This window comes from Anolis sagrei, chromosome 2 (genome assembly GCF_037176765.1).
Source record: "Anolis sagrei isolate rAnoSag1 chromosome 2, rAnoSag1.mat, whole genome shotgun sequence".
Taxonomy (NCBI): domain Eukaryota; kingdom Metazoa; phylum Chordata; class Lepidosauria; order Squamata; family Dactyloidae; genus Anolis; species Anolis sagrei.
Window position 1 is genome coordinate 84,555,038 of NC_090022.1, and position 227,327 is coordinate 84,782,364.

A 227,327-nucleotide genomic window follows, 5' to 3' on the forward strand; every position below is an offset into this window, starting at 1 on the left:
GTTAAAATGGTGTCAGACTGCATTAATGCCACAGTATAGATCAGGCATGGGCAAACTTTGGCCCTCCATGTGTTTTGGACTTCAATTCCCACAATTCATAACAGTCAGTAGTCTGTTAGGAATTGTGGGAGTTGAAATCCAAAACACGTGAGGGCCCAAGTTGGCTCATGCTTGGTATAGATGCACTCCTAGTGGCTATATCAGATTCAGAGAGGCAGGAGACATCTGGACAACAGCTAATGGGGAGCAATCCTTATGCTTTTGGCTTCTCTTCCCAGAAGCAACTGTTGGCCATTTATACAAAGAGCAATGGTAAAGATTCACACAGACTATGATGCATAAAGCTCAGTGGAAATGATATAAGAAGCTGTAAGGAATTGATGACTCATTAATTTATCTGTAGTTCCTTTAGACATCTGATCCATGTATGATTAATCCCAAAACTCCAAGAGACTAGACGTCAAGATGGATTAGCCATTGCTTTACATATCTGATTGTGAGTGGCAGTCCTCTTTGTGCTTACCCAATTGTAACATTGAGCAATAAGATCTCAAGCACACTTCATCCTAAACTCTCAAAAGTCTTTGAATTTATTACCTTATCTTCAAGTAGAAAACTCAATTGAAGATTTTGTTTTCAGCCTGAGGACATAGCTGGTTCTGCCGCCTCCTTTGGCATTCTCTGCTTCTCTTATTTTCTTTTAAAGTGCATAACCAGGAAGGGTATTGAAAACAAACAGCCTTTCAATCCTTTGAAATTTCCGAAGAGCCTCTTCTACTAAAAGCAGCTGAACTTCCGTCTGGGGATACGTACCATTGCCAGTGGGTAGACACAGCAGACAATTTGAGAGCTTGCCATGTTTCTAATGCAAAATATCAAAAGACACATAATATGTATGAATGCCTCACTGAATTATAAACTCTGGGATTATCAAGTGGATCTAGATCAGTCAAGCCATCCTGTCCATTCAAAGTTATATTTTACTTGGAAAATTTCTATCCCCATTTTGATTGATTTTTAAACAAAGGTACACAAATGATGGTGGAAGTGAGATTATTATTGCTCTTGAGAGGACATATGGCATTATCTCGTTTCCTTCCATTTAAACTTGCAGCTTAAAATCAGGGACCTTTGAGATTGTCCACACTGCAGAAATATAGGAGTTTGGTGCCATTTTAATAGCTCCATCATATGGAACCCAGGGGTGTGTAGTTTGTTGGGCACCAGAGCATTCTGGCAGAAGAAGCGCAAATATTTGTAAAACTACAAACCCCAGAATTCCATAGCATTGAGCCATAGCCATTCAAATTACTATAATTCTGTAGTGTAGATACACCCTTTGTGTTTCAAGGTAATTTAAGTGAGTCTAGTGCCTTCCCTTCTCCATGGAATGATTCTCGACTTATCCACAGGTCATATCAAAATCCATACTTTAGGCCCTACATCCTGCACTTGACTAATACATGTGGTCGATTTATAAACACATATGTATAATAATGTTTGGGCCATGCTGGTGGGCCTTAATAGGGTTGGCACTTCCAAACATCTTTGTTGAGAAAAGCTGAGCTAATTTATTTCTCATCCTATTTGGAATAATTCATTAACCACAGATTAGTCTAGCCAATGTCGGGCTACAACTACCATTAGCCCTAGACATCACAGCCAGTACTAAGAGATGATAGGATTGTTAGAATAAGAAAGTTAAAATTCTGTGTTGCTTTTTATCTCCTTTCCCTTCCAAAGTTGCTATTTTTTTTATGTCTTCAACCCAGTTTTAAATATAGAATAAAAATAGTTTCCAAAAAAAGTTGAAAATACTCCACGGCTGCAGAAACCACAGTTTGCTGAAAGAGGAAGTTTGGGGTCATTGTAAGCCACCATTACAACTCTCTAACCAGTCCCCACTTTCTTTTATACTAGATTGTGGATTGTAAAGTTTGTGCAGGTGCTTTCATATTCTACTGCTGGGTAAGATCTCAGACTGGCTTATATGTCTACATTTAAAGGATAGACCCTGACCTCAGAGTTATAATCTGAAAAACAAAAACAAAACAAAATGAATACAAGAAAACTCAAACACAATTCTTAGTATTTATAATATTCCTCAACTCAGTGGAATGGCTGTTGTGGAAAGCTAAGACCTTATAGAGCTGGCATTGTAGGAGGATTGATGCTGTCTGCACTTTCCCTCTCTCTCTGTTCTACAATTTAGGGAAATGGCTGCTAGATAACTGGAGTTTGGGGTAGGCTGCTCCAGAGATGTTTTGCACAATAGGCCTTTCAGTTTCATCACCTCTAGAATAATCACAGGTTTTGAACTGGGGAGAGCCATAACGGAAACGAGCCCCTGCACTGAACTCAAAATACCAACTTATTTGCAACATAGACAAGTGCCATTTTGTAGTCTGGTGTCACAAATTGAGTATTTTGTTTTAGTAGATGGAGAATAAGTTAACTGCTTATGTATCAAGAACTGTTAACTTTGTATCTAACTTTTACATTTGCATTCTAGGCAATGCCTTTGTGGTCAGCCTGGCCGTTGCAGACTTGCTGGTGGCACTGTACCCCTACCCGCTAGCCCTGATTGCCATTTTCCATAATGATTGGGTTATGGGCTACCTTCATTGTCAGGTGAGTGGCTTCTTGATGGGCATGAGCGTCATAGGCTCCATCTTCAACATCACTGGCATTGCCATCAACCGCTACTGCTACATCTGCCACAGTCTGAAGTATGACAGGCTCTTCTCCATCAACAACACACTTTGTTATGTGGGCCTTGTTTGGGCTCTTACCTTGCTGGCCATCATGCCAAACCTCTTTGTGGACTCCCTTAAATATGATCCTCGGGTGTATTCTTGCACTTTTGCCCAGTCCGTCAGCTCACTCTACACCATTATGGTGGTGGTTGTCCATTTCTTCTTGCCCATCACTATCGTCAGCTACTGTTATCTCAGGATCTGGATCCTGGTGCTCCAGGTGCGGCGACGAGTCAAGCCAGATGTCCGTCCCAGAATCAAACCTCATGATTTTCGGAACTTCCTGACCATGTTTATGGTCTTTGTCCTCTTTGCTGTCTGCTGGGCTCCACTCAACTTCATTGGCTTTCTGGTGGCACTGAAGCCAGCATTGGATTCCTCCATACCAGCGTGGCTCTTCACAGCCAGCTACTTCATGGCATACTTTAACAGCTGCTTGAATGCTGTGATTTATGGAGCACTGAATCACAACTTTAGGAAGGAATACAAGAGAATCATTCTGACTCTATGCCAGCTGGCTTGTAGAGCGGACTAAAAGAAATTCACTGAATTCAAGCAGAATTTGATCTCATAAAGCTGGATAGAGCATACATGAGTCCTTCTGTGACCACAGGGAAGTAACTGAGAACATAATTCTACATAACAGAGTATTTGATGGTGTGCTCTCTGAATGCAGCCAGGGTCGAGAGTTGTACTTCAGGACATAACTGGCATAGCAAATCCTGACTTCTTATCAGTGAAATCGTGTTGGTAGCTGATAGAGCTAAGCCAAGTAAATTGCAGCACATAATGCATTATTTATTCCATGAACTGCTTTCCAGGCTCTTGTGGATTTTTGAGCTTGTTTTCTACAGTACCACTAAGTCAGAGATTGCTTCTCAGAAGGTTTCTGATAGTCTCCAAAAAGGTTTTGTTAAATGCAGGGATTGTGGCAAGGATAACCAATCAGTGCATATATGAGTTCTCGTTCTCTCTCTCTCTCTCTCTCTCTCTCTCTCTGGTGCCTCCCTCTCAAGACTTGTACACCGTGTCCCCAGTCTGAGATAGAATATGCATAGAGATAAGTGGGGGGGGGGCTCCTTGGTTGAGAGAGGAAAGCTTTCAAGAGATGCAGCTCTTGAAAGCTTAACACATTTGTGACACCATGAATTGTCATGAAGTATCATCTATCAGATACATGACCTACTATTTAAAATTTCAGGTATGTCCAATATGTTTGGTTTGGTATGGGTTGTTCACACTTAGATGAGATGGGAATCACATGCAGAAAATGCTGAAAGTGATAATTCGATTAACTCTGTCCATGCTGTGAACTATGCAGTTCACTTCAGCTATCGTCTTTTTTGTCCATGGATACAAAATGAGCTCAGTCTAGAGAAAAGGAATATCGGAATGGCTGTGTGGAACTAAGTCAGGCAAAAACTTTTGGTTGCATGTTGGAAAAATGAGTGTGCACTTGGGCTGAGGAGTGGATCACTAGACCAGTCAATTGATTAAATAAGCCACCATGCCCTTCTCTCACCAGGTTTTTCCCTGTTGGAAAAAGAGACAGAACACTTTGGTGCTTGCATTAGCATTTGCCCTGCCTGTTATTGATTATAGCTGAGGGAATAAGGATAACTCCTCCACCTAAACTTGTACTAGATGAGAGGAAAACTGTTTTTCTATTATATGCATAAAACTGATTCCTACACACTTGTACACACCACCACTTTTGCAAAAAAAAAAAAAAAATGGACAAAATTAGCCATCAAGTAAAGTGAAGTTGAGATGGTCATGACTTACCAGGTCCTGCAATATCACTTTCCTAGTTGTCCATCATCTATATTTGGCCACAGAGAAAACATTGTGGGAAAATCAGCTAGACCAGGCTTAGGCAAACTTTGGCCCTCCAAGTGTTTCGGATTTCAACTCCCACAATTCCTAACAGCCTACTGTGAGAATTGAAGTCCAGAACACCTGGAAGGGCAAAGTTTGCCAATGCCTGAGCTGGACTACAGTGTGTGAAGACCTGGGGATTCTGGAAGCTGTATTCCAAACAAGCAGGAATTGGTAAAAAGGCTCTCCTTGCAAACTGAAATGGCTGTTGGTTAGTATTCAGAAGTGATGGGGTTCAGTCTCAAGTTGCTCTTTCCCCTGGCATCATGAAGAACACAAAACTATCCCTTAAAAATTGTATGAGGATGTAGAAGATTACAGTATAATGAATCTCAACTTCTTAGAGAGCATATAAAAGCAAATAAAATCATGGTTTGTTTTTCAGATCATCTCATTGAATGTAACACATACTTCCAGAAGTCTTGTAAGGGAATACTATTAATATGAATGGTCAACAATAGTAAGAAAATAAAGGTAGCCATAAGAAAAAAACCCCTATACCTATCAAAACTGCAATGAATATGTTCCATGTGTTGTCGAAGGCATTCATGGCCGGAATCACTGGGGTGTTGTAGGTTTTTTGGTCTATATGGCCATGTTCTAGAAGTATTCTCTCCTGATGTTTCACCTACATCTATGGCAGGCATCCTCAGAGGTTGTGAGGTCATCTATGGGAGGATGCCTGCCATAGATGCAAGTGAAACGTCAGGAAAGAATGCTTCTGGAACATGGCCATTCAGCCCAAAAAACCTACAACAACCCAATATGTTCCATATTTCAATGAAATTCGGCATTACTCCAGGTTTTTTCAGGATTTGGGTGAATTGAGAATGCTTTGATACACAGTAATTTTGACATAAATTTTGCAGTGAATTTCATTACCGTAGTATTACCAAGATCACAGAAGAGCCAAAAAAATCAAGGCAATTTTCTCAGATCTTTTGCAACTTCCGAATACATTGTTGTGTTGGCCTGTTTCAGCATAAAAAGGAAAGAAGGGATGAATCTAGCAAAATCTTTAAGTTTAAGTGATTTACACCTTGTACACTCTACTGCATTGGAAGACATAAGTTTATATCCATGGAAACTCGTGTGAAAATGTTGCAGTCTTAAAAGTACTGCAACATTTATTTTTGTTGTTGCTGTTTTCCTTCCCTTCCTCTTTTCTGAAGTGTTCCAAAAGACCATCCGAAGACAAGAAACTTGTCTTTAGCACGATAATGTCACAAGCAAAAAGATTTTCTATGGTTGAAGTAACTTTTGTGTTATGCCTAGTATGGACCAAAGTACAATAAAAGAATGCCATTTGAACAGTCTGTGATATGTGTTTTCTCTAGCCTGAGACAAGCTTTTCTCTATAAAAAACAGGATGCTCTCAGATTAAGCTTTTACTGTGTCATCACCCTGTTTTATACTCTTGTTTTTACAGAAAGTCAATAGAACATTGGCTTCGGTTCATAACTCTCTCATATCCCTGCCCCCACACGCATTTTCTGAAAAAAATGATGAAGGAGGAAAGTCATAATGGGTCCATTGATTATTTGCAAGTGCCTGGAAGCATCCATGGTCTGTCTAGGTCAATAGTTCTCAACCTGTGGGTTCCCAGATGTTTTGGCCTTCAACTCCCAGAAATCCTAACAGCTGATAAACTGGCTGGGATTTCTAGGAGTTGTAGGCCAAAACACCTGGGGACTCATAGGCTGAGAACCACAGTCCTAGGTTTTCTCTCCCCCCCAAAATGAAAAAAGATAGCTCACCGCACAAGAAAATTTGCAGCTTTTAAAAGTGGGTCTCCTCTGGCACAGCGGGTTAAATGGATGAGCTGTTGAACTTGCTGACTGAAAAATTGGTGGTTCGAGTCCAGGGAGCGGGATGAGCCAACCTAGCAGTTCAAAAACATGCAAATGTGAGATCAATAGGTACTGCTTCTCTGGGAAGGTAACGGCACTCCATGCTGGCCACATGATGTTGGAGGTGTCTACAGACAACACCGGCTCTTCAGCTTAGAAATGTAGATGAGCACCACCCCCCAGAGTCGGACTTGATTAGACTTAATGTCAGGGGAAATCTTTACCTTTACCTTAAAGTGCAGAAGGGTCATTTTTTTCCTCCTGGCAGCAAGATAATTTAAAGCTCATATAATCCCTTCACATTAATGGGAGTAATTTTTAAATGGATTGTTTTCCGTATATCTTTCCTTTCATTTCCTCACTTCACTGACTTCACTTTTTTCCTAACTGCGAGAAACAAAAACACAATTTACATTCTCGCCATCCTTTTAAAATTTTCATGATGGCTAATTAGATAGTAAAGTGTGAAAAGGAAAACCCTTAATAAAAGTTTGTTTGCATTTCTGAAGAAACATGCTACATGAGGTGTTAGCTTCAATTTATAGAACACACCAAGGTGGAGCTTTGGAATAGTTTGCATTTCATGTACTCACCAACTCACGTTTCCTTATGGACACAAAAGTGTTTGTACTGTCTTGATCATCCAGAGAGACATTCTCAGCCCATGGTTTTGACTATTGGTCATGATTAAAAGCCAATTTCAAACATTAGATCTAATTTGCAGTCAGGAAAAGCTTATTGCAAGGAATGTAAAGAGATGGGAATGTTTAGCCTGCAGAAGAGAAGGCTGAGAGGAGACATGATGGCCATGCATAAATATATCTGAAATCGTAGGGAGGAGGGAGCAAGCTAGTTTTCTGCTGCCCTGGAGACTAGGACGCAGAACAATGGCTTCACACTACAGAAAAGGAGATTCCACCTGAACATTAGGAAGAACTTCCTGACTGTGAGAGCTGTTCAGCAGTGGAACTCTCTGCCCCGGGGTGTGGTGGAGGTTCATTCTTTGGAGGCTTTTAAACATAGGCTAGATGGCCATCTGTCAGGGGTGCTTTGAATGTGATTTTCTGGCTACTTGGCAGGGGGTTGGACTGGATGGCCCATGAGGTCTCTTCCAGCTCTAGGATTCTGTTACTCTATTATTCCAATGGAACACTGTGGAATCCCTTAAAAATATATCATAGCTTTCCATGTTTTCAACAGAGCTGCCACCCATAAAACGTCTCTTTATAGGTAAATAGACCGTCTGAACCTATGTGGGAGGTCAAGACAGTATTGGCACTTTTGTGTTAAAAGAAGACATTTGTTTGTGAGTGCATAGGTTGGGAATCATGAAACCCTTTGTGTGTTGTTGAATCCCCAGTCCTAGCACTCTAGTGATAGAGAATACTCAGAGTTCCCACTCAGCATGAATCACATCTCAATCAGGGGAAGGGCTCCTGTACCTCAACTGTGATACAAAAATGTATAGCTAGAACTGTTTGTCATGAAGATTTGTCCAAAAACAGTAAGTCATTAAGTATGAGAAGAAAGGCTGTGATCACCCCACATTTTTTTTTTAAAGAATGTTATGTCAGGATTTTTTTTCTTTGTGATTACAAAATAGCCTTTTATATTCTCACAGCTGTTTCAAAATCTGGGTAATAAAATATTTTCAATACAAACAAAGGCATTAGGAAAAATTTGGCACTGTATTCTAGATCCTTTGATAATCAGAGTAGCAGAAAATTATTATCTAAATATCTAATGTCAGCTAAAAACAAATGTTTAACTGGGAGCCAAGAAGTACTTGGAGTCTAAAGCCCCTTCCACGCGGCTGAATAAAATCCCACATGTTCTGCTTTGAACTAGAATATATGGCAGTGTGGACTCAGATAATCCGGTTCAAAGCAGATATTGTGGGATTTCCTGCTTTGATATTCTGGTTTACATGGCTGTGTTGAAGGGCCCTAAGAAAGAATGAAAAAGAAGGAACGTTTTCCAGAAACTACTGGAAGCTTGGGACATCAAAACTGAAATCCATTTATAGCACAGTGGTTCTCAACCTGTGGGTCCCCAGGTGTTATGTCCTACAACTCCCAGAAATCCCAGGCAGTTTACCAGCTGTTAGGATTACTGGGAGTTGAAAGCCAAAACATCTGGGGACCCACAGGTTGAGAACCACTCACTTATATGATCTGGGTTTTGAAATAAGGAGAACAAGGAAATATTTCCAAAAAGCATGTGATTTAAATCCATCACAGCTCTGGGAAAACATCTGCCAGCCATCCCCCTCTTGGCCCCCCACACACTTACATATCCTAACAGAGCTTTATGCTTCACCAGCTTGAAGCTTCTGAAATTCTTAGGGTCATTATGGCTGCAGTCCTATCCATTAAATAAATGACACTGAATGCAAAGGGACTTGGGTGTTTTCTGTGCTTTTGAGTAATTTCTGATTTATAGCAAACCCGAAGCAAAGGAATCATGGGATTTTCTTGGCAAGATGTGCTCAGAGCAAGTTTGCCCTTGCCATCCTTGCCCAATGGGTTTCTATGGCTGAGTGAGGATTTGAACCCTGGTCTTCAGAGTCCTTTTCTAACACTCAAACCACTACAACATGCTGGCTCTTTACAGTGGACATACTTTTTAGTAAACAGGCAATGAATGCAAAATGGCTGTTAGGTATTGCTGGTCCACAGCTCTTCTTCTCCTTTAAGTCCGAGCAGCAAGGACTCATTGGGAAAGGGGGCAGCTCTGGGAAAACATCTGCCAGCCATCACCCTCTTGGCCCCTCACGCACTTAAGTACAGAGCTTTATGCTTCGCCAGCGTTAAATAGGATCTGAGTTCCTGATAGTGCCACTGGCTGCAGAATCTATCAGACAGCCATAATAACATTTTAGACAGGACTTGCATTCCTGGACACTTTTAAAAATTAAATGCATGAAGAGTGCACAGGAGAGATGACACCCGACTCTGTAATATGTGAAAGAGGCATGTATTTACAAAATGTAATTTTACATGGCACAGACACTCCGTGATTTTTTTAAAAAATTACTTATTTTATGTCTCTCCTTTCTCTTGATATGAGGCTAAAAGCAACTGATTTATTATTATTATTATTATTATTATTATTATGTTTATCTTTATACCCCACTTTCTCTACAAAAGAGACTCAAAGTGACTAATGCAATACAATTTGAAACCAAAAAATATACGAAGATTAAAACAGAATTAAGTATCAATGGTATTAAAATGAACAGTTTAAATCCTTAAAAATAGATTCAAAACTAAAACCACATCACCCATTGACTTGATCTTAAAAACCTCCTTCTTTAAAAGCGTGCTGCCGGAAGGACAGAATGGAGGGGTCAATCTGGCTTCCCTGGAAAGAAGGGACTGACAGAGTACAAGGTATATTTGGTCATAGAATCCCAAAGTTGTAAGTGGCCCTCCTTAAATTTCTGGTGCTTTAAGGACCTCTTCACATGGCCCCAGGGGCTATGCTGTTTTACTGGCAGTTGCCAACGAAAAGGAAGGCATGTGGGACACCTTGTTACACCCCACTTGCCCTCCCTCTTTCTCTCATCATATGGTGGGGACAGGACAAGGTGCATTGGTGCCCTGGCCTCTTCATATGGGTGAAAGGGTGGCAATGCAGGTTGCCCCGTCGCCCTTTCCCCCATTATATGGGGAAAATGAAAGGAAAGTGTGGGTAGCTCCATCAGAGCTACCAGAAAAAACACTTTCTTCACCATCATGGAGGAGGAAGCATCACAAGATGCTTCTTCTCGACTTTGGGAGAAATGTCTTGAGAGGCCCTGTCTAGGCCCCATTGACAAATAGAAAAATAGCATTGCAAGGTTAGGAAAGGGCTGGAAGGAGGTTGTATGGCACAAAGAGGAGTCATTAGAACAAATAATTTGGAAAGAACTATGGGATGAAGCCACAAATTTGAAGTGCAATATGGACGAAGAGAGGTATTCCATTGGCCGAGGGGTCCCCATAGAAACCGTAACGGGGAGGGGGAGATGCGGGAAAGGGAGACCGCCAATTCGGCCTAGAAATATTGGAAAATTTAAAATAACTCAAATTCGGCCTAGGGATAGAAAAAGAAATTTAAGAACTTGTAATCGGTCTCCTGACGTGGCAAGTGGGTGTACCAAGGATGGCGGTCCCTCTGGGTTGACGGTGGTGCTGTTGAACGCCAGATCTGTCAACGGAAAAACATCTTTCATCCAAGATATAATTCTGGAGGAGCAGGCAGATCTGGCGTGCATTACGGAGACCTGGCTGGACGAAGCTGGAGGAGTAAATTTGACCCAGCTTTGTCCACCAGGCTTCTCCGTACAGTACCAATCGAGACCTGGAGGGCGGGAAGGCGGAGTTGCGGTAGTCTATAAAAATTCTATCCCCCTGACCAGAGGCCCCATCCCGCAGTCAACTAATTTTGAATGTGTCTACCTGAGGGTGGGTGACCGGGACAGAATAGGGATTCTGTTAGTGTACCGCCCACCTCGCTGCACTACGGTCTCCCTACCTGAGCTAGCAAGGGTGGTCTCGAGCCTGGCATTGGAGTCCCAACGGCTTCTTGTGCTGGGGGACTTCAATGTACATGCCGAGACTACCCTAGTAGGAGCGGCTCAGGACTTCATGTCTTCCATGGCAACCATGGGGCTGTCCCAACAGGTATCTGGCCCCACTCACAGTGCTGGACACACATTGGACTTGGTTTTCTGTCAGGGATGGGAGCAAAGTGGCAGTGTTGAGGAGTTATCCATCTCTCCGTTGCCATGGACCGACCACTATCTGGTCAGCTTTAGACTTACTGCACCTCCTAACCTCTGCAGAGGTGGGGGACCCATTAAGTTGGTCCGCCCCAGGAGGCTTATGGATCCGAATGGATTCCTGACGGCTCTTGGGGATTTTCCCGCTTCCTCGGTTGGTGATCCTGTTGATGCCCTGGTGTCTCTCTGGAATGGGGAGATGACTAGGGCAATAGACACGATTGCTCCGGAACGTCCCCTCTCAAGTAGCCGAGCTAAACCAGCCCCTTGGTTCACCGAGGAGCTGGCAGCGATGAAGCGAAGGAAGAGGAGACTAGAGCGCGTGTGGCGTTCGGACCCGAGCGAGTTAAATCGAACACGGTATGTCGCCCTTCTTAGGGCATATGCCGTGGCAATAAAGGTGGCAAAGAAATCTTTCTTTGCGGCCAATATTGCGTCCGCAAAGAACTGTCCGGCTGAGCTGTTTCAAGTTGTCAGAGGTCTATTAAATCCCACCACGCCGGATGGGAAACCTGACAACTCGACGGCCCGCTGTGAAGCATTTGCTCGGTTCTTTGCGGACAAAGTCGCTTTGATCCATTCTGACCTGGACTCCATGTTAACGGCAGTCTCAGAGGATGTAACACGAGCATCTGCTTATCCGATTTTGTTGGATTCATTTCAATTGGTTAAAACTGAGGATGTGGACAAGATACTTGGAGGAATGAGGGCAACCACATGCATCCTAGACCCCTGCCCATCCTGGCTTCTAAAGGAGGCCAGCGGGGGATTGGCCGAGTGGGTGAAGGTGGTGGTTAATGCCTCCCTTCAGGAAGGCAAAATTCCAGCCAGCTTAAAACAAGCTGTGATAAAACCGCTGTTGAAAAAACCATCACTGGATCCCACTCAATTCGTCAACTATCGGCCTGTTTCCAATGTTCCCTTTTTGGGCAAAGTCCTGGAACGTGTGGTGGCCTCACAACTCCAGGTATTCTTGGTAGACACTGATTATCTAGATCCGGCACAGTCTGGTTTCAGGCCGGGGCATGGTACCGAGACAGCCTTGGTCGCCTTAGTGGATGATCTGCGCAGGGAGCTAGACAGGGGGAGTGTGTCCCTGTTAGTTCTGCTGGACCTCTCAGCGGCCTTCGATACCGTCGACCACGGTATCCTTCTGAGATGCCTCGCAGGAATGGGCCTTGGTGGCACTGCTCTGCAGTGGCTCAGGTCCTTCCTAGAGGATCGTACTCAGAAGGTGTTGCTGGGGCACAACTGCTCTACCTCACAACCATTGACTTGTGGGGTTCCGCAGGGCTCAATATTGTCCCCCATGTTATTTAACATCTACATGAAGCAGTTGGGAGAGATCATCTGGAGTTTCGGGGTGCGGTGTTATCTGTACGCAGATGACGTCCAACTCCGGGCAAGATTCTGGAAAAGATTGTTAAGGAAGCGGTCTGCAAACACTTAGAAACAAATGCAGTCATCGCTAATAGTCAACATGGATTTATCAAAAACAAGTCATGCCAGACTAATCTGATCTCTTTCTTCGATAGAGCTACAAGCTGGGTAGATGCGGGGAATGCCGTGGATGTAGCGTACCTGGATTTCAGTAAGGCCTTCGACAAGGTCCCCCATGACCTTCTGGCAAGGAAACTAGTCCAATGTGGGCTAGGCAAAACTACGGTGAGGTGGATCTGTAATTGGTTAAGTGGACGAACACAGAGAGTGCTCACTAATGCTTCCTCTTCATCTTGGAAAGAAGTGACGAGCGGAGTGCCGCAGGGTTCCGTCCTGGGCCCGGTCCTGTTCAACATCTTTATTAATGACTTAGATGAAGGGCTAGAAGGCATGATCATCAAGTTTGCAGATGACACCAAATTGGGAGGGATAGCCAATAGTCCAGAGGACAGGAGCAGAATTCAAAACGATCTTGACAGATTAGAGAGATGGGCCAAAACTAACAAAATGAAGTTCAACAGTGACAAATGCAAGATACTCCACTTTGGCAGAAAAAATGAAATGCAAAGATACAGAATGGGGGACGCCTGGCTCGAGAGCAGTACGTGTGAAAAAGATCTTGGAGTCCTCGTGGACAACAAGTTAATCATGAGCCAACAATGTAATGTGGCGGCAAAAAAAGCCAATGGGATTTTGGCCTGCATCAATAGGAGCATAGTGTCTAGATCTAAGGAAGTAATGCTACCCCTCTATTCTGCTTTGGTTAGACCACATCTGGAATACTGTGTCCAATTCTGGGCACCACAATTGAAGAGAGATATTGACAAGCTGGAATGTGTCCAGAGGAGGGCGACTAAAATGATCAAGGGTCTGGAGAACAAGCCCTATGAGGAGCGGCTTAGGGAACTGGGCATGTTTAGCCTGAAGAAGAGAAGGCTGAGAGGAGATATGATAGCCATGTATAAATATGTGAGAGGAAGCCACAGGGAGGAGGGAGCAAGCTTGTTTTCTGCTTCCTTGGAGACTAGGACGCGGAACAATGGCTTCAAACTACAAGAGAGGAGATTCCATCTGAACATTAGGAAGAACTTCCTGACTGTGAGAGCCGTTCAGCAGTGGAACTCTCTGCTCCGGATTGTGGTGGAGGCTCCTTCTTTGGAAGCTTTTAAGCAGAGGCTGGATGGCCATTTGTCAGGGGTGATTTGAATGCAATATTCCTGCTTCTTGGCAGGGGGTTGGACTGGATGGCCCATGAGGTCTCTTCCAACTCTATGATTCTATGATTTTATGATTCTATGATTCTGTCACTCCTTCCCACCTACTACTAAGGAGGCTGTTCAGGTCCTGAACCGTTGCTTGGCCGCTGTATCGGACTGGATGAGGGCGAACAAATTGAAATTGAATCCAGATAAGACAGAGGCACTCCTGGTCAGTCGAAAGGCCGAACAGGGTATAGGGTTACAGCCTGTGTTGGACGGGGTTACACTCCCCCTGAAGACGCAGGTTCGCAGCTTGGGTGTGATCCTGGACTCTTCGCTAAGCTTGGAACCCCAGGTTTCGGCGGTGTCCAGGGGAGCATTTGCACAACTCAAACTTGTGCGCCAGCTGCGCCCGTACCTTGGGAAGTCTGATTTGGCCACGGTGGTCCACGCTCTGGTTACATCCCGGATTGATTACTGCAACGCGCTCTACGTGGGGTTGCCCTTGAAGACTGCCCGGAAGCTTCAGATGGTCCAGCGCTCGGCAGCCAGGTTGCTAACGGGAGCGGCACTCAGGGAGCACACCACTCCTCTGCTGAGCCAGCTCCACTGGCTGCCAATCCGCTACCGGGCACAATTCAAGGTGCTGGCTTTAGCCTATAAAGCCCTAAACGGTTCTGGCCCCGCTTACCTGTCCGAACGCATCTCCACCTATGAACCGACTAGAACATTAAGATCGTCTGGGGAGGCCCTGCTCTCGATCCCGCCTGCGTCGCAGGCGCGCTTGGCGGGGACGAGAGACAGGGCCTTCTCAGTGGTGGCCCCTCGGCTATGGAATGCCTTGCCGGCAGACATCAGACAGGCACCTTCGTTGCTGACGTTTTGGAGAATGGTCAAGACCTGGCTTTACGAACAAGCGTTTGGCTAAGCAATGCAACTAATCAAGGAAGACGGTAAATGGAACATAGGAACGGCACAACGACTATGAGAACGGATCTGATTTCAACTGAGGCGTTATATATGTTGTTTGTTGATTTGTCCTGTCTGATTGTTAATTGTTGTGGATCGACGTCGTCGATCCTGTTGTTGTATTGTTGTGTTTTAATTGTACTGTAAACCGCATTGAGTCGCCTGTTAAGGGCTGAAAAATGCGGTATAAAAATGAAGCAAATAAATAAATAAATAAATAAAAAGAAGATGGAGAATGAGAAGGAGAAAGAGGAGGAGAAGGAAAAGGAGAAGGAAAGGGAGAAGGAGAAGTAGTCTCTTGCATTTTCCACCCTCTCATTCCCTTGGTAACTTTGCATGTACATTTTCTTTGGCTTCCTAAACTATATTTCTAAATGTATAACTGCCATTTTGAGATACTGGAAGGCTAGAGGTGAATGAGCAATTCTTGAAGGGGGACGAAATACTTATCTGGAAGGGCAATGTCTTCATTTGCAATCATCTCCTCCCACACTACACCTCCTGTGTAAGAGCAGTTCTTCTAAAATCTCTTGAAGTCTGGTAAGTCTGAAAGATGAAGCTTCCTTTGTTTGCAAGTCACTAATTAAGATAGAAGATGCGGATCCTGACTGATCAACCCACCTCTGAATGATTCTGCTCCACATCAGCCAATGTGCTGATCTCCAAATTGAGTTTTCTATTTGCAAACTGTCCACCTTCTAATTTCATGAACTATTAGCTATTGCCGATGCCATATTCTTCATTCTAAGTAGAAGATCACAGAAAAAGTGGAGGCAGTGATCAATCTCAGATTTAAGCAGCCCCCTCTCCAAAATGTGAGACATCTTTAGGCAAAAGCCAATTAAGGGTCACTTGCCCCTGGACATCATGTTTTGATGCAATTCACATTACATTTCACAGTATTGAATTTTGTGATGTAGATGACCAAGAGGTGCCATGTAAGTGAAGCCACATTTCTCAAGCCAAAAGTCTGGGTAAAGTTGGCTTCTTCTACTGCGTTTCTCAAACTGTGTTCTAATATGTGGTTTTCAAATTAGCATAAACTTTTAAAAAAGTTAACGAGATCGTAACACTGAAGGGGGACAACAAGGGTCCTTTCCCGCTGTCTGTTATCAAGGATCAAGGGGCGTACTGTCTGTTACCAAGGATCTGAGCCACGGCATCATGCAAAACTAACTTTTTAAAGTTTTAACTTATTACTCCAATTTACCATACCTTGTTCTACTGCAGAGATTACTCAGATGAAGCATAATAGCACAAGATCTATCATGTACAGATCCATGTAGAACTTTTTCACCAGGAAGAAGATATTTCCAAAATAAATCACCAAGAAAGGTTTATTTTCACACAAACACACTTCATTTTTTTGACTATCCATAATTTCACTCTTCTCCAGAGACTGACATTAAATTGCCTCCACTAAATCAATTCTCGTGGCCTCTAAAATCTAGGCAGAAAGAATCTCAATTCTGCATTTGGATTAAAGAAGAGGAAGGGTCCTAATGACTCATGAGGATACTGATGGCTCAAAGGTGTCACATATATCATTTGAAAAAGTACACAAGTGAAGGATACAAATTATGGGGTCAATTTCAGCATATTGCTACAAAATGACAATTAAATCAAGTAAATTGGCTCTGCATAAAATGTTTCATCACAGCATGAAGGCCCTGAAGAGATGGAAGAGGAAAAACAGGTCTAGCATAGAATAGGATGGAAACAGCTCCTCCTTATACCTTGAGGTGGGCAACATCGAAAGCTGCTGGGTGGCACAATGAACAGTGAGGGGCGATAGGGCAAATATAGCTCATTAGTATCTGGAGGGACATAGATTCTCCAACCTTGATTTGGATAGAACTGATGAACATTACCAGACTGCTGACTGGAAAGTATAAATGCATTCGGGCCTTGTTAGATCACATTAGCCCATTTAACATCATTGGCCACACAGTAAATGTAAGCATTGATGAACCTTTGTGGTGCTTTTGTAAATTAATTTGGATGTTTTGTTTTCACGTTTTGTTAGTTATAACTTTCAATAGATTGTGTTTTATTTAAGTTATAGTTGTTATGCTTAAAATGTCTTGCATCTGGGGTCATTTATTCTGGGTTATTATATGTCTACTTCTTGTCATTGAATGTTTGCCTTTTTGTTTGCTGGAATCTGCCCTGAGTCCCCCAGGGGAGATAGGGCGGAATATAAATAAAGATGATGATGATGATTATTATTATTATTATTATGAAGCACTGAAGCATCATGTTCATGAAGAGCTAAGACAATAACTATACGGATAATTTTTTACATAGAGGCCACCATTCATTAGGTGTACTTTGATATCAATTCTAGTGGGATCAGTCCTTTCTTATCTGACGTGGGAGATGTGGGCAGGAAAGGGACTATCTGTCTGGGTTGGGGAAAAGAACATGATCTAGAAGAGGGCTTTTAAAACTATCCACTCATGACTCCTTTTCATCCAAGAAATTTTTAATGGCCTCAAATTTATATGTAGATACTGTACAATAGATATAAAAATGAAACATTGGCTGCTAAAGAATTACTATTTGCAAGTCTTACTAAAGAGGCGTGAAGTACAGCTGAAGCATTTTTTTTTCAGTCTACTGTACTGCATATTACTGCTAACAGGTTTGTGTAACTGGGTGGCATTCAGAAATCTTTTACTGTTGCCAATTTTTATGATCCCAAACACTGAGCTCAAGGGAACCCATTTGGAGTCAAGTATCCACAGTTTAAGAAGCAGTGACCCCAAATATGTGAAACAGTAAATTAATCCCATTGTCTCAAATAACATATTGTAAATCTGGTAAAACTAGTTAATGGTAATTTCCATTTTTATTGTTTTATGCAGACAATACATATGGAAATGGCTGATGAATTTTATTGCTGTTATATATCCTTACTGTCTTATTCTGGTTGCAAGTAAATCAAAATTCACAATCTACACAGTATTTCAGAATAATAAAGGCATACAGGAATTCGTGGAATAGAGTAAAAAATAAGACTTTATTGAATAAAACATCCAGCAAAATACATGATTCAGGAACAGCACCATTATACACAACATAATTAATTTTCCCACTAGGTATGCACAGTAGCAGCAGTACAAAGTATTTGCTTGCAATGTACAAATTTAGGCACAAATAAATACACATTTAGTGATTTAGTGTATACATACAGACATACGCAAACACCTTTAACAGCCTTCAAAGTCACTTGTTTAAAAATCATATTGTGGATCATTATTTATTGGGATCCCGCCCCCACTGATTCAAATTAATATATATCTACATTTAACTTACCCTACTATTTGTTTGCTTCATTCTGTACAACACATAAAACTAAAAAAAAATTTAAAAAAATATTCTCCTCATTGCAAGAAGTGACTATCAAACCATTCTTCTAGGTCAGTGGTTCTCAACCTCTGGGTCCCCAGGTGTTTTGGTCTACAATTCCCAGAAATCCCAACCAGTTTACCAGCTGTTAGGATTTCTGGGTGTTGAAGGCCAAAACATCTGGGAACCCACAGATTGAGAACCACTGCTCTAAGTAATCCATAGGTAAAACCCAAAGATATGAATCAAGGGTAGCTTCCTGGGATCTTAGATTGATGCCAAAGAAAGAATTTGCCCATGCAACAGCAGGCTTTCTCATGGGATTTGACAGGAAGGGAAGTATCCCCATTGCTGCTGTTGTGTAAATACATACCATAGCACAGAGAAACTACATTTTGGGGGGTCCTGTCAAGAGCTGCTGGTGAGGAACCTGATCACTGATTCTCCTCTTATAGAAATCTACAGGAACAACCAAACTCCACTTTGATTTCATATACATACATTTCATAGTTCAGCCACTGATTTTTTTGAAATAAATAAGTAAACCAAGTTCAAAGTATAGATCTGATTTAGAACTGAAATGCCCTTTTACCCATTGGTATATATATATTTTTAAAAACACACAACCACATTAAGTGACTCTCATGGAGAGTTCAAAATCAGACTAGTATCTCTGCTAGGCAATAAACTACTTTTAAAAATTATGTCAAGTAGTAGCTTCCTAGAAAATGGGAGATGGTTCTGGCCTGAACTTTCTTGACTTCAGTTGATAAGTCACAAGAAAGGTAAACAGCATATACCAGAATTCTGCCTGTTCAAAAAATTGGGTATGTTCCATGCAAATAAGTAAAATGCAGCTCCACCTTCCCTAATATGCTGAAGTGCATTTATCATCATGTTTGGCCATTGACATGCTGGCTGGGGTGATGGGAATGTAGGCTAAAACATGAGGAGTGTGCCAGACCAGGAGAAAGCTGGTCTATTGAAAACGAATCTTGTCAAGAAAGAGTGAGTGAGTGCGTGAGGGAGGGAGGAAGAAAGACTTCGTAACCCACAAACCCATTAAAGTCAGCAACATTAACAAAACCTATGAAGGTTAGCTCATCAGCTACCATCCTAATGATACAAGTCACAATTAGCAAAACTCCTGATAGTGATATTATATGTGAGGGTCCCCCCCCCAACTCCATTAAACATTCATGAATGTTAAAGCAGTTAATTATGTAGGAGTCAAGTGCAACTTTCTCACCAAAAGATGAGGCTTTAAGCAGTATAAAACCAAGTTTTTTTTAAAAAAATGTGTCATTACAGAAACATTGCAAATGAGAAACTGAGATAAATATTTCAAAAACAATGATACATTTGGCTTTGTTTCTCAAAGCAGCATTAAATAAATGTGCAACCAATATTCATGACTCTGAGCATTATGGCAGAAAATTAGCGAAGATAGCTCCTTAGGAGAGATGGAAAGTTAGCCAAGATAAAGGGGATGCCCTCAAAAGTACTACAAAAACTTCCAACCATTGGAACTTCTGTAGAATGAAAATGGGAAGAGTTCTAACTTCAAAATTGTAAAACTGCATTCTTTTCCAGTAGTTTTTTAAAATGAGCAAAACCAGTTCTATGGCATGCATTAACTGAAAAAGCTAAATGTATATCAGAACGAAAGAAGGACACAAACAAGCATCTGTAATTATTATTTTGCCAACCTGTTTATGTGTCTCCTCTTCAACTTGTTTCTACATCCCCTTTTTGCAACTGGTGCTGTCCTTTATCAAGTCATGGATCCCATTACAACTGAAATCCAGGAAGGAAGTGGGAAAAAAGGGTTTGACAAACTACTTACTCTATTCTGTCCCAACAGATTTTAAGTGATACTGAGTCACTCACAAAAAGGAGTGAAGGAAGCAGAGTGTAGGAAAGTAACTTTAGGGACAACTGCCAACTTTCCTAACTAGCTATCACATTTGCTGGGGGACTTTGAAAATTGTATCTAGAAAAAAAGAAAGTTTTCTTAGCTCCAGTGAGAAGTTTCTGCTTTCAACCAATTCCATTTCATCTACTCTAATTCCTACTTAAAACTGTGCCATTGAAGTTGTATAAAGTATCTTATAAAAATCTTGCACCGTTACCACAGGACTAACTAAAAATCTACCTAGTGACAGAACATGGCTCCATTCTGATCTGAAAATTTGAATAATTTTGACAAATGTTCCTGCATGAAACTGAAGAGACAGTGAACTGAATGAGTCAATTCCTTTTTAAAATGTACTTATAATCTACTGTTTTCCTTGCCATGCAGAAAGAGGAATATTTTCTAATGAAATCCGGCATACCTCAATGGATATATTTGTAGCTTTGGGGTAATGAGAAAGTAGATAAGAAATAAAGTTCAATTTCTCTTGATATCAGTATCAATGTCAAGAAATGGAGTGAAGTGGATCAAACATCATGATTACATTTTTACAAAAGCAAGAGTACATCAAAACAGACAAAAACTGTTCACAGATTGCTCACACTTACCCAAAAGTACCCAGATCAAAACCATTATAGGGGCAATGTATTGTCGAAAGCTTTCATGGCCGGAATCACTGCATTGTTGTAGGTTTTTCGGGCTGTATGGCCATATTCTAGAAGCATTCTCTCCTGACGTTTCGCCTGCATCTATGGCAGACATTCTCACAACCTCTGAAGGATGCCTGCCATAGATGCAGGTGAAACGTCAGGAGAGAATGCTTCTAGAACATGGCCATACAGCCCAAAAAATCTACAGCAATCCATTATAGGGGTGCTTTGTTGAAGAAAAAGCAGGAGTTACTTTTGAATAGACATGATAACTGCCCTATAATTAATTCTTGCCAAGTCCTAAATTTAGGAGAAAATAAAGTGGGTCTGGAAAGTTCTTTACCTCGTTTTGCTTTTCATCCCAGGCTGCTTATGAGAACTTGGCTTCTTTATGATAGGGCCCTATAACCTGCAGCTGGAATTCCCTTTGCTCTCCTGTCATTCCCAAGGTACCCTAAAAATCCAAGGTACCCCCAATTCAGAGAAATTTGGTAAATGAATACACAGCAAATCTGCTCAGGGCAAAGCTATTCTACAAGCAATTGCTGTACAGCAAGCACAATGCCAGTACAGATTATGAAGGCTAACTCATATCAGCAAAGGAGAAGGGAAGGTCCAATACCTTTTTCTACATATATTTAATATTTATCTGCTTGATTGAGTCACGAGACGGTAGTTTAAAATTAGTTACCAATATTCCCTCTGAATATACCACCATAAATAAAATCCCCTGCATCTAAAATTACTTCCATAACCCACACCCAAGTCTTGCATTTGCACATATGTTTCTTCCAAGGTACCCAGTAACCAACTTTTTGACAGGGTCTATGTGAGAAAGTGCTTGATTTAGCAAAACAAACTTTGCTCTCTATGTCTTCTGAAAACAGTCCAATCAATGTTGGCCTGAGCATTGCTCCTGATATCATTGTGTTAATATGCACACAAACACAGAGAAGAGGTATGACAGAAAATAAAGAAGAGGATACCCACACTGTGGCATCGGTTAAAACATAACTGTAAACAGGCTCCCATTTACCGCTCTCCTATATCTTGCCCAAGTTACACACCATTTTCTTTGAAAAACAGAAACATTTGCATGAGAACGTCAATAGATTCGTAGTCCTTGCTGTCACCTTTAAGCAAACAGATGTGCTTCAAAAGTGCAACCAAAAAGGAAGTGGTGGTATTTCTTCTTAATTTCCCAAACATGTACTGGTCCAGATTCAGAAAGATGTAGTGTGGAGTTAAACCCAAGGTTCTTGTACATCATTCCTTGCCTAAAAGGCAACATTGTAACATCCCATTCTAATGTCCCATTCTAATCAAAGGTCAGCCTTTAAACTATGAAAGCTCTCAAACAATAGCAGACTCATAAATGAAGAATCAAAGACACACAATAGATGCAAGTGCTATCCTTTTCACTGCATCCATGCCCCTTCAGCTGCAAATAGACATACTTGGGAAGCAAGAAGGAGGAAGGAATCCCTGCAGTTTCTACAAGAGGAAACCAGGACTTACTGAAACGTTCATGACAGACTGGGAGTAGAAGCTGTGGCAGGTTAAAAGTGTCATGGCAAGGCACTGGTGACGTTGGAAACCGTTGGTACAATGAGTTCGAAGAGAGACTCATAAGTCCCCACCACAAATCCAACAAAGCCTATGACGCTGATGAGGATATCTTTGGCAATCCTGAGCGGGTGCATGCCTTCGGAGGAGAAGGTGCAGATCTCCAGGAGGGGTGGGATGATCATGGCTAGAGCGCTGCTGCTCACGGAACCCACCAGAGATAGGACGATGTCCAGGCGGGGGATCAGGATGGCTAGCAGACCTAGAAATGAAAGGAGGGTCAGAGAAAATGAAAAAACTGTTAACAGTCTGTACTTAAAGGCATCCATATGCTAATACTACAGGTTGTTAGAGTAGTGCTAAACACCCACTGAGGTTTGATTCCAGGACCACCCCATCTCAACAATAAAATCCATGGATGCTCAAGTCTTATTATATACTACTGCATAGTAAAATGGATCCCCAGAGCTGCTGAAGTCTACCAGCCATCACTCTGCTTGACCATGTTGCAACATTTTAAATAGATAAGCCCAACCTGGATCTAAGAGTCACCTTTATATATCTAAGGGAAAGGAAACCCCTTCGAGCTTGGGACTTCCAGTTCAGCAGCCGCACAGCATTACTGCTTACAGAGGCACTTCATGAAACCTTTGTGTTGATGACTCTTGTGCACTGTGTGTCTTTGAAGGTTGTGCAAAATGAGCTCTTTTTTTCCTGCTACTTGGGTGCCCAGAAGCCAAAAAGACCCAGGAAAATACCAGAGAGTACAACATCCTAAGAGCAGTTCAGCCAAGTTGTCTTGCTAAACAAAAAAGAGCATGGTGCAGAGTTACTCTGCTCTGAACTTCAGATATTAGGTTTGGAAGAATTATCTAGTCCCTGGGCAGATGAGAGACCAGACCCTTGCACTGGGATGGACTGGATTGAGCAGCTGACTAAAATTGAGGCTAAGGGGGCTAGTTTCCATTCAGGGAAAAAGCCAGACGATCGTCCGCAGAGGTTTAGCAGTGGGAGAAAGCCTGATTAGGAGTAAGTGACATCTTTTCCAGTCACTTTCCCTGGGAACCACAGGCAAGAAGCTCTTATACAAGCCTCTTGAGACCTGCTCGTTCCATCAGCAAGAGAGTCACAATGTGGCTCAAGCACAACCAGAGTAATTTCTAGTTGCATTATGGAAATCCCAAGTCTTGTGAAACTGTGCTGAGGGACAAGTAGCTGACACTTGAGTTCTCCAAGTCTTAAATCATGACGGAAGCACGGAGATGCCCCGCTGCCTCCAGAGGACCAAGAACAGAAGAGAGTGCTCTAATCTGAAACTCAATTATCCTCTCCAATTTGGAAGGTGGCTGTTTCCCTGTTCTTCCATGAAATTAGATAGATTGCCAGGAAAAGGTTTATCAATACAAATCTCTGCAGAATTCCAAACAAGAAACTATATATGGACCGTCTTCTCAGAAATATGTTTCCCTTGACTTCATTTCACATTAGGATGGCTGAGCTGCCAACCACAGAATTATACTGAAATGGTGCCACATGATTCTGCTTGTTCAGGGATTTTTCTCTTATGTCTCTCTATTTAAGGTAGCAATATAAGGAATGCATTTCTAGTCCCAAATTGCCCATCTGTTCTCGTACCACTATACTTTGATTATTGGTTGTCCTACATCCAATATAGTGCTGCAGTGTGAGAGCTTTTTAATACTGGCAAGCATCTTCCCTTTATCCTTGTTTAGTCGGAGTATACTCAATTTTAAATACCCACAGAAAAGATAGCTGTTTACTCTTTTTTCCAAGTGATAACTACTATATTTTTATGTATGTTTGGTATAGGAGCTCTTATTTATTATCTTTTCAAACTAAACTGTTTTAAATCATTGTAGAGTAAACTGATTAAAATAAATTACCAAGAGATATGTACATGCAAGCAACCAGTCAGTCAGTAAGAAACTGTCATGTAGTGAATCAGAGCTCCCTTAGCCCAATAATATCTACATTGGCAACAGATCTCCAAAATCTCACTATATCTCCAAACTCTGAAGTGAGAATATGTTCTTTCCCTTTCTTTGCTGCCTGAAATGCAGCAATTTGAGAATATCAGAGATCACACAGACAAATTCTACATTTTCACACAGTTACAATATGTTTCAGTACAGCACTTTGTTCATCCTCTTTTGTGGGACAGTATTGTGAATTTACACAAAACTGTGATTTCCTTACTCATTTTAAATAAGTACAAGGTTATGCATACTTCTTACCTTCTAAAAGCATAAAATTGCACACTTTTTGCTGCTATAGCATTGAGGAGGACTTAGAAGGGGGAAATGCAAAAACAGACAGCAGGCCACAGGAGATGCACATGTGTAGAGAAGTAGTACATTCATACTATAGATTCAGAGAAGTAGTACATTCATTCTTATATGAATGAGTGTTTAATTGTGATGAAATAGCTTGGGTATAATTAACTTTTCCCTGAAGAATAGCATACTGGAACTCAGAACAATCTAGGGCAGTTGATTGTAAGGGAATGAAAATCAAGCAGAAAGGAGAAATGCGTTTGGTGGGTTGTTTCCCATACAAATACAGTATTATCATGTCTGACTCTCTGTGGCAGGTAATATAGGTCATTGCATCCATTCTGGGCAGTTCACCTCCACAGCTATCTGATCCACAGGCTCTGTAACACCACACTATTATAAAGCTTTGATTTCCCCTTATATGTCATGGTTCAATGAAATCCTGTGATCTTCACCTTAGGGGTGGGCATTTAGCATTCTCTGCCAGAAACATCTAAGTATGTCACCCATCTGCAAGTCCCATAATTTCACAGAATGGAACCATGACAGTTAAAGTGGAATCAGAGTGATTTTCTTGGGTAGTATGAAAGAACCCTAGGGCCCATCCTACCCACGTCTTTCTCCACTGGTACAGGAAATCCCTAAAGGATAGCAGAATTTTGCATAGTTGTCTATAAACAGATAGTGAGACACCCCTGAAAAAAAAATAACCCAGAGAATGTTGCCATGATGTGAATGCTTGGTGCATGTCACCATACCCAATTAAGCTGAATAACGGGGGAAAGACAGAATGCAGTATCAGGAGACTACTCAAGCTTAGAAGAAAAGACATTAAGTGGTCAATTCATGGGTGGAAACTAGTCCAAAATGCAGTTTGAGCAAAGAGAGTCCCTCCCACCTTCCTTCCTTCCACAGTCTCACTCAAGGGAGATAACAGGGAGCCCTGCATTATAAACCAAAGACACAAACTATTTTTTAAAGTGTACACAGTGGGAAAGAAATCAGAGGAGAAGTGCTGAGGCAATTAGTTGAGAGGCAAACACTTGAGAAAAACTAGTCTGAACAGTATCCCTGCTTTTAATGGGAGCTATTTTAATGGGAGCAATCTAAAATTAAATTGAACATACTGGCATCAGAGCTGTTATGAGGTCAGAGATGTTTTTCTGGAGCACGGGAGAGTCCTACTAAGAAAGTTGGGCCACAGAAGTTAAGCTGAAGTGCTGAACCTAAGGTAAGGGAAGCAAAGGGTTTGGGTGCTCAAAGAGAGCTGGTAAGGGACAGTACATCTGAAGAGTCCAAAAGGACACCAGTGAAGAAATGTTACAAGGAGGAGAAAGGGAGAAGCACACAGAGAGCATTGGACTGTGATTCTGGAAGCCAAAGCCATAGACCCCCCCTTGGGCAACCTTGGGCTTAATGCTCTCTTCCTTGGCCTCAGAGAAAGGCAAAGACAAGTCCTTTCTGAACAAATCTTACCAAGGAAACCATGTGATAGATGTGATTGCCTTAGCACCATCATGAATCAGAAGACACACAACTGCAACACCAACACATATATACAAACACTTGTGAAGAACTTTTTTCCCTGTCATCTTACCAATGTGAACACAAGTGACTTCATTTCAATTTGAAAACTATATGGAGTTGGGCCTTGCGAGATGGAAATAGATGAGGGACCACTAGGGATGCTCTGGAAGAGCTAGGAAAGGATTCTGCCTGAAACCCTGGAGGTCTGTTATAAAATCAGAAATGACAAGACTAGGCTTCAGGGACCAGTGGTCTGACAATAAGTTAAATTTATATACACTGCCTTGGGTTTGCTTGTGGATGAGGGGTACTTCATAGATTCGAAAATAAAATAAAGTGGAAGGAAACATGCATACACACAGAAGTCTGAGAACTCAAAACTCTTCTCCTGTTTTACTGAGAGAGAAAGGAAGAAGGTAGAAAACACTTCAGTGAGTTCAGAATTGTTTTGCTAACTGCATATGAAAACCCAGAGCTTAATGAGATGACACCAGATTGAAGTACCTAAAAATTCTATTGGAGCAGCATATCACTATCTGCATTCATGATTCTTTAGGGAAAGAGGGAGAACTTGTTTGTACATCGCAGAAATGTTATTACAGTACGACATTGTACCTAAGGGGCAAGTACTTGCAGTTTCATCTACCCATGTCTCACAAAATATGTCCTCTATAGAAATGAAATACTTCCAGAGTAACCATAGAATCACACTGGCAAATATCTAGAGAGGATACCTCTTTACCAATTTTCAAGGTTCTCCAGGAAGACTCCCGGTAATTTCCAGAATCTCCCAATTAGAATTTGTTGGAAAACACCAACTTTCACTTCATATATAACACCAATTATAATAGCACTTTGTATATAACACCACATATAACACCACTGGAGAAGAACAGTAGTCCTACACCAAACATGCCCACAAGCCTTCTGTGATGTAATAACACAGTCAGAACTAACCAGCAGTTACTCATTATTGCTAGATCCTGATTCTACTACACCCTAGATTGTTTCTACACCCTAGATCAGAGGTCCCCATACTAAGGCCCGGGGGCCAGATATGGCCCTTCAAGGTCATTTACTTGGCCCTCACTCGGGGTCAACCTAAGTCTGAAACGACTTGAAAGCACACAAAAACAACAACAATCCTATCTCTTCAGCCAAAAGCAGGCCCACACTTCCCATTACAATACTATTAAGTTTATATTTGTTAAAATTGTTCTTCATTTTAATTATTGTATTGTTTTTAGGTGGTGTTTTTTTTGCACTACAAATAAGATATGTGCAGTGTGCATAGGAATTCATTCATGTTTTTTTTTCAAAATAGAATCTGGCCCTCTGTTTTAAAAGTTGGAGGATCCCAGCCCTAGATGATATAATGATGGCCATGCATATATCCAAAACACACTTACATAAAAGTTACTTGTTAAAAGTGGAACTTTGGTAGCCTGCAAAACTGATCCTTGGGTGGTATTTCCACCTGAACCCAAAAGACCATCCAAGTATTGGTGATTGATTCTAGACAAAACTGATACTGTAGACTTTCTCAGTTTGGATGAATGGATAATAAATTATGTATCAATCAGTAAATTTTGATGTGTACAGAGTCAGAAAGAGCCACAGTGGTAAGAAGGCTTACATTGTTTGCCCACAACTGAAGCAGCAGAAGGCATAAGACATTAGTTAGCAAAAGCAAAACTATTGAATAAGACTCCATGATGTTAGGGGAAAAAAAGAGGATGACTTTTAGGAGTTGTCCCCTGGGTTTAAATGGCAGCGCACCAAGAAATTGAGTTTTTAATGTGATGGCAGAAGCTCAGAAGATGAACAAATGTAAATGAAGCTTATTGAAAGTGGAAACGAAATTAGTTCTGCCAGGCTTGCAGTTTGCTAGCAAGAGGGCAGGATAGAGAACGCTGACATTTGGGAAAAAGTTAAATCACAAAGACAATGTGTTCTTCTTACAGGGCACTGTTCAACAACAGCTCCGCATTTCACAATCTCTATGCATTTACCAGGTAGATAAGAGAAGAAATTGATTTCTGTCCTATCAGTGACTTTTTGATTACCATTCTCTGCTCAAAGGTTTCCCAATCAAACTGCGTAATAGTCTTAAAGACACACTGCTGACATTGCATCTAAACACAAAAGCTTGGAAGAGATCCTAGGGGGACTTCCAAAACACATACACATTCACACCTTAAACAGAAGACCGGAAACCAATTAAACCACATTATTGCATTGAGTTGTCATTGACAAAATACTACATCCATTGCAGGGAAAAAAGAACCATAAACCAATGAGTTTGGTGTGCCGTGCAGCCCAAAACTAAAAAGAGGAATGTCCATGGGTAACAAAAAGTGCATACTTTATGGCAAGCCTGCACAATATGTGGCTCTCCAGCTGTTTTGACCTCCAACTCCCAGAATTCCTGGCAATTGAATAAGCTGGCTAGGGTTTCTGGGAATTGGAGGGCTGCAGGTTGTGCAGGTCTGCTTTATGATATTGGCCTTTTCCATTTACCTTCCACCTCTTTCATAGCAGTTAAAGCTAGCGAAATATGAAAATCTACCAGAGACCAGTGTGTTGACCATGCAGCGCTTTTCAAAACCATATATCCCCACCACCACCACCACCACTCCCATTGACCTTAGCACTTGCCCTTGTTCTCAAATCCCCTTGGCAGATGCTCAATTCAGGAGAGCTGCCACATGGGGAGACCTCTGCCGCCCAATGCATCTGAAATGTGCAGCAGTATAGACAGCCTACAATGAAGCCAGCTTTTGTCACACGGGAAAGTAGGGCATTTTGAAAAGCACAATCACAATGGGCATAGAAGAAAGGAAATTGGTTTGTTGGTTATCGGGTTTGTTAAAAGACTGCTTTAGAGTGTGTGCCTGTGTGTTTTGAAGTAGGTTTTTGAAAATTCTAAAGAATTCATATTTTCCAGTGAGAAAACCCATTTCCATAAGCCTGGGAAACAAGGGCAGGACAACACAAAACAAATTGGGAAAGAGGTAAGCTACAATACATTGTTATTTGTTTTGTTGTAAGAGTTCAGCTGCTTTTAAAAATAATGACCAGCTATGAAAGCGGGGAACTGTAGTATTTGCAGAACAGGAACCCAGGCTGTGCCTATTCAGATAAGAGTTGAGCTCCAAGAAATGATGAGGCAGAATGCTAATCCAATGTACTTATATATTAGTTATGGACTTTGCATCTAATAGAGTAATCAAAATGGTGGCAGACCTTTTCTAATTGAGTTACAATACATCTGGTCAAGCTACTGAAAATGCTGGATAGCAACTTTCCTGTATATTCATTCAATGACAACAAAATTTAAGATAGATTGTTCTAACAGAAGTAGACACAAATTCCAGGGGTTTTGCATAACTGACCACTTACACAGAAAATACAGCAATATAATTCTGATTATACTGTTCACATTTTAACTTTGTAAGCCACCTTGTGTCCCAGGGTTGGGAAAAAAAGTCAGAAACAAACAACATTTTAAAAGGCATCCTTAAGAAAGCATTTGACCACAATGACAAATATATCTGAGAGCCACCAATCTAGCAAGTGATATGAATGCACTTCTCTCAAGTGTCACTGCCTCTCAGGACATTTTGCATCTGGTAAGTGCTTCACCCCATTGGTTTAAGTATTACAGAGTTGGAAAAGACCTCATGGGCCATCCAGTCCAACCATCTGCCAAGAAGCAGGAAAATCGCCTTCAAAGCACCCCTGATTGATGGCCATCCAGCCTCTGTGACAATCCTCCAAAGAAGGAGCCTCCACCACACTCCGGGACAGAGAGTCCCACTACTGAACAGCTCTCACATGAGATTCCTCATGTTCAGGTGGAATCTCTTTTCCTGCTGTATGAAGCCATGGTTCCACATCCTAGTCTTCACAGCAGCAGAAAAAAGCTTGCTCCCTCCTCCCTATGACTTCCCCTCACATATTTATACATGGCCATCTCAGCCTTCTCTTCTTCAGGCTAAACATACTACTAAAAGTTCCTGCTTTGGTTGAGATTTCAATTGAGATTTCCCCATGAAGGTTCACTGCTCAACTGACGTCCTTTTGTTATCCTTCTTGCTCAAGTAGAGAGCCCTCTTTCTCTTCATTTCATATACTGTTTCATTCTCTCATCCATCTTTTCAAAGGAAGGAATAATCTCTCCACCCGATGGAAGGCATCCATCTCTGTTTAATTTTCCTACAGAACGCTGTGAGTGTGTCTAGACAAATTTCTACTTCTACACTAAAACTCTGCTGGAAGTCTGATCACTTTAGTGCAGCTTCTGGAAGACAACAGGCCTACACAACTTGAGAGTGATCCTTCCCACGTTACCCATGCATGACATATCTGCCAGAGGTACATCCAGGCAAAAATCAACAATATGATTTTTTTTAAAGGGGAGGGTTAGAAGGAACACAGATGGGACTTATGCACACTTAGGACTTGCTTGTCAAGTAAGCACGGACAGGATCCCACTGCTGCTACTAAGAAAGCACTCCAAATGGAAAGCAAACACATATGAGTGAAGGTGATAAGTGTGTTAATGCAAATTGGAAATAGTCTAAAGCAGATTTCGATTGCACCTCTGTCCATCTCAACAACCCTCCTCTAAAGACATCAGGGAGTACTCAGTTGGACCGGCAGAATAACAGTCTGTCAAAACTGCTGCATCAGGAGCCCCTCTATGACTCAGCCAACTGCCACGTCTCACAGTGAATATGATTTTAACGCCCACTAAAAATATAAAATGAAAGAGGACAGGCAGCAAAACGAAATTATCCAGCTGCATATCCTCCGCCCTCAGGGGACAGCGATTATGCTCGCCATAGATATTAATTCAAAGGGTTTTTGACTAGACCTCTCTTTCCGTTCACTTAGCACTTCAAAACCCTAAAACTCTATCTCCTCTTTGGACACCGAAGCGGTGACGCAGGCTCTTTCAGAGGCTGTGAGATCACTCTGATTAATATTCATGCAACCCACTTAATTGCTTTTATCCTTGCTGAGAGCCCGGTTGGTTTAAATTCCCTTGCCTCTGAAGGCACAAAACCTATCAGGGATCTCTGCACTCAAAAGGAATCGGTGTCCTTCCTCAGCACCTTTCTGACACATGACTAATCCCTCTCATCCAGTGGAGGGAGCGGGGAGGAGGAAATGACTTGCTGTCATCATACACCACCAGCTGCCAGAAGCCATCCACTTTAACCCCTTGTTCTTTCCCAGGCACTTTCTTTTGGCCTTTGGTCCACTCCTGCCCATCTCCCTGAGCTCCTCTGTCAACTCTCCCAGCAGCTAGCTGATGGAGGCCAATAGCCCTGAGTGATGCCCTGCTGATGCTGTTAGCAACTGAGAAATCATTCCCAAGACAAGTAAGGGGACAGTTTGGTTTAATGAGAAATACTGGGAGTAGGGAAAGAGAAAATTACAAAGCACCACAAAGAAAGATCCTTAGGAAATGCTCTTCCTACCAACGCCTCATGATCACACAGCTCTCATTGCTCAAAGTTTAGCCTCTCTCCATTGGCAAATGGGAGTTATTTACTAGGAACTAATTTAGCTGATGGGCAGTGGCAGATTTCTTTAAGTAGTGCAGATCTCTTTCCAGCCTGTAACCGCCTTCCTTTACCTATTCACAATCATAAGGACTAGAAGCCTTTTCTGAAAAAGAATGGTCTCCTTTTCAGTTTGTCTAAATTTTGGTGATAAAGCTCCCACATTGACAGAATGCATGTGTACAGCTTTCTTCCCAAACAACCAACAGTTTTTGTTTACAAGGACTGTGCAATCACTTTCCTTGAAGTCTTGTGTGGTTTCCGGCTGCATGACCGTGTTCTAGCAGCATTTTCTCCTGACATTTCACCTGCATCTGTGGTTGGCATCTTCAGAGAATCATTGAACATGTCTCCAACACTCCAAGTGTTATTTAAAAAAGCAATTCCGTAAAGATTTCATATATTTTTCAGCTGGTTTAAGTCCCTTTTCTACACTTTCTAAATTTATAGTGATACTTTCCACTCCGTAACTGAACTATACAAGAAAAGGATTATGTGAAAACATGGTTTGGAGTCACTTGCAACTAATACTTCTCAAAATTCTTTGCTGCCAGTGGAAAAATGTGAGTGACAAATAGCTATGTATTTTATCTATCTAGTTTGATCAAGAGAGAAGTGACTTAGGTGACGTAATGGCAACTTCAGTTATAATATAAATGCTCTCATGCTTATCAAATTATGACCTCTGGCAATACAATGAAATAATTTGGGTTGAAGCACCATGAAAAATATCCTATCATATTTTCAAGCTGCAAATTTGAGACACCAAGGTGCTAAGAATACAGACAACATGGAGTGGCTTTGGAGAAGAACAAAACATACAAGGAAAGGTTGAGGGAGCTCAGCATGCCCAAGATGGTGAAGAGAAGACTGAGGGGTGACGTGGTGCACTTTCAAAATATCTAATGAGAGGAGGGTGCAGGTTTATTCTCTGCTGTCCTAGAACAGTGGTCCCCAACCTTTGGTCCCCCAGGTGTTCAACTCCCACAATTCCTAACAGCTGGTACGCTGGCTGGGATTCTGGGAGTTGAGGTCCAAAACATCTTGAGGACCCAAGGGTTGGGAACCACTGTTCTAGAGGGTAGCACCAGGTCTAATTATTTTAAGTTATGGGGGGGGGGGGAGGGTGGATGTCAACTGAACATCAAAAGGAACTTATTGATGGTAACATCTCCACCTCTGAAAGTGATGAATTTAAAAGAAGGGTTCTCCTTCAGGTCCCAAACAGGCTCACATGCTCTGTCCTATATCCTGAACCTAAGCCATATACGAATATAAAGGTAATAACCAGCACTTTGAGTTTGCCTGGAAACAGATGTGCAGCCAGTGAGGGTGTTGTTTTATTTTAAAGGAGAATCGATGCTTCTGGAATTTTTTCAGATATGACAGTTAAAGTTGTTTAACCAAATGGTTCTGGGCATTAAAAAAAAACTAAGTGAATGGCTCTTGCAATTTGTCTGTGTGTGTGTGTGTGTCAGGACTTGAGAAACTGCAAGTTGCTTCAGGTGTGACAATGGACAGAGAACTTCAAAAGGCCTACAAGCTACATGCTGACCATTCAGGGCTACAAACGTTTTCTGGAGGAGGGCAGCGTGTAGTCAATTTTAGCAGATGTGTCCTCCTTTTTTCAGTCTTCCACAGCATCTACCACATTGTTCAGAAAGTTCCCCAGACTCTCAAAGCACATTTTGAGGACACTGGGCAGCAGGAATGGAAGACAGTCTCAAAAGAAAATGCCTCCCTTCACAGTCTGATTCTACATTGCCACCTGAAGTCCGTGCCTTGCGGGACTTATTAGCTTTCCGCAGGGCATGCAAGACATACCTGTTTCGACAGGCCTTTGATTGTTGATTTGCTGTTTTTAAATTGTTTTTAAATTGTTTTAAATTGTGTTAGATTTTAGTCATTCTTGTAAGCCGCTCCGAGCCCCAGGGGAGTGGCGACATATAAGCTTGAATAATAAATAAATAAATAAATAAATAAATAAAAAGAGGAGTGTCCAAGAACCAATGTCACTGAATCACTGAAGTGAATTTTGTCATAGAAATCCATGTTTACACATTTTGCTTCACATTCACAACATTAAATAATTTCCCAGCAGCAAAAAACATTATCTTTGAATGCCTGCGCAATGACTTTATCAGAGAAAGACTGCCTTGCATAAATATATCATTATGAGGCATTCTACTGGTTATATCTCCTATATTTGAGACATTTCTTTCTTGCAAAATGAAAAGAGGAAAAAAACTTTTTTGAGTCTTTTACTCACATGTTACACACACCAGGCATACCCTCAGCAGCAGGTTCAACCACAATTTCCAGCGTTCGGGAACCTGGGAGACAGCTGGAGGAATTATTATTTCGGCAGGGACATAGAACTGCAGCGCATAAGTGAAGAAGATCCCAATGGAATAGAGAAGTTTGACAGACTGATACAACCTGCAAAAATAAAAATAAAATGATACAGGAATCAGCCATTAAATCCACTCAGCCTCCTGGTAGAGAAACTCGAGTCAGACACAGAAGTGAACACATCTCAGGGACAAAGGGAATTTAGAATGGCTGCACTCCCTCATATCCAAGGAGCACCAAGAGACTTTGGCACACAGCTAATGTCCGCAGAGATGAAAGAGAGTGCTGTTCTTGATCCAGGACTTTGCAGAACGGAAGTGTAATGTGGAAAAGGCACTTCCCTTGAACAAGATGACTTTGCCGCTACGCAATAAGGCACAGAATTCCTAGGGCAGATCATGTATTTTACAGAGTCAAGAAGACGGAGACTGAAGAACTGCTTGTCCTTGAGTGACCTGACAACTACTGAAGTTGTTCTTCAAAACTAAGTACAACTTCAACTATTCTAGGCAGTCAAAGATTCTGGTTGGACGTAGACACTGGGAACAGTTTTTTCCAGTGATGCAGAGGCTTTGGACTAAAAAGTACCCCCATCCTACCTCCAGTGGTGAGAGACTCCAGCTATGTACTTACTTTATATAAGTGGAGACTTTAAAAAAACAAACAATCCCTTAAAATGGAAGGGGTGCTTGTGCAGGGACATGGCCCAATTTTCCTCCAAATGACTCCCCCACAGACCATGTTGCCCCAAAGCAAACCTAACTTCCATCTTCTCCTGAGTCCCCCTCAAAAAGGCTATAGGAAGCAACATTTTGAGAATGACTGTGGAAGAATACAGATATTAGGGAGCTAAAACTTCATTATAAAATAGAAATGTTGTGACAACAGGACATGGCACAACCCAGCAGGATTGTGTTGACAGGATCCATCATAACTACAAAATGAGATGACATCATTCGCAGAAACGTACTGGGAAGGCAGTGGAAAAGGGTCTTTGCTCATATGTCTTCTTTCTGTACTACTCAAAGTGACCTGATTAACTACTTTCAGAAACTGGATGCTACACCAGTTCATTTGTTATGAAACAGGAAGAAAAGTGACTGCTTTCTGGAGCAGTGACCTTGAAATCATTGCTCTTTTCATTTGCTTTTGGAGGTAAAAAAGCTTTGAGGGAAAAAGCATTTTCCGGGTTTGATGTGAACCACCATGGTTGGGAGGGTGTTCTGGTTTGATTTTCACCACCATTTTCCCTGGAAAATTGGAGGCTTACTTGCTAGTCACTAATTATTCAGGGTAATGAAAGAGGCAGGGCTGTAACCCAGTGGCAGAGCATATGTATTTCATATAAGAGATCCTGGGATAAATTAGCTGTATCTTCAGTACGAGCTGTGGAAAACCACTCTGAAATACCAGGAAAATAAGATTCTGCTGCTGTCTTCTCCTTTTTTGCCTTGTCTTTTACTTGTGTTGTATTTTGAAATGGTCATATGAGTGGTCAAATAAATAAATAAATAAATAAATATCACTCTGAAATGCTGGAGCACCACAGTCAACCTCAGATGACAGGACCAGGATGTATAAGTCAATGATCTTGTTCATTAAAGGACAGCCCACTATATTCTTTTGCAATACAGTCAGACTTCCTTAACCATGGCTTTAACCACCCATGGCTTTAAAATATCCCTCTACTCTGGAGAGAAAAAGAATTACCAAAAAGCAAACATTTAGTTTTCCATTTTATAAAAGGAATGCTATTTTACTATACCACTGTATATAACTTGAGCATCCACAGATTTCAGTATCCATTGGGGTTCTGAAACCAAACCTCAGCAGATAGCAAGGGTCGACTGTTTATCGCCTGATAGTAGGGCCTGGAAAATCTAAACAAGTTAGGCATATCTGATCTGGAATTCTGAAATCTAAAATATTCCAAAATTGTTCACATAGTGACCCTTTTGTTCCTGATGTTCAATGTACACAAACTTGCACACACATGTTTTCAAATGTTGTATAAAATGACCTTCAGACTATGCATATAAAGTGCATATGAAACATAAATGAAATTCATGCTTAGAGTTGGATCTTATTGTGTGTGTGTGTATTCATATCTATATGTGTAGACACAGGAATTCCAAAATTTGAAGAAATCTGAAATCTAAAACACTTTTGGGACCAAGCAATTTGGAGAAGAGATATTCAACCTGTCTTACATCAACAACCCAAAAACCCTGTATTTCATATTTTTACAAAGAGATTAAATAAATATTTTCAACCAATCCTTTTAATAAGCATGATTGTATTCTAATTTTGTTTTCCTTTTTTTTAAAAAAAGTGCTGAAGCATACCTTCAAAGCAGTTATCAGCTTCAGTCATGAATACCAGTATTTCACAGTTTTTGATTACTCCCTCTCCCCCACAGCCGCACAGTTGCCAACATTGGCACTGGTGAAACATCTAGGCAAATCTGACGTCACAACTGCTTGCCCTTTCACCAGCTTGACTCAAAGGCAAGTTATTTTGGGAGCTACACAGAAAGCAGGTTTACATAGAGGGAAGGGTGCAGGAAAGGAAGTGTGTTATATAAAAATTTAACTTTGAAAAGTTAATGGAAGGGACATTTTGATGTTTTGAGACAATCTTCTGAAGGTTGATATGCTGCAGCAAAGTAATTTCAGACAAGGCACTGAAATAAGTTATTGCTGCTGAACTAGCTCTTAGCAAGTAGTTTGTTTTTATGCATTTTGGCTTCAATTGAAACTATGGGTTCTTATTTCACAAGAGTTAACTAATGAAGCATAGTCAAATAATATAACAATTGTGCAATTACTGTTATTGCAAAAGGCAATTTTTTAAATGAATGGAGCCACCATTTGCTTTAGGTAAGCACCCCACCCGAATCCTGCAAAGGAGCACATAAAAAAATAAAAAGGGTGACACAGAGGCAAATAGCTTTAGTCAGGAGAAAGCTCTGTCTGTGACCCATTATAGCAGTGGTTCTTAACCTGTGGGTCCCCAGATGTTTTGGCCTTCAACTCCCAGAAATCTTAACAGCTGGTAAACTGGCTAGGATTTCTGGGAGTTGTAGGCCAAAACATCTGAGGACCCACAGGTTGAGAACCACTGCACTATAGCAAAGCTATTTAAAATTTCATCAGTATATGCACAGAAAAGGCAAGCCCAGATTTTTATCTGGGCTTGCCTTTAAACCGCCGGCTTCAAGACCAAATCGTGGTTTGTATGCTACAGGTAGCATCAACTACCTAAAGCCACTTGCTAAGTAACAAGTGACACAGCACAGACACATTTGATTTTGAAGAGTTTCTCCAAGTGATGGGCCCTGATTAATCATGAACTCTGTGTCAACCTGAAATGTGCATGGTTAACATGATGTGATACTTCGCACTTCCATCTTCAAAAGCACTTTGGAAATTATTAGTCCTCACTTCCAGGGGACTTTAAAATGAAGCAACATGTTCTAGAAAAAAGAAAGGCATTAGGGAGTCCTATAACTCCAGTTATAATAGGTGTGAGTGATAAGAACACAGATAATAAGCAAAATCTGAAAGAGCTTCTGATAGGGCAATCAGTGGTGAAATATCTTTCATACAGGAATCAAGTCCATCTGAAAGCCAGCCTTTATTAAAACAACTTCTCAGGGTTACACAGAGAATTCAGATTTTGCACAGATTAATTAAGATGGGAAAACTCTTCCAATATTCCACCCCAACAAATCAATCCGGCATAATTACCTTATAGGAGAGCATCTCTCCCATCCACCATGAAGGGAAAGTAATAGGTGAAACCTGCCATTATACCTTTACTTGAATGTAGTGTTCCCAGGCAACTGTATTTTCTAACCAGTCCATACATATTGACTGTTTTTGGGGACAAGACTGGGGTGTTGGTTCAATAAAGTAGCACAGCTTTTTTTTCCCCAAAGGAGAGGAAAGAACCCAGGAAGCCACAAAAACATACTACAATTGAGATTATTCTCTATAATGAAATAAGCAAATGGATCACCACAAATGAGCAAATGACACTATGGGTAGGGCATCTGATATTACACTGCTCCCTGCCCAGGGAACCTATAAAAAAACAATGCATCATAGGCATAAGTGAACAATCAATCAATTTAGTTTCTGTCAAGATTTGATCAAAACTGCAAGATTACTACTTGCAGCCCAGACTACAATAACCATATAATCATAATTTCTGAACTTTCTGCTGAGGCCATATTGGTGCCTTATAACGTGTTGCAATGTGTGTGTTGCAACATGTTATACACACACCTTCAAGTTACCTGTCTACTTATGGTGACCCAATGAGTTTCATAAGCAAGAAAGAGTTGGTTCTTTCCCCTAAAAGATAGATTACAGCATCCAGTATTTGATGATGATCACCCATCCAAGTACTAACTAGAGCTGCTCTTGCTTAGATTCCAAGATCAGACAGCAAATGATAACTTTAGGATACTTAGGCATAATGTTTGACAACTCATAGTTCCAGAGCTACAGAACCACGAGGAAGAGTTTTTAACAGACGGTGAATCCAGCACAAGTCATTTACAAAAACAAGATGACACCATGCAATTAAAGGGTTTGGCCGCTCTGTCCAGGCAACTGTAAGCCAAAAGGTATGTCCTCAAGTGAAAGCAGCCTTTTTTTTTGGTACAATATGCCCTACCACACCCAATTATTTACAGGCCTCTCTGATTTTTATCATCTGTTTTGGACACAAGCAAGTCCTCAATTATACACATGCTACTGCTAATAAACCATGCCAATCACCACAATACAGGAAAGCAGAGGAAAATAGTGAAGAGGTAGCAAACACTTCCCACAAGAATGACCCTTAAACTACCTGAATTCATGAAGAGACTTCATATACACATACAAAGGGCTTCTTAACCTTCAGCATCCATCTGTGTGCATTTCCATTCCACATCACCCCATGAGTGATATGTAGCCCCACCTCATATCTGCCATCATGCTAATAGAGGGCCTATTGTTCCAACTCACCAACAGTTAGGTAGATTGAGGGTAATGCTGGCTTGGATGTTAGCTCCAAAGCGTAAGTATCCCAGGGCTCCCAGGCTGAGGTAGAGTGTGGTAACAATCCCCATTCCCACATAGAGAATGATAGGAAACTGCTGTGGGTTCTTCATCTTATTTTCCAAAGGGAGTACCTTAGTGAAGAAAACAAATCACAAACTTTAGTTTTTTGTTTTTTTAAAAAAAAAATTGTACTCGTTTTTAATTATTTTGGAAGCTCCCTGAGATCTCAACCTTGGGAGATGTCCTTGGCTGCCCCACACAGTTAGCTTCTGAAAAAATGCATGAAGAGAAAGGTATTTGACCCCTGGTGAAATGGTGAGAGGGGTGGAGAGCTTAGCCTTTTTTGGAAGAAATTCCATAGTCAAGAAGCAGATGTCATGAATGTCTTCTCTCACATCTTCACCAAAGTACTTCTATTAGGTTTGACCAGAATCTGGTCCCGTCGTTGTTCACCCAGATGATAAATAAATCTTTTCACACTATCAAATATCTGTTAGATATACCCAGCATTCTATAATACATACTATAGGCAGTAGTACAAATGATTCATTTTATCAATAATCACTAATAGCTTCCAAGTGACAAATTCAATGGTTATCTGCTTAATCTTTAAAATACTTTTATACTTATCCTGTGTAACAGTGAGTTTGATTTTTTATTATGTGTGGTGGAAAGAAGCGGCTCCCTATGACTTAAAATGTTGGCTATCCATTATAATGGACATATATTAATACCAAGAATGATACAAAAGCAAACAAAAAAACCCCCTCAAATGAATAACTAAACTTGCCAATCTACTTTTTTCACATCAAACTTTCTTAAAGACAGCTTTAATATTTGTATTTATATAGTAGCTTTACTAGGCTATGAGCAAAACGTGAAAACGCACAAGATAATAAAAACATAAAAATACTGTATTTCATTGCATAATAGTCACCCTATTTTATCCTCTTTTTATCAAGAAAAGGAGGTGTGACTATTACACAGTAAACAGTTTAGGCTTCCACATGTCTCATTGCACTTCATAAATAGCAGCTTTGCTCGCTCATCCTCCCCCTTTTAACAAAGGTGCTTCATTCACTCACTTGCCTTCCCACTTGCCTTTTAGGCACAGTGCTTTACAGCAGCTGAGTCCAAAAGCACTGGGTTGAAGAGAGCAAGCAGGTGAGTGTGGTAAGCAGGTGAGTGAATGAATCAAGCACCCTTGCTGAAAGTGGGCAGATGGATGGTGCAAAGCGGCCACCAATTTGTAAAGATGGCACCCAGTTTGTAACGGTGCCACCAATTTGTAACGGTTTGTAAAGGAGCTACCACTTTGTAAGGACTTATTAAATTGATAACACAACCAATAGCTTGTGACATTAATTTGTGCTTTCTTCAATGTGTAGCGTGGTTTATCTTGAAAGTATTTGTAACAGAGACTTGGCTTTAGAAGAAATTGTAACAAGTTTATTGTAGTATAGAAGAAGCTTGATGGTTTCAATGTTTCTTATCTCTTAGAGGCACATATCTTCAGAGAGGTTACATTTATAACATTTCATAAAACAACTCTTGAGACTACTATTCCTTCCACTAAACAGGTTTCAAACTTATTTTCCTTCAAAATATGTTTCTTTCTTTAACAGATTGCTTCAGGTACAAGCTTATTCTTTCCTTATGTTATTTCTGTTGCAGTAAATATTCTTATTAGGGTTCTCTCACTCTTTTTACTCATACACTAACCACTAATCTAAATAAGTTAACTTGACCTATCTAAACCTCACAGGCTAAAAGCCAAAACCTTCCTGATTCTCAACACAGTGGAATCAGCCTTTTCCTGTAGTTCTTCGAGTACAAACTACCTTACTGGTTCTCAACACACAACAGAACCAGCCTTCCCTGTAGTTCGCTGACTACAGACTAACTGTTTTAAAATGGCTGCCCTGCTAAGTGGCAGTTGGCTCCGCCCCTTTTTCCATGGCAACTCAGCTCAAAGTGAGCTAAGCTGGCTACCATCCCCCAGTTATGCTATTCTATATACTTACCCTTTTAAACACCTATCTATAATTATACATAACTGTAGATTAAAACTCACACTTCACCACAGATGGGCAAAGCTGTCTTCCTCCAATGGCTACACTGCATGCTGGTCTTCTCATCTGCCAGGACTACATTGGGTGATGAATCAAGGATGTGACTATTATGTGAAGAAAGTGAAAAATACCAATCTGGGCACCAAGAAAATGAGTGTGCAACTATTACATGGTGGTGACTATTATGCAATGAAATATAGTAATTAACAACCACATTCAAAATTTCTTGTATCTTTCCACCCAGTTCCAAGCAATACAACTGTATGTGAAAAATTCACTCAGATGGGAAACTGGTACTCATGAAAAGCTAGCGCCTAATATGAGGCTATTAAACTAGCTTCACAAGCCATTGCACAATTAAGATAATAGCTTGTACAAATATTTATTAGATGAGATGTCATGACCTTGTTTTTATACATTTTAATGATAAAAAATATATAGCGCCCTTAAACTTTAATGAGAACATCACCAATCAGTTTATTTATAATATATTTTCAACACTGGTACACCAAATACATTTTAGATCAAACATACAGAGAGGGAAAACTGTGGTGGTGTTGTTAAATGTCTTTGGGTTGATTATGGTGACTTATATTGGTCCTGTGAATGTGAGACTTCCAAGTCAACCTACCCTCAACAGCCCTATTCAGATCTTGCAGACTCAGAGCTATGGCCTCCTTGATTAAGCTGAATCATCTGGAATGCAGTCTTCCACTTTACCAATTATTACTGCCTTTTCTAGTGAACTATGTCTTTGCATGACATGACCAAAGTATGACAGCCTCAATTTTGTATCTTGGCTTCTAGACAGAAGTTCAAATCTGATTTGTTCTAGGGATCATGCATTTGTCTTTTTAACAGTCTCTGGTTTCCCCAGATTTCTTATCCAGGGTTTTCACAACAGACGCTTGGTTTAAATTGTGTACTGAAAGCTTTTTAATTATATTGTGCTTTTGAAAAGTCACATCCAACCTTAGATCTCATGTTGGAGAAAGGTGGGATATAAACAAAATAAAATATGCATACTACTCCAGGGGGAAAAGTAATATGAAACCAGAGAAAACATTTAATCACTTCGCCTTCATAGATGGTACCTTCATTAACCTTGCCCGAACACACAGTACACACAGCTTTACCACCTATAAAGATTACTGCAAAAATGTGCACAGTTTTCTCTAACAATTCTGATATCCGAATGAACTTTGACTTTTATGTTTGAACAGTAGCTCAATAAAGAGTGCAGCACAGTAGTTAAGTAGGATTCCATCCACACCTCCTCTTTCCTCCTCCTTATTTACAAGTGCTCAAAGGATCAACTTTCAGAGTGCTGCACAACTAAAGCAATCTCCCAGCCCTGATTGCTTTTTTTTGGCAGAGTTCAGAAAATGCAAATGTTTTGAATTACAGTTCCCCAAATTCCCTATCCAGATCGCTATTCTCTATAAGTTTACCCCAAACTGCTTTTCATTTCTTCTCTGCCTTCTCTTGCTAGAGACAAGCTGGGGCATGTCCAGAGAAGTGCAACCAAAATGGTAAAAGCCATGGAAGCCAAGCCCTATGAGGAACAGCTTAGGGAGAAGGGTATGTTTAGATGATCAACATACGAAACCGCTGGGAGAGGCCATCTGGAGTTTTGGAGTTTGGTGCCACCTATATACAATGACACCCAACTCTATTACGCCAAGGAAGCTGCCCTGACCATAGTGTCTGTCATCAGTAATGGACTGGATGAGGACAAATGGAAATTTAATCCAGACAAGACAGAGGTACTCCTGATCAGTTGTAAGGCAGACCAGGCCAGTTCTTGCCAGAGACAAGCTGTAAAAGTTTTGTAAGCCAAGCCCTATGATGAATGGCTTAGGGAGAAGGGTATGTTTAGCTGCTCAACATATACACGAAACCACTGTGAGAGGTCATCTGGAGTCCTGGAGTTCAGTGTTACCTATATGCAAATGACACCCAACTCTACTACTCCTTTCCAACTAAAGTCAAGAAAGTTTTCCTGACCCTAAACTAGTGTCTGTCATCAGTAATGGACTGGATGAGGGCAAACAAATTGAAACTTAATCCAGACAAGACAGAGGTACTCCTGTCTTTTGTAAGGAAGACCAGGGAATGGAGATCCAGCCTGTGCTGGATGGAGTCACGCTCCCCCTAAAGGCACAGGTCTGCAGTTTGGGGGTCCTTCTGGACTCGGTACTGCACCTAGAGGCAGATGTGTCCAGGAGGACCTTTGTACAATTAAAACTTGTGCACCAACTGCACTCGTTCCCTGAGAAGCTAGAGCTGGCCATGGTGGTACATGCCTTAGTTACATCCCATCTGGATTACTCTAACACACTCTATGTGGGGCTGCCTCTGAAGAGTGCTCAGAAACTTCAGCTGGTCCAAAGAGCTGAAGCCAGGTTGCTCACTGGGGCTGGCTACAGGACGCAGACAACCCCTCTGTTGAACTGGTTATGACCAGTTCAGGCTCAGGCTATTTGGCTGGCCGCATCCCCTTATACAAACCTGCCTGGACCCTGAGATCTTCAGGAGAGACCCTTCTCTCAGTTCCATTCCCATCACAAGCATGATTGGTGGGAATGGGAAAACAGGACTTCCTTCTATGTGGCTGCCCCTCGACTCTGGAACTCCCAGCCCAGGAAAGCCAAAATGGCCTCCTCTCTGCTGTCCTTCTGGCTGCAGGCTAAAACCATTTTATTCAGGTGGGCTTTTAAAGATGAAGGTGTTTAAGGCCATCAAGGGCTGCTATGATTTTGTGATGCGATTTTATATGCTTTATGGCTGTAACCTGGATTGCTTTAATATTAATGTTGTCTAATACTGGTTTAATATTTGTATATTTGAAATTGCATTGAAATGCTTTTTGTTGTGAGCCGCTTTGAGTCTTTGAGTCTGCATATGGAGAGAAATAGTGGGATATAAAAAAACATATTAACTAGATAAATCAACTGAACTCAGTAAACCGAGGTGCAGAACAAAGCTTCTGCCTTCCCTGTTCTGGATGCAATGCATCCCCAACTAATAATTCTCAGAGTGACACGGGGAAGCCAAGTTGGAATGATAGAAAAATGAACTTGAACCACTTAAAATAAAAAGGTGAATCACCAGTGAAGAAAAGAGAAAGCACAAAAGGACTGGCTAGATCAAATGTTTCCATTTTTACTCCACTTATTTCTCCTGCAAGACATTTAAGATGTCTCAAAAGTACGGAAATATTAATGTGAGTTCACTCACCCCAACTGTTTGGTGTTATAACTTGCACTTTCAGATAAGAATTTTAATCTATAAAAGGTCATTCTAAAAGTATTTGGTATTTTTACCAAACCACTGTTGAACTGAGATCAAAGCTTATCAAGCCACTGCAAAATGTTGTGTGGATTCCCTTCAAAGTCTGAAGCTCAAGCAGGAAGGAGGTTTCAGGTAGGACACATGGTTAGGGTTCTGTCTGAAGTCATTGGCCTGACAAACCTATCCACCTAAATCCACAATTAACCAAGGAACAGTTGTCCCAAAATAACTGAATTCTTGTGCATCTCTAGCCAAGTAAACTAAATGTATACACAGAGCAAGACTTACGACTCCAATGCCTTCAAAAGCAAAAATAGCTGTGCCAAAAAACAGAGGAAACGTCTTCCATGGGGCCACCATAGGCAGATGGGTGGGATCTGGAATATCCTGGTAAAAAACAGGAAGATAGAGAGTTTAGATTTGAGAGTGAAATGGGTCAGCACTTGCCTAGGAGAGTTACAACAGGCAGCTGCCTTAACATATTGAGTCAAACTCACCTAAACCAGGAACTCACCTCACCTAAACCTACACAGGCTGGAAGTGACTCCCCTGTTTCTCGGGCACAATCCTTCTGAGATGTCAAGCTGTCTGGACTCATTGCTGACCCTGCAGCCTCAGGTGTTGGTGGTGGCCAGGAGTGCCTTTGCACAATTAAAACTTGGGCGCCAGTTGCGCCCATATCTTGAGACGTCAGATCTGGCCATGGTAGTACATGCCTTAGTTACATCTCAACTGGACTACTGCAATGCACTCTATGTGGCACTACCTTTAAAGAGCGCTTGGAAGCTTCAGCTGGTCGAGAAGTCAGGAGCCAGGTTACTAAAGGGAGCACCGTACAGGGAGAGAACAACTCCCACGTTACAGCAGCTCCACTGGCTTCCAGTTTGCTACTAGGCAAAATTTAAAGTCCTGGTAGTTACCTTAAAGCCCTAAATGGTTTGGGTCCAGACTACTTGACCAACTGCCTATCCTCATATGAACCAGCCCTGACATGGTGTTCATCAGGGAAGGACCTCCTCTTGGTCCCACCTCCATCACAACTCCGGCTTGTGGGAACGAGAGAGAGGGTCTTCTTTGCAATCGCCCAGCCCCATCTCTGGAAGGAGATCAGAATGGCCCCCATGCTGCCCTTATTCAGGAAGCAACTAAAAACCTTCCTATGCTCCCAAGAATATGAAGAGCCAAATGTTTGAAGATTTGGCCTTACCAAATACGGAATATACAATGGATATGGCTTTTAATTCTGTTTTTATTAATGCTGTGAAATTTACTGGTATTTTATTGTGATGTGGTTTTTTACAATTGAATGCTTTATATTATTTATCTGTATTGTTTAACTTACTGCTTATTTTTCTGGCATTCAATGTTTGCCTTTGATGTTGTAAGCCACCAAGAGATCCCATGGGGAGATGGGGCAGAATATAAATAATGTTTGATTGATGATTGATTGATATGCAATATGCAAGTTTTACACAAGGGGCACCCGAAATTACTCTTGCTGATATCCTTGTTTGTCCCTCCTCTGTTCCAGTTTAAATCTAAAATGCTATCTGTTGGATGCAGAAACCCTTCTTTTTCAAAATTTCCCCAGGCCAGCTTTGTGTGCATTGATGGTGATATATTAATAAACATGCTTCATCCACTGAACCTCACCTTGGGGCCACAACAGCTTCAATGCCTTATCTATTAATAAAACAGACCATTATAAATAGAATCACTGTTGCCAACATTTCTAAATGTTACTACTTCCAGACTGACATTTGTACATACCCTGACGATGTACTGGTATATCATGATCAGGCTGCTAAGCATGAGAAGATTGGCCAGCATGGAGAAGATGGAAAGTATCTTGAGATTCTGGATGAAGACAAGCAGTACCACAAATGGCAACAAGCAGAGGATGTATAACTGGGAGCTCATGGTTGGTGCCAACAGCGCAGTTTCATTGGCATTGCAGTTGTTGGTAGTACCATTAGCAGCTGATATCACCTAGGGATTCATGAGGAAAAATAGATTTTCAGCAGGCTTTTTATTGCTTGTGGTTGAAGCAACATTGCATAGGATAACAGAATGCAATTGATAATAGATTAAATTGTTCAATTCAAGTCATGAAATTATAAGAATCCAAGACGGCTTACACACAATTGTACTCTAAAATCCATGTGGCAGCTACACTGTAATATCAGAACTGAATAAAAGTTGTGCTTTCTTATCTTCCTTGCAAATGTAACTCAACAACTCAGGCATATATACTAGTTCAAAAAGATTCAATAGTACTTTACATACTGGTAAGAAGTTACAATTGCTCACTATATAGAAACAGAAGGAGCCTAAATATCCTGAAGGCGCCTGATCCCATCTGACCTCAGATGGTAAAATTTCCAATTTTAACATTACATTTGACCCCCCCCCCTCTGTTTTTAATTGTGTGTTGTTTTATTGATAATGTTGTTTATTTCATTGTCTATGTTTTTAATTGCTTGTATTGTTGTTTTATTGCTGTATTGTTGTGTTTGGGCTTGGCCTCATGTAAGCCACACCGAGTCCCTTGGGGAGATGGTAGCGGGGTACAAATAAAGTTAATAAATAAATAAATAAATGGTAAGCAGAGTCAGGCCTGGTTACTATATAGATGGGGTAACACCAAGGAATATCAGGCTGTATTTCAGAGAAAGGCAATGGCAACCACTTCTAAGTATTCCTTACCCAAGAAAACCATGTGAAATTTATGGGGTTGCTCCGAATTCACAAGTGACTTCGCAGCACACACGTATGCAGACACGCACATATGGAGAAACAGAACTTGGGAAGTTGCAGGAACCAGAAAGTTTCGAAGAAGAGGTAGTTACAGTTCTCTCCTCAAGCAGGGCTGTGGTCCTTATAGCTACACTTTTTAAAAGGATCTCTTCACTGTCCTATTTATCAAAATTAACTCTGATGGTCCCTTTAGCTTCATCTTCAAAGACAGTATCACAAGGATTGACATCTGAATCAGAACAGGAAACTGCCAAGTTGTATTATGCACTTCCAACATGTGTTCAACAAGAACATAAGTTTTGGTAGAAAGGCTTGAAAGAAAATTGGAAGTTCAGGTAGATAAATGGGGATGGATGTCTCTCAAGACCCTTTCAAAAATGCCCTATACCCAAGACCTGATCCCAGGTTTTCTGCTTTAAGCTCCCACTGGCTGATACTCTGGTATAAACAGAAAACCTGGAATCATATCCTGGGATATAGGACCTTTCTGGAAGAGCCATCAGAGCCAAAAAGAAACTGTTCACACAGGTAAGGCATCTATACAAGGGATGAGCAACCGCAGCAGAGCTGGAGATTCATTTCTCCCATAGGACAAGCCAGTGGGCACGACAATTCCCAAAAAACCCTCACAAAAATGCAGATAGCTGGACATTCATTTCTAACAGACTTTTGAAAATATTAAACAATGCAGAGGAACACTGCTTGCAATGCACCTCTGAATGTAGCAACCAATGTGCCTCTGAACACTGCAACAAATTTGGTGAAGGAAATTTCAATAAGAAAACAATTATTATGCTGTTGTTTTTTTATGCAAGTAGTCCAGGGAATCTAAAGAGGTCAGGGGGGCAATTCTGCAGGAAAGGAGACTGCACCTGAATATGGGGAAGAAATTCCTGACAGTAAGAGTTGTTCAACAGTGGAACATATTACCTTGGAGTGTGCTGGAATCGCTTTTTCTATAGTTTTTTTTAAGAGCCTGGAAGGCCATCTGTTGGGAGTGTTTAGTTGCCTATTACAGCATGGCTGATTTGTCCCACTCTATGATTCTGTGGGACTCAAGGCTGCATTTTGCTCATTCTTGATGTTCACCGATGAAATGAAGGCACTTTTGTTTATTAGTGTTCAAAGGAGATTGATGTTAAGAGATACGTATCTAACTCTTGATTTCCACAGACCAACTAAAAGCAACTAACAGTTTACTGGATTGCAGACAACAATTTAAAAGTAAATTCTTTTGGATGGCCATCTCTCAGGGATGCTTTGAATGCAATTTTCCTGCTTCTAGCAGAGGGTTGGACTGGATTCTATCATGCCGCATCCCCTTCTCCTCTGTATCCAGTGAACTCATTCTACAAATAAATCCCAGCTCTGACCATTTTTTTTTCTTTTGAAATCATGGTGCATGAGAATGCGGTTGTTGTGAGGCAAGTATAGTTAAAACCCTAAAACTGTGATGAATTAAACAAAAAGAAAGCATAAAATTTAGTATTAAAATTTTAAGTTCTTGAGAAGCCATTAAGCAGCAATAAATTAATTTTAATCTAGCCTAGCTGGATCTGAATTACACACTGAATTATTTAAATGCAGCCATATCCTAAAATTGGCTTAATGGATTTGCCACATGCACGTGATAACCCCACAGCAATAATTTAATTACAATCTAATCTTATCTTAAAGGCATTATTGTAAACAGTGAGAGAAGCTATGAACGTGAGGAGGGAAACACATTATGAGGGTACAATCTCAATGGAAAGGTATTGTCATAAACTTTATGTCATAAAGACTGTTCTTATAAGAAAGAGACAATGCCAAAAGACCAGGAAACTTCTAGCCAGCTTCCAATCTGTAGACCGTATTGAACAATCCAGAAGTTAAAGAATAACCCAATAAACCCACTATCAGGTCTTATGCACCAAAATGTTATCTTCAATAATGGCGTGCTATCTTCAGTAACAGATTATGAAACGTTACTCAAGACTGGGTTGCTGTGAGTTTTCCAGGCTGTATGGCCATGTTCCAGAAGCATTCCCTCCTGACATTTTGCCCATGTCTATGGCAGGCATCCTCAGAGGTTGCGAGGTCTGTTGGAAACTAGGCAAGTGGGGTTTATATATCTGTGGAATGTCCAGGGTGGGAGAAAGAAAGCTTGTCTGCTTGAGGCAAGTGTGAATGTTGCAATTGGCTACCTTGATTAGCATTTGATGGCCTTGTTGCTTCAAAGCCTGGCTTCCTCCTGCCTGGGGGGATCCTTTGTTGGGAGATGTTAGCTGGCCCTGATAGATTCTTGTCTAGAATTCCCCTGCTTTTTGAGTGTTGCCCTTTATTTACAGTCCTGATTTTAGAGTTTTTTTTTAAAAAAAATACTGGTAGCCAGATTTTGTACATTATCATGGTTTCCACCTTTCTGTTGAAATTTCTCAAGACTTTACAGCAAGGTAAGCCAACATCACCTGTCACTGCACTTGGGATTGGCTTACTCCCATCAAATGTATCATCACACCAACAGATTTTGGTGGCACTACAGAAACTAGCCTCCACCCCATACTTTAACCTTAGAACAGGAATATGAGTCATACAGTTCTGTTGAGTTATAGCCAACAGTGAAGAATGCTGGGGAGTTGTAGCTTGACTATGGGTGCATCGGCAATGTAGAATATAGTTTGGTACCACTTTAGTTGGAATGGCTCAATGCTATGAACCCATGAGAACTGCAGTTAGATGAGGCACCAGCACTTTTTGGCAAAGAAGGCTAAAGAGCTTGTAAAACCACAGGATGCATTAATTCTACACGGTAGATGCACCTAATGTCTGGAGAGCCACATAACTTCCACTCCTACCTTAAAAGCAAGTGCATGAAGAAGACATGATTTGTTCTCAGAAGTGCAACTGACTATACAACACTGCTGCTGGCAGGAGGAGGAGTCCCTTAGTGTGTTGCATGGGAGCAACACAATCCTATTCTTGTCCACCATGGCTTGAAAGTATAAAACTGTGAATATGAGTTTACTGGCATTTACATAGTATTTTTGTGATTGTACAGACTGTACTGTATCTGTTGGTTACTATATAACCATTATGTCCCACTTCTGCTCCAATCCAGGACAAGATAATCATAATACATGACATTGGACAGAAGTAGATTTGTAAGGCCTCAAAGTTCATATATTATAGTTAAGCCTCTCATTTTTTAAAAAACACACATGGATGTCTCTTTGCTAGCTTGGTCAGCTCAGATGATGGACACTAACCCCTTCTCAGCCTAATAGTTTCTTACTCTTTATAGCAATGACCAAAATACTTAAATCAGAATAACTCCCAAACTCCATAATTCTACCCAAAACTGTCTACAAACTTCAGGCCACATTACACTATTTTCAAACTTACTTGTTTCAGATTGTCAGCCAGGAAAACAAAATACACACAGCAGAATCCCAGCTGAGTAAGAATCAAGAAAAATCCCACTACGTATCTAAAAATTAAAAAAAATACAGGTTAGGATAATGAAGAATCACAACAAACAAGCTGACTTGTGGGAAATATTCCAATTCAGGTTTCAGAAATACTGCTGGAATGTGCACATTCATCTATATAAATAAAAATGTAATGTTCGTTTGTGGTATTAACATAACCACAGCAATGTGTGGCGGGTACGGCTAGTTAAAAATAAGAACAAACAATTTCTAGCCCTCACAGTTAAAAATCTTTGCCTGAATTAAAACTTGTGCACCAACTGTGCCCGCTCCTTAAGAAGCCAAATCTGGCCACGGTGGTACACATCTTAGTTACATCATGTCTGGATTACTGTAACATGCTCTGCATGGTGCTGCCTATGAAGAGTGGTCCAAAGAGCTGCAGCCAGACTACTAACTGGGGCTGGATACAGAAAACGGACATCGCCCCTTTTGCAGCAGCTCCACAGCCCTAGATCAGTGGTTCTCAACCTATAGGTCCCCATGTGTTTTGGCCTACAACTCCCAGAAATCCCAGCCAGTTTACCAGCTATTAGGATTTCTGGAAGTTTTAGGTCAAAACATCTTGGACCCACAGGTTGAGAACCACTGCCCTAGGTCCAGGCTATTTGGCTGACTGCATCCTCTTGGATGAAATTGCCCAGACCCTGAGATCTTCAGGAGAGGCCCTTTTCTCAGTCCTACCTCCATCTCAAGCAGAATTGGTGGGAATGAGAGAGCAGGGGCTTTTCAGAGGCTGCCCCTCAACTCTGGAACTCCCTGCCCAGGGAAGCCAGAATGGCCCCCTCCCTGCTGCACTTCTGGTGGGAGGCTAAAACCTTTCTATTCAGGAAGACTTTTAAAGGTGGTGTTAGTTAGGGGGTGTTGTGGTTTTTAATTTTTGAATATGTCTTGATGGATTTTAACTGTGAATTTTTTAGTGCTATTTGTGTTTAATCCTGTTTTAATGGTTGCATATTTGTATATTTTAATAGTAGATCAATGCTTTTATGTCAAGCTGCTTTGAGGTATAATGAACTATAATAATAATAATAATAATAATAACAACAACAACAACAACAACAATAACAATAAATATTGAATGCTAACAAAATGACAAAAAGACTAGCATGCAAGAGGAGGAAAATGGTAAATAAAACTAAACAAAGTGTTTATTGTGAATCTACATAGTGCCATTGATGGTAACAGAAAGGTCAATTTTTCTACATTACCAATGGTATTCCACAGTGTAATTCAATACAAATTGTTCAATACAAATTGTTTATTTAGTAGATTCAGTTTATTGCTAACCCCTTTAAGTGCCTAATTGTTAGAAACGAAACAAAACTTTAACTAAAACAGCAACTGTAAATCAAAACAAATTAATTTTCTTCTGAAAAGGCAACACCCTTGTTGCAATAACCTAATTAACTTTCAAAACCTCATCTAAATAAAACCTTATTGACTTGTGAGTGCCTAAGCAACAGGGAGAAGCCCAAGAGAGTCTTCCTAGGAATAGGATTTCACAGCCTACGAGCAACCCATGAGATGCCCTCCAAGAAGGGTTGGGAGGTTTTTGTAATCTGGCTTTAGGAGTGTCAGTGTCACAAAATCCCAGTAACACCTCCCTGTTTTGTAGGAACCCGCTCACCCTGCACAATTGCAGCACTATGATTCCACTTTAAGTGCCATGGCTGTGTCCTATGGAATCCTTTATAATCAGGTTTAGAATCAGCTTGGCAGCACTAGAGCAACTCTCTGGATGGGAATGCTAAGAGCCCCTTGCTATGTCACAAATCCCTGGATCTGATAGGATCTCTACAATTATGTGCAGTGACTAGTTATCTCATAAATGTGAACAGCACATAAATAGTAATGAAAATGTTGAAGGAATCCAATATCAAGAAGACAACTATCGTGATTGCTAAGTTAATTACTACAAAACTTTCAAAAGATGATTTTTTTTACAATTGAGGAAGTTGATTTAAATGCAGGAACTTTACAAAACAATTTGCCATTTTCCTAAAACTGATTTGTAGCAACATGGTCATTTGAGAGAAATTAGGGCTCCAAATACAAGAATTCAGATCCTGTTCAGCCACAGAAACTCTCAGAGTGATTTTTTGCTAAGTCAAGATGAAAGCAGTGGCAAATCTGCTCTGAATAGATTTTGCGAAGGAAACTTACGATAGGGTTGTGTAAGTTGAAGTCTCCCATGGAAGGTACACAACTAAACTAAACCCCCACCCCCATTCCAGCTACGATGCTGAAGACTGCTCATATCATGCACAGATCATGACAACAGGGTTTCTGAGGCTTTCTAATGAAGAGGATCAGCAAGTATTTTTCCCAGCATGCCAGGGACCGACGACTACAATTTTTATTTCTCTCCTGGAAGCTCACCAGGGACCAAGACCCAATGGCTCAGAAATCAGCACTGGTCCAGGGACCACCACTATGAGTTGTACTGACCTACAATCCAAATCTATCCACACTCCTGCAATATAAATATAAGGTAAGTACCTTCCCCAGATGGAATGATTCCGAAGCCATGCACTGGGTGTTTCTTCCAGCCCATGCATCACAGCATCACCATAATCAACAAATGGCTTCTGATGTCTATTAAGAAAAAGAAGCAAAAGGGGAGAAAAGTAACTAATTTCCTTGAAGTACTGGCATATGTAAAGGGAGGACAAAACGTTAGCATTCACAGACATTTCAGACCGGTACAGACTATTGTCTTCCTCCTCTTCAAAGATGGGTTAGAGAACAGCATGTTATAGAAATATACACCATTCCTTTTGAATAATGTGAGATCAGAATGTACCACAATATTGTTGACTAAATTAGTGATTCACCAAAGTCTATTCCTCTGAGGGTTTTGAATTTCAACTCCCCAAAGTCTCAGCTGCTTTGGCCAATGATCAGGGATGCTGGAATCTGAAGTCCAAAACACCTGGGAGAGAAGAGTTTGGGAAATACTGGGCTATACCATCCTACAACTGTTGTTTCTTTAGCCATGGAAAATCATCGATGTCAGAAAGTTCTTCACACAAAGCCAGCAGTGCTGTACATGACAGGAGTGGGAATCAGATTTATTTTAACTTTATTGAATTCCCTTCCATGCATTAAACACTGGCTATATCTGATTTTTCAGAAAGATTTATTAAGTTAACAGAGGAGAATAGGCTTTTATGTCCACACATCTTATCTCATATCTTATCTTATACCATGCAGCTCAATTTATGTTCCATTTGAGGCTGGCACTGAAAAAGAAAATAAAGCTGAGAAACACCAACAATTCAGATTTCTTCTTACTTGTTGCAGAAGTGGTGGGCACACTTAACCAGGATATCCATACAGTGCAGTGCCATTATTCCGATCACAAGCAAGCTGATGGGACCCATCTGAACAGCAAGAGAGGGAGAAACAGAATTAAGAGCACACTCTTGTGGCTGAAGAAATAAAAGCAAGATGTATTTCACCAGAACCAAAGAATATTTTTCAACCAAAATCTAGAAAAGGCTGTCATGTAGCAGAAAGAAAAGAACACCATATTCCAAGAGCTAATAAACTTATTTAACTTTAGTAGCTTTAGTAGCTCATGACTGACTATAGTATATACCTCACAATTATTGATCGAACAAAATAATACACAATTTGTGCAAGGCTTCAAAGCACTTTACTCATATGACCTTGAAACCTCTCCTATTCCTGTAAAGTGAAAATTATTTTCCACATGTAGTAGAAGGCATGGATGACATCTGAACTGAGGACTTCTAATTTGTAGCTTTTAGGTGCTATTTTATTTTACAGAACAGTCCATCATTGGTAGGACAACACACAAAACACCCTACAAACAATAAAACTATAAGCACTTGAGAGTTTAGCTCTTGTGCAAATGACTTTATTTCTTACTGTTCCTTCAATAATCCACTGATGGATTTAATTCTGTAGCTCTGCATCCTTTACACAGGCAGGAAGACCATTTAGGCAATGGTTCTAGAAAGAAACAGTCAACTCTCACTCTGCTGGACAAAGAAGTCCCTTCACATGAAGGACACCCCTTTCCAATAATTCATCAGCAAGCCACTGGCAACAAAAAAAACTGCTCAGCAAATGAAGGATTAAGTAGGACAGCTCCTTCATAAGATTACATTTAGGAAAGAAGAATAGGAGACTTGGTTGAAGGGTTGTCTTTACCTTGGACTCCTGGTTCAAAAGCTACATACAAAAAGCTCAAAAGTAGCTGTTTATGTGTCTTTGTATGTCCTTGCACATAAACAGAACCTTTGCTTCTAAAGAAGAAATCAAATGTCCCAACATCACAGAGGTTTTTGTATGTGTGAACATTTTATTTAACCATATTACAAGGAAAACTTTTATCTGCCTTTTTAAGTTTAATTATGCCTCATATTTATATCCTTTGTGTCTAAAAACCTTCCTATTTGTGTTAGGAATTCAATGTTGTCTGTGTTTGACTATGGGCTTGTTTATTTGTTTGTTGGAAACTCGCTTTCCATAAGAGATGAAAGACCCATTTTAGTGACATGAACATGGGGTAACCTAATGGGACTATTATATATTCATCAGTAAAAAAAATAGTAGAAGTTTTCATGGATTAGAATTCACTTTATGTGATAAGTAGCTCAGGATAACACTTCATTCATTTAATGAAGTAAACTGCAGTCTGCACATGCCAGTATAGTAATGCATTTGTAAGTCTTGAAGACACCACAACAGTCCTTGTTGCTTTATTACAACATACTAGCACTTTTTTGAGTTTTAGTTATCTGGACTTTCCCCTCTATTTAATGCAATTGTCATTTTTTTAAAGTTATCAGTGGATGTACTTTACTTTATTGATTTCACTTTCATCTGCCCCCGTTTTCAATTCTTGTTAGTATCTTCCTCTTTTGAACAGGGCCCTTCCTCAACTGTGGATTGCGTGTGGTTTTCCTCTCTTAAAGCAACTTCCTCCTGATCCTCTTATTCACTCTCACAGTTCAACTTCCCACAGTTAACTAGTAATTCTGTTTGGTTTTAGTCTGCTTTCTCCTTGGAGTAACTGCTTCTAATTTGTTCCTATTTCAATTGTCTTCTCATTACTTTGCAGTTTGAATGCAAGGCAACACAAAGATAAGAGAAACAGCAGAAAAAATATAAATTAGGATATTACAAATAATAGTATATTCCTAGGCTGTAAACAGTTACCATGGATGATTATGCCTTGCAGTTAAAATGTCACTTAACCTAGTAAATTACAGTATTATTCCTTCTTCCCAAGTATGGACATTTTGGGCTCCTTTGGTATTTATTTTGTACCTTTGATTGAAATCCTTTCAAAAATCATACCTGCCAATTTTTTAAAGTTGGATTTTTGACATGCTCTTCCTCCTTATTTTTGGTTTAATTTTCTCCAATGTAACCATCCTTTGTTGCTGAATTCAGATGCCCATCTGATTTCCTCTAAGCTACATTCTGGCTATGTTTCGTTTTACTCATATCTACATAGCCAGAAGAAGACGGAAGTGTACATTATTTCCACACACTTAAGAAAAGTTGGTTTTGTTTCGTTTTTACATTATGTCTTATATACCAGATCACCTAGGGAACTGTTCCATGTAACAAACACAGAGGAAAATTAAGGAGTATGATTTCCACATGTGGTTTTTTTGGATGTACACAAGATCATCTAGACAATTGTTTCATAAAACATATTAGTTTATGTAGATAATTATCTATTATTGAACTAGAGTGATGTTGTGTAACATACAAAGAGATACTTTCCTGCTATTAAAAGGCCTTATTAGAAGGAAGGAGAAGATACTAAAAACAATTCTGGCTTAGATGTTTTTGATGTCTGCTTAAATTAGTAGGAAATGCAAGACAATGTTGGCAACCCCCTATAACCGAAAGGACAGGTAATCATAGCATGGGCTTTCTCTGTTCTGCTTTCATCCTTAATTGAAATAGGATATTTGAATAACACTAAAAGCATTCAAGAGTAACTGCCAGCACTGCAATTCTCAGTAATGGGAAACAAAATTACGTGCCTGGTTTCCTTTTCCTTCCTTCTTTGTCTGTGGTGGTTTCTCCATACTCCAGCTTCAGCAGGAGGATATTGAAACACACACAAAGATGCAAAAAAGATTCAGCAGTATCTTAGTATACCTGGTCTGAAACAACCGGTGTAAATTTGGATGACAGGGGAGAAGTGGCCCATATTGTTTACTATGGGAATCTTAAACAATTATTCTGTAGCTATCTGTTCATCAAAAGCTAAACAAAGAGCCTACCAGTCATTAGATAGCAACATTTTGTCAATGTGGTAGATCAGCTAGGATTACAAAGCACAGCCTAGGCAAGAAAAATCTCATTTCCCAAGCACAACATTCTTAAACCAGTCAGCAAAAATGTCATTTGTTAAACAAGGAAGACATTACAGGTATAATTATACATATGGGACATGCTTGCCTCTTATAGAAAGTTATCAAAAGTGACCATCCAACCTAGTAATTGAAAATAAACAGGAAGGCAGAAGGCTTACCACAATGCCAGCATTTCTGATGGCCAGCGGAAGCCCCAGCAAACCTGTTCCAATGTTCCCTTTCAACAGGTGTATTAGGGTTTGAAGCCATCTGAGGAAACAAAGAGATCAGATCTCAAAACAGGAGCGGAGAGACTACAGGATAAGGAGACAAAGTATACTTTTTTTCATTTAGAATAATGAAATCGATCAGCTAGAACTGGGAACAAAGCCATGGTTCAGATGAGACATTTCTAATCCAGAGCTGAGGGACTTTTGGACTTCCAGATATTGTTGGACTGGCCTAGGCAGCACTCCCAGAGGCGAGAGTTGATAGGATTTAAATTCAGCCCACTTCTATATTCTAGACCACCTTCAGGAGAAGCCTAAAGTACACAACAGTCATGGCATGTTTGTTATATTTTGCATAGCAACAGCCAGATCCTTCATTTGGAAGAGCACAGTTTGGGTATCAAACGACCAATTAAAATTCACTCTCAATAATAGGGGCATGTAGTATATTATATAGGTCTATACCTGCCACAAATATCTACACTTACATCCAAAATCTGAAAGCCTGCATCTCCCAAATGAGTGTGACCGAGTTTTCAGGGGAGGGCTTTCTCTGCATCCCATCACTCTCCCAGGCTTGGCTGATAAGCAAATTGGCCTTCAACCTTGGCAGTCCAAGGTAGAGTGGTGTTCAATTAGATGAGCTTCTGGGGTATTTTAAATATTTTAACTGGTTTATTATTTCAAATATTTAGCTGAGTGCACCTTTTTTTTCTTTTGTATTCCATATTGTCTTAAAGGTTTAATTTATACTGTAAGCTATTTGCATCTCACTCAGTAAATAAATCCATGCAACTGGAATAACACTTTTGTAGAAAAGGATAATGAGGCTAGTTTCCAAATGATTTTGTAATATCAGAGTCACAAGACCACAGTGATATGCATCAGAAGTTTAATTTTAAAAGAGGGCAGAGCTACTATCATTGGAAAGGTGGGCTAAAATCAAACCAGTGTTACATTTTGGAGCTTTCATTTCTTTTTGTGATTTTTCTAGCGAAGTCTTAGCTTGTTACATGGAAAGGGTTTCCAATCTGGAACTTTAAAAAAAACCCTAATAAAGAGACTTAAGTTCTAAGCAAAACAGAGTCATGATTTTAATTGGCTTCAGTACACTAAATAAGGGTGAAGTGCAAGCTTTCTATGTTCAGAGCAGTTTTCCAGAAACAAAGCTGGTGGACAACACATCTTTGAAAAATGTATGCTTGGAAGTTGTGATTTCCTCAGGGAAGAAGGAGCAAGAGGAATTCAAGTTCTATGTGTAAACAAATAAAACTTCACAATATTGAGGTCCGGCTTAATTCATACTTCTAAGGAACAAAGAAAGTGGCACAGCAGCCTGCCCAAAAGCCACCGTGACTACCAGGTGAGGAACTACACCCTGAATCTACAATTAACTCAGAGAATCTTAGCTAAATATAATTGGGACACATGACTATGACCTTGAGTCTAAATTAAACAGCTAATCTTGTCCAAAGAAGACCCACTGAATCAAAGGCAACTTGACAAATCGACATTTTATGCCTATTTCGTTGTTTCAAATAGACCTTCTCCTGAAGGGATTAGCAACTGGATTTTGGCAAGAACTTTTGCACTTCCATTATGAAAGGGGAAAACATGACACTTTTTTTTTGTGATCTCACTCTCTCCCCTAGATGAAAGCAATACCCACCCAGGAGACTTCTGATGGAAAAGAGCACAACCACTTACGTTGTCCCGTTTGCCTCTCCAAACCGCTGGTAGGATGATGAGCCAGAAAAGCCACTTAATCCCTCTGGGGGGCTGCCATCAGGAGTCACCTCTGTAGAGCTATAGTCATTGTAGTCTTCACTGCGCAGCCTCTTGGTGGACATGGTGGCTATGGGAGAAACAGGGTTAGAAATCATCATTCCCGTTAACTCAATGCTCCCTCCTGGTGTAGCTTCTGCTGCATTCATCGCCTGAGGTTTCTCCAGATGGGACATTGTTGCCCTGCAAGTGTCCTGCTTCTCTTAGTGGAACAGGTTTCTGCCTGGAAGGGTTATATAGTGCCACACCTCCTGACCCACACACTGAGTTGCAACAGTAGCAAATTAAGAGGGAAAAAATCCAGATCAGAGACATGATTTAGGGCCAGCATTTACTGTAATTACCCTGGAGTCAAAGTGTAACCTTGCTAAAGTCCAGAAACACCTACACTTTCCCCTTGAAGAAATAAAGATATGTATTCTTGAGTGGTTGCCAAAACCTCAAACAAGATGTAGATTTTTAACTACAAAATCTATACCAGATTTTCCTCGACAATCAAGACAAATGGCACATTCCAAAGGACAGAAAAGGGCTGCAGAAGAAAGCATCCACTTCTTGAACTTCCCACATATTTGTTCCCTGAGAGATAGGAGGACAATTTAAGTAAAACTAGGGTCTATTCATGTGGTCCAGTTGAAAAAGAGGAATGTGGCCTTGGAGTTCAGGAACTGAGAGTTCTGAAAGAGAAAATATGCAAAGATCAAAGGCCTCTGACTCTTTTCTTCTTCTGCGCACATGGACACATTCAAGTACAAAGTAAGGTAACTACAACCGAATCTGCTCCTTACCCTTTCTATGTTAAACAATAATATCCACTACCATTTTCACTTACCTATGACTAAATATTCCTATTTTTAATATGCTACCAAATACACCCTCCCATAGAATCATAGAGTTGGAACAGATTACAAGGGTCATCTTGTCCATCTCCATTCTGCCACGCAGAAACACACAAATATTCCTGACAAATGGCCATCCAGCCTGTCTTTGGGTGCTTCCAGACAGGGCCCAAACTACAGGAAGCATTCTACTGGAAGCATTCAAACTCCAGGAGAAATGAATTAATTTGAGATAAATCAGGTAAACCCTGCTTTGTTCTAAATTAATTAGATACCTCATTCAATCTGGGCGTTTCTGCAAGGCCCCGATCTGTGGGGACTCACATTGACATACCGCTTCTTCCAGCTTCCAAAAGCCCGGAGGAATGAGCTGGAGCCCACCCCCTTCCACAAAAACTTCCAAATCAGCCCTAAAAACTTGTAAAAACTTATCAGAGCAACATTACTGTGGTCCTAGAATTGAAGGACCAGGAGACAGGGAGGGACAAGGAGGAAAATTGTTCTTTACCCCCTCCCCCCCAAAAAAACAACTCCTGGCACATCATTTCTATGCTCCAAGACGACTCCAGAGCCATTGTAAAGGTGACCCGGTAGTTTTTAAAAAAAATATAGGGCTGTTTTGGGGAGTTACCGGAATGGCATGGGGACACTCCACCAGGAAAGAACGAGTTTTCTGGGTGGGTGTTCTGGAACAGCTGTTCCAGGAGCTCCAATTTTATTTGCTTTGAACTAAAGGTTTGTTTGCAATCCCAGGCTTGGGATTTTGCAGCAGGTTGGCTTCCTGTTATAGTTTGCAGTCATAGGGGAAGCCCCCTGTCCATCTTCATTTAGCTTTGGTTCCGCCCCTTTTCCTGGGTTTTGGGAAGAGAGAGGAACCATTTTAGTCAGTCACACACAAGGAAGCCAGCCTATAGGACACAAATCAGTTTGTCCCGTAGGAAAGGCTTCATTCCTCAAGGCCATCCGGGGTCCAAACTGACTATCCAGTTCCAGAGAAATGGAAGGAAAAGGTCCCAAAGGCTCTGGCTGAGAGCTCACAGCCTCTCAGCCTCAGAGCACCAGAGGGGGAAACAGCCCTGAAGTTTCCACAGGACAGCATTACAGAACCACAGAATTCCAGCTAAACATCTTCTATCTTCGTCTGGTAGGTTACTTGGTTTCCAGACGCATTTGGGATCAGCAGTTATACCCAGACCAGCGAGGCCTAGGTGATGAACGGCCTGGGAGAGATTATAAAGGGTTCTTCTTCATGTTGAGATAGTACAGTTAAACCAAGTTAGTGCCAGTCTCTTAAAGACTAGAATAGTAAAGCCTTGAAGTTTTGTTTGAAGATTTGTTCCTTAATAAAGACTTTGTTGTACTTTTAAAGAACTCTAAAGCCCATTACTTCTGGAAGTCTCTAACAATCTCTCTTCGGGCACCCCGGCTTCCCACTGGGTTTAAAGTGTGCGTCCTATAGAATAAAGACATTGTGTACAGGCCCAGTGGCGACAGAACAGTGGGCATAGGGGATTTAAACCCTCAATGAAACAGGTTTTTTAGACCCGCTTCGGCACGGGTTTAAGCCACGTATGTAAGTGCCCTTTAAAAACTCCAAGGAAGGAGATTCTGCCATACTCAAATAGAATATTCCCCTGTCAAATAGCTCTTACTGTCAAGAAATTCTTCCTAACATTTAGGTAAAATCCCTTTTCCTAAAATTTATCCATTGCTTCATGTTCTAATTTCTGGAGCAGCAGAGTCAGCTTGCTCCGTCTTTAATATGACATTAAATATTTAGATATTATGTTACTTTAACCTTTTATTTTCCAGGCTAAACATACCTAGCTCCCTAAGCTATTTCTCATCCTGCATGATTTCAAGACCTTTGACCATTTTGGTCACCCTGCGCTGGATGCATTCTAGGTTATCCATATCCTTTTTCAATTGTGGTGCCCATGACTGGATACAGTATTTCAGGTGAAGTCTGATCAAAGCAGAATAGAGTGCTACTTCCCTCAATCTACTCACTAAATTTCTAGTGATGCAGCCTAGAATCATATTGGCTTTTTAAACTACCGTTCAGCTCCTCGTCTATTAAGACTTCTAGATCCCTAGATCCCACTCCAAAATAGGCATTTCAGGGCAGGGAACAGGATGAACCTCTGAACAGGGCAGACCCAGTTAGCATAACTAGTCAGAGTACACATGAGGTGGAGTAATTTTAATAACATATTATCATTACAGAAAGAGATGACCTGTGCCTTTCAATGGTAATAATTTGCTTTCTTGAAAACAGAATTTTCTTGAAAAACAGAATTCCTGGTGCAGCTACAAAGAGCCATTATCCCATGGGTGCAGTGAAGAATAAAAGAGCTCTATTTCTTCCAGCAGTATGCTGATTCTAATAGTTAATGCTGAGTCTTTTAGTTCAAATCGCAATGTATTGGTGTTATAGGGAAAGCCAATGGAACAGTGGTTGTGTAATTATAATCCCTCCTTTACGCATTTCATACAGTAATATTTCTTAGTCCGTAACCTTAAAAATGACTCAATTTTCCTGCAGCTTAAAAGCAAATAAGGAAGCCAGCACGGACTCTAGGAGACAAGGGTTTAAATCCCCTTTGAAAATGGAAACCCACTAGGTCATGTCTCTCAGCTTAACATAATGGCAATAGCAAAAGCATCTTGTCAAAAAATCTTGTGATGAGCTCACAAAAAGTCAGGGTTGGCCTGAAGGCACCTAAAAACAATAATAGTATATGTTGAAATCTTCTAAAAGTAATCTATGTGTGGCTTGCTTGCATAAAGTCTACAGGTTATTTGGGTTGAGTGAAACAGAATGTGAAATGGTTGATGTTAAATGCTTAATAACCATTGGCAGGGTCAAATCCATGGGGCAACTGAAAGAAAGATAAAGCAATCTTAGAGATAAAACCGAAACCATGGATTAAATTTGCATTTGGATGCTGATGTATGTCAGGCAGCAAGTTTCTGTTGCAGATGTAAGGCACTGTGATAGAGTCTAGATAAGTAAATTAGATAGTTACCACTGGTAATGAATTTGAATTCCAGCAAGGCAGTGCCAACCTCAAGATGACAAAAACATACACGCAGGACACAAGGAAAATAACACACAAACCCCAATGAAATAACAGTTGCCTAAAGAATAACAACCAACAAATAAAAGTAGGAGACTTGCATGAGAAAAAATTATGAAAACATCTCAGAACAAACATAAATAAGACCAAAACTTTAAAGATACGTGAATTCTAGAAAGTGACTTCTGTATGTCTTTCTAGTCAAACTGAGTCAATATAATACAAAACGTTATTACAGTCACTGACCAGCACAAAGAAACTGAGTCAGAAATGTACAGCAAATATCAATTCCAAAATCCAGACAGTCCATTGTGGTCCTCCAAAGTGTTATAAGAACAGAGTAAACACAGAATAAAGTTCAAGAGCAAAATAATTATTTTCCACACAAGGAACAGTCTTTTACAGTAGATCATAATAAGACACCCGAGACCCCATCTACACAGCTGATTTAAAAAATCCCACATCATCGGTTTTTAACTGGAATATATGGCAGTGTGGACTCAGATAACCCAGTTCAAAACAGATATTGTGGGATTTTCTGCCTTGATATTCTGGGTTACATGGCTGTTGGGAAGGGCCCTGAGATGCCACCAGACTCAATCCGGGGTTCCTGTTGAAAAGTAGGGGCTCCTTGACATGTTCGTCAGTGAATAGGAAATAGGGAATATTCCATGATATTGCAAGAAAATAGCTGTTCTATTCAGATACAGTTCAGATGAGCCACCATAATTTAGAGGGAAACACTATGAACACAGGATGGTAGGGGAATAGAGTACACAATCACAAAGTATTGGTACTTGTATACTTGCTTCCAAATGTGCACAGCAGCAAGGGTTTGCTACTACATCCGGTGCTGTTTTTGGCCCCATACCTGTGAAGATGGGCATCAAGATGCATTTAGCATACTAGAAGTGGCATGGTTTTTCTTCTGGTACATTTTTTCCTGTTTGAAGAGATTTTTCCTGGATGTTAACCAAATTAACCAAAATTGCTGCATTTTTTCAGAGACCTAGGAAATTTTCATATTGTAATTTGTCCACATTTTCTTTTTAAAAGCAGAGAATATCCTTGAGGACTGGAGCCCACAGATAAGGGGGCCCAGTCACATGCAGCCTGTAAACTTACTTTCCCAACCACTGCTTTGTATGATCTTGAGTGGCGTATCTAATCCTGTGATTCTCAACCTTTGGGGCTCCAGGTGTTTTGGACTTCAACTCCCAGAAATCCCAGCCAGCTTACCAACCATTGGGAACTATGGAAGCTGAAGTCCAAAACAGCTGGAGGCCCAAAGATTGGGAACCACTGATCTAATCCGAGTCCCTGAAAACTGCTGCTACATTCATCAAATCTGTTTGCATATTTACTACTCAGTTTTTGTAATCTTGGAAGTTTATAATTCCTAGTGGCTTGTGGAAGTACCTAAATTCACTACAAACTCTGAATTACAAGAAAGCAGAGGCAAAATTGTCATAACAGCAAAGCTTGAGTCCAAGCACAGCAAGGAATAAAATAAAGAAAAGTTAGGAAAGCAAGAGCAGATATTATAAAGTCATATCTATCTTCATAAACTGGAGCAGCAAAACATATGCATATAGCTCCAGATCACACATCTTCGCTTGAGTGAAATGCTACCAAACTACCTACAAACATATAATAAATAACAGACTTGTAGACTGTATCTTCAAGTGAATTATCTTTTGCTAAAAACTAAGCCAGTAGCAGAAGCCACTATACACTCTGCAACTTAAAGAAAAGAACCTATGCAGACCTGCAATTTGATAGTCCTGATGGGAAAGGCAAAGGTTTTCTTGGGAAAGACCTCTTTAGTCTTCTGTCTAGGGAGGTGTGGTTCATTTTTAATTGATGAAGACACTGTGTCCAAACAGTGTCCAAACACATTAGCTTTCATGAATATATGTAGCAATTTATGCCAATCCGTTTTAATTTATGAAATAGTTGTATAATGACCAACATTTAGTTGAATTTATGTATATTCTGAATAGCTTAAGAACAGATCAACTGTTGTTTTCTAGGTTTTTTTAAATCATCCAGATGTTTCTATATCACAACTCCCAACAGTCCTAAATAGCCTAGGTGCTACTCAGATGATCATGATAACTGCTGGGAATTCTGGGTCACCAACTTCTGGAAGGCCAATATGCCTTCAGTATTGGCCTTTATTATGCAAGTCTGGTGTGCAGCAAGATGCTTGATTTCAAAATGCAAGCTCTTCACATATATTTTTGTGGTTATTCTGCAGGCAAGTATTTTTTCATTGTGTTGTGACTTGCATGTATGTTTCTGTCACATTGAGCATGACACTGCGTTACTGGGGTCAGTGATAATTCTCTATTTTCTATCCTTATACCTCACATCTGCAATCGAAGCATGTCACTTGACTTACTTCAGTGTCTTCATGCAAATCAACACTACAGACAGAAGCAAGGTTTCAATTTCAAGGTTACCATAGCACCCAATTCAAAATAGCTTTATCTTCCTTTGAGCTGTCCCATTAATCTGCCCTGGCAACAAATATTAAAAACAGACAAGTATCGGTCATTTCACAGGGGAACCAAATTCAGTCCCAGTGTTCCCAAATAATCTGAAACTAATACAAAAGCAAGGAAGAATACAATATATATTACTAAGTTGATAACTAATGCATATGTTTCTTAGCTTGGGTACTAAGAACTCAAAAAGCATGCCAATAAAAGATTATAATTATACAGCAATTATAATATCTCTGACTCTTACCTCGCCTATCTATCATAGTCTGGACCAGAAAAGTCAGCAACTAGGTTTTGGAATATGAGCAAAGCAGATGAAAATAGAGCTCTTTAGTTCTCCAGCATATTGAGGGCATGTGTCTCTCTATGATTGAACTGGAGCTCTTCTCCTTTGAAATGCAGGCAGGAAAAGTACGCTCTTCACCAAGCATACCTCTGGCTGTTTTCTATATTAGAGATTGCAAAAGTAGCAGGAAGATCAAGAGCCCAGTTCCACTACAATCAGCCAGAAAAAATGCTAGAAAAGGTGGATCCTGGAAAAGTACTAGGGGAAGGGTTACAAGCTTAGATAGGAGGAATGTTTATAAAGCAAAGATCTGGAAATCAGGGATCACTCATGTTCTGTCCCTTTTTTATATGAACTCACATATACACCTTGTATCACATTCAAATGTACTGTTCAACTTAAGACGCTATTCTCAATGTAGTCATTATTATGATTTGGCTTTCAGGTCTCTAGTTCTGCCTTTAAAGTCAATATCAACATTGTTTTATGGTCATATACTGTCTATTCCAGTAAAAATATTAGTAGCAACAATGGTAAAAAAAGAAGACAGCACAGCTTTATTGCCTCTCTGGTTTACTGCCTCTAAAACATAGTTAAAGCTATTGTAGGGTTATTTTTCAAACTCAGAAGGACACAAAGAGCAGTATTGCTGAGAGGGTCCCAGATAGTCTACCTAAATGCACTAGTAAGTCAAAATACAAGCAATATCCTAAGCAAGGCTGCAGATAATGGGTTTGGGAAATGGAGGGTTTATCACTTATTGGCCTCTGTTTCTAGCCATCTTTGGAGGTCTTGTATTTTAACTGTGGCTTCCTCTAATATTGGTTGTTTGACCACCAACCCAACCATCCTCATTTACTTTCTCCCACTTACTTCCTTTTGCTCACTCACCGCTACCTTTCCCTCACTTGGGCCCCTGTGCTGTTCTCTCCTGCGTCAAAGATGGGCCAGTTAAAATCTTTAGTACTGTGTAATGCAGGCTTCAGTATACAATTATTATTTTCATTGAAACGGGCAAATAATCACACTACAAAAACAAAAGAAGACAAACTATCTAACATAGTCAGGTCCAGGTCTTTCTTAGGTCCCGGCAATCCGTACCTCCTTGTCCCCACCCCTTATTCCTGCTTGCTTTGATAAACAGGCAGACACACAAACACTTTTACTCCTCAAGATCTCAATCGGCAACTTCCATGTAAATCTTCCAACACCGATGTTCCATTTTACAAAGTCGGTTGATGACTGCCCAGCCACCGTCCTCCTTTGAGCTTTGTCTAGTTGAAGGCGTTTTATTTTTATTTAGCAGCACGGGGCTGGAGAAACACAGAGTTTTGGTACTGGGTTGTAACAGTATGTCTGTAAAGCTTGAGATGGGAAATAATAGCATTTCTACATGTCCTAGTCATTCGTAAACAATTTCTAGATGTCCTTGTCATCCGTAAACCAAATCAACAATTGGGCCACACGGTTTACAGAAAACCTATACACACTGATAGATGCCTAGATAAAAACTCCATCCATCACCCAGGTCAACAAAGAAACACAATTAAAGCCTTGGCAGACTGTGCAAAAAGAATCTGGGAACTTCACCTCCTCCAAGGTGAACTGACTCACCTAAACTGGGCTCTATAGGCCAATGGATACTCCACCACAGACATCAGAAGGGTTGCAAGACGGAGAACAAGCCACGAGATCAAAGACAAAGATCCACTCAGAGGAATAATGTTCTGGCCATACATCATGGGAACCACTTACTGCATAGGGAAGCTGATGAAGAAACACGACCAACAAACTAGCTACAGGCCCACTAAGAAAATCCAACAAATGCTATGTTCAGCAAAGGACAAGAGGGATTCTCTCACCTCTGCAGGAGTCTGCCATATACTATGCAGCTATGGACAAGTTTACATAAGGACCAAACGCAACGCCCAAACAAGAATCAAGGAACATGAAAGGTACTGCAGACTAACTCAACCAGAAAAGTCAGCCATAGCAGGGAACTTGATGAACCAGCCTAGACAAAGCATATTATTTGAGAACACAGAAATGCTGGACCACTCTAATAATGAGCATGTCAGACTACACAAAGAAGCCAATGAAATCCACAAGCACATGGACAATTTCAACAGAAAGGAAAAAACCATAAGAATGAACAAAATCTGGCTACCAGTATTAAAACAAAACTCTAAAATCAGGACAGTAAACGGAGAACAACACTCAAGAAACAGGGGAATTCCAGAAAAGAAACAATCAGGGCCAGCTAACACCTCCTAACAAAGGATTCCCTCAGGCAGGAAGCAGCCAGGTTTTGAAGCTGAAAGGTTATTCAATGCTAATCAAGCTGGTCAATTGCAACATTCAAACTTGCCTCCAACAAACAAGAGTTCTTTCTCCCACCCTGGACATTCCACAGATATATAAACACCACTTGTCTAGTGTCCAACAGACCTCTCAACCTCTGAGGACACCTGCCATAGATGTGGGCAAAATGTCAGGAGAGAATGCTTCTGGAACATGGCCATATAGCCTGGAAAACTCACAGTAACCCATGAACAGCATTCTCTATGGCATATCTTCCTATAGCTATCAGCAATGCCTACAACAGCTGAGGAAAGCAGTAGCCGTCTCCAGTATCTCTCACTGAGTATGCAGGAACAAACAAGAGAGAAGGCAGGCACTGGGAAGGAAAATAAGCCTCCTTCACAAGCTATCCTCAGGAAATAAAACAAGCATAGATTGTGATATGTTTTTATCTAGCTGTGAAAAATGGAAATCTTAGGAAGGCATACATTCAGTGAGCGAGAGGGATCATAGAACAATAGAGTTGGAGGAGACCACATGGGCCATCCAGTCCAACCCCCGGCATGCAGGAAAAGCAAAAACAGATGGCCATTCAGCCATGGCCTAAAAGCCTCCAAGGAAAGAGCTTCCACCACACTCCCAGGATGTCAGTTCCACTGCTGAAAAGTTCTTACAGTCAGGAAGTTCTTCCTAATGTTCAGGTAGAGTCTCCTTTCCTGTAATTTTCACCCATTGCTCTGAGTCCTCGTTTCCAGGGCAGCAGAAAACAAGCCTGTTTCCTCTTCCTTATGACATCCTTTCACATATTTAAACATGCCTATCATGTCTCCTCTCAACCTTCTCTTCTGCAAGCTAAACATGTCCTATTCTTTAAGACACTCCTCATTGGGCAAGTGTCACCCATTCTGTATTTTTGTATTTCATTTTTTTCTGCCTAAGTGTACTATCTAACATTTGTCTTTATGAGATTCATTTTGTTAGTTTTGGCCAGGCTCTCCAATCTGTTACGGTCACCTTGAATTCTGATCCTGTCCTCAGCAGTACAGTCAAAGAATCATAGAGTTGGAAGCTTGGGCCATCTATTCCAATCCCATGCCATGCAGAAAAAGCACATTCAAAGTACCCTTGACAGATGGCCATCCAACCTCTGTTCAAAAGCTTCCAAGGAAAGAAATGCAAGAGACTAATTGCCCGGAAGGGATAAGAATTTGGAAGTCGACAAGAAGATTTTTATTTTTTCCTTTTTTATTTTTTCTCTCCCATTTTTTCAAATATACATATATATATATATACTTTTTCAACCATTTTTCTTTTTTTTTTTACTTTCCTTCTTTTTTTATATTCTCTATTTTTATTTCTTATTTCAATTTTTTTGCCTTTCATTCCCCTTTAGCCCATTCCCATTAGTAAGGAAACCTCCGTACTCCCTTCCACCACAGTTAGCCTCCTTTCTTTTTTTCCTTTTCACCAATCTAGTTTTTCTACCCCTTTTTACCTACCCCCTCCTATCACCCCTTTTTTTCTCCATTCTTTTTTTCTTAATTCCTTTTTTCCTTTCTCCCCCCCCCCCTTTTTTTCCCTAAACAATCAATAAAAATTATTTTTTTAAAAAGCTTCCAAGGAAGGAGCTTCCACCACACTCTCTATTTCTCCTAATTTGGTGTCATCTGCATCCTTGCATGCATTTTGGAAGAAGTTTCCAAGTGATCTCTATAAAGTTCAAAACACTTTTTATTTACTTACAAGGTTTACCTGACCTGGCTGTTTCATTTCACTTGTGCAGACTGTTAGCTCTGCGTAAACAGTATACCGGAACATGCTGAGTTATTCTTTTTTTATGGTGTAGAAACCTATCCCTACTCTTTCTACATTATCTCTGTCTTTGGTATTATTTGGTATTCTATTGAAGAAATAATGCTGAGGAAGAGTAATACCTCCATATGCTACTTCTTACCACAGAAGTTGGGAAATGCCCAATGTCTGTCTACATCACAACTGTACACTGAATAGGAAACTGCTTGTTGGTCCAGTGACTTCAATACTCTGGAACCTGGGGCCTTTTTGGTGCAATGTCTAAGTACCATAAAGTTCTTGTCTTTTCCAAAATCTTTAAGAACATGCAGAACTCCACTGAAAAGGATGAAAAATGTTATGTTGTTATGGAAAATCACAAGCTTATGGATTGCCCCACTCTTAAATACCCATAATCCACAGTACAATTCAAAACCTAGACAAGAAATGTCAATGAGACATTTATACTACTTCTATGTGTGACCCTGTACAATACATGGAAAAGTTTCACTCTGCTCAAATAACAATTCAAGGCAACTGCTGGATTCTCTGGGAAGAATAGAGTTCCACAGTTAGGCCTCTCCAGGAATGGGTGCAGTTGGCACACAAGTTTTAATTGTGCAAAGGCCCTCCTGGCCACAGAAATTCCTGGGCCTCCAGGTTCAATGCCAAGTCTAGGAGGACCCCCAAACTGTGGACCTGTGTCTTCAGGGGAGTGTGACCTCATCCAGAACAGATTGGATCCCTATTCCTTGATCTTCCATCTGACTGACCAGGAACACCTCTGTTTTGTCTGGATTAAGATTCAATTAGTTTGCCCTCATCCAGTTCATTGCTAATGATAGACACTGGTTTAAAGTCAGGACAACTTCCTTGGCATTAGGTGGAAAGGAGTAGTAGAGTTGGATGTCATCTGCATATAGGTGACACTACACACCAAAACCACAAATGACCTCTCCAAGCTGTTTCATGTATATGTTGAAAAGCATGGGGGGCAAAATGGAACCTTGAGGAACCCCAAAGGATAATGGGCAGGGGTTCGAACAGGAGTCTGAGTATGACCCTCCAGGAAAGACCGGCGCCACTGTAAGACAGTGCCTCCCAGTCCCATCCCAGAGAGACAACCCAGAAGGATGCCATAGTCGATGGTATCAAATGTCACTGAAATTTCCAGGAGAAACAACAGATACACACTCCATATGTCTAGCTCTCTGCATAGGTCAACCACCAAGGTCACCAAAGCTATCTCTGTTTCATGGCCAGGCCTGAAACCAGATTAAAATGAATCTAGATTATCCGTTTCATCCAGCCATCCCCGGATTTGGGAGGCCACCACATGCTCCAAAACCTTGCTCAAAAAGGGAAGGTTGGACACTGGCTGATAGTTGTCCATTATGGAGGGGTCCAGGGGTGGCTTTTTTAAAATATACATCTCACAACTGCCTCCTTTAGGCAAGTTGGAACTTTACCTTGGTCCAAGGAGGCACTGACCACCCCCTTCACCCACTCTGCCAGTCTCCCTCCAGCCTGTTTGATCAGCCAGGAAGGGCAAGGATCTGCAATACATGTGGTAGTTCTCACCTCTCCAAGGATCTTGTCCACATCCTAAGGCTGCAGCAATTGAAAGGTATCCATGCTAGGGCATGCTTCCTTCAGTGTATTCTTATACATAAATACGAGTTCCTTTGCACAGGTTCTTTTTACAGTGCACAATCTCCCCATCACCTATTTTTGCTGGGCTTCATTTTGCCTTCAAATGACAAAACTATCCACACACTCCAAATTCTGTTATACAAAATGTCTTCAGGGTTGCTTCATCCACATCCCACCACAACTTGCTTCCCTGTTACATCAAGACCCTGTCTACTGTGTATTTGTACAAATTGATTTATTTATGACAATATTTATATATACTACCTTATATTAACATATGCCTTCAAAGAGGACAAGCAACAAAAATATTACAAAATCGAAAGCCACATAAAAATGGAAAATAATTGAAAAACAAATGAAATGGGAAAAAATTCACAACTAAGTATGCTCTGGTTTTTAACTTTTAATATATTTTGATGGATTTTAATTGAATTTATTTTACTGCTATTTGTGTTTAATTCTATTGTAATGTTTGTATATATGTATATTTTAAATTATGTGCTAATACTTTTATGTCAAGCAACTTTGAGTCTCCTTTGGGGAGATAAAGTGGGGTATAATAATAATAATAATAATAATAATATGTCTGCACTGCAGAATAAATGTAGCATGACACCACTTTAACTGCCATGGCTCCATGCTATGGAATTCTGGGATTTGTAACTTCTCTTTGGCAGATAAGGCTAAAGACCTTGCAAAACAACACCTCCCAGGCTCCCATTGCATTGAGCAATAACGATTAAAGTGGGGCGGAACTGCATTAATTCTGTGGTGTAGATACAGCCTTAGCCAAACCATGATCTGAAAAAAGCTGGCTTTTAATGAGGAGAAAAAAAGTTTCAGCTTCGCTGTGCAAACCTTGTCTACTCAAAAAGTAATTCTCCTTTTTTGTTGTTGTGTCAGGAGTGACTTGAGAAACTGCAAGTCACTTCTGGTGTGAGAGAATTGGCCGTTTGCAAGGACGTTGCCCAGGGGATGCCCAGATGATTTGATGTTTTTATCACCCTTGTGAGAGGCTTCTGCAGATAAAGCATGTCTATACTTTTTCTAGTTACTAGTTCGAAAACATGCAAATGTGAGTAGATCCATAGGTACTGCTCCAGCGGGAAGGCGCTCCATGCAGTCATGCTGGCCACATGACCTTGGAGGTGTCTACGGAAAACGCTGGCTCTTCAGCTTAGAAATGGAGATGAGCACCACACCCCAGAGTCGGACATGTCTGGACTTAATGTCAAAGGGAAACCTTTACCTTTACTTTTTCTTGCCCACAGTTTGCTGACTGTCCTTATCTCTTGCATGGATCAAATGCTGTCTTTGGCAAGAGACTCCTCTGCACATCTTAGACCTTGTCTTGCACTCCTTTCCCATTAATATTGATATTGCAGGAAGCCCAATTCCAACTGCTTGAAGAGGGAAAGCTTTAATATTCCCAAGCAAGCTCTTAAAAAGAAAATAGGAGCTGGAAGTTGCATAGCAATGAGTCATGGCAGCTAGAGTGGGCTCAAGTTGCATTGATCCTACAGTGTAGACACAACCCAAAAGAGCTGTACCCCCAGATGGCCTTCTCTGCATGCAGCGATTAAATGACTTACCAGGAGTATCTATGTATTTTTCAAACAATCCAGCAATTCGTTTCCCAACAACACTGAAGCGCATCCATGGATGGCCCCAGCCTCCTGGTCCTCTGCCCTTTCACTCTGTGTGTGTGTGTGTGTGTGTGCATGATTATATATCTTTTCTACCAGTCTACAAACCCCCCTGCCCGCCCCTCCCGGCCTCCTTCCAACCCGCAGGAGCCCCCAAGGCCCGCCCCTCCGCTTACCTGCCTGCCCCGGCTTCCCCTTCGCCGCCTCCTGCTCCTTCTCCCTTTCCCTTTCACCGGCTTTCCATCTTGGCCTCTTCCTGGGGCAGGTCACCTGACCCAGCCGCCTTTCGCTGCTCACGTGGCTCTCTCAGATTCATCCAGGGTCAGCTGACCGGGTTTCCCGAGCGTGGAAGGCTCCGGGCAGGCTTCTTCCGCCCAAACAAGACACCCAGGAGGAGGTGCTGAAGGTGCGCAGGCGCATTAGTAGGGATTTCGTCCTAGTCCTTTTTGTTAGGGACTCGGCCGCGCCACCTAGAGGAAGGTGTGTGCTTCGCATCATCTCATCTCAATCTCAATGTTGTTCATTCGTTCAGTCGTCTCCGGCTCTTCCTGACCTCATGGACCAGCCCACGCCAGAGCTCCCTGTCGGCCGTCACCACCCCCAGCTCCTTCAAGGTCAGTCCAGTCACTTCAAGGATGCCATCCATCCATCTTGCCCTTGGTCGGCCCCTCTTCCTTTTGCCTTCCACTTTCCCCAATCTCAATACACATCTATATAAATAAAAATGTAATGTTCTTTTGTGGGATTAACAGAACTCCAAAACTGCTGGACAAATTGACACCAAATTTGGCCACAAGACACCTACTAACCCAAGGAGTGATCATCACAAAAAATTTTGATTTTGTCATTTGGGAGATGTAGTTGCTGGGATTTATAGTTCGCCTATGATCAAAGAGCATTCTGAACCCCACCAACGATGAAATTGGGTCAAACTTAGCACAAAGGACTCCCATGACCAACAGAAACCACCAGAAGGGTTTGGTTGGCATTGTCCTTGAGTTTGGAAGTTGTAGTTCACCTACATCCAGAGAGCATTGTGGACTCAAACAATGATGGATCTGGACCAAACTCTACAAGAATACTCAATGTGACCAAATATGAAAACTGGTGGAGTTTGGGGGAAATAGAATCTTGACATTTGGGTGTTGTAGTTGCTGGGATTTATAGTTCACCTACAATCACAGAGCATTCTGAACCCCACCAACGATGGAATTGGGCCAAACCTCCCACACAGAACCCCCAGGTGAGCCACAGCAAGGCATGGCAGGGGACAGCTAGTACTAATAATAAAAAAGTGAAAATATGTGTGCCAGAAATACAGCTTAATAGTGTAGCATTAGAAAATGTTGATCATTTCCGCTATCTTGGCAGCCACCTCTCCACAAAAGTCAACATTGACACTGAAATACAACACCGCCTGAGCTCTGCGAGTGCAGCATTTTCCCAAATGAAGCAGAGAGTGTTTGAGGACTGGGACATCTGTAGGGATAACAAGGTGCTTGTTTATAAAGCTACTAGCTGTCCCCTGCCACACGTTGCTGTGGCCTAGTCTGTTGATATGGAAAATAAAGTAATAAGAAAGTGTTGATTTGTAATAGATGTAATGTCTTTCTTCTTGTGGTTAAACAGTATTTCTTGCTGTTTCTTTGTCAGTGTTGATGTGGAGAGTGTCTGGTTTGCCTACTCTGGAACATGCAACATATAATTGTCCTTCTTCAGGGGTCCCTTTCAAATCTATGATACTATATTTGTGTGTGTGTGAATCATATCTATCTATATCTATGGCTGGATGGCTCTTTGTTAAGAGGGCTTTGATTACGTTTTCTTGCCCTGGTGAAGGGAGTTGGACTGGATAGTCTTGAGTATTTTCTGTTGGTCATGGGGATTCTCTGTGGGAAGTTTGGCCCAACTCTGTCATTGGTGGGGTTCAGAACACTCTTTGATTATAGGTGAACTATAAATCCCAGTAACTACAACTCCCAAATGTCAATGTGTATTTCCCCCAAACTCCATATGTGTTCATATTTGGGCATATGGAATATTCATGCCAAGTTGGGTCCAGATCTATCATTGTTTGAGTCCATGGTAGTCTCTGGATGTAGGTAAACTACAACTCCCAAACTCAAGGTCAATGCTCACCAAACCCTTCTAGTGTTTTCTGTTGGTCATGGAAATCATGTATGCCCCGGTTGGTTCAATTCTATCATGCTATTTGATTGTAGGTGAACTATAAATCCCAGCAACTGCAACTCCCTATCTACCTATCTATCTATACCTATGACTGGATGGCTCTTTGTCAGGAGGACTTTGATTACGTTTTCTTGCCCTGATGAAGGGCGTTGCATTGGATGGCCTTAGTATTTTCTGTTGGTCATGGGGGTTCTGTGTGGGAAGTTTGCCCCGATTCTTTCGTTCGTGGGGTTCAGAATGCTCTTTGATTGTAGGTGAACTATGAATCCCAGTGACTACAACTTCCAAATGTTAAGGTCTATTTCCCCCAAACTCCATCTGTGTTCATATTTGGGCGTATTGAGTGCTTGTGCCAAGTTTGGTCCAGATCCATCATTGTTTGAGTCCACAGTGACCAGCAAAAAATACCAGAGGTCTTTGGGGAAAATTCACCTTGATTTGGGGGAGTTGTAGTTCACTACATCCAGAGAGCGCTGTGAACCCGAACACCGATGGATCCGGACCAAACTAGACACACATACCTGATATGCCAAAATTTGATTACTGGAGGGGTTTGTGAGGAACTGACCTTCCTTTTAGGGAATTTTAGTTCACCCACAACCAGGAAAACCATGACCTCCACCAATGATGGACCTAGACCAAACACAGAACCCCCATGACTAAGTCAACCGCCTGAAGGGGTTTGAAGGAACTGACTCACCATTGTGGGAGTTGTAGTTTACCCTACAGCCAGAGAGCACACTGAAACCCACCGATGATGCATCTTGATGTGTTGTTTACATTGATATGTCATGTTTATTATTATATGTGTAATGCGGCATTGTATGCCATGGACTGCAAGCCGCCCTGAGTCGCCCATTGGGGTGAGAAGGGCAGGGTATAAATAAAATAATAATAATAATAGAGCAAACTTGCCCAATATAACAAACTTTAAGTACTGATTGAGATTTTGGGGTTTACCTGGCATGCTGTGAGTTGTATTTCACCGACAACCTTATGCATTTTGTACAATTAAAAATTGACTTTTCAAATAACCCGCTGGGTACCCAGGCTAGTATATATATATTTGGTAAGGTGTTGCACAGTGGGTTAAACTGTTGAGCTGCTGAACTTGCTGACCAAAAGGTTGGTGGTTCGAATCTGGAGAGCAGAGTGAGCTTCCGCTGTTAGGCTCAGCTTCTGCCAACCTAGCAGTCCAAAAACATGCAAATGTGAGTAGATCAATAGGTACTGCCTCATCGGGAAAGGAACAACGGTCCATGCAGTCATGCTGGCCACATGACCTTGGAGATGTCTACTGACAATTTTTTCCTGATTGTGAAATTGGGCTGGGCTGTCCAAATCACCCTTCAATTATCCCACTCTATCATGATCCTTGGTTGAATTTTCGTTATCTTGAAATCTGAAATGCTCCAAATTTGTCTGCATGAATGGCTGAGATACTGATCCTTCTGCTTTCTGCTAGTTCAATGTGTACAGACTTTTATTTCATGCACCACTAAAAATATTGTGCATAGAATTACCGTAAGGTTAGATGTATAGGGTGCATATGAAACATATGTAAATGTCATGTTCAGACTTGGGTCCTATCTCCAAAATGTATTCCAAACAATTCAAAAGACAGGGGATACTCAACTTTTATGGTCAGTTTTTGAATGGCCCGAGGGCTTCTTTATGCTGCTTGACATCTCTGGCGCATTCGCATTTTCCAGTGCGTTCTGATTTTAATAGTTTGTCTTTTACTGTCTTGTGAGCTGCCTTGGGAGGGGCGAGGCAGTCTATGAATAAGGAAAGAATTGTTTTTCAAATGGGCTGGAAAATCAGCTGCTTGGGCTCTCAGGCTGAAAGGGCAGCAAACTGTTAGTTTCAATGGACCCACACAGTCCTATATCCCAGAATATCAAGGCAGAAAATCCCACAATATCTGCTTTGAAGTGGGTTATCCGAGTCCACACTGCCATTTATTCCAGTTCAAAGCAGATAATGTGGGATTTTATTCAGATGTGTGGAAGGGGCCTAAATGTATTGTATTCGTTATTTGTAGTCTGTGGGAGAGAGAAAAGAGGTAGTTGTTGAAAATACTGCTTCAAATGTCCTAATGATTGGCATTGGTTGTTACGTACCAAAATGGTGGAGGAAGATTTGCTGGTACATCTGAGGCTACAAAAAGCCTTGGCTTGGCCCAAACTCTGCACTGAAAGACACTTCGGGCTTTTGCTCCATGAGATAATTTGTTAGACTGAAATTGAGAGAGTATCCTGGCTGACAGTGACGTCCATTGCATTTAAAGTGGTGTCAAACCATAAACTGTATAAATTGTATAGCATAGATACACCCTTAGTTTCGGTTCCAACCCAGCATGTTTAATAGGATACACAAATAAATCTACAAAAGAACTGGGAGTTTTACAGCAGAATCCTATGGACAGCTACTTGCGAGTAAACCACTTTGGATAAAGGAAACGTCTTAAGAATCCTATACATTGACAGTGAGACAGGATATGTCAGGTTATGTCTAGCATTATATTAAAAAGAAAATTGCTATTATGAGGATTTCTGTAAGAAAATTAACTGATGAAATTCATTAGCATCTTATTTTATGGAGCCCCCAGTGGAGCAATGGGTTAAACCCTTGTGCCAAAAGGACTGAAGACCAACAGGTCAGAAGTTCGAATCCAGGCAAGTGCAGATGAGCTCCCTCTGTCAGCTCCAGCTCCCCATGAGAGAAACCCTCACAAGGATAGTATACTATCACAACATCTGGGTGTCGCCTGGACAAGGTTCTTGCAGATGGCCAATTCTCTTGCACCAGAAGCAACTTGCAGTTTCTCAAGTCACTCCTGACACAAAAAAATGGCATCTTCATGGTAAGAACTTGTAAAACAGGCAACTGTGGTTGAAGGTCTACAACAATTCCTCACTATTTGGTTCTTATGATTGGAGTTATGGCCATCTATAATACATCTAGAGGCATGCAGTTGCCTATCCTTGGTGTAATGACATTTGCCTAGACGAAAAGAACTGTCAGGCATGCGAGCCAAACTCGCATCATTCCAATGTACCGTAATCGTGTGGTTTTAACCCCAGTGCATGTACATCAACCAAAGATAACCACAGCTTTACCAATAAAAGGATTTATTCAATCACTCTTTAGCGCTCCATTATTAAAGGCCACTGTATTTTTTCAACATGAAATTGGACCCACAAAATCAGAGCTAGCTTGTGATAAACATGATGAACATAATCAGAGATCAATTGAACAGGATTCATAGCACAGAGTGGAAATCAATAGAAAAGTTTATAATTGTTTACAGACTGTGGTAACGTACCATGTGACTCTCATATCTATCCACTGGAAATATGCAAAACTGGAGAATAGCAAACCCTTCTGGTCCAAAAATAACATAGAGTAATGCTGGAAGACCTAGAAAACACCTAGAGTGGTTATATTTTATTGGATGTTGATCGCGATCCTGCAGACATGGGCGTCATGCTGTATTTTTTTAAACAATAACTAAACAGAAAAATAAATGATATCCCTTATGTTTTCACATCTAACTATATAGCATTGGGACATGCTTAAATTAAGGCTTACAATATTCTTTAGAAGTAGGTTATATAGAAGTAGGTTATATATACGCACTAAGGAGTGAGAGGAAGTTGCCACATCTCAGACAACTGAACGCAGGATCCTCATGGGCCACTCATGATTTTATCACTTGAGTTGTGGATATATATACTGTATATATACACAATAGATAGATGCATAGACATAACTATGTACAGTGCAACCCTTCATCCATGGTTTGATATCCCTGGGTTCACTTACTCACATGCCCCGGAAGTGTTTGTGGGGCTCTCTAGATCCTCCCACACTAATTTATGGTATACTTCTCACCAAAGTTTAGTAATATATATATATATATATATATATATATATATATATAGACACACACACACACACACACACACACACGTTTTACCACTATCTGTGGTTTCAGGTATCCACAAGGCTTTTGGAATCTATTCCTTGTAGATATTTGTGGAGGGGGGGGTTGTACTATGCATACACTTTTAAATATTTTTAGCTTAACAACTAAAACCTTGAAAGTTTAGCTAGGAGTGTTAGTAACCTATACACTTTATTATGTTTCCCCCACAGATTTAGTATGTGTTTGGATTAGAGGGAGACGGAGTACTCAGTGGAGAAGACACAGAAACATGTTGGGTACCATAAGAGGGCCACAATGTAAACACACAGCATAAACACAATGGCAGCAGGTTGTGAAATAATACACACAACTCACATTCAAACAAAACAGAATGGCACAAGATAAAGAATATTATTACAGTAAGTATAAAAACACCTGAAAAGTTAAAATGCAAAAGGCAGAATTGTGTTTGTGTTTATTGACATCTAGGACAATGTATGTAATATCACCTGTGATGATGCCTACAGGTATAAATTCACAGGAATCTGCAGTGCCTATGATGAGTGCTGTACAAATTTAAGAAAAGCTAGGGTGAGAGAAAAAGCCTGAATGCATCTAAATATTCAATCCTACATTCGTGTTTAAGGAAGAGTTCCCAGTGTCTCCAACCAATCAGAAACACTACAGGGATTAACTCTTATGTCTATCAGATAAACTCTAAAAGATTGAGATTAGATATTCTCTCCAGCTGGAGCAGCCTTTTGCCAATCCATCCCATGTAACATATATCAAGTATATTTGTTCATAGCCTCTCAGATCCACATGGCAAATAATATTGTAAACAAAACAAATCTAACCATCTGTCAAAGAGAACAAAACATGGTACGCAAACTGTCAGCATGTAATATAGCAACTGTACATCATATTTCATTAATAACAGCTTGGTAACTTGTGCTTCCAATATTCACAAGACAGTCAGATTGCTTAAAATATTCCCTTGAGTTTTAGGACTTCTATCAGAACATGGGTTCAATTGGTTCCTTAGGAAATGGAAGGTCAACAAACATCTTTCTTCTTCTAGTTAGATGAGAAGAAACAAAATCCGAAATAGAAGGAAAGGTGCCACTTTATTCATTGGTACACACACAAATACTCTAAATCAGCAGTTCTTAACCTGTGGTCGACAGACCCCTTGCTCCACTACGACTGACAGTGGTAGAAATGCAACTTTAGTGACCAAAAGACATGGCGGTGTGGAGCGAGGAGACAAGATCTAGTCAGCTCAGCTTGGAGAATTGTATAATTAATGGTCCACAGCAACAAAATATATTTAAAGAGGGTCTGTGACAAAGAAAAAGTTAAGAACCACTGCTCTAGATATATCCTTTCAGAAATTTTTGATTCTCAATTGAGAGCTCCCAGAGACAAACTGAAAGAAAAGTCCCATTCCCATCTCCTTTGCAACCAATAACATTGCAAAGTGTTGAGGAAGTTAAAAAACAACAACACCATATTTCCGCATCATAGGGCAGAAGGCAGTGCTTCTCAAACTTTTTGAAACTGCATTTTTGCCTTTGTTGCTTGCTTTACATTCCAAGCTACTTTTCCCCAAGCAAACACCAATATTACATTCAGAAAACAAGTCTATAGTCCAAGACAAAGCTGGGTAAGTGAAACAATTGTTCATGATCTCTAGCAGATTGTGGATATTGAAAGTTGGTGGTTTTTCAGAGGTGGATGAGTCCCCGACTTCCTCTTTCATTGTCTTCTTTCACTTGGCTCCACTGTCCCACCCTTGGAAAGCGATACCCAGGAAGCACAAGGTGAGATTAAAGGAGCACTCAAAATTGCCTGCTCATCCAGTGTATGGAATGAAGGATAATGAAGGAGCATCTCAACTGGACAGATGGACTAGGTAAGGCAAAGCTTCTCTGTACTAGGGCCTGCTTGGTTAATCAGAGCTGTGATTCAAAAGAGCAGAAATTGGCTTCGTCCTTCATGCATATATTGGTGAATTCCTGTCATCAGGACACATTCCCTTCCCATATCCCATCTCTCTAAGACTCCATTATGAGGAACCAGGAATGCAGTGGAATTCAATGTATTTTGTAATGTGCAAATACTATGCATGTATTGTTTTACTGCATGTATGCATGCTAGGGAACTGCACTGACCCCACAAATGTTACTCCTCCTGCACCCTCCCATGTGGACAAATATCCTAAACTATTAATGAACACTGGTTGCCCATACATTTCTGATTAAAATATATATAATTCTTTCTTCATTGCATCCAGTTGTTTCTCCAAGTGATTTAAGAGGAATCATAAAAAACAATACCCCCCCCCCCCTTTAAGGCTGCAAAATTAGTCTCAGTATTAATATCAACAGGACAGAAAAAGCAGGAAGGCAATATGGCACTTGGACCCAAGGATGCTTGGATGGTGATCACCAAAGCCACCACTTCCCTGAGTGTAAGGAGAAGGAGATCTTGCTGCAGGAAAGTTCTTGATCGCCATTACTCATTACAACCTGAATCCTGTAGTCTCCGTTGGTGAGGAAAGAAGGTAACTCTATGTCAGGTATGTAGACATCAGAGGATGGCAAATTGTAAGTACCCTAAAAAGAAGGACACACACATAGATTCACTAATCCTTATCAGTCTGCAAAATCCGTACCATTCTTGTTTATCTGTCAGTACAGAAGATTTTTGTTCCTTGATCAAAGGCAATAGGCAGCACTCATTGGCCTTGTTAGTACAACAGGGCAATAAAGAGTTCTTGGCAATCTTTAACATGTACCAGTGATATACTGGTATGCACTTCTTCACCAGCTCTGCTTGCAGTAGAACAAGTAAATCAAGGCCGAGCAAAGTTCACCCCATGGGCTACAAAAACCTCCTCAGGCTTTTTTTCAGGGTAGGATTTTGTCAAGAAAAAGATAGTTATTCCACTCCAGAATGAGAAGTTCTCAGTGGAAGGAGGTAAAGCCCCCCTTCAAACAAGAAATCACATTTCTGATCTTACCGGGGCCTGTGGAATGATCCCAGAGGCCAAAACCCCCAGAAGTGGCCCACCTCTGAGCAAAAGAACTCTCTAGAACAATATGCAAGAAGTGCTGCAACTAATATTCTGCCTTGCCCTTCCGCATCCTTTCCCCACTGCGATCCCCCCAAAGGAAAAATGCTCAAATCCTGTATTCTTTTTCTGTACGGGGGATGGTGGTATCTATCAAGTTAAACCAGCCACAGATCAAAATCCATAGTTTATTTAGTCAGTCCCACATTTCAAAGTGGTATTCTCAGAAACCAAAAACAGAGCCAATAGAATGGACTCCCAATCCCAAGTGGGATTTATTTTTTAACATTGTGTTGTTGTTGAAGGCTTTTTTAAACAATTGCCTAGACTAAACGGCCATAGATTAAAATGTGGGCTTACCGCCTTAAAGGGGCAATGGCAAGGAATGCCATAACTCAGCAAGGGTTCTGGACATGGAGTGCCTGGAGGGATAAGACTGTCCAGCTTGGCACAAATGTCGTCGTACGTGCAGCTCCCAAGTTCATCCATGCAGGGGATCTTTAACCACATTTCACCAAGTCTCTTCTCCAGAGTAACTACTGCCTAGAAATAGATATTGCACAAAGTGTGAATACACTGCCCATCACCAGGTCTAAACAAATGGCCATTCTACCCACAGGCTGCTGTTCAGCTGTCTAGATATGTGCAACTTATCTGTGAGACATGAAGGAAGAATTGGATTATCTTGTATAGCACGGGAACTCAAAGTGAGGTCTGTAGGCTTATGAGGCCCCAGAGCTCTTTTTGGAGTCCCCATGGGTAAAAAAGAAAGGGAAAAAACTTTTAAAATGCCCTAAATTATCCCGAAATACCTTGTAAGAAACAGAAAATGTCTTTTTCTCTGTTTTAAAAAAAAGGTCTCCCTTGAGCCCCAAATGGCAGACAATCGGGTAAGGGATAGTGAAAATGCCTCTTATGCTCCCTTTTGCATTTGGAGAGCCCCAAAAAATGATACTGAGATCAGGACAAGAGGGATGCCCTGCCATGGTCTCCTAGGGTAATCCTAATGTAATCCACCTAGGCTCTGAGAGACGTCCACCCATATTCAGCTAGGGAAGGTATTACTAACAAATTTCAGCTTTACCTTACAGACTATCACCTCACATAAACTTAAGGGAGAAGAGAGTTAGGAACCTTCACACAATGCAGAATTAACTTTTGCAGTTCATCATAGTATAATGTAACATGATCCTTGAGAAGGCAATACGGAAACGAACAGAGATGGGTGTATTGATCTGCATGACAATAAAACAACTGACATGGAAATGTAAAACAATGTCAAATACCAGGATACCAGCTGTTCATTTTGACCAGCTTTTACTAGCCACTACTCTCCAGAATCTCCTGCATGGATATTTTCCAAATATGAGCCATCTAATGATCTGGCAAAGACAAAAAGGACCTTCTATGGAGAAAACACCTGATCTACCACTGAGCTATGGTTTCTCCCCTGATACACAGCCGGATGATGAGGGAATGATGCTTGCAATCCCCAAAAGTACTTGGCAAGATGGGCACTAAGGGAATCAGAGTGCCGCATGGAACGAAACTTTGGCGCAGTTCAGTGTGCCATAACACCCCACAAAGAGGCAGTAAAGAGCAATAATGCTTCCATCATTGCTAATGGAAAGGAGAACAGAATCTTTAGCAGAGTGTAAATATGAGGTTTTGAAAATGCTAATTAAAAGGCTTAACAGCCAATCTTACTATATTATGTGTTTTGATTGAAATTGTTTTACATACTGTTTGATATGGCATGTTTGTATTACTTTTATAGCATTGAATATTTGCCATTCTTGCTTGGAAACCGCCCTGAGTCCCTTAGGGGAAATAGGGCAGGCTATAAATAAAGTTATTTATTGATTTATTTTACTGCCCCCACTCCAGCTAAAGTGATCTGCATCGGTTCTACAAGAGTTTAAAAGCCTGAAGGGGAATGAGATGATAGAAGAGAAACTGTAGCCCTTCAGATATGAAAATAAGAAAATATACGTCATGAACAAATTGTCCTACTGCTTTTCTTATCTCTGCTGCCACTAAGCAGAAAAGGCATGTGGGATTTCTTTCATAAAAGGCCAGTTTAAGCAAACAATCCAGATACATGGGTTGAAGAAACTCTTAAGTAATCACTCTTGAGTTCTGCTGGCCTGTTTTTTTCCACTTGCCAGCATGAGACCTTGCATGATAAGCGCTCACAAGGTCGTCCAGCTTGTGGTATCAAAAGCTCCAGCAATCTCTTCCCCTTTCTGCAGTTCTCTTGGAAAATGCTGAGGTGACTCTTCTCTTCCCACCCTGAATACACCAAACTGTGACCTGAAATAAAGACCCAAACTTGCCCAAGTAAGACAAAAGCAAAACTGCTTGAGGATTACAAAATGTGCATTAACACATGTTAAAGTCAAAATATCTAATTTCTACGTCATAGACTTGAGTGAGATTGTCTTTCAAATTTACACTCTTCCAAATATTCATAGACAGTTCTCAATACTAACAAAATACACTCGGGTGGAAAGAATGGTTAGTTTAGGGATGAAATGTCTATATAATGATGACTAGCATAGGAAAATGCGTTTCAAAAAGAAATACCTAATACTGATTTTTGTGCAACTGATAAAAAATTTCAGGTTGAAGCCAAACCAGGATGAATAAATGAACACATACAAAACTGCAATGAACCAGAAGCAGACAGCTTCATCCACCCATCAAAGACTTTTCTATAGAGAGGAAGAGACCAAAGACTGTTCTCAAAGCATCTCTTTGTCACTCTGCATACAGCATTCAAGAAAGTCAAAGGCAGGATTAGAGACTTCTCTGTGCTTAGCCCTCACTTGTTCTACTCTTCAGCTGGCAAAACACCAAAGAGCTCGCAATATCTTGGATGCGGCATCAAGACTATTTTCTAACAAGTTATTTTTTTCTGGGAGCATAAATTTCCAGAAATTAGAATCCAGTAGCACAGGGACTCAGAAAAGCTCCCCTCCCAGCCCAATAAGGAATTTTGCCCTATATGGCAATTGATTGAGGATATCTAAAGCAATAGCACTGCAGATGACAGGCAAGCACTTTATCTCTGGCCAAAGTTTTCTGCAGCATCTCAGAAAGGAAGCTAACGGAGCAAAATGCAGAAGTTCTGGCCAAGTGCACACAACACACCACCTCAAAGGTTCTGGTTTCAGTGTTTTTTCTGAAACTTGATTAAGTTGGTAAAAAGAAATGAAACTTGCTTGCATGTTATCTGCTGTTTTTTGGAACATTTAGATCAGTCATATTTTTGCTCTGAAACAACTCTAGAAAGGTACACTATTTATTACATAGAAGGAAATGTTTGGTTCAGATCATAATTTGGCTTGGGATGAGCCTCTGTGTCTGTCTTCTCTTGCCTGGACAAATTTCTCATTTCATGACTCTGTTATGTGTCTTCAGGACAACTCTAACCTAAGGCACTTCTAGTGTAGGGTTTTCTTGGCAAAGTTTGCTCTGAGATGGTTTGCCATTGCCTTCCTCTAAACAGAGCCTTTAGCTCCAGGTATTTCCTGGTGGCCTCTTCTTCAAATGCTAACCTGGCCATCTAAGATCAGACAGGAACTGGGGCCTTCATATAGTAAACTTGTGAATTTTAACTTGCATTTTATCAACGAATTTTAACCTGTATTTTAACTGTGTGTGTTTTAATAACCTTGTGCTTTATCCCCCTATTTTAATCCTGTTGTATCACACCTTGAGCCACAAAAAAGAGGTGGTTATTATTATTATTATTATTATTATTATTATTGTGACAGCTTAGTTTGATAAGATAAGTGAGTACCTGTTTAAAAGCTTGTTAGTGGCATATACAGACTCAATACCAAATTATGGTTGTATATGGTTTTTAATGGTCAGCAGTAACCTCCACCCCCTGAATGTAGTGGTTCTGGTGTTGTGGCATCCCATTCATAGCCACTGGGTGATAGAGTCATCAGGCAATGGTTGGCTATGCTTCAGCAGTCAGTCTCAGGAAGTCAGAGGCATCCATCCAGACTTTCTAGGGTCTTCCAGAGATCTGGAAGGACAACATTGCCTTCTTGCAACCAGCTGCTGAAGCTGAAAATGTTTAGATAAATAAAAATAGCATACCATTGCAGAATGAATGGGAACTGTGTGATCATAGAACACAGCCATATTAAGAAGTGGAAGCCACTTATTACAATGAGATGAGCCACTGATTTCCTTGGGTTTTTTTTAGATAAGTTACATTTTATTTAATCTATACGTGTCATGTTATATGTTATCTTCACATGTGGGGTTATTTTGAGATATTATGTTTGCCCTTGTTATTGTACTGAGGCATTGAATGTTTGCCCTTTTTGTCTGTTGAAATCTGCTCTGAGGAGATCGAGCAGAATATAAATAAAGTTGTATTATTATTATTATTATTTTGAAAAAAAACCTCACCTTGCCATTTTGTTCAAATTTGCCTTGAAAAACAATAAAGGAAATAAAGATGTGCAAACATAACAAACTACAAGGAGGCATTTTATCTTAACTATCTCCAAAATTACTGAATTTAAAATTATGCAAGGAATCTGCGGCAGAAGAGAAAGCAATAGCAGAGTAAGTAGAGATGGGAAAGCCTGGGGGGAGAAAACAGTTGTTTCTGTTTTTTCCAAGCCATTATTTTCCTGAAAAATTGACAACAAGTCTTAGAAATCTTTCATTAAGTTCTTCATATTATATAGTTTGAATACCATGTCATAGATATATTATTTCTCCTTGGAAAAGAACATATTCTACATGCTTTTCCATTTTTTCCAGGGAAAACATGGCTTTTGAAAAAAATAGAGAAAAAAAACCCTATTTTTCTCCCAATTTTGACGGGGTTTTTTGAGGCCTTCCCATCTCTATAAGTAAGTACGCTAGAAGAATGATCTAGGACTTTATCATACAACAGACTAGTTGAACAATTGAACTAGGAGAATTCCTAGTTTGATCTTCCCTTATCACACAATATTGTGGTTCTTCTATTGCTGCATTGACTTTCCGTTGTGACTGACTTGCATCTTTTAATTTATAGGAAAACCTGCCAATGACTCCAATAGCACTGCTGCTCAAGCACTGGTTCTGGTGTGATTATTTCTTCTATTGCAGTCATGTGACATGAGTGGGAGTGGTTCTCTTCTTGTCTCCCTATCCTCAAGTATGTTGCTCCACTCAGTTCCCTGGTTTTTATTTAAATTTTAAATTTTAATTGAACTGCCATGGGGTATTGCCAGCATGCTGCAATTATGCAATTATATCAGGGCACTCTATTTGTAAGATGAATTGAATTGTGCAATTCATGCACCAAAGGGAAAAAATAAACAGTGTGCATGCACTATGCAGGACTGACATGGTTAGGAAGGCAGGGTCAAATGAGTACAGAAGCCTGACTGGAGCTATTGGAGAGAAGATGGAATAGTAATTCTTACCATATACATATGTTTCTGTTGGTTGAAACATGGCTGCTGAAAGGCAATAGGCTGGTGTGATAGTCCATCTCCTCTCCAATGTGGAGTTAATTATAAGAAGTATCGTTTAAAAGGTCCATTGCTAGCTGATCTGAAGGCAGCTCCCAGGGTTATCATCGTCCACTGTGTGTGGATTCTCCACCTACCACAGTTTCATTATATGTTATCTCTCTTACATTTCCTCATTTTAAAACAGGAACAAGTACATAAGGTCAGATGCATCAGGCTTCTTTAAAAGTCACAGATTTTGTTTGTGTTCTTTCAAATTACTGTATATACTTGAGTATAAGCCAAGTTTTCAGCCCTTTTTTAGGCTGAAAAAGCTCACCCTCAGCTTATACTCGAGTCAAAGTTATTTATCATTTTACTCTATTATTATTATTATTATTATTATTATTATTACATGTATTATTTTACTCTATTCTTACTGTTATTGTTATATTTCCATTATTTTACTCTATTATTATTGGAAGGATATGTAAGCACATTTACATTGAAGAAGGTTAGAATAATGGTTTTATCAGAGTTGGACAGTCTTATCTAAAATTACAATTTTATGGAAATATTCAAAAACATTTAACCCACTGATGCCTCAATTAATGTAAATTTATAAGTATCTATTTTTATTTTGAAATTTACCAGTAGCTGCTGCATTTCCCACCCTTGGCTTATACTTGAGTGCCTCAGCTTATATTTGGGTTTGCTTATACTCAAGTATATACAGTATATACTGGATTTAAATAAACTGCCTGGGGAGCTGATATAAAAAGCCTCTAATCATAGCAGGAGCCAATAGAAAATATTCTGGGACAAGCAAACCTTGTATAGACCTTTAAAATAACATTGGAAAGACCAGGAACAAAATGGCAGACTTTCCGTGCTTTTTAATTAGTCTGGATGCACCTTTATTGAAGTGATTTGAATATAAAATAAATGAAAATTATCTATAGATTAATAAGAAAAATAGCAAGGGGGAAAATTGAGAAATGAGTGCAGAACAAGACAGCATTTAAACTATACTACTGCAGTTCTCAGACTTGGTCCAGATTTAGCAGAGATGGTATTTCAGGACCAGAATTTACCTCCTTTATGATTCAATGAACAGCGTTAGCACAACCAATAAACAGAGGCTAGATTGCTCCCCCCCCCCCTTTGTTTTTGGAGATGATTTCATTCCTAGCATCATCTCTTCCAGTGGTTCAGGTTGTTTTTTTCCTCCTCTGAATTAGCTGCATTTCCCTAACATATAAAAATGCAGCTGCTTAACAGGAAAGCATGGGCTTGGATCCAAGTGCTGCTGAAAGGCCATCAGATGCAGAGAGGTATGTCAAGAGAGAAGGAGTTTGAAGTGTGAGAGTACTTCTCATAAAGCTACATATTCACACCTCTGCATGATTCATTTTTTTAAAAACCCTAAACATTTCAACATAGTTATCTTCTCAGAATCTGGAGCCCTGCTTTGGAAAGGGACTTTGAAATCCTCAAATTTTAAACTAAGCAAGCCTTCTTTCCTTCCTGTTTTGTCTGACTCTGAGGGGTGATACTCATCTCCATTTCTAAGCTGAAGAGCGTTGTCCAGAATGACTGCATGCAGCACCGCTACCTTTCCACAGAAGTGGTATCTATTGATCTACTTGCATTTGCATGTTTTGGAACTGCTAGGTTGGCAGAAGCTGGGGCTAACAGCAGGAGCTCATCCTTATCCTAGATTCAAACCACCAATCTTTCTGCCAGCAAGTTCAGCAGCTCAGTGGTTTAACCCACTGCACCAGCAGGGGAAAAACATATCTTCTGCTTTTATAGGAGAAACTTGAGACTTTCCATGAAAGCCCAAAGCCTATTGAATCCTTAGCATTTCTAAGAGAAGATTTGTGACCGTGCTGAAGCCCTTGCTGACCTTGTTCCACACTAATAAAAGGGTGCCTTGTGCTCAGTCAGTGAAAGGGATGCAAAGTAAACAGAAAAACCGGCCTAACACCTGGCTGGAACTACACTTTCATATAATGCAGTCTACACTACCATATAATCCAGTTCAATCTGCATTCTGAAACTGCATTTTATGGCATTGTAGATCCAGACTCACTGCAAACAGGGACCATGAGAGAAAAGAGGAAATGCAAAACCTAAAATCATCTGATTCTCCAAAAGAGGAGAACCGGTCATTTCCTCCTTTTGGAGGAATTGATTATCTCTAGCCACATCACTTCCTTCTTTATTCTCACAACAACTAAGAGGAAAGGACTAAAGAGGAATTTAAAAAGCCACACCTTAGATAAGCATCTCTCATGAATTAAGAAACCATGCAAGCCACTGGGACTTGATCAGCCATAGATTTTAGTATCCATGAGAGATCCTGGTATTAAACACCAGTACAAATCAAGGACGCAAGGTATGTTAATACTTCTAAGAGCACTGAGCTGTCCCAATGTACTTTGAATAATCATTCCCTAATGCTTAATTAGGGCCTCCTGGTGGTGCAGCGAGTTAAACCACTGAGCTGCTGAACTTGCAAAAGGTTGGTGATTCAAATCTGGGGAGCGGGGTGAGCCCTTGCTGTTAGGCTCAGCTTCTGCCAATCTAGTAGTTTGAAAACATCCAAATGTGAGTAGATCAATAGGTACCACTCTGGCGGGAAGGTAACGGCCACATGACCTTGGAGGTGTCTACAGAAAACGCTGGCTCTTTGTCTTAGAAATGGAGATGACCACCACCCCTAGAGTCAGACACAACTAGACTTAATATCAGGGGAAACCTTTACCTTTACCTTACTAATGTTTAATTACAGTCTAACACTTTTATAAGTTTTTAAGCTCTTACTTTCTTGTAAGCAACTTTGAGTCCCATGCTGGGTGAAAGTCAGGACATAAAATAAAATAGTGGAGATGTGAGAAGTCATTTTTCCTGGCCTGATTCCCTCCCCTTACCTTCAAAGGTGAAATGACGCCTATACTGGTGTAGACACATGCACTGACTGTGACATCTCCTGGAATAGCAATGGGATCTGGGCTTACAGAAAGGCTCTTAATCCCAGCAGGTTCTGATGAAGGACCACAGTTCTCCCATTGAAAATTCTGAACCTGAAATATATAAAAGAAAAAAAAGATATTTAAAACTTCATTAGCAAAACATAACCTAAGCTGGTTAAAGATGAAGCAAACAGCAGGCAGTGGATTGAAAATAAAGAACCTAAAGGAAGCATGGAAGGGCAGGCAAAAAACGAAGCTGAAGAAGGAAGCTGAGGAAAAAAGGGTGTGACTACATCCAACCTTTGCACAGTTTAAACCTGTGGAGTCCTCAGATGGTTTTGCCTTCAACTCCCAGAAATCCTAAAAGATGCTAAACTGGCTGGGATTTCTGGGAGTTGTAGGCCAAAACATCTGGGGACCCACAAGTTGAGAACCACTGGCTTAAAGTCAGAGGAGTAGAACACTGTTTTTCCTGGCCTGATTAGAGTAGAACATTGTGCTAGGTGACTTTGAACAAGTCACAGTCTCTCAGCCTCCTAAGAAGACAAAAGCAAACTGTCTCTGAACAAATCTTGCCATGAAAACTTCACTAACAGGTTCATCTTAGGGTCACCTCAAATGGAAAATTACTTGAGGGCACACAACAGCAACAATTCAACTACAGGATTTCTGGGTCAAGATCCAGTATTGTCCTTCCATATTCAACACCAGCAGAATCAGGACTTTCCTCTCTTTCCACTAGTCATGAATCCCTCTGTTACACCCAAATCGAGGGTCTTCCAGCCCTACAGAACAGGGGTTTGAGGGCACAGAGGGAAGGAAGGAGGATAGATGATTCTGGTGGAAGCCACAAATGTCCTTCAATGACAGGCAACCAGGGAATCAACCGAAGGGGTTTTAAAGTAGTTGTATCTTCCTATATATTTTGAGTGAGGTTAATTTTATTTGTAAATAAAAAGTTGCTGTAAATTGCATTTGAGGATTTAAGCAGCATATAAAAGAAACAATGGACCCTCTGGTAATGCAGTGGGTTGAACCGCTGAGCTGAACTTGCTGACTGAAAGGTTGGCAGTTCGAATCCGAGGAGTGGGCTGAGCTCTCACTGTTAGCCCAGCTTCTGCCAACTTAGCAGTTTGAAAATTTGCAAATGTGAGTAGATCAATAGGTACTGCTCCCGCAGGAAGGTAATGGCACTCCATGCAGTCATGCTGGCCACATGACCTAGGAGTTGTCTACGGACAACACTGGCTCTTAGGCTTAGAAATGGAGATGAGCACCACTCCCAGAGTCAGACATGACTAGACTTAATGCCAAGGGAAAACTTTTACCTTTACTTTACTATAAAAGAAACTAATAAAGCAAACAAATAAACAATGTTTTATTATTGCCAGCTTTCTGAGCAACATTCTTGGTATTTAGCAAATTAATAAAATAAATTTCCTTTAAAAATGAATGGGGAGTGTTTACTCACATACCATTCCTCCTCTTTTATGTTGCCTCAGAGGCAATACTAGGCTGTACCACTTCAAATAGCAGGAGAAAAGAATACGACAATATGAAACAAACACACCCAACAGTTCTCAATTCATGCATCAAAAAAATACAAGTTGAGTATCCCTTATCTGACACGACTGGAAGTGTTTTGGAATCTCAGTATTTCCATACACATACATAATGAAATACATTGGCATCTCAGTATTTCCATATACATACATAGTGAAATATGTTCAAGATAGGACCCAAGTCTAAACATGAAATGATTGTAATTTATGTTGCATATACACCTTATACAGACAGCCTGAAGGGAATTTTATAGACAATATTTGTAAAGCTTTACAATCTGTAAAGCAATGTTTATTTATATACAATAAACCATCAGAATGCAAAGTGTCACTATCTCAGCCACCCACGTGGGCAATTTTAGATTTTTGCATAAGGGATGCTCAACTGTAATTATGTTAGCAGACAAGCTACATTAAATTATGAAATCCTTTTTTTAAAAGCAGCTGGGTTGGGCTTTTTTTGTTTGTTTGTTTCTTGTTGTTGAAAAGGAAGTAAAATCAGTGGCCACAGCAAAATGTCAAGTCAGCACAAGCTGAAAGTAAAGATAAAAGAGGCATGCAAGAGATGCTTGAGTTTTATTGTGAATCATTCGTGAGACAAACTCACAGACATTTTGATAAGGTGCAATTACATTTCTCTCCCCACAACTGAAGATTGTGGGGAGTTTGTAGTTCCCGCACATGCATCTGAAGCCATGGAAGGCTGATTTGAGTTTGCTTCCATGGCTTTTGTGCCACACAAGCATAGATCTAATAAAGAGTCATGCCACCTGCTTTCTGTGGGTGAGTTTTCCAAGGTCTGGTTTAAACAGACTGGTTAGACAGGGGCAACCTGAGTCAGCCCCAACTATTACCATTACTCGGCCTGGAGGAGCAGCTCTCATGTTCCTCTTTCAACACACCCGGCAACTTACAATTTCACCACACCGTACTTCAGGCCTCTACATGCTGCTCTGGGTGTGTAGCAATAAGGCACTCCTTGTGTACTTCACTGAAGGATTTGTGCCCTGTACACCCATTGCTTCATTTGGGGGTAAAACCCTAGCTATCAGATTTACAAAACTCCAGAAAAACACTTATCCTTGAGAGCAGGTGTAGAAAGTTTCATGATTGAGTAAAATATTTAACGAAGACAAATCAGCTAAGTATCTCTACAAACAATTTTAGAAAACTTTGCAAAGGCTCCTTGACTTGTTTTGTTCATTTCCAGCATTTTAGATATTTGGGCCTTCAATGAGTTTTGCTGGAATAACTCTCTGTTCTGTTAGTATCAGGCACTTCTTGGCAAGGTGAACAATGGCAGCTATGGGACAATAGAGAAGGAAACCATCTCATTGCCATCTCCCTCCTGGTTAGTTTAATATGCGTTGGGTGTGTATGTCATTGTAATTTTGTAATTGCCAGTATGATTTTCTAGATCCATTTCAATTCGGCTTCAGTCTGGGTCATGGGACGGAAACAGCTTTGGTCGCCTTGGTGGGGAACTGGACAGGTGGAATGTGACCCTGTCGGTTCTTCTTGACCTCAGGGCGGCATCAACCATAGTATCCTTCTGGAGCACCTGGCGGGGATGGAGTTTGAAGGCACTCTACTGCAGTGGTTCTGGTCCTTCCTCTCGGGTCATCTTCAAAAGGTGGTGTTGGGGGAGTCTTGCTGGACCCCATAGGCTGTGGGGCCCCACAGGGCTCATCATTATCCCCAATGTTGTTTAACATCTACATGAAACCGCTAAGAGAGATCATCTGGAGTTTTGGAGTTCAGTACCATCTGTATGCAGATGATGCCCAACTCTACTACTCCTTTCCACCTGAAGCCAAGGAAGCAGTTCCTCACATGAATCGCTGCCTGAGGGCGGTAATGGACTGGATGAGGCAAACAAATTGAAGCTTAATCCAGACAAAACAGAAGTACAGCAGGTCATGCACAAGATCGAACCAGAGTTAGGATTACAACTTGAACTGGATGGAGTTACACTCCCTCTGAAATCTCGGGTTTGCAGTTTGGGAGTACTCTTGGACTCTGCCTTAAAACTGGAAGATCAGGTGGGGGTGGTGACCAGGGCTGCCTTTGCACAATTAAAACTTGTGCGCCAGCTGCACCTGTTCCTGGACAAAACTTGGCCACAGTACTACACGCACTGGTTACATCCCGCTTGGACTACTGCAACACGCTCTATGTGGGACAGCTAGCCCTGGGACAGTCTGCACTTAAAAATGGTGAAAGATGGCACCTTCACAGGCTTGGGACCTAAACTCTGGAATCCTCTACCAAAAATGATCAGAGCAGCCCCCACCCATTGAGGTTCCTTTAGGAGGAACCTCAAAACCTTCCTGTGTGAAACAGCTTTCAATTAATGCTGGCAGAAGCCTACGAGATACATTTTAATTTTTATCTCTTTGGGAATTTTAATGGTTTTTTTATTTAATGTTAATTTTATGTCTTATAGGGCAGTGGGGGGGGGCTTTTTTTCTTTTTATCTTTGATGGCTCTGTGTGTGTGTGTGTGTGTGATTTCTGCTGTAAACTGCCTAAGGTCTTCAGAGGAAGGCAATGTCCCAAATAAATAAATAAATAAATAAATAAATAAACAAACAGATGGCTCAACTGGGTTATGTGTTTTAACTGGTTGTACATGTTTTGTTATGCTGTTGTTCCTCTGTCTCAATCCATGGGGAGGCAGGTAAGAAATTACATGGTTGTTGTTACTTCTGTCATTATTATTATCATTATTTCAGGAGCCAACAGGTCAACCTTCACTCAATGCCATCTCTCCATTACTACAGTGCCCACAGTGGATTCTTTAACCATGCCACTGCCATCTACACTGGCAAAATTAGGCTGGCTGACAGGACTGTGGCACAAGTATCCAAGAAATGGAGTCTTATTTATTTATTTACGACATTTCTACTCCACCTTTCTCAACCTCAGAGGAGATACAAATTGGCTTGGAAGTGGTATCAAAGCACTTTAAAAATGTTATCCTGATAGTCAATTTGGAGGTCCACGTCATTCCTTGGCCAACCACTTGGTACTATGATGCCCAAAGCATAGATGACTAGTGACTTCTGGAAGGTTTGGAGAGCAAGAGGCAGGTTTCCAGCAGTTTGGACCTATGCAGGCCAACTATTACCATTGAATAATTCTGGAAACACATTCAGGAGCAGCCATGTTAGCCATATAACAAAATAAACTAAATCCACCAAAAGAGCAATGCCTGTATTGGCCAATCAAGATGAAATAACGCTCAGTGCAAGCTTTGGAAGCTCCAGCAGCTCCATCAGGCAAAAGACGTTAAAATCATAAAGAAGAAAAGTTATAGCACTGAATCAGATGTTGTTTCTGTTGTTGCTCAGTTGATCAGGAGAGATCTCTGGAGGGACTGAACAATGCTGTGCCTGGTCTTTGTAGTTGCTAATGCAGCAAAAAAAAAATTTTGTCTGCCTCAAAAGCAGCCCCAGCTCACCCCATGCACAGCCTCTGCCAAATATTATCAAAACTCAGAGAGCAAGAGAGAAGCTGTGCATTATTCAGGGGACAGGATACGCATCCAGGTTTTTCTCAAGCTGAGTCCATTTCTGCTCCATAAAACGGAGGAGGGGAAGAACTGTAGCAGCATCTTTAGGATTACGTAACTGCTTTTTATTTTAGCAGTAGCTTGGCAGTGGTTCTCAACCTGTGGGTCCCCAGATGTTTTGGCCTTCAACTCCCAGAAATCCTAACAGCTGGTAAACTGGCTGGGATTTCTGGGAGTTATAGGCCAAAACACCTGGGGACCCACAGGTTGAGAACCACACTTTAGTGGATATAAATCTTTTTTTTTTTTTTTAGATGAAATACAAAATTGACATATCTGTTCCAAGAATAGAATAGAAATGAACATGATTCCGGGACATCAGCTGCTCTCAGGGTTACAGTCACTCCTGTTCAATAGACCTAGGGTGCATCTACACCAGTGGTTCCCAATGTTTTTTTGACCAGGGACCACCCTCCAACATTAGTACCAAAAGGGTTATGAATCAGTTTTTGGTCATATTTAGATTCAGTTTGGTTATTTCTCCTCCTCCCTCCCTCCCCTAAGTGGAGCTGTTCCATGTGGTGCCTGGAAGTGGGAGCACCTTGGTGTCTTCGTTTTTAGACCTATCCCTGGGATTATTTGGAGTGCTGATTCAGAAAATTGCAATGGATAAACCACATCAGCTCCAGTTTCTGATACAGAACATATGCCATGCTGTAGTTGCCATCTGCTTGCCCACAGAAAACCATATTTAATAATCTAGTGTTGATGTGGTCTATTCAATGCAATTTTCTGAACCAGCAACCCAAATAACCTCAAAGACAGACCTAGAAACAAAGACATTAAGGTGCCCCCATTTCTAGGTGCCACATGTTATGGCTCCGCTCAGGGGGAGGAAGGAGGAGGAGAAGCAGCAGTGAAGAGGCTTGTTGTCGTGCCTTTCGTGGCCCATATTTTCGTTTTTGCAGACCACTGGTGGTCCACGGACCACAGGTTGGGATCCACTGATCTACACTGTAGAATTAATGCAGTTTATTTATTTATTTATTTATTTATTTATTTGGAAGTTTTCTATACCGGCCTTCTCACCTCAACCGAGGGACTCAGGTCGGTTTATAGCATATATGCAATTACAAAATATACAAATACAACCGAGTTTGACAGCACTTTAACTGCCAGGGCTTAATGCTATGGAATTATGGGATATATAGTTTGGTGAGGCACCAGCACTCTCTAGTAAAAAATGCTAAATACATTGTAAAACTACAATCCCCAGGATCTCATTCCACTGAGCCATGGCAGTGAAAACAGTGTCAAACTATATTCATTCTACAGTGTAAATGCAACCCAAGACATCATCTAAAACAGGGGTCCTCAAACTAAGGCCCGAGGGCCAGATACAGCCCTCCAAGGTCATTTACCCGGCCCTCACTCAGGGTCAACCTAAGTCTGAAACAACTTGAAAGCACATAACAACAATCCTATTTCATCAGCCAAAAGCAGACCCACACTTCCCATTGAAATACTAATAAGTTTATATTTGTTAAAATTGTTCATTTTAATTATTATATTGTTTTTAAGTGCGGGGTTTTTTTTGCACTACAAATAAGATAAGTGCAGTGTGCATAGGAATTCATTCATTGTTTTTCAAATTATAATCCGGCTCTCCAACAGTTTGAGGGACTGTGACCTGGCCCTCTTTTTAAAAAGTTTGAGGACCCCTGATCTAAAACAATTATGGCACCAATAGGACATGGTTTGGTCTTCAGAAGCAAGCAGATTTTGGTACAGTAAAGATTTATGTGAAGTTTGTACCATACTTCTCAGGCCCCCTTCTACACGGCCATATAATCCAGATTATTGAATCAAATAAACCACATTATCTGTTTTGAACTGGATTATATGAGTGTGCACTGCTATATATCCAGTTCAAAGCAGATAATCTGGATTTTATATGGCAGTATAGAGGGGGGCAGAGTTTTATGTTATAATGTACCATAACACTCAAGAATCAAGATTGCAACACGTACATTGCACACAACATTGGATCAGGCAAAAGTACAGGACAGACTTGAAGTGATTAACACAGTTCCCTGAACTGCTTTTGCAAGTATTTACTGTATTAAGCAACCAAAATGTGTATCTTCTGTGATTAAGAAGAGCTTTGTTAGATCCCTATCACAGTGTTATCCAACCCATCTTTCTGTTCCCACAGCAGCGGCTTGATGCCTAAGGGGAGCCCTCTCACAGCCATGCCATAAAAGAGGTGGCACAGAATGGATTTCTCAGAAAGATTAAGAGTGAACGCCCCCATTTGCCCCATGATTTGCTTGGGTCTGCTCACATACATAAATACTATCCTGCTGCTACACAAATTATAGACAAATGCTAAACTTTGAAATATTGCCTTAACTGCTAAAATATTAGAATTAAGAGACATAAACAAAGCCACTCAATGGAGGAAAGCAGGATATTACTTGTTGGTGACACATCTGTCAAGCATATATGAGGTGGCCTAATTTATACATTCTATTTTAAACTGTTGAGAAAGGGTTTGTTGATCACTAGCTCCAGGGCTAGTAAACTGATACGCCCAAAGTCTATCTGAATGAGGGAAGGGAGCCAGGAAACTAAAGCTGGCCCCTCATTGCCCCACTTCCCAAAGTTCCAACTCAAGGTGCATCTACACTGTGGAATTAATGCAGTTTGGCCCCACTTTAACTGCCATGGCTCAACACTGTGGAATCTTGGGAACTATAGTTTTTCACGCTTGGGTTTTATTATCTGTGCCTTTTAATTTGACAGAAGTGATTATAATGAACATCATGCAAGGTCTGTTGAAATGCATGATGTTGAAATGTCACTTTTCATTAGCAGTAAGAATGCTATAGATCCAGTCAATAGGGAAACGAAAGAAAGTGGAAATTAGTCTTTTCAAAAGAGCGCTATAATTGTTTTATGGTTCTTTCTAGGACTTTGGTTTGTTTTGCTCCACCGCGCTGACTTTCAGCCGCGTGGCAGCAAAGATACAATAAACAGATAGATAAATAAATAACAATTTTACTGATAGGGAATGTGAGTCACAGATTCTGGGAGCTTAAGTCAAACACACCCAGAAGACCAGAGTTTGGGGGCTCAGAAATATTGAACTCAACAACATATGATGCTGGAAGACAATATTAAGGTTAAACTTAAGATGAGAGCATTGTTTTGTTAGAAATGCTAAGCAATCTACAATATATAACTCAGGCATGGGCAAACTTCACCCCCCCTCCCCCCCCCCCCCCCCCCGGTGTTTTGGACTTCAACTTCCACTATTCCTAACAGCCTAACTTCTGCAAGAGTTGTATATGCTCAGCTCAGAGGTGGAGCCCCTGGCGGTGCAATCGGTTAAACCCTTGTGCCAACAGGACTGCTGACCGAAAGGTTGGTGGCTCGAATCCCAGGAGAGGGGTGAGCTCCTGTCTGTCAGCTCCAGCTTCCCATGCAGGCACATGAGAGAACCCTCCCACAGGATGGTAAAATATCAGTGCGTCCCCTGGGCAACGTCCTTGCAAACAGCCAGTTCTCTCACACCAGAAATGACTTGCAGTTTTTCAAGTTGCTTCTGACACATACACAAAAGCTCAGTGGTAGATGGAATCAGTTATCCCAAAGCAAGAAGAATGGCTGGTGAAGATTTGTGAAATAGCAGAAATGGACAATTTGACTATGATGATTGAGGACAAAACCTTGACTAACATTTTAAAAAAAAATTGGGGCCTGTTCATCATCTTTTCACAACAACCGATGGGGGCACTGATCAACTGTGCGACTGATCCATTACTAAAGTGTTGCCATAAGTAAAAGTGGGGTAACATTATTATTTAAGGCAGTGGTTCCCAACCTGTGGTCCGTGGACCACCAATGGTCCGCAAGAACTAAAATATGGTCTGCGGCCTCACCATTACTACATTGTTGCAATGAGAGCGACTGGCCTCACAAAACCCTCTTATAATTCATAAATATGGTTTTCTGTGGGTGAGCAGATGGCGACTACAGGATGGCATATGTTCTGTATCAGAAAGTAGATCTGATGTGGTCTATCCAATACAATTTTCTGAATCAGCACCCCTAATAACCAAACCTAATCTAAAGTTGACAAAAAACAAATTCGTAGCCCTTTTGGTACTAATGTTGGAAGGTGGTCCCTAGTCAAAAAAGGTTGGGAACCAGTGGTTTAAAGGGAGCCGACAAAGGGAACAATCAAATAAGCAGTAGGACGTTTGTTGTATTTTTTGTTTTGTTTTTGTTTAATATACAATTGTGTAGCTTTATTTAGCTAAAATGCCTGCATTTTATTGGGTGTTTTTCTTCTTGTTGATTTTTTTTTTTTTTTGATAAAGGAAGACCAGAGTTTGGGAAACACAGCTTTAGGTATTTATTATGCTACATTATTTCCTATGTCTTCTGAAGCAGCATGCTTTGTGCACCATTTGATGGATGGGGCTCTCCCATGGGCATGTTTAGATGCTCAGAGTGGACTTTTGACCACTAAACCAGACCCTATTGTTGATTGTACTGGCCAATGCTCATGGAAGTTGCAATCCAACTGCATTTGAATATGTCAAATGGTTTTTCACTGTGAATTTTTAATACTGTTTATATTAAATTCTGTTTTAGAGTTTTTATATTTGTATATTTTAAGTAGTGTACTAATGTGTTGTCAAAGACTGGGTTGCTGTGAGTTTTCCAGGCTGTATGGCCATGTTCCAGAAGCATTCTCTCCTGGTGTTTCAACTGTATCTATGGCAGGCAACCTCAGAGATTGTGAGGTCTGTTGGAAACAAGGCAAGTGGGGTTTATATTTCTGTGGAATGTCCAGGGTGGGAGAAAGAACTCTTGTCTATTGGAGGCAAGTATGAACGATTCCCCCAGGCAGGAAACAGCCAGGCATTGAAGCTGCCAGGCTATTCAATGCGAATCAAGCTGGCCAATTCCAACATATCCCATTTCTGTCTGCTCCACCTAGTGTTCTCCTCATGATGCACTCCCCCCCCCCCCCCCCGTCCTTAATTGAACCCAACTGTTCATCCTTTTTGGGCTCCTCCCCTACAAATACACTTTTTCCCCTATCTCATCCAGGATTTTATCATTTTATTTTGTCATTTCGCCCGCCTATTGTGTTTAACTTTTTATTATGTTATTATGCACTGTTTATTTTATCTTGTTACTATATGTATTTTATTGCAATGTAATTTTTCGTTGTTTTGCACTTTATTTTTCTGTATCGTATCTTTGGGCTTGGCCTCATGTTAGCCACCCTGAGTCCCCTTGGCGGTGGGGTATAAATAAAGTTTGTTGTCTCAAACAGACAATAATTCTTTATCCCACCCTGCCTGGACATTCCACAGATATAGAAACCCCACTTGCCCAGTCACCAACAGACCTCTGGGGATGCCTGTCATAGATGTAGGCAAAAAGCGGGGTATCAATAAATACAACAACAACAACAACAAGCTGACACGATATGAGGATTTAAAGATCGAACTGCAAAGACTCTGGCACAAGCCAGTCAAGGTGGTCCCAGTGGTGACTGGCACACTGCGTGCAGTGCCTAAAGACCTTGGTCTGCACTTAAACACAATTGGTGCTGACAAAATTACCAGCTGCCAGTTGCAGAAGGCTACCTTACTGGGATCTGCACGCATCATTTGCTGATACATCACACAGTCCTAGATACTTGGGAAGTGCCCAATGTGTGATCCAGTACAACAACCAGCAGAGTGATCTAGTCTGCTGTGGACTCATCTCGTTGTATTTCAAATAACAACAACAACAACAAATTGAGTATGCAATTTTCCAACATACAGAGTATAGAGGAATTTCACATGCTGACAGTGGGGAGAACTGATTGGCACTGAAACACACAACATTGCAGAGGTTGAGAAACTCTGGTCTTATGAACACTGCAGAACTAAGATCTTCTGGGGAGGCCCTGATCTCGGTCCTGCCACCATCACAGTGTGTGTGTTTGGTGGGAACAAGAGACAGGGCCTTCTCAGTGATTGCCCCCCTCCCTGTTATGGAACTCCCTTCCTGGCAATATTAGATCAGCCCCCTCCCTCCTGTCCTTCAGAAGGATGGTGAAGACCTGGCTGTGGGACCAAGCCTTTGGGACAGTGCAATCAGGCAAAATAGTGTCCTGAGATGGTTTTTAAGCAACTTGTAATGTGAATATAAGTGATTTTAATGTTTGTATATATTTATGGTTCTATGTCCCGCCATTAAATGTTTGCCATATATATGCTGTGCTCCGCCCTGAGTCCCCTGCGGGGTGAGAAGGGCAGAATATAAATATTTTAAATAAATAAATAAACTCCATTTCCCATCAGCCCCTCTGCTCCTGGCCAACGCTGAGGACTGGTGGGAAGAGTAGTTCCACCACATCGTTCTAAAGTGGCGCGTCTCAGCCAATCAGAGGCCCTTTCCAGGGAAAGCGCTGCAGTCTTTCATTCATCCAAACCAGGCAAGGGCCAACTTGGGCCCTCCAGGGGTTTTGGACTTCAACTCCCACCATTCGTAACAGCCTACCGGCTGTTAGGAATGGTGGGAGTTGAAGTCCAAAACCCCTGGAGGGCCCAAGTTGGCCCCTGCCTGGTGTAGAAGCCCTCTTTGCTACTCAAGGGGTGGGGAGGGGATTTCCTGGAGGCTCCTGGCTCACCTTGGTGGCGAACACGGGCCACCCTCGGTCCAAGACGACGAAGCGCTGCCAGGCTCCCCCGAGCACAGCTGGGCACAGCTGCAAGGCCAGGAAGGCCAGCCCGAGCGCCGAGGAAGGCATCCTGCGAAGGGCTTGAAAGGGTCTGGAGAGCGCTGCCTGCCCCGTCCAGCCAAGACCAAGATGTGTCCCTCCCTCTCTCTCTCTCTCTCTCGCTCTCTGCAGCCAAGCAGCCAGCCGGCACGGGTTGTGTTTGCTCAGCCTTGCGCCCGCCTTCCCTCCCTCTCTCCCTCCGTCCTGACAGCCCACTTTCCCCGCCTCCTTCCTTTCTCCCCTTTGCTGTTCCGGATCTTTGGCAATATAGATATATGGGTATTTTCCCCCTCCCCTCGCGGGAAAGCGCCGCTGCCCCCTGCTGGACGGAACGCGCATCGCCCCAGACTCAAACCCCAACAAAGGATTTCCCCCAAGCAGGAAGCAGCCAGGTTTTGAAGCTGCCTGGCTATTCAATGCTAACCAAGGCGGCCAATTGCAGCATTCACACTGGCCTCAAACAGACAACAGTTCTTTCTCCCACTCTGGACATTATTCCACAGATATATAAACCTCACTTGCCTAGTTTCCAGCTTACTTGTCTCCCCCTACGTCCCACCTCGAACCATACGAGGTGGGACGTAGGCCCTGCTCTCAATCCTGCCTCTGTCGCAACCACGCTTGGCAGGGCTGAGAGACAGGGCCTTCTCAGCGGTGACACCCCCCCCCCCCCCCCGCCGCCTGTGGAACTCCCTCCCTCCCCAGTGAAATTAGGTCAACTGCTTCCATCCTGTCCTTCAGGAAAAAGTTGAAAATGTGGCTATGGAGCCAGGGATTTGGATAGTAGGTTGATAAATGATGACAATGCTATGGTCAATGGACTATGGACAGGCTTCGGACCAAGTTGTTGATTGTAGAACTCAAGATTTAGATTTGGCCAACTGAATTTGCACTATTTTAAATGGTTTTAATTTATAGTAATGTTTTATCTATTTTGTATTTGCTGTTTTATCTGTGTGTATATGGGAGGCATTGAATTGTTAGCTGTAAGCCGCCCTGAGTCCCCCTTTGGGGGTAGAGAAGGGCGGGGTACAAATATTTGAAATAAATAAATAAATCCCAATAGACCCCTCAACCTCTGAGGATGCCTAGAATCATTGAGTTGGGACAGACCTCGTGGGCCATCCAGTCCAAACCCCTGCCAAGAATGCGTGGATGTTGTGCAAAACTGATCAGGAAGGTTGTCTTTACTTTATCTTTTAAACAGAGGCTGGATGGCCATCTGTCAGGGGTGATTTGAATGCAATATTCCTGCTTCTTGGCAGGGGGTTGGACTGGATGGCCCATGAGGTCTCTTCCAACTCTTTGATTCTATGATTCTTGAAGAAGAGAGTTTTGCAATGGCTGGTTCTCGCCTAGGTTTTGGAGGCAAGGATGTGGCCTCACACTGAAGTGACTTCATATTTGAGTGTCTGGGATGAGAGTCAAGTTTGCTCCATCTCAGCTGCATCACAGATTGCATCCTGTTGTACACACGAACTCTGCAAGACCTAAGTTTTGCAATGTAGAAGCCATTTTGAGTGTCTCACTGGTCACAATCACTCCTTTGAAATATGCGGCTGACTAAATCAACTTGGCCAGATTACCATCTCTCAAATTAAACTTCCTCTCACCCGCCCTTGCATTTTCTTCCTTGATTTTCTTCAATAATCATTCCAAGTCTTTGTTATTTTCTTGTATAGTGTCATCTACATACCTTAAATTTTTGATGTTCCTTCCTCCAATTTTCAAGGCTGTTTTCTCTGAGTCTAATCCTGCTTTACATAGATATATGCAGTACATAAGTTAAATCAATAAGATGATGAAATGCACTAGTGCCTCAGCAACAGGCAGAGAGTTTTTGACTACCCTGAAGCTTTGGATGACAAATCCCGGAATATTTTTATCCTTGGCCATACTGACTGAGACTTCTCAGAGTCAAAAGTCCACAAATTTGGAAGTCTAGCATTTTGTCTTCCAGATTATGTCCTTTGGATAGTAGCCCTCTAAGACGCAGGCATACACTAAAAGTAAACACAAGAAAATAGTATTCTAGTAAATAAAGAGTAACACTAAAAAAAGCAAAGGACAGAAAACTGGAATCAGGGCCAACTAACACCTCCCAATAAAGGATCCCCAGGCAGGAAGCAGCCAGACTTTGAAGTTGCAAAGCCATTCACTTCTAATCTAGGTGGCCAATTGCAACATTTACACTTGCCACAAGCAGACAAGATTTCTTTCTCTGACCCTGCACATTCCACAGATATATAAACCTCACTTGCCTAGTTTCCAACAGACCTCACAACCCCTGAGGATGCCTGCAATAAAGGTGGGTGAAACGTCAGGAGAGAATGCTTCTGGAACATGGCCATGTAGCCCGAAAAACTCACAGCAATCCAGTATTCTAGTAATTTATAATCTTTTAATCAGCTACTATTATGCATTCAATGTATGAGAAGACAAAGGGGGACAGAGGAATTAATACTCTTTAGGAAAGCAGACCACTTACAAAACTATTCCAAAGCATGTCCTACTTGCTCTGCAGAAGTATAAAATGGGTCCTGTGCATTGAGAATTATGTATTTATCTTTTTCCTTATATCCTGGGACTCTAGGTGGCCTTTTTTGTGTGTGTCAGGAGCGACTTACAAGTGGCTAAGAACATATTAAAACAATGCAAAGCCAATAAAAGCATAAATGCAAGATTTACAAAATAATTAAACACTAAGTTCAATTCAGTAAACATTAAACATATCAAATGTGTTAACAATACCTCTATACAAGGTCTTAAAAATAATACTAGCACTGCACAGCATTGCATCAGTATATAAAAGCCTGGCAGAAAAAAAAAAAGATCTATTGCCAGAAGGCAGAGAAAAGATTAAACCCCCCTGATCTCTATGGGAAGGAGTTCCAAAATATGGAAACAACCACTAAAGAGACCCTTTCCCTTGTTTCCACCTTCTGGGGCTGAAAAGCTGATGGGACAGAAATAAGGTCTTCTCCAGGCAATGTATTCCTGGGTTCCTACAGGGAGATAGGATCCTGGACCCAAAACGTATAGGATTCTGCATTGGGACTGTGTAGCACATATTTGGAAGTAATGTGTTATAAACAACAGCATCATGTCTGGCATTGATTTGGCAGATAATAGGTACCGCTTCTGCGGGAAGGTAACGGCGCTCCATGCAGTGATGCTGACCACATGACCTTGGAGGTGCCTGCGGACAACGCCGGCGCTTTGGCTTAGAAATGGAGATGAGCACCACCCCCCAGAGTTGGACATGACTAGACTTAATATCAGGGGACACCTTTACCTTTTTTTTAATGGGCATAACAATTTGATTTCTTAAAATACTGGTAAACCATTCAAATTTTCCTAGTTCTACTACAAAGCAAGTTAGTATTTGTCCTACTGGGTTGGACTACATGACCTAAAATACGCATTTCACGTCTGTAATTTTATTCCTTCCCAGCTAGGTCAAATTAATGAGTTGTTTCTTAGACCTCTCCAAGTAGTGATTAATTATGAAAGTACAAATAAAATTTCATAAAATGACAGATGTCCTGGGCCCAATGGAACTCTTGCTAAGCTATTAAGCAATGACAGAACTGCATCACACCCATGAAGCCTATTATCCAGGTGTGGATCTTAGTCACAGCATTTTCCCTAAAGGCACATGCATTTGACCAGCAAGTTTGATGCAGTATCTGTAAAAGGCCTGCCAAGTTTTATGTGGGTCCAAGTCTCTGGAAAACCAGTCAGAACTGCATCCCTTTGGGTGTGCACAATGTCTCTCATCACGTGGAACCAATCTTTCTATGATATCTGTAGCAAAGGGATGAAAGTATAACAGGAAAAATAGTATTCTACCATTCTACAACACCCAGTGGAGGTAGGCAAGACATCCAGAATGTCCTTAATGAACCAAGAATGCTGATTTAGGCTGGAAGGTATACTGACTAGTGCTAGAATATAATGCGTATAAATCTATCTGAAACTAGATTTATGCCTTGGTTTTAAAAATTCAAATGTCAGAATTGTAGCAGAGTAGCTACTTCTCACAAACCATTGAATGGGAAAATGGTAAAAAAATAACTTGGAGAACATGTAAGTGTCATCCTGGGGAAGCACTTCTTATTAAATGAGGTTTAGGTTGATTTTTTAATCTTAATTTTTCTTTATATCCTTTCTCGTGATTTGTCATAGCTTGACTTAAAAATAAGGGAACAGGAGCCAAGATACTGTATATACTTGAGTATAAGCCAGGTTTTTCGGCTCCTTTTTTAGGCTGAAAAGGTCCCCCTTGGCTTATACTTGAATCAAAGTTATTTATGATTTTATTGGCTTATTATTATTACATTTATTATTTTTCTCTATTTAGTATTATTATTACATTTACATTACTTTATTATTATTTTATTACATTTATTATTTTACTCCATTTATTATTGTTACTAGCCGTCCCCTGCCATGCATTGCTGTGGCCCAGTCTGTGTATATGTGCTCTGTGTGTGTATGTGTGAGTGTATATATATATATATGTGTGTCTATGTGTATATGTGTGTGGTTTTGTGCATGCATTGTAATGTGTTTTTTTGTTTTTGTTTTTGTTTTGCTTTTTAAGTTTCTTCTGCTGTGTTTTTCAGTGTTTTTATGAGTGATGGTCACTTGTTGGCCTAATACGTGTATTGCGTCCAAATTCGGTGTCAATTCATCCAGTGGTTTTTGAGTTATGTTAATCCCACAAACTAACATTACATTTTTATTTATATAGATTATTACATTTATTATTTTACTCTTACTGTTATTATTGCATTTACTATTTTACTCCATTTATTATTATATTACATTTTTGTGTGGACAAAGCCTGCTAAAATACAAGAAAAGCAAGGTAAACAAGCACAGAGGAAGACAAAGCAAAGATGTATTCGTTCCCAACAAGTTTATACAAGTAAATGTTTCACTGGCACGTGAGGAACAACCAGAGTTGCCATTTGAAAGCAGGAAAGATTTCCTGTATGTATAATGGTTGTGTAGAAAAAGAGATTTCAGCAAGAGTTGCACATTACCTGGCTGCATGACAAGCAGCAGTTGCTGAAATTCCCTCTTCTACACAACAGTTAAAAGTACAGGAATCCTCTCCTTCTGGTGCTAGTAGGCAGAAATCTCAAAGGGTGAATTTATCACACAGAATTAAAACAGTTTCACCACCTCCTGACTGCCATGGCTTAATGCTATGGAACCATTGGAGTCGTAGTTTTATAAGGTCTTTAGCTTTCACTCCCAAAGAGTGCTGGTACCAAACTACAACTTCCAGGATTCCATAGCATTGAACCCTGGCAGTTAAAATTGCATCAAACAGAATTAATTCTCCAATGAAGATGCACCCTAACTTGGATATTTGAGAGGTGGGATGGGACAATGTCTTGTGAGGTATGTTGACTGTACTCTCTAGATTAGCTGAGGAGCTGGACACCTTATCTTTTTGCACCAAGTTACACAGTCACTAATAATTATCCCTCTTGTTCAACCCAGCAGGTTCCTTGAAAATGTAAGTTTGAGGTTGTAAAAAAGGCCAGTGCAACTACTAAGTAACTGAGGCTATAATGACCGAACTAAGTGCACAGCTGATGCATATGCTCTGACTGCAAAAAGGGATCCAAAATTGCTGCTGTAATTTGAGAATTAAACAGCAGATGGAGGTCAGGAAGCATCCCCTGATCCAGCATCTGCAATAGCTCCTGAACACAATCCTATAGGCAAGCTATGACATACAAAGCCTTGTATGGCATGGGTCTATTTATCGAAGGGTCTAAATAATCTTTTAAAATCTTTGAGGTGGGAAGCTCTTTTCTCAGTCTGGCCATTTCCTGGGAACTCCTGGTGGTAGAGGACAGTCTCAGTGGCTGTTTCCAGATTCTAGCGACCAAATGTGCTGCCTTACTGTCCTTCCATTGTTGTTAAGAGTGGTCCAGCATTTCTGTGTTCTCAGATAATGTGTTGTGTCCAGGTTGGTTCATCAGGTACTCTGCTATGGCTGACTTCTCTGGCTGAATTAGTCTGCAGTGCCTTTCATGTTCCTTGAAAACTCACAGCAATCTAGTGATTCCAGTTACGAAAGCTTTCGACAACACAATGAGGAATGATATTATTCACTTGAAGTAGAACCATATGAAGATGAACCAACACTTTTGCAAAGTTAAATGGCACCTCTATTCAGAACACTTGGAAGAAATAAGTCACCAGGAACAAATTGGTTAAGCGAACAAGCCAAGAGGGTGCTCACCAATTCTTCCTCTTCATCCTGGAAAGAAGTGATGAGCGGAGTGCCGCAGGGTTCCGTCCTGGGCCCGATCCTGTTCAACATCTTTATTAATGACTTAGACAAAGTGTTAGAAGGCATGATCATCAAGTTTGCAAATAACACCAAATTGGGAGGAATAGCCAATACTCCAGAAGACAGGAGCAGAATTCAAAATGATCTGAACAGATCGGGGGGGGGGGGGGTACTTTGATGGTATTTTTCCAGCATGGCAGAAGGAGGTTGGACTGGATGGCCCTGTGACAAGGAGGGGGGGGGGGTGGTCTTTTACTGAAAATTGTTCTTCATTTTAAATATTGTATTGTTCCTTCCTTCCTTCCTTCCTTCCTTCCTTCTTTCTTTCTTTCTTTCTTTCTTTCTTTCTTTCTTTTGGCACCGTGAGAATTAGTTCACACAAACACTCTCCATCTATCTGCCACTGGCCAGGCTCTTGCCAGATATATGTACATTGTATATTATATAAAGGAGCCCCCAGTGGCGCAGTGGGTTAAAGCACTGAGCTGCTGAACTTGCTGACCAGAAGGTCACAGGTTTGAATCTGGGGAGTGGTGTGAGCTTCCTCAGTTATCCCCAGCTTCTACCCACCTAGCAGTTTGAAAACATGCAAATGTGAGTAGATCAATAGATACGGCTCCCAACGGGAAGGTAACAGCGCTCTGTGCAGTCATGCCGGCTACATGATCTTGGAGATGTCTATGGACAATACCAGCTCTTCGGCTAACAAATAAAGATGAACACCAACCTCCAGAGTTGGACACAGCTGGACTTAATGTCAGGGGAAAACCTTTACATTTATATTATTGTATTATTTCCATCTGGTTGGCTGACTGCATTCTCCAACCTCCTGTTACTGGCAAGTTTGCCTTAGGAAGAGTACCTACAGCAGCCCTGTGCCGACCGACTATTGAGACTCCTATATTCTTGTGTTGATTACTAAAACTCTCGGCCGAGTATTGTCATCCTGTGAGGGGGGAGGGGTGGTCTGCCCGCCATCAGGCGCGAGCCGCCCACCATCGCGGCCGTTAACTTAGAGCCCACCACCTCCGGAAGACTGAGTCGGCCACCTGTGACCAAATTGCTGCCACCTTGCATCTCGCTGATCCAATCCTGGACAAACTGTGCTGTTCGTTGTTAACCCGTCTGTTGTGCTGATCCTTTTGACCTTGTAATCCATTTTTCGAGTGTGCTAATCATCTCTGATTGTATTGACCACTATCGTAAACTGTGTTGGTCATCTTAATTGTGCTGACCTCTTTTGATGGTGCTAACTAACCCTGATTGTATGACCACCTTCTCAACTGTGCTGTCTCAGTTCAGTTGGGTATGCGGAGCATTCCATTAATTGCGTGATCTTAGCACTTTATGCCATTAGCACTTTAAATTACTTTTTCTGTGGCACTTTAACCAACTCTAGCACTTTAACTGATTCGATACATCTAGCGTTGAATTAGGCCTCCATGACGCACTTTATTTAAACACTTCGGGGTTAATTGTCAAGCCACCGCATTTTAATTGTTATTCTATCGTGTGTGTTGACATAAGTCTCCATCTGTACTCCAAGAGCCTTAACCAACCCTTGACTGTGCTTAACAACTGTTACTCATGTCATTATCCACTCCTTGGCACCTGTTAATTTGGTTGCTAATTGTATATGTGGGTCAGAGGGAATGGAGTAGCTCAGGGGGACCCGAATATAATATAATAGGAACGGGAAACGCTTGGAAGGCAAAGCCATGGCAAACTGGAACTGTAATATGTCAAACAATCTACAATGATCCTTGGGTTGTTATTATAGGTGTTGAATGCGTCATGGAGGAGGGAGAGGCTTCCGTTAACCGAGGAGCCCCCATAGAAGTCGTGGTGGGGAAGGGGAGATACGGGAAAGGGAGACCTTTAATTCGGCCTAGGGAACGTGGAACAACATTAGCAATTCCAAATCGGTCTCCTGATACGGTAAGTAGGTGTAACCAGGTTGGCGGTCCCTCAGGATTGAAAGTGGTGCTGTTGAACGCCAGATCTGTCAATGGCAAAACAACTTTCATCCAAGATTTAATCCTGGATGAACGGGCAGATCTGGCGTGCATCACAGAGACCTGGCTGGACGAAGCGGGAGGTGTAAATTTGACCCAGCTTTGTCCACCCGGGTTCTCTGTGCAGCACCAACCGAGATCCGGAGGGCGGGGAGGCGGGGTTGCAGTAGTCTACAGAGATTCCATTCTTCTGACCAGGACCCCCATCCCGCAGTCAACAAATTTTGAATGCGTCCACCTGAGGGTGGGTGACCGGGACAGATTAGGGATTCTGCTAGTGTACCGTCCACCTCGCTGCACTACAGTCTCCCTACCTGAGCTAGCGGGGGTGGTCTCGGACCTGGCATTGGAGTCCCAACGGCTGCTTGTGCTGGGGGACTTCAATGTCCACGCCGAGGCTGCCCTAACGGGAGCGGCTCAGGACTTCATGTCTACCATGGCGACCATGGGGCTGTCCCAACAAGTATCTGGCCCCACCCACAGTGCTGGACATACATTGGACTTGGTTTTCTGTCAGGGATGGGAGGAAGGCGGCGGTGTTGAGGAGTTATCCATCTCTCCGTTGCCATGGACCGACCACCACCTGGTCAGCTTTAGACTTACTGCACCCCCTAACCTCCGCAGAGGTGGAGGACCTATTAAATTGGTCCGCCCCAGGAGGCTTATGGATCCGGAGGGATTCCTGATGGCTCTTGGGGAATTTCCCGCCACCTCGGTTGGTGATCCTGTTGATGCCCTGGTCGCTCTCTGGAATGGGGAGATGACTAGGGCAATAGACACGATCGCTCCAGAACGTCCCCTCTCAAGTAGCCGAACTAAACCAGCCCCTTGGTTTACTGAGGAGCTGGCGGCGTTGAAGCGAAAGAAGAGGGAACTAGAGGGCGTGTGGCGTTCGGATCCGAGCGAGCCAAATCGAACACGGTTTGTGTCCTTTTTAAGGTCATACGCCGCGGCAATAAGAGCCGCAAAGAAAACTTTCTTTGCGGCCACTATTGCGTCTGCAAAGAACCGTCCGGCCAAACTGTTCCGAGTTATCAGAGGCCTGTTAAAACCCACCACTCAGGATGGGTGCCCTGATGACTCGGCAGCTCGCTGTGAAGCCTTTGCTCAGTTCTTTGCAGACAAAGTCGCTTTGATCCGCTCTGGACTGGACACCATATTAACGGCAGTCTCTGAGGATGTAACACGAGCATCTGCTTGTCCAATTTTGATGGATTCATTTCAATTAGTTCAAACCGAGGATGTAGACAAGGTGCTTGGAGGAATGAGACCTACCACATGCATCCTAGACCCCTGCCCATCCTGGCTTCTAAAGGAGGCCAGAGGGGGATTGGCCGAGTGGGTTAAGGTGGTGGTTAATGCCTCCCTCCGGGAAGGCATATTTCCAGCCAGCTTAAAGCAAGCTGTGATAAAACCGCTGTTGAAGAAACCATCACTGGACCCCACTCAATTGGTTAACTATCGGCCTGTTTCCAATCTCCCCTTTTTGGGCAAAGTCATGGAACGTGTGGTGGCCTCACAACTCCAGGCATTCTTGGTAGACACGGATTATCTGGATCCGGCACAGTCTGGCTTTAGGCCGGGGCATGGTACCGAGACAGCCTTGGTCGCCTTAGTGGATGATCTCCGTCGGGAGCTCGACAGGGGGAGTGTGTCCCTGTTGGTGCTACTCGACCTCTCAGCGGCCTTCGATACCGTCGACCACGGTATCCTTCTGGGACGCCTCGCGGGAATGGGTCTCGGAGGTACTGCTCTGCAGTGGCTCCGGTCATTCCTCGAGGGCCGGTCTCAGAAGGTGTTACTGGGGGAGAAGGTGTTACCTTTGTTTTGTGGGGTTCCTCAGGGTTCAATACTATCCCCCATGTTGTTTAACATCTACATGAAACCGCTGGGCGAGATCATCCGGAGTTTCGGGGTGCGGTGTCATCTGTACGCAGATGATGTCCAACTCTGTCACTCCTTCCCACCTGCTACTAAGGAGGCTGTCGAGGTCCTGAACCGGTGCTTGGCCGCTGTGACGGTCTGGATGGGGGCGAACAAATTGAAATTGAATCCAGACAAGACAGAGGTACTCCTGGTCAGTCGCAGGGCCGAACAGGGTATAGGGTTACAGCCTGTGTTAGACGGGGTCGCACTCCCCCTGAAGACACAGGTTCGCAGTTTGGGTGTGATCCTGGACTCATCGCTGAGCCTGGATCCCCAGGTTTCGGCGGTGACCAGGGGAGCATTCGCACAGTTAAGACTCGTGCGCCAACTGCGACCGTACCTTGGGAAGTCTGACTTGGCCACGGTAGTCCACGCTCTGGTTACATCCCGCCTTGACTACTGCAACGCTCTCTACGTGGGGTTGCCTTTGAAGACGGCCCGGAAGCTCCAACTAGTCCAACGGGCGGCAGCCATGGTATTAACAGGAGCAGGGCGCAGGGAGCATACAACTCCTCTGCTGTACCAGCTCCACTGGCTACCGATTAGCTACCGGGCCCAATTCAAAGTGCTGGCTTTGGCCTTTAAAGCCCTAAACGGTTCTGGCCCTACATATCTATCCGAACGTATCTCGGCCTATCAGCCCACCAGGACCCTAAGATCTTCGGGAGAGGCCCTTCTCTCCATCCCGCCTGCTTCACAGGTGCGGCTCGCGGGAACGAGAGACAGGGCCTTTTCTGTGGTGGCCCCGCGGCTTTGGAATGCCCTCCCTATAGAGATAAGATCAGCCACCTCGCTGATGGCATTTCGGAAAAAACTGAAAACATGGATGTTTGAGCAAGCATTCGGCTAATCCGATGCGATGAAGTTTTTGATCAAGGACTGGCAATCATAGACAACGAAATTGGATTATGATTTTAATTAAGAGATGCATTGGTCTGTATTGGTGGCCCAATACTGTGTATTGTATATGTATGTGTTTTATATTTTTAATCGGAATTATTGTTGTTTTTAAATGTTGTAAACCGCAATGAGTCGCCGTTTTAGGCTGAGATATTAGCGGTATACAAGTGTACTAAATAAATAAATAAATAAATATTATATAATATATAATATAATATATAAATATTTCTTGGGACTTCACAAGAAGCTTCAAAAAGGGTTCTGCAGCTGAAAAAGTTTGAGAACCTCCACTCTCATGTGGTGAAATCCAAAGACAAAGAGGGAAAGTGGGAGAAGAAGACAGAAACCCAGACATTTTGAAAACAGCTATAAAATTGGGACAACAGAAGATTCAACAAGACTGTAGCTGTCAAATTGGGACAGTTTGAGAGAATGGTCCTGAAGCATATCCACTTCAGCTAAGTCAAAAGTTATCATCCCTTTGATGATAACTTTTGTTTTCAGCTTTAATGCAGTTTTGCACACCTAAGGACAGCAGATTCTGTCTGATCACAGAAGCTAAGCTATCTTCTAAGAGTCTGAATCCTAATCTGGTTCCTTAAGAAACAACATGCTCATAGATAAAGTCTGCTGTAAATGAGCTTAGACAGCTGTCTTTTCTAAGCAGATTGTATAAGAGATTTTAGAACCATACTCACTGAAACTTGCTACAAGAGAAGTACGGCAGTAATGATAAGTATCCATAATAACACCATTACAAACCCTCCCTATGTTAAAAGAACACTAATAGAATCACAGGGTCAATTCAAAACATACTGAAGTACACTTTGAATTCTTTTTCACACCGGCGTCCTCTTCTTTAAATTTCATTTCACTTTTTACGTGTCTTAAATTCCCTGAACCTTCAGTCTAGTCTCAAGGCATCTCTCTGTATTGTTATACTAAATTATTTTATTGCAGTCTTCATTTTAATATATGAAATAAGACTTCAATATAACACACTCTAGGGGGCTCCAAGGTATCGATTCCATAGTAGATCAGATTCATTAGTCTATCAGTGCCTTCCAATCATTCCTCAACCAATTACTACATTTCACCAAACTCTGACATTATCCTAATAAGGGCTTATTCTATAATTAGAAAAAAAAAAACCATTATTTATCACTTGTAAATATTATGGGCTGCAATGTAGCCACAAATTACGGATATAGTTTTTAAATAGTTCCAAGTTTGGAAAAATAAAGCCCTAGTTTATAAAGTTCATTTCCTTCTTAACCTCACCCCACCCCCGTTGTGTGTGTGTGTGTGTATACATACACACATGCACTTTAAACAGAAATTATGAGATCAAACTGATATGATCTAGTACACAACATTAGAGCTTTATGAAAAGTGAAAGTAAACCAGGAATCTGGATTTGAATCAAATAGGCTGTGTATTTATGTCACAGATAAAGTCTGAAAACTTAAAACTTGATAGGACAAAGAACCAAGAAAGAAAGCTGAAAAAGAGGAGCCAAATAGTAGAAAATAAGCAAGGACAAAACATTGAGTCCTTAGTTTGGTTCCAGGACTGCCCCCCCCCCCCCCCCAAATCCCAAATTCCTAGCTTTGCCCATACCTGACTTAGATGCTTCCCAACTTTCCTAATTTGGAGTGCATGCCCACCAGTCATCACCCAGTGAGAAGTGTTACATTTCTGTTTAAATCAATGAGAGAGAATTATGTTGTTTACAATATGTTATTGACGGCAACTCCTCCAACCAGCATTGCCAAGAACAGGGAGTTGCATTTTCAGAATACATTCAGCCTTCCACATTTTTGAGTTTCATTTTCGCTGATTTTGTTATTCATGAATTTGATTAAAATGTTTTCCATAGGACATTGACAGAGTCATGCTGGAGGACCTAGAGATTTCTAGTGAGAACAACTCTCTAGGAATTTCTAAAACTTTGAGTTCAGTTCTATAGTCATGTTCCAGCAGATGTTGACCATAAAATTGTTGACGGCTTAGACATTTCTAGAGAGGTATTCTCTCAGATAAGCAAATAGATTTTTTTATTCACAGTTTTTCACTTTCGGAGCGGTCTTGTGGAGAGCTGACTGTAATCGGAGGGCCTCATGCTTCCCATCTTTTATCTAAACCAATGTGAAATGGCAAGTGAAATACTGTGATCCACCAAACTGAACATAAACTATTGAATTAGACATGACACTCTATCATAAAAGTCTTGCTTATTGGGTTGTATGGCCCTAAGAATGAAAACCCTAGCAAGTTATACTGACGTCATCACACTGGTGAAAATAAGCGTGCTAGGAAGCTTAGAGCCTTCTTCAGGGATTGAGCCTCATGTCAGCCACCACACAATGTTGTGCGACTTCCGGCTGTGGCTACATCCCCAACTAGGGTGGAAGCATCCTTGCATGCTTCCCTTCAAGCACAGGAGCCTTCTACCCTGTTTGGGTACACTTCCCCTGTGTAATGGAGAAGCATCGCTGTTCGGGAGCTGCATGCAGTGCAACAGAATTGTCTCTTGTGACTCTGTTTACCCATTAGGTAAAAAAGGAAGCCTAGGTGACATCTCCCAGTGTATGTCATAAACAGGTTTTCCACAGTTGAACATTTTATTGGATGAAAAGTACTAAATCCTGTAGTTGTGCCTAAAACACAGTGGGAGCAAAGGCGTCTACATTCAGAGGGAGCCTACATTCAGCAGCTTCAATTTGGAAGTGCCTTTTTCCCCCTGAAGACTGACTGCCCCAGAGGTCAAAAACAGATCCCTTGCCTATTTTTAGCAGATTCCATGTTTGCAACATCCTTATTTAGCAACCCAGCATAACAAGGGACTGGGCATGTTTATATCATTATGTGTGTGAGGGTTTGGAGGAGACTATGACAAGAAATGTATTCATGAAACATATTGCTTTGCTTCACACCAGCCAGGCAATGACAACTGCTTCTCTTATCCTTCACAAAGGCTTAAAGAAGACTGTAATAAATAGCCTCTCTTCATCCAACAGGTTTTTCCTACTCTCCCAGTTATCCCCAGTCTTATGCTCTTAATAGTTGCAGAGGAAAGAAAGTGCAACCTACCAGTCATGCATTCATTTTCCTTGTCAGGCTTCCCTTTCCTGCTGGACCAGAGAAATACCAGCGTGGCTCTTTTCTGCGCAGAAGCAGCCAGCCAAATTTTATCTCTAGAATCATCCTAGTATACATTCAAACAACATATCAAGTACATTCTGCCACTATGTTTAATCAAATGCAGTGCAATGCTTTGTCAGGTATACGGCAAGCTAGAGGCATAACAGGCAGTTGCAACTTTCTTTAAGTAAGCATGCAGGATCCTAATCTAGATATGTCCACCATGCACAGGTGAAATTCTTTATGGACAGGTGCCCTCTTTGGATTACCAAGACTGGGATTCAGTCAACTGTGTTATTTCGCTGTGTACATTTCTTTTGTTTGCAATGGACATGAGAAAACAGATGGATGGTGCCAGTGAAGCCCTCAGAATGGTGAACCTATCCTGGAGGTTTCTTGGCAAGACTTGTTCAAAAGACGTTAGCCTTTACCACCCTTTGACCCTTGCCCAAGGCCTTCCAGTGGGTTTCCATGATAGAAAGGAGATACAAACTATTGTCTTCTGAGTCATAACTCAAATCACTAAACCACTACACCCCTTTTTGTAATGTAGATTGATTTTGTTCTGGTATGCATGCTTCTAGAAAGGATTGGAGCCACCCAGCATAACAAGTACTTTAAATGTGCTTCCCTTCATTTGTTCCTCACCCCCACAATCACATACATTCATCTTCCAGCCATATGGCATGAACATGAAGAAAAAAAATACTTTTTTTGATACCTATTTATTTATTTATTTCCTATATTTATAACCCGCCCTTCTCCCTCCGAAGGGGGACTCAAGATTATCTATGTAGGAGTGGCCAAATCAGGTGAGAAAACTGGGCTAGGAAAAGGGTTTATTATTATTATTATTAGTAGTAGTAGTAATAGTAGTAGTAGTAATAGTAGTAGTAGTAGTATCCCACTTTCTCTCTCTAAAAAAGAGATTCAAAGCTGCTTACTAGAAAACCAATGCAATACAATTTAAAACCTAAAAATATACAAACATTAAAACAGAATTAAATATTAATGGTATTTAAAAAAACAGTTAAAACTGATTAAAATCTATTAGTAGCTAAAAGCACAGCATCCACTAATTGGTTCTTAAAAACCTTCTACTTTTAAAGCCTTCCTGAATATTTATTTGTTTGTTTGTTTGTTTGTTTGTTTGCGTCACTTTTATCCCATCCTTTTCAGCCCGAAGGTGACTCAGGGCAGCATACAGAATAGCAACAGTTAGATGCCCCATACACATACATGTATCAGTTAAAAGAAATAAAATACATCATACAATCTATAGAAAACCATAGAAACTATAAAAACTATTTAAAAAACTATAGAAAATGAATAAAAAGGTTTTAGCCTGCCCCCTGGAGGGCCATCCTGACTTCCCTGGGAAGAAGGGAGTTCTACAGTCGAGGGGCAGCCACCAAAAAGGAAGGCCTGCTCTCTTGTTCCCACTAACCGAGCTTGAGATGGAGGTGGGACTGAGAAAAGGGCCTCTCCTGGGAACCTCAGGGCCCAGGAAGGTTCATACAGGGAGATGCAATCAGCCAAATAGCCTGAACCCAAGCCAATTTCAATCTCCTCTGCCTGTGCATAATGGCCCAGTATAGAACAGACTCTTGAAATATAAAGTACAGTAATGCAGCATTGAATGAAAGCTACAGATTGAACTTGCCATCAGTGGGCTACAACTCCCAGAATCCTAGTGTCAACATGATTCCTAATTTCAAGCAGACTGCCTATCCATTACAGTATAGCAAAACAGAACAAGGAGGCCTGCTTCCATGCACTGCATCTCGAATTACAAATTCCTGCTTACTGAATCTACCAGAGAGGCTGAATTTATACGGCTATGAGACTGGAATTCCATTACTTTTGGGAAAAGGTTTCATGGGCCAAAAACATCTCCTTGTTGTTCAGTCAATCACCTTATTTCCATCTTTTTCCCAAATGTGGTAATCAAGGCAGTATTTATAATGGAAAGAATCACAACTAAATCCATATACAATCAAAACATAAAAAATGCTAAGATTAAAAAAAATCTATTTGTAGAATTAAAACCATATAAAAATACATTTAAAAGTATAGATTAAAAACAGTACATCACTATCAATCCATTATATAAAGCCCATTGTCATATGTTGGTTCCCAAATACATGCTGGAAAGGAAATATTCACCTAACAAGGAAAGGAAAAGAAGGAAGGAGCCATCTAGCCTCCAGAGGAAGCTCCAAAATGTAGGAGCAACCACAAAGAAGGCCCTCCCCTGGGTTGCCACCAAATGTGTCTATGGAGGTGGTGGGAATAAGAGAAGGGCTTCCTGTGAAGATCTTAGCATTCAGGCAGGATCATACAGGAAGATACAAGCCTTCAGATAACCAGTTCTGTTGAAAGAAAAGGACAGAAGCACTTCAGATATACACAAGCCATTTCTGTCAGAATTCAAAGTAGTTTTCCATTAAGCTCTTCCTTTCCAGCGATTTTATGTCCATGCTACCAGTCCTACGGTATCAGCACATATTTCACATAAGAACTTATGGTCCTCCAGATAGCTTTGGACTCTAGTTTCCACTGCCATGACCAATTATGAAAGATGGCATTTCATCATTTGGATGACCACAAATTCATGCTGAAGAACTCTGACTTTGTCAGGCACTCTAGTTGGCAAGCTATGTGGCACTGAACCTCTGGCAAGAGCATAAAGATAACCAAAGACATGTACACCAGGGGAGATTGTTAACTTGCAATACTCGTACAATAAGAGCTTGAGTTTACCTATATTTTCCTTACGTGGGTGTAATGGCTTGCTTAGATGTGTTTATTTCACACCTAGCTTTCTGTAAGTTGTTCAAGGATGCATAAATTATACTTGGAACAATACTTATCTTAAATAGAGCAAAATAACAAAAAAAAGAATAACACTTTATTTATATTCCACTCCTCTCACCCCGAAGCAAGTACATAAACATGCAGGACTTTGATGTAGAAGTGAAGCACTTGAAATTTTCCTTCATTTGTAATTCAATTTTTTGCCTCAAAAGTTAAAAGCATTTCCCTTTCATGGAATCGTGTCCATGATGCCTTCGTGGAATTGTGCCCATGAGCAGGTGTTCATTTCACATCTTCCTTATGTAATACTATGCCAGGATTGTAAGTGATCCTTATCTTGGAATGATTGTTAAGAACACAACTAAATCAGCTTCTTTTTCCTCCTACCCACTCATCTGCCTTCTGGCACAATCACCTTCATATACATATGTATATCTTTAATGAAAGTTTGATATGATAACTTTGGCTATATCCGCTCCTTGTGTAATATTAGGTAAACACATTCCAGGAAAAAGTGGGTAAGGCTTTTGATTAACCTGTGCATGCAAAATAACTTGTGTTGTCTCTAAAATAAACATTTTGTGATCTCTACTTTTCAGCAGTTAACATAATTTATCCAATGTTCTTCCTCATAGCAAGGAGGCGAGGAAGGTGTTTTGTTGACTTCAGGGCTTTTGGGGAGGGCAGAGGCAAGTGCTCATTTCCTGACTCTACCCCATTCAGTCTCTACTATCGTTCTTTGTTGTTAAGTACAGCTTCTAAATTAAAAAGTACTTCAAAAGCAAGGAGAAAGGGTGAGAACAAGGAGGAGTTTAGAAGGCAACTACAGAAAGCAAGAAAACTGGACAGTGTCATGGATCAGCTCCATGTCAGTGATAAGGTCATGTGGCACCAGACCACTGGTTTAAAGATAAAATAGTGAACCTTGTCTAATAGAGGAAGGAATTGATATCTGACATTCTTTCTTTGGTGGGGTTACAGGGCTCTGACTGCCTCATAACTGAACTTTTTTAAAAAACCAAGATCCTGCCTGTACTTTCCACAATGAACAGAAATGCATGGAATTGAGATCTGGGAAAGGGAGTGAGGTTACATAACACTTTCAGATATTGTAAACTTACCCCAAGCTGCATTGAACATAAATCCTTTACAGCAGCTCTGTAAAGTAAACGGTCTTGCTGTTATAGGCCATTGACTCAATTCTGACTTAGAGCGACTCTCTCCTAGGGTTTTTGTAGCAAAATTTATTCAGAAGAGGCTTTGCCTTCCTTAGAAGCTGAGCAAATCTGGCTTGCTCAAAGTCTCCATGTAGGTTTCCCATGGCTGCGTAAATCCTGGTATTTTGGAGACTTAGGCCAACATCTAAACAAGAGTGTCATGGTTTCTCCTATGTAATAATTGTTAAATCAGTCTTATTTTTGCCATATTATAGATGAGAAGCAAGTTTCAGAGTGTGAACACCCTCACTCATAACTCAGCCTGGTGGTGAAATGTCAGCCTTTTTACTGTAATGTGTTTTTAGAGTAAAATCTATAGCTCAGTGTGCATTTTAGAGGCCATTGATCCCCAGACATACAAGAATGGCAGTGGCTCCCACTTCAAGGTACTGGTCTTGACTATCTAGCACTACTACAGCCAGGATATGTGAAGGACCATCTGCATTCAAATGTTGCTGGACTGAAGCTCCCATCATTCCCATGACTGATAGGGATTGCAACTCAATACCAACTGGAGGGCTATATAGTCCCCATGACTGCATTAGAAAGGATTAGTTACCTCAAGTGATGTGCAATGTCCAACAACTACCGCTCCATGGATCTGTTGAAGGGTAGCATTGTGTCCCCACGTAAATGAGAGTGGTTCTAGCTGTCCTGTGGCACTCAGACGAGATAAAAGAAGTTTCCTCCTCAGCACCAACGCTGAAATAAGATGCAATTGCCAAAATAATCAATGTCTATAGGGCAATGGGGAGCCCCTGGTGGCGCAGTGGGTTAAAGTCCGGAGCTGCTGAGCTTTTTGACCGAAAGGTTGCAGGCAGGCACGTAGCCGGGGGGGGGGGGGGCTTGAGGGGCTTCACCCCCCCCCCCCCGAAATTCTCATGGTGGTTCGCAAAAAGGCCTTACTGGTGCATTATTTAAACTGTTATGTTTATTCATATCATGATCTGATCACCATACTCAATATAGGGAGTATTGGGGTAATGATACAAAAGATTTGCTAGGCTAGACCCTCTTTCACTCAGACTCAGCCCCCCCGAAACTCAGCCCCCCCGAAACCCCCCCTCTGAAAAAAATTCAGCCCCCCCCCAAACGAAATCCTGGCTACGGGCCTGGTTGCAGGTTCGAATTTGGGGAGCGGTGTGAGCTTCCGCTATCAGCCCCAGTTTCTGCCAACCTAGCAGTTCAAAAACATGCAAATATGAGTAGATCAATAGGTACTGCTCCAGCGGGAAGGTAACAGCGCTCCATGCAGTCATGCCAGCCACATGACCTTGGAAGTGTCTACAGATAATGCCGGCTCTTCGGCTTAGAAATGTAGATGAGCACCACACTCTTGAGTCGGCCATGACTGGACTTCATGTCAGGGGAAAACCTTTACCTTTACTATAGGGCAGTGGGTGGCAGGGAGGTAGCATCTTGCCGTTCACATTAGGCAACGAAAGGTCTTGGCCCATTCCTTGTGTATGTATATACTAGTATTGCCTACAGTACAGAGGTACAAGCATCAGGACTGAAAAAGAAGAAATGCTAGTCCAGTGAATATATGTTTAATAATTTTTGATGAGAAAATCCAACCTGACTTCCAGAGGCTTATCTTGAGAATTGGCATACAAGAGCATCGATAAATTATACACTACATTTAGTAATTAACTATTGCTTCCTTGAATATCCATCCCTCCAGCTTCTTCCATAGCTGAGATAATTGCATCTACGCAATGCAGGTGCCTGCCATGTTAAAGGAAGATTTTAACTGCCTATTTCCTTTTTATGTTGCACCCATCTTTCTCTGAGGTTGATTGTTGTTATATATAGCCTCCCAGAGACAAACTGATCTGCTGGTTACAGCAGTTTCAGTCTAAAACTTGCAGCCTACATTTTCAGATTATGTCTTCCACTGACTAAGAATAAGAGCCTAGCCCTAGCATTCACCCCCCTAAGAAGCACAGTAGGAGTCCAGTTTTCAAACAGTAGAGTTAAAGCACTTTGTTATTATGTTGATTTCCTTCTACAGTGTGAAAGTACAGAGAAATAAACTAGTTTATTCTTCAGGGCCTCAGTAAACTACCAAACCCAGGATTCTGATAGGTGGAGTCAGAATTATTCTATTGTTGACAAACTTTAGGCATTCAGGTATTTTGGGTTTCAGCTTCCAGAAGCCCTAGCCAGCATGGCCAATGGTTAAGAATTCTGAGAACTGAAGTCCAAACATTTGAAAGGGGGGAAAATCAGAGAAACACTGACACGGATACAGTCTCTTTATTATTTAAATAGTATGACTATGAGGAGCGGCTTAAAGAGCTGTGCATGTTTAGCCTGCAGAATAGAAGGCTGAGAGGAGACACGATGAGGGCCATGTATAAATATGTCAGGGGAAGTCATAGGGAGGAGGGAGCAAGCTTGTTTTCTGTTGCCCTAGAGATCCGGATGTGGAACAATGGCTTCAAACTACAGGAAAGGAGATTCCACTTGAACATGAGGAAGAACTTCCTGACTGTGAGAGCTGTTCAGCAGTGGAACTCTCTGCCCTATGGAGTATGGAGGAGGTTCCTTCTTTGGAGGCTTTTAAACATAGACTGGATGGCCATCTGTCAGGGGTGCTTTGAATGTAATATTCTGCTTCTTGGCAGGGTGTTGGACTGGATGGACCACAAGGTTTCTTCCAACTCTATGATCCTTTGATTCTAGATACAATAAAATGTTTAAATAAACTTGTATTATTAAAATTCTGCTCAAATTCTCTCTATCTTGCCCCTATTTTAGAGTTGATCATCTTAGATTTTTAAGTGGTTTTTGTTTCTCTTCCCCTGTGTTACTGAAATCTGACTTTTAGTTTGAATCATTTCCTCTTCCTGTTCAACACAGACCTTATTGTTACTCGTTCCTTATTGCAGAGAGTGAGGAGTGACATGCTACTGCATTTTATTTTTCATTAATACTATGGCGCTGCAGTAAAAATCACTATGTTTTTTTAAAATAATAATAATAATAATTACCAGAATAATAATTATTCTGGTACATGAGCAGAGCTGGTATGAAGCAATGCAAAATGCGTAGGCTAAGAAGATAGAAAATGCTTCATGGGCGCATCTTGTTTAATGATTTTGTGCTTTGATAGTTCATATGAAATAGGACTGCAATAAAGTTGCACTCAAATGGCTACAAAAAGCACAGATAAGAGTGGAAATGAGGACAACAGAGAAAGTACTGACATCCTGTAACTTGCATTCATTGTAACAACTGAGTAAAAGAGATTGTTTGAATTGCAAAAGACATGGCTAGCATGCAAGCAATGTCCTCTCCTAGCCCAAATTGGAATACACTTAGTATCCAGCAGGTGGAGCCCCATATTTCTCAAAGTTGACGCGGACCATTTAACAGCATCCACCTGGCTCTTTTCCAGTATAGCTTGTTTAGAGAAACTCAGACTCTGTACACATATGTTCATTACTTGTTCCATTAATAGATAACAACCGCATTTGTGTAATTGTAGCACAAACTGCCGTGGGGCTATAAAACAGCACTTTTTGTAGTGGTTTGAATACTGGGCTACGATTCTGGAGACCACGGTTCAATTCTCTCCGAAGACATGGAAATCCACTGGTTGACTTTGGGTGAGTCGCATACTCTCAGCCCCAGAAAACTCTGTAATAGTCACCTTAGGGTCACCATAAGTTCCATGGCTTTGGAAAGTCACATTTTTAAGTCCCACATGACTTAGGGTTAGGGGTTAGGGTCTGCAAACCAGCATTCTGGGACACCTGATAGTGGTCCCAAACTTGTGTGTGTGTGTGTGTAGCATGGATGTCCACAGTTTGAATCTCTGCTCAGCTATTTAAAAAACTCCTTTGTGACTTTGGGCAAGTCACACTCTCTTAGCCTAAGGGGGAGGCAATGGCAAACACCTGCTAAATAAATCATGCCACAAAATCCTAAAAAAATGCTATAAAACAAAGGTGACTAGAAGGCACATAACAATATCAATAGTCCAGAAAAGTAACTTTTTCAAGTTCTGTCTCAGACTCATGAGCAGAGGAGGACTAGTCCTTGCAAATGTTCTCCAGGGACTTGCCACTACTGGAGACAAAGTGTAAAACTGGGTAAACATTTAATGCTTAAGAAGTCTGGGGTCTTGACATCATTGTGCACAGACACAAAGAGAACAAAGCTTGCCTTTCCCTGATTACTCACTCTGTGGGACCCGCTGACAGATTATTCCTGTATGGAATATAGCCCTTGATGGGGAAAGGTGGCTTAACTCTTAACATTATTTTTCAATGGACAGAAGAGTTACATTTTTTAAATTCTGATCAAGCACCCTTTGTTGTAGGGGTGGAAAATTATTGGTCATTGTTGGCATGTTGGGAATTGCACTCCAACAATCTCTGAAGGGTCACACAGTTCCCACCTCTGCTTCATCTGGTGCTCAAGAGGTGGTAACTGAAGGACCAGAGGCGGCCATTGCAGTGTTTATAACAACTGCCATGCTAGCCGTTGCGCTGCTTTGTTAAAAGGTGTTTACTTTGTGCTTTCTTCCTGCAATTCTGGTTTAGAACACAAAGACTAAACAGAAAATGTCGGAAGCTGTCTACAAGACATATCTCCTCTTTAGATATTTGTGGTTTATCTGCGGGAGCTCACCTCTATTTCTTATGAAAAAAAGGATTGGCGAGAAAGCTTCAGTGGACACACCTTTTCCCCCATGATAACTCTTTCAAGAGTGAATTTCCCTTCGGAGGGATAGATTTTTCTCACTTCCTGTTGTGTAACCCCCATTCTTAACTATGAATCATTTATACATTGTATGTTTGTAACTCAGGGACTGCCTGTACAAAACATACTGTATATAGCAAGAGTAAACTTTTAGCACTAATTCTGCTACTTGGAACAACTCAGTAGTTTCTAACCTTTGGGCCTCCAGGTGTTTTGGACTTCAGCTCCCACAGTTCCAAACAGCTGGGAAGCTGGCTGGGATTTCTGGGAATTGAAGTCCAAAACACCTGAAGGACCAATGGTTGGGAACCACTGTAATAGCTAAAAGCCCAAAATGGGGGCTACTGAAACACAAGAGAGAGACACTGAGCATACTTGGGGAAAACTCAAGGTTTGGATGGGTTGAAATACCCTTCAGAAAATAAATACAAGAGGGCTCTCCTTGTCCATATTTTGCTTTTAGGCACAGGGCTAGGAGAAAGATGGTTACTGTTACAGTTACTATCAACAGAAACAGTGATATTAAACAATTGGATCCCAATGTCTTTCTGTCTGTCTGTCTGTCTGTCTGTCTCTCTCTCTCTCTCTCTCTATATATATATATATAATGGAAACCATGGCTCTGCTAAGACATAGTGTGTTCACATGACCTTTATCTCACAGTAACCCTTTGTATGAATTGTCTCTGGAATCACAACCAGACCCCCTTCCTCTAATCTCCATAATGAACTGGGAGATGTGAGGGAAGCACAAAATGTCTTTGAGTCAGAGTTTCTAGGTCTATTTCCTAATTCCTGGATATTATCTGAGATATTGGTGGGAACAGCTTGGCTCTCATTCCTCAAGCACCCATTATAGACTTTACATTAACCCCATTTTTCCCACTGGAGACAGCCATTAAGTTAATCAAGGACTAATTATCCAAGACCACCCCTTTCAGATCCACACCCCTATCAGAGGCAGACCTTGAAATGGACTGACACTTCAAATTCCCCAATGATACTTTATTGAATTTCCTGTCATACAAAGAGCCAACCAATGATGACATCCATGGAACCCTAAACCACTCAGAGAGCAAATCCTAGCTGGACCATTTCTGAGCCAATCAAGAGCTGGCATGGTTTTCTGGAATACCTATCAAATGAAATAAAAATGCTCTGTATTTTCATTTATGTTATGTCAGTGCTTTCTCCATTGACATCCTCTTTGGCAAATGAGAACAAACCTCTGTTTTTGCCTTCTACATGCCTGTGTCTGATTTGGCCTTCTGGGAAGCTAGACATGCCAGGCCGCCAAACCCATGGTTTTAGCAGAGTTGAAATCATTCAACAATGGGAAGACCTTAGAAGTACTACTTCAGGTGCCAAAATAACTTGACTTGGAATATGATGTGCCTTAGCTTTGCTGTGGTTTCAGGTGCACATCTTTTTAAAAAAACCAGGCAGCAAAACATCCTGAGCTGGTCATGACCTAAATCATGAAGGAAGCAGTGGAGGTAAGAAACAAGCTTGACTGGAAAACACAAATGAGATGAAGAGGAACGAGTTCTATTGCTTTCCCTTGCCAGATGGGTCCTTGTGCCAGCAGGGTTGCCAAAGTGAACCGTTGATTCCTGTACCTTCAGTGGTTATGTAGAAGAGTTCATTCAGAAGATGTTTCTTGTTACCTGTTTGCATAACAAATTCCCTCTTTTCAGGCCCGTAGCCAGGATTTTGATTCGGGGGGGGGGGGGAGGGTGTTGAGTTTGATGGGGGGGGGGGGGGGGGGGGACTGAGTCTGAGTGAAAGAGGGTCTACCCTAGCAAACCTTTTGTATCGTTACCTCAATACCCCCATGCATATGAGATATATTGAGCATGGTGATCAGATCATGATATGAATAAACATAACAGTTTAAATAATGTACCAGTAAGGCCTTTTTGCAGACCAGTATGAGAATTTGGGGGGGGGGGGCTGAAGCCCCCAAAGCCCCCCCCCCCCGGGCTACATCTTCTACACAAGGCATAGGACCACTTTCCAGGTTTCACTCTGACAATCCTAGAAAGAGAAGGAACCTTGGCTTAGAGCCAAAGAGCCACTCCCCAAAGTCAGACATGAGTAGACTTAATGTCAGGGGAAAATCTTTACCTTTACCTTATGGTCAGAAAGCTGAAAATCTGTTTAAAGAACAGCATAGCATATAGCTAATAGCTATGCTGGCTGGGTTTGCAAGGAGTTGCAATCCAAAAAAGTAACTTTTCTAGGTTCTGGCAGCTCTGTCTCCCTTCAGCTTTTGGGGATGTGCAGACCAGCCTGATTAAAGTGATCCCCAGCGAAGTTTCCCCAGTGCTCTTCAGACAACCCCGCACATTGGACACTGTGAAAATGCCTTTGAAATTATTTACAGCCAGCTAATTTAACAGGTCCTCCCCTCCCAGCAGCAACAACTGTATACATTCCCTTGGACTCCTTCCAGGCAGGCCTTGGCCATTCTTCTGGCTGAGGGAAGGGCTTGGAGGGCTGTAACCCAATCTTGCCTGGGCCCCCTGATTGAAATGGCAACATTTTAAAAACAAACATGGGCTGTAACTGAAGGCTGTAACCACAACACTCCCTGCCATGCTGCTGCCCCGAAAGCAGGAAGGCCGCCCTATCAACAGAGCCCAACATGGTTACCGTATTACAGCTAACACTGGGCTACTCCCCAGCACAGGCGGCCAGAGGGCTGGAAAAGCACGATCCTGAAGGGTGACCCTGGTGGCAGAGCCAAACCCACAGGAGCCGCAAGACCAGCTGCAGTTCCTTCCCTCAAATCTGGGTCGGAATTAAGCACGGCATGGGCACGGAAATGGAAAATTGCCCGTGCAGTGGGACACATTCCTTTGGCCACTGCTAAGATTCCCCCACACTGAGGTTGGAAAGCTTACTTTTTAACTATCATTCCCAAAATCTACCTGGCGTGTTGGCTATGGGATTCTGGGAACTGCAGTCCAAAAAAGCCATAGATTAATGTGTTGTCGAAGCCTTTTCTGGCCAGAATCACTAGGTTGCTGTGAGTTTTCCGAGGTGTTTGGCCATGTTCCAGAAGCATTCTCTCATGACATTTCACCTACATCTATGGCAGGCATCCTCAGAGAGTGTGTGGTCTGTTGGAAACTAGGCAATTGGGGTTTATACAATATATCTGTGGAATGCCCAGGGTGGGAGAAAGAACTCTTGTCTGTTAGAGACAAGTGTGAAGGATTCTCCCAGGCAGAAAACAGCCAGACTTTGAAGCTGCTAGGCTATTAAAGGCTAATCAAGCTGGCCAACTGCAACATTAAATAGCCTTGCAGCTTCAAGGTCTGACTGCTTACTGCCTAAGGGAATCCTTTGTTGGGAGGTTTTAGCTGGCCCTGATTGTTTCCCCTGGAATTGCAGGCAAAATGTCAGGAGAGAATGCTTCTGTAACATGGTCATACAGCCCAAAAAACTCACAGCAACCCAGCCATAGATTAATTTATAAATGCCACAGACCATCTGCATTCAAATAAAACAAGAACAATTTTTAGAAAGTATAACACAGAGTATATCATGTATAGATAAATAATGTTTTAAAAATTCAGTAGGATTATCCCAACAGTTACTTTACCAAGCTCTGCTACCACATTATACTTGTTCAGGCTTCAGATCCAGGGTATATTGATTATTATTATTATTATTATTATTATTATTTACTTATTTATACCCTGCTTTATCTTTCCTGAAGAAGTATCAGGTGGCATAACATACAAACTTAAGTGTATAATTTAAAATACAAAAAATGCAAATGTTAAAACAGCATTAAATATAAGCACGAATTAAAAAATCAGTTAAAACCATTAAAATACATTCAGTGGTTCAATATACCAGAACAGCATGGTATACTAAAACTGCAATCCTATAATGTACATATCTGAGAACAAGCCCACCGAACTTGATGGGACTTATTTCTGACTAGAACATAGGATTGCCAGGCAAGAGAACAGGCTCAGCAGTTCAATGTCTAGTATTTAAGTCACGAAGTCTACTCATACCTTCTTTAAACTGGGCCTACCATAGTCGTAAGAGTGTTGGAGGTCCAGGTTCAAGTTCCTGCAGAGTCAATATATTTGAGACCATCTCTGCTATATAGATAGATAGATAGATAGATAGATAGATAGATAGATATAGATATACAAATAAATCAGGCAAAGAATGATCAACCAAACTGTCCAAACCTTTGCTAAATGTTGGAGGAGTCCAGGGGATTTAGGAAGCATCTGGGAAGTGCAAAGAAAAAAGCTTGGGACCACATCTTGTTTTATTTGGGTCACACTTCTTTTTTACCTGTTTTGCAGAAATGGTAAAAGATGGCTGGGGACAGCCAGAAACCACTGAATGACGGCTGCTTGAGTTTCAGACTGCCCAAATTGGGTGGGATCATTGCCTTTATGAGAACAGCAGGTGAACATTAGCAAGTAGTCCAGTTGCCTAATCATCACATTTTGAAAAGCTTTTCCCCTGTTGGAAATAACAACCTTCTACAAGCCTCCTATACTAGTTATTTGTTATGTATATAATTGAGATTGCTTACTATATATATTGTATGTGTGCATGTATATACACACTAGCGGTACGCGCCAGGCATTCCTGTGGCCAACCTTCCCTCTTTCTCTCCTCCTTTCTTTCTCTCCTTCCTTCCCTCTCCCCCCCCCCCCCCCACTTTCCTTTCCCCTTCCCTTCCTTTCTTCTCTACCTATTCTTGGACTGCAACTACCAGCAGTCCTCCTTATCGATTAATCTACCTACCTATCTATCTTTATCTAATCTATCAAAGAAATCCAAGGAGACAAAAGCTTGCAGCTTGGAAGCAGTGCATCTGGGTCATCCTCCTCTCCTAAAGGGTCTGGTCTAGGCAGGGCCGTAGCCAGAAATCTTTTTGGGGAGGGGGTTGAAAATTTTGCGGGGGTGGGGTTGAAACCTGCCTCCTAGCTCACACTGAAGCAAAGAGCATAGCAGGGGGCAGAGCAGCCTTCAATAGCCTGCAGCTCCACCCTGTCAACCACCTCCACCAACTCTGGCCTCCTTAATGAGAGTATTCAACACAAACACACCCAACTTGCTTGCTTCACTACATTGGCTATTCCAGCAAGTAATGACAGCGTGAATAAATTGTCAATATTTGCTTGAGATAGTGCTTGCAGTTCTGGAGGGACTCTTAATTTTTTGCATCTCATAGACTTAGCATGGGGATTTGGTTAATCAGTTAAAATTCATGAGTAAACCAGGTTTTTTAAAAAAAATCTGAAACATTTCGGGGGGGGGGGGTTGAACCCCTAAAACCACCCCCTCGCTACAGGCCTGGGTCTAGGGGATGCTGGGAGCTGTAGTCCAGAAGAGGGTGTGAATATGCTATTGTGTGTTTTGTTTGCCAGGGGCAGGGGGAGTTGTTTTATGCATGTGCTGTAGTGTCTTTTTGCTTTTTTGGCTTTTTAAGTCCCTTCCACTATGTTTTTCAGTGTTTTTATGAGTGATGGTCACTTGTTGGTCTGATAGGTGCATTGTGTCCAGATTTCGTGTAAATTCGTCCCGTGGTGTGTGAGTGTTTGTGTAAATATGTAGTTTTTCCCTTAACTCTTATGTTGTTAGAGGTTGGGGGGGGGGGGGGGGGACTACTGACTATGTGACCAGATCTTAGAATGTTCAGAGACTCGATTTTAGAATCTGTTTGAATCAGAAGTCAGATGGAGTCAGTTAAGTCAATTAGAAATCAGTTGAGTTTTGAGTCAGTTTGAGTTAGAAGTCAGTTGAGTTGGTTGATGTCGGTTAGAGCTGGAGTATAGTCAGTATACTGCTGTGAGATGTTCAGTTGATATATGAGTCTGTTTGCAGCAGTAGTACTGTAAAGTTTGAAGTTTCTATTATTCAGTTAACATGAAACCAATAAGAAATGTACCTGTATGTTAAATACATGAAGTTTGTAAGTAAATAAATTATGTTAACATTTAACGAAGACTACTCATTTTTTGGTCTCGTGAGAGCATGATTGGAAAGCAATATATTTCATGGTACCTCTCAATGGGAGAGTTTTTGGGCAATTTAAATAACACTTCTGAAGATCTGCTATATATTTTGTATATTGGCATATCTTTGTTCCTAACAGTTTAAAGAAATAACCAGGGATAACATTCTAACAGCTGAGAAACCTAAATTGCATTACATGAATACTAGTGGATATTTACCACTAAGGAGAAGGTTGACTCAAGTGAATTTTTAACTCTTCTCAGGAAGATCATACTTTACAAATTGTTATAATTATTCCAAATAGTATGAATACCAATTAACCTCCAAAAGGGTCACACTTCCAAAAGGCTTGGGAGGTTCCTGGTTTTCCCAGTATCCCCCCTGAAGGAAGGAGCCTTTAAAGGTATATGAGTAGGCCAGTCTTTTATATCTTTTTCCTTATCAGTTGGCACCAAAACATATAGGATCACTTAAATCTGCAACTCCCATCAGTAGACAGTAGTCAAGGATGATAGAAGTTATAGTCTAGCAACATCTGCAGCACCATGCATTCCTCTGATCCAAACTTACCGTATATACTCAAGTATAAGCCCACTCAAATATAAGCTGAGGCACCCAATATTACCACAAAAAACCAGGAAAACTTATTGATGCGAGTATAAGCCTAGAGTTGGAAATGCAGGAGCTACTGGTATATTTTAAAATGAAATTACATTAATTGAGGCATACAGCTTCTCCTGTCTTCTCAGCACAGCAATCCGGTGGCGCAGTGGGTTAAATCCCTGTGCCTTCAGGACTGAAGACCGACAGGTCACAGGTTCGAATCTGGGGAGAGGTGAATGAGCTCCCTCTATCAGCTCCAGCTCCTCATGCGGGGACATGAGAGAAGCCTCCCACAAGGATGATGAAACATCAAATCATCCGGGCGTCCCCTGGGCAATGTTCTTGCAGACAGCCAATTCTCTCACACCAGAAGCAACTTGCAGTTTCTCAGGTCGCTCCTGACACGACAAAAAACCCCCACAGCAACCCAGCTGGGTTGCTGTGCCAAGAGAAGAGGCCACGCGCCTTCCTCTCCTCTGTCGGCACAGAGATCCAGCTGTGCTGAAAAAGGAGGAGGCATGCAAGTGGTAGAAGTATATACAGTCCTCAAAATATAAATAGCTTCACAGCATCAGCTACTGTCTGCCAGTCGGCTTATGTCAAAATAAGGGCTAATTGGATAGCAACCATGCAAACATGCATGTCTATAAGAGTATATGCATAAACTGGAGCAGGATGCAGATGAAGATGAGAAAGAGACATAGCAATGATTTCAATTCATATATAAAATTGTCTCCCAGTTTAGTTCCTAGTTTGGAAAAGCAAGACTATGGCACAATTACTTCCCTTGGGGTTTACCAAGCTGACTGCAGATGTGGGTATAGGCGAATAATATATAAACACATAACCCAAAAGTCATGAAGTAAGGGCTCTAGGTCTGTCAAATCTGCCTTAGGGCAAAATCCATGCTTTGCCTTAACAGCTCTAGTATATAAATCATGAAATTATCACTTCTGGCTGTAATATTTTTTTTCAGCATTAACTTTAAAATCTCCCAGTTTCTCTGACCTTCTCCCACCTTCTCCTTGGCTTCCTTCAGTTGCTGCAAACCAAGCCTAAAGTGCGACTGTTGTTCACACTCAGTTAACTCAATGGGAGGAGAGGAGAAGGCAGCATTTTGCCCTTCCCAGTAAGCTCCAGCAAAAGAAAGCTGCCGCAGGATCTCCTAGCTTGTGTGTTTTTCGTCACTGATCACTTTTACCATCTTGACTACGCACGTGCCTGTTTTAATCTGTGAAATGCTGTGGGGCGGGGGATTGTGTGTCAAATTGGGAGTAGCGGTATACAAGTTAAATAAATAAATAAATAAGTTGTTCTCTATTTATGGCAAACCTAAGGTCTTGGCAAGATTTGTTCAGAGGAGAGACTTAAGGCATGCTTTTGCCTTCTTCTAAGGATGAGAGAGTGTGAATGTCCATAACTCAATGAGTCATCTGAGTCATAGGGTTTACTGTGTATACTACAGTTGGACAGGTTCATTCGGAAAAACCTGAAAGTCGTAAAAAACTTCCGATTTCTGAATTTCGAAGCAGTTTTGAACCATGCAGAAAAGGTGCATGTGTGGGGAGGGGGGATCCGAATTTGAATCACTTACCTTTTTTTTCAGAAATATTCCATAATGTTCGGATGTCTTCCAAGGTTATTTTAATTTTCACAACAATTAAGCAACTTTGGTAAAGCCTAAAAAGTTTTAAAATCTCATGCTTTTCCTCCCCTGGCGATGCAATGAGGGTGAGTTCGGCGTGTCTAAGCACAGCCATTGTTGTAGTTTGTGAAGGCCAGGCCCCCAATGGTAAAGATTGCAAAAGGCCCTGCTGTTAAACTACATTTCCCACACTGTTTTGCTGCTCATTAGCCAAAATGGCTGAAGGACCCCTATAGCTGTCTGTAGCAGTCTTTGTCTAAATATAAAACAAACTGATTGAATCTACAAAGGTGTCTAAAGAAGGCAGCAAAGCAATAAGCAACTTTTGCAAAGCCAAGAGAACATAAACTGCTTAAAAACCAATCATTTCACTTTGGCCTGATTGCCATGAATAGGGCACTGGGGTAGCCAGCCACAGTCAGCCAGCCCTTTATGTCAGTAAGTAATGATAAAATAAAATGATTGATTGCATCTGCAAAAAGGAATAAACAGATGGATATGTCTTGATGGTTCCCTACAACTCAGTAAAGGAAGCAAATGGACGTCAAGAGAGTTTGGATGGTGCCTTTCTGCCCAGAAGAAGGGGGTCAGTCCAGATGTCCCCTGATGAGGTCTGTACTATGATTTCTGTTCTCCACCAATTTAACAGTTTGTTCCACACAGACAAAGTTTCTGGAGTAGAACAACTACTTTCAAAGTAAAGACCACACAATGAAACAGGAAATCATCATCATCGTCATTTAATAACTTATTAATTGCCCTCCATCCGAGAATGCTCCAGGCGATTTACAGCTAAATTACAAAAGATAAAATACATACATACAAAATTTAAAAATCAACAGAGATCGAATGCTCTAGTAAAAAGCCAGGTCTTAAGTGCGAGAGTAAAAGGCCCTAAGTCACGCATGGCTCTCATGTAGGGCGGCAAGGAATTCCACAAGGCAGGAGGGGCAGAAATAGAAAAAGCCCTGCGCCTGGTCCTTTCCAAGTGCACTTCTCTAGGACCCGGTATATGGAGTAAGTCACGTTGGGCTGGTCATTGCGACCTCCGATGATGGGAGAAGGAGAGGCGGTCCCTAAGGTACGATGGACCCTGGCCGTAAAGAGTTTTAAAGGTCAAAATACTTTCAAACCAGGAACAGATTTTCTTTATTATTTAAAAAATGTTTTCTATAAAAACTTTGAAAATTCACCAAAAATCCATCTTTGGTTGAGTTCAGAATGCTCTTTATTTATTTTATTTATTTACGATATTTATAGCCTGCCTTTCTCAGCCATATGGCGACTCAAGGCGGGTTACAGATTGGCACAATTAGATGCCAGGCATTCATAAAAATGCCTTTAATTGTAGGTGAACTATAAATCCCAGCAACTACAACTCCCAAATGACAAAATTAATTCCCCCCAACCCCACCAGTATTCAGATTTGGGCGTATTGGGTATTTGTGCCAAATTTGGTACAGTGAATGAAAATGCTTCCCGTTCATCCGATAGTTTCATGACGATTCATAACAGTAGCAAAAGTCCAATTATGGAGTAGCAACGAAAATTATGGTTGGGGGTCCACACAACTCTATTAAAGGGTTGCAGCGTTAGGAAGGTTGAAAACAACCCAAACTAGTGGTAATCCAGCGGCCCCAGCTTCCTGGCTCCCTCTTCTGGCCCCGATTGAAAGAGTCACCTTCTAATCTGACCAGCTGGAGTTTTGTTTTGTTTCGGTTTGGTTAAAAGAAAAAAAGAAAAGAAAGCCAGACAAGGAAGGGAGGGAGGGAGGGAAGTTTTCCGAGGCGCCCCTCTTCGGAGGCTTACGGCGTGCGAATGCCTAGAATGAAGTTCAAGTCGGCGGTTGGCAGGTTGAGCCAAGTTGGGGTTCTTGAGCAGGAGGCTGTCGCTGGATGGAGAGCCCCTCTTAGCCCTTGAGCCCCCTCGCGGAGTTCACCCTCGCGGAGTTCAGGATGGGTTGCACGGGGAGCAAGAGGGGCTCCTGCTGCTGCTGCTGTGCTGCCCGGAGAAAGGTAAAGGGCACTACTCCAAGAGATGGACGGGGGAGATACGGGGAGGGAGGGAGGCGGGCGTCCCATGTGTGGGACATTGGCGATGCCTTGCTCCCAAAGTCTGGTGGGGAGAAGCTCAGGGACTCAGGCAGACCCTCCCACTCACTTCCCAGACAAAGAGGTTCCTTTCAAACTCGGATCCGAAAGTTGAGCGACTTGCAGAAAGTGGCCCGGAGAGCAGAGACCTCTTCTTCTGCAGCCGGCTCTCTGTCTAGCTCCCCGCCCTGTGCATGGCTGTCGCTGCCAAAAAGGACTGGGGAAGAAGAGGGGTGCGCCTACACCGTGGAATGAATGCAGTTTGACGCCGCTTTAACTGTGTTACGGAATCACAGAATGCTGTAGGGAGGCACTAGCACTCCTTAGACTCACAGAGTTGGAAGAGATCTCCTGACCCACCCAGTCCAACCCCCTGCCAAGAAGCAGGAAAATTGCATCAAAGCACCCTTGACAGATGGCCATCCAGCCTCTGTTCAAAAGAAGAGCTTCCACCACACTCCGGGGCAGAGAGTTCCACTGCTAAACAGTTCTGTCTTGATATCTGCTGAATACAATTCATCCCATCAAGTTAAAACTACCTTATTTCACCTTAAACCAAGGCAACAGCTATAATAAATAGTTTACAAACAGGTACACTTATTTATTTATTTACTGTATTTGTATACCACTCTTCTCAGCCCTCAGGCAACTCAGGGCAGTTTACAATGACAATGATTTGATGCCCCAAAACACCATAAAATATTTAAAACATTAACACATAATATAAAACCAAACTGCCTTGAGTTGCCAATAGGCTGAGAAAGGCAGTATACAAGTATAGTAAATAAATAAATAATAAAACCATAACAAGAATATTAAAACATAGATTTATAAACTGATAATGTCCAGAATGTTGTTTTAACGCAATGTATTTCCAAGCAAGGAAAGCACAGAAGTTGTGGAGACCATAGAATCATTGAGTTGGAAGAGACCTCGTGGGCCATCCAGTCCACCCCCCTGCCAAGAAGCAGGAAAATCACATTCAAAGCATCCCCAACAGATGGCCATCTAGCCTCTGCTTAAAAGCCTCCAAAGAAGGAGCCTCCACCACTGCTGAACGGCTCTCACAGTCTGGAAGTTCTTCCTCATGTTCAGGTGGAATCTCCTTTCCTGTAGTTTGAAGCCATAGTTCCGCGTCCTAGTCTCCTCCCTATGACTTCCCCTCACATTTTTATGCATGGCCCTCATCATGTCTCCCATCAGTCTTCTCTTCTGCAGGCTAAACATACCCAGCTCTTTAAGCCACTCCTCATAGGGTTTGTTCTCCAGATCATTTTAGTTGCCCTCCTCTGGCCACATTCCAGCTTGTCATGGCAGAGAAGTCTAAAGAGCTTGTCCAGCTACAACTCTGATTCCACAGCATTGGACCAGGACAGTTCAAGTGGTGGCGAACTATATTCATGCACCCTGGTATGCACTCACTGTCCCCTCTGACATCACTAACCAGTTCTCTTGCTCAGCTGAGAAGATGGTTTTAAAGCAGGCATGGGCAAACGTAAGCGGCTGAGCTCATGTGGTAGAAATGACAAAAGACTTCCTGGACAACAAAGACTTCATGTCCATGAAAAATTGCTGTCAAGTTCCATTGCCAAAGTTGCATATGCACTCTTGTATGGTTCACAGAGAAGCACAAAGATTTTAGTTAAACCAGTAGTAGAAACTGCAAAAGATGTTGGTTCTTTTTTTTTTTTTTTTTTTGAAATCTAGATGCCCATGAACTGCAGGGAAAGGGCCTGAGGCCAGGAATTGTGGAAGTTGGAGTCCTGGAGAGGCAAAGCTTGCCCATGCCTGCTCTAAAGGGTGCATCTACACCAACGTTTCTCAGCCTGAAGGTCATGAGGGGGGTGTCAGAGGGATCACCAAAGGCCATCAGAAAACAGTATTTTCCGTTGGCCATGGGGGATCTGTGTGTGAAGTTTGGCCCAATTCTATCATTGGTGGAGTTCAGAATCCTCTTTGATTGTAGGTGAATGATAAATCCCAGCAACTACAACTCCCAAATGTCAAGGTCTATTTTCCCCAAAATCCACCAGTGTTCACATTTGGGCATACTGAGTATTCGTGCCAAGTTTGGGCCAGATCTATCATTGTTTGAGTCCACAGTGATCTCTGGATGTACGTGAACTACAACTTCAAAACCCACGATCAATGCCCATCAAACCTTTCCAGTATTTTCTTTTTTTTCAAATTATTTTTATTAATTATTTTACACAAACAATCTAATATATAATCAGAAAATATACATTCAAAAATAATGAAACGTGTCCAGATCTGTATCCAAATGGCAACTTCTGCAAAATAAGGGTTTGATGGGCATTGATCATGGGTTTTGAAGTTGTAGTTCACCTACATCCAGAGAGGTAGCTGGTGGCACTATTGCTATTATCCAGATGGAAACAGTTTTTCCTAAAACATAGTAACCAATAACTCTAGTTAGGAATAGTTTGCATGGATTTTGCTTCGAAAATGTCCTTCCAGTATTTTCTGTTGGTCATGGGAGTTCTGTGTGCCAAGGTTGGTTCAATTCCATCGTTGGTGGAGTTCAGAATGCTCCTTGATTGTAGGTGAATGATAAATCCCAGCAAATACAACTCCCAAATGTCAAGGTCTATTTTCCCCAAACTCCACCAGTGTTCACATTTGGGCATGCTGAGTATTCATGCCAAGTTTGGGCCAGATCTATAATTGTTTGCGTCTATAGTGCTCTCTGGACGTACGTGAACGACAACTTCAACACCCATGATCAATGCCCACCAAGCCCTTCCAATATTTTCTGTTGGTCATGGGAGTTCTGTGTTCCAAAGTTGGTTTAATTCCATCATTGGTGGAATTCAGAATGTTCAGATATTTACATTACGATTCATAACAGTAGCAAAATTACCCTTATGAAGTAGCAACGAAAATAATTTTATGGTTGGGGGTCACCACATGAGGAACTGTATTAAGGGACGCCGCATTAGAAAGGTTGAGGACCACTGATCTGCACTGGAATGAATGCAGTTTGACGTTATTTTAACTGGTATGGTTCTGCTCTACGGATCATGGGACTTGCAGCTTGGTGAGCCACCACTACTGTTTGGCAGAGAAGACCAAAGACTTTGTAAAACTACAGCGCCCAAAGCTGCCCTCAGAGTGGCTTTGGGAAGTGCTAAAATTGTTAGAAGTGACTAGAAATCATTACTGCTTTTGAGAGCCAGCCTGGTGCCATGGTTTGTGCTTTGGATTAAGTCAATCTCTACTGGGCTATTATGGAGGTCCACTTTCTTGGGCAAGTCACACTCTCGGCCTCAGAGGAAGGCAAAGGTATTTATTTATCAGGAGCCAACCAAAACAGTTGTATTGCATTAAAAACAAACAAACAAAACAGAAAGTTTGCAGACTTGGTATTCTATTAAATGTCCTTTGACCAGAAGCTGGCCACTTGGAGTGCCTCTGGTGTTGCTGCAAGAAGGTCCTCCATTGTGCATGTGGCAGGGCTCAGGTTGCATTGCAGTAGGTGGTCTGTGGTTTGCTCTTCTCCATACTCGCATGCTGTGAATTCCACTTTGTAGCCCCATTTCTTAAGGTTGGCTCTGCATCTCGTGGTGCCAGAGCGCACTCTGTTCAGTGCCTTCGAAGTTGCCCAGTCTTCTGTGTGCCCAGGTGGGAGTCTCTCATTTGGTGCCAGCTATTGATTGAGGTTCTGGGTTTGAGCCTGCCACTTTTGGACTCTCGCTTGCTGGGGTGATCCAGCGAGTGTCTCTGTAGATCTTAGAAAACTATTTCTTGATTTAAGTTGTTGGCGTGCTGGCTGATACCCAAACAGGAGGTGGGCCAGAGATGTCACTGCCTTGGTCCTTTCACTATTGGTTGCTACTCCCTGGCAGATGTCGGGTGGTGCAATACCAGCTAAACAGTATAATTTCTCCAGTGGTTTAGGGCGCAGGCACCCCGTGATAATGCGGCATGTCTAATTAAGAGCCACATGTTTTAGAGTGGTGAGATGTGTTCCACACTGGACATGCATACTCAGCATTAGACAACAGAGGCTGTAATTTTGTATTAAGGTCATGGGAGAAATTTCACTGAAAGTAATGGGACTTGCCATTGAGAGAGCCAGCATGGCTTAGCAGTTTGGGTGTTGGACTTTGAAGACCAAGGTTTAAATCTCTGTTCTAACTGTAGCAGGTGACCTTGGGCAAGTCACACTTCCTCTCAGATGCAGTGGAAAGCAATGATAAAAAAAAATCCACTCTGAATGAATCTTGCCAAGAAAACCCTCTCCTGGATCACAATGCTTACAATAACAACAGACATAGGGATCACGCTTTCATTCTGTTTAGGTAAAGAGCTTTGGACAAACCACCCCCAGATTGAGTAAAAATATCTGTACATCTTTTCATTCAGCTGCCGGATTATCTGCCACTAAACACAGTACGTCGAGAACATTTGACATGATCGAGCAAAATGAATCCTTTCCATTGACCCCTATTTAGCATTGTCACAGTCATGACTGTTTCTGCTCCTTCAACCTGTAAACTGTAGTAAAACCAAAGGGGTTTCTTGATATGCAAGATCAGTTTCAGGAGCCCCCAGTGGCGCAGTGGGTTAAACCCCTGTGCTGGCAGGACTGAAGACTGACAGGTCGCAGGTTTGAATCCGGGGAGAACATGGATAAACACCCTCTATGAGCTCCAGCTCCTCTTATGGGGACATGAGAAAAGCCTCCCACAAGGATGGGAAAACATCAAAACATCTGGGCGCTCCCTGGGCAACGTCCTTGCAGATGGCCAATTCTCTCACACCAGAAGCAACTTGCAGTTTCTCAAGTCACTCCTGACATGACAAAAAAAATCAAAACAAATGACTGCATCGGATCTGAACCCCTGATCATAAAATGAGCATTGTAAATGAATGATAAACAGTGAGGAAAATTTATTTTGCACATGTTCAGAGGTACCGTGGCTTTTATATTTGGTGACCATAGTTTTTCAGGCCCAATGCCTTTCAAGTTCTGGCTCAAATACAATCTTCCCAAAATCATGAGGGATAACTCTACAGAACGTAATATGTCCAGAAGTAAACATTCACAGGCATTAATTGTCCATAAACATTCCTTTCCTGATACACATTTCCCCTAATTCTCCAGAGGGGAAAAATATCCAAAAAAGACAATCACGTTATTCTGTGTGCTTGGACTCTATGGGAAGGGTAAAGATAGAACATCTGTGGTTCTCTTTTATTTATTTATATTTGCTGTGTGCACCTGTCTCGGCTCAATAAATATGCTTAAACTGTGTTGCAAAGTACATTAATCTCCTCCATGCAAGGTCAAACAGTCATGTCTGTCCAGTCAGAGTTTTGAGAGCAACTTTCACTTTACACATTTTTCAGTTATTGTATGCAAGAGATCCTTTATTTAGGAAATTCCCTTAACTCTTCATTTTCTTAGTTTCTCAATAGTAACTAAAGTGATTACTTTATCCATTACGCTATGGTACATTGACACTTCAACACCGCAACTGAGCAGGAGCCAGCACTTGAACCTTGTGACATTTCTCTTCCCAACACACTTAGTGAACCAACACCAGCAGAAACTATAAAAATAACTGTAATGTTATAGTAATGCTGCAAAAAGAATAAAGTCACTATTACATTACAGTGTTGCTGTAGGTGTCCTTTAATGGTTGGAAAATAATTAATTACAGGCAATTAGAGTTTTAAAAGGGCCCCCGGTGGTGCAGTAGGTTAAAGCACTGAGCTGCTGAACTGGCTGACTGAAAGGTTGCAGGTTCGAATCTGGAGAGCGGCATGAGCTCCCGCTGTTAGCTCCAGCTTCCGCCAACCTAGCAGTTTGAAAACATGCAAATGTGAGTAGATCAATAGGTACCGCTCTGGCAGGAAGGTAACAGTACTCCATGCAGTCATGCCGGCCACATGACCTTGGAGGCGTCTACGGACAATGCCAGCTCTTCGGCTTAGAAATGGAGATGAGCACCAACCCACAGAGTTGGACACGACTGGACTTAATGTCAGGGGAAAACCTTGAACTTGACCTTTTAGAGTTTTAAACAGTTACATCCCACTCTGAACAACACATTTTTAAAGTATTCCTTTGGCTCCAGAAGTACCTAACAGATTTTTATAAGCGGAGCCTTCAGTGGCACAGTGGGTTAAATCCTTGTGCCTGCATGACTGCTGACCAAAAGGTCGGTGCTTTGAATTCGGGGAGCGGGGTGAGCTCCCGTTTGTCAGCTCCAACTTCTCATTTAGGGATATAAGAGAAGCCTCCCACCAGATGGTAAAAATCTGGGCATCCCCTGGGCAACGTCCTTACAGGTGGCCAATTCTCTTACAACAGAAGTGACTTGCAGTTTCTCAAGACGCTTCTGAAATGAATATATATATAAGCTATGGTTTCTTGTTACTTTGTGCTTTCAAGTCAACTTTGATTTATGGCAACCCTCATTTATATTTATCAAGAAGAGGTTTGCTATTGCTTTTCTCTGAGGCTAAGCAAATATGACTTGCGCCTTATGGGTTTCTCTGGCTAGACTGGATTTCCAACCTAGTTTCTTAGGGTCCTAGTTCAGCATCAAGAGCATTACATCACACAGGCTGTGTAAATCCTTTCTCAAATTCATCGCAGTTCAAGTTTTTGTGCTGATATAAATGACATAAAAGCTTGTTTATTATTTGAACAAAAAACAAGCAAGATTAGGTTCTTCTTTGAGGCTCATGTAAGTGAACATGATTTATTCCTGCAATACCACTGTGTTTTCACAATAGAGATACAAGATGCTTTTCATAACAGAGGACTACATTCAGGAAAGCCATATGGGTGCATCCCAGGCTTTTTCTTGATTTTGTTTTAATAGAACTTTGCTCTCTCATGTTTGTAGCAAAGATGTTTATTTCCTCTTCAAAGGCATCTAGGAGTATAGTGTTTAGATCCAGGGAAGCCATGCTACCCCTCTATTCTACCTTGGTCTGACCACACCTCGAATACTGTGTTCAATTCTGGGCACCACAATTTAAGGGAAATGTTGACAAGTTGGAATGTGTCCTATGAGGAGCAGCTTAAAGAGCTGGGCATGCTTAGCCTGAAGAAGAGAAGGCTGAGAGGAGACATGACAGCCATGTATAAATATGTAAGAGGAAGTCATAGGGAGAAGGGAGCAGGCTTGTTTTCTGCTGCCCTGGAGACTAGGACATGGAACAATGGCTTCAAACTACAGGAAAGGAGATTCCACCTGAACATTAGGAAGAACTTCCTGACTGTGAGAGCTGTTCAGCAGTGGTGGAAGCACCTTCTTTGGAGGCTTTTAAGCAGAGGCTGGATGGCCATCTCTCGGGCGTGCTTTGAATGTGATTTTCCTGCTTCTTGGCAGGGGGTTGGACTGGATGGCCCACAAGCTCTTTTCCAACTCAACGATTCTATGGTCTCCACAACTTTTGTGATTTCCTTGCTTGGAAATACATAAAGTTAAAATAGCATTCTGGACATTATTAGTCTATAAAACTGAAGTATACCTGTGTGCAAACTATTTATTATAGCTGTTGCCTTAGTTTAAGGTGAAATGAGGTAGTTTTAACTTTATGGTATGAATTGTATTCAGTTGATATCAAGACAGAAGAATCAGTAAGTCAAAAATTGTGTGAGAAAAGAGAAAATTGTGAGAGTAAACCATTGCATTGCATCAGTATGTGACTATGCTACTTTACTAATCTCACATATATAAAAGCTATTCATCATTATAGGCTATCACTCATGGCTCAGCCTGATTGTTTTCCAAAGGTAGAGTCTTAGCAGTGTGTCCATAAGTGACTGTGGAGACCTATTCTGAATCAACATGGTGTTTCACAATGAAGATGTAGATTTCTAAATGGAAGGCGGTCCTCACAAGGCTTTGCTTGATGCTTCTTTCTCTTGGTACATTTCTTCCTTTTTCCTTCTATTCTGCCTCTTCAAAATCTGTAGCACAGTTGGTAACATCTGACCTTCAGTTGGAATGCTCAAGGACCAGGGTTCCCAGTTCTTTTTTTTTTTTTAAGTTAGCAGTCATTCTATTATATCTGTGGATAATGGACTTTTTCTACATCCATGTCTTAAAGTTCTGAGACACAGCATGAATGGGCTAAGTGCACATTTACACTGTAGAATTAACTGCCATAACAAAGGGAATCATGAGGGTCTTTGCCAAGGAGTCCTAGTGCCTCATCAAACGACACATCCTAGGATTCCATAGCATTGAGTCATGGCAGTTAAAGTGGTTTCAAACCGCATTAATTCTACAGTGTAGATGCATCCTAAGTTGCCAGGAGCTATCCCAGCAACAATGAAGAATATATAGATAGATAGGAATATGCTCCTTAGCTTTGAATTTGCCAGTCCATTAGCTTATTTGTCTCAGAATAATCAAGAGTATACCTTCTTCTGGGAAACTGTCAACTGGGAAAGGTTGAATTGTAGCACAATCCTATACATATAGAGTAGAGTCTCACTTATCCAACATAAACTGGCCGGCAGGACATTGGAAAAGTGAAAATGTTGGATAATAAGGAGGGATTAAGGATAAGCCTATTAAACGTCAAATCACGTTATGATTTTACAGATTAAGCACCAAAACATCATGTTTTACAACAAATGGATGGAAAAAGCAGTTCAGTACATGGTAAAGTTATGTAGTAATTACTGTATTTACGAATTTAGCACCAAGGCATTGCAATGTATTGAAACATCTGTGGATCCGGGTGGGAGGCAGACTGCGCTGGATAATACAAAATGTTGGATGAGCGAAGGTTGGATAAGCAAGACTCTACTGTATCTACACAAAGTTAAATTCCATTAAGTTAATTGAGACAGTTAGAGAGATAGTTACTGCTTATTGATATATTATACATCCCATTTACAGATGATGCTAAGCAATTTATGAAATTTTGATACAGAAAGAATAAAATCCAGCATAAACCAAAATCCATTCACATCAAATACACTGTGATTTAAGATAGCCACAGAAAACATAAAACCAGAATCCTTTTTTTAAAAAGCATTACATAGCTTTGTCTTCATCATATACCTCAAAGCAGACAATGAAGGGGCCAGGTATAATGATCAGAGAGCAGGTTGAAAAAATATAGCAGCTTCTAAACAAATAAACTGAAAGGAAAACACAGTGATGATGGATAATTATACCACACAGATGAACTGAATATCTAGAGCCTCTATTTAAAAAAAAACTAACCATGGATTAAATATACCTTAGCGCATTTTAAACTATATTGCTTAATTCACATTTGGGATGATTAAAGAGTTACAAAGTTTCAAAGGGGAGTTGCAAGGAGTTTTTCCTGCATTTTATGGCCCGCTTGTGAGTAGAATAGTGGCATGATTCATGAATGATTTATTGGAGGGTGTATGTTATTCTGAATTTGAAAATACAAGTGTTTGAACTTGTACATAGGGCTTGGAAGAACACAGCATACTAAGCAACTTTATTTAGAGGATTAATAAGACTTCACCATTTGTTTATGAATAAACTTGGTACGTAGCAATTCCGGACTGTGAGAATAACTCTTAGGAAACTAGCAATGCTGGATAAACGAGACTCTACTATGTGTTGAATTGGTTGAGACTCAGTGAGATATTCATTGAAAAACTATAGCAAAATGTTCTTCAGGATGTCTGCAAAAACAACGTGTTTTGCTGTTTAATAAACCTTTTCCTTGTTTTTATGATAGAAGTAATTAAGGTAAAGGTTTTCCCTTGACATTAAATCTAGTCATGTCCAACTCTGTGGGGTGATGCTCACCTCCATTTCTAAGCCGAAGAGCCAACATTGTCTGTAGACGCCTCCAAGGTCATGTAGCTGGCATGACTGAATGGAGTGCTGTTACCTTCCTGTTGGAGCAGTTCCTATTGATCTACTCACATTTGCGTGTTTTAAAACTGCTGGGTTGGCAGAAGCTGGGGCTCACCCCACGCCCTGGATTCGAACCACTGACTTTTTGGTCAGCAAGTTCAGCAGCTCAGCAGTTTAACCCACTATGCCACTGGGGGCTCCAGAATCAATTGGGAAATGAGAATTATAACCCAGAAACAAAAATCCTGTTACAGAGTGTAATCAGCCAGAAATCATCTGTTCAGGTATTGCATGCCTCAACTGCTTTGCCATTTTAAGCATGTAGGTTTAGGGCAGGCCTCAGCCTTTCCTGTCATCTATTTTTGTTTCTCAGAAGAATAAGAAGATAAGGAAACGATTGTGTTGGTGAAGCATACAAGAAGCCCTCAGGGATCTGTAGGGAGAAGAATGCTGCGTTGTGCTGCCAGAGGCCGGCAATGTTACATTATATCAGGGGAGGAATTCTGTTGCCTGGCACTAGGGGAACACACATTTTTGTTTATCTCCTGATGGGCAGAAGGGCTTGCCTTCTTGAAAGATCAACCCTTCCTTCCAAATCTGGACTCCGTGTGTATTACTGCATTCCCAGAGAGCAACCCTTCTATAACCAGGATTATGTCTGATGTGAGCAGGCTAAACCTGACAGTAAAATATAGTTCTTTAATGTATAAAGAAAACATATTACTGGCAACAAAGGGTATTATTATTATTATTATTATTATTATTCCTCTTTATGTCTCTAAAACAGACATCCAAAGGGAATGGCCTTGCACTGCTACACTTATTTATTTATTTACTGTATTTCTACTCCACTCTTCTCAACCCCAAGGGGACTCAGAACGGCTTACAGATTATGGCAACATTCAATGCTGCATCATACAACAAATAATAAATATAAAATTATAAAAAATTAAAACATATAATGCAATAAAACATATCAAAACATAGTTTTAACAGAGCAGATGTTCCATCGGGAAGAATGAGATGCCAAACCAGGGTGGCAGTGTTCACTCATGAGAGGGCTCAGGTGAATCAAGGGCCATGGCTGAAAGTAACAAATGTTGGTATCTCTGTGCTGACCCAAGGACGCTGAAATGGAGGCCAGTCAAGATAGAGTCCGGCAGCACCAAGTGGTCCCCAGAACTTGAGTGACTCATTAGAAGCTGAGCCAGAGGTAGCAAGGGAAACACACTGCCCCTTCTCTCAAAGCCACTGGTGATGATCCTTCACTTCTTGCTTAGGCCTGGGGCCCTGCAAGCATGGGTCTTTTTATGGCCCAGCCTCTGGGGCAAGCAGGCTTTATTGCTGGCCTTGAGCCGCAGAGTCAGGGCCTCGTTTTGCCATGAGTGAGTCCACAGGAGCTGAACCAGAGGCACCAGGAGAAACAAACATTGCCCCTTCTCTCAAAGCCCCTTTACTTTTTGCTTAGGCCTGAGGCCCTGCAGGCATGGGTCTTTTTATGCCCCAGCATATGGGGCAAGCAGGTGTTATTGCTGGCCTTGAGCGGCAGAGTCAGGGCCTCCGTTTTGCCAGGAGTGAGTCCGCAGGAGCTGAGCCAGAGGAGAAACAAACAGGAGAAGCAAACACTGCCCCTTCCATCAAAGCCCCTGGCAATGCTCCTTTGCTACTTGCTTAGGCCCTAAAGGGCTGAGAATGGCGGTTAATAAATGCATCAAATAAATAAATAGGCCTGAGGCCTTGCAGGCATGGGTCTTTTTATGCCCCAGCCTCTGGGGCAAGCAGGCTTTATTGCTGGCCTTGAGCGGCAGAGTCAGGGCCTCAGTTTTGCCAGGAGTGAGTCCACAGGAACTAAGCCAGAGGCACTAGGAGAAACAAACATTGCCCCTTCCCTCAAAGCCCCTTTACTTCTTCCTTAGGCCTGAGGCCTTGCAGGCGTGGTTCTTTTTATGCCCCAGCATATGGGGCAAGCAGGTTTTATTGCTGGCCTTGAACTGCAGAGTCAGGGCCTCAGTTTTTCCAGGAGTGAGTCCACAGAAGCTGAGCCAGAGGCAACAGGAGAAACAAACACTGCCCCTTCCCTCAAAGCTCCCAGTGATGGTCCCTCACTTCTTGCTTAGGCCTCTTCCACCTGACCATTACTTAGTTGGCTTCGGACCACCGCTGTAAAGCAAATCAGAGCTTTTCCCCATTTGTCACTGCTTATAACAGTCTAAAAGCATTTTTACGCTATTGTTTATTTAGTTTGCAATGACAATAGACTTAAAAAAGAAGATGCAAAGTGAAAAAAAAATCAAACTGTGAATTTTTTTTTTAAAAAACCTGCAAATAAAGAAATTTCTATTTTTTTTCACCTCTCTACTAATTTCTAGGTCTTCTAGCATGATTATGGCCAATTTCCACTGGATACAGCCATAGAATCATATAGGAGGACCTCTGTGGGGCTTCCTCCCATATTGGAAATGAGTTCAAAAAAGTGTTTTTCTAAGACTTGAGATTGTGGCACAGAGGAGCAAATTTTAGTGGGGGAAAAGTTGGAATGGTAACCTGTATCCTGGGATCCTTTTACAGTATGAAGGTATGGAGCTAAGATTCCACTTTAACTGCCATCATTCCAAGCTATGGAAATCTGGGGTTTCCCATTTGTGGAGGAACATTTCGAATTATCAATCAGATTTCTATTCCTAGAAATCTGATTGTGTTTCATCTGTCCCAGTTGTTGTGTGCCTTCAGGTCCCACAAGATTTATGATGACCATATCATGATCTTTTTCTTGGCGATATTCATTCAGCAAAAAGTTCCTTTTCCCTTCCTCTGAGGACGAGAGAGTGTGATGTACACAAGATTATCCAATGGGTTGCCCTGCCTGAGTGTGGATTTGAACTCAGGTCCCCAGAGTTGTAGTCTAATGCTTAAATCACTACACCATGCTGGCTCCAGAATGGAATTGAAGCACTCTAACTCCATAATGTGCCAAGGCCCATGCAGGCAAGGAGAAGCTGCAGCAGTTGGCTTTTAGCCTGAAATTACTGGAAAGGGCAAGAATTCATCTCTTCTTGTCTTCCCACTAATGGAGTGTAAGTTACTTTTGAACTTGGAAGTTAGTTTTCCGCAACTGGAATAAACTGAGGACTAAAAGCGAAAGTTACTGGAAGTGAGAAAAGCTGGGAGATTTTAAAAAGTGGAATAACAGAGGATTAACTGGTACTAACCTTGAAACATTAGAAACATTGGAGGTAAATTTCAGGCAAAAATTGGTATGATAAGAAACAAAGATGGCAGGGACCTAACAGAAGCTGAAGAGATCAAGAGAAGGTGGCGAGATTATACAGAAGATCTGTATAGGAAGGATAACAATATCGAGGATAGCTTTGACGGTGTGGTGAATGAATTAGAACCAGACATCCTGAGGAGTGAGGTTGAATGGGCCTTAAGAAGCATTGCTAACAACAAGGCAGCAGGAGACGACGGGATCCCAGCTGAACTGTTTAAAATCTTAAAAGATGATGCTGTCAAGGTGATGCATGCCATATGCCAGCAAATATGGAAAACACAAGAATGGCCATCAGACTGGAAAAAATCAACTTACATCCCCATACCAAAAAAGGGAAATGCGAAAGACTGCTCCAACTTCCGTACAGTGGCCCTTATTTCTCATGCCAGTAAGGTAATGCTCAAGATCATGCAAGGAAGACTCCAGCAATACATGGAGCGAGAGTTGCCAGATGTTCAAGCTGGGTTTAGAAAAGGCAGAGGAACGAGAGACCAGATTGCCAATATCCGCTGGATAATGGAGAAAGGCAGGGAGTTTCAGAAAAACATCTACTTCTGCTTCATTGACTACTCTAAAGCCTTTGACTGTGTGGATCATAATAAATTGTGGCAAGTTCTTGGTGGGATGGGCATACCAAGCCACCTTGTCTCTCTCCTGAGGAATCTGTACAAGGACCAAGTGGCAACAGTAAGAACTGACCACGGAACAACAGACTGGTTCAAGATTGGGAAAGGCGTCCGGCAAGGCTGCATCCTCTCACCCAACCTTTTTAACTTGTATGCAGAACACATCATGCGATGTGCGGGGCTGGATGAATGCAAAGCTGGGGTGAAAATTGCTGGAAGAAACATTAACAACCTCAGATATGCAGATGACACCACTCTGATGGCCGAAAGCGAGGAGGAGCTGAGGAGCCTTCTAATCAAGGTGAAAGAAGAAAGCGCAAAAGCCGGGTTGCAGCTGAACGTCAAAAAAACCAAGATTATGGCAACAAGAATGATTGACAACTGGAAAATAGAGGGAGAAACCGTGGAGGCCGTGACAGACTTTGTATTTCTAGGTGCAAAGATTACTGCAGATGCAGACTGTAGCCAGGAAATCAGAAGACGCTTACTTCTTGGGAGGAGAGCAATGTCCAGTCTCGATAAAATAGTCAAGAGTAGAGACATCAGACTGGCAACAAAGATCCGCCTAGTCAAAGCCATGGTATTCCCTGTAGTCACCTACGGATGTGAGAGCTGGACCTTAGGGAAGGCTGAGCGAAGGAAGATCGATGCTTTTGAGCTGTGGTGCTGGAGGAAAGTGCTGAGAGTGCCTTGGACTGCGAGAAGATCCAACCAGTCCATTCTCCAGGAAATAAAGCCCGGCTGCTCACTGGAAGGAAGGATACTAGAGACAAAGTTGAAGTACTTTGGCCACATCATGAGGAGACAGCAAAGCCTAGAGAAAACAATTATGCTGGGGAAAGTGGAAGGCAAAAGGAAGAGGGGCCGACCTAGGGCAAGATGGATGGATGGCATCCTTGAAGTGACTGGACTGACCTTGAAGGAGCTGGGGGTGGTGACGGCCGACAGGGAGCTCTGGCGTGGGCTGGTCCACGAGGTCACGAAGAGTCGGAGACGACTGAACGAATGAACAACAACAACCTTGCTAGACTGGGACAGTTTGATGATAGTAAATTCAGTTTGTATTATATCATGGCATAGATGAAAAGGAGCTGGGATTATCTATGACTCTGCATGTTGTTGTGAACACTTTCACATGTAGGGAATCAGGGAAAGAACAGAGACTTGGGACTTGATGAGAGCAGAGGTAAATGTGTTAAGTGCTAACGGATAGCAAAAAATGGTATAACTCAGTCTTGTCCATTATACACGCTAAAAGGATGAAATTTAGAAACATGAGAGTTGTAATGAAAATAATGTTTGTCGAATCCTAACTCATTTATTATGAATATAAGACTACATGTATGTATATGAAGTACATGGTGCTATTCAAAATAGTCTCTACCAGTGGCAATGCATTCCTGCCACCTTTGAACCCACTTGTTAACACTTCCTGTGATGTCCATCCTGTTTTGGTTGTCATCAATAATATAATCATATATACTTTATTTAAATTCTGACCTGTCTCCCTGAGGGGAGTCAGGGTAGATTATGTACACATATATGGCAAACATTCAATGCCGTTATACAGTGAACAAAGACAGGCAGTACATAAACAGAGGTAAAGGCTTCCTATCTTTTTCCATCTCTGGCATCTGGAAGCTGTGCTTGACTCCAGCCACAAGAGGGGGGGGGGGTGTTGCTCTATTTTCCATGCCAAGGGGCTTTGTTGTCCTTAGACATTTTCCTGATCGAATTGTCGGCATGTCCACACTGGCAGCTTTTATTACCTCCCTGCCAAAGCGGTACCTATTTATCTACTCACATTGCTGTTTCCGAATTGCTAAGTGAGCAGAAGCAGGGCTGATGGTTGGGCGCTCACCCCATCCTGGGCTTGAACTGGCAACCTTTTGATTGGCAAGATTTTCTGCAGCTGGCAGTTTAACCCGATGTGCTAAAGTCCAGCCCAATAGCTGGCTTTCCATTACATAGTTTCTTCAAACTTTTTCATCTGTTTTCACTCATTGTTCTCATCAAGTCTCACCTTTCCATACACAATTTGGAGCCTTTTGTGGTCATCAGTAGCAGTACATCCTTCTTTGGTCAAGAACTCAATTACTGCTCTTTGTTTCTTTTCCATGTCTATCATTATGCAACACCTAGAAATACAGAAATAACGTAAGGATTACACTATCAGGTGATGTAATAACATCATATTTGAATTAACAGTTCAGAGAAAATGGCACAGAGATTGCTTTCAGCACAACCTTGTAGTCTGAGCTTTTATGAAGTTGTTAAATGTTTTGAGCTTTTGTTGACAGTAGGCCTGTTTTTACTTATTTCATTAAAGAGCTTAACATATAGCTAAACAAATTGTTCCTATTATTGTTTCCAAATGAGGGTTGTCCTTTACAACACACCTTATTTATGGGAGATACAGACAATGCTGCCTTCAATTTGCAGTCCTTCCATGTTCTTCCTGCATTTCTTTTGTCTCCCTCTATTTGAAATGAAAGTCTGTGAAGGAAAAACATGAAACTGACAATTGCTCTCAGTTTGAAAGCACCTCCAACACATTTTCAAAAAATTAATAAATTTACAGATACCATAATATAATGCAGTAATTTAAAATATAGGGCGGCACTTTTAAACCATATTGATTTCTAGCAGAAAGTGAAGAGCAAATGCTTAAATTTCTGACTGAAATAAGCAGGACTTAAATGTTATTGCTCACACAGTTCTATACATGCTAACACAAGTAAGTCTGAATACAATCTATGGGACTTATTTCTTAGAAACAGTGCCCCAATTTGGCCCCATCAAGCCTTGTGTTGTTATTAATAGTTTGGTTATGTGAAGAATTCAAAAAACGTACAAATAGAGCCTAATGTATACACTATAGCTTTAGAATTTATCTCCACACCCCTCTCTTCTCTACGTTTGACCAGCTTTGAATGCCAGTTTTCTCCTAATTCATTTCCAGCTTTGAGGGGAAGTTATAAAAGTCAGTGGTTGCTCTCCACCAATAGATAGATGATCCGATTTATCAATTCTCCTAATCTAATTTCACTAACTGCAAGTTGCTTCTGGTATGAGAGAATTGGCCATCTGCAAGGATGTTGCCCAGGGAATGTCTGGATGTTTTGATGTTTTACCATCCTTGTGGGAGACTTCTCTCATGTCTCCATATGGGGAGCTGGAGCTGACAGAGGGAGCTCATCCACACTCTCCCCAGATTTGAACCTCTGACCTGTCGGTCTTCAGTCCTGCTGGCACAATTGCATCACCAGGGGCTCAATAAAGAACCAACAGCGCACTATACCTTGAGGAAGAGAAAAAAAAACTATTTAATTTAGGAAGGTAAGACAGGGGCTTTATATAGAAAGCAGGAAGAGGAATATTTGATCATCCAGCTGTTGTCTGACTGTCCTAGCCAGCAAAGCGAATAAGTATGAGATGCAGTTCCACAATATCTGGAGGTCTGCCCATTCCCAGATCCTTCAACCCATCCTATTCGAAAGGCTTTTCCATTGGGGTCTGATTTCTCCTGCGGTATCTCATGCCAAGGTTGTGATTAAGCAAAGCTTCCATTCAATTTCCCATAAAGCAAAGGAAATAACTGGGAGTGCTCTACTTCAAGAGCATAGTGACAGAGAGACAGACAACTCATGGAATATGTCTGTTTGACCTGCCAGATGTGCTTTATTTTTTTTAAAGGCTTTGTCCTTTATTCCAGTACATTATTGTTGCACAAAAGACTCCCACTCCTTTAAGAACACTTAATAAAGCTCCCTTAAAAAGCCATAATAAACTCTTCGTGAGTTTTGATTACAAACCCCTGGAACAGTGGTATGGAAAGAAACTCCCATTTAAACCAACAGAGTTTAGTTCCAAATAACTGCACGTGTGGAGTGCATCCAAACTCTATCCATGAATCCAAAGCAACCATATGTCACTGAGTACCACCAGATGTCAAGGAGTCATAGCAGAGGAAGGCTGTTGCCTTCATGTCCTGCTTATGCGCCTCCTGGGAACATCTGTGAGAAACAGCTGCTTTGTTATGATTGGGGAACCTTTGCTTTTTTGGACTACATATCCTCCAACAGCTCCATGCCGAGTAGTGGTTTCTGGAAGTTGGAAGTCTACACTGCCATATAAACCAGATTATCAAAACAGATAATCCACATAATCTGCTTTGAATTGGATTACATGAATTTACATTGCTATATAATCCAGTTCAAAGCAGATAATCTTGATTTTATATGGCAGTGTAGAAGGAGCCTAAGACATTTGTGCCACATCAAACAGTTCCACGAGTTTATTCAGATGCAGGATACTAAATTTTAGTATAAAAATAAACTGAGACAAATATATTATAAGGCTGGGATCAGGAATCTAAAGGCTGCTTTGTACATTCTGCACTATTTCTTTCTCATTATATAATTTAAAATATGCACAAAATTCACACATTTGCATATAAAACAACATTTTCTCTGCATGGAAACAATACTTCAGGATGGAAATGTTATTGTTTGTACACCCCCCCCCCCCCCCCGGCCCCCCAAGAATAAGTTCTGAATTGTGAATTGCCTTTGAAAACTGCAAGCTTTTAAAATATTTTCTCACAGTTACCAATATCTTCTTTTAAGAAGAACTTAGTGAAGAATGACATATCTAAGAATGAGACAACTGCCTCAAGCAGCAGACACCAGGCCAGCAGCATAATTTTGCATTTACTCCTGAGTGACTCTCTCCCAAGCCATTCCCATCTGTGGGATTTTCTGCACCCTCTGTGTACTAGCAAAGTACCAATCATGCAAGAGATGAGGAAAAATAACTATGTCTATCGAGAGTTCTGGGTTCAGTGTTTTCTATGGATATAAAATAAAATACAGTACAGCTTTCAATTTTATATGTGCAATATACAGAATGGGCAGAGCCCACAAGAGTCTGTGTTTGGACTATAATTCCAAATACCCCATAGTTATTCTAGATAGTATGATCAGATTGACTGTGAGATATTTGGAGCTGTAGTCCACAAACGCATGGTTGTGGGGCTCCTGTGTGGTGTTTCTTCTTTTCCTCTTACGCACTGGCTAGGCATTGTTTCATCTGTTCCTATTAGAATTTGACTGCAGCACTCTTTAATATCCATCCTTCACATCAAAACAAATCCCAGTGTCATTTTGCTTAGCTCTAAGCTTGGATGCTATCTTTGATTATATGCAGGCACCATGCGATATTTTATGTCATGAACTTTATTTCATCCTCAATCACATGCACAGTGCTCTATGGAGGAAAAAAAACTGGCAAGGACGGAGAGGGAGGAGAGAAGAGAAAAAGAGAATGTGCCTCTGGAAGTTAGTGCTCTAAATGTAGGGCAGAACAGGCAGTACCCAAAACACACTGCTTTGTCTCGTGGACACCCATGCCCAGATCATTACGTTTTAAATTAAAGCATCTCTAGCATGTAGTTTCTTCAAAACAGCCCTTTTCATAGCAATGGGTGCACAGCCTTGGGAGGCAATTTGGCAGTGAAAGCTAATGCATACCAGAGTCTGGGGAAGTTACTCTTTTGGACTACAGTTCCCAGAAGGTTTCTATGAAATTGTTGGTCTAAAAAAGGTTTTTCCTTAAGTTTGGCTTATTTGGTTGATACATGGTTGCTTACTAAACATGAGCAATAGTACCTACTTCTACCTCGACATGACTGGATTCAATGTCAGGGGAAAACCTTTACCTATCCACTTATTCAGACAAATTGATAAAATATAATTAGAGTTAATTCACTCACCCATCTGATTTTTAGAAACTGTCCCATATGTGGATATGCTTAATAAATGAATCAAAGCTTTTTTAAAAGTAGTTAATTACATTTTAACAGAACAGCCAAATCATAAAACTCAACACATGCATGAAACACAAGGACTTTGTTAGAAATAGGAATGTTTTCTGCCTTGAGGTTTGAGAGCTGATGTTGATTTTTTAAAGGATATACATCATCTATACCTGCCAGACCAAACAAAAAAGCAGAACTAAATAGGATTCTGGACTAAACTGAAATTTTTGATTGGAAATGCACATGTTCCCAACCTTCAATGCATTCCACAGAAGAAAAGCATTTCGCTGCATGCGCCCATTTTGGAAAATGCTAAAAAAACAAAAAAACAAAAAAAACAAAACAGCCCAGCATGAATTTCTGAAATGTGCTTGTATGCTCTAATCCAGTGGTTCTTAACTGTGGGCTGTGGACCACCAGTGGGCCATGAGGACAAAAATCTGGTCCACGAGCCCCCTTCCTTTTTACTTATTTTATTGTATCTATTTTTTTCTGCTCCTTTCGCACCGCCTGCCACTCCTTCCCTGTTGCTGACCATGGCATATGTCCTGTATCAGAACTAAATCTAAAGTTGACTGAAAACTGATTCGTAACCCTTTTGGTACTAATGTTGGAGAGTGGTCCCTGGTCAAGTGATCCCTGGTCAAAAAAGGTTGGGAACCACTTCTCTAATCAATAAGTGACTAATGCCAAAAAAATAGATATGAAGTACAGAACCAACATGGAATAGACCTGAAAGTGAGGAAAGAGAAAGATTCATATAAGGAAGTCCATGTGACCAGTCTGTGCTTATTAAGGTTGCCTGATCTCAGGGATATCCATGTGCCTCTCTGGGCCAGGTTCTAAAACTGGAATAGTTTCAATTTGATAACTTTATTTATTTACTTACTATATTTGTATACTGCCTTTCTCAGCCTGCAGGCGACTCAAGGTGGTTTACAGGGCAAAATTCCATGCCCACAATACCATAAATACAATTAAAAACATTAACATATAATAAAAACCATAACAAAATCAATAAAACATAAATCGTTAGTGTCTCCTTGTTAAAAATATTGTCTGGTCCCATCGTCTAGTCGTTCCATTTTCCTATATCAGTTACTCTGCATTTGCAAACGCTTGCTCAAAAAGCCACATCTTGACTTTTTTCTGGAATGTTAAAATGTTAAAAACTTTAGTGTTATACAGATCTGTTTCAGAAGTTGGAGGAACTGATGGAGGCACCAACTCAGAACTGTAGCCATCTCTTATGTAAGATCTCTCTCGATATCTTGGTTCATACAACCACTGACTCTATATTGTTGTCACATACCACATGCAAGCTGAGAGCTGCATAAAATGTTTCCTTGAGCCTGTGTTGGCTATGGAAAGAGGCCCAGTGTCTGAGGTGTCTTGGAAGAAAGGAGGAAATTCACCCTTCCAAGAAAATTAATGATCACATATTCTGCCATCTCCCACACCCTCTACCCTGCCTTCTGTTGTTAATACAAATTGATTTGACTACTTTAGGGTTGGAAGAAATCACATTTCAGTCCATATTCCCAGGCAAGGATTGAAATCCAATTTTTGTGTAAACCCCTCTTAAAAACCTGATGTGAGGATGGAAACTCTGAGAGGGTGAAAACTCAAGTGGCGATGGTAGCAAGAGGTGATGCTGTAACAAAGCATTCCTGGAGTGATGATGTCACAGTTTGAACTGCAGCCGGAGCGTGTGGCAGCCAGTGCCAGATATGTGGAGGAATGATTAGGGCAGCACTTTATCCTTGTAATTGCTGATGATTTATGGCCATCTTTAAAAATGTTTGTTCATGCACTCCTTTCGTGCATTGGAAGGGGCTATTTCTAGGCTCTGGAGCTTGCTATAAAAAGCATTGTTGAAGCAGAAGTTTTGGGAGTGAGGAGCTCAGCTTTACCCAGTTGTCTGGTCTGGCGTTATGATTGGCCATTCCCTTGCCTGGATTGGGCGGGCATCTGCAGTGTGAAGTTTGGGTGAAGAGGAGGGGCCTGGCAAGGCTGTTGGAAAGTGTGTCCCGCACCCGGCACAGTGCATTTTGATGCCAGACACACTCCTTGTCAGTTCTTTAATCCTCCTTCATATTTTCCAGCTGTTCCTTCCCACCCGCCCCTTAAGGGAGCGAGGGGCCCAATTTGCAGAGCTCTCGTAAGGTGGAGGGTGGAGTTGGAGCACCACCATCTGTTAGAAGGATACTAAGAAGAAAACTAGGTGCAAAAAAGCAAAAAGGTTAATCAATCTTTCAGCCTACTCAAGAGAGGGAGCAGGGGTGTTTTGGATCAATTTGTATTTTGAGATGTGGAGATCTTTTTAACTCTGTGCTTCATCACTGTGAACCAAGTAAGTTCATACCATTCCCAAGCTGGCCCAGGATAATCTGCCTACCATGAAGGACAAAATGACACCCTTATCTTGCAGGTATCTTTTAGGCCTGTTTGATCAAGAAAAAATTTGTTTCTAAATTCGATTCTTAATTGGGGTGTTTTTTTGTTTCGATATTTAAAATATTTACAAAACTTTCCAAAAAAATGTTTTGTTATTTACGAATTTTCGTTATTATTTACAAAACATTTTAGAAAAAAAAATTTTCTTGATCAAACAGGCTAAGTGTGAATGTTGCCGTAATGGTCACCTTGATTAGCATTGAATGGCTTTCTCCCACCCTGGACATTCCATAGATAATATTAGATGATATATAACTCACCATTTGCCTAGTTTCCAACAGACCTCTGAGGATGCCTGCCATAGATGTGGGCAAAATGTCAGGAGAGAATGCTTCTGGAACATGGTCATACAGCCCTGAAAAGTCACACAAGCCGGATGGCGCGCGGAGGCCGCTTGTGAGCCCGCGCGCGCCATCCAATGGGCTCCGGCTCCTGCGCCCCCCTCCTCCTCCTCCTCCTCCTCCTCTTCCTCCCAGCTGGGAGGAAGAGGAGGAGGAGGAGGAGGAGGAGGGGGGCGCAGGAGCCAGAGCCGGATGGCGCGCGGAGGCCGCTTGTGAGCGCGCGCGCGCCATCCAATGGGCTCCTGAGGAAGAGGAGGAGCCAGAGCCGGATGGCGCGCGGAGGCCGCTTGTGAGCCCGCGCGCGCCATCCAATGGGCTCCGGCTCCTGCGCCCCCCTCCTCCTCCTCCTCCTCCTCCTCTTCCTCCCAGCTGGGAGGAAGAGGAGGAGGAGGAGGAGGAGGAGGGGGGCGCAGGAGCCAGAGCCGGATGGCGCGCGGAGGCCGCTTGTGAGCGCGCGCGCGCTATCCAATGGGCTCCGGAGGAAGAGGAGGAGCCAGAGCCGGATGGCGCGCTCAGCAGCAGCCTCCATGCCATTAACGAGCGGAGCTTCAGCTCGTAAAATACATGGGGCTGCTGCTTCGATATTTTTAAACCCTTCCGGGTTTAAAAATATGTTTTGATATCGCTTCGGATATGCAAAAAATAACGATTTTAATACGAATTAACGAATTAACGAAACGAAACCGACAGGCCTAGTATCTTTACCTACTGCACATCGCCTCAGGAGCCCTGTTGGGTTGAGAAAAAAGAAATACATTATATACATATGTAGGATAATTAACGTGGAAAAACATTCCCCTTTTGCCAGCATCCTTTATATTTTCCATCTTTCTTTTCTGTGCACCCCTTGTAAAAGGTAAAGGTTTCCCCTGACATTAACTCTAGTTGTGTCAGTCTCTGGAAGGTGGTGCTCATCTCCATTTCTTATATATATATATAATTCTTTTTATTGAGAATAAAAGATTCCAGAAAAAAAGGTATAGGGTATTTGCTTACATAAATAGTGGGTGAACAATGTAATTAGGAAAGTGGGAAAAGGAAAGAAAAAGGAAAGAAAAAAGGACAATAAATAAATATGAGGGGTATTTTTAAAGTAAGGTCCGTTTGAACATAAGTACACAATGAAAGTTTATTTCAAAAAAGTAAATTTATTTTCAGAAAGTACATACTTCACTCTATTTTTCGACATAGTTGCCAAGTTTGTTCAAACACTTATCATACCACTGAACCAATTTTAAAATACCCTCTTCATAAAAACTTGCCGCCTGCTCCGATAACCAAGAGTTCACTGTAATCAAAGAAGGGCGACCGGAGCGGTCCTCATCATGGATGTTGTCACGGCCATCTTTGAATTGTCGTACCCACTTACGCACTTTGCTTTCACTCATAACAGTATCACCGTACACTTCACAAATCTGTCGATGAATTTCTGCAGCAGGCAGGTTCCTTGCTGACAAAAACCGTATCACTGAGCGAACCTCACATGCGGCGGGTGAGTTGATAGTCATAAACATTTTTAAATGCACGCAAACTACTAGTGTCTACAACAAAACAGACCTTACTTAAAAAATACCCCTAGTAAAAAAATAAAATAAAAGGTGAAAAGAAAAGCAGAAGGATATAGTTGTACTTCCAGGCCTCTTCCAGCTGGGGAGTCTTCTTTCGTTTAGTTTAATATTTTATTCTCCTCATGTCGGTTTTTAAAAAATTAATTTTGATTTTACCTTTCTTTTAAGTCATTTTTACATATATCTTTATCTTTTCTCTATTTAAGAATTCCCTGAACTTTGCCCAGTCTGTTCTTTGTGGTTGTATACCATTTTGTGCTAGTCTTATGGATATCATCAATATGGATCTTAGCACACCCATAATCATGATATCCATTATTTTAAAATCCATCTTTCTATGGTGGGTGTTTCTTGTGTTTTCCATAATTGGGCCAGGTTAATCCTTGCTGTCATTACCAGAGAAATGAAGATCTTGTTTGTACTTTTCTCCATCCCCAAGTCCGTCATTCCTAAGAGGTAGTATTCGGGTTTGAACTCAAATTTCATATGAAGAATTGATTCTATTTTTTGGGTGCCAATAGCTTTTAATTTCCTTATACTTCCATCCAGTCCCGTAGCCAGGATTTTGATTGGGGGGGGGGGGGGTGAGTCTGAGTGAAAGAGGGTCTACCCTCTGGGATCCCATAACTCAGATACTCTATAATGCTACTGTTGATCTAGATGAGATAACAGGGTAGGGATGGGAATCGTGTTGACCTCCAGATATTGTTGGCGTGCTGCTCCCAGTAGCCTAGGGTAGTCAGTGGTGAAGAGTGGTAGGAGTTGCCGTCAAACATCATCTGAAGGACCCCATGATGCCCACTCTTTTTTATTTTTTAAACTTTTATTTATTGTAGTTTTAACATATTCAGTGTTTAAACATTCTTATACTTATCACTTCCCCTTAACAAAATGTACAGAACATATATGTCTTAATGCCTATAATATTTCATCCTCCCGTTTCATTACATATTGTCCAAGCACCCAGTGCTGACCCTTCACCCCAGACCAGCCAATTACAATACTTATTTCCAAAAATCAGTTGTTTCTATTACAGGTTTGTTCCCCTTACCTTCTATATATACATATTCTGTCAATTTTCCCAAATCTTCCCAAAATAATCTTTTTTTGATAATCCTCTTTTAACCTGTATGTTTCCTGTCAGTTTATCGTTTATTGCAATGTCCCAGATCTCCCTATACCACTCTTCCAATTGGCACTCCCCTCCTTCTTTCCATTTTTTAGCTATTAAAAATCTTACTGCTGTTACCAGATTGGGAATTAATTCTTTTAGTTCTTTTGGTATTTTAACATTATCAATAAATGACAGCAATGCTATCTCCAGTGTTCCTATTTTCTCTGGGTGATTCTTCTTATTTCTTGAAATACATTTTTCCAAAATTTTTGAACATATTTACAAGACCACCACTAGGGAGCTGCGTTGCTATGGCAATGTCCTAACTCAAGCCACCCATCAGCTGACAATAACAACATACATTTAAACTTACATTTTAATTATACATTTCATTACAGATGCCCACTCTTGATATTGATTTTTCCCAATGTCTATCGCAGATTGATAGATACTATCCATTGTTTTCTGGAGCATGAATTAACATTATTTGGTTTCACCACAAAGCATGTTGAATATTTTTACCAAAAAAATCATATTAATGAATCTTAGAACTTGAAAATGCTTTATTAAACTACAATTTTGAGAATCCAGCATATCCAATAAAGGAATTTTCCCAAGCTATGGCCTACTTCATCAAATATATGAAGGACTAACTGTACACAGCCATGCGTTGCTGTGGCCCTCAGAAAACAGAGGAATTCCAGATATGAAACAATCTGGGCTAGGTAACAACTCCCCACAAAAGTTTCCTGCAGGCAGGAAGAAGCCTGGCTTTTAAGCTGCAAAGGTAATCAAGCTGGGCAATTGCAACATTCACATCTGGCTCAAATAGAAAAGAGTACTTTTTTCCCCGCTGGACCTTTCACATATCTTTAAAGAGGATGGTGACTGGTGGGAGGGAGGGAGGGAAGGCCCATGTGCACTTCCAGCATAGTGGAGAAGGGTAGACTCAAAGGGAAGGAAGGGGCCCTGAGGGGGTGGTGGGTTGCAGAGAGAGGGGGAGACCCCCAAATCGGAGACCTGGAGAAGCCAAGGGTCTTCCAGCCCACCGGAGCCTTCCATGCTCCCTACAGCTGTTTGTTTTTTATTCCTTCCACAGGATGGGGCTGGGGCCAAGGGAGTCATTTACGCACATGTGCTGTATTGTCTTTTAGCTTTTGAGGGTTTTTAAGTCCTTTCTGCTATGTTTTTGTGTTTTTATGAGTGATGGTCACTCGCTGATTTCATAGGTGTAGTGTGTCCAAATTTCGTGTCAATTCGTCCATGGTTTTTGAGTTATGTGCATCCCCCAAATGAACAGTGTGTGTGTGTGTCTGGGATTTCCATCGTTCTTTCTGTAGTACATGTGGATGAGGAGTCAAATTTGTTGACAAATCAAGGGAAATGAAATGCAGGAAAGTACTAACACTAAACACTTCTATAGAAACTGAGTATTCAGAAAAAGCTTGATGGAAATATAAACTTTCTGGTATGAGGTACACAAATTAGGTAGGTACTTTTGTAAGAAGCTCTGGTCTGAAGTTAGATCTCTGAAAGCTGGAGGAAGTTAGCATGAACATTTCTTAGAAAGGACACTGGGCTTTTCTGTGTTTTTTCTCCTACAATTAAATTCATGTAGATGTGAACCAGCTTCTTTTTTAAAAAAGTGAGTTGTGATTCTATTTGTGATTTTTTTTCCCCCACAGAAAAAAGTCAAAACTCAGTATGAAAAGAAACAGGCATCCTGTGAATTGATAGCAGAAAATGGTAAGATAAAAATAAACAAAAAGCACCTTGAAACTTTTCTGTTAAAAGTGAATACAGGCACAACAAGGGATACAGTTAGATAGTCCCTTCCAGTCATATCTTATATGTATGCAATATAGACAAACTAACGAGTAAATCTCTGCCAAACATGTCTTTATCTTGTCGCTTCACCTATTCTCAGGAAAGGTAACCTGTACAAATTCAGGTTTAGAAAACAGAGGGAATAGTCCAAAAAGTTTGGCTAACATCAGACAGAACTCCTTCTGTACCAGCACAAGGCTATATAGCTCCAGTCCAAAATGGTATTAAGAGGGCCAGCCAAAACACTGATTAGAATACAAATGGCATCATATAGTTCTGATGGGATGATGGGAGGCACAGAGGCATAGAGATGGTGCCAATTTGGAGAATATAAACATCAGAGCATTGCTCATGGCAGCGGGATCTGCATAAAGCAATCTCATGTGAACATAAATTATTTTGTAAAATCCTTTGTTCTTATAATCTCACACATGCCTACATTCTTTGGGTTGTCTATTACATTACCCTAGCCTGAGTATCATTTGTAATAGGCAGGTATTATTATTGTCTTTGAGTGAGACAAAAACAGCTTTAGCAGCTGTGCCAACTTACTCAGCTAAGGAATTTTTCCTAAATAAGCAGCACTTTTATTTAACAAATGTACGTTTAGTTTGGGAATGAAGCAAAAACAGCAATGTATTTAAAGAGGAGAGGGCTTCTAGCAGAGAGCATAAAAGGATCAAACATTTGTCCAAATAACTGCCTGCATAGCACCATTAAAGAGGCAACGATGCTCCCTCCTAGTACACAGTGGTGCAGTGTAGTTATTTAAACTGCAAGTGATCTTGTAAGGACTCCTAGATAGCAATATTCATTGCAGTGGATCTTTGATGTCTGCTGATATCAAAGATCCATTCCACGACTCCTGTAGATATCAAAATTCATAGATGGTCAAGTCCCATTATATACAGTGGCATAGCAAAATGGCATTCCTTCTATAAAAAGGCAAAACCAAGGTTTGCTTTTTGAAGATACACACACACACACACTCATTCATTCATTGTTAATTAGATTTGATTAGATTTTTTTTATTTTATTTGGATTTTATCCCATCTTTCTCTTGAGTCCCCCCTAGGGGGTTGAGAAGGGCAGGGTAGAAATGTCCAAAATAAATAAATAAATAGAGACTCAAGGTGGCTAACAAGCAACACCAGTGGTTGATTCCGTGGATCCAGAATCCATGAATATGGAGGACAGGTTGTACTTCGCTTACTCAACATGTTAAGCCAGTCTGCTAATGGACCCCTGGATATTTGCCATCATGGCCTTCTCGCCTATGCAAAACCATATAAAAATCCTCTCCTCCCATTGTTATGAATACCATAGTGCTTCTGGGAAGGGCTGCCCCCTTTACTTGAAGAAAGGGTCACCTGCATACAGAGTCTGCACTCTTCTAGCAATTATTCCATTCTGCTTTGTTTGGACTCTGATATGTAGGTTCCCCAAGCTATTAACTTACTACTATTATTAAGCATCTAATACTAGAAGTAAAAACCATGCATGCCTATACTCAGTAATTGGAGCTGGTATAATTTGGGCCGGTGGCACAGTGGGTTAAAGCGCTGAGCTGCTGAGCTTCTTGACCGAAAGGTCGCAGGTTCGATTCCGGGGAGCGGCATGAGCGTCCGCTGTCAGCACTAGCTTCTGCCAACTTAGCAGTTCTAAAACATGCAAATGTGAGTAGATCAATAGGTACCGCTCCGGCGGGAAGGTTACGGCGCTCCATGCAGTCATGCCGGCCACATGACCTTGGAGGTGTCTATGGACAACACCGGCTTTTCGGCTTAGAAATGGAGATGAGCACCACACCCCAGAGTCAGACATGACTGGACTTAATGTCAGGGGACAACCTTTACCTTTTTATAATTTGGGCATAGCAAGCATTCATATCTTTCATTTCTTGTTTGTTTGTCATAGCCACACTTTCTTCCTTCCTTCATCAGTTAGCTTGCAGTTAGTCTGTTCATCTTCCATTTTGTAGTCTGCACTTTTCTCTACTCTTTATTTGAAGATCACATGTTACAGAGCCTCTCGCCATGAGATATTATGATATTTTAAAAATATTTTTAAGTAAAAGTACTTCTCATGTTTTTACCAAGAAGACTAGGCTGGCTTTATATTTTTCTGCTAGACAGTATGTGAGTGTTGGTGTTATGGGACTGGTTGTTGTTCCGCTTCTGCTTTTGAATAATTATTTACTTTTGTTGTGAGATACACATACCCACTCAGCAAGCATCACAGTGCACATTGCCAGTTATGAAATCACCAACTGATTTGGATATACAATTCCTTTTGCGGCATTAGGCACAGTGTAATATCAGATAAAACAAGAGTGGAAAAGGTTTCTCCTGAAGTTTTTGGACTGTAATGTTCATGATCCCTCAGCTAGGGCTGAGGAGGTTTATAGGCCAGAAACTTTTGGATTGCCACAAATGCCTACCTCTGATATGACCTAAGATTTTAACCACAACATTGTTGAATTATATATATCTCTCACTAAATAATCCTGAAAACTAATTAGAGTTGTTCAACTAGGAATCTGATTTCCTGCTTAGAAACATTAGACGGTTGTGGTCAACCAGGCAGCTATTCCAGAGAGATTTTTGCTGAAGTATAGCTTACTAATTGGATTGCTCAAAGATCTTAAAATAGGGGCAGGAAACCTTTGACCCTCCAGATGATTTGGACTTTAATTTCCAAAAGCCTGAGATAGTGTTGCAGTTTAAAATATTTAGATGGCACCCCCCCCCCCAGACCCAATATTTCCACCTTTAAACACCCCTCCATGGTAGCTTTCGAATTAGGTTAGAAATGTTGTTTAGCACAGGATTACTAGATTTGAATGTGGAAGGTTATTTACTTTTATCATAAAAGTAAAATGAAGTAAGATGATGAAGATAAACATTAAAGTTACTTACATATACTGCCTTCTTTTTGCTCTCCTTTTTTCCTTGAACAAGTCAACACAACCGATTTACATGAAGCAGCAAAGAAATGTGAAATAGAGCTGCTAGAGAAGCATACAAATAAGATCACAACACTCCAGCAACAACAACAGGAGGAGTTTCTGAAAGAAGCTGACCTGACTGAAGCTAAAAGACTTAGCCAAGATGTTAAAATCCAGGTTGGATTAGACTATTCAATATTACTGTATTAATAACTGCTTTGATTACTGTGCAACTATACTCCCTTTTGTCGGCCGTATCGGGGCAAATCCTACTATTAGACAAAGTGAGGTGATGTCATAGGTCACTGCTTTTTAAACTATGAGTCTTAACCCCAAATGGAGTCTCCTTACCTCAATGCTGGGGTCACAAAAACTTGTCAACAGTAAAGGGTTTCTGAATGCTACACTCTTACACAAACCTGTTGCCAACAACATGCAGTATTTACAGTGGACTCGGCAGAAAATGCTTCAGCTGTACTCCACAAAAGGGAAAATCAGCCTGTTTAGCAAGCCTTAAAAATGCTGATTTATTATCAGTCCCATAGAAAATTCTCAGTTGGAAAGGGGTCGTGAGTGGAAAAAGTTTAAAAAGACCTGCCATGGGTGACAGATCTTGTAGTGGAAGTGAATGCATCAGGACAGAGCTCTGCTTGTGATAGGGAAAAGGAGAGCGGGAGGGAGGACTCTGGGTCTTGTGGCTAAACTAACATCAGGGGAGGAAAAGGTCCTTATGCATTCAGCTGCCAGTGGTATGGGGAATGTTGGGAAACTCCAGCTGCCTAGACAATTCATAACACAGTGTCTTTCTGCTGGAAAGTGATGGGATGTGTGTCCTGGAAACAGGATGCAAAGGGTAAGTGTGGCATGGATTGGCCAGGCAGCATTTCGACTTGCCTCTCCCTTGATTTCTACTTTTTACAAAGAGTTTATGTAAGTCAAATTGCACAACACAAAATCCCCCCCCCCACTTCCCTTTTCTCCTGTAATTTTTTTTTATAGTGGAGCAAAACGCTCCTTGAGAAAACTTAGCAGGTGTTGGATGTGTAACTAGCCCTCTTTCCTTAAAGGCAGAAATAGAAGAAGCAATTTCTGGAATTTTTCAGATTTCAGAATTCCTGCACAACACATTGGGATATTGAATACCCACAGAAAATTGTGCAAATTCATTATTCTTTCCACTGGCAGGAAATGTTTCTCAATCTGGGCATGAATAATTGGATATTCTTTCAATCTTTAGTTAGAATTTTTGATTTGTAGTTATTGGAGTTAGAAAGTTGTTTTTGCAAAACTCACATTCCCAGACTTCCCGGGACCAATATGGCTGCTATTTTTAGTGTTAGCAATGTAATATTTCATGCTATTTCTTTATTTTCTACTGTAGGAAGAAAACGACAAGAATTTAGAGTTTATGCAGGAACTATCTGAGAAGTATAATTTGCTGAAAAGAAAAGTGGATGAAAGACTTGGAGGTCAGAAACATTTTAAAATAATGAATTTCTGTTGTAGTTTCTGTTACAGTATGGATGCATGTTGGTTATATCCATGTTGGCTATAGGCTATATAACTGACAATAATTCAAAGTCACATAGCCTTTGTTAAGACAACAACTAAAAAGCAGGAGGCAATCCTTAGTAGAGTAGCTCTGCTTGACTAACTTGATTTAATTGATTTTGTTTGGTCTGCTCTAAAGATTAAGTTTAAATACCCTGAAGACACCAGATCCCATCTTATCTTGGAAGCTATGCAGGATCAGCCCTGATTTATAGTTGGAATATATGCTGTAAACTAGGGAGGAACCTACAAAATTACCACTGTGTGTTCACCATAAATTAGGAGGCAAGTTGGATAATTCCCTTATTTATCTCTGGGATTTCCATTTTGTGCTTCACCCCGCTGTTTATGGCATTATACATATGGAACAATAGACTTTTTTCAGTTTTATAGGAGGTTGTGTTTCAAGGAGCTGGGAAACAGAAGTGGAAGGGAAGAAATAACCATTGGCAAATGACCAAACCCCAGTTGTTTACCACAGAAAATGGAAGTACAGAAAGTTGTGGCAGAAACAGAAGCAGCTTATACTACTGAACATTTCTTGAGTAATATTTTCATGACCACTACAAAGGCTTTAGTTACAGATACACGTTCAGAGAAATATTACTTAAAGGATGTTCATACACAACCTTTCCCATCATGTTCCTCTTTTCTCAGAACTTAGCTATGCCTGCCCATATATCCTGAGAGCCACCATTGTGCAGTGCTTTGAGTGTTGGATTACAACTCTGGGAGAGCATGAAAATCTACTATGTGATCTTTGGCAAGTCATGCTCTCCCAGGGCCTTTCTACACATACCTAAAATCCAGGAGGAAGCACATTAAAATAATCCCTCTGGTAAGTTTTGAGGAAGGAATGGGGGACTGGAAAGGGGCATCCTCCCACTCCTTCGGGCTCTAGGATCCCAAAGAACCGGCAGTGGAGATTGGCCCCTGGGATTGTGGAACATGGTCCCGGAAGTCAGTTCCCACAAGCCCACTTCAACATACCTGGACCTTTCAATAAGGTCCGTATCAATTGGTGTGTTTAATTAATCCAAATTAAACTGGGAAAATCCAGTTTACTTTGGATTAATCCAGGTTTACTTGAGGCATCATTTGGACGCTTCAGGTAAACTTGTTACCTATCACCAGTTGGGGGCCTAAAGTAGAAGGTTCCTCAGTCTCAGAGAAATGCAATGGCAAACTCCTTCTGAAGAAATCTTGCCAAGAAAACCCCATGATAGGTTTACTGTAAGTAAAAAATGACTTGTAGGCACACAAAACCACCAGCAATACATGTGTTCACTGGTATGAAAAAAAGGTAAATATATTTTCCATTATTCCTATTTCCTGGTAGGTAGCCCATATCTATGTACAATTCTCCCTAAACTTTGGCTCATTATATTTGTTATGTCCTCTGGAGATCTCCATCAGCTGTAGCAGCAATATAGTTAAAGCTCTAAATGAGACTTCCATTCACCTGTTCATGTCTTTGACCTGTTCTTTTCCTCTGAATTCATCCTCAAGAAATTTAAGGAAAGCATATTCATTATTTGTTCCCAGGTTGAAAAACTTGTTTCCTGACAGTTAGGAAACCAGGATGGGGAAAAAAATAAACCAGTGAGAATTCTGTGAAATTTTCTCCTTATAGTCTTTTTCTCAATCTGTATATTAATCCCTTTTTTTCCAACAATGTGGGTATCATTATATAGTTTGTAAAGTCATTGATTTTCCAGCACATCACTTGTATCACCAAAGCAAGTAAGTTATTCTTACTATCTCCTATCTGAAAACAATAGTCATAAAATTTAAAAAAATGACTTCCCACCTCCCAAATTAAAAACATATGGTGAAAATATTAATGTCACCCCACTAACTTACTATCTTAATTAAATTATATTCAAGTCTGTTGTGGAAGAAATGTTTTGCAGACAAAAACACAAGGTTGTTTGCACATAAATCCTGCTTTCTGTCCAGAAACTGCTTTTTAAAAACCTGAGTGAATACCTCTCTAGAAACATCTAGGTTCTCCAGCATGACTCTATGTTCAACTTCCATCAGAACTTGATCATAAAGTCTCACGGGAGGACATAGAGATTCCTAGAAATAATATTTTAAAGAAATCCACAAATAATCACAATTTTAGCTGCCTATGAAAGCCCAAAACAGCTGGGGCCAGCCAAACTTTCTTTGGGAAGGAATTCCACAGATGGGCTATTCCTAGTGACCAAGCCCTGTCACATGTCCACACTGAAGTGTCCAGACATGCAGCATACTGTGTTAGAAAATGAATAGTCCTACACAATATTCGTCCAGAACACAAAAGTTCCAAAGTGTTTTGGAAGAATTATTTTGTGTAGAAAAACTCATCAGGTTTTAATGCAAAATCCTGTTTACTGCTTATAAAAACCACTTTTATTTCCAATGTTGTTTGCTGTTTTTTCCACAGAGCCCCAGAAAGTACATGACGAAGAGACACGTTTCCTGGCAGAATCCTATGAGATGTCGAAGTCATCCTTACAGGTGCTCCTTCCTATGCTCCTAGGGGGTAGAGAACTCCTGAGTCACTTCAGTATCAGACCAAAAACAGAGAAAAGACAGTGCAGTTCTAGCTGATGGCTACACTAACCACCACATCACATGGGCTGATTTGCCTGTCATACATCGCTTGCTCTCCACTTTCAGCACAGAGCCCATTAGATGACACACAAGGACTTCTGGCCAGATTCTGTGCCAAAAGAGGAGAGGAAGCGGCAACATGGGAGCCTTCGAAGTTAGCAACAACACTTTCCTCCCATGGGATGGGAAGTAAGGTACACTTTCCTCCCATGGGATGGGAAGTAAGGTACGATGACTTCTCCATGCCCCCTCCCCCACCAGGAACCCATGGATTTGCCACAGTGAGGTTTGTGATGAGGTTGTAAACATTTGTATCACAGTTCTGTAAGATTATCTCAATTTCATGGATCCACTCAAATAAACAAATTGCCCTAAATAATTGGTCCCATGAAGATGGCAATTAACAGTAACAAAAAGATTTTCCATTTAGAGCAAGGATAGAGATCTTTTGACCCTCAAGATGTTTCAGATCCAAACTCTCATAGTTCTTTACTATTGACTGTGCTGGCATGATGCTGTTCTGAATTTTAGGCCAAAACATTTTAGAGACAAAGAATCCTCATTCCTAAATTGGGGAGAAATTAGACAAACTGTCACATCGGTAATTAGCAGTTGATGTAAATTTTTTTAGAAGTAAAAAAGCAGGTTATTGAGCTGTGTGGATCAAGATCCTGATGTGAAACATAGAGAAGCTTTAGTGATTTCCCCCCCAATGCTGTCCTAAGCTGGATTAGGTCATATTTATATCTTATTTTCCCTGTGTGGTCAGCTGTGAATACGCACATATGGTAATACTTCTGCGCATGCACAGCACAGCTCCGGAATCTTCTGTTAAACTTGAAAAGGATTGGCGGTTGGCCCCGCCCACACTCCCCTCGAGAGCATATATAGCCCATGGGCTGGCTAACCGCCTCAGTTCTCTTCATCCGTGCTACTCAGACAGCTCAAAATCTTCAATATTAATAATCTTTGATCTGCCTGACTAAACTGGTGAAGTTAAGCTATTAAACTTAAATAAACTAGAAGCAACGCTTTAAAAGACCTAAGAATGTCGCATACTACAGGCTTTAAGCAATGCAATGCCTGTCAGGCGAATTATCCGGATAACAATGCACATTCTCTATGCATCATTTGTTTGGGTGAAGGACATCTATAACAAACTTGCTCTATTTGTCAGTCCTTCACCCCACAAACTAGAAAAAATAGGGAAATACGTTTAAAAGCAGCCCTGTATGAACGGGCGCTTCTTCCCCCTGTACCGAAGTGGCAAAATGGCGACCCAAAACAAATAATGGAATCAAACTTATCTGTGAAGACACTCAAGAAGGTTAGGAAAACCAAGAACATTAAAAAAAACCAAACCGGCCAAAAAAATCGGCCGAGACGACCTCTGGAGCTGATACAAACTCCAAAGAGGTGTTGGGGATCAGCCTCGGTGTGAACCTGAACCTGATCCTCTGATTGTATTTCCTGATGCTACTGAAAATGTATTTCCTGATGCTAATGAAAATGTTGATTCTGAGGTCAGTGTAAAAGAAACTCCTGCAGGCTTGGAAAGTGAAAGTACACATTCTCATGAGAATGTTTCAGAGCCAAGCAGTGACTTTCACTTCCTTCTAGCTCGCCAGAGAAGCTAACACCTGGGATCCTTAATGAGGATAGAAGAGGACAGATTTGGCAGAACAGGTGTGAATCACAGAGTTTGCGAAGGTCAGCCAGATTGAAAGAAAAGGAAACAAGTACTTCAAAGCCTGGAGGCGTGTCACGAAACAGATTCCTTGGCTTTAAGTGCCTCTCGGGTTGACTCTTTAGATCAGGCATCATTTTAGACTGAGGCATTACCTTGGCAGATCTCCCGTTTCCCATGGCCTTCATCCCAAGAGGCTTCTACTGCTCCAAGTATGGCTAGTGGATTGCTAACAGGTTCCAGGATTTTACAGTGTTGCTTTGGATTTTTGATCTAGAACATGGATATTTCTGATCGCTGATTTTTAATGTGGCTTTTTGACTTTGCATTTTCCTCTATTTTGTAACAATTTTTCATCAGTGAAAAGGGATTGTTTTTCCCACAGTCAAGTGTGGTGGATTGCTGTCTTAGGGTCTCGTTTCCTGCTCTGGGTTGCAACAGGAGGGGGGAAGACCCTCCTCCCTCTGGAGCCGAGGCAGAGGCAGAGCCGGGATCAGCTACAGCACGCCCCGAGCATGCACAAGAAGGAAATGAAATAGAGCCGGCATCAGCAAGGGCACGCCCTGCGTATGCGCAAGATGAGACTCAGGGAAGCACTAACATGACCCTGATGCTATCGGCGCCGGTCCCGCCTACAAGCCACATGGGTGAAGTGGAGGAGGAGCCAAGAAGGGCTCCTCCAGCGATGCCTCCCTCACCGGCGGAGATAAGAAATAACGTAAGAAGATCTGTGTGGCGCCGTGCGCATGCGCCATCACGCTCTAGCAAAATGAATAGAGGACGTCGGGACCAATTGACCTCGAGTGATTTCACTTCTTTTTGCTCAGACTCTTCATGCTCAGCAAGAAAATGTAGACGTGCAAGGGCACATAGAGAATATTCAATCTCCTTCTCCAGATCTTCACACTGGGGAGAGTGGAGTGATAGGAATGCCTTTCTTCCTCCACATCCAGGGTATTACCAAATAACACCCCAAGGACAATTCATTTATTTCGGCGAGCCACCTATGCCATCAACATCAAACCAAGGAGGAGACTGGCTGCCTACACATATCAACCCTCCAATACAACAGAGAGATGCTGTTATAAAGTACAAAGAAAGTAATCAGTCATCTGTGCAAGATTCAGACCCTAGGAATGATGGACTAAAACAGCAAAGTAATCATCATCCCTTAAAGGATATACAGCTACCATCCAGTAATATAAACACAAAGACAATAGAACAACAACGCCAGGCAGAACAAAAAATGATTGAAACCTTTGACTCAGATTCTTCTGAAGAAGTGTTAGATACACCAAAAGGAGAAAAGGACTTAGAGCCTCTTGTAAACCGCCCTGAGGACTTTAATAAATTTATTCAGTTAGTTGGGAGAATGATAACAGCTCTAGATATTTCTGCTCCAAAGCCACCCTCTACGGTGGATGAGCCTATGTTTCCTCCAGATCAGCAAGACACTCCATCAACTACAACACTCCCAACTCTACCTTATTTACTGAAATTAACAAAAGTACCTGACATTTCTCTTTCAGCTGCCCCAGCCATTCCTAGGAGAGTAGACTTTCTCTACAAGGTTGACCTCTCCTCAGCAAAGTGGATAGCTCGTCCCACTACACCTAACACAGTGGTACCGGAAGTGGCAAAATCTAGGAGACCTAAAAAATATTCCATTACCCCACCTGAAAAGGAGGGTAAAAAGATAGATTCCCTTGGGAAAAAAGTACATATGGCAGCAGGATTATTTGCTAGGATAGCACATTACGCAACATATATGAGCGGTTACCAGAATTTTCTCTGGAATAAAATTACTCCATATATTGACCTCTTGCCATTAGAAGACCGTTGTCTTCCTAAGGCATTTCAAACAGAAGCAATAGCTCTCGCTAGATTCCAGAAGGACCTTGGTAAACATATGGCTGAGACTTCGGGTAAATTATTGGCCTCAGCCACAGCCATAAGGTGGCATGCATGGCTTCGTGCCTCCTCATTATCTGAGGAAAGCCATTTATTGGTGGAAGACCTTCCCATGAATGAGGAAGGCTTTTTCGACCCAACAACCAATGATAAAATAAAACACTCAAGAGAGGTACTCCAAGCGGCCGGATACAGGTATTCTTGGCAGCCAGGTGCCCAGCAGAGACCACGCTGGCAACAATCAACACCCATGTATCGTAAGAACTATTTTAATGGGTATAATATGGGTCAGGGGAACAGGAATGTTTCTTCAAAATTCCAGCCCAATCGCAAACAGAGATATAATGCCAGGCCTAGATACCAACCCTATATCAAAGACCACGGGAAATGCAAGGCGCCGTCTTTGATATTCCTCATGCTAATGAGATTCAAGGACAAACAGGTTTACTAGAATTTACTATGCCCCATGTTCATGAGTTTTCCCAATTACCAATGTTTGTGGATAGGCTTAGACCCTTTCTACATATTTGGGCTACTATTACCACCAATAAATGGGTTCTTCAAATTGTAGAGGAAGGTTATTCTATAGAGTTTATATCACAATCCCCGTTGGGCCACTTAAAATCTACCCCAGAATCTCCACCCCTGTTAGAAGAAGTTACAAAATTGTTAAGGGGCAATTTCCCCCCTTGAACCCTCTAAGTTTCACGAATGTTTTTTCTCACGATATTTTTTGGTATCCAAACGGGGAGGTGGTCAATGTCCCATCTTGGATCTAAGGGGAGTGAACATGTATATCTACTCAAGAAAGTTCCTTATGGTTTCTCTTTCTTTGATTCTCCCTTTACTTAATAAAGATGTTTGGTTTGCAACCATTGATTTGAAAGATGCTTATTTTCATATTTCGATGGCTGCACACCACAGGAAGTATTTTTCCTTTATGATTGGGGATAAAGCTTATTGTTTTAATGTCTTACCTTTTGTACTAATGACTGCCCCAAGAGTATTTACAAAGTGCATGGCAGTAATTGCAGCTCACCTTTGTACACAGGGCATTACAATTTATCCTTATATTGACAACTGGCTTTGGTAGGAGATTCATGCAAATGTTTGCGAACACATTCTCTCTTCTCCAGTCCCTAGGTCTCGTGGTGAACAGAGAAAAATCTCATCTACAACCGAGTCGCAGAATTCAATTTATTGGAGTGGTCCTGGATTCGGTGCAGCAGAGAGCCTTCTTGCCAGAGGACCGTTTTGCATCGCTGAAATCCCTTATAACACAAGCTGTGAAAGCAGACCGGATTTCCGTGAAGAAAGTGCAAGTTTTATTGGGTCATATGGCATCAAAGACTACAGTCATGCCATACGCCCGAATGCGACTCAGACCTTAGCAAACTTGGTTCCTGTCAACATTCAAACCTGGGTGGACAGCCCCCATGTCAGATTGCGAATACCTACGGAAGTAAGTCCCTTTTTTGGTGGACAGAACCAGACAATGTTACTGCTGGCCTTCCATTTCAGCATCCCGAGCCATCCAGAGTAGTCACAATGGACTCCTCTTTACATGGATGGGGAGCGCACGTCGAGGGCCTAACGGCACAGGGGACATGGGCTCCCGAGGAGTCCACTTCTCACATAAACATTTTAGAACTCTTAGCCGTAGAAAAGGCATTCAAGTCCTTCAAAACAGCATCACTTTCAAATCACGAATGGTCCCTCAATCAGAAAGAATTGAATCTCATCTTCAGAGGTTGGGGAACACCAAAGATAGATTTGTTTGCCTCAAAGAAGAATGCTAGATGTTCTCTGTTTTGCGCTTGCAGTCAGGCGAACCCAGAACAAGGCTGTTTAGGGGACGCATTTCTTCTAAAATGGGACATAGACTTCCTTTATGTGTTCCCGCCAGTTCCCCTACTCCTCAAAGTTCTTTCGAAGCTTCGAAGGGACAAAGGTCATTGCATACTGATCACGCCATTGTGGCCTCGCCAATCGTGGTTTTCAGTCCTACTTGAAATTCCAGAAAGATATATAGACGTCTATCAGGCAGAGTGGACCTTTTAACCACTCAGAAGGGCCAGGTCCTCTACCCGGATGTTCACACCCTGAAACTCATGGCCTGGAGAATCGCCCCAGACAATTAGAGACATCTGACCAGATATCTAGTCAGGTTAAAGCAGTTTTGGAAGCAGCTCACAAGCCTTCCACTAAATGCTCCTATATTTATACATGGAATCGTTATTCAGAGTTTATGACAAGGAAGGGTTATGACCCGGTAACTGCCCCAGCCTCGGCAGTAGAATCATAGAATCAAAAAGTTGGAAGAGACCTCATGGGCCATCCAGTCCAACCCCCTGCCAAGAAGCAGGAATATTGCATTCAAATCACCCCTGACAGATGGCTTGATTTCCTAGTATCACTATCTGATTTAGGTGTTTCTTTCTCTTCACTAAAATGCTATCTTGCAGCCATATCATGGTACAGGAGAAAGCAAGGTTTGCCTTCTCTCTTCACAGACTACCTCGTTAAGCTTTTCCTAAAAGACCTAGGAAACATGAAACCATCAGTTGCACCGATAGCCCCGTCATGGAGCCTGGAGGTTGCACTTTCATCTCTCCAATGCTCGCCATATGAGCCTATGGCTACATGTGAGATGTCTCACCTTTCCTGGAAGACATCTTTCTTAATGGCAATAACACCAGCCAGACGAGTTAGCGAATTGTGCGCACTCAGGTCGGACAAACCCTACCTCTGATTCCATAGGGATACGGTGGTACTCCGCACCGACATCTCCTTTCTACCCAAAGTGACGTCTAATTTTCACATGTCACAAGAGCTAATTTTGCCAGCCTTCTTCCAAAATCCAACCTCTCCTCTGGAATGCAGTCTCCATTTACTGGATGTTCGCAGGGCAATAGCATTCTACCTTAGCAGAACCAAGGATATAAGGAAGACCCCAAGACTATTCATGAAGTACCGAAAGGACTCCTGCGGGCTTCCAGTGTCATCTCAATGTTTGTCGTCATGGATAGTGTCAGTAATTAGGCTGGCATACCAGAAATCAGGCCGGGAGCTCCCACGTGGTGTCAAGGGACACTCTACAAGAGCGATGTCCACAATGGCTGCGTTTATGAAAGGTGTGCCGTTGGATGCCATATGTCGTGCCACCACATGGTATACGCCACTAATGTTTGTGCCACACTACAAGCTGGACTTGATGGCCAAGAAAGATGCAGCATTTGGTCGGGCAGTACTTTTCTCTGTGGTGGCATGACGCCCACCAACCACGGTTAGTAGCTTGCTAGTCTACTACCATATGTGCGTATTCATAGCTGACCACCAGGGAAAATGGAAGGTTGCTTACCTGTAACCGTAGTTTCCCGAGTGGTCATCTGTGAATTCGCACAGCCCTGCCCATCCTCCCCGCAGTTTGTCATGCCTCCTCCTTCTAGCAGCTTAGGCAGCGGAAGAGAACTGAGGCGGTTAGCCGGCCCACGGGCTATATATGCTCTCGAGGGGAGTGTGGGCGGGGCCAATCGCCAATCCTTTTCAAATTTAACAGAAGATTCTGGAGCTGTGCTGCACATGCGCAGAAGTATTACCATATGTGCGAATTCACGGGTGACCACTCGGGAAACTACGGTTACACGTAAGCAATCTTCCATTTACCAATTCCATTGTTGGATCTGTTAGCGAAGCACTTATCTAGCTTTCTGGTGCATATCTTCTGAGCTTTCTATGACATGGTGTTTGTCTGAGTAGGGAAACAGTGAATGATGCATGTTTCTGTAGAGGAGTGGATCTGTTCAAATGCATTCAGCCTCATCTTCTTGTTCTAGGAGACTATAGACAAATTGAGTTCCCAGATGAAGTCTTTTGAAGACAAAATGAAACGAGTGGAGGAGTCAGTCCTGAGCAGAGATTATAGGAAGCACATCCAGGTACCATGAGCAAAACCAGGCATGATCTACTGTGTAGAATCTTTTGTTTATGAAAAATGGAACAATTCTACCTCCTCCCATCGCAAGCACACTTCCCTCTCACATGTTCAATTAATGCCTGGAAAAGGATCAAAACTACACATGTTAATCATACCTCCTTGCTGATCCCATGCCCAAAATTTGCACGTTGAAGGGATAATCTTTATGCATTTAGCTAAGACTCTCCCAAAAGACATTGTGTTATGTGAAACCATGTTCCAACTCATGAAAGAAGCCTTCTGAAAGAAACCAAGGCTTCCTGACTATGCAAAAAGGATAGATTTTTTAAAAAGCACACTAATATAATTTTGCTTGAAGGCTTGGCCTTCTAGACATTTGGACTACAGCTTTCATAGTTTACAAGATTGCTTGGTGACTCTGGTAGCTAAAGTCCAAAACATCTATAGGACCCAAGATTCCCCATCCCTGTTCTGAATAGTCATTAGATACTGACCATACGCATAATGAAGTCAATTGAAACTGGGAAGTATATTTCATTGAACTCATAGGTACTTGTTTCTGAGCTAGCATGCATACATTTGCACATCAAGCAGTGTATCCATACAAGTAAATTTGTCCATACAATTAGCAATACACATACACACTACATTACAGTGGGAAAATCCCTTGAGCTCAGTGGAACTTACTCCCTGGCATAGGCTATAAGATGTAGTTCCTCGCTAATATATTGAAGACAGTGAAGCTCTGGGTGGAATTAGGTTCCTACATGTATACATTATATATATATATATATGCTTGCATATATACATTAGTGTAAGAATGTGAAATGCTGGCTGTCAGCCTTCTGTTTTAGGATGAATGTTTACATACCTCCTCTTGTTTTCTAGGATCATGGGAGTCCCAGCCCGTTCTGGGAGCAGGAAGTAGAGAGTTTGCATTTTGTCATTGAGATGAAAAATGAACGCATCCACCATTTGGACAAAAAGCTATTTTACTTGGAAACAGTGGTGGGTTTGCTAAATTTATTAATATTTCATAAATCTTTCTGGTCATTAGAAAAAACATATGAATTTGGAAAGCCTTGTGCTGTATACTTAAGTGACCTCACTGTATCTTCCCTTGAACTTGGAAAAGCTCATTTTTGACTATAGTTCCCTTTGACTACAGCAGAGAGGTGTAATCTGTGAGGCTCTATGGGAAATGTAATCCAAAACAGTAACACTTCCAAACTCTGCCTTTCCATGGATGCTACATATTGATGTCCCGGTCTTCTCTGGCTTCTTATAGAGGACAACATGTCCAAACTCTACATCTTGAAGGTCTGTAGATGTAGGAGCACTGTTGCCTTTCTGAAATATCCTTATTGCTGTTCAACTTTCTGAGAAAAGGTTCCCATAGGTTGCATCCCAACAAAGTATTGTGGTTCTGTGCTTTTTTTTTCTTTTTTTTTTTGAGATTACTAGATGTTTTTTATGTGTCCACAGTATCTGTGTAATGTTTGATAATATTTGATCCTTCCTCTGGCCTCTTACAGATGGAGCAGAATTTGTTGCTTGAGGAGAAAGTGAAAACCCTTCAGCAGGAGAATGAAGAGCTCCATGTACGGATGCAGAATCACATAACAGTGACAAGGTATTGTCTTCAGCTGCATGGTGCATCTCTGGTATACTATGCCTTTGTGAAGAGTTTGAGAGATTGGCTATAGAAACAGATGTGAAAAAGGTCTACTAGAAACTTTAGGGTGACTAGATTCACTATCCTTGTTATATATATGCAAGCTATTTAAACTAGAGAAGCAGCAATGATAGCATAGCTATGACAGATAGCAAAAAGCCAACCAATTAAAAGTAGTAGCAAAAAATTCTAACACTGTATAAGAATCTCTAAAATATCTGTGTCCAGTGCAACATTGAATGTCAGTGTGTTCTGATAAATAATGGAGAAGTTTTTCCCAAATATTTGAAGAGGGTTGTTGCAATCTGCATTACGGGGGGAAAAAATGCTAAACTTTACTTGGTTCCAGGCTATTTTTAAATACATTTGCCTGATTATCTCTGGTACAGGCATTTAATGTGCTCCACCCTGTTGTGAAATCCATGGTGTAGTTTCCAGTTCAAATTGCTCCTTTTTCTCTTTTCCCACCTACCATATCATTTCTGAGAAATGCCCTGTATTATTTAGGGAAGTGACCTTAGCTCAGTGGTAGAGCATTTGCTGTGCATGCAGTTGGTTCCAGGTCTAATCTTTGACCCCACTCAAGCTAGGTCCAGGAAGAAACCAGGTTGTTAGAAAGAGGGAAGATAAACCTCTAGAGAAGCTATTCAGTGGCTGAGATTGCAGAAAATAGGGTGTTCACAGGGGACAATCCTGTCTGCTTTAGGCAGTGGGACCTTGGGTGCTGCCTCTGATACCTTTCTTTGTTCATATATCCCACTGGCCATGCTGGCAGGGGGATTCTGGCAACTGCACAGTTATCTCTCCCCATTCACTGGCGTTAGGGGTATAGAAGCCTCACAAAAGTAAAAGAATCTCAAATAAAAATCACCCTTTAACCTGAGAAATCATTTCTCTAGGCTTTCTAATGCAATTCTGTGATCAATGTGTGGACCTTAGAATCACACTGAAGGGCTTGGAGATTCCTAGAGAGAACATGTTAATAAATCCACAAATAATCAACATTGCAAAACTGAAATCCGCAAATGTGAACGGCTGACTATAGTCTTCAAAGAAACTTATCATGGCATTGGTTCTGTTTTACAGGCAACTCTCTGATGAGGTCCTGAAACTTCGTGAGGCCCTGGAGAAGGAGTCGCAGCTCAAAGAACAAGCTCACCAGGAGAAGGAAGAGTTGCTGTACAGAGTGCTCAATGATGACCCTGCGCAAATCTTCCCCATCTCCACTGAGGTGACGTTCATTGCTACATAGCACTTCGAATGGCTAAGCAGACTGGACATGGGACAGAGCAGTCCCTAACTAGACATTGAGCTCAGTGCTATGTGACAAGACTGTATTGACATACAAGTTTCTGAATGCCACATACCTTGGTTTTCAGTGCTCCTGACACTTGAAAAGGAAGGGAGATGCTCTCCCCACAGAAAAAGGACAGCTTTGATAATAACCAAGAGATAAGGTTGAATTTACTTCCATTGTGAGTGTATGCAAACAAGAATTGGCCACGCTGGGTTTCCCCTACCCAAGGCTCCTCACCAGGGAAACAACCAAATAGCTACCTCAGATACTGAACCGCATGTGATAGGGCGATGTACCAATTACCCTTGGTTTAATATTTCAATAGCTGTGGCTTTTAGGTTGGAAGGAGCCACAGAAAATGAGAGAAGACATCTAAATTAAAAATACAAGGGCCAAGCTCTCAGGTTCTCTTATCCATTTGATCAAGGATGGATGTCATGTGGCCTTCTAAAAGTTGTTGAACTACACGTCCCATCATCCATCACTGTTAACTATGCAGGCTATTGCTGATGGGGTTTCTAGCCCAACGACATCAGGAGGGGAAACATTCCTCTTGTCTGAGGTAGAGATAGGGAGGAGGCTGAGTTAAATTTCGACAGTTGTTAAATTAAATTAATTGATATTATTAATTAAGTTAAGGAGGTTGAGTTAAATTTCCACAGTTGTTAAATTAATATAATTAATATAATTAATTAAGTTAAGGAGGTTGAGTTAAATTTCCACAGTTGTTAAATTAATATAATTAATTAAATTAAGGATGTAGCAATTGACACTTCCAGCAAAGGAATGAATTACTCCCTTTTCGGTTACACTTGTTTTAGGATTACTTGGTAAACGATTAAGCTAGGTGACTGATGCTGCTTAGCCACTAGCTGCGGATTCTGTTGGCACTGCGGAGCCAACTACTGATAACTAAATTAAGAATTTTAACTGAATTTAAGAATTCAGTTCTTCTCCCAGCCACACAGGACCTACAGTATGTTATCTGTGAGGGGCTCAATTACAAGAATATGGCTTAATCATTGTCAGCCTTACCTTTCCATCTTTGCCATGATAGCAAATGGCTTCTTGCCCACATGGTTTGAGAACGGCTGCAGCAGATTAGGTCTTCAGCTAATGAGAGAAAATGGAAAAGGCACCTTCTTCTGATTTACCTTCTTCTGTTTCTTCCAGTAGTGATGATAATATTTAAATAGAATTTTTTTAATGTCTTGAGGATTTTTTTAAAAAAATTCTTTGCTGCAGAGCTTGGAAATGTTACTTTTTGGATTTCATTGCTCAGAATCCTGCTGGCCATACCTAACCAGCAGTTCTGGGAATTGAAATCCAACTTTTCCAAACTTTCCCTTGTTGCACTGTCAAGTTACTTGTTATTATAAATGCCCACAAAATGCAAGCACTTGGATATTCAGGCGGGCTTTCCCTCCTGTGTCACTGTTTTGTGATGGTACCCAAAGAGGTTGCCCTCTGGTGGCCATGATGCCGCACTGCTAGTTGCAGAGAAATGAGCAGCTGGCTGTCCAAACTGAAGACCCTACTGCCGAGGTGTAACATGTAGACAGGCACTGGTGGAAGAAAAATAATTTGAATTGGAACAAAGGACATGAAATCTTATCAAGGAGTAAACTGTACTCGTGTACCAATGGAAATAGTGGCCTGTAGCACATTGTGAATTGGGTTGTTGTAGGTTTTTCCGGGCTATATGGCCATGTTCTAGAGGCATTTTCTCTTTTTTTTCGGGCTATATGACCATGTTCTAGAGGCATTTTCTCCATATAGCCCAAAAAAACCTACAACAACCCAGTGATTCCGGCCATGAAAGCCTTCAACAATACATTGTGAATTGTGAATAAATATTGGCACAGAGTATAGGAAGCCAATACATTTCAGGGAAATGTCCATGTTTCAGTCTTGGAAACTGCACTGTAGATCCACACAACAACTGAGCCCTTTTCCTGCTATGCACTTACTTTTTAAAAATATTTTGGTGAGGCCTCATCAGTGGAATGCAATGCTTCAGAGGGTTCTATGATTCAATTACCCTGATTCCTGATTCTGTATGCTGTTTGGTTCAAGGGAAGCATCAAAAACAAGGCACAAAAGTATTCAGTTGATAGTAATAGCATAGTAATAGCATAGAATTAGTTAGATACATAGAATTACTTAGATACAATTTTTAAAATTGGACCTTTTGGATCCGACATTTGAAAGTAGACTTATAACATGGTTGATTTCAGCAAAGTTTTGTTTGATTCTTTCTGCCCTTAATATACACCTACCCTGTTATTAATGTTTCAGAACACTGTTAAACCAAAACCTACATCAATTGATTTGCACATTTGGAGATGTATTTTGTTTTTGCATTAGAATAAAGGATTTTTATACTTCCTCATACACAACCCAAGGATTGTGTTTTGCATTTTCAGATTTAACTATGTAAGATCTCTGGAAGTAGCCTAAACCTACATAAGTGCAGTTACATGCCATTTGCTACAAGTATATGCTGGCTTTTTGTTTTTTGTTTTTTGAAATTCATTGATTCATTTTGGGTGGAGGTTAATTCCACCATTTGGTCTTTGTGACAGAAAATTGCAGCTTCCAGTGGAGGCCTTCCTAACCCAAGTAGGTGGAAAAGCTGAGTATTGTCCTGTGTGAAACCTGTCTCAGGGCCCTTTCACACAGCCCTATGTCCCAGAATATCACGGCCCTAGATGTCAAGAAAGGTCCAAGCTTAACTTTCTCCCAAATGTTCTTATTCTCTATGTATAAGGATTTGTTTTATGGAGGTGCGGGAAGATCGTTCAGTCACACAAATCCATCCCAATCATTAAAGTAATAACAGGTTTATCAACGCTATGCATACAAAATTTGATTTGACAGAAGTTACATGATTTGATCTCCCAGTTGTTTTGATACAGACAGATGACAGCAAGGTGTGTGTGTTTGTCCAGATTTGACTGTGATGCTATTTGTGTCACGACTACTCTCTCCATGTTATTTTCTTTATTACAATTCAAGCCCCCATCCCCAACTATTGTGTCTGTGTGTACACGCACTTGCCTTATATCCACATGTTAATTTATGACAGCCCCATGAATGTCATAGTGTTTTCCTAGGAAATAACTAATCAGATGTGGTTTTGCCAGTTACTTTCTCTAAAATATAGCATACGGCACCTGGCATTTGTTGGTGATCTCCTATCTTTACCAGGGCTCACTCTTCAAGATTGGATGGGATCTCAGACTTTCTTAAACAGGATTTTCATTGGAAAGAGGGCACAACAGAGATGAGCTGGCCCTTTCACATGACCTATTATAGTACTAGATTCCCCTTGAAATGCCATGGCTAAATCCTAAAGGATATTGGGATCTGTAGTCTGGTGAAGTGCTTATTGCTCTCTGAATGAGGATTCTAAGAATGTTTCCCTAAACTTCCAGTCCAGGGATTCCATGGATGTGGTCATGGCAGTTTGAGGGGAATCATAACATTGTAATAGTGGAGATCAAAAGAACCCCACCAGGACTCACAATAGCAAGTCTCAGCTAGAAAGTTTTTTAAAAATTGGCTCCACAATCCTTGACATGATGACTAGAGGTGCGAGGAGCTGCAGTTCCAAATAAAAGATTTCCAGGCTCTGCAACAACTTGACAAAACTACTGAATATTTCAAGAGATTATCTTCATCTGCAATGTCCAGGTTGTGTGTGTCTGCTTTGAAAAATGCATCATCTTGCTGTTTTAATATGTAACTAACAAAGGATAAGTCTAACTTTAAAGAAGTCAGTTCTTATGATTGTCAAGGTGTAAACTGGAGATAGCTCCTGTACCAAAACTGGCTGTAGAAAAGGGAATTTCAACGTGTCAACACCTATTACCTAGTTGCATAACAAGCAACACCTACAAATATCCCTTCTTCTACACAATGGCATGAGAGCCTTCTCCAGTTTTCTCTCTGGTATCAGCTTTTTAGCTTTTGGACTCCCAAGTGTATGGGACTTTTAACCATACAGGTGGCTACCCAGACTTTGCCTTTCTGGGAGCCAATGTGGCTTGAATCAAATGAACACGGGTAGACACTGTGGTGCTGCCCTGGAGATTTTCAGCAATACAACTATACAACCCATCATCCACAGTACGAGCTTCATCGATGTAAAGGATGCTTTTGGACTCCTGCTGCACCTGTCCTCCCTGTCGCACCAAGTCTGTGTGTTCACGAACATAAGGTGGTCTTCCAATCTGAAAGTGAGAGAAGATATTTTTTTGAGAAAGCATTCAATCCCTAACAAAATTCTGGCAGACCACATAATGTCTAATTTTCATTGTATCTGTAGAGAGAGGAGCTTAAGCAATATTCAGCTTCGGTGGCAAGATAATGCAATCCTTCTGAAAGCTGCCTGGCCAAAACATAGTTCTGTTATAGTCTCCTCCTAAAGGTTAGATGGTTGCATTAAGGGCTGTGCAGGATGATAGCCCATGCTTTCCTCAGAATCAATAAACGCCATCTTGACAAGAGGACAAGGCAACATATTTTTTAGCCATTGTGGGGAAATGCTTCCAAATATTGCAAGTACATACAGTACATCCAACCCAGCTTCGAAACCTTATTCAGGTCAGAGCTCTGCTTCACTTCTGTGACTTTCCAAATAAAAACAAGTGCATTTCTGCAATTCAGGGAATGAAGAAACTTGGCACAAGAGTTGGGAATGTGTGAGTGTCAGTGTTGCTGATCCACCATTCCACATTTTTGTTTATGACTTGAAGGTCAGAGGTATCCCAGCCTGAGGATGCATCTACACTGTAGAATTAATGCAGCTTGAGACAACTTGGAGACCTAAGAAACGATTGTAGACTTTTCAAAGAGGCCAGATCTCCAATTGTGAAAAATCATATCTGACCCATCTGAGAAAATGAATTTTAATCCAGGAAAGGTCATGTTAAACCAAACCTTAGTTTGGTTTAGTCTTATAGGTGCTACAAGTACCTACACATCCTCTTATATAAAATAGCTATTAAAATGCCTCATGGAATTGTTCTTGGGTGAGCTTGAAATCCTTCCTCTCCTGCCCAGGTTTCCCAAGAGATCCTGTTTGAAAAACAGTACAGCATTTATAGCCCCTCAAGGCTCACTATTTTCAGTAGCTGCGGAACTCCCTTCCTGAGGAAATATATACGACTTCATTATTGTTGCTCTTTTTTCTGTTTTTATTTCATTCAGTTCATATTAAGGAGCTGTGAACTTTTACTGCTGCTCTTTATAAATTTGTAGATTTGCTGGGATTGCTTTCTGTCATTTGGCTGTTTTTTTCTCAACTTCTGGGTGAGGAAAGTGACCCCTGAAAGGCAGGTCATATAATAATGAAATCAAAATGATTATAAGCGCACAAAGTGCTGTGTTTAATTAGATAGGATGCTCCTCAACAGGAATATATTTAGCTCTTTCTCACAGGTTGTGGGCATCAACAAGATCTGTGCCTATAGTCAGAAATTTGTCAAACCACATGATGATGTGGTTTATTTTTTCTTTTCTCTTAAAATGAGCAGTTTGCTTTTGTGTTCTCTCCATGACCTTTATCTTAAAAGGGTTGAGCCCGATTCAGATTGGTTTTGGGTCCCTTTATTTTATTTTCATGGGTCATGATAGGTTTTTTTTGTTTCCAGTTCTAAGAAGGAAATACTACAGGTAAAAAAAAAAGCCATACTGCATGGTGCCAGCCATTTCTCTTTCCCACACCCACTCCCTACCTCAGCATAATGCCACTTACTTGCTGCCCTGGATATTCCCACGTGAAATCAACAGCAATTTCTGGTTCCCCAAATACAGTGCAAGTGACATTGAAATTGTCTCCAATGTGAAAAGAGGCTGTTGAAGCTCGAATAGCTGGTTTGGGAACTGAGGAGGGATCTGCAGATTTGGAAAAAGAAAAAAAAATATCCATGTTTCAGAGACCTCATGTTTGGTTATAGTCAGAAATCAGTTGCCCCCACTGCCTTGTGGCTAGATTAGTTATTTATTTATTTATTTACAGCATTTATATTCCTCCCTTCTCACCCCAAAGGGGACTCAGGGCAGATCACAGAACACATATACGGTAAACATCCAATGCCATTATACACTGACAGGACAGGCTCAGCACATAGGTAGAGGTATATAGGCTTTTCCCATCTTCAGTGTCTTGGAGGTTATGCTCACTTCTGGCTATTGGGGGGGGGGCGGTGTTGTCCCTCCATTCAACATGCCGAAGAGCCTTGTTCACAGACTTTCTCCATTTTGATTGAATTGCCAGCATTTTCCTGGTATTTCCTTATGGTGCCATTAAAATACCTCCCTGGTTAAGCGGTACCTATTTAGATAAATAGGTACCGCTTAACCAGGGAGGTATTTTAATGGCACCATCATTTCTGTTTTTGATCTGCTAGGTGGGCAGAGAGCTGAGCTAAAGGTCGGGTACTTACCCCCAAGCCGGGCTTTGAACTGCCAACCTTTTGATTGGCAAGATTTATTACAGCCTGTGTTTAACCTGCTGTGCTAAAGCCCGGCCCTAATAACACATTGATGGAGTAAAACAGAGGTAGTTAGACCCTTTTCTTAATTTCCCCCCTGAAAGTTCACCAACCAAAGAAAGATACAAAAAATGGGACATTGCATTACAGAACAAGCCACACTGCAGATCAAAGCTTGGTGTATACATTTATTTTCCATTTCAGAACTGGACTTTGCATATGCATTCTTCCTCTAAGATTTTTTTTGTTTCCTCCAAACTTTCATTCACATTATATAGAAGAAGATTTATTTATTTATTTCAAATATTTGTACCCCGGGAGGAGACGGGGACAACACTTGCCATTGTTATTATTGTTAAATCATTGGAGGTTGGAAATGTTTGTCTATTTCCATCAATTTACCAAGAAAGCTACCTGTCAGTTCAGATCTACCTTTTCCCCTACCTTGTGGTTTTGTGCCCCAAGGACTGTGGCATGGTAAGTTATGAAGCTTAAGCCAAAAGAGAATAGAGGATGTTGCTCACAGGGTATCTCAAATGTTTCCCAACTAGAACCATGTTGGCATAGCAACAATGTACAACAAGAGTGCCTCACAATTATGGTGGAAAATAGTAGACAGGGTTAGAAAGTTAGGTTGACTTGAAAACCCCTTCCCTCTTTGTCCAAATTTTACAGCCCCCCACTGTGATGTAGACTGATACTCTCAGGGTTTTCTCCCGCTTCTCTCTGCCTTTTTTTGTTCTGATTCCCTCTTCCATTCAGAGATTCAGGCTAGCTTAGAATAATTCTCCAGTTATCTTTCCTATTTACTAATAGAGTCCTCACAATAAACTTTCTGTTTGACGTTCCTTTCTTCTTTAAGATGCTAGATCTCATACACATGCACGCACACACACACACACACACACACACACAGAGAAGGCCCTCTAACAAACCATTCCTCGCCTCAGTGATACCCTAATAGAGGAACTTGCCTGGCTGAATCAGACCGGTGGCCTTTATAAAATCAAGGTAAAATCAAGATGTTATTACAGAATGCCAACACTCTGCTGAAATTAGAGTTGAAATAATCCAACTCCAACTTCATACATAGATAAGATGAAAGTGTCAATACTGTCTGCACTCTTTTTACGGGATCATTAAGGCTCTGGTTGAATCCCAACCCAGCCTCCTGTTTGGCTGAGGTTCCTATAAAAAGTCTTAAGTCAGCAACACTCTTAGATGTTTTTTTTTTTCCATGACTAGTTCAGCAAACTAGGGCTTTCCTGCCTTGGCATACCCACAGCCCTTTGACTCAGAAAACAGAGTTCCTGAAGTAATAAAACAATTGTGAAAAAATTATGATTTTGAGGAAACCCAACAGAAGCGCACTCCAGATTGTCACGTGGCAGTTTGAACCAACCATCCTTTGGCTAATTGCCCCTTTTCAAACGATGTTCTTTCTTTCAGTGGCAGTTGGCTCCGCCCCTTTCTCTTCTGCCTCGAGGGCTATGTCGCTATGGCAACGCCCTGGGTTTCTGGTCACCCCTCAGCTAGCCAGCACTTATATCCCAACATCTATCTATATAAATAAAAAAATGTAATGTTCGTTTGTGGGATTAACATAACTCAAAAACCAATGGGCGAATTGACACCAAATTTGGACACAATACACCTATCAGGCCGACAAGTGACCATCACTCATAAAACACTGAAAAACGCAACAGAAGAGACTTATAAAGCCAAAAAAACAAAAAATACATTACAACACATGCACATAACCACATAAATACACATATACACACATATACACATATGTATACACACAAAACACATATACACAGACTGAGTCACAGCAACACGTGGCAGGGGACAGCTAGTTAATAAATATATCCAAAATCCACATTATAATTAAACATTTCATTACACCCAACAAACAGAACTCATTCAAAATTTCTACACATCTGAAGCTCTCCTTCACCCTATTTACCAATAGCATTTCTGATCTTTCTCTCCCCCCCCCCCACCTGCCAATAAATATTTTTCCCAAAGTTATTTAACATTGGGGAAATGTATGTCATTTTCCTTGTATTTTTCATAGTACCAGCAAGACAACTATCTAGTTGTCCAAAATCATTCTCAGGCTGTCCTATTTTGTCATTCACAACCATTGCTTCCTACATCCCCCTTGTTCCTCTACAGGTCCTCGGTTTAATTTGCAAATTGAATTGCTGAGACGTGTGTCTCTGGGGAAATCTTGTTTTTTGGGGGAGGATGTGTTCACCTTGATTCAAAGGAGGAGAGAGATTGGGGAAAAGAAGAGAGACTTAATGTTTATTCTTGTGGCAACTTACAGTTCACATAAATCAGCATATATTTTGTGGAGATCTGCCTCACTCCATCCATATTGGCCATGCAGAAGAGGGAGCCAGCATGGGAAGGACGTGGCCGGTGGATCATGAACCCTCTCTTCACATCATAGGAGATATCTATGCCATCCACCACAACTTTCTCAGGTGGAAATTCCCGGTGCAAAGTCACTTTGGCGAGTGGATTTGTCACTTGGCAAGGCAGAAGAGCAGGGTGGTTTGTACGCATTTGGATCACTTCATAATAATTTTCTGTAGGCACAAATAACTCCAGAGGGTCTGAGGAGAAAACAGGAAGTGTCAAGTAAGGTGTAATGCTGGACTCCAGAGGTGCGGAAAGTAATACAAGTCCCACCAGCCCTTGCCAGCATTGCCAGTCATGAAGGATAAAGAGAGTTCCATTGCAATAATGTGGGGATGGCTACCGGTTGCCCACCACAAATTTAGAAAGACCATGCAAATCTTTTATTCATGACTAGCCATCCCCTGCCATGCTTTCCTGTGGCCCACTCTGGTGATCTGGAAAATAAAAGTAATGAGAAAATGTTCGTTTCTAATATATGTAATTTCTTTCTGCTTGTGGGTAAACAGTATTTCTTGCTGTTTCTTTGTCAGTGTTGATGTGGAGATGGTATGGTTTGCCCACTCTGGAACATGCAACGTGAAAATTGTCCTTCTTTAGGGGTCCCTTTCAAATCTATGATACTATATATCTCTCTGTGTGAGTCATATCTATCTATATCTATGGCTGGATGGGTCTTTGCCAGGAAGGCTTTGAATACGTTTTCTTGCCCTGGTGAAGAGAGTTGGACTGGATGGCCTTTAGTATTTTCTGTTGGTCATGGGGGTTCTGTGTGGGAAGTTTGCTCCAAATCTGTCGTTGGTGGGGTTCAGAATGCTCTTTGATTGTAGGTGAACTATAAATCCCAGTAACTATAACTCCCACATGACAATATCAATCTCCCCCAAACTCCATCTGTATTCATGTTTGGGCATATGGAATATTTGTGCCAAGTTTGGTCTAGATCCATCATTGTTTGAGTCCACAATGCTCTCTGGATGTAGGTGAACTACAACTCCAAAACTCAAGGTCAATGCCCATCAAACCCTTCTTGTGTTTTTTTTATTGTTTATGGGAGTCCTGTGTGCCATGTTTGGCCCAATTCTATCATTGGTGGAGTATAGAATGCTCTTTGATTGTAGGTGAACTATAAATCGCAGCAACTACAACTCCCAAATGACAAAATCAATTTTTATGAGTGATGGTCACTCCTTGTGTTAGTAGGTGTCTTGTGGTCAAATTTGGGGCAATTCGTCTAGTGTTTTTTGAGTTCTGTTAATCCCACAAATGAGCATTACATTTTTATTTATATAGATTTGTTATTCACAGTATGACTTACCCAGCCCTTTAGCCAGGATTTCGTTTCGGGGGGGGGGGGGGGCTGAATTTTTTTCAGGGGGGGTTTCGGGGGGGCTGAGTTTTGGGGGGGGGGGCTGAGTCTGAGTGAAAGAGGGTCTAGCCTAGCAAACCTTTTGTATCATTACCCCAATACCCCCATGCATATGGGATATATTCAGTATGGTGATCAGATCATGATATGAATAAACATAACAGTTTAAATAATGCACCAGTAAGGCCTTTTTGCGAACCACCATGAGAATTTCGGGGGGGGGGGGGGGCTGAAGCCCCCCGAGCCCCCCCCCCCCCCTGGCTACATGCCTGTCTAGTAGGATCCTGTGGTATGCTTCCAGCCCAGGTCTAGTTAAAATATAGGGTTCACAGCTATCCACAAGGCTGTCCTGGATACTGAGGTCATACTATTTAGGGTGATTTTCTTTGTTGAGGGGAGACTATTGTTTTTGTGTATCTTCAAATCTTTTCTGACTTGCATGATTATATCTCTGTTTCCTATTTCCTCTCGGGGATATAAGGTGGCCTATAAAAGTATTATTATTATTATTATTGTTATTATTGTTATTTCTATGATAAGTTCAGGAATGTGTCCCCTGTGGAAAGAGCGTCTGATTTTGATCCTTTTGTTGACACATTGTCTTCCTTTGAGATTGAAAGAATGTGCTTTGCCTAAGGTCCATCACTGGATTTCCATGACTGACTGGGGATTCAGACCCTAGTTTCCTATAATCCTACAAGTCTATCAGAGGCCTGGGGATGCAAAAAGTCACTGTGGGATGGATGCAGCCTAGTTTTCTTTGCTTGTTTTACCATCACCTTCCTGAACCCAATGTTTTTCCAGTGGTTAGATAACAACTCCTGACATCCCAGCCCATACTGGCTGAGGACAGTGGTGGTATTGTCCAGTCAAGCATATTTGGTTGGCTTGCATAAGACTGTTCTAATATGTCTTACCCTCATGAATCTTCAGCAGTGCCTACTTTGTTTACTCCCACCAACTATGGAAAGTTGTCCACTAAACCAAGACATGCCTCACCTGTGAAAAAGATGTATGTTTTGCCCAGCTTGTCTTCTCCATCACGGCACTCACTGTCATAGCATTGGAAAGACCAACAGCTATATTCGCCCGTATCTGCAGCAGTGGTGTTGACAACAATCAGCTGACTATGCTTCTCAAAGTATTTGATCCTGAAAGAGAGAGAGAAGGAAAAAGGCCATGCAACGTGTATGTAGAGAATTTTTTTTAGGTAGGTCTTCCATAGCAACTTCAGATGGAAACAATCCACTATCAATAAAATCCACTAGTATTCAAGTTTCCTATTTCTATTGTAAGTTCAGAAATGTATCCCCTGTGGAGAGAGGGTTGATTTTAACCCTCTTGTTGAACCAGTTTCACAGATTGCTGGCCTGTTATCAGGCATAATTCAAAATGCTGGTTATGATTTATAAATTCCAAAGAGCTTGGCTCCAAACCATCTGAAAGATCACATCTCCCATATGAGCCTACCAAAGAGTGTGTTTTCCTTTAGTCCCATCACTTCATAGGCTTATTTACTATAAACACAGAAGTGGGACATCTTGGAAGCTGCTCCCAGCTATGGAACACACTTCCAAGAGAGGTTTAATGGGTCTGGTGGGGGAAGAATTGACTGCTGTCTTGTTTATTATACTACATGGTAAATGTGTTTTAATTGCTTAAAATTAATGTTTTAATTGCATTGGTCAATGGCAACTTTGGCTCTATAAAATTGGCCTTCTGTATCCATGAATTCTGCACCATGAAGTCAATCATTAATGGCTTGAAAATATCTTTTAAAAAATTCAAAAAGCAAGTCTTGATTTTACCTTTTTATTTAAGAGACACCATTTTACTACATTATTGTATATGATGTGACTTGCATTTCCACAGAATGTAGTATCCATTGGGGCGGGGGGGGGGGGGGCTGTAACCTAACCCCAGTTGATACCTAGAGCCTACTTATATTGCTTCAACTAATTTGTTTATTTTGTTTTTGCAACATTGCTTTTGTGTTTTGATAATATGTTAAGTTGCATTCCATCCTATATTGGGAAGAAGGCAGGATGTGGATTACATAAACTACATTAAAACAACTATTTGCCTACTTCCTTTATGTCACACATCATTTTAAAGCTGGATCTTCTATCATCAATGCTCACCTGAGACGATACTCGGTGTCATCATCCTCCAGGTAAGGAGGATATCTCCATTTGACCGATTTTCCCTTGCAACGCAAGTCCAGTGTTTCTCCTGCCCTCAGCGTCAGTGTGTCAGTGACCTTCTGGAACTGCCCCTTGGATACCGCACGGGTTAGAATAGACAGAGGTGAAGGCTGCCTTTGACTGGGAATGGTAGTCGTGGGCTTGGCTTGGCCTTTCTTTAAAAACGTTGATGCTCCCTGCTGTACCTTTTTACCAGCCGCTCTGGAAAATTTGTTTTCTTTGGCTTTCAGCTCTTTCGTAACTTTCTTTGCAGTAGCTTTGGAGGGCTTTTCTTGTTGACATTCAGCTACAAAGAGACATTTTGATACATCATAGTACAGTGGCACATACCTTTAACTAAAGCCTGGGTGACTCTGTGCAAAAAGATAACTTTTCCAAACTTTCCCTTTACAACTGAAGATCCCAAAAAGATGGTACTTTAAAATAAGTTTTGATCTTTATAAAGTATTTATTAACAGTTTAAAATTTGGTCTTTAAAACATTTTTATTAAAAAAATTAATTTGTTTCCATTCTTATAAAAATGCAAAATGGAGGCTGAAGGGCAACACTCTTTGGCATCTGTTGTGAGTCAGGGAGCCAAGAAATACTTGAAGATGCCCCCCTGACCTCCAGGAATAACAGGAAGATGAGACCAACTCAGGTCTCATTGCATGAAAGCATATCTAATGAACTTTATTACTAAGAACGAGTGCCCACGTTTATTTTTCCAATTCCTTTTTCTTTTGTATCAAGTCTTTCAGATTGTAAACTTCAGAACATAGATTTATCACTGTCCTCACAGCATCACAATTCCATATGTAATTATACAACTTGTGTAGAGAACATCTACATGGGCAGGAAACCCCAGGGCTGATACAGAGTGTAGCACTCTGCACCAGCCCTAAGTGTGGCTTCACTGGTTGCTTCCACTCTGTTGCAATGGTGGGATGGAGTCCTGACTTGCCAGTGGGGATGAATTTGATATGGTCCCACTGGATGGTAGCCTTTACTTCTGTGGTCCTGTCACCATTGTCATGGTGACCGTGGAGCTCAAAAGAGCCTATAGCCATCCTGGGGAGCCGTTTCTGGCACAAGTAAGAGCACTGGCATGACTCAGGGAGAGGGAAAGAAGGGAGCAATCCCCCTCTCCAAGACAAATATGCCCCCTTGCAAATGTCAGCAGTGGTGCCCTGGGGCAGCTAGGAACTCTTTTGAGCTAGTTTTTAAGATCTGATGATGTATCTTTGTGCAGTATCTGGTATAGAATGCAGCAGGATCATCTGAAATAAAGATCACCTATTTCAAAGTTGCCCTTGATCATTGTTGGTTCATTTTTTAAATCTTGAAATTAATTAAATTGCTATGCTATAACCATAAACTAAAATAAATGGTCTGGATCTTAAATGTAAACACGCTTAATTCCCCTGAGAGACAGGAGGAGGAAGAGGATGCAGTTATAATTGTTATTTTGCAAAGATTCAAGGGGTTTGGGGTAAGGAACCAGCTGGAAAATGTAAAAATGGTTAGCAGTTCAGCACTGTCTCATATTTAAATTACAGACTAACAATTCTGGAATGAAATTAATATTAAAATTCCAAGTTCAGCCAATTTAAAAACAATTTCAATTAAAATCAGTTCACAGTTTTTGCCTTAGAAAACTGTGGACTTAATTTGTAATCTAATTGATTTCAATAATTAACTCCAATCTCTGTTTACTGAGCAATTTAGGTGCTTGTATATATCTTTACCCAACTACAAGTCAGTTTTACTTTTGTCCAAGTCTTGTTTACTTGAATTTATAATAATTCTATACGCATAAACTTGGTCCAAGGTCAAGCCTAAGATCACAAGTTGGTCTCTACTCAGTTTGGCTCCTGATATTTTTTTCTTGTTCTGATCCAGGCATTCTCTTGTACAGACGATCCAGTAAAACCTTTTCTCAGCAAGGTGGAGAAATCATGAGCACCAAGGAGGAACAAATAGTGAAGGAAAAAGGAGACTTACCCCAAACAATGAGGAGTAGGCAACAGCTCAAAACAGCCATTGCCTTAGAATTCATCTTGAGGCAGAGTACTAGGCACACATTAGATACGTCTCTTTCCACTGAAGTCAGTGTCCCGATTGCAAAGTTGCTATCTCTGCTGCAACTTTAACCTAAAGAAGAAATCTCACACCAATGTGTTCTTTTGGGTCAGAGAAGGGCGGCAAGAAGGAGAGACTTGGACACAGAATTCAGTAATTTCAAAGCAAAGCAAACTTTCAGCTTCCCTCGTTAAAACAAAATCTCTTTCACACATGAGTGCCGCAAGAGTTCAGGATCCCACAGCGGAGGTGAATGGGTCTATTCAGTTTTGCACACTGCAAGGCAAACTCCGGGTTTTAAAAAGCAACAAATCTCCAATTACAAAATATTATTACTGAGTCCTTTTCAGATACATTCTACAGAAAGCAGCGGGGGAAGGCTGCTAATGGTTCTCAGATTTAATAAAAAGTGTCTAGGGGAGACTCTATATCCTTGTTTACATCTAAAATAGCTGAAATAAGGATATACGTCGTCATACATTTCATTGTTGCCCTGTAGTATAACATGGGGAAAATACTAAGAGGGCTCCTGGCAAAGATTGAGGTCTTCCTATACCAGGAAGCTATATCAATTTGATAGTAGGTTTAAGCATGTTATATCACCACACTAAAGGGGTTTTTAAGAAAACTGGGAATAATAAATTCTCACTGCAAATTAGTTTACACTCTTGGACCACCTGTAAATGTAGCTCAATCAACAAAGTTCCTTTATTAGTCATTTTAACCAGTATAAAACTCTCAAGTGGGGAATGTTATTCATGATAACAGATTAAAAATCAGAGCTTAATTGTTATTCATACCCAGAAGAACATTTAACTACCATACCCTCTCAATTTCAACAAATAACAAAGATAGAGTGATCACCAGACACCGGGTTAAAACCACATTGGCATTTAGTTTGAACTTTAGAGATGTGATCTAAAAAGCTAGATTTTTTTCTGGATACAGGATTCAGGAGCTTGAATAGCATCTCCAGAATTCAAACTAAAATCCAAAGCAGATTCACTCTCCACCAGGCACCATAGAATCATAGCGCTGGAAGAGACCATGTGAGCCATCCAGTCCAACCCCCTGCCAAGAAGCAGGAAAATCACATTCAAAGCACCCCCAACAAATGGCCATCCAGCCTCTGTTTAAAAAGCCTCCAAAAAGGAGCCTCCGCCACACCACTGCTTACTTTGTGCATGAGTCCCTTGTTTGTTTGTTTGTTTGCTTGCTATATATTCCTGCAGTGAGAATCCTCATGGGATTTTTCTCAGATATGTATAGCCAAGTTCTCTACACAGCATCAGTGAAGAATAATCCACTAAAAGGGACCATTATTATTGACCAGGTTCTTAGATCAGGTGCCAGTCTATGTCGCCAGTACGTATCTGGTCTCTAAAGAAAGTTCTCTGTAACACCTGCACTATCCAAGCCACTGTCTAGGGGACTCCTTGGGTAGGATCTATTATTGAAAAACATTTTTAATATTTTGGAACTCCAGTGTCCTTGTTAAGACAGCCTTTCATGGAGCAGTTCCAGCTCTGTAGGTAGGTCCCCAGGACTATAGTGGACCCCTTTTCTATTGTTATGAGAAGAATTTTGGATGAGTGTCTCACAAGAGTTATTCAAGATGACATCAAATTATTCATTACAACTCAATGGTTCTTGGACCCTTTCCACAGTATACAACTATGATCCCACTTTCCACAGTATGCAACTATCATCCCACTTTTAACTACTGTGGCTGCATCCTACAGAATTCTGGGGGCTATAGTTTGGCCAAAGGCTATCTGACTTTGTATTCTAAATGTGCTCTCTGAACAGCAAAGCAAAGAATTCAATGAGATAGGACCATAACAGTTGAAGTGGAACCAAAGCATTAGGATTCTATAGTACAAAGGTACCCCTTCACCTGTAAAATTTCTGCAAGTAGAGTGGGATATCCAAGACAGTGCTTCCTAACACTTGATAAACAGCACTGTAGTGAAGCCAAGACTCACCAAAAGTGTAATCCCTATTGATCAGGAAGGACAATTATGTAATCTGCTGCCACCAACACTTTCACAACTTTGGCTTTCCTTTTCCCTCTGACCTTGGCTGCAATCCCTACAATAGATACAGAGATGGAAAATGGATTTTTCCCAGCAACAATGTAATATTGTGAGATTACCTCATTGCAGTATAAAGCATTCTGAGGTGATGTCGTATTGGACGGTAATTAAGAAGACCCATTCACTTGGCAAGAAGCCTGTTCCCACTCCAGTTGATTTATTAGTATGAACCACCACATCTGGCTGCGTTGTTGGACTCTCATGGGGGGGAAGTGATAATGGGACTGTTAAGAGAAGCATTTGTACTTAAAAATTCATGAGTGTCAATAAAAAGTGGTTGACAATTAAGATAACACAAGCACAGATAACATCCTTCTTTCACATTATTAAGCAAGGACCTGTTCTTGTTGAGGAAGGTTAGTCTGAGCTTTAATGAGTAGTACATTGAGTTTCATGGCAGAATGGGGATTTGAAACTAGACTTCCTAGTCATATTCCAATACTCTGACCATTAACCACATTTCCTTTGTTTATCAGAACTGATGACCAACATGCTTCCAAGAACATATCTATTTTTTCTTTAAAACAATTCAGTGATCATCATCACCTGTGAATATTTAGCCACATATCATGCTTTCAAGAGTTTTGAGTAGCTTATGCACAGCTCACTATCCATTATCACAATGCTGTTATAATGTATTATCTCCATATTACAGATTAGGGGTTGGTAGTATCTGAATCCATTAAAAACATTTGTTTTAAAGACACCAAATGAACGTATGAATGCCAAACAAACTTGCTATGCCAAACAAACTCATCTGCAGGATATAACTTCAGTTAGTTGATCAAACATTTGTCCTAAGTCCTTCTGTGGTGAGAGGGCAGTCTAGAAATAAAGTCATCATCATCATCATCATCATCATCATCATAGAATTGGTTTTGCTTTAGATGATTAAACACGAACAGACAGTCATCATGGAATCACATCACTGTGAAGTTCTTCTATTGGTAAAAGTCAGTTGCTCCACACTGTGAGTGTGGCATCTCCTGAATTATTTCTTCCAAGCAACAGCTGAATCTGTATCAATGGTTGTGTGCTTTGTCTTCTGGGAAGACGGATCTTTGCTCCCTTGTCTCTCTGCACTGTGGTGAATCCCATAGCCAAAGTAAATGACAAAGCCTACAACACAGAGAACAGCTATTTCAGAGCCTGAAATGCCCACAGATTCGATCATCCAGATTAATTTTTCCACATTTGATTCTGCCACACTGCTTGAATGGCTTATCTTGTTGAAATGAGAACAGACTCAAATGAAAAGCACTGTGTGTCTGATTGAGCAAATGCAATATGAAAACTCTGCCAGTGAAATGAGAATGTTGATGGCCAAGTTATCTGTACAAGTCATCATTTTTATTTCATTACTTGACTCCACTAAGTACTACACAGAGCATGCCCCAAATTTCCCCAGGCTGGGACCCTCCAGATGAGTTATTCTCCAAATTGTATCAGCCTCAATCACCATGGTCAATGACTTGTGTCCAAAAAACATCTGGAGGTTACCAATTTAGAAATACTTCATGTACAGCCTTGTGGTACTACAGTATTCATGCCCATGAACCAGCCCAAGAAAAATGAAGCAGGCTTGTGAGAAAGAAGAAAAAAATGAAACATGCCTCTTCAGCTTGTCATTTTTTAGTTACATGGGGCTATATGAGACATACTACTGAAAACAGGGCTACTTGTCATAATCACACCATTTTGGATGCTTTATGCTGCTGATACTGTAAGAATGTATTATCAAAGGCTACTGTAAGAGTTTAGAGAGATAAAACTACAAAGACCCATCAGTTATGTAGGATATTAAGGATAGGAGTTATATCAAAAATAAATCTGGGTCACCCAGTGAAGTACAACTTCAAAATAAATACTTGCCCTCTCAGGAAGTTAGATTATAATTATTTCACCAATTATTATTACTTTTCCCAAGTGTTACTATGAAATACCACCCACATTCTCAAGGGCTTACCAATAATCATCCACACTGTGTACCGAAGCCAGGTATCACTGCTGAGCTGGGCCATGAGGTAGGTGTTGACTAGGACACTGAGGATGGGTAGGAAAGGCAAGCATGGGACCTAAATTACATAGAATAGAAATATTTGGAGATTAGACTATAAAGGAACATTTTTCAGGGTTATACCCCTGAATGAGTCAGAAGCCCTGTGTAACTCAGAGGTGCAAGCTAACAACAAATGGGCATTTAGCTCCATGTTTTTCATGACCAGATTTATAAATAAGATATGTAAGCTAGACTTTGGGATATCACATTCTGAGGGGACGCACAACAACATTTCTGTTTTTCTTGTAATTTTGTTGGTAATGCTATAGAGTCTCTTAAACTTAGTCTTAATGTCTTTGCATATCTTAATTGAGCCCTGGGTTTCAGCCAGAGACCACTTCCAAGGGAAAACAAGGAGTTGTATCAAAGAGAGCTGTAACCCCAAGCCAAAGAACACACAGCAACATACTTGGGTTAGAGGGTCCAAGAACTAGTCTGGATGGGTGGTTCCATTCCAGAAACTGGCAAGACTGCACAGCCCTGAAAGATGCTCTGTGTTAGAACTCAACAAGCTGAGGTTTCCCAATTCTAGACAAGCTAGTTGCTGCTACAATCTACTAGTGATCATAATGTTCTCTTCTACAACCCAGAGTTAGAATTGCACTTTGTAAAAAAAAAAAGTGAAATCTGAAATTATCTGATGGCCAAGTTCTGCAGGCCTGTTGGCATTTCCAGGTTTGAACATGGCAAATCAAAGGGACATGAGGTGAAAATTTAGATGTAGAGGCAGTCCCCAAGTTATGAGTTCCCCAGAGGAGATAGGGCAGAATATAAATAAAGCTTTATTATTATTTTATTATTATTACAAGCAAGATAGGTTCTGTTCACTTCACTTTCTGTCCCTGTGGTAATTGTGTTTTCAGAAATGTGGCTTGTTATGGAAACAAAGGTTGGTGAGAAAGTTTCAGTGGAAAACATTTTCCCCATGATAACTCTTTCAGGAGTGAATTTCCTTCCCGAGGGGTAGATTTCTCTCACTTCCTGTTATCTCACCCCTGTTTTTAACTATGAGTCATTTGTAAGTTGGATATTTGTAACTTGGGAACTGCCTGTACTTAGTTTTAATGGCTAGCATGCTGTGCATTCACAATAATTGGAGGTTGCAAACTTTTCTTCTAGATCAAGGCAAGGAAAATCTATTCTTCCGATTGCAATACAATGTCCAGTCCTGATTAACTGGCCCTTCCAGCAGTCAAAAGGCTGCCTTCCTCATTTGAACAAGCTTTTGGTAGTAAATATAGAGCTATTGAGTTTGTGATTGCATCTTAGAAATGATATTTTTTTGGATTGCAAATATCAGAATCTCTTGTTGACCTAGTGATTCTACTACAGAGGGAATTTTGAGCACTGTAGTTCAAATAGTAATTTTTTTGAAGTACCATGTTAAATCATTAAATGCTGTTAAGAAGGTTTAAGCAGATAAATGTCAGTAATATTTAAAATTCACCCCCTTCTCTCTCACACACACACATGGCTAACAGGCATGCAGAGAAGAACAAAGCAGTGAAACTTTAGCACATAGACAGTATGCATGTTCTTTGACCAGATGCAAAGTGTGTAAAAAACATAATTGTTCCCTGTCTATTCATGTTAACTTAACAGGTATGTCTGAACTCAGTCTTCAGTTGTTGGTAAATTCATTGCACCCCATTTGTTCATTTATTTGCTGAAGAGTGTCTTTAGGGAAATATTTCTTGCTTACCATGAAGTCAGCTTTCTTTTGGCTCTGAGGCTGCCTCCAAATGGTTAAGGAGGCCACAACAATCCCCAGGAAGAGAAGAGAAAGACAGGCAATGCACCAGGCCCCTCCAGAGATCAAACATGGCAGTCCCATTGTGGCTAGCGCACTCATGATGCAGACTAGAATAGCTGGACAGGGGAAAAAAGCCTATTGAAGTACAGAGAAGTCAGTACATATTTCACACGTAGGATTGCACCATATACAAGAAATGCTCTGAGAAAGCGCTTATTAGAAAAGATAAGGCCATACTCTCCAACATTTCACAGCAACATCAGAGTGTTCTTACAATGGGAAAAGTTATTAATGAGGAACACATAAGCTAGGAGGGGCTCCCACAGTTTGCTTTTGACTAGGCCTAGTGGGATGGCAAGAATCCTGCTCCTCCTCTCATTTCTCTGTGGTGAGATAACTGAGTGACAGCTACTTTGAACTTTGTTTGTAGCAGCCGAAGTAAGCTCAGAGCAAGTGAGAGGAGGGGAGAGAAACTGGGACATTTCAAAAGCAGATGAAAAAGTGGAATGACAGAGAACTAATTGGGATTGCCAGTTTAGTTCCCATATACTAACAATAACCATACCTTACCTAAAATGATATCCTCCTGAGGTTTTTGCTGACAACTCCCACCAACCACAGCCGGTCTCTCCCATGCGAAACCATGGGGCTGGTCAAAATCACCGGTCTCCTTGAATGGTAGGATAAAATGAGATTGCTGGTTTAATACTCACCAGTTATAAATACAGTATGGGACACCAGGTTGGAAGAATGCTGGGATGGGGTCATAGAAGGATAAAGAAGGAGGTCCATCCAGAGAATTCTGCCTGGGTTCTTCATTTCTGATGGATCTGGAGAGTTGGGATCAGGTTGGTACCTATAAAGCATGTTAATGTATTGTATATAAACAAGAAGCTGATACTGTTTCCATTTTGTCCGTTGCTTGCTAAGAGTTGCTTTAGAGGTGGGCTTCGATGTGCATCCTTCAAGAGAGGCCTAACTTAGAAAAGTTGCTCTTCTGCACTATAGTGACTGGAGGGTGCTGAAAGCTGGAGTGCAAAAAGTAGCTTTTTCATGCTCTGCTAAAAATGATAAGAGAAAGCAGAGATTGTTAAATAGATAGTTGCAACTCTATACACATTTATCGTGTGAGGATGTAATTGAAATCTTTTGAAATTGATTTAGTTTGTGTCGAAGGCACTGCATAAATAAAAATGTTGTAAAGCAATTGGGGGGGGGGGGGGCAGGGAAAGAACCTCCTCGAAGTTTGAGTAAATACAGTCGGGCATCCCCTGGGCAACGTTTCTTGTAAATGGCTAATCTTTCCAACCCAAAAGCATTGCTTTTGAACTCAATGAATCTAAATGATTAATTTAACACTGCAGACCCTATTGTCAGTGATAGCAATAATTTTAAAAAGGATTTGACTTTATACTCTAAGGCCACTTTTACACTGCCATATAATCCAGATTATTATATCAGATAATGCACATCTGATTTGAACTAGATTATATTAGTCTACACTTTAATATAATCCAGTTCAAAGCAGATAATTTGGATTTTACATGGCAGTGTAGAAGGGGCCTAAACTGGCTTAATTTTGAGATCCCCTTCACCTGAGATCCACAGTACATATGCTGTTCCAAAAATCCATATGCATTTGCTTCTTTCCTTAATACCATCTTTGCTCCATAGCATACAGGCGAGCCCTTGGCATCCACTGGGGCTTTGTTCCAGGATCCCGTGTATACCAAAATCTTTGGATTCTCCCACTATGTAAAATGGTACACTAAAATGGTGCCCTTATATAAAATGGCAAAATCAAGCCTTTTTTTTTTTTTTTTTTTTTTTTGGAATTTCTTTTGTGGAAATATTATCAAGGTGTGGAGTGTTGAATCCGCAAATGCAGAAATCTGTGGGTATGGACAACCAGCTGCATTTACAATTAATGCAAGTGCAATCAATGAGATTGATACAACATGTTGAGGAAATGTTGTGCCAAGACAAGAGGTTGCCTTTATGGGCACTGATGTCTTTATGGGCACACCACCAGTGAGAAATACAGCACGAACAGCTTATTACCTGAGGAGAAGAATGCAGATGGCTACCAGAGTGTAAGCCAACAGTGTTCCAATGGACATCATGTCAACCAAGGCCTTCAAGTCAAAAAGAAAAGCCATGACAGCTGAAAAGACAATAAAGAGGACCTATTGCAAATGAAAGGAATCTTGAATTGTCCTACTGACCTCTATTTTCTAATTTATTCTTGTTTCATACCTACTGCAGGAACTTATCACTTGATACTATGCCATTACAACTACACTACATGTTGTTGTCTGGATTTTATTGTACAACAGTATAGATTTCTCAGTGCATTACCACTGCTGGGTGGTAATTTTACAATGCAGACTAATTCTTAATCTCTCTCTGTGTGTATTTTTTTCTAAAAACAAGTTAAGGGGATATATAATACAAGTGTATAGAAATATGTATGGTGTGGAAAAAATGGATAGCAATAGGCTACCTGCTCTCCCTCCACCACCTCATGTTCCTGATTTGAAAAGCTGGATTTCTTTCATGTAGGTGAATAGTGAGATTCAGGACAGAAGAAATGAAAAACCTCTTTACACAATGCATAGTTAAACTAGGGAGTTTTACTGATATTTCTTTAAAAGAATTATATAAAATCAGATGGCTATAGATGGTTCTTCTCGTGATGGCAATGGTCTTAATTCAATTCCTAACCCTTATTAGTATAGATCCATTAAATCAATGAAAAGTTAGATCCCAGTACATGCATCTTATGAGGTGGACTAGTGTCCACAAAGTGTAGTTTCAAATGGAAATTGTTCATTTTGTTCTTCCATCACATTTCTAGATATCAGTTGCTGTGGAATAAGAGCATACTTTTGCTCTCAGGTCTTATAGGTGTTTCGTATGCATTTTGCTGGCTAATGTAGGAAATAGGATTCTGAATAAATTTCAGTCCTTATAATAGTCCACTTAAAACAGAATTAGATCCACTGTTCAAATCTCAGTCCATGATCTTAATATATATTCAGCATTAGGTCTCTTTGCCCACTTACCTGCCACTGCTCCAGACACAATAGTTGCAACCATAGGGCTTTGCTGACTGCTCACTTTGGCCAACGGTTGGAAGAGGAGTCCATCTCTGGCCATGGCAAATAAAATCCTTGGCATTGGGAACATAGAACCCAATAAACTATAAGGCAAAAGGAACAAAGATCACAGTCTTTCCCTCATTTTTGAGTAACCTTTTGGGAAACTGCACTGGACATTTACAAACCAGAGAGAGAGAGAAAGCATTCAAGATTCTCCAAGTGTTAACACAGATCCAGCTGTTTTACTAGTCTGCTGCCCTTTAGATGGGTTAGTCTGCAACTCCCATCCTTCTTATCCCCAAATGGCCATGTTAGTGAGAGGGATAGGAGCTGTAGCCCAACATAATTGTACAGGGAACTATTAGGAGGCTTCTTTAAATGATAGAGTTGGTGCTATGAAACTGATACACTTCTGTAAAGCTTGGAATCAAAGTTCTTTGAACAACTACATATGGTAAAGTCTTAGAAAAAATTAGACACAAGAGCATCAATTGACATTACTGGCTAAAGCCTTGCTTTTGGATATCCTGGAAGCACTTGAGAAATCAGTACTGTGTGGAGGAGACGCTGAATTAGACACTTATATTTCCTCCTGAAAAGTAGCAACTGTCCTCCTTACCTGGTGGTTAGAGCACAGAGTGACCCCACAGCTACAGCATACTTGGCCATGCTCCATCCAATGTATTCAAAAGCCACTGGAAGAGGACTCATGGGGTCCAAAAGATGATATGGCATCATCAAAGTCAAGGCAGCTGAAACACCAAAGTAGGCTAGGAAGCAGATGAGCAGGGAGAGGACAATTCCAATTGGGACTGATTTCTGGGGATTCTTTACTTCTTCCCCTGGTAGACAAAAGACATGAGTAGCCATATCATTCCTCTGAAATACATATTTTGACTCTTTGGATCACAGCATAGTTATTTTCCTAACACTCTAGCAATGGAACAATGATGTAGTGCATCCAAAAAACTGCCATGGTTTTTTTTTGTTGTTGTTCCAGCAACAGAAACACCTAAGAGAAAAATTTTGTTCCGCTTCTTAGGAAGAGGAATAAACCCAAGAGAGATTAAAAATAAGAACAAATAATAATAATAATAATAATAATAACAACAACAACAAAGACTCTTGACACAAGCCAGTAAAGGTGGTCCCAGTGGTGATTGGCATACTGGGTGCAGTGCCTAAAGATCTTGGCCTGCACTTAAACACAATCGGCACTGACAAAATTACCATCTGCCAGCTGCAGAAGGCCACCTTACTGGGATCTGCACACATTCTTTGCCAATACATCACACAGTCCTAGACACTTGGGAAGTGTCTGACATGTGATCCAAAACAACAGCCAACATAGTGATCTTGTTTGCTGTGGACTCAACTTGTTGTGTTTCTACTATTACTACTACTACTACTACTACTAATAATAATAATAATAATAATAATAATATATTTTTAATCTGCCCTCTCTCCCCAAGGGGACTCAGAGCAGCTTCCAAAATAGTATGGCAAACTTTCAATGCTGGTACACAACTAACTCATTCTATGAGACAACCTTACTAAACATTTCCTATTTTCTTTATAAGAAGGTTAATAAAAATGTATCATTTTCTTACCTGTGGTAGCAATGCAGTCAAACCCAACAAAAGCATAGAAGCATGTAGCAGCTCCAGCAAGGGTTCCACTGAAACCATAGGGCATGAACCCTCCAACCCCAAACATCAAGGTGCCATTGACAGTCACAGATTGGTTGCTTTGAAGGAAGATGACATAAAGGAAGTCAGCACAAGGAAGCTCTGCTTGCATGTTGTTCATACAACGTTGGATTTAAACAGAAAAGTAGCCCTATGGCCTGCTCACATGAAGGCTAAAAGGGTGGAAGGGTGAGGACATATACACTTTGTCCTCAGTATCCCAATACCTCTTGTTCTCAGATCTTACAGAGTTCAGTGGAAACTTCTGAATGGAACTCACTGGAAACCAGGATAAAATAGAGTTTTGTCTTGTGTTGAGATGCGGTGTTGCCTTCCAGAAATTGTCAGACTGAAACGCCTATTTGTTCACTATCATCTGGTCACTGATACACTATTCTCTTACCTAATTTTATTGATAGCCATTCTTAAATCATTCTCATCCATCTTCCAGTTTTTCAGGTCTCCTTTGATTGATCCACTGATTATTATGAATATGAGGACCAATATATTAATAGCTGTGAAGATTTTATTGACTGTGGTGGATTCTTTTACCCCAATGGAGAGAAGGCCTATGGAGACAAGAAGGAGGAGGAGGAGGAGGAGGAATTTGTTACTTGCCTCTCCCTGTGGCTTGAGGTGAGATACAGCATCATTAAAACAAGAGATAAAGCACTATTAAAATGTATACAACAAGATATACAGAGTTAAAATACATATTAAAATCCACTGATGAAATATGTGGAGTAAGACTTCAAGGCTAAACATTTGTAATCATTCATTCATTAAAATCTCTACTACTTTTCTACCCTCTGTGACTCTCAAAGTGACACTTGGGAATAAAATAGGTTTTTAAAAATTTCCTTTATAATACAATATTAAAAACAATTGTAAAGGCCAAACCTGAAACTAGTCTTAAATACTTTTGGAGTAATATTACTTCAACTGTCCAACAAAAGCTCAACAAAGGCAAAGCCAATTTGAAGTCCCTTGAGAGAAAATTCCACAGCCAAGTGAAAATTTGAAGCTGTGTAAACTGCAACTGACTCAATCTGAACATTTAAGACAAAAACAGGTGATAAAGACAGATGTAGAGTACATATATAATTGCAAGTGCATCATGGAAAGGAAAACATAGGGAACCTTTCAGAATGGTCTATTGTTGCTTCAATGTCCACTCATGTTATTCTTTCAGGAAATTGTTTATAGATTAATTATATAGTGATTAATTATGGCAATCTTACAAAGTGTTTTATTTTTTTATTAATTAAATAAAAAAGATATAATTTGCTGAGGTGGTTTAAAAGACAAATTTTCTCTCCCCTGATTTTTTAAAAAATCTTACAGTTACACTGCAAAAGTTTGATTTTTCCAATGCACTGTAATATTTTAATGCTAAAAAATTCAAAATAAAGAGAACAAGAAATTTTTATTTGTTCCCTTATGTCTTGGAATCAAAAAGAAGCAAACTCCAGTGTGGAAACAAAATGTTACAGTTAGTCTGGAGAGTTGCCAAAAATATTTGGGACAACAGAAACATTGTCTGAATATTGAAAAGCAAACAAACAAAGCTGAGAACTACAGAAACCAATATTGAAGCTATTGACACAGTTATCCAGTCTGGAAGTGTCCAGCATTTTGGAAATGGCTTCTTTCTTCATGGTAGTGGATAAGAATAGCTTCCAGCATTATTTTTTCCTACCCACATTCTTAAAAAAACAAAAAAACAAAGTAGTTAAGGGACAGGACCCATAGCCCAGTAGAAGAGCACCTGGGATGAGGCTAGCACAGTGGGTTAATCACCAGCTACAGAAGATCTTGTTGACCAGAAGGTTGACAGTTCAAGCCATGGACGGGGTGAGCTCCCGCTGTCAGCCTAGCTTCTGCCTACCTAGCAATTCGAAAACAGCAATGTGAGTAGATAAATAGGTACTGCTTTAGTGGGGAGGTAAAAGGTGCCTCTGAAAAACATGCCAGCAGTTTGATTAACAGGGTCCTTGGCGTGGAAGAATGGAACAACAGCACCTCCTCATGGTCAAGTTGAGCACAGTTTCTAGATGCCGGAAATGAAAGAGGGAAGCCTGACTCTGTTTATGTATTGTCTGTCTCTGTCAATTGTATAATGGCATTGAATGTTTGCCATATATATGTACCCCTAATCTGCTCTGAGTCCCCTCGGGGAGATAGAGTGGAATATAAATAAAGAATATTATTATTTGCATATAGAAAACCCTGAATTTCACTTCCAGTGTCAGCAGATCAGGCTGGAAAAATATGCTTGTCTGAAACCCTAGGAAAGCCACTGCCACTCAAGGGACGTTACAGATTGACAACCAGACATATGAAAATATTTTCAATCAGGGATAAGAATTGTGCATTTCTAACTGCTTTTACCAAATGTTACCATTACATGGTTTCAGGCCAGATCACCTACAGGATCACTTTCTCCTGTGTAATCTACCTTGAGCACTAAAGTTTTCTGGAGCACATTTACTTCAACTGGCAAGAACCACACCAGCAACTAAAGACCTTTCCATCAGCCATCTCTAGACTATGGAATGATCTGCTGAAAGAGATGTGACAGCTAAATGAACTGTCAGAATTTTAGAGGCAGCTGAAGGCCTATCTCTTCTGGCAGGCCTGCTCGGTCAATTTTAAACCATGAATTTAAAATTTACATTTTATTAGTATTGGTGTTTTAGTCTTTGCCCTATGTATTTTAATACACATATTTTAATGGTATTGTGTTTTAATGGTGTGTTTTGACTATATTGTACCAATCCTCAAGCTATAAGGAATAGTTATTATTGCTGTCATTATTTCAGGGTCCTACAACATCTGAAGGGCTGTATGAGCCAACAGAGATTGGATGTGCAAGGGTTGCACAAGATAACTATTGTAGCCCCTTCCAACTCTTAAAATTCTATGATTCCTACCTCCAACCTACAATATGTGCAGTCGTCACTCCAAATTTGTAGCTTTAATTTTTGCTAGCTTGATTATTTATTTAGGGTTCCCTCTAGAGTTGTACTGGAAGACCTAGAGATTCCTAGAAAGAATTCTTCTCTAGGTGCTTGTAGGTCCTTCAGTGTAATTTTATAGTTAACTTCTGGAAAGGTGTTCACTCAAGGTTTTTTTTTTAAATTTACAGTTTTTCCACTTTTGCAAGGGTCCGCTAACTCTCACAAAAGTGGAGGGCCTACTATATAGCTATGGTGCCAAAGAAGGTGAGTGTTTGGCAGTTGACTGGCTGCTGAAGAAAGGGTTTTAGAAGAAGAAGTGTATTTTGTTGACATGATTTTAATAAACTTTAATTCAATTGTATTTTAACAAAATTTGTTTAACTGGTGTGTTTTTTTTGTTTTGTTTTGTTTTGTTTTGTTTTTTTTTGCATTTTAAAATTAGTTTTGTGAGACACTTTGAAGTGTCTGGAAGATGTCAGGGCATGGATCACATAACACAATCAAAGAAAGCTCTGGATACCAAAACACAAAACAAGTTTATTTTAATTACAAAAACTGCATGTTTTAATGGCCAAAGGTCATGTACTATTCAGTTTAAGAGTGATACAAAAATTTGGTAATACTTTGCAAGAAAAACTTAGAAGCTGAAAGGAGAAAAATGTCTAGGTCCTCTCCATAATGATAAAGGCGAGTGTCTTGCAAATGTACCTGCTAGGATGACGATGAGGCAAACGGCAAAGATGTCAGGATATCCAGCCAGTCCTGGAGAGTTCATGGCCATGTGCTTGCTGAAAAAGGCCTCCATTTGTTTTCCCAAGAGCTGGTCAAATGTAGCACTCCAGGCTCTGGCTACACTAGAAGTGCCTGAAAACAAACAATTAAACAAAATAACACTGTTGGATATTGGTAGAGAACATCAGATTTTAACAAAGAGAGATATTCATAATGTGGGGAAATTGCCATGTTAGTTGGGAGATCCTGGCTGGGAGCTGAAGTCCAAAAATGTACATTTTCTCTTTCTGGAGATATAGCAACGCTATGCCAAAAATGTGTTGCAGCTTTTTATTTCTTTTATTATTAATTCACTTAATTTTTATCCTGCCTTTCTCCCAATATAGAGACTCAAAGTCATTAACAATGAAGACAAAACAATGAAAGACATTACTCCTACATTTAATGTCCTAGATGTGCATAAAAAATAATACCATGTAGCTCTACAATCTAAATTCCACCAAGGAAACAAATCAGCAGCAACAAAGATGAGGATATAGAAAGTGGTTCCTGTGCTATTTCCATGGATCTAATGGCAAAACATACTGATCTTATGAAAAATGTCCGTGCATGTCAAAAATGTTGGTATTTTTGCTATTGTTCTTTTATTTGTACTGCACTACAAACATACATGGGGCCCCCTGGTGGCATGAGCTGCTGAACTTGCTGACTGAAAGGTCGGTGATTCAAATCCAGGGAACAGGGTGAGATCCTGCTGTTAGCCCCAACTTCTGCCAACCTAGCAGTTTGAAAGCATGCAAATGTGAGTAGATCAATAGGTACTGCTTCTGTGGGAAGGTAGCAGTGTTCCATGCAGTCATGCTGGCCATATGACCTTGGAGGTGTCTACAGACAATGCTGGCTCTTCAGTTTAGAAATGGAGATGAGCACCACTCCCCAGAGGCAGACAAGGCTAGACTTAATGTAAGGGGAAACCTTTGTGTTTACGAACATACATGTCCACTACACATGGTTTCCTTCTTGCTTTGAATCTCCACAGTAATCCCATAAGGTAGGTTTGCTCATATGACTAATTGTATGAATAAACAGATTTGAATTTGAGTCTTCCTATTCAAAGTCCAGCACTTTATATTACCTTTATTTCTTCAATTGTAAAACACCACTAGTTGTAAGATGCAACCTAATTTCAGTAAAACCACCACCAACAAAAATGCATAAGATGCACCTTTGATTCTAAGCCACTCCCCATTTTTAGAGATGTTTATCTAGGGGGAAAAGGTGTCTTAGAAATGAAGAAGTTCAATGTTGTTGTTGTTATTTACATCTGGTTTTTTTTTTTTTGTCCCTCAAAGGAGACTGGATCTCTCAGATTAGCTTTAGTTCTTAAAGCTGTGTGTGTTTTGAAACATAATGGGGAAAAACAGCATTTATGAATGTGCTTGATTTGCAAAGTTTTAAAATTAGACACTCAGATTTGAAGAAGGGGCTACTTATGCAAAAACCCTCTGAATTTTTTTGAGCTGGGAACACCTAATCCAATTATTGGACAAATGAAAACCCAGCGAATTTATGCAATAAATTGTTCAGGAGATTTTGGATGAGAAATTTTTGAATCTTGCTTCTAAGTAGTGCCATCAAGAATGCCTTAAATCAGGGGTCCTCAAACTTTCCAAACAGAGGGCCAGGTCACAGTCCCTCAAACTGTTGGAGGGCCAGATTATAATGTGAAAAAAACCCAAAACAAAACATGAATGAATTCCCATGCACACTGCACATATCTTATTTGTAGTGCAAAAACACTTTAAAACAATTCAATAATTATAATGAAGAACAATTTTAACAGATATAGACTTATTAGTATTTCAATGGGAAGTATGAGCCTGCTTTTGGCTGATGAGATAGGATTGTTGTTGTTTTTGTTGTGTGCTTTCAAGTCATTTCAGACTTAGGTTGACCCTGAGCGAGGGCCAGGTAAATGACCTTGGAGGGCCATATCCGGCCCCCAGGCCTTAGTTTGAGGACCCCTGCTTTAAATTATATGCAGGCTTTTGGGTTAATAAATATAACCACCTTTTGAGCATATTGAGACATATCTCCACCACTGAGCTACAGACTGGCTATACAGTCACTTTTGTGAACTTCCCAAATTATAATTAAAGCAAAGCTAAGCAGAGGTAGAGAATTTACTTTAGTTCTGCCTTCCATCCCGGCTGTCCTTTGTTGAACCCGAACTTTAGTGAAACCACATGATAAAATCAAAATGCAGAGGGGTCAGGATATGTTTGTACCAATGATGTAGGAAAGCAGCAGGTTCCAGCCAGTGATGAATGCCCACAGCTCTCCAACTGTTATGTAGCTGTAGAGATAAGCCGATCCAGTCAGAGGCACTCGAGCACCAAACTCAGCATAACACAATCCTGCCAAGATGGATACTAGAGCAGCAATCAGAAAGGAAATGATGATACTGGGGCCTGAGCTGGTCTTGGCTACTTCCCCTGCTAGGACATAAACCCCAGCCCCCAATGTACTGCCCACCCCCAGAGCCACCAAGTCCATGGTGGAAAGGCAGCGGCGCAAGTTTGATTCTTTGCAGCCATCATCTGTTACCCTTTTCCTACGTGAGACCATCTGAAAGAGGGAGAGCATGGCATGCCTGCCAGACATCTGAAAGAGAACGAAGGCAAAGATGGCATTAATACTGTCATTAATGTGGAAATGTAATAATGACATCTCATTTGAAAATCTAGAATGGATTTCCCCAATCAAGTACCTTCCTGATATACAGGACCATGTAGATGAACTGTGCCGCAAGCATCCTAGGGTGCTCTGCCCAGAACATGGAGGGCTTCTTGGAGGGCCACTGGGTCAGCATGGGGGGAAGCTGCATAGTGATGCTTCCCCATGTGTGGTGGGAAAGCGTTGCTGTGGGCAATGTGATAGGATTTCCCTGCTACCCCACAGATTCACCACAGAGGCTGGCATCCACCCCCCCCCCCCAAACCTCGGTTGCCCTCACATTGATGAGGTCCTAAGAGTACTAATTTCCTAATAAGCAAGTTCCCAACAAACATTTCAAAACAGTTTGCTTCTCTTTTAAATTCTTAGCTATGACTTAGCCTTTGAAACTCTGTTTGCAATCCTTTGACTCCTTAAAGACCTTTTAAAGCACGTTTCTCATGCTAGGTTTCAGAGCTCTAAAATTGTGTGACATTCCTTTCATGTATGTGCTTCTTCTTGAACCTCTCTGCAATTTTGGGTCTTAGAGGCAAAGGCTGCTTGTTTGTAAATCTGTTAATCTTCTTTGGATCTACCAAAGGTTTTTTTTTTAAAAAAAAAAGTGGTACAATCCCATGCTTTTCTATTTTTCCACCAGTAGGCTCCTTGATCCTAAGCAGTGACTTATGAGTCTGCCTAGATATAGTACAATACTGTATTATATTATCTAAAGATTAGAGATGTGGAAGGCTACAGAGATGGAGATGGGGATGACTCAGCTGAAAAAAATAGAAAGCAGTTAAAGCATTAAGGAATCCATAGTCAGAAATGGCCAAGACGATTGACTAGACTGAAAAGTTGGGTTTGGGTTTTGGCACTTCATCTGTTGTTAAGTGGGGTCTGGTTCACTGAACTGGAGAAATAAAATATTGTCAGCAGTGGAGTTGCCTGTGCCCCAAGAAATGCAAGTGTATTCAACTGTATTCTTATATACACATTTGTGCATGTACATTGACAATTATTTATAGAATAAGCTACATCAGTGGTTCTCAATCTTCCTAATGTCGTGACCCCTTAATACAGTTCCTCATGTTGTGGTGACCCCCAACCATAACATTATTTTTGTTGCTACTTCATAACTGTAATTTTGCTGCCGTTATGAATCCGAATGTAAATATCTGATACGCAGGATGTATTTTCATTCACTGGACCAAATGTGGCACAATTACCCAGTACGCCCAAATTTGAATACTGGTGGAGTTGCAGGGGGGGGCGGGGGTTGATATTGTCATTTGGGAGTTGTGGTTGCTAGTTCATCTACAATCAAAGAACATTCTGAACTCCACCAATGATGGAACTGAACCAAACTTTGCACACAGAACTCCTATGACCAACAGAAAATACCGGAAGGGTTTAGTGGGCATTGATCTTGAGTTTTGGAGTTATAGTTCACCTACATCCAGAGAGCAATGTGGACTCAAACAATGATACATCTGGACCAAACTTGGCATGAAAACTCAATATGCCCAAATGGGAACACTGCTAGAGTTTGGGGAAAATAGTGCTTGATATTTGGGAGTTGCTGACATTTGTTGAGATTTATAGTTCACCTACAATCAAAGAGCATTATAAACCCCACCAACGATAGAATTGGACCAAACTTCCCACACAGAACCCCCATGACCAACAGAAAATACTGTATTTTCTGATGGTCTTTGGCGACCCCTCCAACACCACCTTCACGACCTCCCAGGGGTCCTGACCCCTAGGGTTGAGAAACGCTGCTGTACATAAATTGTGTTGCAGTGGTTTACACACTTAACTAAAAACCCAGAAGATTATCCTGACTTCTTTCCTTCCTTCCTTCCTTGTTTATTTGCCTCTTTCAAAACTAATTGTCAGCCAATGTTTTACACAGTGTCCCCATTCCTCTTTCTAGTACTCTGTAGATTGTCAGGGATTACTCCACATTCTATTCTGCTAATAGTTTCCCAATTTAACCTGGAAAAAACTCGAAGTTAATTTAAAATTAGAGATTAATTTCTTAATCAACACAGTTTGCTGTAAATTTCATCAAAAGTTTTTCTTTCTTTCTTTGGAAGATATTCACATACAGGTGTCTTTTAGAAACCTGCCAGGCAAATGTGAACATTGTCTCTGAAAACAAACCAGGAAAATATTTTCACTTTCCTTTTAATGCAAATCATAATGCCAACAAAGTGCTCATTTTAAAAGGAATAGGTAATAAATAAATTTATTCACTTACACACATAATTTTCCTGATTAAAGTCTAGTTTTTGACTACTCTCTGCATAGCTTGAAAAAGTTGAGAAAATGTCAATTTGAAGTATAATTCCCAGAACCCCAACCTGCACAGTTTGGAAAGGTTATTGTTTAATGAACAACTGCCAGAATCCCTTAGCCAACAAGGTTTCTGACCATGCTGATTGGGTAGGGGAAATCCTGGGAGTTTTATTTTTTTAAAGTTACTTTTTCTGAATTCTGCTTATTGTTACTTACCCACTTTGGGTCTCAATGGGATTTCTCCTTCTGTCTTTGCCATACATTTTACCTTCACCACTTTTCAAAATGGTTCATCTTCTTCACATTTATCACCCTTCTGCATTTTTGCACGTTTATCACACTTTATCCAAATTCTGTGCACTACAGAAAAGTTGAACTTCAGACGTGTGACTTGCCTCCTGCCCCCTTGTATCCTGCCAGAGAAATAATCCACTTACTTTTGTATTCTCTCAAGAAACGTGTGCCAGCTCCACACAAGGTAGTGAAGAAAAAGGAGTTAGAAACAGAGCCACTGGGTATTTTTACTTCCCTCTCATTTAAATATATTTCATAAGATGTGTGTAGCCCATCCCTCTGTTACTCTGCCCACCTCCCCCAGCATTTTGTTCATAAAGAAAACTATGCAGAAATGTTTTTGTCCACAACTGTTTCCAAGACTTACTCGCAGCACACAAATGCCAAGCAGCTTGGTGCCTGTTTGGAAATCTTGAATAAGCATTTCAGAACTGACTGGGCTGGCAGGACACAAGGGCTCCCATCTCTTTTGCCTAAGGTTCTTCTCTCCTTTGCCTGTTCTCTCTGCCTCTATTATTCCTTTGGCATCAAAAGTGTCAAATCTTGAAAAAAGTGGATGGTTGCATTTGGCAGAACACACACACTCAAAGCAGGGTTGAATTGCATAAGCAAAAAGAAGAGCAAGATACATATGAAAAGAAAGAAAGGGGGACAAAGATGCAGGAGGGCACCAATTAATGTGGAAAATAAAGTGCCAGTCAGGTTTTAGAACACCAGAGTGGAGAGTTGGGAAAGGTGATAAATTCAGTGGCAGGATTGTGATGAGCCTTTTTCTGTGTGGAATGGGGGAAAAACTGTATACTTGAAGGGATGGCATTAATGGATCTTTCTCAGAGAACATGGAAATTATTTCAGTGCAAAAAAGTAACAAAACTCAGCTGGAACGCACATGCATCCAAACATAACCAGGCACAGGGTACATCCAGATTGATTTGAAAGTGCAATAGAGTCTCACTTATCCAACCTTCGCTCATCCAACATTCTGTATTATCCAACACAAACTGTCTCCTGCCCGGATCCACAGGTCTTTCAATACATTGTGATGTTTGGTGCTAAATTCGTAAATACAGTAATTACTACATAACGTTACCATGTATTGAACTGCTTTTTCTGATGATTTGTTGTAAAACATGATGTTTTGGTGCTTAATTTGTAAGATCATAATGTAATTTGATGTTTAATAGGCTTTCCCTTAATCCCTCTTTATTATCCAATATTTTTCTTCTCCAATATCTGCTGGCCCATTTATGTTGGATAAGCGAGACTCTACTGTACTGGGAAATGTAATTTGGTGAGGCACTAGTGTCCTCTTTGTCACAGAAGGCTAAGGACCCTGTGAAACTATGGCCCCATCTAAATTGCCATATAAAATCCAGAGTATCTGCTTTGAATTGGATTATATGACAGTGTAGACTCATATAATCCAGTTCAAATCCAATAATCTGGAATCGGATACTGCATTATAAGATAATGTAGATCCAGCCTATATCTCCTATGATCCCATAACATTTATTCATGGTAGTTTAAATGGTGTCAAATCGCATTAATTCTACAGTGTAGATGCACTTTTCACATTAAAGATACATTTTGTTCATTTCTAATATTAAAAACAAATTCCTAGTCTTAAAATGTATTCAGAGCAGAGCTTGGATGCCATATGCCATAGTGACTGGGGGATATGGGGAAGTATGGTTCAATAGAGTAACTTGACCAAACCCTGAACACCTTGTTATTCAATTCTGATAATATGTTTTTCACTCCATCTGGATAGAGCACTTGTGAAGTCTTGCTCTGGCTTCTAATTTCTGTCCCTTCATATGTTTAGATGGTGAACATGAATGCAGTTGTGGCTTATGAATCAGTACTACTTTGCTCCTAGACTAGTGCGTTCCCATTTCCCCAGGTTTTAAAATCAGATTTTGGTAAACAATACCTACTATTCATAAGTTGACAATCTGTTTTTGGTGGTCAACTTTACAGAGAGTGCTGTTCATAAGACATGGATTTGAGGCAAATAACTTCGTTTTGTTTTGTGTTCAAGGAGAAGGAGGGGGAGGTCTGATGTGTACAATTCTTCACAAAGCACTGATTGTCTTGCACATTCATCTCACATGAGCTATTTTCCCCTAACACAGCAGATTATATCAAGAATTATCAGCTGAGCATTATAATAAAAGGCACAATTTGCAGCAAAAGAAAGGAGGGAGAGAAGGTGTAACAGAATGGCCAGTGGAGCTAAAGATAACTGCAATGAAAAAATGCCTCTAAGTCAGGGATGAGCAACAGCGTACCTTCAGGTCTTATTAGACAACAACTTCGATCAGCTTTAGCCAGCATAGCCAGGGGAATGGCAGCTCAGCAACCTCTCAAAATGTTTCCTACTCCTTGCTTTAGAATCTGGAAATTATTTAATCAAATCTTTTTTTATTTCGTATCAAAAGTATTGCATAAATTAGTGTAAAACTGATAAAAATAGAAGCAGCACAAGCGGCTAAACATCTTTTGACCAAAAACGGGCAACAACAACCATACTGTCTGTAGCCTCATTCAATTCTTCCTTTGTACATGAGGCAGGACATTGTGGACAAGCATACAGATGCAGAGTTGTCTGTTCTGCTCCACATTCGCACAAGGTGGAGGATGTACTGGACCTAACCTTTCCCACTCACTCATTTTCCACATGGGATATAACTGCACATAAGCCAGTATCCTGCAGCATTCCCACAATGTGGAATAGTGGCCACATACCTGCATTATGATGACTCCTACCATATCGCTGGTGGCATTGTGATACCTCAATAACAATTCTGTCCTTCTGCTGTGCTAACTTCCCCTCCCTCTGGTTTTTTTCCTTCAGTGATGGAAGAGGACAGAGTATGGACATAGAAGTGCCCAGACCACATTGCATAAGTTAAATCCTGGGACCATAACATGATCAGGGGCTACTGATATGATTTTCGTGTCAAAATCCTCTGACAGCTTCATGACTGGAAAGGGATATTGCACAACATCATGTGATAGGGACCTGTTTCTGTGCCATTTCCCACCTCAGTGTGATAAAGTCCATGAGTATGAATGCTGCATGCCTCTCCTTACATCTGAAGGAGGAACCAGCAGGAGTAGTAACCAATGGTGTGTGTTAGCAAGGAAAGCAGATCAGAGTTTCCGCATTCCTAAATGTTCCTATAAAACAACATTCATGGTACATTAACTGAGCAAGGCATTACATTTATATATTTCTCAAAGACATAAGACTGCTTTAGCTTTAAAAGGAAAGAAAGGTGGGATCTAGCAACATAATGGAGCTACCATTTTCAACCCATTATGGATTCAGTTGTGCACAATATTAGTACCCATACCGTATCCTACATATTTATGAGACTAGAGAGACTTGCACAGGGATATGTTACTATTTAAAATGGCATAGGGCACAGAGAGAGGGGATGAGACTAGCTCTACAGCCACCAAGGAAGCACGGACATGTGCTACTCAGTTTGCAAATAAATCCATAGTAAAGGTTGCCTGTTTTGCCCACATGGTTTTGCATAGTTGAAACAAATAACAGATAGAGCAGTGACTCTGGAAACCTGCAGGTCCGAGTGCAAGGAAAGGACAAAAGCTCTGACAGAAGGGAGAGCCATTGCAAGTGCTTGTGAACTGCTACCGCCAGGCCCAGGGTCTTGACAGACACAAGCTTGTCTTCCATTTTGATGGATAGAAGTTAATTGAAGCTTGGACTGCTGAAGAATTAGAGATGGAGTCTGGGGACGTCATCGAAGTGTGAAGCTAGAAGTCATCTCTTCAAAGAGACTGCAGTTCCTGTGATTCCTGTTTTGAAAGACTTGGCTGCATCTCAGTAATTTCTCTGGTTTTGATCTTCATTGTGACAAATAAATAGGGCTAAAATGATTTTTTTCCCTGTAAGAACAAAGATGTGACACTTGCTATACATAAGTAAGCATGCTTTGGACTCTTGATAGCCACATCACTTGATTTTAGCTATTCCAGAGGTCACTATGCACTATTACAGAAGCAGCTTTGAAGCATTGCAAGTAATGCCACATCAGTTCTGATTGCCTTTGAGAAATTGTTTGGGTATTTTTATGTTTCAGGGTTGGGGCTCCCAAAATAGCATTTTTAACCATCCCAGAGCTTGTGGGATTGGGGTATGTATGGATTTGTATGTGTGGGGGTGTTGGGGATCCCTAGGTCTCAAGGAAAGCAATTATGTAGATTTTGTAACATTGTAAACCTCTCCATGTTTATTGTTTGTCATCTTGCTCTATTTCTATGATTTTGGATCTGTGTGGTTTGATTCTAATGTATTGATGTTGGTTTTTATGGATTTTGAGGTATGTGTTTATTGTATTTGTATGTTTGTCTGTATGGCATTTCATTGTTGTCGATTTGGAAGCTGCTCTGAGTCCCCTTCAGGGTGTGTGAGAGAGTGGGGTATAAATAAATGTAGTAAATAAACATGTATATGCCCTAGGAAAGTCAGCATATTGCACTGGATTGGGAGTTTGGACTAGAAAACTGGCAGGCCAGGATTTGAAACTGATAGGGTGACTGAAGGCAAGACATCTTTAGCCATATCTGCTTCATCCACGGAAAGCGAGACATGTCATAACAAATACATGCAGATTAATGAAAGCCATACACTAAAAAGTGAGATCCTTGATTAGAAGACTAGGTTGTGAAAGGTCTGTTAGAAGGGCTCAATGGCATTTGCTCCCAAGTGAAGGTATAGGATAGCAGCTTAAGCCTTGAAGTTGGATAGTCCAAGGAATATTCTGAAGGTCTTCTTGCTCAAGCAAGATCCTAGTCCAAAGGGGAAACTGTTGATGTCTAAATGAATCCAGCCAGCTTAGGTGAAGGAAACAAGTGAGATTCTGAGTGTACTGAAAGAAACTTCCAAAAAAATTAATTAATCACATGGAATAGCTAAACAGATGTCAAGATTCTATATGTTTCTTACCAACTAAGTGCTACTGTGCCTTTATAAAAATGTGTTTATTTACAAATATACAAACAAATCATATTGGAAGAAAGGAGATACAGATAGTTCCTGGGTTAGGAACAAGATAGGTTCTGTAAGTTTGTTCTTCAGTTGAATTTATACAAGGTTGGAACAGGTACATTTTTAAATGTAAATCCAGCCATTCTTTTAGTCTTGGAAAGCATAGGGAAGGGTTAATACCCCTGAAATGTTTGTGCTCCTGTTCAGAAGATTTCACCTCACTATCTGTCCCTGTGACAATTGGATTTTGAAAACCGTGCAAACAAGGATTGGTGAGACAGCTTCAATGGAGACACCTTTCCCCCATGATAACTCTTTTGGGAGTGAATTTCCTTTCCTAAGGGTAGATTCCTCTCACTTTTTGTTGTCTTACCCCTGTTTGTAACTAGGGACCTCATCACATGGAGGTCCCAAATGTGGGCAGCATGGCAAATCTGTGAAGCAGTGACAGAAACCATTGCTCCGGGCCCCTCGTCATCACTTTCTCTATCACACAGGAGATCTGTGCCACCCTGTGAAATTTTACTTGAGGGCCCAAATTTGTAGCATTGCAAAGAGGAAAACATTGAAAACTATTTTAATCCATTCAAAACATAGTCATGTTAGTCTGGATCAGTAGGTCAAAAGATACTGTAACACCTTTTAGACTAACTGAGAGAAAAATGTGTGTAGCACAACTTCCCTAGATTGGGTCTATTTTATCAGATGTATATATCTAATGAAGTGGAGCCCCCCCGAACCAGGTCGCAGGTTCGAATCCGGGGAGAGGCGGGTGAGCTCCCTCTATCAACTCCAGCTGCTCATGCGGGGACATGAGAGAAGCCTCCCACAAGGATGAATCATAGAATCATAGAATCATAGAATCAAAGAGTTGGAAGAGACCTCATGGACCATCCAGTCCAACCCCCTGCCAAGAAGCAGGAATATTGCATTCAAATCACCCCTGACAGATGGCCATCCAGCCTCTGCTTAAAAGCTTCCAAAGAAGGAGCCTCCACCACACTCCGGGGCAGAGAGTTCCACTGCTGAACGGCTCTCACAGTCAGGAAGTTCTTCCTAATGTTCAGATGGAATCTCCTCTCTTGTAGTTTGAAGCCATTGTTCCGCGTCCTAGTCTCCAGGGAAGCAGAAAACAAGCTTGCTCCCTCCTCCCTGTGGCTTCCTCTCACATATTTATACATGGCTATCATATCTCCTCTCAGCCTTCTCTTCTTCAGGCTAAACATGCCCAGCTCTTTAAGCCGCTCCTCATAGGGCTTGTTCTCCAGACCCTTGATCATTTTAGTCGCTCTCCTCTGGACACATTCCAGCTTGTCAATATATCTCTTGAATTGTGGTGCCGAGAATTGGACACAATATTCCAGGTGTGGTCTAACCAAAGCAGAATAGAGGGGTAGCATTACTTCCTTAGATCTAGACACTATGCTCCTATTGATGCAGGCCAAAATCCCATTGGCTTTTTTTGCTGCCACATCACATTGTTGGCTCATGTTTAACTTGTTGTCCACGAGGACTCCAAGATCTTTTTCACACGTACTGCTCTCGAGCCAGGCTTCCCCCATATGATAAAAACATCAAATCATCCGGGCATCCCCTGGGCAACGTCCTTGCCGATGGCCAATTCTCTCACACCAGAAGTGACTTGCAATTTCTCAAGTCGCTCCTGACATGACAAAAAAAAAAAAAAAGATCTGATGAAGTTCATTTCACTGCAAGTGTACTCACCCCAGAGAGCTAGGATAGATATGCAAAACGGACTTTGCAGGAAAAACAAAAACAACACAGGCAAAGCAAACAGATGCTACCGAACAGATCTCAATTATTCCTTCCCTTTCTTCTTCCAGAACTTAAATCAGTTGCTGTTTCCTCTTCAACCAGCAGGTTGCAGGTTTGTATTCCACACTGAGCAACTAAAAAAGCTGGCGTAAACCAGAACCACCACTAAAAGAGAAAAAAAAACCAGCTTATACAAAGCCCATGCCTGGATTAAAAGCATTCTGACACCAAAGAATAGACAGAACAGTTCATTAGCTCTACCTCAGTTAAAAGGATTTAGCAAGACTTTTTACCTATGTCCCTGGTGCTCTGATAACATCTGATAAGATGTTGTTGGGTACCAACAAGTTGGTTTTAACTTATGACTCCATGATTACAAACCTGAAAAAGGCCAAGTGATGAACAGCTCTGAGTCAGAACTGTGGGCTTCCTTGACAGAATCCATCCACCTGTAATTTGGTCTTTTGCTTTTCATACAACCTTTCCTTGTCCCTTATTGGGTCGAATGCAATTTCCTAATTTCAGTGTGTATTTCCTGAAGCAAGCTGAAAACAAAAGGGGAAATGGCATGAAGAAAGAGAAACTGGGACATTTTTAAATCAGCTGAAAAGTTGCTAAGATTCAGGATCTCATCACTTAGGGTAAAGGTCCATCCTCGGATGCTAACAAGACACAGTCAGGATGCAGCCCATCAGAGGCTATCACCTGATACGCAGCTACTTCCAGCAGAGCTTTCTCTTGGCTCCATGCATGCTGTGTCTTAGCAGCGTGCTAAGGGTGCAGCACTGAGAACATGGGTGACTGTCTGTGTTCTCATAGACTAAGCTGGGAACAGTGTGGGGCCAGGCAGACAGGAAAGGGTATATGATGGTTAGGGGGTGACGCAGAGTACTGCCCAATGGTTTCCCACACTGCCCCACAGATTGGCCCCACTGCCCAACGAATTCCCCTGCTGTCCCATGACTTAAGGACCTCCATGTGATGAGGTCCTAAGTCTTTGTACCAAGTTTGGAAACTCTGGTTAGTTCAAAATATGGTAGCCAGATTGGTTAAGGGAACATCTAGGAGTGAGCATATTACACCTATACTGAAGCCACTCCACTGGTTGCCAATTAGTAGGAAAAAATATCAGACATTTAAAGCAATTTCTTCTAAACAATTGGACTGCAACCCTCCAGCTGATGTCAGACTATATGTCTCATTACCTTAGCAAGCACACCCAAGTGCTGACAAGGGACTCAGGGATTTACAGTCCAGTGGAAGGTTTCAGTGGTCCTTTCCTGGTGTCACTGCACAACACAATACTACTATTTTACCTTAACTGATATAGAGCTCTGGAGTTTGCAGTTAGTTAGACAACAGAGCATCCTGACTCAAAGTCGCAATGCCTTCTCTTAAGCTCCAAATCCCATGACTCCATGGAATGTTGGCATGTGAATTCAAGTGGAATATTGAGCTATAATTGTATAATATGCTATAGTAACATGATCTAGATAAATTGTGATAGCGCCATGCTTGTAGCATGTCATCTGACAGCTGCTTTACAGTTATGGTTATGCTTTCAGATATAGTTATGCAACTTTCCCCATGATCTCTAGCAACAGCTTCAATGCAGCTGCTGTGATAAGTAAACTTAAGGCAAAAAGATGCTGCAGCATGTTACTTGCCCTCCAACTGCCCCAGGTTGTTAGGGATAGTCCTAATTAATCCTCTATCATCCTACTTGTTCACTGCTTTTAAAATGTCTCAGTTCATCCTCCTCCAAATTTCCCCCTTTATCCTCAGCTTACTTCAATTGCTGGAAATTGAATGCAAAATACAAAATAGTTTGCACACAGTTAAGTTAGATAAGGAGTCTTGCACTTCCCAGTAGAGTTAGGCAAAAGCAAATTGTTGCAGCCTTTTCAAACTTGGCTGTTCTTTCTCAATATTTTATCATCTTGACCACACTTTGGTATTGCTTGGCCACATGTGCCTTGGTGTTCATCTATGAAATTTTGGAGGGTATGGTATCATCATTTAAAGAAAACTGCTAAAATATTCTTGTTCAGACTTTGGTTGATGGTGGAGTAAGCCACTCACGCTGATAAATGAGATTGCATCACCCTTTCACTTTTGCCAATGCTCACATCCAACTGGTTTGACAAAAGCCAAAATTCAAGTGCAGCACAAAGTTTATCCAAGGCACTAAGCTGCTGCTGCTGTTATTATTATTCTTATAAGACTGAAATGGCTGCCTCGGGCACTGAGTGTGCCCAAATTTGCAGAGCCCAGAAAACAAAGGCACAAGTTACACATGGCAACAGAAGCATGATTAATGATTCTCTCTCTCTCTCTCTCTGGTTTGGGAAAGCTTCTAGGGAAAATTATTAAGTGATGATTGTATCTCACTGAGCAGGGATAAAGAAATACCATTTCAACTGTTTTTTTTTCTTAAACAAAAAAAAAAAAACAAAGCAAAAAGTAAACTTTATCCAAACCATATATGGTTTGAAAATTATATTTTGTGAAGGCTGTTCTTGTTGGGAGTGGGTCCTTTTCCCTCTTGGTCCTTTCATTTAAAAATTTCTTAGAAGCGATGTTATTATGGGCAAATTTGAGGGAGAATCCTCTAGTGGGCCCCCTTTTTTTGTAATGCAACTCAAGGTACACCTACACTGTAGAATTAATGCAGTTTGTCACCCTCAATGCTGTGGAATTCTGTGAATTGTAGTTTTAGATGGCCCATAGCCTTCTCTGCCAAAGAGTGCTAGTACCTCACCAAACTACAAATCCCAGGATCTTGTACAGCAGTTAAAGTTGTGTCAAACTGTATTAATTCTATACCGTGGATGCATCTGATGTCGAAATTCAGCTATCAGCTTAAGGAACAATGTGGATCCATCACTCGATGTGCCCGCTACTTTGAAACCAGATTTATTTATTTACTGTATTTTTACCCCTTCTCAACTCCGAACAAAAGCCTAACAAAAGCATCATACTATTCTAGCATCATAAAAACAACCACAGTACAATCAAAATATTAAAATTTTTAACAACAATTAAAACAATTAAGACATATCCATTAAAATTGAAATCCAAAAAACCAGTCCGGGTCAATTTATTGCCATAAGTTGTGTGATCTTCTTCCACTTGCTGCTCACTGATCAAATGCTTGGTCTCATAACCAGGTCTTGATTTTCCTTCTAAAAGACAAGACGGAGGTGGCCAATCTGATATCTCTAGGGAGGGCGTTCCATAGGCGGGGGGCCACTGCTGAGAAGGTCCTGTCTCTCGTCCCCATCAACCGTGTTTGCGATAGTGGTGGGATCGAGAGCAGGGCCTCTCCTGAAGATCTTAAACTCCATGATGGTTTGTGGTAGGAGATATGTTTAGACAGGTAGTCTGGGCCAGAACCGTTTAGGCCAGAACAGTAGCAAATTGGCAGCAAGTGGAGATGATGCAGCAGGGGAGTTGTATGCTCCCTATATGCTGCTCCGGTGAGCAACCTGGCTGCCGCTTGATGAACTACTTGAAGCTTCTGAACAGTGTTAGAGTTGGACATTATCTGTGTAAAGGTGGCATCAAATTCCAGAACTCCGGACGATCTCTCCCAGTAGCTTCATGTAGATGTTAAACAACATGGGAGACAATATTGAACCCTGCGGAACCCCACAGGACAAGAGCCGTAGGGCCAAGAAGTTGTCTTCCAGCTCGGTTCCAATCCTTTCTACCTCCAGGAAAGATTGGAGCCACTGTAAAACAGAACCTCAAAGTCCCATTCCCTCAAGGCGCCCCAGAAGGATACCATGGTCTACGGCAGGGGTCCACAAACTTTTTAAACAGAAGGCCAGGTCGCAGTCCCTCAAACTGTTGGAGGGCCGGATTATAATTTTGAAGAAAAAAAAGAATGAATTCCTATGCACATTGCATATATCTTATTTGTAGTGCAAAAAACACTTAAAACAATACAATAATTAAAATGAAGAACAATTTCAACAAATATGAAATTATTAGTATTTCAATGGGAAGTGTGGGCCTACTTTTGGCTGATGAGATAGGATTGTTGTTATTGTTGTGTGCTTTCAAGTCATTTCAGACTTAGGTTGACCCTAAGCGAGGGCCGGGTAAATGACCTTGGAGGGCCGCATCCGGCCCCCGGGCCTTAGTTTGAGGACCCCTGGTCTACGGTATCAAAGGCCACTGAGAGGTCCAAGAGTACTAAAAGGGACATACTCCCCTGTCAAGTTCCCTGCATAGATCATCCACTGAGGAGACCAAGGCTGTCTCAGTTCCATGAGCTGTTTCGACATGCAGACTGGATTTGAAAGCAACAGAAACAGATGTTTATTACTTTCAGGACTGAAAGGATGTCTGATACAGAGTCTCCGCTCAATAGAAATCAGACATATCCTTGCAACGCAGTGCAAGACATTTTATCTCCTTTTACAGTCATTTAAAAGACCTAGTCCCTCCCTTGATTGGCTGAAAAATGGTGAAGTTAGAATCCAAGCATTTATTGGCCGAGGACTCCCTGTGACATTAGAGGTGGATAGAATCTCCCTCATGGTGAGAAAAATGAAGAGCTGTCATTTGTCCATTTGAAGCTGGAGTAATTGAAGGTTTTTCCTTTCCTTTCCTTTCCTTTCCTTTCCTTTCCTTTCCTTTCCTTTCTTTTCCTTTCTTATTCTTTTTCCTTCATCCCTTTCTTCCCTTCCTTTCTTCCCTTCCATTCTCTTCTCTTCTTTCTTTTTTCCACCCCTCCCCTCATACCTTCTCCCTTTCTTTGATCTAGCTCAATTCCCTTGTTCTTTCCATTCTCTTTCCTTCCTTCCCTCCCTCCTTCCTCCCTCATACACATGTCACCAAGCAACAGCCAATCCCTTAAATCCCTGTATTTCCCCAGTCACGACAGAGGGTCACTTCAAATGGAAGCTTTGTTCCTTTTCTTTTCCTCTTTTCCGGGCCTGGTTTGTTTTAGTTCAAACCCCTCAATTATTTCAAGTTGGATAATGAAGGGTATGTGCGCCAACCTTTTGGTGCAAATTAAGCCATCTAGGAGTCTTTGTGGCACTAACTAACAAAGAAACATGCACACATACATTAGACTTTTAGATAGGTAGATTGATAGTTATGTTTCAAAAATATGTGTGTGTCCATAGGTGGATTTAAATTTATTTTTTAAGGAAAATAGAAAATACCAGGTTTTGTTCTTGTTCTTACCAATTGAATAAATAATAACAACTTTATTGTTGTATCCTGTCTCCACCTCACTATAGAATTAATTGAGGGCATTAATTCTACAGCGTAGATCAAGCATGAGCAAACTTTGGCCCTCCAATTGTTTTGAACTTTAACTCTCACAATTCCTAACAACCCTTCCTTTTCTTCTCCTTTTCTGCTTAAGCCAGTGTTTCTCAACCTAGGGGTCAGGACCACTGGGGGAGTCATGAGGGGTTGTCAGAGGGGTCACCAAAGACCATCGGAAAACACAGTATTTTCTGTTGGTCATGGGGCATCTGTGTGGGAAGTTTGATCCAATTATATTGTTGGTGGGGTTCAGACTTGACTCCCAAATGTCAAGTCTATTTTCCCCCAAACTCCACCAGTGTTCACACTTGGGCATATTGGGTATTTGTGCCAAGTTTGGTCCAGATCCATCATTGTTTGAAGGGTTATGGCATTGAGAAGGTTGAGAACCACTGGCTTA

The 227,327-nt window shown here is 41.2% G+C and overlaps 6 protein-coding genes across 16 annotated transcripts in view; 2 read left to right on the forward strand and 4 right to left on the reverse strand.

Annotated features, from left to right (window-relative positions):
- LOC132768974 (melatonin receptor type 1A-like) overlaps positions 1-5,945 on the forward strand; it is a 10,603-nt gene extending 4,658 nt beyond the window's left edge. Inside the window, exon 2 of the mRNA XM_060765485.2 lies at positions 2,513-5,945. Within this exon, the coding sequence (XP_060621468.2) occupies positions 2,513-3,291 (779 nt within the window). The 3' untranslated portion in view covers positions 3,292-5,945. The remainder of the gene's footprint in view (positions 1-2,512) is intronic.
- An 11,915-nt stretch (positions 5,946-17,860) lies between these two features.
- On the reverse strand, positions 17,861-73,552 carry LOC132768973 (proton-coupled amino acid transporter 1-like). Of its 2 annotated transcripts, none has more exons than XM_060765483.2 (11): positions 73,377-73,552; positions 59,020-59,167; positions 57,262-57,352; positions 54,030-54,118; positions 53,235-53,330; positions 50,647-50,731; positions 46,276-46,494; positions 44,794-44,892; positions 39,104-39,270; positions 34,003-34,172; positions 17,861-22,601 (listed from the first exon to the last, which is right to left on the reverse strand). In XM_060765483.2, the coding sequence occupies exons 2-11, from the start codon at positions 59,160-59,162 to the stop codon at positions 22,342-22,344; spliced, it is 1,419 nt and encodes a 472-aa protein (XP_060621466.2). In that variant the 5' UTR covers positions 59,163-59,167; positions 73,377-73,552; the 3' UTR covers positions 17,861-22,341. The 2 variants fall into 2 exon arrangements, with proteins under 2 accessions (XP_060621466.2, XP_060621465.2); XM_060765482.2 differs by lacking the exon at positions 73,377-73,552 and adding an exon at positions 73,147-73,210.
- A 4,955-nt stretch (positions 73,553-78,507) lies between these two features.
- GM2A (ganglioside GM2 activator) lies at positions 78,508-102,933 on the reverse strand. Its single transcript, XM_060765481.2, has 4 exons — positions 102,625-102,933; positions 90,805-90,957; positions 82,758-82,940; positions 78,508-81,939 (listed from the first exon to the last, which is right to left on the reverse strand). The coding sequence occupies exons 1-4, from the start codon at positions 102,742-102,744 to the stop codon at positions 81,769-81,771; spliced, it is 627 nt and encodes a 208-aa protein (XP_060621464.2). The 5' UTR covers positions 102,745-102,933; the 3' UTR covers positions 78,508-81,768.
- A 32,856-nt stretch (positions 102,934-135,789) lies between these two features.
- On the forward strand, positions 135,790-182,974 carry CCDC69 (coiled-coil domain containing 69). Of its 2 annotated transcripts, XM_060765478.2 has the most exons (9): positions 135,791-136,030; positions 162,828-162,888; positions 165,930-166,093; positions 167,298-167,385; positions 169,899-169,972; positions 177,503-177,604; positions 178,492-178,611; positions 179,139-179,236; positions 180,365-182,974. In XM_060765478.2, exons 1-9 carry the CDS (start codon positions 135,971-135,973, stop codon positions 180,528-180,530), a joined length of 933 nt encoding a protein of 310 aa, XP_060621461.2. In that variant the 5' UTR covers positions 135,791-135,970; the 3' UTR covers positions 180,531-182,974. The 2 variants fall into 2 exon arrangements, with proteins under 2 accessions (XP_060621463.2, XP_060621461.2); XM_060765480.2 differs by lacking the exons at positions 165,930-166,093; positions 167,298-167,385 and having other exon boundaries at positions 135,790-136,030.
- A 109-nt stretch (positions 182,975-183,083) lies between these two features.
- Positions 183,084-197,299, reverse strand: LOC132768970 (platelet-derived growth factor receptor-like protein). Its single transcript, XM_060765477.2, has 6 exons — positions 195,063-197,299; positions 193,016-193,364; positions 191,874-192,025; positions 189,409-189,702; positions 186,337-186,476; positions 183,084-184,810 (listed from the first exon to the last, which is right to left on the reverse strand). Exons 1-6 carry the CDS (start codon positions 195,115-195,117, stop codon positions 184,589-184,591), a joined length of 1,212 nt encoding a protein of 403 aa, XP_060621460.2. The 5' UTR covers positions 195,118-197,299; the 3' UTR covers positions 183,084-184,588.
- Positions 197,300-197,372: 73 nt separating this feature from the next.
- On the reverse strand, positions 197,373-215,136 carry LOC132768968 (cationic amino acid transporter 2-like). 9 transcript variants are annotated; one of them, XM_067463667.1, is made up of 13 exons: positions 214,986-215,136; positions 214,765-214,908; positions 211,818-212,193; positions 209,506-209,661; positions 206,241-206,406; positions 205,760-205,896; positions 204,769-204,991; positions 204,114-204,250; positions 203,110-203,212; positions 201,762-201,904; positions 200,998-201,164; positions 199,203-199,311; positions 197,373-198,355 (listed from the first exon to the last, which is right to left on the reverse strand). In XM_067463667.1, exons 3-13 carry the CDS (start codon positions 212,191-212,193, stop codon positions 198,228-198,230), a joined length of 1,845 nt encoding a protein of 614 aa, XP_067319768.1. In that variant the 5' UTR covers positions 214,765-214,908; positions 214,986-215,136; the 3' UTR covers positions 197,373-198,227. The 9 variants fall into 9 exon arrangements, with proteins under 9 accessions (XP_067319768.1, XP_060621457.2, XP_060621455.2 ...); XM_060765474.2 differs by lacking the exon at positions 214,765-214,908 and having other exon boundaries at positions 211,818-211,885; positions 212,137-212,193; positions 214,986-215,135; XM_060765472.2 differs by lacking the exon at positions 214,986-215,136 and having other exon boundaries at positions 211,818-211,885; positions 212,137-212,193; positions 214,765-214,972.
- Between the last annotated feature and the right edge of the window lie 12,191 nt (positions 215,137-227,327).

What these genes read in the sequence shown, in the direction of transcription:
- LOC132768973 (XM_060765482.2), bottom strand. Translation starts at nt 73,210, where the DNA reads ATGCGCTTCAGTGTTGTTGGGAAACGAATTGCTGGATTGTTTGAAAAA. An exon ending in TCAGAAATGCTGGCATTGTG is followed by an intron (nt 54,119 to 57,261) that starts GTAAGCCTTCTG and finishes CTTGCTGTTCAG; the next exon opens with ATGGGTCCCATCAGCTTGCT. An exon ending in TATACCAGTACATCGTCAGG is followed by an intron (nt 44,893 to 46,275) that starts GTATGTACAAAT and finishes GTTTTTTACCAG; the next exon opens with GATATTCCAGATCCCACCCA.
- GM2A (XM_060765481.2), bottom strand. Translation starts at nt 102,744, where the DNA reads ATGCCTTCCTCGGCGCTCGGGCTGGCCTTCCTGGCCTTGCAGCTGTGC. An exon ending in GGCCCGTGTTCGCCACCAAG is followed by an intron (nt 90,958 to 102,624) that starts GTGAGCCAGGAG and finishes TATATATTTCAG; the next exon opens with GTTCAGAATTTTCAATGGGA. An exon ending in GCGTCATTTCACCTTTGAAG is followed by an intron (nt 82,941 to 90,804) that starts GTAAGGGGAGGG and finishes ATCTATTTCTAG; the next exon opens with GCAGTAGTTACTCTGGAGAA.
- CCDC69 (XM_060765478.2), top strand. Translation starts at nt 135,971, where the DNA reads ATGGGTTGCACGGGGAGCAAGAGGGGCTCCTGCTGCTGCTGCTGTGCT. An exon ending in GCTGTGCTGCCCGGAGAAAG is followed by an intron (nt 136,031 to 162,827) that starts GTAAAGGGCACT and finishes TTTCCCCCACAG; the next exon opens with AAAAAAGTCAAAACTCAGTA. An exon ending in AGTGGATGAAAGACTTGGAG is followed by an intron (nt 167,386 to 169,898) that starts GTCAGAAACATT and finishes TTTTTTCCACAG; the next exon opens with AGCCCCAGAAAGTACATGAC.
- LOC132768970 (XM_060765477.2), bottom strand. Translation starts at nt 195,117, where the DNA reads ATGAATTCTAAGGCAATGGCTGTTTTGAGCTGTTGCCTACTCCTCATT. An exon ending in AACATACATCTTTTTCACAG is followed by an intron (nt 189,703 to 191,873) that starts GTGAGGCATGTC and finishes TTTTCTCCTCAG; the next exon opens with ACCCTCTGGAGTTATTTGTG. An exon ending in GGGAATATCCAGGGCAGCAA is followed by an intron (nt 184,811 to 186,336) that starts GTAAGTGGCATT and finishes TCTCACTTTCAG; the next exon opens with ATTGGAAGACCACCTTATGT.
- LOC132768968 (XM_060765469.2), bottom strand. Translation starts at nt 212,193, where the DNA reads ATGTCTGGCAGGCATGCCATGCTCTCCCTCTTTCAGATGGTCTCACGT. An exon ending in CCTCATCGTCATCCTAGCAG is followed by an intron (nt 206,407 to 209,505) that starts GTACATTTGCAA and finishes TTGTCTCCATAG; the next exon opens with GCCTTCTCTCCATTGGGGTA. An exon ending in ATCTGCATTCTTCTCCTCAG is followed by an intron (nt 201,905 to 203,109) that starts GTAATAAGCTGT and finishes CATGCTTTATAG; the next exon opens with GTACCAACCTGATCCCAACT.